The sequence below is a fragment of the Lacerta agilis genome, chromosome 7 (assembly GCF_009819535.1).
Source record: "Lacerta agilis isolate rLacAgi1 chromosome 7, rLacAgi1.pri, whole genome shotgun sequence".
NCBI lineage: Eukaryota > Metazoa > Chordata > Lepidosauria > Squamata > Lacertidae > Lacerta > Lacerta agilis.
The window spans coordinates 46,618,949-46,864,558 of NC_046318.1; the positions used below are offsets into that span (position 1 = coordinate 46,618,949).

At 42.4% G+C, this 245,610-nt stretch overlaps 1 protein-coding gene across 34 annotated transcripts; it reads left to right on the plus strand.

Annotated features, from left to right (window-relative positions):
- Nucleotides 1–34,098: 34,098 nt before the first annotated feature.
- DTNA (dystrobrevin alpha) lies at nucleotides 34,099–242,741 on the plus strand. 34 transcript variants are annotated; one of them, XM_033155137.1, is made up of 26 exons: nucleotides 34,102–34,417; nucleotides 34,522–34,609; nucleotides 148,794–148,861; nucleotides 153,969–154,049; nucleotides 167,851–168,064; nucleotides 180,293–180,378; nucleotides 185,283–185,437; nucleotides 187,171–187,276; nucleotides 188,077–188,243; nucleotides 191,473–191,597; nucleotides 197,570–197,578; nucleotides 200,486–200,566; nucleotides 203,445–203,534; nucleotides 209,056–209,133; nucleotides 210,367–210,459; nucleotides 215,414–215,501; nucleotides 217,989–218,095; nucleotides 219,221–219,334; nucleotides 221,821–221,917; nucleotides 223,201–223,221; nucleotides 227,654–227,813; nucleotides 230,419–230,508; nucleotides 231,176–231,344; nucleotides 234,016–234,148; nucleotides 238,674–238,721; nucleotides 241,731–241,815. In XM_033155137.1, the coding sequence occupies exons 1-25, from the start codon at nucleotides 34,219–34,221 to the stop codon at nucleotides 238,689–238,691; spliced, it is 2,637 nt and encodes an 878-aa protein (XP_033011028.1). In that variant the 5' UTR covers nucleotides 34,102–34,218; the 3' UTR covers nucleotides 238,692–238,721; nucleotides 241,731–241,815. The 34 variants fall into 34 exon arrangements, 32 of the variants coding, with proteins under 32 accessions (XP_033011034.1, XP_033011044.1, XP_033011021.1 ...); XR_004427038.1 differs by lacking the exon at nucleotides 238,674–238,721 and having other exon boundaries at nucleotides 34,099–34,417; nucleotides 234,024–234,148; XR_004427037.1 differs by lacking the exon at nucleotides 241,731–241,815 and having other exon boundaries at nucleotides 34,099–34,417; nucleotides 234,024–234,148.
- The last annotated feature ends 2,869 nt before the right edge of the window (nucleotides 242,742–245,610 follow it).

The window sequence follows — 245,610 nt, forward strand, 5'->3', positions numbered from 1 at the left end:
TTAGAAGTTGCAGAAGTCATAGAATCAGAACATCATCCCTTCATTCATTGTTTGCACAGGTAATAAATAACATATGCAATATACAAATTGCCTTTGGTGGGTAAGTTTCCAAATATTTTAAACCTGGAACTACTTTCACATCTTAAGTATATTTTGTTATTCTATAAGGTGGTTGGGGGGAAACTCTTTAAGAATTCATTTTTGTGATTCTCCCTGCTTGCAGTTTTTCACAGTTAAAATAAATAAACCTTTTAATTTATGTATGGATTTGTCACTTGCCTAGTTTGTAATTTACAACTGTTTAAGATAATCAAAACATGCAAATAACCCCTGACCACAGTTCTTCCTCCTGCAGGAGGAGCAGGAATTATACTTGGTACTGAGAATGAAGTGCTGCCTTTTAGCACGTTTGAAGCCTTGGAATAGTTTGCTTTCCTGTGAGGTTGGTGTGGTGCAAACATGGCAGCAGAAGCACTGCATTGGCTCCTCCAGCACATTTGTACATCAACCTCGCCACCACCTTGTCCCTCCTCCTCCTCTCTGTCCCAGTATGCAGCAGCAACTTGGCCAGAAGGAAGTGAGGTAAGAAGCACAGCCCCCACCATGCCATTCCTATTTTAAAAAATATATAGAGAGATTATAGATTGCTTCTTTGGTAGTCTGTTAGGCATTTTGAAAATTCTGCATATCTTAATAATTTTGAAGTAGGATGGTTGCTAACATCTATGGCATCTAAATGCAAAAAAAAAAAAGCTTTATGATTTGTAGGGAAATGCAAATCAGGCACAAAAGGATTGCATCTATTGCCAGTGCTTTGACAAGCATGCTACTACACCTCATTAACATAGCTCACTAATCTTGCATTGCTCAAGCTCAGTGTTTTTCAACCTTTTTTGGGCAAAGGCACACTTGTTTCATGAAAAAAATAACGAGGCACACCACCATTAGAAAATGTTAAAAAAATTAACTCTGTGCCTATATTGACTATATATAAAGTAATTCTCTTGAATTTTTCAATTTTTCCCACGGCACACCAGGCAACATCTCGCGGCACACTAGTGTGCCACGGAACAGTGGTTGAAAAACACTGCTCAAGCTAACCTTGTGAATCACCAGGGTTTGTTTAGTTTTTTCAGCACAAAATGTTGGATGCATTTGTCTTTCAGCACTCTTTAAAGCTTTTTGTACCCTGAAGCAGTAACAAGTAGGCAAGATTTACAGAACCTAGGCTTGTGTATCCCCCATGTAGTCTAGCTATTCCTAAAGAAGGAAGTTAAATGTCACTCAGCTCTAGGTCAGGAGAGATGAATCCCAGATCTCCAGTAATCATCTGCCTTTTTAAGTCCCTGTTAGCTAATTACTGTTTCTAATCTAGCAGCAGGAGTCCACTAGAAGAATTCAGGACTGCTGGAAATGTCAGAAGGGAACCAGAAGGCCTTTCTCTGTCAATGGTACAGGACTAGTTTTGTTTAGAGAGAAACAGAGGAGAGAAATCAAAACGCAGGGGGAGGGACTCTGGGCTTCATTAAAGCCATCTCCTGTTGTTCAACATTGGAAAGGCACTACGGTTGGAAATGCTGCTGTGGCTTCTCATTCAGCACCAGCAGCTGCCGCGGTTGGCAGCAAAGCAAAGAACTTTTGCTACCCTGAGAAGGCGCACGATGGGAGACTGAGAAAACAAGCTTAAGTAAAGTGTTTCCCAAAGACCTCGCAAGATGCTCTAGAGGGATAATGGGTTTGCTTTTGCCTGTGCGGTAAGGAATTTGTTTCTCTGAAAGGAAGTGGTCATTAATTGGAACACAACCAGAGTGCCACCATGTGGTGCTTCTTTTGTGGGCTCCGGCAGGCAGAGGAAACAAAGCAGGATAAGCTTATTAAATGCAAACATGGATATTCTGGAGATAAGGTTTCCACAATGGTGAAATAATATCTTATTACAAAGAGGGTGTTCTTTTCTCATTTAGCTTATAAAATACTTCAAACACTGATTGCTTGATTTTGAATAATGCCTTATAAACTTTTCTAGAATTACAGACTAGAAAAGGACTTGCATTTAGTATGACTTACTGTTTTAAGGCGAGATGTTCTCCCACATCAACAAATGTATTTATTTATTTCATCCTTCCTCCAAAGAGCTCATGGCTCCAACATCTCCCCCAATTTCATCATCATGACAACTGTAAGGATCACTGAGGGATAGGCCCCAGGTCACCCAGTGAATGCCATGACTGAGCAGAGGCCAGAACAGAGGAAGGATAGACAGGAGAAGGGCCACAGCTCAGCAGCAGAGCATCTGCTTTGCATGCAAAACATACCAAGTTCAATCCCCAACATCTCCAGTCAGGGTTGCAAATGTCCCCCCCCCCCCACACACACACACCTGAAATCTGCTGCTGCCAGTGAGTGAAGTGTAGGTGGGTTCCCACAAGGCAAGGCACTGTGATAACAGCATTAACCCTTATTGAATTAACAGAACTGGACAACAGGGGCAAAGCAATTGCTTATATACATTTCTGAAGGCCTGGGCCACTCCCACTCCCAACATGAGTGGCTGTCTAAACTTCCTTTTTTTAAATAAAGAATTTATTGGTTTTTCCATAACAAAAAACACTCCAACACCTTCACCAACATTAACCCCAACACTTACCCACCACTATGACTAAACAAATACAAACACACCAACGATTCTTCTTCTTGTTTAGAAAAAAAATATTCTTGGTCGAATCATCATTATTGACTTCCCCTGCTTCCTCTCCTTCGGCTCCTAATCCAAATTTTACTTTAATAACTTCATATCTCTAAAATTAAATTCATTTAAAAATTCAAAACTAAACATTCTTCTTAAAATCTTATTTTTTGGTTTACAATAATATTTCACTTCTTATCTTGGATGAAATCAAATCATATTGTAACTTCATATAGCTAATAACAAAACTTCATATCTTAACATATTGTTCTTCATCTCTAAACATATTGTTAATATATCTTAACATATTATTCTTCATATCTTAACATATTATTCTTAGATCAAATCATATCTAACGTCTTCTTTCCCTTAAACTGCTGCTAATAAAAAAAATCAAAATATCCCTTTTATAGTCCAGAAACTTTAAAAAAAACTAAAAAAAAAAACTTGACACACCGGCTTCAGGGTACCAATACAATTCATCCTATCCCACTTCTAACCATTTTCCCTTTCCATCTTACGTCGGAACCACTCCTCAAATTGTCCTCTTTTCTTATGCATCCACAGATCCAGACACAGTTCACAACAATCCTTGCATAGAGCATCAGGGTACACAGTTCTTCACCTTCCGGCTTCTCCATTTCGACATTCCATTCTTCTTTTGTTTGTAGACTTAATAATTTTTTCGCCATCACTTCCGAGCTCTCACCCCAGAAGTTGGATATATATAACCTCCTCGTCCTGGGTCTGCCACCCTCGCAGGACTTTTCTTCTTCTTCTCGGAGATGCCAAGCCATTTTACTCTGTTCTTCCATAATCCCCTTCAGCTCTTTGCCAAGGCTCTCTTCAATTGCAGCCATATCCTGAAAAGTCTCCTCTGTGGGAAGTACCTTTTCTGCCATATCCCGGTTCAACAACACCAGTTTCTGGTTAAGCAGTTCCAACCTCAAAAAAATAATCCTTTGTTCATCAGTCAGTCCAGAGTCCAAGGCCAGCTCAAAAACGAAACCCAGCATGGCTGAAGTGGGCATAGGTGTCAGATTTCAATGTTTTTCTAACTTAGTGCCAGTACATTTCCACTCAATCTCAAACCTTCGCAGCCATTTTTCCTGGAGCCAGGGCGCAAAAACTGTAATTTCAAAAAGAGATATTCTCCACCGTCTTACCCCCCAAAGGGAGATCTAAACAGTCTCACTTGTCAAAAATCAAAACATTGTAACCACCACTGTAACAGCAGTCTGTCAAAACGGTTATTTTCTTTCCACCGAAGGGAGGGAAACAGGCTTCCTTTCCGTAATACCTCCCAGGTCGTTAAATGTCAAAAATAAGTCCAATCCAGTACTCACGACCACCGGGCTTCCTTTTTTTAACTTCTGCAGGGAGAACGATGTTGCTCACCGCGAGCGGCGGCCGCCGCTTCGCCGTCCCGGTTGGGGCATTTCCCCTATAGCCCGGCTCCGTAGTCCCTTCACCCCCACTCCCCCTTTACAGGGGGAACGGGGGAAGGGTTTGGAGCCATAATGGGCCCGCCGGGGAGCCCGAGGCGTGGGACGCTCTTCCCGCGCCTCACCGGAGCCCCGCTTTGCGGTAGCGGGGCTCCAACCCCCGGGGCGGCCTGGGTCGCCTCGCTGCCGAGGCAACCCACGACCGCCCGCGATGGCGTCGCCGCCGGAAGTGGCTGTCTAAACTTCCAAGCTGTGAACCATGACTCAGAGTTTAAGGGCCAATGGCAGAGGCCCAAATCCTGAAATGTTCTGTGATTGGATATCATGTACTGCAGTGTTTTTCAACCTTTTTTGGGCAAAGGCACACTTGTTTCATGAAAAAAATCACGAGGCACACCACCATTAGAAAATGTTAAAAAAATTAACTCTGTGCCTATATTGACTATATATAAAGTAATTTTTCAATTTTTCCCACGGCACACCAGGCAACATCTCGCGGCACACTAGTGTGCCGCGGAACAGTGGTTGAAAAACACTGATGTACTGAATCAGAACACAGGGGCTCAGAATCCTTAGTCCAGACTCAATCTCAGGCAACACAGACCACTGAATACATAACAGTGAGTATGGGCAATATGCCAGTTAAAATGGTTAATCTGAGACACAGTGACTGGTCCAAGGTGACCTTCATGGCTATGGTGGGATTCGAACCCTATCTCCTAGATCATAGTCCCAACACCCTGATCGCTACAAAACTCTGAAAAATTATAGATTTTAATATTTCAAAATGATAGGTTTCCAATTGTTTGTCTTAAATGGTTTATGTGGCTTTTGGTACACCACCTTGTGGTGACGCTTGTTCTGAAAGGACACAAATATTTAAACAAAGAGTTGAATTAAGTAGTCATGTTGACCATATGCTACCTCCCAGAGCAGAGGCAGCATGCTTCTGAGTACCTGGTTGGGTGGGGGAGTACAACAGCAGAGGGATTTTCGACTCATGTTCTGCTTGTGAGCTTCTCACAGAGATCTGGTTGGCCACTGTGAGAAAGAAAATTCTGGGCTAGATAGCCCTTTGGTCCAATCCAGCAGAGATTGCCTTATGCATTTGTGGTCAGTTAAGAACAGCTGCCATTAGAATCAGCAGATAATAAGTGCAAAGTAGTGGTTACATGAGAGGCCTACTCATGTGGTCAGTGCAGTGTTGGATACCTAGGGAAGCATGCAGCAGTTTCTTCCATGAATAGGAAATGCTGGAAATTGGAGGGAGGGACATACACATCTATTTCACAGAGAGAGAAAACCTTGCTTATGACAGTAGAAACACTGGAAATTGAACGCCTCTATCTGTTCTCTGATTGAGCAGCAGGCAGTTATATAATGCAAGCTTGCCTTACAGATGACCTTCTTCTTGAACTGGCTAAACCATCATCTCCACCGATTATTCAGTCTTCATGCTTGCTTGGTCCTAGTCATTTCCTCTGCAATGACTGTCTTTCTACGTGATAGTTTTCGTGCTGCAAACTAATGGCTTCAGGGAACTGAATTGAGACCAGATGACTTATTTTACTGATGGCCACAAGGTTGGCCATGAATCATGATGCCAGGATGAGCCCAGTAGCTACTCTAACACCGCTCCCCCTTTTCTATTTTGCAGCCACTTCTAAGAATGCCCCGTAGCACCATAACAGACCATTGAAGGTGCAACATAAAATGGAGGTAAAATTGGGTTTGTCTTAAAAGACAATTACAAAATTATACTCATTATATCATATTGGTTTCTTGGGTTTATATCCTTACTTTATGATAGAGCTACAGGAAACATTAGAAGGCATAGCATTGGTATGATATATTTGAAAGGTACAGCATAAAAGGTATTGAATAAATTAATGAATCAGGTTTTTTAGCAGTTTGTCAGAGGTTATTTTTCTCATCCGTCTGTCTCGGATGTACAGAAAGCAGGAAATGCTTTTCTGTCAATCTTGTTGAGAATTTGCATCATTCCAGTTTATTTGTGAAGACTATTGGGTGGTATTCAAAGCTAAACCTACTCAGAGTAGACACACTGAAGTTAGCAGACATGTCTAACATACCTGTATGTTCATTAATTCCAGTGTGTCTACTCTGAGAAGTATATAGATGATCACAATCCTATATATTTTATTACTTTTGCATCCTGCTTTTCATATGATAAAAGCAATTTTTATATATAAAACAAATGTTAAAAATGCAAACAAACAAACAAACAAACAAACCTTCAAGGAAAAAGTATCACATAGCTAGTTGGGGTTCATTTTGATGGAACATACGGGTCAGATATTTTGTTTTACACAGAGCAAGATATGACATGCATACATGCACATAAATGATTAGAATGCATGTCTTGTAGGACTCCTAAATCTACTATGGACAGCAAGTGTCACATTATGGAAAGGACTTATAGAATTTGCTATTTCTGCAACACATTTTTCTTGTAGACTAACAGTGCAGTCCTATGCATTTCAACCCTGACATAAGCCTCATTGAGTTCAGTTGTGCTTACTCCATGTTAAATGTGTGTACAGGGTTGCAGCCAAAAAGCATTTACTTCATCATCCATCAGTGGTTCACAAGATCTTACAAAGCACTTATGTATAATATTCTAAAATGGTCTTTCCTCAGAATATTCCATTTATGTTAAGGCGTTGCCCTGCCAAAGGTTGCCAAGATTGGTCATTAAGAAGAGGGATCCTGCGGAAAAAATCAGCTCCCCATTGAAAGTATGGTATTTAGAATTTGCAGTTTAGTTCATGAATTGGAATGCATTTTCAGCCTGATGAAAATTTAATTCAGCAGAATAACACTACATTAGAGCAGATAATTAATGATGACTGTGAAGTTAAGATAAAGACACTTCTCTATTTCCTTGTTACTATTTCTGAATCAAAGCTAAGATTTTATTATTATTATTATTATTATTATTATTATTATTATTATTATTATTATCAGAAATGTGTCCCTTCTGTGCTCAGCTTTTAAACTACCGATTTCTGCCCCAGTATTTAAATAACCATGCTAGACTCCTTGGGAAGATGATGAAAACCTTTTGCTGAGTAGTGTACCGTAAATGAGCAAATGGAGCTATTTTTAAAACATACTCGTGTCCCATTAAGGACCAATTTTGTGTTTAGTCAATTTTTATAAGGATCTATTATAAATCTATTCACATGTTCCAAAATATAGCAAAATGTACTACTAGGTACACATACAATGGCTCAGGAACATGAGAAAACTTATTTCCTAGCTGCACTTAAGTTGATGTGGTGCACACACACATACACACACACACACACAGAGAGAGAGAGAGAGAGAGAGAGAGAGAGAGAGAGAGAGAGAGAGTTGTAACACTCTTGTCAAGCTGAAATGGAAACTTACATTCAAATGGAAAAATGCAATTGTAATTTCTCCACCATTAATCACCCTTTCAGCTAGATCATGCCCAACTGCATAATGTAATGGAAGAAGATGCACATTCCTTCAGCCTGCTTCTTAGAAGCATTGCTGAGAACACCTCTTCTCTGGGAGATATCTAGGTCACTTCTTCTCAGTTATACTTGCATGCATAGGCGTGTGGAAGGATATCTTAAAAAAACTAACTCTGAAGGAGCCCTGTGCTATGACCTTGAAATGCTGGCTTTGAGCTCCATTACAAATATGAAGTAAGTACTGGGAAACTAGCCCTGGCAGATCATCCTATGGGTCTAGTGATATACGGTAATTGACTAATATCTCAACCGACTTAAAATAGAAACACACCATGACTTCACTTTTAGTGCATTGCTTGTGGATAGAGAATGCATAATTAATTTAGAAGGGGATCCAAACAGATACAGAATTTTAGTGCACAATTTCAAACAAAGGAAAGTCTTTTTTATTTATTTAAAAACACATCTTTTTTATTTCTTTTGATGCAACAATATTTCACAAAGAAAAAGAAAGGAAAACGAAAACAATAAGGAAGCATAGGGACAATGGATGGCACAGATCACATATTGTATTCTGAGGCAAAGGAAAAGTTAACTCGAGAGTTCCAGATCTCATGGGAAGTTGTTGTTGTTGTTGTAAGTGCTGTTTGGTACAAAATAAAATTCTACCAGATAGCATAAAAGGTTTCCGGCATAACTGTGCCTTGCAATGCTCAAAGATGGAGTGTAACTTTTTCCAAAAGTAGCAGTATTCCAAAAGTGCTTGTACCAAAGCTTAAGGTCAAAGTCCTGTAATGTTTTCTATTTCTGTATGATGGAAGAGCATGCAGCAACCAAGAAAAAAATTACTAGATCATTATGTAAAAAAAAAAAAAGACTGAATTGTCTCCCTAGTGATTGCTATTTCTTTGAAAACCAGGGACCAAAACATGCAGATATTTTATAGTAAAATCATATGATATTTTATAGTAAAATTATCTGAGAACTAATCCTCTTTAAGATTACACGTTTTTCAACATCAGTTGTGGGTCATATTCCTCAAATTGGGGGGTCAGTGATTCCCTAAGCAGGGAAACCCTTTTCTGTCTGTCTCCTCTGCCAAGTGAACACATTCAGAGCATAAGATTTCAGAAGCCCATTATGATCCTGTGCTCAGCAGGAACCAGGTAGGCAGAAGTGATCACCTGGCCCTGACTGTGCCCCTTGCAAATATTGGGCTGTCATGAGTGCTGGAAGGAAAACTGCTCCGTGTTGCGAGGCCCATTTCCACCTGCCCTAAGGGTGGGGCCCGCACTCACCCTGAACAGCTAAAAGAGGTTCCTGGGAAGCCACTGGGACATTGCCGGAACAACTCTTGGCTTGGGGCAACCGGCTAAAATGTTTTAAAATGTTTTAAACAGTTCCATTTTTGGTTCCTCTGTTTTGTTTTTGACAGGTTGAGGTTGGTTAAATGTTTAGTTGGGTTTCGTGGTTATTTTAATTTGGGAATAACTGCAAACTTTATTGTTGTTGTTATTATTGTTGTTATTGTTCTTATTGGTTTTTATTGATTTATTGGTTCATTTGTTGCCTGTATAGGATATTCTGTATTTTAATGTTTGATGTTTTGTTGTATTTTTATATATGCTGTAAGCCGCCCAGAGTGGCTGGGGAAACCCAGCCAGATGGGTGGGATATACATAAAATTATTATTATTATTATTATTATTATTATTATTATTATTATTATTATTATTATTAAAACCAAATGCTGGTGTTGCCACTGAGTGGGTCTAACTGTGCTTCCTTACATCGGCTATCCAATTTTAACTTACCTACCCACCCAGAAGGACGTGGGTGGCACTGTGGGTTAAACCACAGAGCCTAGGGCTTGCCGATCAAAAGGTCGGTGGTTTGAATCCCCGTGACGGAGTGAGCTCCTGTTGCTCAGTCCCAGCTCCTGCCAACCTAGCAGTTCAAAAGCACACAGTGTAAGTACCAGTAGTTAAATAGGTACCGCTCTGGCGGGAAGGTAAACGGTGTTTCCGTGCACTGTTCTGGTTCACCAGAAGTGGCTTAGTCATGCTGGCCACATGACCCAGAAGCTGTACACCAGCTCCCTCGGCCAGTAAAGCAAGATGAGCACTGCAACCCCAGAGTCATCTGCGACTGCACCTCATGGTCAGGGGTCCCTTTACCTTTACCTTTACCCACCCAGAGGGAGAAAACTGAACTTCAGAAAGAGAAAGTCAGGGAGCACTTAGTTACAGGTGGGTAGCCGTGTTGGTCTGCCATAGTCGAAACAAAATAGAAAATTCTTTCCAGTAGCACCTTAGAGACCAACTGAGTTTGTTCTTGGTATGAGCTTTCGTGTGCATGCACACTTCTTCAGATACACTGAAACAGAAGTCACCAGATCCTTAAATATAGTGAGGGAGTGGGGAGGGGTGTTACTCAGAAGGGTGGTGGGAATGGGTGATCAGCTGATAGGTGTGGAAAACCTGTTGACGACTCTTAACGCTGCAATTAGTCTTGCAAGAGGTGAGATGGCTAAAGATAGCTTTGTTATGTATAATGAGATAAGAATCCAATGTCTTTGTTCAAACCAGGTTTCTCCATGGTTTTAAGTTTGGTGATTAGTTGCAATTCAGCCACTTCTCTTCCAGTCTATTTCTGAAATTTCTTTGTATTAAGACAGCTACTTTGAGATCTTTTATAGAATGTCCTGGGAGATTGAAGTGTTCTCCTACTGGTTTCTCTGTCTTGTGATTCCTGATATCAGATTTATGTCCATTTATCCTTTGGCGTAGGGTTTGGCCTGTTTGTCCAATATAGAGAGCTGAAGGGCACTGTTGGCATTTGATTGCATACACAATGTTGGAAGATGAGCAATTAAATAGTCCTGAGATGGTATGTTTGATGTTGTTGGGACCAGTAATGGTGTTGTCCGGGTTTATGTGGCAGCAAAGTTGGCATCTGGGTTTATTGCAGGATCTGGTACCAGTGTCCACTTAGAGAGTGGAAGAGTGGACCAAGCCATCATAAGTACCCACAATATTTCACTCTGTGCATGCTCAGGTATTTTGCAAACATCTCAAAAACTTGTTGCTTAAGACTAATGTGGAGGGAATAAGCAGTCAAGTTTTTTCAAAGGTGAGGCTCAGCAACAGCCATATACATATATTATGAGGAACAGAAAAGGGAATATTTAGGAAAGCACAATAATGTTAAATTTTATTTCCTTTACATATCTTGTAGGGCTATAGAGTATGTACATTTAACCTCAGGAGAAAGAACATTGTGGCTTTTTTGCATTTTCACCTGGAATGTCAAATGTAATAGTTCTCTAATACTGCAATCTTATGCATGCTAATTTAGAAGTTAAGTTCCAGTGTGTTCATTGGGGCTGACTCCCTGGTAAATTTCACAGGATTGCAGCCTTAGGTTACAAAGTAAGCCACTGAACTCTTACTTCCAAGTAGTAACCATACACCAGAATTGTGCTGTAATCAAATGAATTTTGCTGTCCATTCTGAAGTCCACATGAGGATAGCCATGCTCTCCAGGATTTTCTGAACAAACAGATGAGGCACAGTTCCTGTGTTCAAATAGTTCTGTTAGGATATTGTACCAAAGAAACTTCTGACAATGACAAAAATTAACTCCACTAGATGGCTCACAGATTCATAAACAGAAACAATTCAAATAATGTATACTGAAAAATCTCAGCTACTTGTGCTGTTAAGAATTTAAAGGACTCTTTCTATAGCAGTTATGAACATTTGACATGTGAAGATGAATACACACATACAAAAGGCTTAATTCCATTTATGCAGCAAAATTACACAGATGCAAAATTTGCAGATAGCATAAGCAGTGCACAGGCTTATATAATAGAAGTGTGAAATGGGTGTCTGCTGAGCATGAATTCCAGTATTAAGTGCCAGCCCATCCTTGTCCCCACTGGGAGCTGTGTCTCGGTGTTGGATGTGACTTCCTCCAGCTCCACCGTGTCCTAGAATGAAACCATGTCAGGGCAATCACAGCACCCTGGGAGAACACTGAACCTGGGAAAGAAAATGGCGGTAGGGCTGCTGAAGAAAAGAAGCCATACGCTTGCTGCTGCCACAGCAAGATAACATCTGAGTACTAATTCCAGAAATCCTCATCCCACCCTGGATGAAGCATGAGGATTGCCAGAGATCCTAAGTGACAATACTCCCTGTGCCATTTGCTTCCCCAACTCACATTGGAACCTGCATGTTGCAGCTGCCAATCAATACTCACTACTCTCCCTTTGCTTATCTTCTCTCTCTCTCTCTCTCTCTCTCTCTCTCTCTCTCTCTCTCTCTCTCTGTGTGTGTGTGTGTGTGTGTGTTGAACTACCAGCATCAGTTAACAGTGGGACTCCACCTGCTCCCTTGTGGGATTGGCACCCTTTTATGCAGCTCCTGAAGCTTTGCAAAAATGCAAGACAGACAGCATTACAACTGGTGCAATGTGGATGTGTATTGAAGCAATGGGAAAAGAACCAAGTATAACAGCATCTTCCCACTTGTGGTTCCCAGAAATTGGTATCCATTCTCATTTATATGTAGTGATAAGGTAAAGACAACAACATTTTCAGAAAGTTCCTTCAAAACAGTTATCCTTGCTCCCCACCATGCAAAACGCCACCATCCGTGTCATTTCTATTTATTTGCTTTGCAGCAGAAACAGAACAGTCACAGGCTCAACCTGGTCTTATATTTTTGCCAAACTTGAAAATATTATGTAATGGTCATGATCCTTATGTAAGGAATCATTATATAAGGATATATTCTTTTAAATCATCATATTCTTGCAAGTATGATACCATATCATATTGCTTAAAACCTATCCTTGTACAAGTTCATATAATTAATTCTGTATGCACACCATCAGAATTCATCCTTTTTAAACCTTACTGCAGAATAATTTTCAGAAACTCCACCTTTGGGGCATTATTTTTCCCCCCAGGAAACTGAAAGTGTAGAGAATGGATTAAAGAACCTCAAGGGGGAAATCATCCAGGTGAAATGATCTTGTGAATATTTTGTCTAGGCTCACAGGATAATAATATCTGTGTAAGATCAGGACTTAAAGTGAGGTTTGATTAATTCGAAAGCCATGTTGTAAGCTGGTAGGTTCATGCTATGCACTCACTGTATCCTTCTGCGTATGACATGCACACTTCTATGTATGGTCCAAAAGAAAACAAATCTTGCACTAATCACATGCAGATGGTTTGCTTTCTGCAAGGTTAGGAACTGTCGACCTTTAAAAGCCACTAGTCCTTTCCCTTCAGATAAAAGTAACTGTTTATGGCAGTGTGCTGCCCTTGCCATTCAGAGCCTCTGCTGTTTGCTTTCACAGTGGACTGCTTTTATAGATCTATGGCCTTAGCTGCCACAATAATTCACACAATAATTCACACAAATCCCTTAGGTGCTCACTTACAATATCCTTCACATGAGGGTGCTGGATCAGTTTGTGAATATTGCTTAATCAATGCGAAGTAAAATGCCAGCCTCTATCAAGCTTCTGCTTCACCTAATAAAGATTTACTGTTCTTCACCTGAGCATCCTAATTAATAATAATTAAAAAAACAAAGTAAGAGTAGGTCTGATTTATCTAGATATCTTTTTTCTTTCTCGCTGAAAAACCAACAGGGGAAATCCTGAAGTTTCAGTTCTCATTACATTTTTCTTTAATTGAAACTGACTGCTGAGCTGCTGTTTACAGCTGCAGCTCTGCTATTATTAAATCTAGAGAGAGCCCTAACATCCGGCAGAGCTCCTATATCTAGTGCTGTAAGCTTGCAAGTTATTGGAATCAATAGCTGGGGCAATGATGCTCTTAATATCCTTGTGCCTTCTGGGCAACAGAAAGCATTGATTGTTAATATTTGTTGCCTTTTCTAATCTGGTAAAAAAATTGTGCTGTCAACTCCTGGCTTCTACTCCAGTGCCTTTCTGCAACCCTAGAAAGGGATGGAAATCTCACCGTAAAAAATGATTGGCTGTTTATGTGTGTATGGCTGTTGTGCTGTCTCTTTGAAGAAGACCTTTCAGCTGTGTAGATATTACATTACCAAAATGTCTAGCACACCTCTGCCTGCCTTAGGAGCCAATAATGTATGCCTATTCTGATTTGCAGTGTACGGTTTTCAGATATGGGACACAACTTGACTTCAGTGACAAGAGAAAGGGGCAAAAACATTTGCAGCAAGAGTCGTATTTCACATTGCATTTTTTGACATCTAGTAGTTTGATCAGATGGACTTTATTAACATAGGAACTGAGTTATACATTGATGGATACCCTTACCCAGTAAAGACTACAGAAGTGGTCCTTCTCTGGGTGTCATAGGCCTGTGGATATTTATATAATAGGGCTCCCCTCCTCAGTTTTTAATAACCTTCCCAGGGAAGTCTGCCAGCACTTGTGATTTAATTGAGTGATTAAAGGCACAATCCTATACTTTATCAAAGCAGCTTAACAATACAGACTCCAAGGCATGTAAGATGCAGGTACAATCCAGGAGCTCTTGGAAGCTGAAAGCCTAGTAGGAATGAGTTTGGTTTGGGCGCAAAGGGCAGAGTTCACAAATAACAAGAACTCCATGGCTGCATAGAAGCAGTGGCATTGCTCCAACAAGTCCGCCTACCAAGCTTTTAAGCAGGGATGGAGAAAGCTCAGTCATGGGAATCCCTTTCCTTGGCCTGATCATGGGCACTGCTCCTGAGAGGTGAGGCACACGTCTCAATCCTTCTTTGGCTGTGCTGCCTCTCCCTGGGAAATGTTACTGGGCATGCCTCCTCATATCTCCTCCTCTCCTGCTCTGGCCCAGCAGGGTGGGCTCCCAAGACCCACTCATCCTCCACAGACTGTGAAGGGGCAGCCCCTGGGTCTCCCACCTCCTCAGGTCCAGGCACATCCAAAGTCCCAGAAGGGCTCTGTTGCTTAGTCTCACCCCCCCTCCCAGTCAAGAGTCCTTGTTCTCAGGTGTCTCTCACTCCTGGTCTGAAGCAGAGAGCTCAGAGGCAACCATGAGACACGTCTCCTCTCACATCTCCTCCAGGATATACTGTTTAGCTTTCCCATGTTGTTTATTTAGTTATGAAGATATTTGGATAAAGATAATCTTTATATTGGCTCTGACATTTTAATGTAGGAAAAGTAATTAATCAGAAAACATACAATTTGTGAAATACTTATTGAACATATTTTCTACTTTTTAAGTTAAATATTTGGCTTCTGTTATGGGATGGGGAAGACATGGAGTTCATTCTGCATTTTAATGCAAAACTACCTAATTCACACTTCTGAAAACAACATGTGAACAAAAATGCAGATATACTTCAAATTTCCAAATTTTGCAATGCAGTTCTCCAACCCAAAAATGTGTACAAAAATATGCCTATTGAGGGAGAATTTGCATAAAAATGCATAGCTAAAATAACATACAAAATGCTTCAGAATAAGGGGAAATGCTTGCAAAAATTAGTATATATTAGGCAGTTGCATTACAAATGTGCATATTTGGCAAAATGACCATTAAAACACTAGAATAATAATAATCCATGATTGTTTTTTAAAAAAATGCAAACAGTTGCAGAAATACTGGAACGGCTTTCCTTTGTCCCCATTAATTCTCCAGTTCTGACTGCAGCACCTTTCACAGCATTTGACAGTCCTTGACAATATATGCAGTATTCTGCGAATAGCCCTGTACCGCCAGGCATTTGGATGTGACAGCTGCCACCAGAATGGATGTTGCCTCAGGTCCTCTCAGCGCATAACCTTTAGTCACATGTGGGGGTTCAATGCCTCTTCCACTCTAAAGTTAAGAAGTCATAAAATAATCCAGATTCTGCCACAAGGCAGAGGAGCCAGAAATGTGTAAAAAGTGTGTCTGCACCATAATGGATGGATGACGTGAACATGTCTTTTATTTCCCTCTTGCAGAATGGAATCAATCAATCAATCAATCAAGCTTTTATTCATATACCTCAGACAAGATGATCTTAATGGGGGGCCGTCCTTGTGGATGGTTAATTCCAGTCAAAGGCGACTATGGGGTGTGGCACCCATCTCGCTTCAGGCCGAGGGAGCCGGTGTTTGTCCACAGACAACTTTCTGGGCCATGTGGCCAGCATGACTAAACCGCTTCTGGCAACGGGACACTGTGATGAGTGCCAGAGTGGATGGAAATACCGATTACCTTCCCACTGCAGCGGTACATATTTATCTACTTGTACTGGTGTGCTTTCAAGCGGCTAGGTTGGCAGAAGCTGGGACAGAGCAATGGGAGCTAACCCTGTTGCAGGGATTTGAACCACCAACCTTCTGATCAGCAAGCCCAAGATGCTCAGTGGCTAAGACCACAGCACCACCTGGGTCCCTCCTTGTACAACCCTCCTCCACCCCATTGCTGCCTCTACCCCATAGGTATTATTAGGGAGCAGTCGGGGGGTGGGTCTTTTGCACTAGCCCTGGATCTCCTGCTCCTTCCATCCCCTGGATGTGCTGCAAAGCACAGTACCAGTGAGACCCCAGCCCCTCAGTGGAGGCTGGTCTGCTGGGGCTAATGGGGCACTGAGCCGCCTACCTCCATCGGCCCCAAGCCTGGCCCAACTGCCTGTGGAGTCTGTGGAGTGTGCCACTGGTTGGCAGCTTCCTGCTCCTTAGGGTGCAGGGGCATAGCAAGGGGGGGGCGTAGGGGGAGGTCTGACCCATGTTCCATAATGGAGGGGGTGACAAATTATCAAGGAACAATTACTGTCCTACTAGGGCAGTTCATAATTTTTTTTTAAATGCCTGTTCCGAAGGTCTTATCTTACTATACGAGGGATTATATAGCTATATATGAAATTTCATGTATATTGATTAATATCTTGACCCTCCTCCACCAAAATAGCTGTTTACTTGGCTGTTTTCCTATGTCGTGAAGGCTGAAATTTCAGTTCAGTGGAGCACTTACTGTTCTCAACCCTAACCCTGTGGAAAGCCATCTAATTAGACTTTAATTTGATTTTGAGATGTACCTGAGGAGGTAATTTAATTATTGTTTGATTTTATACCAATGTTATGTATCTGATGTTAGCTACCCTGAGCCCGACTTCAGCCGGGGAGGGCGGGATATAAATAAAAGTGTTTTTTTTATTATTATTACTTGTTATTATTCCTTTGTAAGAAAATATGAAGTAATGTAAAACCATTTTTTCAGGGGGGGAAATCAATGGGGGGTGGCAATAAATTTTCCGCACCAGGTACCACCTGACCTTCCTACACCTCTGGGGGGGGGGTTGACAAATTATTATTTTTTGCCCCCCAGGTACCAATTTACCTTGCTACGCCCCTTTTAGGGTGCATCTGCATAAGACATTTAAAGCAGTATCATACCACTTCAATAGTCATGGCGTCTGCCAAAGAATCCTGGGAACTGTTGTTTAAGGATGCAGAGGGTTGCTAGGAGACCCCTATTCCACTCATAGAACTACAATTCCCAGAGTGGTTTAACAATCAATCCCTCTTTGCAGGAAATCATATCTCTTTGAGGAGAGTAGGGGTTTCTTAACAATTATTAGCACCTTTTACAAGCTACAGTTCCTAAGTTTCTTTGGGAGAAACCATGACTGTTGAAGTGGTAATCATGCTTTAAAGGTGTGGTGCAGATATGGCCGTTTCTGAGTGTTACCCTCATAGAACCCAGCAGGGAAGAGGATGGAGACAAAACTAGAATTAGTCCACTCTGCCTCTCATTGGTTCTGCTTCCATCACTGTTAGTTTCTCCCCACCTTATGTCCCACCAGACTCAATGGTTACCAGTCATCACTCCAGCCACCCACTATTTTAATTTGGCCAGAGGCAAATTTACGCCATATGACTACCCGGCAACAACCCATTCACTTGCCTCTCCTTCTGAGCCTGATGTTCCCATTCCCCAAAGGGAGAGAAGAACCTGCTCCTTCTCCAGGCCAGGAAGCCCCAAGAACTACCAGTGGGTCCCAAGTGGGAAATCGACCTTAGCAGGTGCCCTATAATGCCAACTGCCCCCCATGCCAGTCCTGAGCTTATAAATAAAATACATTTTCTTTAAAAAAAAAAAAAAAAGCCAAAGGATTTTTCAGACCCATTTGTGCCTTTTGGGTTCCTGGTATATAAATCAGCCAGTACAGCCACTGATGCATATCATGATGGACATCAACACTGTGCGTTATGATCTCTGTATTTCTATGAGTTGTCATGCAATGATCTTCCATATGTGGCTTGCAGTTCCTTTGTGCTCAAGGATAGGTATAAATGTTGTATAAGGAAATATAACTTGCCTTGCCTTGCAGAAATCTGTCACCAGATGAATCTGAGGAGCTGAACAACGAGAGAAAAGGTAGCTTAGAGGATTCCTTGAGCCATGACCTACAGCTGGTTTTTTTTAATCCTTAATGAATGCTCTATTGATGTGGGGGCTCCATGTTTCATTTGAATCTGTATGCTGCTTTGTAATCATAAGGCACAATGCAGAAAATCTTCTGATAGTGAAATGTCATGCCATTTGCCTCTGAGAATGCAGGTGTTAAGGGTGAGTATATCTATTGTGACCAGTCTCATGGAATGCAGAGGAAGGAATGGGCACAGCTGCTCAGGTCAAATGTAATTTAACCATACACATATTTCATCTTTGTTGAGAAAATATGTGTGCTTGGCAGTAGGTGTGCAATGGTGGAGGACATTAGCCTTCCAAGAACTGGAAGCCTAATCATGCATACTTTTCTACCTTGACAAAAATTAAACTCTTGCTTGGCCATCATTCCTTTCTATTTAAAGATTATTCTTTTAAGCTAAGCACTCCAAGGAAAGGATCCACTGGACTTTTCTGACCTAAGAATAGTCAACCTCTGATCTGCTTTGATTTCATTTGCGTGGGACTTTAAGTGAAATGTATAATCAATCACATCTGACATATCAGATCTTGGCACTGGAACATCCATGGCAATCAATTACTCTTAAGTGGTTCTACAGAGTAGACCACAAATCTACGATTCTTCAGAATAACCTCTAAGTACCAAGTATTCGTGGAGCTTTAATATTTTAAAATAAAATGTCTTATCTATATACCTCAGTCCTAATCACATTTACTTAAAAGAAAATATGAGTCGGCTCAATTATGTTTGCTTCCAAATAGGAGTACTTACAGCCCAGTCTGAACTACATTCAGAATTGTGTCTTGATGATTCAGTAGAATTTACATAAATGATTATGCTTAAGATTGCAGTTATACATTCCTATGCAAGTTTATTCAGAGAAAGTAAGTCCCACACAGTTTATTAGAGTTTGCACCCCAGTAAGCATACATAGGATGGCATGCTAAAGGTATCAGGGTAAAGCTATAGGCAGCTAATAAGTGGTAAGCTGGGAGCTTGGAATCAGGAGATTTGCTAGGGGGTCAGATCCAAATTCCTAAGCCAGGAATCAGACTCAAGAAACAAGCCAGGAAATCAAGCTAAATATTCCACAGTTGCTTACCAAAGCCAGGATCACCTTGATATTCAACAAAATCCCATTCCAAACAGAGGGCAGGGCCGAGTGGTCATCTTGGGTAGATATGACCTGTCTAGATCCTGAGAATCATTTATTGCTAGGAAAATGCTTCAAACTGCAGTTCTGTGACTCATCTGAAGCATCAGCACAAAGAACCAAAAGTTCCTGGTTCTAGCCCCAGAAGTTCCTGACAATGTGTCAGTTCATATACCTCAAGGCCTACATATACATTAACAGCATGTGGGTCCACCTCTGAGCTTGTGGTTCACAGAAACTCACATGAGGGTGTCATTTCTTTGAGCCAGTATCACACCATGTGAGGTGGTCCACACATTCACCATGATTCATGTGAGCATGTGCCTTTCTTGAGAAATTGCAATTGCACAACTTGCAAGGTCTACATACATATCTAAATGTAGGTGATCTTCTCAGGCTTATTCCCATCCAGTTATGCAATGCTCTTCTGTACCCTTTCTGTGTCATGTAAATAGCTTTGTTATTGGTGGCTGGATCTACCTGGTGATGGTGATTGCTATCAGGATGACCGTACTACTCTCTTGCGCTTACCTGTTGCAACCAGGCATGGTGATGCTCTGGTGCAGCAGTAGTTGCACCTTATCTTAAACTTTTATTTCCCTATAAAGCAGATTGGTCTGTGTGTTGTATTTCCCATCACAGATAATACTTAAAGGCTGGTCATGCTTTGCAGCTATTTGACAGGATTCCTACAGAACCAGGTTTTTATGAAAAAAAGTACCATGGGGTTCTGATTTCAGAGAGGGATGGAATTTCCCTGCCTCCAAGCCCGATCTCTGTGGGGCATAGAAAAGAAAAGAAAAGAAAAGAAAAGAAAAGAAAAGAAAAGAAAAGAAAAGAAAAGAAAAGAAAAGAAAAGAAAAGAAAAGAAAAGAAAAGAAAAGAGAAAAATGGCAGAATGTAATTTGAATCTTAGTTTCAGATGCAGAACTAAGACCAGCTCTGGATTCCCTGTAAATAAATTGTAGATTGTTATGCCTGTGACTTACTGCCTTAAGATTAACTTTTCTTTCTCTTATCCTGTATATCAAATATTGGGTGGAAGCATTGCTTGAATAACACTTGCAAAACAGAGACAGAGAACAAGTCTAGGATATAAAAAGTATCATTATCTCAAACTGATCATGAAAAATACAGTAGAAGGTTATTTTCTTCAAAGTGCTAATTGCACTGACTTGAGTTCCAGAAGTCCCCAAAGCAGGGATGAAGAGGATTAGGAAATATAATTGGCTCTAGAAAACTCCCAAAGGCATCTGTATGTTCAGCATGAAAGAATATATTCCACAAAGCTTAACCTGTAAAACATTAGTAAAACAGCCATGTTCCATCTGATGAGTGGTCTGGAAGCATTTGTGGAAAGCATACTCTGTTGATGTACAAGCATTTGATTTTATTTGATCAGCACAAAGGTAAAAGTGACAGGAGAACACAAAACCTTCCAGAATTACTCACTTTGTATCTGGGCCAGTCAACTATACTACTCAAGTGTGTTATTTTGAACTTCATTCATTACAGGTTGTTGTACCTTTCAATAAGTGAATAAAAGTACATAATGTAAATAAAACTATCAGCTGCCTTGGGGTCAACATGAGCAGCATCCCACAGATACTACTCCCATCCATCAAGCAAATGAAGACAGATGAAAGATGGCAAGTTACATTATCCTCTGATGATAAGAGTGGAGTACCAATTTGTAAACAAATGGGAATTCTTTACAAATTTGCTGGGTGAAAATAGATTGCCTTGAATTGACAAGACAATAATTCTGGCTTCTGACAAGTTCCCATATTGAATAAAAAGAAAAGCGGGGAGTGGGGTGGCTGGTACTCTTTTGGTATCCTTCGAAGATTATGCAAGCGATTGTTGGCAAAGCCTCTATTCTTATCATTCTCCCACAATCATCTAAGCAATTGTTTATCCCATGCCTTTTATGGAAATGAGTCATGGGCAACTTATACCTGCCAGGAGTGGTGCCTCAACACCTTCCACATGCCCCGTGCCAGAAAGATTTTGGGCATCACATGGCAGGATAGTCTCTCAAACAAATATGTGCCCTCCCAAGCCCCATTTCCCAGCATGTTTACACTCCTGTCTCAGCGACGTCTACAATGGCTTGGACATGTCCACAGAATGGAAGATGGCAGGACCCCCAAGGACATGCAACTCGATTGGGAACTGGCTTCAGGTACCTGGCCCATTGGCAGACCCAGAAATGTCATGGGACACTTGCATCAGCACAACTCGATGCCTTCACCTGCCCCACCTGCAGCAAAATATGTCTCTCCTGTATTGTTCTTTGCAGCCGCAGCAGGCTCTGTAACTCATGAATGGTTTGACTTCACCCCCGAAGGCACACTATTTCATTGTCTCCCAAGACAGATGGATGCCAACCAACCAACCAACCATCCAACCAACCAAGTCACATGGGAGGTTTTTAAGTCCAGGAGTCTTTCCAGGCTCTATCTGGAGATGCCGCAAATTGATCCTGGAACTTTTTGCATACAAAACATGTGCTTTACCATTGAATTCATGCATAGCTCATAGGAGCAGTTGAGAGTCCCCTTTTCTGCTCATTCCCATCCTCTGATGTGGAACCAGGACAGCCCAGGAAGAAAGGGGGCAGAAAACTTTTTCTGCTCAGATTTGAAAAGGAAGTTTTAGGTGAAGAGCAGTGCAAAAGAGGATATCAGGGAAGCATTTTGATGGATGGTTGGGGTTCCACATTGACTGTCCCAGTTAAGGGCAACAAACTGATGGCTTGAGGTGATGACTAAACAGAGTCTGTAGAAAAAGGATGGGAAAGCTGTGGTCCTCCAGATGTTGTTAGACTCCAATCCCCATCACCCCTGACCATTGGGCCAGGCTAGCCGGAACTGATGTGCAGTGAAATCCATTCCAGCCTTGGGCCATGCTTCTTAGAAGCTGACTCACTTTTTCACAGAAACATACCAGACTGGCTAAGTTAATTAGAATTCTGTGTTATCTTTGCATAAGTGGAAGGATGGACATAGTAAGTCCTTTAGTGGAATGGAATTTTCCACTTTTGATTCTTGGTGTGGGTGTTTATGAATGCATGCATACACTGATTCCACTTCACATATACTCAGAGCAACTGGAATAGAGCTGCTTTTATTATGACAGTGACTAGGAAAAAGTCAGCAAGCCTGCAGAACTGCAGAGTAAAAAATCAAAACCAAATCTAAATATAGCAACATAGGAAACTGTCTTATACTGAAACAGGCCAATGAGCCATCTAGCACAGTATCAAATTGTTATACTGTCAACAGATTTTAAGGGCTTAGGACAGGAGTCCTTCCCAGGACCTTTTCCCTCCAACATATATGCTCTACCACTGAACTACTACAGCCCATCACAAACTATAGATTAGATTTATTAGTGTAATGACAAGGATCCTCAGGTTCTGCAAGAGGTTTTCCCTCCTCACTGAAAACAAGCAGTATAATGTAGTTCAGTGCCATATTTCAGAACCATATTCAGTAATCAAATTCCTGAAAAATAACCCATAGTTTTCTGCCAATTGGATAGTCTATTTCTGGAATTGTCTCCAATAACTATTTCATGTTTATAGAGCCCTAGAATAGCACAGCCTCATTCTATGTAAAATGATTAGGGATTTTTTTTTTATTGATTAAGCAGTATATCAACCCTGGCTTATATCCAATGCAGCACTAAGTAACCATCCTTGTCAGTGCAAGGATTTATGTTTGTGCAATGGGACTTCCCTTCTCCTCTCACCGCTTGCACTCTAAATCTGTTCTGGGTGTCCTCCCAACCATTTGGAGCAGAATTGGAGAAGGCATGTGGGTGCACAGTACCAGGAGATGGAGGAGAGTCGCAATGTTCAAGCAGAAACCCTTTCGCTGATGGAATGGTTCCTTAGTGCTGTATTTGATACAAGCCCTTGCTAAACAATTAGGTAAAAGCATTTAAATAAACAATGGAGGCACCATGCATGCTGGTCTTTAACTTCATGCCATGAACTGGCAGGACAATGGTGAGGAGGAGGAGGAGGAGGAGGAGTTGGAGTTGGAGGAGGAGGAGGAGAATGGGACACACTGGGGCACACTGGAGATGGGGGATGAAAGGTTAATGTAGGAAGTACTTATGGGGTAACGGAGGATGACGAGTGCTCAGAAACCAGAGCAGCAGGACCCAGAGCCAGAGGGGCATACTGACTTTCTTCCAGGTAGGCCAAGAGTTTGTGACCCTTCAGTTCTTGGTCATCTGCTAGAGTGTTATAATGCTGGAAATGAATTGGGGATTTAGGAAAAACCTTTTGGACTGACTCCCAAGTCACATGCCTTATACCAAATCAAACCATTGGTCCATCTAGCTCAGCACTGTGTACACTAACTGGGACAGGCTCTTTTGGGATTGGGAGGGCAGATCCACACTATATATTAAAAGTGCATTCACTCCACATTTAAAACATATCACTGCAGTTTCCCCTCACAGACCTGCATTTCTTTAACAAATTACATTTCCTAGGATTATTTAGGGGAAGTGCTTTACATGTGCAGGGGGTGTTGATCACAGCGCTTACCTAGAGATATCAGGGACGAAACCTGGGAACTGCTGTATGCAAAGCAGATACAGCCCCTCCCCAAAATTGTATTAAGATTTTAATAGATGCAAGAAAATTGCCCAGATTAAATGTTAGCATTGCTTAAAAACTCAGATGGAGTCTTTTCTTCTGCCCAGCTTGGTGTTTCAGTGGTGTTCAAGGACTTTTATCTTTGTTAACAAGTCAGCCAACAAGCAGACAAATATGGCATTAGACCAGAACTTTATTACAGCCTATTATTACCTTGCTTTCTTCTTACTTGGTATGTAACTCATACTGAGCAGTAACCAAATTCCTGCTGAGAGGCCTCTTTTAATAGTTTGGGTTTTGTTTTTTGTTTTTGGTCAAAAGAGGGACCCCCATTATTTTGTAGCTTAGTGAGGTAGCTCTCCTCCTGTCAATCAATTCCAAAAGGGTTTTTTTGTACAACTCTTGAGAGCTGCATCTCATGTTTAGATCACTGATTGCTTCCAAGGGCAATTGCCTTTCCATAATAGATCTCACTCTGTCAAACCCAGTAAAAGCTTGCTTGTTTTTTATCTAATACAATTGCCCTGGGATTCTTGAAGTGGCAAATGTAAGGAGGATAAATAAGGCTGAAATTATTTGAATCAACCAACCAAATGACGCAAATGATTTTGTCCCCATTTGGTTACATTGCGGTACTGATGCTGCCCTGACCAAATTTTATAGCCTCATCTATGGGAAGTTGGTCTGGTGAATGATTCAGGATAAGCTACTCATTAGAGTAGTTGCATGAATGATTCATTTAACAAACTGAGCCAGGCGAAGAGGAGGCATTTTAGCAGTGGCTTACTAGATGGAATTTGCTTCTTAATATTTTGAGCAACATTTCTTTCACATGAAGAGTCAAGACATGCTAAAGACCCAAGGAAATAGGTTTTTGAAGCTTCAGCAGATAGGATCTGCTTTGCATACTCAAATTGATTTGCCTTCCTCTTCTGGGCCCCTACATCTTGACATCCCAAAGAAAGTTGCTGAGAAGGGGGTGGCAAAAGTGGCAATGGGTTTTGCTGGCAGGCCAATTTAGGAGGTAGCAGTGGGGTCTTGTGCTCCAAATTTCTTTTTAAAGTGGCATTCTGGTAAAACAAATTGCTGACTAAGACTTCAGCAATGGACAGCGGTAAACTGCTTGAGCCATCTTGGCATTTTATTTTATTTTAATCATTGTGGTTCATGAAAAGAACACTGAAGGGATGTTATGAGCATGAGCTATGAACTGGTCTGCAATTCTCAACTAAAAACCCAAATTCTAAAAGCACAACCCCAATTCCCCCCCCCCATCAGAACTGGAATAAGTTATCCAAATCCACCATATATACCTTCTTCTTTTGCGAACTTCAGGCTGCTTGTCAATGCAATAGCAAAATTTGAAATAGTGTGCTCAGTTTTCTGTAAAGATTGCAAACTTTCAAAGTTGGTAAATCATGGAGAATTGAACCAGCAGATGGCTGGGTATGTCAGCAGCAGCACTTTACCATGTGCTCATTTTGATTTTGTGTGAATTTAATACTGATCTTGCTGACAATATTTCCATGAAGCATAAGTGAGCATTGGTCCACAGAGGTTGCACATGGAGTCTCTACTCACAACTTCTCCAACCATCTCCAGACACCTATACAATTATTGATTTATTGCCTCCTTCTCCCTTATCAGTCTGCATGTCCCTACCTACCATTTGATCACACAATAGTTGTGTGCACATTTGTCTTCAGAAGTCATATGTATTCATATCTGCCTAACCCACAGAGGCATTTCATTGATAAAGAAGGTTGTCGGAATAGAGCTGTCTAGCTGGGTCTTGGAGACCATGGTCAAGGGTGAGAGTTCCAGAGTTTGGAAAGGAGCTGTCATGGGACTACATCTTCCAGGCGCTCTGGGAGGAAACTGATTTTCTAGATGCAGTTCAGTTGGGGTTTAGGCTTGGTTTGGGCACAGAAATTGCTTTGGTCATCCTGTATGATGACCTCTGTCGAGAGAGAGAGAGAGAGAGAGGGAGAGAGAGAGAGAGAGAGAAGGGAAATGCGTTCTTGTTAATTCTCCTCAACCTCTTGGTGGCTTTTGATACCATTGACCATGCTTTCCTTCTGGAGTGGCTGTCTGAGTTAGGGGTGCGTGGCACTGCTTTGCAGTGCTTACAATCCTATCTGGATGGTTGTTTCCAGAGTCCTGGTTGTACCCAGAAATGCAGCAGAAGCCAGTGCAGCTGTTTAAACTCCTGTGAGATATGACTCCAACATTCAGTCCTCATTAGCAGCCTATCAGTTACGTTTTTGAGGACTAACTGCAGTTTCTGGGAGTTATTGAGTATCATTTTATTAGCAGTGGGCATGGTGGGGCAGAGGCAGGACAGTCTTACCCATAGGAACCCATAGGAACTAGTGGTGCTGCGGTGGTCTCTTCTGCTGTGGGCCACTCTGCGCCGCAAGTTCAGGGGCAACCAAGCCAGCAAGATGCTGAGGCAGCCGGCCAGCTCTGCCCTCCTGCGTGCCTGGGACTGGGCAACCTGGGGGGGTGGATCTATGCATCCCGGCACCGCATATGCTTAAGACAGCCCTGGACAGAGGTGTGGAGCTGCCCTCCCACCACTGGCTTACCTAGACAGGGCTGGGAAACACCGAAACATTGTTGAAGCCAGTCTGCCACCATCACCAGTGTGTTCACACCAGTCTTCCCTGCCTCGACCTAGCGCTGTCCAGGTAAGCTGCAGCAACACTGGTGGTAGGAGGGCAATTCCACAGCTCTGCCCCACTGCAACAGCCCCTACTAATTGCCACCTGGTGGGGTTGCCAAAGGGGAAATAACAGTATAAGCTTGGAAGGTGTGTTGGTGAGGCAAAATCGCTCTGAAGATGCCTGAAGGAAATGGAAACAAACCTGTTAAAAGAAGGAGCAAGTAAATTGCTAAGAAGTACAATGGCTAGGGGCTTCAAAGAAACCATAGAGTTATGGCCCAATATGCAACCTGCAGATTTGCAGGGGTTCAAGACATTCAAAGCATTAGGGAAGAAATACTCAGCATAACCATGATTTGAGCCATTAAAAACAGCTTCTTTTGATAAAAGAACATGGGATGGGGGAGGAGGTATTCAGCCATAAATGAATGTTCATATCTGTATATAAATCAGTAGGCTTCTATCATGTGACTATTCATTAGGCTGTGCTGTACCAGCAGTGAAGCACTACATTAACTAGTCGAACACATTCATTCAGGTAATAACATGGGATTGCACTTCCCAGCATAATTTGTTGTTATGAGCTGCAGCTGTATCTTATCCTTTCCTTGCTATTTTTACCCATTGTTTCAATGTAATTGTCCACAAAACTTTAACCCATCTGCTTGTTCCCTCTGCTGTAAGACATCAATTCTGCTTAGCCTCCTGGGCACATCTATCTATTTCTGTCCCTATCCTCTCAAGATAAAGATAAATACATCATATAATGCCTCACACACACACTGCAGCTGTCTCTTGATTGTGAAGGTTTCTGAACATGTGCTTCTGCTGTTGAGACTGCTCTAATATGATTTGGAAGCAGTTCCACAGAGGAAATACATCTTCTGTTTCAGTAACGATGTATTGTGTGCCCATACATTTTGCAAACCTACCTAAGAAGGAAAATAAGGAACTCTCTCTTGGAACACACACTGTGACCTAATCATTTTGTGCTAAGTTGCTGTTGGGTTTTGCTGTCCTGATGCTTGAGCAGTCTTTTTGCCTGACTTGTAGCCCTTTGTAATTGACTCATTGCTTCCCAGTAAGCAACTAGATTCCAGTACAGAGCAGTGATACGTAGATGTGGTGGAAATTTTTGACATAACCAGGGGATGTTATGATTTCCAGCTACCATTTTTAGTCATGGGGTGCAATTGATTTTCTTTGGTTTGATATCTTGAGCATGATACTCGCAACATCCCTTGGGTAGTAGAGATCTGAGATGGAGAAATCAACAACAGCTGGCTTCTTAGTGAGGTGGACTGGCCCATTCAAAGCTTCACCATAAACCATAATCAAGATTTCACTTCAAGCAAAATGCCACAGAAAGTCATTCACTTGTGGTGTGTTACTTTAAACACAGATGGGACTCAAATATACACCTGGGTGTATAGTGGAAAGCCACACACACATACCAAAAAGGGCAGACTTTTGTTATGGTGGCAAGTGCTTACCACAGACACCTGATTTTAAGTTGCTCAGGGAGCAAGAATTAACTCACTGCCAGTTCACATATAGTACAGTTTCTTAAACGTGATAACCTCTTCCCTACCAATAGCCATGCTCAAGATGATGATGATGATGAAAAATTCTATGTCACTTCTTCCAAGAATCAGAGGGTGGTTTACAATATAAACACAAAAATATACAACAGGGTAACAAACAAAAACGATTCCCCCCCCCACCAAGTTTAAAATGTCAGATTGTTTAATTATCCAAAGGTCTGGGAGAAAAGGAATGTTTTTGCCTGGAGCCTAAATATATGCAAAGAAGGTGCCAAGATGAATACAATCTATGCACATGTTCAAGTTCAAAGTAGTCCAGGCAGTAATGGATGGTGTGATGGGTCGCCAGCCTCACCTGACCTCCACTTGGTCATGTTGCTGCTGCTTACTGGAAAACAAAGGGTACAGGGCAAGGCAGTCATGAGGTTGGCATGGCTCAAATACACCAACCATGCCAAGCCAGTGCTGCGTTTTTGCATCACACTAACGTCACTGCTTCCCACCTCATGCTCTGATTTCTGCTATAACAGAATGTTCTGCTCTCCTGTGTGCCCCCAAAAAACTCAGTTCAGGGGGATTGGGAGAACCCCCAGAAAAGCACATGGATGGGGGGATTATTCCACCATTCTACTTGAGCCATTGCCCACAGCACTATTTTGAATGCCTCCCAACTCTATAAAATAAAATACATACTGGTACTACCTCTTTGTATAGTTCTGAAACTACGTGGAGGGAGAGAGGGAGATTTCATGAAGCCAGGAAGATGGAAAAGGAAATTAATGGGATGGAGCAGGATTCTGTCTGATGGGATAAAGGAAAGTGGAAACTTCAGGAGGCATTAAGCTAAGGACCACACAAAATGAGGCTGGGCTGCATATGGTTTTCCATGTGACAGGTAGTGTTTCACTGCTGCTACCAAATAATGTTACATCTTTATCAGTTGCTAACTGTAGTAGATGCTAATTGTTAGCTTTCACCTGATCCCTTGAGAGCCAAGTCGCTGCTGCTTACCAGGAAGAAAAAGGTGAGGTGGTCAGCATGGTGCAAATGGTGGATTGGCTCCGCTGGTACTTTTGCACTGCACCAACCTGATGCCTTGTCCCTTCTCTTCCCAGTAAGCAGCAGTGACTCAACTGTCAGGAGATTAGCCATTCACTACCAGTTACTGACACACACCATTTGCAGCTGATAAAGATAGTGACAAAGCAATCCTGTCATGTGGATTTAGTGGTGTCCAGTTTTCAAGAAATTTGCCAAAATTATTCCTGGTTATTATGCTATTCTATAACCACCTCTTCTGAAAAAGTGACTCAGGCGATAAGACTTCCTTAATCTTTTGTCGCTGCTTCTCCTTTGTCTTCCTAGTTCAAGCACTTGAAGCCTGTTAAGAGAGAAGGATGTTTCTGTCAGGCAACATCTGATTTGTCAAGATCTTTTTAACACACACTTTCAAATGTTCACTCTCTCATACATCTAGAGTTGCATGTTTGGTATTTATCTTCCATATAATCTGTGGCACTTATGAAGCACTGGTGTGTTAGATTGTGTCTTGTCATCAAAGGCTTCCCATTCATTTCAGTGACAAGATGGATCTGAAATCGGTGACAAATCGGGAGAGTATCAAGGGGGGGGGGAGCTATTAAACTGCTGAAGACTGAATGTGACGCTTTCCTTTAAATGATTTTTTTTAAAGAAACGCAACCAAACCTTGTTCCCCCTTGCCCATCATATTTTGACGTTTGTCACTAAAGCATTATGAACAGTGGCAGTGCCATGGGCTGTAATCCCACTTCACTCAGTCATAGGTTGCATACACACCAATCCACTTGTACACAGCTCACTAGATAGTTTGGGGGCAAGTGACTGCCTTGAGCAAATAGCACCTGTTGAATTTCTGTTCGTCATGAAGCTATTGAAGGCAAAAGTAACACCCCAGTCTCCCTCCCTCCCTTCTTCTGCAGTACCACAGCAGTAAAGATACTGCAATGCACATTTTTGGGCTTTTATGATGCATAAATAGATTGATGCATGAAACAAATAACTGAGAATCATCATCATCATCACAAAATTTTATTTATACCCCGCCCTCCACAGCCAAGACTGGGTTCAGGGCGGCTAACACTAAATATAAATATAAATACAGTAAAAACATTTTTTTAAAAACAACACCAGTTGATTAAAATATAAGTTAGAATACAGCTTAAAATGCAGCCTCGTTTTAGTGGTAGCCGATAGATCAAAGCCGTAAGAGGAGAAAATATTCACCGGGGCCAACTATCCATGCTGGTCCTACATGGGGCAGCAAAAAGAGCTGAGGGGAAATTTATATACAAATCCTATATAAGGGGTTCCATAAAAATAAAAAATAAAAAATGAGGGGGGGGGTAGACTGAGTCCAGCCCATAATGCTCCATATGCTTATAGCAAGAATCCTTTCAAAAGGAATCCTCTGCTAGCGTAGGTGGCTCAATTGAAATTAATGGAACTGTATAGCTTTACAGACCTTGAGCATCTCACCCCCCAATTCTGCATTCACATTTGAATTGCCAATATTCTTTACCAAGCAATGCTTGCCTGGAGCATCAAACAAGTTATGAGAGCAAACATTTCCAAAATTAAATGGGAAATAGTGGGGACTGATGGGTTTGCTGTCTTTCTTCCTTAGTTTGTTGCAGGCAGAAATAAAACCGCGGTTTCCCACCTTGTCCATATTTATGTTGTGTTTTTGCAATGATTTCCCAACCCCCGAGATCTTCCCTTCACCACAACACTTTTGGCTATGGGCCTGGAAATGCACTAGTCTCCCCCCCCCCCCCCGCCCCAATCAGATAAGTAACACTGACAATAAAATGAAAGGAATCTGTTGGTCTAAGTTGGGATTGCTTAACCTGATCACTGTTGGCTCCACTTTCCCTCTTAATGTGAGTCAGGGCTCACCAGAACCTGACTCAAATTAATTGTGGTTACTTAGAGTCTTTTAGGCAAAGGGCCACAGCTCGGTGGAAGAGCTCTTCATGCAGAAAGCCCCAGGTTCAATCCCTGGCATTACCAGGTAGGGCTGGAAGTGGCTCTTTGCCTGAAACCCTGGAGAGGCACTGCCAGCCAGTGCAGACAGTACTGAGCTAGCGAGACCAGTAGTCTCACTTGGTAGAAGGCAGCTTCCTATGTTCCTGTTTTCAATGCCATAGCAGAGTCGTGAAACAGGCAGCTTGTGAGATGGGGACTTGACTCAGAAAGAATTCCAATCTAGTTTAAGGATTTAAACAAGGAAACACATTGACCAACGTCACCCATGGCAACTTCATAGACATGAGTTGCATTACCTCTCCTTTCTCCCTCCACCAGCAATGACTTTCTTTCATCATTTTCTGAGACATTTGTGAACCATATGTAACAGAGGAGGGAGTGGATTCGCACCCACTGACCACTCACAACAACTAGGTGTTGATCCAAATCATATATGTTTGTTGAATGTATTCAGGCCTTCATATCAGCACATGAATATCAGAAACAGAAAAAGTGGGTGCAGCCCAACTACATTGATCATCCACAATTCTAAATTGTCTGAGTAGGGCTTAACAAGTTTCATTTCAGGATAGTTTCAGATGGACATTTATGCTACCAAGCTCTGCAAAGTTGCAATGTGTGTGTGTGTAAAACCTGCTGCTCCTCACCACACATCTAAATGTTCAGAAGAATGTTTTCAGTAGTCTCTGGCAGGACAACAAGTTTCTAATAATTTCTGGCAATACATTTAAAGGTAACAGTCCACTGAAATACAGCCAGCTTTTTACAGCTGTGTTACTTGTAATGATAAAAGCACACCCTTTGGATGAATAATTGAATACATGCTGGGCTACCATGCATACAACAAATATGGACTTTGGCACAGTAAACACCAAAGCTTCACTGAGCTTACGGGGCTAGGTATATTGGGCTATTAGTTCTCCAAATAGCCTCCACCACTCATTTTTTTTAAAAAAAAATGAGCTTAAGGAGGACAATAGAAAGGGCATACAGGTGGGAGGTAAAATGTGAAAAATTCTAAATAAAAGCACATACACACAAGTGTTTGCATTATTGTGATTCTTGCCATCTTTATTACACTGCACCATTAATGTGCATGGCACTTTAGAGTACAAAAGGCCAGGTCCTAAGGAGGTTATAATGTAAAATTCAACACACAGAACTGGGAAAACAGAGGTAGGAATAAACAGGGAGAATATATAATTGCTTCGGTTACATATACTCATTCTTACATACAGCAGCACATGGGAATTAGTGTATGTGCCTAATGCTTTGGTGCCAAGCAGGAAACACAAGTTCCTTCCCCTAACCACCAGATGACGTCAGACATTATTTCTGGGCTACTGAAGACTTAACTGCTGCTCCTTCACTGTTTCTACAGCTGCTTCCATCTGCAGTGGAATAGACTGGTACAGGGTGGTTTAGGGGGAGCAGTTACACGAATGCACACACCTGCACATTTGTGCTTCTTTTTCATTGGCCATGCAGGTGAGTCTGTAGGAAGTTGTGAATGCTGTTAATGTGGGGCAGAGAGCAGAAGAGATTCACACTGACAGGTTGAATGACTGACAATAGAAATGTAACACCTGGTTTAGTGTCCCTTATGAAAACAGCCGACCCACCAAAGACGACAGTCATTTATTTCCCTCATGTGTGAGTAGAAAACATAAATTGGGTACAAAGTAACATTTTCTGTTCTGCATTACCAACCTCCAGCAAACAAATCACAAAATGGGTCCCCACATGTGCAGCCTGAACTTGGCTGTGAAAAGTGGTCAGATAGCAGCAATGAGACTCACATTTCATCTCATGTGTGAAAAAATGCCTAAATGTTACCAGTGTGTATATTGTCTTCCAGTCCATCACGCCTCTGTGGATGCAGTAAAATACAGAGATGGCAATTAAAGGTGTTTTTCTTTCATTTTCTTTCAATTTTTTTCGTTTACCAACATGGTTCATTTCAAACCATGACGTCTCCTCAGAGGAGAGAAAGGGGTTAACTGGCTTTTGTGAATGGCGGCCGGGTGGTGATCGAGGACAGGGAGAGAGAAGGACACCCACTCCCCAATACTGTATCAACATCTCGACATGGAGGCAGAGTTTTGGCCGAACAAGACAAAACACTGAGGGCGAGTCGGCAAACAAAAGAGCCAAATGCGACCATAGATCCGTCGGAGATGAATGGGCAAAGCGGTGCGTTGGGCAGGGGCACCCAACCAACCGGGGCGCTTTCCTGTGTCTGCACGTCGGGAACCCATTCATCAGCCACCCCCGCCCCTCGGTCCCAGCGGAGAGTCGGAAGCCCAGGGAACAAAGCCCCCGTCTCCCTCCGAGGACTCTTCCAGCGGAAACAACGTGACATAATCGCGCACAGGACAATTCACCCCAATGCCAGGCAGGGAGTCCGAGTTTCGCCTTATAAAAGAAAGCGGCGTCCATTGAGGGATGGGTTGCTGGACTGGCTTCCGACGGGCAGCCCTGGCTCGATAAGTGTCCTATTCGCGGCCAATGCGCCCCCCCGGTCCGGATTTTAGATAATAAATCTGACGTCACCCGGTCCGGACATTCTCTTCTCTATTATGACGCGCCCGCTCCTTCCCTCGCAGCCCCGCCTCCCTTCCTCCCCGCCGTCTGATCTCCCCCGCCGGCTAACAGCCCTTCGATCAGCCGCCTCCTTTCCTCGCCGATCTGCTTTGCCTCCTGCTCCGCTGCGCAGCCCAGCCCCAGGGCTGTCCTCATCCAACCTTTCCTCCCTTCCGTGCCGCCCATTCAAACCAGCCCTCCATGCTCTTATCTCCCACACCCCAGATTTGTCCCTTGCCGCCCACGCCTCTCACGAATCTACCCGTGAGGGCGGGGTGGGGGTGGGCTCCCCGACGTCCCATTGGCTTCCTCCCTCGCCCTTACGCATCCCCTCAAACTCTCAGGCGGCCCAGCACTCCCCCTCCCTTCCCGTCGGTGAATCCTTCTGCCTCCCCCTGCTCTGCTCCTCCTCGGCTTTTGCAATACGTCATCCTTTTGCTCAGCCACCCTCCCCCCCCCCGCCCGCTCCCTTCTGCCGCCCAGTTCCTTCTCCTCCTCCCACCGCATTGCTAGGATGCTTTTTGGGCAAAGTGAATGGAACCCCCCGCGAAACTCAGGGCAAAGGGCTAGGTGAGGGCAGCGGCTTCACTGAGGCTTCACTTCCTCGCTGGGCATGCGCACAGGCTTGGCACATGCTCATTCCGGCCGCACGAGGGGCTCTGGGCATGTGCAGAAGCGAAATGGGTACATTCTGAAGCAGGGCAGTTTCAGCTATGACACCTGCAGCATGTGCCAGGAGCTGCAGCAGCAGCAGCAACAGCAGCAGCAGCAGCAGCAGCCTGTGCGCGGTGCATCTTTCTCTCTCCAGAGCGGTAAGCGGCAGCAGCAAGCAGTTCCGTCTCTGTGCGCCCCTCCTGCTTTGCACTGGGTTTCAGTGGGTGCATGGTGACCTTACAGAGTGTGCATTACCTCACAGGTAAATATCAGCTGATCCTCTGTGACAGCAGCAACAGCAAGAGCAGCAGGAGCAGGAGAAGCCAGCAACCCACAGAGCTTTTCTGGAGGTAGCAATTCATTCATTCCTTCACTCATCTGGTCCCTTATCTTATCCCTCCCCCTCGCCCCGCTTTTTATCTCTTTACTCCATTCACCAGTCAAAGCCTTTGCTAAGGATGCTGGAGTCTCCATTATGGATGGCTCTTTGCACCACAAAGAGTGGGTAACTGGGGGAGGGGGGGGGAGAGATGAATATTTCTCATCAAAAATCAGCAGCAAGCTCGGCAATGCACTGCAGTGTCAGTTCAAATGGCTTAGGAGGAATAACTTGGGGAGTGGGCAAGGGAGGGTGAGTCAGCCTGTTGCCAATTTGGAGGTGCTGAGCTTTATCTCCTGGAGTGTGTGTGTGTGTGTGTGTGTGTGAGAGAGAGAGAGAGAGAGAGAGAGAGAGAGAGAGAGAGAGAGAGAGAGAGAAGCTGAGAACTAGCATTAGATGCCTGGTTGTTGATTCCTCTTTCCGATGTTGTATGGGAGAGCTAAGCAAGAGTTTGTCCTCTGCCAGAGAAAAATAGTGGGGTCAAACCCTATAGGGGTAAATGAAAAAGGAGAGATTGGAGTGTTGATAACCTGGGATGAGAAGGTCTGGCTACGCTTTTTGACAACATCAGGGGACCTTGTTGGCATCATGCATTTCATTCCAAGGCTTGCCGAGATACGCGTTGGATGTGCAGAAAGGGGGGTCTGTGTGTGCAGTGAGGAACTCAGGCAGTTTATATGTACAGGCCTATGATGACATCATCTCTTTGACTTTTGCTACACTTCAGTCTTTTGGAGGCTGGCTCTTTTCTTATTATTTGCGAGCCTATAGGAACAGTTCAGACGGTATTCCCGACTAAGGTTTTATACCTACGGTGTGTTCCATTTTATGAGTTTGATACAATTATATTGCACTCCAGCTCAGACTTATATAAACCCAGTGTGTGCAGTCATGAGCCTGTGAATTGTAACACTGTGATTGTATTTTTTTTGGCTATCATACCTGTGGCAGTATTTACTAGCTCTGTGACTTGATTTTAACACAAATTATTCAATAGTGGTGATGTGGTGGGAAGTCCCAGCTTCCCTTATATAAAATAACCTGTGTAAAGAACGGTTTATCTTTGACAATGCCTTATTTCTATTTATATCTTTTGCTCACTTACCTGCGCATTCACAAACTTCAGCCTCTTGTAATGGATATTCTAGCTACTGCATGGTGGTTCCCCCCCCCCAAAAAAATAGCACGGTTTCTCCCCCAGTACTAGTTTAATATGCTTCAAAAATATGCTTAAAGGCACTATGATCTGATGCACTTCATAAATATGTATTGGAACAGAACCAGTTAACTAGTGTTTATGGCATTTTATGCACTACTTAAAGAGCCTTGTGGGAATAAATGTCACCAGATAAATTCCAAACCCCTTCAGTGGCCAAGGAAGTTTTGCAAGATTTGTGAAAATAATACTGGAGGTTGATGTGATCTTGATAGGAAATCCAACTTCCTGGCTCAGAGCTGTAAAAAGCATTTGTCCTTCTTTATCATTGCATTTTTATTGTACTTGATAGCCCTCAAAATAATTTTACAGTCCCTTTTTTGAAAAATATATATGCACTTACACTAAAGGCATATGCAGTACAAGACTATCTATGTTTACTCAGAAGTAAGTCCCACAGTACTTAGTAAAGCTTATTGCCTAGTAAGTATGTTTAGCACTGCAGCCCTGAGCTTTTAACCCTTTCATTTTTCAGCAATCTAACATTAGGTATTGTAAATTTAAACCAAATTCTGGACATATCATATTATTTACAGTTACAGACAAGCCCAGTAGAGGTATCAATTGCACTTGTGAAACATAGCATGCTGCTTTTTAGTGTAACAGGGAAAGAAATATGTGAATAATTTTGGAACAGTACATATTTTAGCTTGTTGCAGAAAAGAAAATAGAGTTTGAGGTGTTTCAGAGGCTCTCTGTGTAATCCTAAACATGTCCACTCAGATGTAAATTCCATTGAGTCCCAGGCAAGTGTGTTTTGGATTGCAGTCTTAGCACATGTAACAGGAACTAAACCCCATTAAACTCAGTGGGACTTAATTATCATTTTACTTCTGAATAAACATGTATAGGAATGCATAGTAAGTTTATTTATTGTTTTAAGAGCTTTCAAAGACAAGATGGTACTTCATTATATGCCTACAAAAGTTTATGCTGCACAAATAAATTGTACTCAATGATCAAAGGTGACTTCAAGTAAAAATCACTGTTTTGCAAAGTTTTTGCTTCAGAAGTCCATTGATTGTTTCAAACTCTTTTTGCCACAGGTATTGATGACAATCCCACAACAAATTGTGCCATATTGACTTAAGTATACAGTATTCATATTAGAGCTCAGAAAGCCAACCTTTAACATTGTTTGGCCTCTTTCAAATTTATTTGGTGTTTATGCACATTACAGTTTAATAATATGCACAATTACGTACAATATAACCACAATTCCACCTTTCAATATCTCTTCTGACTGTGGAAGCCCACTGCAAATTCCCAACATGTAGTCAGTATTCATAGTAAATGCTCTAAAAACCTTTTGAGTTCATTACATTTAAATACAGTTTCCTTATTGTTCTGTTTAGTGGCTCATATTTATTAATAAGTTGTAAATGAATCCATTGCTTTTTATGTATAGAAGAATGTAAGAAAAAAATTAATGGAAAATAGCAATTGTGTTACATCTAGTCAAACAAGTGTAATGTTGACTAAAGTCTTGTTTTTGAGTAGGATGACTAGGTGCAATTCAGGATAGTTTGTATTGAAGAGGTGATTGCATCAAGAGCAGTTTTACTAACTCCTACATTGACATGGCATGGCAAGCCTTTATTTCTGAATCTCCAAGATTGTTTTACAGGTACAGGAACTATACATTTTATTACATCTTGTTACCTTTGTTGTACTTGCATACTATTTACCTTTTTGAAGTACCTATTTCTTGCAACTGTTTACAAATGAACACATGATATATAAGCACCTTGTTAAATCTGACTTATTTTATAAACTGTGTCTGGTCTTGGAGTTGTGACTTACTGTCTAAAGATTCTTCCAAATGTTGGGTTTTTCACCAAGTATAGTAAAAGCCCAGGAACTTGAACAGGAAGTATCTCAAAGGATATACTGTATCTATACTCTAGTTTTAAATGTCGTTATTCATCCTTCTCCCTAAATCTTGAAAATCTATTGTTAGGACAAGATTTGGGCGGGGATTTGACAGAGATTTTTGGCAACTGCATTAAATTACATTTCGCAGGGTTGTTTTTTTGGAAGTCTTTATAGTTAAATGGTACTAGTGATATGTTGGAGATATAGAGAAGCTTGCAGAAGACAGTTATTTTAGCGTACAGATTTGGTACCATTACAGAAGCCAGTTTGTTTGTTTGTTTTGCCAACTTCTCAGTGTGCTGGCAAGATTCTCATAGCCCATTTGTGATCATAGCAGAGATCAGTAGGAGGGTCACCAGCATCTATGTATGGCTTGTGGTTTATTAGGTCTGTTGATTTAATGCACCTGTCTCAAAGTGCCCAGAGCTTGAGATGTCTGTCCAATGATGTTGCACCTGTTGAGTTGTGTTGTGATAGGCATCTATTAAAGGCAGAGACCAAAACCGTGGCAACCTTATTTTGTCCTGTTTGTCCATCAGATGTTACTTTCATGAGTAGGTATTTTGTAGATACTACTTCGGGTGTGGAAACTACAAAACAAATCCAAAATAAAACAGTTGAATAAATCAGTTAAAAGCAACGCAACAGTCAAAGCACATTTCCAGTATTGTGAACATTTACAATTTTACCGAATTCTGTATTGAAACAGAGGCTTAATAGAGCACTTAAATAATTTACAAGAAATATGTTTTTCCCCTACTTCAGTAATTAAAATTAGGATGATTTATTCATCACTTATGCTGGTGTACTTCAAGCACATTTAACAGGGCTTCAGCAAAGTATATAACCAACAGCACGATTCTAGGCAGGTCTACTCAGAAGTAAGTTCCACAGAGTTCAATGCACCTTGCTTCTAAGCAGTGCTATTTTTCTAGAAAAAGAGGTGCCGAAACTCACCATGAATGCCTCCCTTGTTCTCTTAAAATGACAATGGTGCCCACCTGAGACGTGCCAGAACTGAGTTCCGGCAAGTTCCGGCTGGAAGAAAGGCCTGCTTCTAGGTAAGTATGTATAGGATTGTAGCCTTACTGACTTTCATAAGGTGTCTGTTATTAGTAGTATTAATGTTTACACTGACTTTCTTCAGGTGTATTCACAATACTAAAATCATCAAAATCACATAACACCTACAGCTACAACCCAAAGTTAATAACACAAAAAACAGACTGAAACGAAAAAGTAGAAGCAAAACAGTTAATGACAGTTTTGAGAATATTCTATTAAATGGTTCCAGCATTCAAAATAATGAACACAGTTTTTATTATTACTGATTTCAGTAACATTTGACATGTTGCTGGACCAGTGCCCTTCTTTCCGGGACCCTGGCTTAATCTGAAGTGACACATTCCTGAGAGACAACTATGGGCATGTCACTCAGTCAACAGTCAACGGGAAGCTGTATTCAGTCCTGCAGATTTATTTGTGTGTGATACCTATGTTTGCAAAGACACAATTTATTGTCTTCCTTCTTTGTATTTATAGTACATTCACTACATCTCAGGTGTGCAAATCTGTATTTAAAGATTGGTGTAAGTTTGTGGTGTTTGCTCTTCTGTGGAGTGAGAATGACCGTTCCCCACATCAAATGGGTGCGCATTTTGTGTGGTCACGAGTAGCCTCCTGGGATCACGGTGCAGCTCCTGGCAGTTGGGTCTCGCACCACCTTCCCAGGTTGGATACCTGTGGTCTCCACCTACTCCAGCAGCCACCCAGGCCTTGGGCGGAATCCTTTAGTCATCTACCAAAATGGGTGACCCCGCCCCCATTGCAGCGGTGATAACAGGGTTCCCGTTAAAGGGGTCTCAGGGGGAGGCATTGGCCATACGCCCAGAGGTCATCATTGCCCTTCCCCTCCAGGGGCAGCGAACAGGGGGGCAGGCTATCTGCTTGAACATATGTTCTCCAGAGCTAGCCCGCTCCCCACTCAGGCTGGATAACCCTGAAATTACCCAGAACCCCGGCTGGGAAGGATAAACGCCCAATGCCTGAGCCAAGGTCTCTCTACATCTGAATATTAATAAAGTTGTGGCCAATTTAATCCCACAGAACGTTGTCACGTGTCGTTATTTCCCTCAGGGGCTGCCCGGGGTTTGGGGGACTCCGCCTGGCCACGCAAAGGAAATTAGAGGCAGCTTCTCATAAAGGTAGAGGTCTTCACAAAGACCAATAAACCCGCCATATCTGCACCTTTAAAATGTGTCATATTTGAAAACTCTGCCATTTATCTTCTCCAGCTTTGTTTCTTCTTGTGAATGAGCAAACTTACAACTTTGGAGTTGACTTTTCTGGAACAGCTTCTTGTTTCAGCTGATTAAACTCTACGCTCGTAATTTTGTGGTGTAAGCAAAGCTTGCACACTCTTTATTAACAATCAGCTGCTTTAACTCCACTGCCAAGCATAGCATGGTAAATCCTAATAACTATGTTTGGAATGCCTGCACTTTTTATTAATTATGTAGGTTCCCACCCACTCAGCATAACTGCAAAGTATATGCATTTGTGGGATTTTGCATAGCAATTACTTGTGACAGACATGAGACTTAACCATTCATTATAGCAGGCTCAGGACTAACTGTGCAATGTGCAGCATGAGGGCCATGGCTTTATCCGTTAGCAGAGAATCATGGCCCAAAGTCACCAGTTCCATGATTGGAGTCTTCTCAGCATAATACTGGTGTGCGTTTGAGGATTGATTCAGGACCTTTGTATCTAAGTGGATCAATTACACCTGTCACAATAATCCCAGAGAATCCAGACCATTATAGAATCATAGAGTTGGAAGAGACCACAAGGGCCATCCAGTCCAACCCACTGCCAAGCAGGAAACATTATCGATCAGTGAGAATTTTGGTGATGGAAACTAATGAAATGGGGCAATCTGCACAAACAACAGATAGCCATTGAGAAGACTAGTGGAGGAAGGGTATATTGCTAATCTTACCATATATCTAAGCTCCAAGTATAAACACCCATCAGGAACCTCAGCTACTGAACTCCAGCAATTGGTGCTGCAAGCACAAGGCACCCTACACAGGTAAGCAAGGGAGGAAAGGTCCACCATGGTTGAAGAGCCCCTTTTCAGAGCATTACTCCTGCTAATCCTAATCCCAACCCTTTACATATCTTCCATTCCTTCTTGCTGTGATACATCAAAACTGTGTGTTTGCTAAACAACCCAGACTCAATAGGTTGAAGCAGTATTTCCCACACAGAGGCAGAATAAACCATAATTGCTGTATAGCATAGAATCATAGAGTTGGAAGGGACCCTTAGGATCAATTAGTCCAACCTCCTGAGGTTCAGGAATATGCAATTGTCCCATCGAACCTGTAACTTTGGCATTTGCTCTAACCAACTGAGCTATCCAGGCATGTACTGTGCACAAAGTGATTGGAGTTGACAATGAACTTCAGAATGTAGATAAGCTCCTATCCTGCATTGGTGGTGGCAGTGGAGAGCACACTATAGCTCTTTAGTGGGAAAGGCTATAGCTCAGTGGTGGTGCACATATTTTGAATAACACCCAAAAGAACCAAGGTCACGAACAACGCTATACCAAACACACAAAGATCGTAACCGGCTGATAAAGTAATCTCAGTTTCCCATCATTTTTACATATAAACAGATATAATATAGAACTCAAACATAATACATGGGTACAACTATTCAACTGCAAATATATGACATCAACATGTGTCAATATGTATCACGAGATCCACATAAAACAGATCAAGGTCCCAAGGCAGACAAAAGTCAAGCATAGATGTGAAAATTATAGTCTTGCCAGTCCTTGTTTCGCCAAAATTGGCTTCATCAGCAACAAGTATGCACTCGAAGTGAATGTGCAAACACAGATCAACAGGAGTATAGAGGGTACTTGTTGCTGATGAAGCCAATTTTGGCGAAACAAGGACTGTAATCCGGGTAACCTTGTCCTTTTTTGGTTTGTGTTTTCTTTGTGGCAACTTCACCTGTATCCTTTAGAGCAGCGAGACTACAGTGCCATCGCCAGCCTCTACAACCTGCGTCATGCTCCACAATATCTATCACACCCCTCTGTGGCAACTTCCATGTTGCAGACTGGCAAGACTATAATTTTCACATCTATGCTTGACTTTTGTCTGCCTTGGGACCTTGATCTGTTTTATGTGGATCTCGTGATACATATTGACACATGTTGATGTCATATATTTGCAGTTGAATAGTTGTACCCATGTATTATTATGCACATATTTTGAATGCAGAAGTTCCCAGGTTCAATCTGTAGCATCTCCAGAAAGGGCTGAGTGCCTGTCTGAAATCTTGGAGAACTGCTGCCTGTCAGTGCAGGCAACAACGAGCTAGATGGGTCAATGGCCTTATTCAGTCTAAGGCAGTTTCCTGTGTTTCTAAAGTCACCTTTGTGGATGAACACCCAACACTTCATTCCAGCAGTTCATACTGCTGGACAAACACTCATGAATCCATTTTTTGATGCAGAATTAGAGCCAGGGCAGGGTACAGGTCACACAAGTCACAAAGGGTCACACAGGGTACGGGTCCTCTACATTTTTTGCCAAAAGTTGAGCTTTGCCTTTAGAACCTTCATTATGGCGTAAACCATGGGGTTGATAGTAGGCATGTCTGCCTTCACCTTGTGCATCATGTTCTCTCTAACTTGTTGTATGGAGTAGTTACTTTACACTACCACAAGCAGAGGCTGACGTGGATAACAGGGCTGCCACAGCTTTTATTGCCCCTATTCCTTTGTCTTGATGAGCAACCCAAGGGAAGGAATGATGCCCATGAATATTTTCCTGGCAGGGAGATAATTGAAGGTAAAATGTTTCCCAACTACATTTGTGTGTGTCGGGTAGTTAAAGGTCCAGTGCAAGGATGGAGCATCAGTGGCCCTCCGGATATTGATGGACTACAGCTCCCATGATCTCCAGCCGTTGGCCACACTGGGTGAGAGTGATGGGAGTTGGAGTCCAACTACATGTGAAGGACCACCGGTTCCTCATCTGTGGCATAGCAGTGGAAGCAGGACACATGGTAGCAGCCTTAGTGGAAAATACTTCTTCAGAGCATTCAGTTGGACTGTGTGACTGATTTGTTCCAACCCTCTGCTTCCATGTTCCTGTCCTGGGCTGTGTGATATGGCACCCATGCCTTAGCTCTTTCATCATGGCTCCTAGCACTTTGCCTGCTGTTTTATTGCTTCTCTCTCTTGCCTTGCCACACATTGTTAGCATGATAACCTTAACCACTAAGCAGCTGTAATATTTTATAATCTTGCATTGGTTCTACTTATGAACTAATGAATGTAGGGCCTCATATATAGCTCCTAATAGTACAGTACATGGGAAAGAAATCCCAAAATTACCAAAGGCAATCTTACACTACAGCTCATATGAGATTAACCTATGCACAGCCACTTGCTAATGATGTTACACCCCCCCCACTGTAGTAACTGTTCTCCATAACAACATAAGGGGAAAGTAAATGCTGGGTTGCCACTTTTTATTGACCCTCCTTGTATCTTAACAGCTGTTGAACACAGACATTTAATAAGTGAATATTTTCTCGTTACTTATTTGCATGCTGGGTAAAGTTTCACTTCCTTAATTTTTGCATGTTAGGTTCCTGGTTATATGGCCATGTGGGTAAACCAGTAGGGCTGGTTCAATTCCAGTTGGTGGGGCTAGCCGCTATACATTTTACAGCCTCAAGCAAAGGACAAGGTGATGCTCCCATTCCAAGTACAGAAGTCCATTAGACTGGCAGTTGAATGTTACTTCAACACTGGTCGTGGAATAGTGGCCCTCATGGAACCTGAGGACAATCAGGTTGCCTTAGGAGGCGCAGAACAGGCTGTGTGACCAAGTCTTCCAATAGAGGGGAGTGCTGCCCCCCAGTATCTTCCACCTGAGGCATTTGACTCACTCTGCCCAATGGTGGGGCTGGCCCTTAGGTCATTCCTCAATAGTCATTCAGAAGTAAGGGATGTTACCACACTGCCATCTGTGAACATCAACATCCAAATGGCAGCCATAGTTGTGGAGATTGAACTACATTTTTCTGCTGGCCAGTCTCTCCCTCAAGCCCTCTAGCTACCGGTAGCACTAAGTCTGATACTGAACTCCCTTTCTGCCTCTCTGATGGATAAGTCCCATGTCACAGTTTGAGCACTGGTTGACTTCTGGAGGAATCTGAGCAAGGAATAATCCACTTGTTTGTCTTCCTTTCTTCAGATAGCTATTTAAACATAACCCAAGAGCTGACAGAAGACCTTTGCCTCCACTCCAAAATCATCCAGTAGACTTTTGAACAAATGTTTATTATTTTTACATAACTGCCACTCCTTATTAGTAGGTGAGTGTATAATTTTACTGTCAGTCCAGTGAAGCCCACTCCTAAAGTATTGCCTAAGGCTATCTAAGTACCAGTGTGGAGCTGAAAGATAATCTCAGAGCATGCAGGATGATGATGAAGTTGGGAGCTGGAGGGAAATCCATAGCAGGATTCAGGGATTTTTAGTTTTATTTTTTGCTTGGTATTGCCTTGGGCTTAGAGTTCTTCTCTTACAAGGTTTAAAAACAAATCTGAAGTGAACAAATACATTGAATCTCTTGATGCCAATAAATTTTGGCTTAGTTTTGTATAAAATAGTAACAGCAATTAAAATGTGATGTGACAGCAGTTTCTAGGAAATGATTTTTAACTGAGGAGTTGCATAATGGGGGGTGCTGCTGACATGATGAGAATTAACCTATGGGAGAAAACATTTTAGCATTTAACGTTTTAGTAAGAAAACATTACTCAGGGATTTAAAACGTCTACAGGCAAATCTGATCCTTACCGTACAACTTTAGGGCATATAAATCCACATTCATCTGAGTGTAAGCAGCATTCCCACAGAGCTGTGGATGAATTGCAGTAGGTGTTTTCATATGCACTGCTAAACCAGAGGTCAGGGGTGCTGGAAGAGCAACAGCAGGGATCATTCTATTGACAGTCAGCTAACCAAGGGGTGGGATTGCCTAGCAATCTGTCAGATCAGCATGAGCCTTGTTGAAGTAACTCAAGCTCAGATTGACAGTGTTGGTCTGAAGGAGTTTTCGCTGTATGTATGGCTGTAATTTTACCTGATCTCGCAACAAAGCCTGAACTAAGAAAGAAAAAACATTTTTGTTTATTTCTCCTCATGTAGTTTGCTCAGTAAATTATCAGTTTCTTTTCTCTCTGGACACTGAGTTCTTTAAGTGAGTCTGCTAACCAGGGAAGGTATGACAAGAGATGCCAAGCAACAATAAGAGGAATCACAAAGGATTCCTCTCTTATTTACACTGGTGCTCAATTGACACCAAGGAGATACATGTAACACCACTTTGGGCCCACACAGCAATACCTCCAAGTCATGAAGAGGCAGCTGCACTTGCTTTAACTGTCAAGTTAAAAGTTGCCATGGCTGAAGACTACCAGATTATCACATCTTCTAATGTGAAAGACTTGTGGGGAAAATACACTCTGCATGTGCTTAGAGACACTCATCTTTATTTCAGCTTCATATTTTCTGGTTCTGAACCATGGTTCAAATCAAGCTCTGCACACCTGTCTCTCATTAACATGTTGACTAGACTATATCCTAACATGAAGAAATTTAGGAATTTTAAAATTTGAATTGTTCACTGCAATGAAAAATATTAAGTTGCAATTGGGGGCAAATGAATGAATTATCTTTGTTGGAGCAACAGAATTATCTAAAAAGCCAGAAACTCACCAACAGCAAATAGATCTTCCCATGGTGTTACATGGTTTTTTTTTCCTTCCCTATTCTGATGCTCAAGAGAATTATGTTAATGTAACTGGTGGAATGCCAAAGTGAAAAACTTTTAGTCCTATCAAGCTGTAACAAGGAATAACTGACAGGCATCATTTGAGATCTATCCAGTGGAAAAGATCACTCTGTCTCACCTTACACCAGGGGTGGGGAACATTTTTGGCTCAGCAGTCCAGATTTCCCCACCCCATGAGCTAAATCTGGGAGGTAGGCACATTCCCCACATATTGCAAATGCTGAGCACCCTTTTCACCCAAATATGGCACTACCGTCCCCAGTTAGCATCCTCAGTTAGTCATAAGGTTTTGTTTTGCTTGTTTCTGCTGCTTGCTTTGTCAGGTAAATATTTTCCATTGTGGACCCTGAAATGAAGTATGTCTTCTCATAGATGGATGTACATTTCTCCATCTTTCTTTTCCCTTTGAAATATTCCTTGTGTGTGTGTCAGTGTATGGTCATGTGATGCAGAACAAGATGGTGAGATGGATGTTGGCTGCCTGTCAAAGTCCATCATGTTTTGGCAGTTACGCTTCAGTAAAAAGGCTCAACCAACTTGTTCCTGGGCAGACTGCCATCCAAACAGAAGGACATAAATGGAGACAGCCAACAGGCCACATATGCATGTCATATTAGGCATGTACGTCTGCATATTAATAATCTAGAGAGCTTTCATTTAAAGTAAAGAAGGGCTGCGCTCTGAACTGAGAGATTGACCTTTTAAAAAATAAGATCCAAGCAAGGATTTGAATTATGAATATGCACTGCCATGAAATGGATGCTATTCTTCTTGGGTTTTGTTATGCACATCTGGGGTAGTAAAAAGTATAAGGAAGCTTTGCATCCCATTAACTCTTGATGCAACAGTGAGACATCAATTTGAAAAATGCCATTTGTTTAAATATATGTTCTGTGTCTTACCATCGTTAAATTTTCGAGGCTGATCAAAAACTTTGAATCCCATTACTCATGCCATGTGATCAGACACCTGATTTTCAATTAACTGCAGAATGAATGATTGCAGAAAGTTGTACAAAAATGGGATGTCATTTTTCCATAAGGCTGTAAAGGCTGCTTCTATATTATTTTCCCCCATATGTCCTGCAGCTGGAATGCCTGTTTGTCCACCATCAGCAAAGTACCAAGGTTCCAAGGCATAAAAAGGTAAAAGGTAAAGGACCCCTGGACGGTTAAGTCTAGCCAAAGGTGAATATGGGGGTTGTGGTGCTTATCTCGCTGAGGGAGCCGGCGTTTGTCCACAGCTTTCTGAGTCATGTGGCCAGCATGACTAAACCGTTTCTGGCACAACAGAACACCGTGACAGAAACCAGAGCGCACAGAAACGTCATTTACACCCCCACCCCCCACTGCAGTACCTATTTATCTACTTGCACTGGCGTGCTTTTGAAATGCTAGTTTGGCAGGAGCTGGGACAGAGCAATGGGAGCTCACCCTGTCACGGGGATTCGAACTGCCGACGTCCTGATCGGCAAGCCCAAGAGGCTCAGTGGTTTAGACCACAGCACTACCTGCGTCCAAGGCATACAGTATATGTGAAGCGACCAATACCTTTTTATTTAAGCCTGTTTGGAAGAGGCAGTTTGGAGAAGCAAGCGTGGGTCATTTCATATTTAACACAATAATTTGACTCAGTATAATTTGATGCCAGCATTGTGCTGCAGGAAGATCACATGAGAGCTGAAGTGTGTATTATATTAGCACATTGGCCCCACTGCTCTGTCCATTATTAGACCACTTAAAATGGTCAGTCTTGAAGTGGAATAAATTCCAGGCCAATTTATTTGGAAACTTGTCCAGTGTGGAGGTTGGCCTGTAATGGGGATGTAGGCAAGCAGCAGGCTAGATGGTCAGTCAAGCAGGTATGCTAGTTTGTAGACTGGGAGGGAAGCAGGTACGGTAGATAGGCAGAAACAGCTGGACCAAGACTGGAAAACCACAGCAATGACAAGAGTCTGGCTGTTGCACAGGCCTAACCTAGAAGTATTATTCCTTGTTTGCCTGGGAGTGCGGATGGGACCAAGCTGAGATTAGGAGAAAAGTAATTATCCCTAGAGAACAAAAAGGGAGGCTTCAGGTGTGAAACCCAGCTGATTTGTGGCTAAGAGACTGAGTTGCAGATCAGAAAGCCCCTAGTTGAAATCTCATTTCTGCCATGAAATCACAGAGTGCCTTTTGGCAAGTCACTCTCCCCCAGTAACTCCATCTGTAACATGGGGATAACAATACCGATCCACTTTGCAGGATTGTTGTAACAAGATCATGATGTGACATTCTTTGAATACTCAGAGGTGAAATATAAATGCTAAGTATTATAATAAGGCATGGTGCCACTACATAATTCAGTATGATTAAAAAGGTAAAGGACCCCTGACAGTTAAGTCCAGTTGCAAACGACTCTGGGGTTGCTGCGCTCATCTCGCTTTACTGGCCGAGGGAGCTGGCATTTGTCCGCAGACAGTTTTTCCGGGTCATGTGGCCAGCATGACTAAGCTGCTTCTTGTGAAACCAGAGCAGTGCACAGAAATGCCGCTTACCTTCCCACCAGAGCAGTACCTATTTATCTACTTGTGCTTTGACGTGCTTTCGAACTGCTAGGTTGACAGGAGCTGGGACTGAACAACGGGAGCTCACCCCGTCGCGGGGATTCGAACCGCCAACCCTCCAATTGGCAAGCCCAAGGCTCAGTGGTTTACACCACAGCACCACCCACGTCAGTACAATTACCAGTCTTCAATTTAGATGGCTATGAAGGGCCAACAATGCTACCCCGAGATCCAGTAGGTGTTTGTCGAACCATGAAGGAAAGTCTTCATTTCAATGGGCTTCTGTACAGTTTCCACCTCTGCCTTCTGAAATAAAACTGTTGCTATTATAAATATGTTATTCTTACTTACAATATTTTTAAAATTGTCCATTACCATTTGGGTGGTAAGCAGAAGAAGAAATTCAAACCATAAGATATGCAATGCAACAGCATGAACATAAAATCAGAAACCACCAAGCCCCAACCAGACAGCCTATCCAGAAATACATTGTAGTCAGTGGTATAAAATATCACTAAGAGGTCAAAGAAGATTAACAAATTATACTCCCCCATCCCACTCTCAGCAAATTTGATAAAGGCAGTTTTCTTTCCAAGTACTGGTCTGAAGCCCAGTTGAAATGGATTTTGAAAATCAGTGACAGCCGAGATAGCCTGGTGTTGACTAGTGGCCATCTACTTAAACGCACAGCCGAGGAAGATGTTAGCATCCATCTGACCTATAGCTGTTTACTTCTGGATACAGCTTAGACTTCATCAGTAACCGTCTAATTACTGTCTCTTTTAAGGATTTTAGTGCCACTCCTTTTTCAGGAAGGAATTGCTTATGTGAAGATGTAGCCAGGAACCGCTGAGGCTGTTGTTGCACAGAATTTGCATCAATTAGTTCTAAATACAAAAATATTATTGCAAATATCACTCTTTATCTGCTTCGACATACTGCTACATGTTTGCTTCAGTTGTAAAGAGTGTTCTTCTAATTTCTGCTGTGCTGTGAACATCGTGTTATGATTTGCATTTGCATTTAAACAAATTTGATTTAAGATGAGGGCGGGTGGGATGATCTTTCCTTGCTCTATTTGGAGGCCTTGCTATTTTCTTTCAGGATGGATGGAAGCTGCTGCTTGACTTCAGAGGGCTCTCATGATTTGTTGTGGGATTCAGCCTCTTTATAGGTTTAAATGACAATCACAACAAAAGGATGCGGACTCTTTAAACCAGTGAACTGTGCTCCAAATAATTAACGAAACATTGCTGAGCTTCAGTAAGGCAGATGCTAAAAGCACTGTGAATCTCTCTCTTTGAAACATACTGTGCCCTGTTGTTCTCAGCAGCAATTTGCAGAGATACATTCAAGGCTAAAGCAAAGTATAAATTTCTCACAATCAAGGACAAAATCACACTCGATGCAACAAGGGAATCTTAGCTCTGCAGCAGCCTAACCATATATGACATATCCCAAGCCAAGAATGAGAAGACAGTCTGCTACAACTCCTTCTCTTTTTGTGCAGTTAACCAGTTGTGTAGCCTACAGTTGTATGTGTCTCGTTCTACAATCTGAAGATCTTAACTTAGATATTTTATTAAAATTCTTGATAACTCACTGCACTAGAATCTCTTCAGCTGTGCAAATCTTTTGTAGCCTGATCCTAGGCATGCTTATTCACAAGCAAGTGCTGCTGGATGCAGTGGGACTTGCTCGCAAGTAAGGATGCCTGGGATTTCAGACTTAATTAAACAGTTTGCTGCATTTCGCTCTGAAGTCCCCATGTCAGCATACACTTATGTATGCTAATGGCTCTCCCTTCTTCCTGACTCGGAGTGAGTATGCATACTAATTTTTGAATGTGCATCCAGATCATTTTTGATCCCGGTAGTATCTTGGGTGTCAGCAGGACATAAATTATGTCTCCCTTGCCCATGTCATGTATGGTTGGTAACTGTTGAGCCTTCATGGACCAAGCAGTCAGCACAGCAAAATTAACAATGGGTGGGGGTGGGGACCAGAAGACATTAGGGGAGTACTTTTGATTCATTATCATTGCTCCTGCCAGCACAGGCTTTAGCTATAAACCCTGTTTAACCATGAAATTGGCACTGGAATGTTCATGAATTCTTGGAGACAGGAGGTTCCAGCACACCATAAGCTATATTTTCACCTCTGGAGTATTCCCTGGAAAGGATGCAGAAGATCAGTTTGTTTAAGGAGGGAGCATTACTGTAGGATTACACAGATGCTTTGTTTTGAAAGATGCCATGCTGTCTGCTGAGCAGACATGAGCTGTTAGGACTGGAGAATATTACATATGCAGATGCCAGCGGAATGCCACAATTTGGTGGCAATCAGTTAATTGGTCTAAGTCATCCATATGCATGACCCCTGTGTTGGCTGGCTTGTTCTGTATTATCTATAGGATGTAATACCTAAAAGAGACTATCAAATAAATCTGAAGTGCTGTTCATTCTCTCTACTTTCTCATAGAGTGCATTGATTCCACTAGGTCTACTCCAAGTGTAAACATAGTTGGAAACCACCCAATGCTTTCCCCCATATCTTCCGCACAGGAACTTTTACCGAGTTCTTTTCTTCTGCTACTGAACCACAGTAAGCCTTGCAATTAGCATCACTTAGCTTTTGCTTTATTTCTGAATGTGACTTTTTGAACTGGGAAAGCCGTTCATTAGCTGAAAATTAATAGCCGCAATTTGATGAGTCACTTTGTAGCTCCTGGTTGTTGTTGTTGTTTTTTTAACAATGTTTTCCAGTTATGGAAATAAGCCACTGTTACCAGCAGAGCAGAGAAAAATGAACACACACAAACATGGTTAAAGTAGATTAAATGAAACCACATCAATTTCTCAAAACCAAACTACATGTGATATGGCAGTGGAGGAAACAGTGCAGGCACAAGAGATCGCACCACCCCCTCCTCATCCTCTTTCTCTCTTCTGTGACCTCTCCCCCTCTCCCCCTCGTTCCACTGCCACCACTCTGCTCCTCCTCCTTTCTCCCTGATTATTATTATTATTATTATTATTAGAATTATAGAATTGTGGAGTTGGAAGGGGACCACGATGGTCATCTAGTTCAACCCCCTGCAATACAGGACTCTTTTGCCCAATGTAGGGCTCAAACCCATGATCCTGAGATTAAGAATTTCATGCTCTACTAACTAAACTGTCGGTAGCTAGAAATAGCACAGACACTCTATCAGCCACCTTACCCAGAGTGCTTCACTTTGAGGAAGAGCATGCCCTTGGCTCTTCCTCAGAATAAGACAGAGTGTAAGAGGGATAGCCTCAAATAAGCCTCTAAGTCTCCAGGGTGGTATCACCAGCAGGGGCAGTAGATGGGTGGTGAGGCAAGTGTGGGGCAGTCTGGAGGGGTTAATTCACTGCTGTCTGTGTCCACCACCTAGGACAGTTGCCTCAGCTTGCTTCATCATAGCACTGCCCCTGAGTTAAATTCCTTCAGTTCCTGCTTTGATTCTGTTAATTATTAGCCCCTCCGACAGATGCACTTTGCATTTTAAGGATCTGAGCGCTAGGGAACAAAAAAATAAATAAATAAACCCACATTGAATATTGTATGTAATTTGGCCCTAAATGGTGTAAACCAGCATCTTTTGAGAAATTGCTACTGGGCTTCACTCTGAAAAGCACTTAACAGAATGCTAATCTAGCGCTGCTAAAAGTTCTTGCAACTCCATGAGTAGGCTTCATAATCAGGCCCTGCTGCCAAAATCCAATTAATAGCATACTATAGAAGCTAGAGAAATGCAAAGATATTTAGCCTCATTATGTGGGTACTGGCTTAACATAGCGCTTTGAAGTTAATTGGTTGGCCGTGAATAAAAAACAGGCACATTATTGATAAAAGAGTATCTATAAAATATAATTTTGAGATGGATAAAGTATTTTCAGCTGCACATACAGTATAAACCATTTTTTTCCCTTTAGGTCAGGTAGGGGAATAGGACTGAAGATGATTCAGAATGAGGTAGTGGTAGCTGCAGAAAATCAATTGGATGATACCTTAGTCAAGGAAGTACATGTTTTCTGTTCTCCTCTTCCAGGAACAGTAGTGCCTCAGAGATATGGCTGGTCATATGCATTGCATGGAAGCTTGCTGGGAAGCCTGCATTCAATATGCATGGCCAGCAACATCTTGGAAGCATTTTTGCCACTGGAAGCAGGGTTGCCAGACCTGAGGGCACACTTGCCTGCCCCCAACCAGGGCAGGGGGAGGGCTTGACTCTCCAAGTGGGTGAGAGCACCTTCCTTAGCAGGGGAGAAGGAATAATCCCCTCACTTAAGCTGCGCCCGGGAACACCCACTTCAGCTTAGTTTTTTAAAATCTTAATTTCCAAACAGTTGCATATTTGCTTGCTTGTTACGACTTTGCATTTTTTAAATGTGAATGATAAGCTCTCAGCAACTGCAGTTAAGGCTTAATGTGTCATGCCTAATGTTGTCCCACCCCTGTGGCATCACCAGGGGCTGCCTCCAGGCCTCCTCAAGTTTGGGCCTTCAAATCTCTGGGTTTCCTGAGTTTTCCTGAATTTGCCTCCTATGGCCAGCCCTGTAATGAGACCAGCTTTTCTGTGTTGAAAGGGTTGCCTGATAACAGAATTGTAACTTGGTTGAAACTGCTGGGTAGATGAGCTATGAGATTCTGAAATGAGGGCAAACACTTCAAAAGAAGTGCATTCTGGTAAAGCTGGTCTTGGGGAGATGTCTGAAACCTAATCTCTTCTCTTTCTGTTCACTTGCATTTAATAATCTGCACATGGTGTCTCAGTAGCTGTCACCTCCTCCTTGAACAGAACCCCAAAACGTATTTCCTAGTTCCTTCAAAGTCTAATTTTTGATGTGCACAACATACCTTACTTGCTACTCATTTATCAGCACTCAGAGCTTGCATTCCCTCCCCCCCCCCATGCCTTTTCTTGCACAGGGACTTCTTCCATGAGATCTTTATAGAGTTGAAGAAGACACTTTAATCTTGTGTGTGTACATGACTTATGGATGATGGAAATTTAGGTTCTTCCATCCATTACCAGACAGTACTATGTGTGTGGTTTTCTGTCTGTCTGAATGATCACCCAAGCACCAAGGTTACAACTTCAACTACAAATAGCATCACATGAATCTTAGGTATCCAAGAAGGAAAAGACTTACTGATACATCTGCTACATGGCTCTGACTGCATTCGATTGTTCTGTGTTGCGCTGTTCACTTTGGATGTGTGGGTTGTTCTGTTTTTTGTATGCCAGTCTAATTTTAAAGATTCAGAATGATGAACTTCTCCAGGGAGACTGTTCTAAGAGTATAAGGTTTTTCTGTTCACTTTATTCATGTGCAACTCTGCCAAACTCTGAACTGTTGGCTTTGGAGCATTTCCCGCACAACCTATACAACTGGCTTTCAGTTTTACCACTATCTTGTCCTTTTGCTTCATGCTTGTTCACCTTCAAAACACTTAACAAAGTCAAATGTTATCACCCTTTTAATTTCTCTTTATACTGCTGAATTCTTCCACAAAATTTCAGTTCGCAAATACAAGTAGAATCCATTCCAAATCCATTAAGAGTTAGTCTGGAATCTATGAGAAATGTTTGATAAGTTTGATTCCAATCACCCAGGGCATGCCAATTTGGAGTGTAATTCTCTTGCAGGCTCAGAGGGAACAAGGCTATTCTTGAGGGTTTATGGTCCCAGGCCATTTAGGAGAAGGGTGAGAAACCTTTCTTGGACTAAAACTCCCATCATTTCTGAACATTGGTCAGTCTTGAGCTGATGGGAGTTGGAGTCCAATAACCTCTAGAGAACCACAGATTTCTTATTCCTGATTTAGGACATCAAAGACCAATAACAGCACCTTGAAATGATTGGGCCTGGAAGCAGATGAGTAGCTGGTGAAGTTGGTAAAAATTGATAAAATATGATCCCATCAAAAGGTTCCGTTCAAATCCTGGTGGTACCTACTGGCAGCTCCCTATTTTAAGCAAGCAGGACTTCATCTAGAAACTCAGGCTGAAATCCTGGGAGTAAGTTCTACTGAACACAGTTGGATTTACTTCTGAACGCATAGGCTTGTACTCCATGAATTTCCAATTTTTAATCGGCTGGATGAACATCCCAAAATGGCCTGAGTAAAATTCCCTTTGCATTATTCCTACCAATGTCCATAACAGCAGAATGAGGGCAACACTGAGTGCTTTTGAAGGCGCCATCTATAAATCATGAGATAATTGTGTCTCTGAAGAGTGTTAAAAGTGGCACTGGGAATCCCATATAGTAGTATTGGTATTTTAGCCTTAGGGAAATATTTCTGGAGCAGAAGGATTAATGTGCTGAGCTCAACAGTAGCTGTACCTGATTTAAGAAACAGCAGATGAAAGAAAAAAAAGAGGAGGAAGATATTGCTATGCAGCCCAGTAAAATGTGAACATCACATTATATAGAGAGCTCTCTAAGGATATAGCTTGAGTCCAGTTCCAGCATTTGAGTGAGTAGTATTTCTGAATTCCTGCCATGTGCTGTTACAGCAACCAACATAAGAAGAGCCCTGCTGGATCAGACCAAAGGCCAATTAACCCAGCATCCTGTTCCCCATCACAGCCAGCCAAATGCCTATGGTAAGCCCACAAGCAAGACAAGCTGCCTTTGTTTGGACAGTTAGCTTTTCCATTTAGCCATCTTCTATAGAACCAAGTTGCAGGTGATAATTGGGTTCAGCTGGTAATATACCCTAACCCAAAACTGAACCTGAAACTGTGCTTCCCAACTGAAACCGAATCAACCTCTGTCACTAGTTGTATTTAAGAGTGTAGGATTGTTTATCCCTGTTTAGCCCAGCCTTGTCTACTGTGACCAGCAGTGGCTGTCCAGGGTTGCAAGCAGAGAGTTCTTTCTTATCCCCTGCTATCTGATCCTTTTGACTAGAGATGCTGTGGAGTGAACCTGGAGCCTCCTGCATGCAAAGTGTGAGGTATGAGCTATCTCCAGGGGGACAATTGGGTCCCATTTGAATGCAACAGTTGAGGCTAGAATGATTGCATTGCAAGGAGTTGGACTGGATGATCTTCGGGTCTCTTTCAATTCTACAATTCTAGGATTACGTTATTGGAAACCACCAGAGGGGAGAGGGTTCCTGTGCTTGAATCCTGCTTGTGGGTTTCCCACGGGCATTTGGTTTGGCCACTGAGAACAGGATGCTGGACTAGATGGGTCATTGGCCTGATCCAGCAGGCTTTTATTGTGTCCTTGACTGACGGATCTCTTAAACACACCTAGCTATGCATCCATGAGGACAAGTAGACCTTTTGACAAGGATACGTTTCAAGAACGATAGAGCTTTTGAAGAGGTGGGCACCTTTGATGTTTTCCTGCCTTAATGGAGTTTTTTGTTCTGGTTATTAATGATAGTGTACAGAATTTTAAAACCATATAAGATAATTGTATTTTCATGGCAAGACATGGATGAAATAGCAACTAGGCTAGATTATTTATTTATTTAAAATGTTTATAAGTGGCATTTTTTTATATATAAATAGCCGTCTAAAAGCTACTTTCAACAATCAATATGCAACCGCTTAAAGGCTGTAAACCGTTGAGAGGTTTTATTACAGTCAAGCAGTATATAAATTCTGTCAAACAAACAAATTTGTTTTAAAAATAAGCTTCAAAGCTATAAAAGCAAAATACTAAAAATTAAGCACCGACTGAGCAACCCTCCCCCCCTAAAACTCATCTAGCCCAGTAAAAGCACTAAGATCCAATAAATATTACTAAAACCACTTTAGAAATTCAGCAACCTGATAAAATCTTATTTAAAAGTACACAATAGAAAACAAGCAAGCCTTTAGGGCATGGCATCTCTCCCACTATGGGGCCATTGCTAAAAAGGCCTCTCCTTTGTGGCCACGTCCATCCTCTACCCCCAGTTGTGCCCTTGATGATGATCTTAAAGTATGGGCAGGCTGATATGGGCAGTTCTGTGAAAAAGGCTTGCCTTACTATAGTAAGTAAAGGATGAGTTGAGTTCATAAGTTGGATCCTCCTAACAGAGGGTCCATGTTGTGCACAGCCCTGGAACTCTTCCCCAACTGGCTTGAGCTGGTGGTGCCACTATTATGCCAATGGCCTTTAGCCAATAGGCAATGTGGCAAGGTTGGGGGTATATATGCAGCAGCATGATGTGGGGACTCCCTCTTGCTTCATGCTGCTAAACACCTGCCCACCCACCCGTTAATTAGGTCGTGTTTGGCCTTGCTTTGAACTTCGGTTGGTCACCTGTTTTGTAACTGGCTGGGTAGGAATTTTTTCCAATGTGGCAGATTGGCTGTGACCACTTGGTTTTTGCCTACTCCTTAGCAATCGTCACAACTTTGTAAGGTTTGGCAGTTAGGCATTGGTTTGGGGGAATGTGGGGAGGTGAGGTCCGGCCATCACCTGCCTCTTTCATTAACAGGGTATTCCGTTAAAGGAATCCGGGGGTCTGGATCTCGTCCGAAGCCCGGAGAGGGGCTAGGGCCATGCCAGGACCCCTGGGAACCCTAGGGGTGAGCACCAGACAATTTGCATTGATGGAGATCCCCCTGCTGGTTGTTTACCCTTCCAGGCTTCCTACAGGGTGGGGTAGGAGCCAGTTATAGTTTGATACCAATGCTTAAGCCAATACCAGTCACACTTGTGTATTTTCAACAAAGTTGTGGCCAAAATTTGCTCATTAACCTTTAAACTAAATTCTGTGTCCACTGTGTCATTATTTCCATTGGGGATGGGTTTTGGAGCCCGATGCACAACCAAAGGAAATCAGTTCCTACGGACAGGATGCCAAATCACTGAATCATGTACTACTGTGAGAAAAGGGTGGAAAGAATTGTGGAGAAGCCTCTGCATGCTCTCTCTGTACATGCTGTCTCACTAGATTCCTTCTAGTCTGACTTCCCTTGTCTTGCCCATCTTCCTGGCTTAGAAAATCTTTTAGTCTTGGCTGGCTTGCCATCCAACACAGATGTGCTGGCCTTTGGGAGGATCCTTCCTTATTCTGTTGTCAATCAAGCAAAGCTGATGGAGCCAAAATGTTTCTGAGCAATTTTCCGCTGAACATTCTGCGGAGATAATGTGCCACAACCTTCTTCAGACTAATATAACTTACAAAACAATATTCACAGAAAGTAAGCCTCCCTCTGTTATTTACAAATGACATGGCTCCTCCTAGTATATTTAGTGGGATTTACTTCCAAGTAAACCATGGGATTAGTGTTCTGTGGGATATTTTTGCAAATGCTCACACATAAGTAAACGCCACTGTGTTTCACGGGGCTTACTCTCAGGTGCACGAGATTGCAACCTTCAGCATGGTTAGGCTACTTAAATCAAAATGTCGTCAATGGGAAGTGCAATACTACAATCTTCGCCATTTGGTCATTCATCCCTCTTCTGCTCTGAATAATGATATTTTTTGTTTTGTAACATCAAGCAGTGATTTAGCAACTGTCCTACCATTTTGCTGCAAACTTTTAGACATTTCAAGGGCAAATAGCTGGTACAATTAAGTGTGTGGTCCCTTTCATTATGGCGCCAGTCATAATGTGCAGACCTTCTCTGCAAATCAAGTTAATTCTTGTGTTTTGCGGCCTTTTGTACAACTTGGAAAAAAAACAGAAAATCGCTGTGCAGAGTTTTCAGTACCTCTTTGTTTGAAATAGAAAGGCAACAAAAATGGGTAGGAGGGAGATAAATCTATACCTCCTTTGTATATACTGTTTATGCCCTGGTATTGGGCCCTTGAAGAAACCACATTGAAACGTCTATTTACAGCTGCAGATAAGATACAAATAACAACTTTGGCAGTGTTGGTGTACATAGTGGTAAAAGAGTGGTGTTCTGGGAAAATGTGGCAAAAAAGGATTCTTACTTAGAAATAATTATTAATAATTCTTAATGTAGACAGGCTTAAATAACTCTCTTGGAAAGATCTGTATACTACTGATAGCACAATAAAGGAGTCAACATGCCAGATTTTATCTGCCACAGCAGGGTTGGGAATCCTATAGCTCTCCAGATGTTGCTGGACTCCAAGTTACACCTTGCACCATCCCTGATGCTGGCTGGGGTTGATGGTCACAGGTTCACCTGGGGCAGTTCCAAGGCAGTTGGCTCCACTCCTTTCCTCACACTACTTGAACTCTTCCTCTTCTCTCCCAAACCCTCCCCTCTTGCTCATATTATACTTTTTTTGCTGCTGTTAGTACAGTGGCAACACTGGCGGTCTCCTTTGTTTTGAGGAAAGGGCATCAGATCAATATATTCTGGGCAATCTGGCCCCAGAGAGTATCTGCAGTGACTGGAATGCCTCACTCTGAGCAAGGGATGGGGCAGATGCTCTGCAGAGCCCCAGTCAGAAATCCTGCCAGGCAGCGGGGTGGCGAGAGTAGCATTGGCTGAGTCAGCAGTAAAGCATTTGTGCTAATTCGACACTCTTTATCAGAGGCGTAGCATGGGGGACTACTGGGGCGATTGGCCCGGGTGCAAACATTTCTAGGGGTGAACTTCTGCAGTTTCCGCCCCATGCTTCCTGTCCTGCCTGCTCACCTCACCTGAGTAGCACACCAAGCAGCAGCTGGGAGAGGATGGACTCTTGTATCCCTTGGCTGCACAGCATCCCCCAGCCCCAGGAGGTATGCATGCATGTCCCACCATTGCTCCATAGCTCTGTCTGGCAGCAGCTGCAGTGCCACATGGAGGCGCTGGTTAGGTAGCACAATACTAGTCTTAGGGGGCAAAATATTTTCCTTGCCCTGGGCTCTGGCAACCCACAGTACCACTCTGTCCCCTGTCCCCTGTTGTCTGAGTCAATTGATTCATTTCACCTCGTGAAAGGACCAGCACTGGATTGCGCACCCCAGTGTAGTTGTACAGTAGTTGAGTGAACTACAGGTACCACGTAGGCATGTGTTTTGGCTCCAAACCAGTAGGAGAACACTTCAGTCTCCCAGGACATTCTATACAAGATCTCAAAGTAGCTGTCTTATTACAAAAGAATTTCAGAAATAGACTGGAAAGAGAAGTTGCTGAATTGCAACTTATTAGCAAACTTAAAACTGTGGAGAGACCTGGTCTGAATACAGACATTGGATTCTTATCTCATTATACATGATAAAGCTATTTTTAGCCATCTGGTGACCTCTGTTTCAGTGTATCTGAAGAAGTGTGCATGCACACGAAACCTCATACCAAGAACAAACTTAGTTGGTCTCCAAGGTGCTCCTGGAAGGAATTTTTTTTATTTTGGATCATGTTTGCTCATGAGAGTTGTGAGGAATTAAAGAAACTTTTTTTGCATCCGGATTCATTTCAGCTGAATGTGTCTGTTTCTTGCAATGCTCTTGCCCTGTTGGCTGCAGGAAAACTATAGTTATGGCCTTGTAAAGCTTCTTTAGCTTAGCACTGCAGCTTTGTAACTATATTAGCTACCAGTTTTTCTGAACAGGTGGAGATGCTTTTGCTCTGTTGCTACTCTTGTACTGGATGATGTCATTGCATGACCTTGAATTAAGAAGCGATTTCTAAGTCAAGAGGAGAGTCCTCCAGAAAGGCTGATCCCAGATGCCAGACACTAATGAGATAATTTGGTAACATTACTTGTAGAGGTCTGCAATTAATTCTTTGGTGGCTTCACTGACTTTCTAAAGATCCTGTCTAGCACTGCTAATCCTGTCAGTACTGTAGTCTTTTCTTCCATGGGAGTTTAGCTCAATAACCTAATTAGGCACTTCACCACAAAACCAGGGTGCAGCTCTCCCTTCCAGCTGCCAGACTTGCAGGCCATGGCCACTGAAAAGCCCCCCAAATTGGATAATCCTGGGCAGGGAGGGGGAATGACTGAGCCAGCCTGAGGTTTATTGGATCCCGAGACAACTGCATTGCCATACATGATGGCATCAGGATTTTTAAAAGTGCAACATTTTATTACATGTTATCCGTATCATACATTTCACTAGAATCTCTTTAAGACTACAATATATGAAGTTATAGTAAGAGGAAATGCTAATGTAGTATTCTCTCTGTGACTGACAATGCTGCACTTTGTTTTATTGAAAGGGCATTCTGCATTTGATTTAGGATTTTGTGGTTTCACTTAATGATGCAGGCTACATATGCCTTTAAATCTAAGGCTGTGCATCTGACATTTTTGCTACTTGTCACTGCCATTGGATAGTTTACGCATTGGAGTTGAAACAGGTGGTAGTATAGGTCTGCATGTCACACCAGATGAAATCACACAAACATTCTGTCTCAGTGATGGATTCGTCTGATTTGCTCCAAATAGAACTGACTTTGATCCTGCACTGTGTAATGTCTTAAATGTAAAAAAGTAAATGTAGCCTTGATATCATTTATCTGTTGTGTGTGTGTGATCCTTTTTTGTTGTTTTTCACTGCCCATGCAAAAATTAGTTTTGTGTCTAATAAAAATTTTGCAGTGATTTTTAATTTGCTGGTACTATGATATTTTCTAATGAAGAACTCCTGATACCCTGTAAAATGAAGATTAATCAATTTGTTGAACAAACCATATTTGTTTTTCAAAGATAAGGACATGCTTTGGGGAAAAGGCACAGAAAAGAGCTAATCTCAGAGAATTTACATTCTGGTAAGGAGGATAAAGGGGATGCGAGTGGCGCTGTGGGTTAAATCACAGAGCCTTGGGCTTGCCAATCAGAAGGTCGGTTGTTTGAATCCCCGCGATGGGGTGCGCTCCCATTGCTCAGTCCCAGCTCCTGCCAACCTAGCAGTTCGAAAGCACGTCTGTGATGGCCTGGGAGTCAGACTCTGATGCTGAACCTGAGGGATCCCAGCCTGCACAGGATTCCCCTCCTCCAGAACCAGCTGAGCCGGGGCCAGGGCTTGAGCCTGAAGGATCCCCACCTGTGCTGGATCCCCAGGTGCAGGCATCAGCAGAGTCTGCTCTGGCTCCTGATGGGAGGGAGGACCCATTGCCTGCAGGTGCTCCACTCCCAGCCTCTTCAGAGGAAGCTGAGGCAGCCCCTGGGTCCAGTAATCCACCAGCCTCTCCAGAGCTACAGAGGCTCAGGGCAGAGAGGCGAAGGGAGTTAAGTGCCTACAGGAGGAGTGCTCGCTTCCAGGCCCGGAGGAGAGGCGAGTCTCCGGAGGATCGGGGCCGCCCTAAGCATAGGGCCAGATAAAAGCCAGCCAGACCCAGCCCAAGTTGCGTGAGCAACTTAGTTGCAAGCGTGTGCTCAACCTGCCACCTTGTGCCTGAACCTGCCTTGCTCCCCGCCGGACTGACCTCCTTTGGACCCCTAGACCCAGGACTGGACTTGGACCTTGCTTCACTGTTCTGCCAAGGGGCAGGGTTCTCCTTTCTTTGAATCTGGATCCAATAAAACACACAGATGGAAGAAGAACACAAAAAAAAGTATGCTTTAATTTTCTAGATACAATCAGACAAACGTAGCGTACCTGACCAACGCCCAAACACAAATCTCCTCCTCTTCTGCCGCCCGGGGCTTCAAGAGAGCAGCGGGAGAGATCCCTCACACCAGAAACCCCACAGCACCCAAGACCTAGTCTGTGGCGAAGCCCCCAATCTGTCCCCTCCATTCCCTTGCTTATATAGCTGACTTAAGTTTGATTGTTTTCACCTGGCTATCAGGCACCATTCCCGAATGGTCAGGGAATCAGGCACCTGAGTGTGGCTTGGCCAAGGTCATTGGCAGCTGAAGGTGTTCTCGACTAATTGCATCCTCCTCACAAGCAACCTTACTTTGCTAATTAGAGGAGGAAAAGGGAATAGGACATGTAACCTGACTCCTCGTGATTACAAAGATCTTCCGCGAGTTTCCACTACACTCCACCCCTTAACATATCCTATTTCCTTTTCATCCTCGGTGTCATTTGATTGAGTATAGCCCACATAGGTTGCACCTTTGCATACAGCTGCTTAATTTTAACAAACAAAAAACAAGTGAAGATCATGGAAATACATATAATCACCAAAACAATGATAACCGGATGCAAGGCCAGGTTCAAAATATTGGTCATGGTGGGACTCCATCCGGAGAATATGTCCCACCAATGATGCACAGTGAGATCCCCAACATCTCGCATCACCCGCACTAACTCTGCTCCCTCATGTTTAACTTTTAACATCATTCCTCTAATCAAATTTACAAAGAAAAAACTATACTCATGACTATCTATATGATCCCCCCTCAATCTGTCCTCTGGAATCTTTATCTCGCCAACTCCCCTGCGTTATCCGTTGTATTCCATGTGATGGACCATGACAGCGTAAAATTATCATACGTCCATGGGATGGAGAAGTACAGTCGTTTGCCAGACATCATCCATGTCCCCTGTCCAGTCACATTCATACATCTGCCATGGATGCCGGGGAGCCATCGCCTTTGAGACAGAGCTGGTTGTTCACACAGCAGCAGCGTAGTCGTGTTCAACTCAGGAGGATTCGATTGATCATAGATGTGCGCACAGAGGCAGACTATTACCCACCACCACCAATTCATGGTGTCCTAGAAGCATATAATAAGAAAATTATTATGGCGTATTACAAAGAAATAGGAGAGTCATTATTCTCGCCGCTTCAGCTTGGCTGCATCTAAACATATGGGTGCAGTAGCATTTGCCAAAAGCACCCAGTAGGTGGCCCCAGGTCCCTTACTAACAATCTCTCCAGGTCTGTTTGGCTGATCGGGGTATACCACCCATACCTTCTGTCCAGAGGTGAGAGTGGTATCTGTAGATCCAAACTCTCCTCTCCTCCTGACAGTAGATGGAGGTGGACCTGGTGCTTCCTGAATATCGGGTACACTGATACGCTCGCAAATGAGTTGCGCTATTCGTTGTCCTGTTAGCAGAGATGCATCTTGAGTGCTGACATTATGGAGGAGCACCTTTATTTCTCCTTGGTAGTCGGCGTCCACCACCCCTCCTAAAACCTGCAAGCCTTTTAAAGCTAGGCTGGATCGAGGTGCGATGCGCCCATAGGTTCCATGGGGAACGGTGACCCCAATCCCCAAGGGTACTAGTACCTGCCCTCCGGCTGGTACCACCACATCCTTAGGGGTTATGAGGTCAGCCCCAGCACTATCGGGCGTCGCTCTGAGGGGTGGCTGGCCATAAGGTTGGAGTTTCCAGACCTTTAGGTACTCCACTGGTGCTGGCGCTGGCAAACTTATCATTCGTTGCAATGGTGTTTGGCCAGCGCATAGTGGACGGCTATTTAGTTCAAATTCCGCCTGATCTAGAACTTTACCCCACCCCTTCAGGGTATGGGTGGGGGTCAACTGTTTAAGCTTTTGCTTTAGTAACCCATTTAGCCGTTCTACCAACCCAGAAGCCTGTGGGTGGTGAGGAATATGATATATCCACTGGATATTCCATTCATTTGCCCAATCTTTTACCTCTCCCCCTGCAAAATGACTCCCATTGTCACTCTGTACCTGAAGGGGCGCTCCATACCTCCGTATTAACATCTCCAACCCCTTTATGGTGTTCTGCTGGTTCGCTCGTGCGCAGGGGTAAGCCAAAAGATACCCTGAAAAGGTGTCTACCATGGTTAATGCATACTGCCAACGTCCACATTTGGGTAAGGGTCCTATATAATCAATCTGCCATATTTGCCCAGGACCACTTCCCCGATGTAATTTTCCCATGGGTGTCTTAGACAGAGGCATCTGTCTCACCTGGGAGCACACTTGACAATTAGCAACCACTGTGGCAGCGGCACTCACTGAACATGGAATGCCTCTCTTGATGGCCCATTCTTTGGTGGCTTTGGCCCCCAGATGCCCTGCCTTGACATGCGCCCAGCGTGCTAATACCAATAACTCTTCGTCTTCGTCTTCTGGAGTAGCTGTCCGTACTCTTGCTAACCGATCAGCAGCCTGATTGTACAGGGCAACAGGTGTCCCTGTTGTATGTCCATCTACATGTCCAATGTGCATTTGTACTTTTGAGAGCATTTGATCCAGTTTTATCCAGAGGTCCTGCCCCCACAATGGTCGGTTGTGGATGCAAAAGCCATCCTGTTTCCACTTTGGAAACCATACAGTCAGCCCTTTAAACACAGCCCAAGAATCAGTATAGATATATACAACATCCCCTCCTTGCTCAATTGCATGTTCCATGACCATTAATACAGCCATTAACTCAGCATATTGGCTGGACTTCCCTTTTCCTCCTCTGGTCAGAGTAATTTGTTTTCGAGGATTTAAAGCGGCGGCACGCCAGACTCGCTCATTTCCCTGGTAACGGGCGGAGCCATCGGTGAACCAGACTTCGTCATGAGTAACCTGCTCATACGGGGGAGCTTCCTGTGCTGGGGGATCTTTAAGTTCTAAGCTAGGAATTTCTTGGATTTCTTCCCCTGTAGGAGTCACAGCCAACACTTGCTCCTGCAGTGCGCTCACCCCATGAGAACCAGGTCTAGCTCTTTCTGCAATATACCACTTCCACTTTATAAGGGAAGATTGTTGAGCTCTCCCTACCCTGGGACTGGTAGAATCATCATTCACCCAAGCCATGATAGGAATGGCTGGTCGTAATACAACAGGGTCGGATCCAGTTAGCCTAGCAGTTTCAACCAAGGCCCAATAGCATGCTAAAAGCTGCTTTTCAAAAGGGGTGTACTGAACCGTGGGCAATTTACGAGACCAAAATCCTAGGGGGACGCGCTTCCCCTGCAGGCTTTTCTGCCACAAGCTCCAGACTGCAACTTCCTTATTTGCAGAGACTTGTAACTCAAATGGTTGCCCTTTAAGGTAAGGACCTAAAGGCATAGCAGCTGCCACGGCCGCTTTGGCATCAGACAGAGCTTTCTCCTGCAGCTCCCCCCATTCAAACTGAGCCTTCTTTCGTGTCACGTTATACACGGGTCTTAGTATCTGGGCTAGATGTGGTATATGCTGTCTCCAGTACCCCATCAGTCCTACCAGCCGCTGGGCTTCGGTTTTGGACGTAGGAGCCTGGAGGGTAGCGATTACATTCAGAACTTTTTCAGGGATATGCCTCACTGGTCCAGCCCACACCACCCCTAGGAATTGTACCTGCTGAGCAGGGCCCTGAATTTTCTTGGGGTTGATCTCCCACCCTCGGGACCGCATATGGTCAATCACTGTTATTAACCCTTGCTGCACATCTTCTTCCGTGGGTCCCGACATAAAGACATCATCAATGTAGTGGGCTAAAAACAGGGCTAGGCTCAGTGTAATCTGCTGCAGGTCCCTAGCCACTAGCCCATGACATAAGGTGGGACTATGCAGATACCCTTGCGGTAAGACTTGGAAAGTATACTGTCTTCCCTCCCATGTAAAAGCAAACTGATCTTGCGATTCTGCATCAATTGGGATAGAGAAGAAGGCATTTGCTAAGTCAATTACCGCATGCCACACCCCGGCGTTCTTCTCAATATGTTCTAACAAAGTTACCATATCAGGTACAGCTACGGCCAGGGGCGGGGCATGTTTGTTCAGTTGACGATAATCTACCGTCATCCTCCATGTACCGTCAGGCTTTTTCACTGGCCACACGGGGGCGTTAAAGGGAGATGCAGCCGGCCTTAATATCCCCACCTCAAGGAGCCCTTGGATTGTACGAGATATTTCTTCATGGCCACCTGGAAGCCGATATTGTTTAACATTTACAGGCTTGGCAGGTGGTGGTATCTTGAGTGGGGTCCACTTGGCCCTACCTACTGTGATTGCTCTGACCCCAAAAACGTATCTTCCTAGCGGGGTATAAAACTCCCGACCTTGCAACAGGTCTATCCCAATGATGTACTCTGGTACATGGGATATGTAGACTCTTGCCCAAAAGGGGAGCGAATCCCCCAAAGCCACACGCAGTCTTACTCGGGTGGTGAGTTCTTCCCCATCCCCATACGCGTTAATATATACAATCTCTCCCTTATGTTTTGCTGGATTACCATATATCAGAGTGACCTCAGCTCCAGTATCCATGAGAGCTAACACTCGCTGCACATTTGCTTTGGACCAATGAATGGTTAAGGGAATGTGTGGGCGCGGGTCCCCAGGGATAGCCGTCTTTATTGGCCTCACCGCTGGAGCCCTGCCACACCCCTATCCAGTAGGTTGGGGTATTTCCCACCTATGTTCTGACAAAGAGGGGTACAGTGACTCCGGGGGTGGGGCAGTCGGCGTAACCGTGCCCCTGACCCGGGGGCCAGTCCCCTCCTTTTTAATTTTCCCTGCACATTTTTGCTTCCACAAGTTGTACATTTCTGCAGTGGGAATGCCATCTATATCTTCCTTGCGAACCCCTGCTTCCAATAATTCCAAAAACATCTGCTTCCTCGTCACCTTAGGGGTGGAGGATGTTTTATCTGTCCTGGTGAAGGACTTCTTATCAGTCCCTGACTTTCCCTTCTCCTGTGCTATTCGGGCGCGGGGTTTAGCGACATTTTCTCTCTCTGCCTCCCCTAATTGTCCTATCAAGAGAGCAACTTCACCAACAGGTCTCCCTTGGGCGGGGCCCAGCAGCGCTAACAATGGGCCACGCATATGTGAAGGTGCGCCCTTTAACAGCCGCGCCCTCATGCCGGCAGTGAGACGCTGACTCTCTGGTCCCTGGAACCCTTGCTGATAGATCCCAGCCTGCAAAGCCATGCCACGCAGCTGTTCTATGGCTTCCTCAATGGTTTGCCAGGGGCCTGGCTGTTCTTCCCAATCCATTGGGGCGGGGTATCTGGCGTATACAGCCTCTACACACCACTGAAATAGGGAACCTGTTGCACCCAAATTAGGCATGCGCAAAAACTGATTAACCAATGTATCACGAGATAGGGTCCCCAATTTTACCAACTCCTCCCCCGTCAAGTAAAGACTGGTAGTTCCCTGGTCCCACAACCTAACCAGCCATTGGCTCAACCCCTCCCCGGGTTTTTGCCTGTTTGTCTTTGCCATTTCCGCCAACTCCTGCTGAGTGTAATCCCGTACTATCCGGGTGGCCTGGGCCGCTTGTGGGTTACCTGGCGGTCCCTTACTCTTGTTGGTCACTAGAGGACGTGCCTCAGCAACCCATTCCTCTTCATTCCCCTCATCTTCTCCCTCTGTCCATTCTGACTCCTCATCACTAGAATCCCAAATGTCCCCACTCCATGTCTTGGGGTCCCATTCCCGGGAAGCAATGAGGGCTCTAACCTTCCGAGGGTTAGGGATACACTTCTTTCTTACCCGCTTTGGGTGTTTCATTTTAGCGAAGCGAATAGCCATAGTGGCAGCCCGCTCCTTAGCCAGTTCTTCCCTCCCCCGAGCGCTTTCTAGCACCTCCTTAAGAATTGCCTGCTGGTCCTTTAAAGCAGCGATGTCCTCTAATTGCTGCTGTACCTTCCTCTGAGAGGCTTCTAATTGCTCCCAAACACTCCGGAGCGCAGTGAGTAGGACCCATCCAAGCCCCCCCACTGTCTTCTGCCCCGCACCTTTCTCTATCCCCATTAGCTGCAAACACTTAGACACAGCCATAGGGGTAGCACCTCCAAACCCAGCCATCTCAGCATCCCATGACACTGGTGGGGTCAACTGGTTCAAAATTTGAGCCACTGGTGCCCAAGCACTAGTGCTGGGCCAACCAGGGATATGGCTCTGGCCATCCTCCTGCCTAGGGCTTTTCTTCTTCCACCAGGGCATTGTCTCCAGATCCTGCTCACAGCGCCAAATGTTCTGCCAAGGGGCAGGGTTCTCCTTTCTTTGAATCTGGATCCAATAAAACACACAGATGGAAGAAGAACACAAAAAAAGTATGCTTTAATTTTCTAGATACAATCAGACAAACGTAGCGTACCTGACCAACGCCCAAACACAAATCTCCTCCTCTTCTGCCGCCCGGGGCTTCAAGAGAGCAGCGGGAGAGATCCCTCACACCAGAAACCCCACAGCACCCAAGACCTAGTCTGTGGCGAAGCCCCCAATCTGTCCCCTCCATTCCCTTGCTTATATAGCTGACTTAAGTTTGATTGTTTTCACCTGGCTATCAGGCACCATTCCCGAATGGTCAGGGAATCAGGCACCTGAGTGTGGCTTGGCCAAGGTCATTGGCAGCTGAAGGTGTTCTCGACTAATTGCATCCTCCTCACAAGCAACCTTACTTTGCTAATTAGAGGAGGAAAAGGGAATAGGACATGTAACCTGACTCCTCGTGATTACAAAGATCTTCCGCGAGTTTCCACTACATTCACGGACAAACCCTTGGGGTCAGCACAACGTCAAAGTGCAAGTAGATAAATAGATACCACTCCAGCAGGAAGGTAAATGGCGTTTCCGTGTGCTGTTTTGGTTTGCCAGAAGCGACTTAGTCATGCTGGCCATATGACCCGGAAGCTGTACGCCGGCTCCCTTGGCTAGTAACGTGAGATGAGCACCACAGACCCAGAGTCAAACACGACTGGACCTAATAGTCAGGGGTCCCTTTACCTTTATCTTTAAGGAGGATAAATGAGATGAGGATAAATATTGTGCCTATGCATAAAGAAATTCAACAACAGTTGTTAGAAAAGTATGTAGCAGAGTTGAGTGCATCTTGTCTTCCATAAGTCACACCTTCAGCTCAATGCTTAATTAACAAGATCTCTCTTCCTTTGAAAAAGGCATGTGCTTTTCTAAAATATATATGGTCATTTATCCTGATGATTATATATGAACTCACCTTAACCTTGAATTCTGGTTAGACAAAATGTAAAATTGAATGTGAAGGCGGTTAGAGGTTGGGATGATGGTTGTCGGCTAAGTCTTTCCTTCATTTTTCTTGTTGCATTATCAAGGTGTTGGGTACACACGACTCTCTTATGGGCCTGGTCCTACCATTAGGCAGAGTGAGGTGACTTCCTCAGACAGATGGTTTTGGGTAACGCAAAAGTGTAGCAAACAGATGTAATGGCTGCTGTGCCCCTTTATTTGGGTGGAATGGGCCACATTTCCTTCTGTCTCAAGCAGCAAAATGCTCTCTTCCTAGATAATGAGCATCACAAGGGGCAGTAGCGGTTGGTGAGGTGGAGCAAGACCACTTAGCTAACCTCCTATCATTACCATTGCTGTGGCATACTGGGAGGGGCAAAGTTAGTGATGAGGCTGGTGTGGTACAAACATCAGCAGAGCTGGTGTAGCACTGCAGTCAGTGCATTTCAAATGTTCCAGCCTCGTCATCACCTTGCCCTCCCAGTACGCCACAGGGATGGCAGCAGTGGGAGGTCAGGTAAGGAACCCTTCCACAATCACTACTGAAGAAGGGGAAGTACATTTCTTCTCCAGGAGAGAAATTCAGCACATATTCATCAAAGTACCACATGCATTTTTATTTTATTCTATTTGAGTGTTCCATAGGGAAACAAAGCCGTCACATATGGACTGATCAATCCATTTCTTTGGGGCTGCGGAAGCAATTTCTCTATAACAGCAGTTGTAGATGTTTTTACAGCTTTGGTTGTGGAACTTGCCTCAGAATCCAAAGCTCTTAAAAAGAAAAAGCTGCCTCTTTTATTTTGTTGTTTTTAAATAACCTGACTGGAAGTGCGAGCAATTTGGAGGCTTACAGAGATGGCCATTTCTATCTGTGGGGAAACCACACCTTGAATAAATCTGTCCCAGCTGCCTTTTAATTTCATCACTCCAAGGTATGTGGTGTTCAGTCACAAAACCCTGGGGCAAAGGAGCAAGGCTTTAGTAAAAACAGCAGCCGTACATAATAGTTTACATTACAGTGCCTCAGTGTCTTGGACTTAAAAAACAAAGCCCCCCCCCAGCAATTATACCTTTCATTTTGGGACTGATTTAAGACACACAAGAAAATTCCGTAAGTCGTGTCTGTGGTGGTTTGGGCTATTTTCATGGCAGCAGAGTGCCAGAAATCTCTAAATCTAGATCTGTCCTTGGGGTTAATGAGGTATATAGGTGTGGCTTTTACAAATAACTGTTTAATTGCATTCATAGTTAAGCCTCTTGAGGGGTGGGAGAAACCCCAACCAAATATATGCATATAGCTAGAATAACTCTGTATGCATTTAATTGAAATTGTTGAACAATGAAAGAGGCTTGTGGCTGCAATCCTATTTTCATTTTCCTTGGAGCAAGCGCCACTGAACACAGTGGGACCTGTTTCTTAGTAAACATGCATAGGATTTTAATGTGGTGCTTTCAGAAGCATTTAATGTTCTGGGCAGACGTACAACTTTCAGTAGGGTTAAGGGTAACAGGTGAGCCTCAGCTTTTTTTCGTCTCCCTCAAAATGTCACAAGGCAAAGACATCTCTGCGCCTGTTCCCATCAGAACACAGGAAGCTCTGTTCTACAATATCAGGTCATTGGTCCATTTAGCTCAGTACCGTCTACACAACAAGGGGGATTATTAACATGTGGCCCTCCAGATATTGATGAACTACAAGTCCCATCAGCCTCAGCCAGCATAGCAAGTAGCCAGGGATATTGAAATTTGTAGTTCAACAACAGCTGTTCTCTCATGGCCAGAAGTGGCTCTTCAGAGTTTCAGGAGATGTCTTTTCCAGTCCTACCTCAAGATGCTAGAGACTGAAAATGGGACTTTTCTACATGGAAGTTGTGTGTTCTACCACTGAGCTGTAGCCCTTCTCCTTCTGCCACTGCTGTCCCTTTTCCTGGGGCATTTTTGGCTAATCACATATCACAGGTTAATATTTCTCTATTTCTATACTGCAAAGAGACACAGGACCACACAGAATGTGTCAATAGAACATCTGAAAATATATTTATAGAACAAATGCACCAAAACTGTATCAGGAGGCAGCTTGAGTTAAATTTGTCCAGAATGCTGAAGTTTTCTTGAAACATGAAAAACCAAACTGTAGGATTATTGCTTGGTACACAAAGATCAAGTGTTGTGACAAACTCATGCCTTTTTATATATAATGTGTCTGTTGGTCATATTGTTAATATAAGCATACTCTGAGATTATGGTATGTTAGAGACACACACACACACACACACACACAACCAAAGTTATTACAAAACTGGTTTTATCAAATAAGAAACAAACCCAAGATTGTACTGCTGTCTCCCTTTTACATATAAAGTCTGTAAAGAGAAAAAACATGCTATTAGCTGGGGGTAGTTAATGGAGTTTATTTTTTTAACCCTTCAGTAATTCTGTGGTATGTTTATCAACAGCACGTTAAAGATTACCACAGATAATGTCATCTTTTATAAGCCATTGTTTCCCTTTTTGCTTGCAGCAGGATTTTCAATTCTCTTTTTAAACCAGAGCGGCATTACTGTGAATCATGGGTTTTGTTCCTTCTGAAGTCTGCAGTGAACCACGGAATGTGAAGTATTTACTGACTACATTATATAACTTGTCAGTCTCTTGCTGTAAGCAACTGTGCTTGGATGGCTTCATGGGCATGAGGGGAAAAAAACCCAGGCAGCTCAAAGCAGCTAATCATAACATCCCCCTTTCTCTTAAAATGAGATCATTATCTTTAATAAGCTGCCTGTTGTAGAAAGAGAGAGCAAAGATTTCTAAACAAAGGGAAAAGATTTTCTTTTGCATTGCCTGCATGCAATTGCCATGTTGTTAACTTCCACATTCAGCACCAACATGACAGCAAAAGACAGACACATCATTAGATATAAAAATGCTAGTGCAGCATGCTTAGATGTTATCCTCTTTCATTTGGTTCTTTAGTTCTTATGACTCATGTTATGTATTGAAGTTCTCACCCTAAGCCACTAGGGGTGTTGTGTATATTGTTTCACTCTGCCCACTGTGGCTGCAGTTCTCACTCAGGTCCACAACATGCAAATGAAGGATTGAGAGTGCCGTTCACGGATTGGGTAGCTAGAGAGAGTTGTTACTGTTGCATGTTACTGAGTACTTTATAAGCAGGCTGGGTGAGCCCTTCAGTCCAGTTCTGTTCCAGCCTGAGAAAAAAGAGAGCTGCTTGAAAATCACTGTGTCGTCTGCTATGTCCACCCACTACTTAATAACTCAGTTGTTCTAGACTAAATAGCAGCTAAGACTAGTTTCCTCATACTTAGGTCTGGTGCAGGGGTCAGCAACCTTCGGCTCTCCAGATGTTTCGGACTACAATTCCCATCATCCCTGACCACTGGTCCTGTTAGCTAGGGATCATGGGAGTTGTAGGCCAAAACATCTGGAGAGCCGAAGGTTGCCTATGCCTGGTCTGGTGGAATATATAAAACAAACAGGAGGAGGGAGAAATCTATTTCCCACCTCCCCAATTGCTCATTTCTTCAACCCTGACTTAAAATACGTGCCTAGACACCACTAATTTCAAGAATTAGATGTAGTATGGGACCCCAATTCAGAATTCAGTCAAAGGATCATGCCATTCAAGGGGGTAAATCGAATCCAATGCATATAAATTGTGCTTAACCCAATAAACAGCCCTGCATCAAGAGAGAGCATGCAAGATGTTAGAAAGGATAGAGGAGAGAACCCACCACAGTTCATGTAGAATGGCCATGTGTCTTATTTTAAGGAGGAAAATCCACTGTTTGAAGGATTGCCCAATTCAGGTTTGGCTTAGAAATAAAGAAGGGAGATCAGGGGCCATGAAGTTGCTCCTCAGCAGTTAGCACCTAACCAGGTCACCTGGTTAGTCTTCCCAACTATGATGAGCTGTCTTGTATTTCAAATTACAATAGAGTATTTCCCCCCCAAAAAAATTTTTTGCATCTGTCTGCATAAATTAACATATGCAAATTTTATGCAGTTGCTGTTTTGTCTGTTCTCCTTCTGGGTGATGCAATTCTTTTTTTCAGCAATGTGTAAATTGCCATTCATTCGGACATACTTGTCTGTCTAAATTGAGTCCCCATGAATCACATTGCTCTATCTCCAAAAAACTTTGTGCCTGTAAGCTTGTTCACATGTTAAGATGAACACAGGTACAAGCTGCCTTTACATATCTGCAAGTGTGTGAAAGAATGTGTGCTTTTTATTTATTCAACTCGGCTATTGTGAAGATCAGCCATTAGTTGGAATGCTGTGTGTTCCATACTATTCCATCCTTGTTAATTTGTGGGTGCATGTTCCTTCCCTACAGAGATCTACTATTCTATGAGACCTTGAGAAAATTAGCAAAACCCCTGTCTTGTTTTTCAGTCCCTTGGGGCTGTTTGGCTCACTTAAAAGTAGAATGTTGTGATTTCTTTTTTCTTTTTTAATTACACTATAAACTGCTTTTTCCTCTGAGGAGCTCAGAGTGGCTGACATATGATTTCCAAATGGTCTTCCATCTATTGTAGCATGCAAGACCCACAGTTGAACTCTGTCATGTGCTTTCAGACTGTTCACTGAGCTTTACTCATTTTTGTGTGTGTGGTTTCAAGGTTATTGGTTTTAATGACTATATTATGCTATAATTTATGGCGTGATTTTGTTTTGCAAGCTTCCATAACAGTAGGCTGAAAAACAAGCTACACAACCAGGAATAAATAAACAAATTAATGTAGCCCTGCAAAGTGCTTATTCCTTATTCCTTATTTATGGTGGTTGGAGATTTTCGTTTTTTTAATTCATTGAAAATTACATTTTTGAAGTTCTGTTTGAATGCAGTAATCACTGAAGGCAATGTTGGTTAAATCTCTTCTGGAAATTATTATTATTCCTAGATGCTGCATAATAAGACAGGTCCCCTGTGAAAGTTTGATGTCTATGAAGATAGAAAGAAAAAAAAAGAAAAATGGAGGGACAGAGAGAAAGGGAAGGTTTTGTTATCATCTACTTGTGGCCTTTAACAATTGCATATCATGGCAAGCCCATCCAGCGAATGGAACACAAATAAATTGTGGCAGTTTCTAAATTACAAGTTTAGTATGTATGAGACTTCAAGGGGAAATAGTTGTGGATATACTTTGTTGTTGTTGTTTTGCATCAAGCCGTATCTCACACAATCGTTTATGGAGAAGTGCAAGTTTTACACATTTGCAGAAATGAGAAACGACACATGAGAGAATAGTTATTAGTTCAGAAGAGAAGTGTTTCCTTCCCCGCCAATATACAAATCTTGAAATCGTTAGGTAGCTTCTCTTCAGGCCTTGTTAAGAGAAATGACTTTTGCCAGAAGAGCCAGAATCTCTGTTGAATAACAAGGACTCTGTGAAGAAGTAGAATTAGCAACAAATTGGTGACATTTATTAGTTACTTATAAAGTATGGTCCCTCTCCATTATAGATTCAGTTGCAAAATATTGAGCTGTTTTCCTTGTTAGTATGAAGTACTATGTGTATGTTGGTGTTTTTAGTGGCCAGGCACTTAATCCCTTAGCGCTGATGTTCAAAATGTTTCAAAGCCTTTTCTGTACAGCTGAGCAGTAAGAAATGCCATTAGCCTTGTCTGCAGCCAAGCTGGTTCAGAACACAATTTGTTCCTGTGTACATGCGTAGCTGACCCGTGTACGTAGTATTGCTTTAGTTTCAAACGTTGTTAACAACAACTGTCGACAAAGGCTTTATTTTGTAGCACTGGCAAGACTTGAACCTCCATATAATACAAATGTTTTGCCATGCTATCCTGTATAAATTGGCGTGACTGTAAATTGATATTTTTCCAGGCTTCATTTGAAATGGCTCAATAATTCATATGCTTTACTTTCTGTCTTGGTGCTTGTTCCTCACCCACTTACTGAAATGTGTGCAGTAAGAAAATCCATATTTGAATGTGCATTTGATCTTTGCAAAATTAAAACTGCAAGATGGATATTTAGAAAGGGGAAATTAGAGAGTTGAGTTGGCCTTAGAACAATTGTTAGTATGGCAACATACTTCTTGGCTGTGTGCACATTCCCACTCACTCTGTGTCCAGCACATTTGAACCACTAGTGTACACACATTGGCCACAATCCATATGTATCTTGTCACTTCTTATGAAATGCTGCATTTTGATGGATTTTCCCCCCAAATAGCTTCGAAGCAAATGGAGAAAAAGAACAACCAAGCTGCATTTTAAGACATTTAATATGTACAGAACCATACATACTCTGATCCTACACATGTTTGCTTCAGAAGTAAGTTCCACGGTGTTCAGTAGGTTCTACTCCAAAGCATGTATAGATTGCAGCCTAAGCCTCTGTGACACAGACAGGAATGATCAAGTGATCAGCTGACTTTAAGGATTAAATGACCCCATCAGCTGACCTGTAGTGATCTCAAGTGGGTAGGCTTTGAATGAAGGGCCTGGGTGCAGCTAGGTAATTTTAGATTCCGGACAGTGATTTTAGGCTCCTCCACTTTAGTCATGTATTTCTTCAAGCACACATTTAACATTTTTATCCTTGTCATTCAACTGCTTTTTTTTAACTGCTGATAGACTCTAACAGTTAGAGGGGAAAATGAGCAGCCTGATAATGTGTGTGTGTGTGTGTGTGAGAGAGAGAGAGAGAGAGAGAGTGTGTGTGTGTGTGTGTGTGTTGCAGATAACATTAAGCCAAATTATGGTTTTGTGCAAAACTTCAGTCTTCTGGGAAAGTTCTACCCTGGTGGGGTGATTTTGGCAGTGACCAGTGGGTGGAAAAGACCCTGATGTTGGGAAAGATGGAGGGCACAAGGAGAAGGGGACGGCAGAGGATGAGATGGTTGGACAGTGTTCTCGAAGCTACTAACATGAGTTTGGCCAAACTGCGAGAGGCAGTGAAGGATAGGCGTGCCTGGCGTGCTCTGGTCCATGGGGTCACGAAGAGTCGGACACGACTGAACGACTGAACAACAACAAGTGGGTAGCAGTTTAGCCAGCCCTGCTCTCACACACCCGCTCGTTTCAAGATTGAATTCCCTGCCAGAACTAGATATGGAAGAGCAGGGGTCAGCAAACCTTTGCAGCAGGGGGCTGGTCCACTGTCCCTCAGACCTTGTGGGGCGCCAGGCTATTTTTTTTGGGGGGGGGGGATGAACGAATTCCTATGCTTCACAAATAACCCAGAGATGCATTTTAAATAAAAGGACACGTTCTACTCATGTAAAAACACGCCGATTGTCCACGGGCCGGATTGAGAAGGTGATTGGGCCAGATCCGGCCCATGGGCCTTAGTTTGCCTACCCATGTGGAAGAGGATCAACAACATTGATAATTAGATCCGGTCTCCTATTTTGCCTCTTTCTTCCTCTATTGATCTGACAGCATTATGAAACCTCCCTGGATAATGCTTGTCTGTGATCCCATTCTGCATTGTTATTTAATCAGTGGTTCTAGGTTTAAGATGGACTTGGCCATTAACTAATATTAGATCTGGCAGGCATATCAGATTTCAGCTACTTCTTTCCTGGAAAACCTTGGCATCCTTCCCTGATGTTTCTGCTCCAGTCTGTTTTCTAAAACTCGTTAATATATTTTTAAATTCTAGGAGAAAACCAGATAACTGTAAAACGTAAGCTCTTTCAGCTGCGTGAGTTGCCCAAAGGTGAATTCTGTGTTCTTTTGGTAAATGGCTTTAGATGGCTTCAAGAAGAAACAGACAAATTCATGATGGATAGATCTACAAATGGGTATATTAATTATTAAATAAAAATAAAAATCAGCACTGCAACATGCATTCCATTTAATTAGTTAGATAAGTTAATTAAAAACCTTTCTGATTTATTAAAATGGAGCCCAAATTAATCACCTAATTGTTCAGGGTGGTAAAACAAAAATGGGATTCAATAGGGTCTCTCCAAGCTATGTGAATGGGCATTAAAATGGTAACTGTGATTCAGTAGGACAAGCAAATGTAAAGTGGTGCACATTGGGACAAAGAATCCTATATATTCTTTGTATAATTCACATATGCACTAAATGGGTCTGAACTAGTGGTTACTGACCAGAAAAGTGAGATTGAGGTTGTTAGTAGATAGCTCAATGAAAATGTCGACTCAATATGCAGCTGCTTTGTAAAAGGCAAATTCCATGTTAGGAATCATTAAGACAGTGATTGAAAATAAAACTGCCAATTCATAATGCCAGTATACTATTTGTTGTTGTTGTTCAGTCGTTCAGTCGTGTCCGACTCTTCGTGACCCCATGGACCAGAGCACGCCAGGCACCCCTATCTTTCACTGCCTCCCTCAGTTTGGCCGAACTCATGCTAGTCGCTTCGGGAACACTGTCCAACCATCTCATCCTCTGTCGTCCCCTTCTCCTTGTGCCTTCCATCTTTCCCAACATCAGGGTCTTTTCTAGGGAGTCTTCTCTTCTCATGAGGTGGCCAAAGTACAGGAGCCTCAACTTCAGGATCTGTCCTTCCAGTGAGCACTCAGGACTGATTTCTTTAAGGATGGATAGGTTTGATCTTTTTGCAGTCCATGGGACTCTCAAGAGTCTCCTCCAGCACCATAATTCAAAAGCATCAATTCTTTGGCGATCAGCCTTCTTTATGGTCCAGCTCTCACTTCCCTACATTACTACTGGGAAAACCGTAGCTTTAACTATACGGACCTTTGTCGGCAAGGTGATGTCTCTGCTCTACACATGGACATCAGCAGATGGGCAGCATCAAAATCAGATTTCAGCCAAAGATGGAGAAGCTCTATACAGTCAGCAAAAACAAGACCTGGAGCTGACTGTGGCGCAGACCATAAGCTTCTTATAGCAAAATTCCAGCTTAAACTGAAGAAAGCAGGAAAAACCACTGGGCCAGTAAGATACAATCTAAATCAAATCCCTTATGAATACACAGTGGAAGTGAGGAACAGGTTTAAGGATTTAGATTTGGTGGACAGAGTGCCTGAAGACCTATGGATGGAGGCTCGTAACATTATACAGGAGGCAGCAACGAAAACCATCCCAATGAAAAGGAAATACAGATCTATAGTTTATCACAAATTACCAAAGGATAAGACTAACAGTGGCTACAAGCCACAACAGCTATATTCTCCCTCCACTGTCAGAGGCGGCATGTCTCTGAATATCAATTGCTGTGAATCACCGGTGAGGAGAGTGCTGTTGCGCTCTTTTTCAAAATCTTTGAGGCTCTTACTTTGTCGAATGTGCTTCTGCTAGATGCCTCTTAAATTCAATGCATGTCAAGTGCTTCCTTGTACGTTCAGAAGAGCCTGCATGAGTTGAGGCATCCGCTGGGATCCAAAGAAATGCACAACTACTTCTGTGTGTCCAAGGAAACTTTGAGCATGTGTTTCTTGAACACTAGATCTCCATGGCACATCGCCATCAGAAGCACTTTGCCTCTGAATACAAGTTGCTTGGGAAGTACAAGTGGGGAGAGAGTTGCTGCTTGTGGGCTTCCCATAGGCATCTGCTTGCCTGCTGTGAGAGCAGGATGCTGTGGACCAGATGAACCTTTGGTCTGATTTACCAGTGCTCTTTTACATTCTTAATAATAAAGTGGGTTTAAAAAAATAAACTCTTAACTATTTTAATACAAGTGCCTATGAAAACCGCAGGTACTGTTTTAGAAGAGCCGTTTCCTGCTTTTTCACACAGACAAATTTAATGTCACTTCTCAATTTTAATGCCTGCTGTCACGTGTACACGCATTTTAAAAAAATCAAATAAAACAGCAAAACTTTTTAATTCAGCTTTGAAATCTGTATAAATTTGCAGGTGGCCGTTAACTACTTAATTTAAATGGTTGCCATTAATCAGCTCAATTTTCTATAACTGGATGGCAGCACTGCTAAAATGTTAGCAATATAATTCTGATTACCTATGTTGGTTAGAAAATTACAGGGAAGCCCTGCTTCCGAGCCTCTCACAGTGACATCTGGTTGGCACTTCTGGAAGTAGAATACTGAATTAGATAGATCTTAGTTTAATTTCACAAAGCAGTTTTTAACTTTGTTAAGACTGTGATCCCAAGCATGCCACATCAGAAATTTGTTTCATTGAAAAATATTGAACATGGAAATAAAGATGTTTGGGATCAGGATGTAAACATGATCTTGCCAGTGTAGTTGTGGAACATGATGGATGTTATTCTTTTAATATTCAATGATGTAAATCTACAAAATTATGCATGTTGTTCAGAGGCAGAATAACTCCTGTGCCCTCTTGCTGCAGGCTCTGAGGAATGTCACTTGCAGAACATTCCTTTCCTGGGCAGCCAAGTTTGGAAGCTAGTTTATTCCTGGCTGCAAAACTGTGCGGGTGTCTGAATGGGGAGACATGATAGCAAGAGAACTTTGATTTCCATCTCTGCCCACAGAGCAAGGATCAATGAAAGCCTCTCCTTTCATCTTGCAGAGACAGGTAAAAAAAAAGAAGAAGCAGCTGTGTGGGGCTCTCCAAAGGAGAGAAATGAGGGGGGAGGAGTGACAAGAAGTGGGGGAGAGGAGAGAAAGGGAGTATATCTGAGTGCTTGTGATTGGTAAGCTTTGCAAAAGCATCTGCCAGCAGGACTTCAGTGGAATGTGAAACCAAATCATTTACAAGTTAAAGATAGACGCAGAGTACACAGCATCTTGGATAGGGGTTTAAATTCAGTCTCTCACAATTCCTTGCTCTGGAGCTTTTCTTCTTGCCTCCTCTGGGACTTTGTTTGTATTTCCTCCAGACAATAAAAGGACTTTTAGTGTACTGGAATTGTTAGGGAGGGTGGGTGAGAAGATCATGGTTCATACTGCTGGGTAAGTAGCAAGCTTGATTGGAGCTCCTTCTTGCTTTTAACTATACATGCTCACTTTCCTCTGATCTAAATGTTATACGCAGGCATGCTTATAGGTAACGCTGCTTGTTTGCCCTTTATGAGTGGCTTGGAATGCATGCCTCGGTGAGCTGGCATTATACAACTTTACTTGCTGTGGCATGTTTCAGATCTCTTCTTATTTCAAGATCCTGACACAACGGTTTAAAAGTGGTGTTTCATTCCTGCTAGATTTATTTTTTCCCTAACCAATATGCTGGATCTGTTTCACTTGCAAAATTCAAGTGAGTAGTGGAAAGAAATTCTGCAGCAACAAACCTAAAGTCAAGTGGGTTTTTTTTTCTTTATTTAAATGTTTTATTGTTATTAGCAGGCCATCATAGTTGCAGCCTAGTGCTTCCATTCTGGCCTTGGCTCTTTCTCTATGTCACTCTGCAATGTGTAATTATGAACAGAAAACAGATTTTTAGTTCTGTGAAACTTGCTTGGTTTTTAGGCTCCCCATATGTTCTCTTACTTAGCAATGGACTTTTGTCATGGGCTGCTTTGTTCTGTGCTTTATAAGTTTACTTCCCACTGCCCAGTAACAGTGATCCAAGACAGGATTGTTAAGATATAAGTAGGTACAAAATGACCTCTTGATTAATAAGTGCTTTATTATCGAATGTGTTTGCATCATTTTCTGATCCTCATTTGAACTGTAATCCTATGCTCAGTTTGCTATGCATTTAAAGCAATGAGACTCTTGCATGAAACTAATGGCAGGATTATATCTTCTGCTCTGGGGAAAGGGATTTTATGGGAATATTTAAGAGATTCCTTTTAATGTAAGTATGAAGGGGTTTGGGCGTACCTGCTTCTCTGCCAAAAAAAGAATTTTATTGTGAGGATTTAATACAGGCTGTGGGTTTCTTTATTACAATTTGTAAAATGTCAGGTCTTCTGTTTAGTAATTTACAGCTTGCATTTTTTACTATGGTGTAAAATATATTTCCTGCTTTCCGCTTGTGCTGTTGACTTTCTGAAATTCTTTCTGTAAAAAAAAAACTTTTTTGGGGTAGCTGACTGTAGAGAGAGACCAATTTTATTATTCCTGATATTCTAGTTTATATTTTGAAGAGTTGTTTTTAGTGCCACAAGGGAATCTTTGCCTTGAAAACATAAAGAGCAAAACTGGCTGCATTCCGTTTCCTGCTTTTGACGGAAAAGCTGCTGCACCTGACAATTTGCCCTTTTTCCTTGTTAACTAATTCCATTTGTCACAGTGCTCGACAGTATTCTTTGCAGGGGGCTTGGGTGGGTGGGGGGCTTTATAAACAAAAAAATAAAGTTGAAGCGCGAAGTCTGTATGCCATTTCCTAGCGAATGCAATGGAAAAGAAGCAGAAATTATGTACCATGCATTTTGTATTAATGTATTTTGTATTAATGTATAACTTCTTCTTATGCTAAAAATGGTGGAGAAGAATTTGGGGATTATAACTAGTTGAGTGAGTTCTTAACTCTTAAGTCCTGTGTTACTGCTAATCTCTCATGTTTCATGTAGTGCCAGCAGTGTATTTCGATACTGGAAATTCCAGTGACAGTATCTGTTTACGTGTTAGTGTCCCTGTGTGTATAGCATTGTACCCTAGCTTCAGAGGCCACAAAGCAGGCTGCAAACAATTTGAACCAGGGAGATCGCTAGGCCATTTTATGAGTGGGGTGGGTCCAGTTTTCTTAGGACTGGGCAGTTCTAGCATCTGTATGTTGCAGGAGGGTCAGACTCTGTACACATTACCATTTGCTCTCACTCCAGTGCACTCCTCTGCCTCTAGTGTTGGAAGCAGTGCACACATAAATGTTGGTCACAATCCATCTGTACCCTGTGGCTTTTTGAGAATACACATTGGGTGGAGGCATTGCCTCCCCCTCTGGTGTGTACAGCAGCATAAGAAAGCAGCTTGAAATGCATAGCCTCAGCTGCAGTGGTAAATTCTGAGTGCTGGGAAGTTTCCCAGACATGGTTCTAGATGTTTCTTTTTTATTTATTTATAAAGGTATAAAGGGTATAAATAAATCATGGTTGAAAAGTTAAATAGGAAAACTCTTACATAGCTTTTAGAAGCTAGAAAACACTACTTTTCTAGTTCCTCTAAGCCAAATGTAAGTTTTCACATTTAACTTTTAAAAACGAATCCCTTTAATTCCTCAGTCCATTGCACACTGACCTGGGAATCAGCCCCACTGAACATAAATGGGTTTGCTTCTGAGTAAAGATGCATAGCCTTGCATGCTGATTTCAGTGGAACAAAGCTAAGCACATGCTTAACTCTGATTGAAACTAGTGAAACTCTAGTGCTTAGCCAGGTTTTTTGACTGGATTATACCATTATATGTTTTATTATTCGTAGATATATACACCCTATGTTTCTATTTTGGATAATCCTCATGGTGGTAAAAAGTTTTTTTTTTTTTTAATGTACTCATACCAGTGGAAAGTCACTCCAGAAAGAAATTCTTGGTTGCCTTCAAGTCTAAAACCTCATAGGCGTGGCACAGAACAGATTCCAGGGATGTTCTTACATTGACTTTTATCCAGGAAATGGAAATGCAATATCCTTCCCAGGGGCAGTGACCACACTGGCAACTTAACACTGATATCAGGGTGGCCAGGAATTTCTGCTTGTTGCTTGGTGGCAATTAACATGAAGGAAGGACACTTCTCAAGCTAGAATTGTGTCAAGTCCTGTGGTAAATGGCTATCATGAATGTACTCATGGAAGACCACACAGAGATTAATGGCAATCTGATTCAGCTCAGGCACAAACATGAAGTCATAATAAGAATGGCTGACCAAAACTAGTCCACACACACACACACACACACACACACACACAAGCTTCTACATTGAGTCCAGGCAAGCTGGAGACTCATCACCTCCCTATTCACTTTCATTTGTAACAACATTGGATTCAACTACTGTGATGAGTCCCATGGGCAGAAGCTCGTGCAAGGACTTCCGCTTGTGAAGTGGGCTTCCCTCCCTCCCCCCCCATGCCCCACACCATTAAATTGTCTCAGCAGGTGGTGGGGAGAACTCCCAGAACCGTGTGGGGAGAAGAGGGGTGACTGTTCCATCTGGCAAGCTGAAATTCTTGCCCTGGCAGAATGACTGACGTGGCACATTGTTGAATTTCTCCCATAGTACTCCATCACTGCAAAGTTTCTTATCTGTGGTTCCTTATGCTCATAAAGGGCAGTGACTTTCTGTAGAGTGGTTAAAAATAATGAGTCGGATATCTAAAAGTACCTTAACAACTGCGATGGGTGGGGAATTGTTGTCTGACAGCTTTTTTTTTTAGCTTCAGAGCACCAATGAAGCCTTTAGAAATCCTACATTTGTGGACAAAATGCTTTAGAGATACCAGGGCTTTTAGAAAAGTAACTGAGATACTTAGGATAAAAAGTAACAGTTTTGTGTCACCTTAAGGAAGAATACAGCATATACTTTTGTATATTTGTATATTTTTGTCCATTTCATTAAATACACTCAATCTCATAACATAATCATTTCACACTGGGATTTTATTCAATGACGCAAAGTGTTGCAAATGGCTGTTGTGGAAAGCAGAAAAGTGTTTTGAGATGCACTTGTCAAATAAGAACAGAGAAGTCCAGTAAAGTCAGGACTTGCAACCTTTTTAAAATTACTGATAGCATGCATCTTAGCTTGGCCAGGTAATTTAGTATGCTATCATATATCCACTTACCTGGAGGTAGGGGACTTGCTTTTCAGTACACATGAATTGGCTTGTTCTGCCACTGTATGCTTCTGTAACCTTAGTAAAGTCAATGGAGGAAGTGTGCCTGTTTTTACTTATCTATAAGACTAAGATAATAACAATAAATTTTATAAAAACCCATTTAGAGAATGGCAAGCAGCATCTAAGTTTATTACCAGAATAACTAATCTTTCCCTAGAAATCTTCCAGTGGCAAGGCCATTGTACATCCATAATACTGAATTGTTTGGCAAAAACTAATCAAATTGTGAACGAACTGTTCATACTTAAATGTCTTTTAGTGCTATGGGACTCTTCTCCTTTGCTACAAAAATAAAACAGAGCAGTTGGCTGGGTTGTTGTTGTTGTTGTTCACACTGTGTTTTGGAGAACCCAGAGGTTCCCTGGAGGCTTGCCAGGGGTTCCTATATGTGAATGTTGTAAATGCTGTTAGGAGACCCCCTATTCCCTTCACAGAGCTACAATTCTTGACGTTCTATGGGAAAAGGGGTTGATTGTTAAAGCCACACTGGAAATTGTAACTCTCTGAGGGGAGCAGGGATATCCTAACTCTTCTCAGCACCTTTAACAAACTGCCGTTCCCAGAATTCTTTGGGATAAGCCACGACTGTTTAAAGTGGTATGATACTCCTTTAAATGTATAGTGCATATGAGGATCTAACTTACTATGTGGTCTGTTGCACGGACTAACAGAGGCTTTCCAGGCTCTGACAAGTCCCCTCGCCCCACCATCACCTGCTACTTAATATTTTCTTATGAACAACAACAACAACTGGGAATACTAAGTATTGAACCTGAGATCCTGTGCATGCAAGACAGGTGCCCTCCCACTGAGATATGGTCCCTCCTTAGGATAACTGTAAATGATGTTAAACTGCAGTCGTACCTTGGTTCTTGAATGCTTTGGTACTCATACGTTTTGGCTCCTGAACGCCGCAAACCCAGAAGTGTTCTGGTTTGCAAACGTTTTTCAGAAGCCGAACATCCAACGCGGCTTCCGCTTGAGTGCAGGAAGCTGCTGCAGCTAATCGGAAGCCGCGCCTTGGTTTTCGAATGGTTTCAATAGTCGAACAGACTCCCGAAATGGATTAAGTTTGAGAACCAAGGTACCACTGTATAAGTGACTTGAAATGCAAGCTTTTCCACAAAGTTATAAGACTGCGGTGGGTGAAGGTGAATAGTACACAGAAACCAGGAATGACTCTTCCATTAATGACTCTTCCATGAATATAATGTGAAAAAAAACTATTATCCGCATTTCTGCAGGAATGGTGCATTTCTTATTAAAATGATGCACTGGGTAAGCAAGGAAAATTTGTATTGACAAACTGTTCTTAAAATAGAAATATACTCTTTGACTATATTTTGCTTCCCTAACACTTAGGAGTGTTCAGCAACTTTCAGCTGGCCTCTGTTATATCTCAAAGCTTCAGGCTAAGCCAGGCATAGATTAACCAGCACTGACTGTACCTATTTCACAGGTCATTAATTCTGCCCTTTTCTGTTGTACTGCACTGTAGATAATGTTAAGCTTTGTGATCAGAGTAGCCACGTATGCAGTAAGGAAAAAGCAGGGAAATACACACTTTTCCTTGAAAAGAGAGTTTTATAAAAACTGTTTGCAAAAGTGAAATGGGTGGAAATGAATTGTGCTAGTGCAATGCTACTTAGTTTTGTCACGTTCTTGATTAAAGCTGGCAAAGGTTTGACTTCCAAAATGAGTCGGCATTCATAAATCTTTGCAAACGTGCACTCAACTCACTGTGGTAATATAGAACAAGACCTCTTTTGGTCTGTATTCAGGAAGTACTTCACATTTTAATGATTAAACTCCCTCTTTACAATTCTGCGTAATCTATTTGGATTTATAATTATGGCAGTAGTTTTCTTATCTTTGTACAGCTCAGTTCTTAGAAATAGTTCCTAAACTGAGGTAGATTGCCATGCTATCCTTCACTGTTGTATCAGAAAAGTTAGGACTATATGAATATAAACTGAATTTATTTTTGTGACTCTAGAATGGACTTAGTAATTGAAGTTACAGGTAGGTAGCCATGTTGGTCTGCCATAGTCAAAACAAAATAAAAATTTAAAAAATTCCTTCCAGTGGCACCTTAGAGACAAACTAAGTTTGTTCTTGGTATGAGCTTTCGTGTGCTCATACCAAGAACAAACTTAGTTGGTCTCTAAGGTGCTACTGGAAGGAATTTTTTATTTTTTATTTTGTTTTTAGTAATTGAAGACATTGCACAGTGCTTACTTTTACACCTGAGTACTATTAAAGTCTTGTTTCCGAAAATTCTTCCACCCTGTTAACCCACTTGACTTAATTCCTCAAACTATCATATTGCCGTTTCCAGTAATCATTAAAAAAAAAGCCTCCCCCTGGTACCAGTCCCAGTGTAACCTTATTTTACACCTGTGAGTATTTCATGCTAAAAAAAACCTGTTCAATTATTCTCCGTCAAGTTTCCTGTGCAAGTGGTTTAAATAAAGTGTCTCCATTAGGTTAACAGGCTAATTTGTCTAATTAGTCTTAGGTGCAAGCTTTGTGTCCCTCTATTGATACTATATGTAAAGTACTACACTTGGGCAAAAAAAATGAAAGGCACAAATACAGGATGGGTGACACCTGGCTTGAGAACAGTACATGTGAAAAGGATCTAGGAGTCTTGGTAGACCATAAACTGGACATGAGTCAGCAGTGTGATGCAGCAGCTAAAAAAGCCAATGCAATTCTGGGCTGCATCAATAGGAGTATAGCATCTAGATCAAGGAAAGTAATAGTACCACTGTATTCCACTCTGGTCAGACCTCACCTGGAATACTGTGTCCAGTTCTGGGCACCACAGTTCAAGAAGGATACTAACAAGCTGGAACGTGTCCAGAGGTGGGCAACCAAAATGGTCAAATGCCTGGAAACAATGCCTTATGAGGAACGGCTTAGGGAGCTGGGTATGTTTAGCCTGGAGAAGAGAAGGTGATATGATAGCCATGTTCAAATATATAAAAGGATGTCATATAGAGGAGGGAGAAAGGTTGTTTTCTGCTGCCCCAGAGAAGCGGACCCGGAACAATGGATTCAAACTACAAGAAAGAAGATTCCACCTAAACATTAGGAAGAACTTCCTGACAGTGAGAGCTGTTTGACAGTGGAATTTGCTGCCAAGGAGTGTGGTGGAGTCTCCTTCTTTGGAGGTCTTTAAGCAGAGGCTTGACAGCCATCTGTCAGGAATGCTTTGATGGTGTTTCCTGCTTGGCAGGGGGGTGGACTGGATGGCCCTTGTGGTCTCTTCCAACTCTATGATTCTATATGTACACAGGATATTCTGATGCTGAAGTGATCATTCATAGTGGTAAACACAATGCATCCTTGAATTGTATTCATCATGGTCATTTCCCATGATTTGTGAATGTTCCATAGATGTACATCAGATGCACATCCAAATGCATTGTCTTGGGTAAAATAAAAAAATGTGTTCAATATTACATCAGTTTGGGCCTAATTCATGAGATAATGTTGCTTTCTTAGCATCTCATTAATACTAATATTTTACAGGAATGCTACAGATGGCTTTTCACTGTCCTGTTCAGCAATGTTTGCTGAGATCTATACTCCTTCACTCAGAATATGGAGTTAAGCAAATTGTGATACATCAAATACAAGATGAGCACTACATTCTCCCGAATTCTTCTCTGGCTCAGAATTTAATCTGACGCAGTGAAGAATTGAACTCTTCCCACCCACAAGCCTCCACCCCCAGTCTTCCAGCTATCTTACTTTGCTGCTGCACCGGATGCAGGAAGTGAGAATGGAGAAATGGCCCCATCCCCTCCAGCACCTGTCACTGCTACAGTAACAGGTCCAAGGACCCTTGGAAATGTAGTTTTCTCAGTGTCCCTGACATCCATTCCTTTTGGTTAATTCTGATCATGTTTTATTTTAATATTGCAATGTGCTTTCAGTGTTCAGCTCAGATATATTATTGGTTAATTTGCTAAAGTAGATTATAATTAGGCATTGATTATATTATTTTACACATTTTTCTGCAGCATTTCTAGCTGTGCAACCCTATATTCTGCATGGGCCTCACGCTTGAGGCCACAGGCTTCAAATATCAGAAGACAGAACTTGGGACCACCAGAGTATCAGCTGTTAATGACCGTATAATTTCATTACTATTGACATGGGAAGCATAATTCAATCAGGATGATTTGAAGTTACCACTACTGGGAAGGGGAGGGGAGGGTAACAGTTTAATTCTCCCTACAATACATTTGCATTGACCTACTTAAAATACAGAAGAGAAACTGTCCCTTTCCATTCCAACAAAATGGATTTGTTCAGTAACTGTAATGCAACTGCGCATAAGGAGATTTTCTTAACAATTCTAGGAGGAAGCATAGCTGCAAGATAGAAAACATGATTAATTATCTCAACTTAATTCTTGGAGATGACCCCATTTTGTCCAGTGTCTAAGGTGTTGCTACCTAAGTCAGTGAACACTTTGATGTGGATACCAAAGAGTATGAAGTATGGTGGAGAAGAAAGGTGCCTGTACTTAACAAACATAGTGCTGCCATTGTTTTTTATTAATATGAAAAGTGGACATTCAAGGCTGCAATCTCCCCATCCATTAGTGGTTTTCTACATCCTTTTTAGTAATCCTGGTACGCTACTGCAATAGTATGCTTTCTTTCTTTCACTCTGTGCTCCCAGTAATAAGAGACCACTTTGTTCACACCCTATGGCCAAAATGTGTCAGAGAGTCCTGTGAGAACTTGCTGTGTTCTTTTATTGAACATAAGAATGCAAGATGGGCAGATTGCAGGTTGATATGATGATGCAAAAATCAGAGATGGGTAATCACTAGGGATGCTTGAGGATTTCATTCAATCCGCATTTTTAAGCAAACTAAACCATCACATGCTTCCTGGACTGTTCAGAATGCAGTTATCCTTCAGTGTTCACATAATGCTGCATCTATGGAACCTGCATAACATCTAGCCAACCCCATAAGTTACTGCATGTGTGGATGGTGCCTGGGTGACCTGGGCCATTTTATTTATGCTATATAACCCTCTTCAAACCCAAAGATGTAATACGATAACCATTGATCAGATCAGAAGAATCTTTATCTGCATCAGCCACTAGCCATAGCAATAAAATAAAATGTACTGAAGATAGAGGTAAAAACTTAAACTATACAAAATACATTTTGGAGGTTTACATCCATTGATCCATCTGATGCAAATTACTGACAGTGACTCTTGTTAAGTTCTCAGGAACGGGACCTTTCAACCCCAACAACCTATTGGTTGGAGATGTCCCTTCAGTTGCATTTTATTTTTTTCTTATGCTAGTCCTCCCTTCTGAAATCTAAGGTAATGAAATGGCAGGGAGTGAAAGTCTGGCTGGAAGTAAAAAACCTTCCAGGAACAGTAACAATGCCCTTCAGTTCTACTGAATGCAGCTGCCAGCATAGGAGCTGTGCAATGGCCAAACAATGCCTCAGGCAGTGCCTATTAAATGACTGTCTTATGCTTCAAAGCACCTCTGATTAGGTTTCAAAAGCCCAAATATTAATTAGCATTGTACAGTTGCTGAATGGGCCCATTCTAAACCCCAGGTATGCCCAGCCCCTATGAGGGCTCTTTTTGCATTAGGTGCCTCTGCTGAACTAAGTGGGTTGTTGTGTTAGGGATGAGAGGAAGTGTAGTGCGGCAGCTGCATAGATCCAGGTCAGTGCTTGCAAGAGGTTAATTAAGATCCTTCCATATGGGCAAATTACATATGTAAATCAGGCACAAGACAGGCCTGTGGGTTGCTCTGTGCCATGCAAGGCCTCTAAGTGGCTCTGAGGAGGAGAACCTCTGGGAGATAAATCCAGGTTGTTGTTGTTTTCCCTTTCATGCAAAACAATAAATTCTGAAATCCCCCTGCTGTGGCTCCTCCTTGCAAGAATAGTCGCCAAAATGATGGCTCTGCCATCTCCGTTGCCAACTGGCTCAAAGTTGTCGCTTGCTTGCATTTGTAAAGTGACAGAACAGCACGTGCTGTTTGGCATCGCCTTCCAACTGTGCCAGCGTATTCCCTGAGTTGCAGAGCATCTTGGATGAATACTGGGATATAAAAGGAGAGTAGCTTTGAGCATGTGGCTGCAAAGTTGGCATGGATGGGGGGGGGGGGAAACAATGGGGTTTCTTTCATATGGGTTATTGCCTCACTAGTCTACTACACACATACCCTGATTTTTTTCCCTCACAAAATGTTGGAGGGTATGTCATTTTCATTTCTAATTACCATTATTAAATATTTCACACATACCCTGAATGTTTCTCACAAAATTTTCATTTCTAATTACCATTATTAAATATTTAAATATACCTTTTGCCTTTTACTGCACACGTCCTATTACTGCTATTTTTCTTCCTCCCCACCCCGGCCCACCTACAAATGTGTCCTCTTTTTTTGCTCTTCAGAATATGGCAACCCTACACTATACATATTTGAAAATAAAATGTTTTCTGAAAATCTTATTAAAATATAAAATCTATTATGTTAACAATCCTGCTCATTCATTTGTGCTACACAAAACAGAAGGTCAAATTTGAGCTCTTAGCAAGGAGGTGTCACTTCACATTAGTTGAACAAGGCAGAAAGCTATAGGAACACATGTTAATAAAGATTTTTAAAAATCCTCAAACTCATATACAAATATAGAAGCAGCTGCCTGAACCAATGAATAACTTTGGGTTGTTGTTGTTGTTGTTGTTGTTAAGCAAGGTCAGCATTATTATCTGTAAAATGCCTGCATTTTCCTCTACAAATGATGGACATGTCTAGAAACAGATTGGCAGTAGATTCAGGATAGGCAAAAGGAAATATGATGATAAGAATCTGTTCTTGACTTAGTAAACAAATAATCAATTTATGATTCATTACCAAATAATGTGATTATGGCTACTACAATGGCTTTAAACAAAGATCAGACAAGTTCATGTAGGTTAAATCCAGCGCTTTTTTTCTAAAATGTTTAGGGGTACTCTCATTTTGACTCAAGAAAATCACCATTTTATAGTTCAAATTGGGGAAAATAAATACAGTAAATGGACAAAAGTACAAAGATTCACAAAATGTGTGAATCTTCGTACCCCCCAGAAAAAAGCACTGGTTAAATCTATCAATGACCATTAGCCATGATAGCTAAAAATGGAGCCCCACTGTTAAATTCAGTATCTCATCTTACAAAAAGCTGTGGGAGAACAATTAGGCATGTCTAGCACCAACATGTCCTGCTATTTCATGCGCAAGATGTTTCAAGAGTATCCCTAAAAATATGAATTCACACCCACATCTATTTGCAAACGCACATATACAGCAGCTGTTCCCTCTAGGGATCTGTGACTAGCTGCAGAGTGCAGCCACAGTGGCAAATCCAGATTTAGGCTGTGCACATATTATCAGATTAAAAGGCAGCAAGGTGGTTATCCCCACTGTGTTTAAAATTGCATGTGCACATCACTGTACACATCGGTGTGCTTGTATGTTTTTCCAAGTTGTCCATGGTCAGTCCACAACAGTAGGCGAAGAGGGGGAATAGGTGTTTTTATATGGCTTACATTTTCAAATTGGATTGAAACTGGTTGGGGGAGAATGCCCCCAAACACAGTTTTTCTCATGAAACTATAGGATAGCTGTGGATTGTGGTTCATGTCATATGTACACAGCTTCACACATGGGCATAGCCAGGATTTTTTTTGGGGGGGGGGCAAGACACCCACTTGTTCTCTTCCAGAATGGAGCTACCTGCAATGCAATTGATCACTTCGCCTATCGCTCAGTCAGGTTGCCAGTTGCGTTGGTAAAATGTGCCACTACACCATCCAAGTGACCTCAGCAAGCATTTCAATTTCAAATATTCTGATTCTTTCTACTCTAAGTACCGGTATTTTTATTTATTTACTTCATTCAGGGGGAGAAGCTACGCCCATGATTTCACAAAGCAGCAGTCAGTTCACACTGGATGCAGAGTTAATTGGAGTCTGTGTGCTGCCTTACTCTTTGAAATAAGTGAAACGGTCATAAATGGTGCTTGAACAATAAAAAAAAACTGGAGTCTGCTCAGTTCCGTAATGGCGTGTTCTCCCTCTGGGTAGACAAGCATTGGTTTTCCCCTGCTCCAAATGCTTGCCTGTATCCTGTGTCCCTTCCAGCTCAAAAATAGAAGGGCATGTTGTTGTTTAAAGGTATCTTCTTTCCTGGGTCTAGTATCAGGCTCCACCTCAAATTGCCTCTTCCACCACTTCTGTGTTGTTCTGCCAATATAATCTCTCCAATCAGTGTTCCAAAGTGACTCAGACCATGGGACCTCCGCATGCCTGACCTTGAGAGAGTCGATGGGACTTAGTCCATGCTTATTAAATACATTCATATCAAAGTAAACAGAAGCATCCACTTGCGTCCACACAAGGTCTAGCGGTCTTTCCTTCCAATATTTTGCACAATCTAAAAATATGTCTGGTTCCAGTCTAGATCAGTTCACATCCTTGGATAACCCCCCACTCCCCACCCCTGCTTTAGAGATTAGAGCTGGATAATAGCAAACTAATCTTAGAACAGAGTGCTAATAAATATGCATCTGCCTGCCAGTCTTCATATTTTGTCATGGAACAATGACATGTGTATAACAACTTCAATACAGCAATAATGCTTTTTTATCCAAAGCATGTGTCATCCAAGGATTTCACAGTGCTTTGTAGAATTTATTTAGATAAGTTTTACAATACCCTTGTGAAGTAGGTAAGGGATATATGTGGGTCATTTAACCCAACTGAGTTGCAGCCAATTTTGTGATAAAATATGGTTTCTCTTTAATGGAATGTAGCACACAATGCGTAGCAGAAAATGAGGAATACTAAAATAAAGACAGGATTTTTATTTATTTTTTCCTGCATTTTAAAATGTTTTTGAAAACCTCTACATTGCTTGTGATGGGGAATAACTTTTTTGGGCGGGTGGGGGGGTACGCAACAGAGAGATACTTTCATTCATAGTATCAAGACCCATTTTATAATTTACCATTGGGATTACAAATGACTCTTACCCTCTTCTTATACTTGGTTTCACAAGTTTCAGTTATGTCCGAGCTTACTGGGCCTGTAAAAAAAATCCTTTTAGGAATAAGTCATTCAAATAAGGCCTGATTTGCATTTGGAAAAAGGCCTGTGGTGAAAAATGTAACCTAGAGTCCAGCATATATTTTCAATAATAACTCATACTAAAATTTCTAGAGAAAGGGCATTGTATTTATTGAAGGTAACTGAACACGTAGCTACACTCACTAATGAAATTATTATTTATTGAATTTATATACCACCCTATACCCAGAGTTCTTGGGGTGGTTCACTACAACTCCCATCATTCCCAGCCAGCTTAGCCAATGGGATAATGGGAATTGTTGTCAAACAACATATGTGGGCCCAAGGCTAAAGGACATTGTTCTAAGGGCATGCAACATTTACTCTGGGGTTTTGATTGAAAATGGGGTCTCAAGGAAGTGATCACACATGCACACACCAAGGGTCTATAAATTTAAGCTGACCTTGGACATATGCATGACTGACCAAAAATTTGTGGTTGCCAGGACCATGCTCCTCCTACAAAAAGCCATGAAGTTTACATTCGAAAAGTTTAATGTTTTTTATTTCACAAGTAAAGGTCACAGCTCTCAGCTTCATCACATTCTATAGAAAAACCATGCTAATATGAATTGAATAATGGGGCAATATTGGGTCCTGCAAAAGAGATTCATGTTTGTAACTGTAGGAAGGGGGCTTCCTAGCAGATACATATGCCCATCTGCAGGAGAAAACTTCAGCTAGACCTAACTCAGGCATAGGCAACCTTCGGCTCTCCAGATGTTTTGGACTACAATTTCCATCATCCCTGACCACTGGTCCTGTTAGCTAGGGATCATGGGAGTTGTAGGCCAAAACATCTGGAGAGCCGAAGGTTCCCTATGCCTGACCTAACTGGACTGACTAGAGTCATCATTTTGATCAAAGTGGGAATTAATGTCCCCATCCATAGTCACTACACATTATGCATGACAAGTTGCTTGCATCTCTAGCTCAGTCAGGACTATGGTCTGACATGGGGAGACAGAACTATTCGTTTTGGACGTAAGCTGGATAGGCTAGTTAACATTCTGGGGTTTGTTGTTTTTTCTCCTATGTTTTTATATAATGAGAGATTAATATTTCCTTTTGTTATTTGGAAAACATGCAAAAGTCTTTAGAATGGAAATCTCATATCACAGCTTGATCACATTCCAGAGAGAATCTTGCTGGCAGCCGGATTTTCAGAATCCATTACAGGGTTTCTCTCTCTCCCTAAATCCATGCAATTATTCACCATGAAATCCTGTCACTGAATGCTGAGCATTTTCTTCTTTTAGTCTTACATGAATGTAAGCATTCCACTGTGAGTGATTGAAGCCTCAATTGTTTCCAGGTTACAGTACATGTTTTCATAAGGCTTTGTGTTTCACCACAGTGTTCCCTAGAGTTGGAAACCCAAAGTGAATTCCTTCTGACTTGTAATCCTACTTCTCTGAAGCGGCAATCCTAGTAAGATTGCTATTAAATTGTGTGCATTGCCTTCAGTTTGTGTTATGTCAGAGACCTTGCTTATTGGTTTGACCAAAATTACTCTCTTTTTAATTGCATTGTGTTATCTTTGGAGACCAGGTCTTCACTTGTAATCTATAGGTTTGCTATAAACATACTTAACTGGACTTTTGCTGAGGAGTTTTCTGTTTATGAGTCTCCCTGCTGGGTTAGTAATTAGAAAAGGTCTGGAGCAGCCAGATCCTGCTGTTGTAGTGATCATTAAGATCCAGGAATCTTCTGTTATTGATACTTGTGTTCATAAATACTTCCTCAGGATGTAGAGTCCATCTTGGCTCCCTAGACCCTTCTGTGTAGATGAGCACTGCATTCTTCAACAAGTTAGTAAGCATTCCCAAGCTCTTGATGGTGTGGTGCTGCCCAAGACAGTAACCAGGGTTGAAGTGACCCAGGCTTCAGTGCTGTACATTCAATGTTGTAGGGGTTACAGATCTTCCTGTCTGTCAGCCCATTGATTTCTATGGATGTTTCTAATCATAGACAAGTGGAAATGCAGCATCGGAACTCTGGTGTTTTATTTGATGATGTCACCACAGACTTTTCACTTTCTTTAGCTTCAGACTGCTGCTTTCTCTGTGATTAAAGCTGTCAACCAGCCTTCTCCAACCTGATTCCCTTCAGATGTTTTGGAAAGCAGAAGAATTCCACCCCTATGTTCTGGGGAACCCCAGCAGAGACTCAAAACTGTGGAACCTGATGTCCTTCATGATGTCATCCTTGTCAATATCAGAACTGAGACTTTTGTTGGCATCCGTCTGTCTTGAGACACAATGGAGTGCACCTTCAAGGGTGAACTCACACTGGAGAATCACAGTACCTGCTGTGGCTGCAGAGACTGGTAACTCATATCTGCTGTCTCCCATGTTGTTTTTTCTGCTCTAGCAGCACGCAAGTGACCTCTTCAGGGCACAAGTCTGGGCAGTGTGTATGGAAGTTCTCGACTGCCCAGGAGAAAATACCTCCCTCTCTGCATTGCTAATGTGATCCAAAGGGAGGCAGAGCAATATATTTGGCAGCAGTGTGGCTGCAGGAGTTGCCAGAAAGAGGCATGCAAGATGCCATCCAACCGTCTTAGGGACTGCACTCCAGATTTGGGTAGGGTTTACTTATTAGCCTTTTCTCCCAAAGCCAGCTCCTAAAGATGTCCTGCAAGACAGCAGGTACACATTTTTCCTCAGGGTTTACTCCTGAAGTCTTTCACATGATTGAGTATGGCTGCAAGGCAATGGAAGTTTAGAATCAGCTTTCCTTCTCCTAGATGGACTACCTTCCCGGGTTGATGAGCCACATCTGCCCCTCACTTACCTCTGCAGCACATGCAGAAACTGGCTTCTTGACTATTGGACCCACTATTAGTCTCATCCGCTCAATCCACCGAAGCCTCTCTTCACATGCAGGGGAAGTCCCTAACTCATTGAGGGTTTGAGACCCATTGGTTGCCCTCACCTGGTTTAGCTGGACAGTCAAAGCCGTTTCCTGGGGTGTGGCCACCACTGCATGCTGACAGTTCTAGGAGCCACAGGTGAGAGCTAAGTGCAGGACGGGGACCAAAGGTGGATAAACTACCCCAAAAGTAGCATGACATGTTTCACATCAGAGGTAATGCCCTTCTTCTGCTGGTATTTTGAATAGCTACTGCAAATGATAGCTGCTTCTTTTTTAAAGGATTTTTCCTAAAATGGCCAGAAAGAAAAGTGGGAGTTCCAGGAGATATCTGTGCTTATTGAGATGACTGCTCTGTCCCTGCTCCTGCCAACCTAGCAGTTCGAAAGCACGAAGTGCAAGTAGATAAATAGGTACTGCTCCGGCGGGAAGGTAAACAGTGTTTCCGTGCGCTGTTCTGGTTCGCCAGAAGCGGCCTTGTCATGCTGGCCACATGACCCGGAAGCTGTACACCGGCTTCCTCGGCCAATAAAGCGAGATGAAAGCCGCAACCCCAGAGTCGTCCGCGACTGGACCTAATGGTTATTGGTACCTTTACCTTTACCTATGTACTAGTTTATTTTTAAAATACATAACAAAATTCTAGTACCACAAGGAACTAATACTAGATATACAGGGTTTGGAAGCAGATGAAAGAAGGGCTCAAGAAGCTGTTTATCAGCCAGGTATGTGTGCTCAAATTGAAGACTTGATACAGCCATGTACAAAATGTCAAAGCTTCAGAAATAAAAACCACAAAAGGCCTGTTTTTCCTTGAGGGATTTCAAAAAGACCTTGTCACAAGCTAGACTAGAGTCTCAAGGCAGAACAATGAAATGATTGCAGTACAAATTGGCAGAGTGGGTTTCAAACACTGAGATGCCTGTGACTACATCAAGAGGCAGAATGATAAGAAGACCTGTAAGATGTGAAGAGTAATATTTTCCACCCCAAAAGTTATATGTAATGATAGTAGGGACCAAACTGTTCCCAGGATTGGGTGTGTGATGGGAAGCAATTCCAGGGCAATAACAGGGAATTGAAACCTCAGGCATCTACCACCCGTTCTTCTTTGTGAAAGAGTTGCACAGTATTAAGTAAAGTTTATTTCCTCCAGATTTTACTTTTTGGGCTCCATGATCACTGCAGATGGTGACAGCAGTCACGAAATTAAAAGACGCCTGCTTCTTGGGAGGAAAGCAATGACAAACCTAGACAGCATCTTAAAAAGCAGAGACATCACCTTGCCGACAAAGGTCTGTATAGTTAAAGCTATGGTTTTCTCAGTAGTGATGTATGGAAGTGAGAGCTGGACCATAAATAAGACTGATTGCTGAAGAATTGATGCTTTTGAATTATGGTGCTGGAGGAGACTCTTGAGAGTCCCATGGACTGCAAAAAGAACAAACCTATCCATTCTGAAGGAAATCAGCCCTGAGTGCTCACTGGAAGGACATATCCTGAAGCTGAGGCTCCAGTACTTTGGCCACCTCATGAGAAGAGAAGACTCCCTGGAAAAGACCCTGATGTTGGGAAAGATGGAGGGCACAAGGAGAAGGGGATGACAGAGGATGAGATGGTTGGACAGTGTTCTCGAAGCAACTAGCATGAGTTTGGCCAAACTGCGGGAGGCAGTGGAGGATAGGCATGCCTGGCGTGCTCTGGTCCATGGGGTCACAAAGAGTTGGACACGACTGAACGACTGAACAACAACTTCCTCCAACATTTCATTCTCTTGGAGCACCCTTTTATAAAGTTTGCAGCTCCAAACATCCAAGTGTGCTTTCTGAAAACAGTTGGTAGTTTGACCTATCAGGGCAGCAGATGTCTGTGTGCCCAGGGGCCTTCTTTATTTGGTATGTTCTTGGACTACCTCTTGCATTGGCTTTTGCTGTCCCATATGGTTTAAGTCACACCAGCAGCTTCTATGCTTCTTGTTCCCAAGTCAAAAGTCAGATTTTGAAAGTAATTATGTATAAGGGTTGGTAATTTATAGTGCATCGAGCACCAGCATTGTCGAGCTCATGTCAAAGCCCCAGTATCCTGGGAGGACCCACCACAGTGCATCTGCAGTCTCCCACACTTGCCCTCTTTCTTTGGTTGGTGGTGGGATTGCAGCTTGCTGTCATCCTGAGGGAGGAAAGCAGCTTTGCAGCCACTGCGATTACACCATCTTTGGGAGACTGGGCCTCCTCTCAGCCTATGCTGTTTTTGAGAGATTTCCCAGTTGTGCTACTGTATTAATGGAATGCCATCCACAGAAAAGCTTACCAGCAACCAACCTTAATATATATATTTAGTAGTAGGCAAATGCTTTTTAATGTTTTTGGCTAGGCAAAGGGCTATTTAGTTCAACCCCCTGCAATGTCATATAGCTGGTTTCTGTGCAGTTCTTATGACTTTTTTTAAAATATTCTGGTAATGACTGCTTTGGCAGCTTTTACTGATTTTGTAGTATTTCATAGTATTTGTTCTACCATTTTAAGCAGATGCTGTCTTAGCAGCTTTGTGCAAAATAACTAAACTTGGAGCTGGCTCCAACAGTGCCAGTATTATAGGTCTCTAAATCTGACCCCAGAGTTCATGGACGAATGAGTGCATATTTATGCATTGCCTTTACAAGGGGATCCAGTACCATTCCAAGGCAAGCTAGAAAATGGAGTGGGGGTCAAGTGCAAAAATGAAGAGTTTGCAAACAAAAGCAGCAAGTAACAGAGAAATAATTTCATAGTTGACACAGAAGCTTTACTTATCCAGTCCAGGCACAATATTTTGAATTTGCATATCAAGTGCACTTTACTTGCTGTATTGTTGTATTTCACATTGCAACATTCAATCTTCCTCTCCCCAAAGGGTGTAATGTAATTTGGATGTGCATGCTAATAAATAAAATATTTTGCTGAAAGAACTGTTGCCATGAGATTGGACTTTTCAGTGATTCAGTAAGTTTGGTAATGTGGCAGATTCTCTCTGGAGTTGTATCTACAAGCAAACCCATGGGCAAGAGAACTGCAAGATAGCTTTAATAGCTCTTAATGGAGAGAGATTCCTTATTCAGGAAGTAACTTGAGTACATAGTGCATTCCAGAATGAGCATGGATTTAAACACATGCTATATGTTGCTTTCCTTGATTAGCATCCCTTTTCTAGCCATTTGTTGATGGTACATTTTGAACTGAGAATTTGCTGAGTAGGTAGTTGGTCAGTTGGTCAGCTGAGTGTTTTGGATAATACAACTGCACTTGAATATTGTAATGAAAGAGATTGCATAAATGACTAGATAGCAAAATGCTAAGAATGACACTCTGGTTTTTTCAGATACATAGGTATCCAGTCAGTTAACACAAGGCTGTCAGTGGTGAAGTTTTGTAAAATGTAAAACATATGATTTGATTCACAACTCAGTTTTCCAATGTACAACCTGATCTTAGCAGGATTACTTGAAAGGAAGTCACATTAGCTTCAGTGGTACTTACTATCACATAAGTGTGCTCCAGCCTTAGTCTTTTTAAACTGTATGTTTCTATTCACTTTGTTCTATTATGAGGTTTCTATAGATTTCTGTGTGTCATCTATTTTTTCCTGACAAGTTTGTTACTATTTCTACCCTCTTCAGTGATTTGGTTTTTGTTCTGATTTCATCTTAGCTATATTGTTTTATTTATTAAGTAGCTGGTGCTATTACTGATGATAGCCGATGTTTTCCATGGAACCCCTGTGGATTGTGCATGTACTGTTAAGATGCTATCACTCATTTCTTCAAAGTTGCAAACAAGGGAACTTTGAATCCAGCTCTGAACTTGCTCCACAGCCTAATATGGGTATAAAATGTATCTGGCCTCAACACTTCATAGTACTAGTCTGCCAGAATTTTACTTTGGACTGTTCCATGAATTACTCAAAGCAGTAAATGCAAAAAATATATCAGAGCCGCAACAAGCTGCCCTGCTAACCGGACCTTTCACTGATCAACATTTTAAAAAACTTTTAGAACCAAACTACACATGTTTCTAAATGTGTATTTGAATCTAACCTGCAAGCTGTTTAAATTACAGATTTTTAAATGCTGCTGATTAATGGGATCAGCAGAGGTGTACGTAGAGGTTGGCCAGGTTGGCCTCTGCCAAGGACACAGGCCCGGGTGTGTGTGTGCAGAAATCACACCTCTCCATGAAACAGCTTGGAGCTTATCCATCCATGTACTTCCCAGGTTGCTCCTCCACCATTCTAGGTGGCTCAGTGAGGCACACAAGCTCCTCTGGGTGCCTTGGCAGAGGAACCTGGTTGCTGGCATGGGCCATTACAGCAGCTCTACAGGGTCCCTTCCCCAGTTGGCTGGTGGTGCTATTAGAAGTGTGAGCAGAGTGCCCAGTGGAGCTCGGAGGGAAGAAAGATGCAGAGAGTAGGTGAAAGTTGCAGGAGAAGGAAAGGGGGGGGAATAGCAGCTTCAGAATGAGGAACAGTCATTAGGGTCATGGGGGGGCAGGGGGTAGGATAGGGTTAAATTTCCCTTCTGTGCCTGCTACAGTCCCAATAACCATCAGCTCCCCCCAACCTGATGCTATTTGCCTCTGGAAAAAAAAACTCTGCATGCTTAATACAGAGAAGCATTTAATGTCACATGTAGATTGGCACTGCAGGGAGTTGGACTACATGACCCTTGTGGTCCCTTCCAACTCCAGAAGACTGTGATATAATGATGGTGATATATATGGAAGAGACATATTACAGAGCTGAGACTCCAGCCATGGGAAATGGGCGGGAAACTTCCCACAAGCACAAAATGTAAAGCTTAGGGAGGGCTATGTCTTCCAATATAAATGAATGACCAGTTTAATATTTTTTAGGGATAGCATTCCATGGCCAGCAGGGCTGTAGGGAGGCACCACTGAAAGACCTTCTTTCTCATATCCACCCTCTGAACTTTAGATGGAGGTGTCACTTGCAAAAAGGCCCTCCGATTGAATAAATGTCCGCATCATCACATCCTTACTGCCTGGATCGCATGATCAATTAAAGTGTTTTTTTCACTTTTGGAAAGTCTAAGTAAGTGAAATAGGTGCTGTTCCCTAATTCAGCCTGTTATAATAGGAAAATAAGGTGGATGTATTAATATTTGCATTCTTAGGGATGTCTTTCTTAAATGCATCTTAAAATTAAATGCATTAGGATGCTGCTTATTGCCTTGTTTGTGGGTCATGAGTAGGTCCAAGCCCTTATTAATCTATTGGTTGAAAATTTTAAGCTAGGGGATTTCTGTAAAGGTAGAGCTGAGCAATTTAGCAGCTTGGATTTGGTAAGCTATAGAGGGATGGTGTTGTGAGAAGATCTGCCCTGATCTCTGTTGGCAGAAGGTTCAGCAAAACCATTAAGCTCAGAAAGGCAAGAATGATAGAGCCGTGTGGAGTAGAATACCGGTAACTTCCAGACAGACTGAGCTGTGAACTGTGTTACACAATGTCAGCTAATTAGCTGACAAAGTGCTGAGTTGCATTGCAAAGTGATTTGCTTAGATTACTCAGGCTGAGTTCTTGGACTGTTTAATTGTCAATAGCATTGCTGGAAAATCTCAGTGGAGGTGAAACTGACCAGAAGGAAGATGAACTTGGAGGATCCGGTTTCAGACAGGGCGTTTAGCTGGCCATAAAAGCATTTCTTGATGAGAGCAGGAGAACTTGCAGGTCTGCCTTAAATGTGGGTCAGCGTGGTGACCTTGTTTCAGCAGAGTCTAAATATGTATCACTGACAAGCATTAGACACACCTTTTTGTTGCAAGTTCTGTTGCCTATGACCTGACCTTGCTGCTCTTTTGAGAGATTTTGCCATTTAAGTACAGTATGGGTAACAGTAGGATTGGAATTCAGCAACTCAATTGCAGTTAAGCTCAGATCAAGAGGATACAAGTTATACCCAGCTCCTGCCCACCTAGCAGTTCGAAAGCATGTCAAAAAGTGCAAGTAGATAAATAGGTACCGCTCCAGCGGGAAGGTAAACAGCGTTTCCGTGTGCTGTTCTGGTTCGCCAGAAGTGGCTTAGTCATGCTGGCTACATGACCCGGAAGCTGTATGCCGGCTCCCTTGGCCAGTAACGCGAGATGAGCGCTGCAAACCCAGAGTCGGACACAACTGGACCTAATGGTCAGGGGTCCCTTTACCTTTTTTACATTACTTACAGTGGGACATGGGTGGTGCTGTGGGTTAAATCACAGAGCCTAGGGCTTGCTGATCAGAAGCTGGTGGTTCAAATCCCTGCAACGGGGTGAGCTCCCGTTGCTCGGTCCCAGCTCCTGCCCACCTAGCAGTTTGAAAGCACGTCAAAAGTGCAAGTAGATAAATAGGTACGCTCCGGCAGGAAGGTAAACGGCGTTTTCGTGTGCTGCTTTGGTTCGCCAGAAGTGGCTTAGTCATGCTGGCCACATGACCCGGAAGCTGTACGCCGGCTCCCTCGGCCAGTAATGCAAGATGAGCGCCGCAACCCCAGAGTCGGACACGACGGGACCTAACAGTCAGGGGTCCCTTTACCTTTTTACAGTACTTACAGACTTGCTGTGAATTCTCTGGATGTGTGTGCAGGAAATATTTGTTTCTCACTCTTGTTTCTGAGTTTGTTGTACAGGTTGAAATAAGGGAAAGAACGACAGGATTTTTTTTAGTCTACCAGAGGGCAACAATCCAGTAGATATAATTCCTTATGTTGGAAACTAAAACAGTACAACAGGTTTCAATCCAGTAGAATCTCATGTTATGCAACCCAGTGAGTAATTGCTTTTCTAAAACATTTCAGTTAAAGAGGTATAAGTGGAAGAACTTCTCTGTAGCCAACTCCAGACATAAACAAACTAAGCCCTTGAGATGTTTTGGGACTACAACTTCCAACATCCCTAGCTAACAGGACTAGTGGTCAGGGATGATGGGAATTGTAGTCCCAAAACATCTGGAGGGCCGAGTTTGCCTATGCCTGGCCAACCTCCCTATTACTGCACCTATAATTGCTGCCCAGTATTGGAGCACTTTGCATTTGTTTATAGAGGCATGTCACTAATAAGAGTGGCTTTTTCACAGGGTTGGCTCACCAATGCCACCACTGGCCGAGGAGACATATCAGGCTAACCAAGTAAGTCCCCCCGCCCCCAGGCCTCTCAATTTTGACTACAGTGGCAAATAGAAAACAAGTTAAAATAGAAAAGTATGGGGTGTGTGAAGATCTCTGCCCAGCTCACACTCTAATGGAAGTTTAAGTTGTTGTCTCCCTGATAAACAGATGAGTTGGGAGGCAGGCCTTAACCCTCTCCTCAGCTTTTCTGCACACAGCAGTTGAGGAGAGTGGGTTGTGTGTCCTGTGTGTGTGATAGGGAAGAAGTGAGGAGCCTAATTCTATCCTTTTTCAGTTTGCTGGTGTACAACATCACGTTTTCTGTGGATATTTTTGAAAGAATGCACAAGAAGCCTGCATTTAAAATGTCTGTATTCTTTATGCACTCTTTGCATATTCCTCCCCCACAAGATGTTTTTATACTTCTGCAAACCTCAGGGTTCCGCTGAGTCTGCCAATACTTCTGTCTTGTGTGTGGGTACTGTTGTTTTGACTACACAAGTGTGGGACCTCTCTCCCCTAAAGATATGGGATAAAATGTGTAATGTTTTGTAGCTTGAACCATGCTTTGTGCCCTTCTTTAAATTGTTGTTTCTGTGCAGGGTGAGTAATTCTTATCTTTAGACTTCACTGGAGACTTAGTATTGTCAAAGCAGCTAAATCATTGCCTGTGAGCAGCCATGTTTGCTATGGTGATTGTTTGGCAGTATGCCACCAAATGCTGCCCACAGTCACTGAAAAGCTGACCTTATAGCAGCATCAACGGCCTTTTCTCTTGCTTTAGCTGACATATTTGAAGCTCTGGAAACTGTTTTCAAAACAACATACATAATGAAGCATTGTGCTTGTAAGAGCAATTGTGCTTCATTCTATCAGGTTATTTTAGGGTGCAGCATCTAGGAAAGGACAGAGCAGAGAAACAGTTGCAGAAGACAAGTCTCCCTTCTTCAAATTTGTGTAGGGTTTTTCTCAGCAGCATTCAGGTGTCACAATGCACGGTGGTTTATTGTGACCATGGCTAATTGTACCAGTGAAGAGCCTTTGCAAGCCTTGGGTTTGTTTGTTTCCCTCCTACCTCTGGTATGAATGAAAGGAGCAGTGTTATGTATTGGGTTTAAAACATGTTATGATTCTAACCAATTGTAGAAGCGTAGGTGGACGAAAGTTCTAATGGCAAGCTCTGTCAACTGTCAACTGCCAACTGGCAGTTCTTGTTGGGGCTTTCAGAGTGTGTTCTTGTTTAATATGGGAGTGAGCTGTTGAATAAACGAAGTTACATTGGGCTTCTGACTTTTCCTGAATATTTAATAAGCAGATTGAACATTTTCACTTTTTATTGCTAACTGCAGTTCAGTGTTATGTCTGAACCCTAAACAGTGGTTCCTCTTAACCAGAGGTCCTCAAACTATTTCAGCAGGGTGCTGGTCCACTGTCCCTCCTGTGTCTTGCGAGCGGCAGGGGCGGAGGGATGATGAGCAGCATGTGGAAGGGCTCCAGAGAGGGGCTGCTTTAAATGGCAGCTGCTTGAGAGGAGTGCTCACAGCCAACCATGGCTCCTGTGTCTTGCGAGTGACAGGGGCTGGCGGCAGCGGGATGATGAGTGGTGCATGAAAGGGCTCCAGCCCCCTTCCTCCTCTAGGCAGGGCGGGGAGAAGCCAGGAGGAGGGGCCGGCACCGCCACCGTGTGAAGGAGAGGGAAAGAATGTGCATGCTGGTGATCCACACGGCGATTCCTGGACTTTCCGCAGGCCAGATTTAGAAGGCAATTGGGCCTGATCCGGCCCGTGGGCCTTAGTTTGCTGACCCATGCTCTTAACTGTGGTTTGTTGAAACAAACCAGCTCTATACCCTATGGTTTGAAGCTGACATTAAAAAATAATAATAAACCAAGTTAACCCATGAATAAAATTAACCACACTTCGTTGTATTCAGATAGCTAATGAAAACAGAGCCAAAAGTTTCCAAACTTTTCCTCATGGCTGCACAGTAGCAGGGAGTATGTGAGCCTGAGGCCTGCACATGCTTGTTCCTGTCATGAGGAACCATGGTTATTGTGACATCTAAAGGCAATTAGTAAGAATCAGATAAAAGCTCGCTGAGGTCAACATTGAAAATCAAGGTGGTAGCTCTCAGTCCTGTTTTCCTAACTGTTACATGTATTGAGTCACAAGATTGTACATAAAAGGTCATGTGCAATGAAGTGTCAGTGCACATATCTATGCAAACAATGTGAAGAACAGGCAAGGCCCAAGAGCAAGGAACTGTCTCGATGTATCATTTGTAAAATCAACACTTCTGCCTCTTTGCATAATCAAATATGAGCAGGGAGGGGGGAAGTGGATGTAGAGATCATTTTCTAAAACAAATGACCCCCCCCCCAAGTCCATTATAATGTCTATGATAGTCTGCCGTTTCCAGTCTTCCAAATGCTATAATACAATCAATCAGAACTACTCCAATGTGACCAGCTTAACTTATTTGTAGGATTGTTAGATGCTCCTTATATAGTTTAAGGAGCTGTCCTTCATTTCAGCTCATTACAGCTCTATCTTTCTCAAAGGATATCATTCATTTCACAATTCGCTCAGTTCACTATCATTCCATGGAGCCAATCGGCAATTAAGAGTGTTCCTTAATTTGAGAGTCTCATTTTGGTGATGGTGGTTATTGAAGACAATTTACTGTACATAGCACTTGAATTTCCAAAGCACACAATCTCCCCCATCCCATTTACATTTCTATTGTTTCTTTTCCCTGGAACACAGTACAGGAATAATACATTTAAAGCAAGGAAAGTATCCAGAACAAAACATGTGTTTATACTACTCTGCAGTTTTATGAGGACTCCTACCCTCAAGCCTGTGTGTCTGGAACTCTCTCACTTAGTCCTTATCTTCCTAACCCTCACAACACCACAAGATAAACCACTCTCATTCCCACCTTAGAAGTAGAAGATTGTGACTAGGAAATAATGAGTTGCCGCTTCATTTGCAGGAAGTGGTTATTGAAAAGCTGTGTTGTTATATATTCCAATAAAGATTTGAGAGTGTAAACTAAAAAAAAAAAAATCCCTACAGCTTGAAAGCCTTAGACTAAAAGCTTGGTGTAATCTCTAAAAGAAAAAAGCTAACCAACACTGAGAGAACTGTAACAGAAAACTTTCTCTCTTTTACATTCAGGGTTGCAAATCATAGAATTGTAGAGTTGGAAGGGACCCAGAGGGTACAAGCATAAATATGTTAGCATATTGTCCATGATTGACTGTTTAAGTAACAGAGATTTTACGTCTTATTTGCGTTCATTGTGAATATGTAATATTCTTAAACGGCTTTTAAAAATAAACAAGTGGATTGGATATTGAGTTACCTGAGTGGAGTTCTGCTCATGGAATGGAGCAGTCTTGCATCCATGGGATACTTCTGTGTCCCTTCCCCTCCTCTCTGTATCCCACCCCCTCTGGAACAATGTGGGAGGTAGTGAAGAGAGAAATGGCAAAAATTGCCTTCCCCCCTCCACTGCAAGTTCCATTCATGGAAGCTTTGCTGGATCCACTCCCCTTCTACAAAAGTAGGGACTCATTCTCTCCACAAGATGCATCTGAATAATCTGGTATACTTAATATACCAGACTGCATAACATGGACACTACTAAGGAAGGATTTGAACTCAGATCTAAGACCAGCTCTGGTCTAAACTGCCACTTGGACTCACCTTGGATACTACCAAAGTGTTGTGCTGCAAGCTTTTGTATTTCCTTTCCTTACCTGATTCTAAGCTACACTTGCCTACTTCAGGTAAAATGGGGCAGTGCATCAGTCTATTATGAAATAAGGACAGGTGTTCCTATTCCAGCTGTGCCTCCCACATCCAGTTGCTCATATCTCACTCATCACTGTGGGATGAATAGAAACTCTGGATACTGCAGGGTCTGGTATCAGTTTGCCAATCCTGGATTTGGCCACTTTATAGAGCAGTCCAGACAAGGAAATTGCAGATCCCTCTGTGCTTGTTAGGCAGTTAAAATAATATCCAAGGAACTGTCTCTTCCATTTTGGAATTTATGGTGAGGAGAGTGGCACGGCTGTATTACGGATGGCTTTTATACACAAGGACAGTAAATAATCGTATTATAGGCCATGAATAATTTATGGTTCGTGTCTGTGTGCAGTTTATGCAAGAATTCATACCAAATATTTTCAGCCCTCATTAGACAAAGAAAAGGGGAATAATTCTCAGCACCTCACTTGTCTGTCAAGCTCTAATACAGAGTAGTAACTGAGGCTCAATATGTTGTATGGATAACTCTTCGCTCTGCTTTTTTGAGTGTGTGTGCTTCCTATCAGTATTACTGGACGTATCAGTGGCAGGTTTCCCATTGTTAAAGATTATGGCCAGTGCAAAATTAATAATATGTATTTTTTATGATTGTACAATTAGAAAGCCACAACTGGCAATGTAAACCAGCCCTGTGGTGAAAGGCAAGACCAACGAACCAACCACTGGGCTGTATAAATCAACCCACACAACTGAGCCACAGCATGCCACAGATTGCAGTAGGAAGAACTTTTACAGCAAATTATTCCAGTACCACATAATCAAGAGGAAGTCGAGAACAAGCAATAGCCATTGGATCAGTACTCACCAAATTTAGGAAAAAAATTCCTTCCTAATCACAAATATGAAGAGTGTTATTGAGCTCTGGATATTTACATTGGTGCACATAAAAATTAAACATACCTATATCAAATATGTACTTACCACTGTAATGATACCAAAGGTGCACTGCATATGCCACATTTATATGAACCTCTTTCCTGGTTCAAACAAGGAGAAGCATTGTCTTGAAGCTGAGTGGGGAGGAAGAGGGTAATGGGCTGTGTTTGGGGTCCTGCAAGCCTTCACAAGAGACCTAATTGACCATCCTCTCCCGCCACACTCCAAGAAATGCACAAGGGGGACAAGATAGATTCTTGCAGATTCAGAGGATCAGCTAGGCCTTTGTGACATCATCAGCCAATACACCAATCAGCTGTCTCAATTCAAGCCCCTTTTCATGCCTAGCAACCACAGAGCATCAGCAATAGTCATGGTGATTTGTGTTTTATCCAGGGTTGAACTGAATGTACTGTACATGTGTTTCATATGATGGTGGTAGGATATTTTCCCACCCCCACCTTGTTCCCTGCCATTGTTTTCTACTTCTGCTACTGTCTTGAAGCCACTGGCTAATGAAATGTCAGATGTTTTTTTTTACTGAAAAGAATTTCTGGACGTTTCCATGAAGAAAGTTTTCCTTCTTACTTCAACCTCAGTTTTGTCCCCCGTCATTTTTAAATTTCTTGTCATCTTCATTTCTAAGCTTTCCAGTTAATTTAGCCATTTCAGCGTAGCCCATTAACTTGTTTGCCAATCTTCTTTAGTTGAGACTGCTCCCTATTTCCACCTTTTGGGCTAACAGTATTCAGGTGGCCGTTGTAGCATACATAAACAATTTTTTCTGGTGTGCTAGAACTGTAAAGCTACTGTACAACCTTTTAAAACCCTAAATGGCTTGGAACCCGAATACATACATGGTTACAATCTTGCCAATCCAAAGCAGTCTGTTTCTGTAACTCAGTTGCACTGTGTGTAACTTTTAGCTACTTGATTTTACATTCAGGCAGACCAAACTACGCGACATTCCAAATTCTGTTTAAGAGTCATGCAACTGCTTACTGAGCTGGCCTGAGCCTGGCAGAGGGAAAACAAGACTTTACAGCATCCTTTTTGCCAGTAAATTCTGATGGGTTGCTAGGTCATGTGACCAGATAGAACAGAGTTTGGAATAGAGGTGAATCTCCCACTGCCCCATCCTACCCCTGCTACACCCCATTTTCAGGATTTACCCCAGACTTGGCTGAGCTGGCTTCAACTGAGCTAGGATGGAGAAATTACACCAGCATTTCTCTGACTGAATTAGGATATGGGGCACCCAGGCTCAGCCAGAGACTTGCCTATTCCAAACCTCACTCATCCTGGTGTAACTTGGGTTTGGGTTGGTCCCAAATCATTTTAAATTGGCATGAAGATGTAAATTCAATGATAATCACTCAGTCAGCTTCAAATGACAGCATAATTTAGATAAACAACATCTTATGGTGGGAGGCTATAGGAGGCACATAGGTTGTAGACTTTACATTGTAGAGAACATGACAGAAGGAAACCAGAAGTAAGCTGAATACACGTTCCTTCTCATTCCATCTCCTAATACTACCAACAGCTTTTCTGTAAACCAGTATATAAATAAAGGAGATTGGAGAATGGCAGCCAATATTATAGCTTTGCTTGGATTTTATTGTCAAAACGCAAGTGACCAAAAATAAAGAAGAGCATCATTTATCAGAACCAGCTCCTGTTCCTCTTTCTCCAACCCACTCATTCACTAAAAGAGCTTTCAAACATCTTGCTCCTAGACACAAAGGGGCAAAGGCAGTTATGAAGATACACTGCTAATAGACATCAGGAAGAAATCTATGGCTCTCACAGATCCTCACACAGAGCTGATAAGGTGCACTCTAGTAATTGAGCAATAAATCAGGTGTGTCACTAGGGAGAACTTCCCTTTCTTTACGCACCCTAAATTCAAATGCAAAAACACCAAGCCATGTTGCTGATGGTGCATAACCTTCAACCCTTGGGGGGGGGTGTGAAAAGTACCACCCAGCTGCTGAAAGTTTAGCATGAAAGACTGATGTAAACCAGTTCTAACTAAAAGACAGCAAAAAACAGTTCACTTGCTTTCAAAACGGCAGCAGAGTTCAATGACAGATTCACCATTTACACCATGTGGAACAGTACAACTCGTGGATGAAATGAAGGATTTTACAAAGGCTCATCCTGGAATGATACTAGAACTCTTCTATATTTATAACAGGATGAAGAGAAAGTTCACATTTTGTCCCCCTATTTATTCCTCAAAAAATGCTTTTGTGCTTTGGGGAGAACAAAAGTGCAAAGGGCCATTAGTCATCTGTTTATTCCTTTACGAACATTGTTAACACCCTTGTGCTACCACGTCTACAAACTACTCCATGTTCAGGGAATTAGTCCTTCCAGGGCATGAACGCTTAGAGGAGTTTTGCTTTACCACTCTGACACTGGCTCTAACAAATATAAAAACCATTTCAAATGCAAAACAGTACAGACTGGGACCAGAATATCCACTAAAAAAGGTTGTTGAAAAAGGAAGATATTTGATAGGTGCTGAAAAGACAGAGACAGCATTTGTCTAATACATAACGAAAGGGTAGATGCCACCATACTAAGGGCGCAATTTCTACATTGTAGAGGCGGACACGACTAAACAACAACAAAGAGGTGGACCACCTGATGAGATGCTATCTGCAGGAGGCCCTTTCCTGCAGAGCACGATGATCGGAGAAAGTGTGTATGTCTCAATTATAGATAACTTTCAACCAAAGGTCAAAGATCTCCCTAGGTTCTTAGCAGTATCAATGCCAGAGCCAAATAAACACATGAAGCTGCATTATAGCATCAGATCAGAAAATCTATCTAGTCAAGTACTATTCATCTCTGGCTGGCAATGTTTCAGGCAAGGGTGTTTACCAGCCCTGGTACCTGCATGCAAAACATGAGCTCTGTCACATAGGTAAACCATTTTCATTACATATCGAATGTGTGCTTTTTTCTTCCAAATGAGCCAGTGTTAAGATTTGTGAACCCCTCATCACTGCAGCAATGATTGAGAGAAAAGGCCATTGACTTGAATTAATTACCAGCATCTCAAAATATTGCTTTGTATCTCTCTACAGAGCATATTATGTTTAGGGAACTGCTGCACAGAGATTATAACATCACAAAATGTTAACTTACTATAGATGTGTGTGTTTGCATTTGTGTATGGCATTTGCATACTGCTGCACTTTCAGTGAGCTGTTCACAAAACAGTATAAAAGTACATTAAAATACAGAGCGTACATTAAAAGCGGTGTTCAAAAACGTATGAACAATAGCATAAAAATAAGCCAAAATCCACCTATAACACAGAACATAACAGCATCAAATCAAAATAAGGCACCCTCAATCCAGTTCAGGGAAAGTAATTTGCGCCAATATCTAAAAGTGTATCAATTTAAAAACCTAGGAAAATAACTAAGTCCTCACCTAGTACAAAAATACTACAATGCAGGCACTGCGCAAGCGGCTCTGGGGATGTCATTTCATAATTGGGGTGCTTCATTGAAAAGGCCCTCTCCCTAGAGGCCACTCGCCTCACTTCTGTAACCTTTCAATAGCTGAATATAATTTCTTTTCTCATTTTGGCCATTGAACTGCCACAACCTGGGTAATATTAGGTGGTAACAGCCAGTTGTGGACATCAAGGTTTTCTCTAATACTCCCAAATACAGAGAAAAGGGAGTTTGGTTATGGTATGCCTTGTACATTCAGCCCAAACATAATGCACAGTAAGACATCCACAAGCTATACAATTAGTGAAGTGCTTAGCAGTTGATAGGAATGTGTATTCAAAATGTAGGCATGAATAATAGGTTAAAGCTGTGTTATTGGGCGAGTGTCAGCCTGCAAGCTCCCTCTTTAAGAGGGTTAACTTCACCTTTCTCCCCCATGTCCCTTCCCTCCGGCTCCCTTACAACTCTCACTTTGGTCTGCTGTTGTGATGGCCTGGGAGTCAGACTCTGATGCTGAACCTGAGGGATCCCAGCCTGCACAGGATTCCCCGCCTCCAGAACCAGCTGAGCCGGGGCCAGGGCTTGAGCCTGAAGGATCCCCACCTGTGCTGGATCCCCAGGTGCAGGCATCAGCAGAGTCTGCTCTGGCTCCTGATGGGAGGGAGGACTCATTGCCTGCAGGTGCTCCACTCCCAGCCTCTTCAGAAGAAGCGGAGGCATCCCCTGGGTCTAGTAACCCACCAGCCTCTCCTGAGCTACAGAGGCTCAGGGCAGAGAGGCGAAGGGAGTTAAGTGTCTGCAGGAGGAGTGCTCGCCTCCAGGCCCGGAGGAGAGGCGAGTCTCCGGAGGATCGGGACCGCCCTAAGCATAGGGCCAGATAAAAGCCAGCCAGACCCAGCCCAAGTTGCGTGAGCAACTTAGTTGCAAGCGTGTGCTCAACCTGCAACCTTGTGCCTGAACCCGCCTTGGACCTTGACCTGCTCCCTGCCTTGCTCCCCGCCGGATTGACCTCCTTTGGACCCCTAGACCCAGGACTGGACTTGGACCTCGCTTCATGGACAAACCCTTGGGGCCAGCACAGTTTGCTCACGCCACACCCGCACTCCCCCTTCGCTGGGGTGCGTTCGGGAGGAACTAGTAGCCATGGCAGACCAGGCGGCTGCGCTAGTGGCATTGGCCCAGGAGAACCAGGCCTTGACCCACACCGTGCAGCAGCTAAGCAATGCGGTTACAGCGCTTCAGCAGCGTTTGGATGCCCTACCGGCTCCTGGGGCCGCCGCCCCAGCTCCTGGCAAGTACCCAGTGGCCCTGCCAGAGAAATTTGATGGGTGCCCAGCCAGCTTTCCCATGTTTCTCGCCCAGGCCAAGCTGTATATTCAGGGGCGAGCTCGGGATTTCCCTGACGACCGCACCAAGGTGCACTTCCTGATCAGCTTGCTGAAGGACCAGGCGGCCAAGTGGGCGTTGCCGCTGCTCCGGCAAGACTCCCCCTTGCTGACAGACTATACGGGGTTTTGCAATCATCTGGAAACCACGTTCGCCAACCCTCAGAAGGGGAGTCAAGCCAATCGGGCAATTCGGCGGTTGAAACAGGGCAAGTCCACAGTGGCCACCTACGCCACGGAATTTCGGCTGCTGGCGCAGGACTTGACCTGGAACGACTCTGCCCTGCGGGACCAGTATCTCGAGGGACTTTCAGACGAGATACTGGATCAGCTGGCCACATTGGATCGCCCTGCCACACTGGATGCCCTCATCCAACGGAGTCTGCAGATAGACGATCGGTTGGAGGACCGTCGCCAGGCCCGGGGCCGCCGGCACTCCGGGCTCCCGGCGCCGGTGCTTCCCTGCAGTTCCGTGGCCAGAGCTGAGTCATTGGAGGAGCCGATGCAGCTCGGGGCAGCGCGGCCTCGCCTCTCCCCCTCGGAAAAGACTCGGCGTCGGGAGGGGAACCTGTGTCTCTACTGCGGTGGGAGTGGACACTACGCCCGAACCTGCCCTGAGAAACGCCAGCCGCAGGGAAAACTGCCAACCCCAGTAGCCGATGGCCCAGGCTACCTGGGGACCCAAGCATCACATGATGGGCCCTCACCAGTGGAATTGCAACACCTCATGATACCGGTGCGTCTATACCCCCCCGGTGGGCCCTGGATTCTCACCCACGCTCTGGTGGATTCGGGGGCAACCCGCTCCTATATGGACTCTGCCTTCGCCACTCAGCATCAGGTGCCGCTTCAGAACAAGCCGGAACCAGTACAGGTGGAGGCAATTGACGGACGGCTCCTACGCTCGGGCGCTGTTACTCGGGAGACCCAGCCCTTGGTCCTGTGCTACCAGCAGCACCGGGAGGTGCGAACCCTGGACATTGCCACCATGCCCCGGTTTCCCCTGGTGCTTGGGATGGACTGGCTGGAGTCACACAATGTTCAGATCGACTGGGTCAATCGGACTGTACGCTTCCCAGACCCGGGTTCCCGTGCTCAGTCCGAGTTAGTAGCAGCTGCCCCCATGGGGCAGGCTGTGTCAACGCTCCCTGCCGTGTACCAGGACTATTTAGACGTGTTCGAGGAACAGGGAGCAGACAAGCTGCCGCCTCATCGGTCCTTCGACTGCGGCATAGACCTACAGCCTGGGGCGCCCCTGCCTGTGAGCCGCCTATATTCTCTTTCGGAGCCAGAGCGTGAAGCTTTGCAGGACTTCCTTCGCAAGAACCTGGAACGTGGGTTCATTAGACCCTCTACCTCACCCACTGCCGCTCCTGTACTCTTCGTTAAGAAGAAGTGTGGGGAGCTTCGCCTCTGCCATGACTACCGGGCCCTGAATAAGATCACCATCCCAGACCGGTACCCCTTGCCCCTTATTGCAGAATTGCTGGAGCGGGTGCAGGGGGCGCAGATGTTCACCAAACTGGACCTCCGAGGGGCCTACAACTTGATTCGGATCCGTGCCGGGGACGAGTGGAAGACTGCATTCGGGACCCGGTATGGGCAGTTTGAATACCTGGTTATGCCGTTCGGATTATGCAACGCGCCCGCCGTGTTTCAACGGTACATCAACCACGTGTTCCAGGACTTGCTAGACAAATACGTGGTGGTGTACCTAGATGATATTCTGATTTATTCCCGTGACCCAGCCCATCACGAGAGTCATGTTCGGTCCGTGTTGCAGCGCTTGCGGGAGCACCGCCTGTACGCCAAGCTCAGCAAGTGCGAGTTCCACCAGCGGTCAGTGGACTTCCTTGGACACCGACTCTCCCCTGACGGGGTGCAGATGGACCCTGGGAAGGTGGCTGCGGTTCGAGAGTGGGCAGCGCCCCGGAACCGCAAGGACTTACAGCGGTTCCTAGGGTTCGCCAACTATTACCGGACCTTCATTGCAGATTATGCTCATCGCACCACCCCATTAACCCGACTGCTGCGCCCCAAGACGCCCTTCTCCTGGGATGAGGAGGCTGAAGTGGCATTTCAGGGGTTGAAAGCCTGTTTCCAGAGGGCGCCGATTTTACAGCATCCTGATCCCTCTCGTCCCTTCGTGGTGGAGACTGATGCCTCCAGTACGGCTCTCGGTGCCATCCTGTCTCAGCAACACGGACCCGATGCGCCACTGTTACCCTGCGCTTACTACTCCCGGCAGCTCCTTCCGGCGGAGCGTAACTATACCGTGTGGGAGCGGGAACTACTGGCCATCAAGGTGGCCTTTGAGGTCTGGCGCCATCATCTTGAGGGGGCACGACACCCGGTGGAAGTGAGAACGGACCACCGGAATCTGGAGTACCTCCAGACCACCCGCAAGTTGAACCAAAGGCAGATCCGGTGGGCGCTGTTTTTCTCCCGGTTCCAGTTCCGGATCCGCTACATCCCTAGCTCCCAAAACCGGAAAGCGGATGCCCTGTCCCGGAAACCTGAGGACGTCGTAGACACTGTACAGCAGGCAGTACCGACGACTATCTTACCACCAGCCGCATTCCTGGCCACTCAGGAGGCCAAGCCGCTGCAGGCTCGGGTGCGAGAACAGCAACGGGTCGACGCTTGGGCACAGGAACGGCTCCGGGAACTGTCTGACGGGTCATGCCCTCGATATCCGGGGCTGGCCCTGCACCAGGGCCTACTGCTGCACCAGGGTCGTCTATACATCCCACCAGGACCATTGCGGGCTGAGGTTCTCCAGATGTCCCACGATGCCCCAGCGGCAGGGCACTTTGGGCGGTACCGGACCACCCATCTGGTAAGCCGGGAGTTCTGGTGGCCCCGCCTGAAGGCTGATGTGGCACGCTATGTTGCTGGTTGCGACGTCTGCCGGCGGGCCAAGGGTCCTACCGGGCGACCCCCCGGTCTGCTCCAGCCATTACCAGTCCCACCGCGTCCCTGGCACACGGTCTCGCTGGACTTTGTGGTGGACTTGCCCCCATCTCGTCACTGTACCTGCCTCCTGGTTTTCACGGACCATTTCACTAAGATGGTGCACTGTGCCCCCTGCCCGTCCATACCCACAGCTAAGGAAACGGCGCAGCTGTACTTGCAGCACATCTTCCGCCTGCATGGCCTGCCCGAGCGTGTGGTTTCTGACCGCGGCGTCCAGTTCACATCCCACTTCTGGCGAGCCCTGCACCAGACCCTTGGGACGGAGGTCTGTCTATCTTCGGCCCACCACCCGCAGACCGATGGCCAGACGGAACGGGCAAATGCGGTGTTGGAGCAGTACCTCCGGTGCTACTGCAGCTTTCAGCAGGATGACTGGGTCGATCACTTGCCATTGGCGGAGTTCGCCTACAACAATGCAGTGAACGCCTCCACCCAGCAGACCCCGTTCCAGGCCTCCTACGGCTACCATCCACGTTTGTTCCCGGACGTGCTGCCAGCTTCCGCGGTCCCCGCAGTGACAGACTGGCTTCAGGAGCTTCAGTCCCAGCAACAATTATTGATGGAGCAACTGCGCCAAGCCAAGGACGCATACAAGGCCCAGGCTGACCGACATCGTCAGGAGGGGCCAGAACTCCGTGTTGGCGATCGGGTGTGGCTCTCCACCCGTCACCTGCATCCTTCTCGGCCCTCACGAAAGCTGGATGCACGATTTGCCGGCCCATTCACCATCACTGCGCAGGTGTCGCCGGTGGCGTTTCGCCTCCAGTTACCTCCATCGCTCAAGGTTCACCCAGTATTCCACCGGTCCCTACTTAGTCCAGTCGCCCCACCCGACGAGTTCCACCCAGACAATCCACGACCGCAGCCAGTTTTGGTTGAGGGGGAGCCTGAGTACGAGGTGGAGCGCATTCTCGACTCACGATACCGCAGGGGGAAGCTCCAATACCTCATCGACTGGAAGGGGTATGGGCCTGAGGATCGTTCATGGGAACCAGCGGGAAACGTCCACGCACCTGCCTGCCTCCGTGATTTCCATGCAGCTTACCCCAGCAAGCCTGGTCCGGCCCCTCGGTTGAGGGGGAGGCCTGGGAGGGGGGATGGTGTGATGGCCTGGGAGTCAGACTCTGATGCTGAACCTGAGGGATCCCAGCCTGCACAGGATTCCCCGCCTCCAGAACCAGCTGAGCCGGGGCCAGGGCTTGAGCCTGAAGGATCCCCACCTGTGCTGGATCCCCAGGTGCAGGCATCAGCAGAGTCTGCTCTGGCTCCTGATGGGAGGGAGGACTCATTGCCTGCAGGTGCTCCACTCCCAGCCTCTTCAGAAGAAGCGGAGGCATCCCCTGGGTCTAGTAACCCACCAGCCTCTCCTGAGCTACAGAGGCTCAGGGCAGAGAGGCGAAGGGAGTTAAGTGTCTGCAGGAGGAGTGCTCGCCTCCAGGCCCGGAGGAGAGGCGAGTCTCCGGAGGATCGGGACCGCCCTAAGCATAGGGCCAGATAAAAGCCAGCCAGACCCAGCCCAAGTTGCGTGAGCAACTTAGTTGCAAGCGTGTGCTCAACCTGCAACCTTGTGCCTGAACCCGCCTTGGACCTTGACCTGCTCCCTGCCTTGCTCCCCGCCGGATTGACCTCCTTTGGACCCCTAGACCCAGGACTGGACTTGGACCTCGCTTCATGGACAAACCCTTGGGGCCAGCACAGCTGTCTATTGGGCACTCTGGCTTCAAACCTCTGCCTCTTTCACCTTTTCTCTTCATCGCTATTCAACTGTAGCTCATTTTTATAGATACATAAGGGAGGCTCGCCCAGCACCTTCATTATATATATTTAGGCGTCAGATGAAAATGTTTCTCTATAACCAGGCCTTTGGCTGATTAACATTCTGTGGCTTCTTAAATGTGTTTGTTGGGGAGGGGTGTATGGGTTTGTTTTTGTTCTGTAATGCATTTTCTGTTCTCATTCTGTATGTTGTGAACCACCCTCTGATCTTCAGATGAAGGGTGGTATACAAATTTAATTAATTAATTAATTAATTAATTAAAATAACCATCCAGTAATACTGATAAGAAGCACACACACTCCAGTAATACTGATAAGAAGCACACACACTCAAAAAAGCAGAGTGAGCCTCAGTTACTACTCTGTATTAGAGCTTGACAGAGAACTGTGGTGCTGAAAATTATTCCCCTTCTCTAGCAATTCGAAAGCATACCAGTGCAAGTAGATAAATAGGTACCACTGCAGTGGGAATGTAAATGGCGTTTCCCTGTGCTCCGGCTTCTGTCACGGTGTTCAGTTGTGCCCAAAGCAGTTTATTCTTGCTGGCCACATGACCCAGAAAGCTGTCTCCCTTTGCCTGAAGAGAGATGAGCGTCACACCCCATAGTCACCTTTGACTGGAGTTAAATGTCCAGGGGTCCTTTACCTTTTACCTTTTTTTAGTGCAGCCACTGAGGATGTCTCTCTAGGATGGCATGTCAACTCAGGAGGCTGTTCGCAGGGTGCCTTTCAGCATGTGGTTTATTGTGTTAGTTTTTCTCGTGATAGTGCTAGCACTTCTGGCCTGGTTTTTAATGTACACTGTGTAACATGCTGTGTTTTGGAACTCTGGTTTTTTATTGATATACTGCCATGTCACCACCATTTATGAACATGCATACTTCTGTTCCCCCATGATTTACCCATGAAAACAGTGGGGAAAGAACTGTATGCCGGCATACCACCCCAGGTTTCATCACATGATCCACGGAACCAACAGGGAAAATATGGCACAAACTTCCCATGATTTAATGGGGCTCCAAAGAGACCTTTTCTGAAAACCATTAAAGCAGAAATGAATGCTAAACATCTGCACGATTCCACCTGATTTTCAGAACTCGTTTTTACATAGTTTGTCTTATTAAAGTACAGGGGACAAGCTATGGTAGCCCGAGCTGTTCAGGCCTCGTAGATCCAAACCAGCACGTTGAATTTCACCAGTCTGTGGACTTTGCAAAATGTAGAAGTATTTTAAACCAATTATTATGGACCAAATATAGCTGATGTAGAAAAATGCCATGATTGAAGCTATATAATCAGATTTATAAGAAGGTGTAGTGCCTGCAAGATATTATTCTTGGCACTGCTGTAGACTTAAATGCATTTGAATGTGTTGCCTCTTTGCTCTTATGTAAAATATTCCTTTATCTGATGCATATTTAGGGCATTCCTACCTTCCTGTGGAGCCTTCATCTTTAGAGGCAAGGTCCTTGATCTGTTTCATTAAGCATCTTTTCACCACAGTTGAATGATCTGTCATACTCCGGTTAGTCATGGTTGTTTGGCGCTGTGATGCTTTCTGATCTGCATAGTTTCAGAAACGGAACAGATTTCCTAATGACCACTGCAGAGGAAAGAAGAGCAAAATGAGTAGGGATGCCAGGATTCTGTCATATCTTACAGAAATGCTTCATTAGTGTCCCAAGCTCTTTTTGTGTCCCTTTCTAGTTATAATTAAGCTGTTTTAATTGTCTGTTTCACAACTGTATGGCTTTATTATTTTACCCTTAAGTTCCTTGGGGTGGAAAAGGCAAAAATGAAATGAAAAGAACCCCAGTAATTGAAAGTGCTTTGAAGGGTATAAAGATTTCTAGGATCATGTTTTTGTGATACAAAATAATCATCATAATAATAATTATTAACATTATTGTTTACCAGCTGTAATAATCACACATTGTGAATATATCTGGTAATTGTGAGTTCATCCATCTTGCAGAAATATGGAGGCATTGCATGATGCATTTACTTGGAAGCTAAAATTGGATGAATATAATATTGAATTTGCCTTATAAATGGGTAGCTCAGTGCCAGAGACAGCCCTCCTAGAAATATGGGTAATTAAACTTTGGAGTGCCTTTCAAGGGAGCTGTTTAAAAAAATAAAACAAACTGATCAATTTTGTAGGCTTCTGTTTTCAGATAGTTGTACTCTAACTATCACAGAAGTAAGGCTTGTGTAATTATTAATACTTCTATACTAAGAGTTGCATTTTTGCCAGTGATTGAGAATTAGAATGGACCTCTTTGTATTAAATTGCATGCAATTTTGAGTAAATGTGCCCAATTTATAGAGGGAAATGTGACTGTAAGGTGATTTTTTAAAAAAAAATGCTTTGAGGAAGCACTTCTTTACAGAAAATACCATCATTTTCAATGAAATAATGAAATGAAATGAAAATTCAATGAAATAATTTTTTCATTTCAATGAAAAAAATTCAACATGTGTTAGGAGCACCCTATGTGTGAGGGGGGGGGGGGGAGGGAGAAATGAAAACCCCCAAAAGAGTGGTGGGGTATGTTACTTCCCTCTATACTAGACACAAGCCAACCAAAGTTAAGCAAATATAAGCCTTACTGAATGGAAGGCATTGTTAAACATGTGATTAACCTTGCCATTGAAATGGGCAGGATATAAGTATTCTTAGCTTCAGCAGGATTGCACCCCCTATAATTATCCATAGTCTCCATCGTTAGACTTCTCACATATCTTTTTGCAAGATTATTATATTCATCATGATGCCCCCATCACCATCTTATTCTCATTTCTCATGCTAATAGCAGAAGGGCACAGTAATGAGAGCACATTTTAATCATTGACCAGTAGTGGCTCATATATTTCATTATGTCTCTCCTTTTGGCATTGTACAAAAATAGATTTTACTTTTATTGAATGATTTAAAATGCATATTACCAAAAGATATTTATGAGGAGAGGATCTGCTGCATTTCAATAATTCCAGTTTTATAAAGCAGGGGATTTTTGGACAGCTAATTAATGGCTTATATTTTCTTAATATAAACTTTTTCTGCCTGTTTTGAGTTTATTGCCTTAATGGAAAGGCTGCACAAAGGAATATATACTACCCAGGAGTATAAAATATCTGGAAGGACACCTATGTGGGGGTATCTGTGCTAGAAAGGAATGAAGGAAGGAAGGAAGGAAGGAAGGAAGGAAGGAAGGAAGGAAAGGAAAGGAAAACACTGAGAAAAGCAGCATTACAAGGAAAGGAAAGTAATGAATCACTTATCATTTTAAAATTAGTGCTATTGGGCTTTGCCTTAGAAAATCTAGTTGCTTTTGTTAGTTGCATTAAAAAAAAAAAGGTGCAGAGCTCACTTTATAACCAGAATCATTCATCACATATTATGAATCATCACACATCGGGTCAAGCTGTTGCCCAAAAGGGGAACCTAGGTGGGAGGCTCAAGTGGTGCTTGGTACTTAAACTGGACGTTCAGAGAGAGTCATCTTTGGCCACCTTCACTCTGCATTACCAATTCTGTCTTGAGTGGTGTTAATAATAGAACGATGCAGGCCCTTCAGATTTATGTTAAAATGCTTGCTAAAATGTTGGTTACATTCCAATATTTTATTTCAGGATTAGAGGTCATTTCATGCTACAGGGTGTGTGTGTGTGTGTGTGTGTGTGTGTGTGTGTGTGTACTGAAGGCTTTTTTGATATGAAGCATAATAAAACTAATGGAAAATATTGAACGTCTTCAGAAATCAGATTAATCTAACTTGGCACCATAAGCACCAGAGTATGCCAATAAGGAATGGATAATTATTGTATACGGGAAGCATATCCAATGTAGTTGTTGTCACATTTGCATTTGGGACTATGAAATATGTTTCTAATGTATTTTAAGCTACACAGGAAAAGATTAATAGCAGGCTTTACATTTCTCTTATGTGACTTTTTATCTGGGAAATACGGTTGACAGATTTATATATGAATTACCCTAGGCACTAATAATAAAAAGCTATATTTAAATACATAAACACATAAATATGTAAATATTTATCAATAAGGTTTTTATTGATGTATTGATTATATTTTCTGTCAAAGAAAAGAAAGGGTGGAGATTTTTGCACACACACACAAGCACACACATTTATAGTCTGTAGAAAATCTTCATTTAGGTCATGTCACCACTAAACCTCATCACTTACGGGTTACTCACCTGCCTCAGAGCCCTCCATTTTCTGCAGAAACATACCTAACTCCCTGAACCATTCCTCATAAAGCTTCGTTTCCAGACCCTTGATAATCTTGGTCACCCTCCTCTGCACACATTCCGGCCTGTCAACGTTCTTCTTAAACTGTGACACTCAGAACTGGACACAGTACTCCAGGTGTGGCCTGACAAAGGCAGAACAGAGCAGTACCATTACTTCCTTCGATCTGGACCCTGTACTTCTGTTAATGCAGCCTAGAAAAGCATCTTTTTATTTTCCCTTTGTTATGTAAATAAGGGAATGATCACCATATTTTAATCACTTTGGGATTCCAGTTGCCCTGTGGCCTTACAAGGTATTCTTGCCTAACCTCACCGCAGCAAACTTTCCATTCTAATTAGAGATTGCTAACTGCAAAGCCAGTTCATCATTTTATGACCAGGAATGTACTATGCTTTGCACAGTGCAATGCTATTGGTGATACATTTTGCTTGTTGGTTCCAGATCCAGAAAAGCTGCTAGCTTTTGTTGGATCAACATCTATTGGTGAAAGGATATGCAGGCTCCAAAGTTGCTAAGAATTAATCATTAGGAATAAAACGCCCATTGAGTCACATTCCGACAGCCAGCAGGCAAAACTCTGTTTTCTTAATCTTGCTGTGTTTTGCATCACAAAATCATCAAATAACATTGCATAAGAAACAGATACCCTTTCTAAAATTGTTACTGTATACCCCACTGTTTTAAGGATACATTCATGACATGCTTTCTTTTTAAAAAAAATCAAAAACAAGGAATGCTTCTACCTTAAGATGGGGGAATTATTTTCATCTTCAATACGGCTGAATTGAATTAGATTGAATTATTTAGATCAACATACTTACTATTTTGGTTTACTAAAATACAGTCTTGATAAGGGAAAGGCCTGCCAAACTACCCATGAAAGACACCTAAGTCAGTTTTTACTCCTTGCATACCAGAACAGGCATAAATTATTCAAGCAGTAGCTCTATTCATCTTTTCCTTATCAGACCATCTGTAGAGAGTTAGCAGGTGCTACATTTGGAGCTTTGCTTCTACCTTGAATAGCCACCCTGCACCCTAATTTGCAGAATATGGAAGTTTTGCGTTGTACTAAGTATTTGCAAAACACAAGTCTGATTCCGCACCCCCATGCTTTGTTTTGCAAAACAACAAGAAATACTGCTATGCAAAACATCCATACACTTTTTTTTGCTGTTGACACAGGTGACCTTCTTTTCATATTCTCCTAGGCTTTAAAAATATTTTTATATTTGCATTTTCTGTTTTCTTGACCTCATTAAATGTAGACATGAAAGGCAATAAAATTAATCATGTGACTTCCTTGGGAAATGTACAGTACTTTGCTTGCAACTTGTGTGTATAAGTCCACTGACCGTCTTAATCAAAGGATTTGTGAATAAGCTTTTCACAAGAGAGCCAGAATTCATTTAGGCTGCAATCTTATACCCACTTACTTGGGAGTTAGCCATACTGAACTCTAGTTACAGGTAGGTAGCTGTGTTGGTCTGCCGTAGTCGAAACAAAATAAAAAAAATTCTTCCAGTAGCACCTTAGAGACCAACTAAGTTTGTTATTGGTGTGAGCTTTTGTGTGCATGTACACTTCTTCAGATACACTGAACTCTGTACGATAGACATGGATTGCAGTACAAGGTTTTCTTGGTCTGAGGAAACTTTGTTATTTTGGCAGGTTCTTTATTCTATTAGTTGTACACATTTTGCAATTGTGTATTGTTGTTAAAGGTAGATGTGGACATGTTAAGTAAGTAAGTAAGTAAGTAAGTAAGTAAGTAAAACTTTAATACGGTCAAAGACCAGCAGAAAAATAATACAATTCAGTTCATAAGTTAGATTTATCTATCTTGTAGGGGCATGTTAAGTAAATATTTGAGTTGTTTGGATCAGAAAGTGATTATTTTGTCCAAGAAATTATAACTGCACTGTTAAAATTGGTGAGCCATCTGTTGCAGAATATGAGCACTGATTGCAAAGTGTTTTGCAGGTATCCCTTGCCACACATGCTAATTCAGCAAGTCCAGTGGCTCATGCAAGGGGAGGTCTCCAGTTTCCCCTTATTTTGTCCCCCAGACTCATCATTTTTGTGTCTTCAGTATAGGAACCAAATCTGGAAGATGAGCATACAGTAGTCTGAAAACTGAATATTTCAAAAATTCAGCCCTGACAATGATCACTGTCAATTAATTCTATTTTTTAATATTGAATTTGTGCCACCTATCTATTTTCTTAGCATGGGGGGCTCATGCCCAATTATATTTTCTGTTATGGATTCTCCATAAAACAGGAGGCTGCCAATATGGCCCCCCTGTGGGTGCACAAGACCCTGAATAGGCCTCCCCTGGTGCCCACAATGTCCCCTTGCCTCACTGAAATTAAACATTGAAAGAAGCATCCTCTTGTAGTTACTATAATAGGTAAAGGTAAAGGGACCCCTGACCATTAGGTCCAGTCACGGACGACTCTGGGGTTGCAGCGCTCATATCGCTTTATTGGCCGAGGGAGCCGGAGTACAGCTTCCAGGTCATGTGACCAGCATGACTAAGCCGCTTCTGGCAAACCAGAGCAGCACACGGAAAAGCCGTTTACCTTCCCGCCAGAGCGGTGCCTATTTATCTACTTGCACTTTGACGTGCTTTTGAACTGCTAGGTTGGCAGGAGCAGGAAGCAAGCAACGGGAACTCATCCCGTCGCAGGGATTCGAACCACTAACCTTCTGATCGGCAAGCCCTAGGCTCTGTAGTTTAACCCACAGCGCCACCCGCATTACTATAATACTATAATTTTGTGCTTGTTTGCAGTATATGTGTGGTTCTCATGTGTTTGCAAATGTGCACACAGGCCCCAAAATGTTGGCAACCCCTGAGGGGTTAGAACAACCATTGCCCTCCAGATGTTTTGGACTACCACTTCCCAGCAGCTGGGGCAAATGGAGGACAATGAAGGGGCTAAGGTTGCGATGGAAGAATCTTGTATTACTTTACCAAAGGCAGATCATAATTGGATTATTTCTGGTCACCCATACCCTAATCCTTTGCAAATAATGTGACATGAGCTCTGTAATTGTTTTTCACTGTTGGTTTTTCTGTTGGCTATACAACATAAAAACCATTTCATTTGACTATACAGTTGCTTAAAAAAAACAACCTCAACATGTCTTTTTTTTAAAAGAATCTTGTATTATAGCTTCTGGCAATTACAGTGTGGAGTAGCCATCTTGGCTACTATGGTTATTTATATTTGATCTACCACTGTAATGTTTGACATGATCATCATCTAGAGCAGTGTTTCCCAACCTTGGGTATCCAGCTTTTTTTGGACTACAACTCCCATCATCCCTAGCTAGCAAGAACAGTGGTCAGGGGTGATGGGAACTGTAGTCCGAAAACAGCTGGAGACCCAAGGTTGGGAAACACTGATCTAGAGGGCTGTTTTGTAGCTTATTCTAGGACAAGAGTGAAGATACAGAGAATTCTGTCTTAGGGTATAGTTTGTTTCCCTTTATAATCTTTGGATTCCTTGTAGCTAAGTGATTTTAAGCAATGAGTGGCAATTTTATGTGATAAGATGTCATTTAAGTGTATTGACTAAAAGCACTTGAATGCCCAGTTTACTTTTTTTTTTACATTCTGCTGCCTACATAAATCCAGACCAGTAGGTACTGGAAGTAAATGGAGATCAGATAGATAGGCTATGCAACCATAAGGAAAGCACCCTGACTCTAACTAGGTGGGCGGAAGGGGAGAAAACAAGTTTTTGTCAGTCTTTTGTATTGCAGCAGCTGGATTCATTGTTGCTATAGCAACGCACCACATGATAAGGTGTATTAGATTGCTCTGCTCTGAGCACAAGAGAGAGAATGATCACTAAAGTTAAAGGTTACTTTGGAGTTCCTTGCTTATAAATGTTTATGGGCAAATGGTCCAGCTCCAAACAGCAGAATTAGTGCTGTGTTGCTGTTTTAAACAACAGGCTCAGGTAAGCTAAACACTGATAATTTTTGTCTCATAATTTTACTTCTTCCTAGAGAAAATACAGGACTCTATTTTGGTTCTTGTGTTTTGCAGATGTATTTATTTGTTGATTTCATAAAGTTTGTAAGCTTCAGAAAATGAAGACAGATGTTCAAGTTTTAAATGAATCTTAAAATCTGAATCACATGAAGCAACACATTTCTTTTATTATAGCTTCTGCCAGGTTTTCTAGGTACTTCACACTCTGAAATTCTAACTTATTGAATAGTGGTTCAAAACAGCTGCCATGTTACTGGTCCAAATGAATGCGGGATTTGGCATCTTTCCGCAGGGCCTGCAAGACGGAGCTGTTCCACCTAGCCTTTGGGTTGGTTTCAGTTTAACCCTGATGTTTTCGTTCTTTTGGTGTGATTAGTGGGCTACTTAAAAATGAGGCTGCAGTTTAGATTTAATTTTAAATTGTATTTTAATCTGTATTTTAATGAATTGTTTTATGTTTTTGTTGTGATTTTATTGGTGTTAGCTGCCCTGAGCCCGGTTTGGCGGGGAAGGGCGGGGTATAAATAAAAAATTATTATTATTATTATTCACTTTTAAACTTTGCAGGAGTTTATCAATATGAATTCAATCTTGGTTTTGCAAATAAGTTTTTAAAAATGTTGTTTTTTATACATACATTGTAATTGACATACATACAGACACTTGTTTAATTATTGGATTAAAAATATTGTTTAGTGATGATGGTATACTTGCAAAAATTTGTTTCTTGGAGCAGTTGGTTTAGTAAAACATGGCTGGAAAGGGTTAGGCAGATAGTCCTACTGTGAGTTTTCAACAGATTATTTTTCCAGTTCTAGGACAGTCATAATCAAAACATGATTAAGAGATACTTACATTCAGAAAAGACCAGTCCCTGGAGAGCAAGTTCCAGGATTTCAAGTACCAGCATGCGTTAGAGCAGTGTTTTTCAACCACTGTTCCGCGGCACACTAGTGTGCCGCGAGATGTTGCCTGGTGTGCCGTGGGAAAAATTGAAAAATTCAAGAGAATTACTTTATATATAGTCAATATAGGCACAGAGTTAATTTTTTTAACATTTTCTAATGGTGGTGTGCCTTGTGATTTTTTTTCATGAAACAAGTGTGCCTTTGCCCAAAAAAGGTTGAAAAACACTGCGTTAGAGTACTTTCTGACATCACTAGGAATTACTCAATACAGGTACAGCACAACTTCTAGTCATGTTTGCTTAGGAGTTTCTAATTGTATTCAGAAGGGGTTAATTCCAAGTCTGCATATGTTTTGTACCCTTGCCCTTTTTGAATTAAATTTAATGTGTTCTGCAGTTCTCAAGGGAAGATGTCAGCAGGTACTTTATGATGTATCTGTAAGATTTGTATATGTAGTTCTGAAACAGCTGACTATGAGACGTTATTTGTTTTATTGGCTATTACTGCAGATGTTTCTTGGGGAAAGTTTCTTCCTTTGTTGGGGCAAGAATATGATTTTTTGTCTATCTCAAAATGTACATGATTTGCTTGTTAATAATAATGGGAGCCCTATGGGTAATGACTACTTTTGCCTTGGGTCTAAAAAAGCATGCAAAAGCTGTTAAGATTAATGTGCTAAGTGTCATCTGGATTATCCCCGAGCATATATATTTACCAGGGTTTTAGTATTAGGAATAGATTCTCTGATATTTATTAGCTGCTCCTTATTGTATGTTTTTGTCTGACTTAAAACAAATAAACCTGAAGCACACTGAGCATCCGTTCTAATTGTACTGCTGAGGTGCAAAGATATAAAGAAAATCACAGTGAATTATAAAGTAAAATGTTTTCACCATTAAACCATTCATCTCAGGTTAGGCAGGTATAAAATGCTAATGACATTGGATTAAATGGTTTAATCAGATCTATTGTTCAAGTGCAATGAAAGAGACTTTTTTGCAAACTTTGGGCTTATCCATATTTACTTTTGCCTTACCCTTTCGAGGCAGAGGCCTGCGCTTTAACACTGCATGTCCAAGTGTTTGTGGGGGTGGGTTGCCCCAAATTTTCCTTGCAAAAACCTGCTCTTTAAAGCTGAATCATAGCAAACAGCAATTCCGATTTTCCATGGATGGATGTTTGCTGCAACTGAGCTTTAAGGAGTGGGTTTTCATGGGGAAAGCTTGGGGCAACAACAACAAAAGCTCAGACACAACATGTTAAAAGTGGGGATTTCTGCCTGGAAAGAGTGGGGCAAAAGGTAAGTGTGGATAACCCTTACTTTCCTTGAAAGAGTCAGGGAAATAACTTTCATGTTAACACATTGCAGGGTAAAACCAATCCAAGGAAATGGACTTCACTAACAGTTATTGCTGAACAGCAGCTTTTGCTTCCATTACCGTACATAGCTGTATATGTGTATTCCCATAGATAAACCTCCATATTGCCAAAACTAGAGTGGAAGCAGCTACAGAAGAGAATTGTCATGCTCTTAAATTCTCCCCATATCAAGGTGGGAAGTTGAATGGCTTTTCAGTGATCATGGTGTCTCCATCAATCACAGATAATTAAGCCAAGTCTTCCATCCATTCCAATATAATTAAGCTTCATTATCCACCTATTGCATTAGTGCTTTCCATTTTTCTTCCTCCCTAACATTCTGTGTCTCAACAACTCTCAGCCATAGAGTAAATTCATAAACTCATCTATTCTACCTGACTCCTTTACAGAGCAGACCTTCCCAAACTATTGTTCTGCTACTAATTCTACCATCCTGACAGTTGGCCTTGCAGGTGGGAGATCATGAGAGTCATACTCTGACAACACCTGGAGATCCAAGGTTGGGAAATGCTGCTTTTGTCTGTGATATTCATTGGGGATCTAGTACAGGGGTCCTCAAACAGGGGGCTGGTTCACTGTCCCTCAGACACTGTTGGGGGCCGGACTATAGTTTGAAAAAAATATGAACGAATTCCTATGCACACTGCACATATTTTATTTGTAGTGCACAAAAAACAGGAAAAACAATACAATATTTAAAACGAAGAATGATTTTAATCAACATAAACTTATAAACATTAAAAAAAATTAAAAAAATTAAAAATTATTTCAACTGCGTCAGACCAACACAGCTACCTACTTGAATCATAAACTTACAAGTGTTTCAATGAGAAATATGGGCCTGCTTTTGGCTAATGAGATGGTCAATATCAGGTTCCATATTTGTCATTGCTAGTCATAGCAAGTGATGCAAGTGTTCATCAGTTAGTCTGGATCTGGTTGGAGATTTCAGATGTTTCATTCAGGAAAAAGGCTGTTCACAGACATAGGTGCTGCCAAAGATGGTTGCAATTTTGAGTGCATGATTCCTGAGATTAAGATATGTCTCAGAGGGGAGAAATGCATAGAAATTAGTGAGGTTACTTGATTTGAATGCGTCTCATTGGGGGTTGTGGGGAATAAATGTGGAGGGTGAAAACCACAGACCTTGAGCTTCTGGGAGAAAAAATGTGGGATGGAAATGCAGTAACTACTCAGTCCCGCTTCTGGGCGGTGGGATTCGAATGAACCCATACCCTTTTTTCCAAAGTCTGCCTCCGCCTGGGTTCCTCTTGGTTGGCAGGGAGACTTTTACTCATGAGCAACCTGATGCTGAGGGGAATTCCTCACGAGCAAGCACGCTTTGGATCATTGCAAGCAAGCGCACATTGAATCGCAGCCCAGCCCCCAAGCACTTTTCCCAGGACAAAAACTTGCTAGGATGATGGCGTCTGTCTTTTTCCTCGGACGCGATCCGCAGTGGCCCCAGGGGGGCTTCCTCATGAGTAAGCGTGGAGCCCTGCGTTCCTTGTGAGCGACCTTCGTCCCCCTTTCTCTGCCCTCTGCATGTAGCTCACCATCGGTGTGGAGGCCGCTGCAGGCGCAGGAGAAGGAGGGCAAGGCCGACCGGAGGAGGAGGTGGCTGGGGCCGCTGAGCTGGACTGCAAGGACAACAGCGGCTGGGGCTGGATCAGGCAGCACGCCATGGCAGAAAGGGCAGCAGATGATCGAGGGAGGCAGACTTGTAGGGAGAGGCCGGAAGGCAAGGCAGGGCAGGGCCAGGAGGGGGAAATCCTGACCCGCCTCTTTCCCTCTCACCTGCTCTGCTTAAAGGCACCATGGTGCAAGCTCTCCAAAGCGTGTTGAGTCTGCTCCTCAACAGCTTGACAGCAGGTTCTGCAATGGCCAGGCGGGCTGGATTTAGGACCCTGGCAGACTGGATCCAGCCCGCGGCCTGTAGTTTGATGACCCCTGATCTAGAATCTGCATCTCTAGAAAATAGGGAGCTTAACTTTTCTTATATCTGTAGGCTTAACCACCATCAAAATTCCTTGTTGATAGCTAGGAGTTCCTTTCCCCAGTCTCTTTTGAAGAAAAATGACTTGGTCTTTGTACCAGGGTTCCATTTACATCAAATATAACCCCTGTTTTAAAAAGCTGCATTGGTTGCCAGACCTAATTCAAGACACTCACATTAGAGTTTATTGCCTTAAACGACAATATATGAAAAGCTGCCTCCTTGCTTGCAGACCCTCTTGGGTACTACATTTGGCAGAAAGGGCCCTCTTGAAGCTTAGGTGGTAGAGGTCTGAGAGGGAGCATTATCTGAGGCAGCCCTTAAGTTGTGGAAGTCCTCCCCACAGAGGTGAAACTGACAATTTCATTATCGTACCTCTATACCCTCGCCTTTGAAATGTGACATGTACACTTTCAGGACCCACCCTTTTCGTGATTGTATTTTTTAACTGTAGGTTTTAAAACCGTTTTAAACTTTATTTTAAATTGTTACAACCCACTCTGGGACTTTAGGGTGAAGGGTGGGTAATTAATTAAAATAACATGGATGATGATGATGAAGAAGATAAATCTTGAAAGCTCACAAGTTCTTGTCGTGACATTTTGGTATTTTAATATTCTAACTTGGAAACTTCCACACTTCTGTGTATGTAGAGATTCTTTGAATATGTAGAATCTGCCATCATGTTAGTGGGTCACCAGTTTCATTTATATTCTGATGGTACTCAACCACCAACTCTCCTATGTTAAATCAATAAGCTTAACTCTCTCTTTTTTGGCCAAAATAGCCTTTCAAAGCTTTCTTACAGCAATAAAACAAAAATTAATTTAGAAACAACAGAGGAGATGACCAGCAATAAAAATAAAAAGCAGGGAGCATCCAACGGTAGCAGTAAAAACGTTCCGGGGGGGTTGTTTAATATTGTTCCCACTATATCTTCATTGTGCAGTTTTATATAGATTATATCTGGGACAACTATTAAAGTTATTGTACACAGGGTGAAATAAGACATTCCAAACCCTGTGATTCCCTTGTAATGTAGAAGGGTGGGCATGTGGATTGGGAGTGCTTCAGCCTTTACAGACCACCAATATATCTCCTGCAAGGGTCCTCCTCACCCCTGTATTTACACTGAGCTGGATCCATTGTACAACTATTTTCTGTCTCCTCTGTGGCCCCCCCCCCCCACCGTACTCACTGAAAAGCTTATTCTACCAAACACTATGGACTGTGTCTTACAAGGCTACAGACGGATGGTGGAATTGCTGAAAAACAGGCCGAGGAATCTTGCACTGCTCACTCAAGGTTACTAGTTTTGAGTGCTATTCCCCTCCCACTTGAGCCCAGTAAGACACTGCCAAATAATATTTGGTAGGTCCCCTCTGGAAAAGCTTGGTGGGGTACAGGGGGCTGCAGAATGAGGAAAGGAAAGGAAAGGAAAAATCAGTTGTGTTGAGCTGTCTTCCACTTGTACAACCTTGGATGAAACCTATTATCTTTGCAAATGTCGACTTCAAAGCATACGTTTGCTGAGATGAATCCTACTTTCTCCCTTACCCGCTTCGCCAAAAACTTCCCTACGTCATCAAAGTTTTCCCCTAGAAATGTCTACTGTGAGAGATCAAAGCAACTAAAAAAAGAGCATCAATTATTCATATGCAGTTTTTATATTGACTGAGCCATGCTCATAGAAAACTATTTCTGGAGTAATTGTAAAAAAAAAAAAAAAAATACAACATGCTGTCAATTTATGGAGACAAAATTATATATTTTGCAGGAGCATGTTCAAAGTGTGATGGTGTGTAATGCCATAGTTGCTAGTTACCTAGGAAATAGGTTAACGTCTAATATTTTGAAAGTGGGATGGGGGGGGGAATGTCTCCTGAACTTTGGTGTATGACTTTACTCTGGGATAGCTTCCTTCCCCAGCATTTCAAAGGGAAGATCAATTTAGGAAATGAAACTGATGATTAAGTTATTCTGTTCCCAAATTAGAAGGATTGCTATCACTATGACAGATGCTCAGAACTTGTCCCTGCTTTGTTTTCAAGATGCATTTGCATTATATTAAAGGGAGAGAAACAGTAACATTTACAATGCAATCCTAACCATACCTAGTTCAAAGTAAATCTTGCTGAATTTAGTGGAGTCCCAGGAGGGTCATGGGGTTAGGATTGCAGCCTTAGTGGTGGAGGACAAAATTGCATGTGGCTTATTCAAATAGAGAAGGTAGGGAACATTTTCACCTCAAATATATAGCAGACACATTGCCACGTTAATTTGTGTTATACTCAGTAGCATCTGAAATGGATGCACACTAACTTTCTACCATGTATACATAATCCGGAGTACCTGAGCTAATTAAAAAGCATAGGCTCTTCAAAAATTACAGGGTACATTCTCAACAAAAGCCAGATTTGCAGTGAGTTAAGACTTATGGGCCAGTGCACAGGGCTGCTTATATAACCATCCATACAATAGGCTTTGTTCCATTGATTTCTGCTGCCTCCAGGTAATGGGTAAGACGTAAAGCCTTTTCAGGTGTTCCATGATTGGAACATGCCATAGTTGGAACATTCCATCCTCCACTCTTCCATTGTAACCCCTCCCCCTTTTTTCTTAATTTGCAATGACCATAGTTTTGTAAATGTGTTTGGATTGTATTGGAGCAAACCAGGATTGCCTCAAAACTATGGCTTGCTAAACAGCTTCAAACTAAGGCTTCAGTCATGATTAGGAGGCAATTCCTGATTGTCCCAGCTCTAGCTTCAGCTGAGGCTCCAATACTTTGGCCACCTCATGAGAACAGAAGACTCCCTGGAAAAGACCCTGATGTTGGGAAAGATTGAGGGCACAAGGAGAAGGGGACGACAGAGGACGAGATGGTTGGACAGTGTTCTTAAAGCTACCAACATGAGTCTGACCAAACTGTGGGAGGCAGTGGAAGACAGGAGTGCCTGGTGTGCTCTGGTCCATGGGGTCACAAAGAGCCACACACGACTAAACAACAACCTGATTGTCCCTAACCATAGTTAACCTGATTCAGATGTTAATGTCAAATTAAAGTTATCACAAATGATAAAAGGGAAGGTTTTGCAACAGGGGAGGAAGGGCAGTGCAAATGAGCCTACAGCATGTTCCCAATCTGTAAAATATGGTTTGAAGACTGGGAAATGGGATTTTGGAATTTTACCGTTATGGAAAAGAAAGGCAAAATCTTAGTTATACAACAAAAAAGACCAGGAAGGTGGTTCATATTATGGCAAAAAGAATCAGAGTTTGTTAAGATGAAAACAGAAGCAAAATTTACATAGTTGGAATCAAATATAGCATGTCTTGCCTGTGAAGAATACCATGGGTAACAGTCCTTGGAAATGTTGTAACCACTAGCTGAACTATTAGCTTTCAATGAAATAAGAGTTCTCATACCAAGAAGCAATCATCTGAGGCTATCTCCTGAAGAATATATTTCCCCAGGGCCTCAGCCTTTTAATTATAACCTTAAATTGATTTCCTTTTAAAGAGCTTTCAACTGGTTTCAAGCATGGATTGGTAGGTGGAAGAACACTTTCCTTGAGTCTAGAACTTTGGTCTTAGAATGGCTCCTCTTGGTCAGCTGTAAGCAGAGTTTATCAAACTTTGTTCAGTTTGATGTTCCAACTCATCACCTGATGAAGTAGGTTTTCACCTGTGAAAGCTTATACCATTTTACATTTAAAAGCTTCTAAAAAGTTGGTATTTTGGTTGTTTTAAGCTTCTGTATGTTTTACATCTGTTGCTTGTCACCTAGTGACTTGCTGGTATTAGGTGACTAATAAATTTTAAAAATTACCAATCAACCTGGGAATGGTAAAATTCTTTTGCTGTAGCAAAACTCTTTGATTGCAGGAGTGAGTGGGTTTGAAAAATCTACCTTTAGTTTAAGCAATTTCATCAAATGCAAACCCACAATTGACTGCTGATAGCAGTGGATTTTCCCCACTTTCATTTTTGTTAACTCAAGGATTTGTTTGCTACATTAATATAGCCATCGGTCCCAGTTCAAATAGATAATATACTCCATATCAAGTTTTTTTTCCTTTCCATTTTGTACATTTATTAATACTGTTTGTCTTCAGAATTCAGCAGAGCTAAGAGACAGATAACATTTATTGGAATGAGTAACCCAAATGACTACATCAAGGCCATTCAGTTAATTTCCTCTCTTTGTAAAACAGCCTGTAATTTCCAATCCTGAGTTATCAGACGTGACTAAAGATATATAAAAATGAGCTGACATAATGATGCATGAATTCTCCCCAGAGTGATTGCACCACAGCTGTTGTAGGAGGATGAACAGAGATATTTGGAAAACATTTCTGCTGAAAATCTACAAGACTTATATTTATATTCAGGCCTTGCTCCTCTATTATTGCATGAGGTTTTTTGAAACTTGACCAATGATGGAAAATTCCAGTAATGATTTTGGTCTTCTTATAAAGGTTAGGTTCATTCATTTCAGTGGGTCTTCTCTGAGTGCCACCAAGTGACACTAGATAAAATTAATAGGTGTAGTCTGGGTGACATTCTTCCCTTGCTGATAATACTCCTAGGGAAATTTCCCTAGGAGTACTGCTCTTTAGATATGGAACATGAGATAATAACAAAACACATTGTTCGTATATATAAGCATGCTGTCTTAATTTCAGGGTTACTTTAATCCAGGCAGGTATGTTTGAAGTACAGGTATCAGACAAAAAACAAACAATACCCTGTTGAAATGAGCATCCGTTTTGGCATCTGTGTAATATTACACTCATACAAACCTACAACAGCACTGCAGCATGATTTTTTAGGACAGAGAGGAAAGGAACAGTGTCAGAAGAGGTACTTCTGTTAATTAACTGCAATTCAGAGCCTGGACTGCAACTCTGGATATTTGCATTGGACATGTCTCATTTTGCACTGACAGTCTCAAAATGTATTCTTCCTGGGAAAGCATTTTATGTTATTAAGTGTCATTCTGACAGTTAAGAAACAAGAACTTCCATGCCAGTTGCCCTGTAAGAGTTTCTGCATATGGGTGCTTTAAAGATGGTCATGTGCAATACAGTATCTTTCTGCTGTACACAAAAAGGAGGGACTTCCTTTGACCAGCAAAAAAAGAGGGATTTTGCAAGAGCAAGCCATTTAGGTATATTCCTCATGATTTGGGAGGCTTCAAATATCAAGTTCCACTTCCTGTCCAAAAGCCAGTTGGGAGTTCCCACTGAGGCAGAGGGTCACACTTTGCTTCAGCTGATCAGTCTATATTGTAGCAAGGATGGATTTATTTTAATTGGCTAAGGGACTGATCCTTCACCTCCCCCCTACTTCCTTGGAATATTCCTTGTCTTGGCTGGGATTTAGGCCATGAGAGTATCTTCTCACAAATTACATGTGTTTTGAGTTGAAGGTTATGTTAAAACCTTCAGGAAAGGCAAAAGCTAGTGGATAACTATAGACTGCTTACTGTAACTCAAACAGTGACAGTGATTGCAGCCCGACAGTTGCAGTGGAACGAGGGTGGAGAGGCAGTCAGCCCATGCAGCTTGCTGGTGTCAGCAGTGGCCTTGACTGGCCAAAGGGCCAGGCAGGATCACCCACCAAACTTTAAAATTTGATCGGCTAATTAGTGGGGATTTTTCTGTGGGGTCTGCTAGCTGGGCATAAAAGCAGGCAGCAGGATGAGATTGACTCATGTGATGGAAAAAAAGCATTGGGTTGGATCCTTAGACTAAAGCTGGAAGATGGGTGGGTGAGGAAATCTCAGGGGCCTAGGTAGGGTTCTGTCCAAAAGCCCAGAGGCAGTGGCTGGGCTATAGAACACCCCTGAATGGTGTACTGGTGGGATTTCCCCTTTAGATCTGTGTCAAAAGGGGGTATCCTTTTGGAATAGCAGCCAGCAATCAGCAATTGGCATCAGTACTTATGTCAAGTCCATCTTACATCTGTAATTATTAAAAGTTGTGTCCATTTCGATCCCAAGCTGGGTGTCTTTTTCTTATTTCTTTTTCTTTTTTATTGTCAATCCCCTCCCTTGGTAGCCACTTGCCTACTGCACTGTGATCTTCAATTTGCAATCCGTACTTCAGTCTGGGTGTTGCCTATCAGGTAAATTTATACTGCAAGGTAGAAAGATGGGATTCTTCAAGCATCCCCTAAGCTCAGCTAAGATGTAGCACTTCTGAGTTAAGGCAAAAGTATTATTTCCATGAAGTCAATCTAAGAATATGTAGAAAGCTATTTTTATAAAAAGATTTGTAATCTTTCTTCAGTATTCCATTTGTGTTAAACATTTGCTTCTGGCTTCTATTTCAAAGTAGTTTCCAAAGTTTTGGTTGTGTGTTTGTCACACCCTCATACAATAACATGATAATTTATCTTAATACAAAGCACAAAACATCCCTCCAATTAATACTTATAAGGAAAATGAGACAGATCATTGCAGCGTGGCCTCTTCCTAATGCTACAGATGAGATATACACATGACAACCACAAGAGTTTAAAAAACCTTTGCAAGCTTTACATTAGGAACAGTGTACTGAATAGTTCACCACAGCTCCCATGTCTGCAATACAAGGCACTTAATTCTTGTGTGCTGTGAACCCTTTGCCATTGCTGAAAAATGCTGCCAATAAGGTGATTATACTACTTGTGGGCACATTCAGAATACCATTTTATGATAAGAAAGTAATGTCCTGTGAATGGCCCAGGAATTCCAGAAGAATATTGGCACTTGTTAGAACACTTTCTAAAAATCATGCCTTCATTACTTTCCATTATTGTCAATGGGGTTTCCCTTATTCACCCTTTCACCAAACTGGGGAACTGATTGCATGGTGGGAAAGTGAGATAAAGCATCTACCTTCCCTAAATATATACATATATGTTTCAGGTAAATTAACATATGAAAGTAAGCCTGAGAACAGGATGTGAGCTGTCAATCTGGATTGCACACCAAAGGTCAGCACACCAAATTTGGTAAAGATACCATTCATTCATTCATTCATTCATTCATTTGGCTTCATCTATGCACAGATCAGAACAGGTATGGCAGATTCAATTCCAAGGGGCTTACAATCTAAAACATGCCCAGGGAAAAAACAGAGGAAGTGGGTAGCAGGGGTATGCAGGGAAAGAATATGTGCTTTCTTCAGTTATCTGTACTTTGGCAATTGCAACAGGAACTTAAAGTGAGAAAAGGTGAGTTTTGTGGAGATAACGAATAATTTCCACTTGCTCTACTAAAACACGCCCTCTATCGTAGAGACTTTGGACTCAGCTACCAGTACATTGGTAAAGAAAGAGTGCTTTATGTGTGTTATAACACTGTGACACCAGATGGAGCTGTGGAGTCCTGTCTCTTGCCAACATGATTTCCGTCTATGAGGTTTACAATGCATTTTCCTGAAACGCTTTTTTGATGTGTCTAGATCCAGCCTTTTATGCAAGAAGAAGGGTGAGAAGTAACATGTACGGAAAAAAGGATTGCCTTGTCACCAGTATGGCATATTTCAAGCTTCTCAGTGAGAAAGGGGGGGGGTTCATCGGTGCTTAAAAGCTGGCAATTAAATTGAGCTGTGTAAACATCTCCTCGTGTCAAAGGAAGCTGCATGCACCTAGAATCAAGACCATACAAATGGTTGGTGTCAGGATCTCCCATTCTTGTCCACGTTCCTCTTCAAATTTCCTGTGATTTGCATGCGGGAGGTAGAATACATCCAGTGATGTGCTCCACTGCAGTAGAAATGTTTCCCTGCAGCTGTTTCTCTGACAACATCACGTTGATGCTACAGAAAGTGAAAGGGAAAAGGCAAGAAGTGCCCTGTGCTCAGCTGCAGCTTACAACGGCAGAATTAATTTCCCCCTAGGACGTTGAGATCGCTTCTGCCAGAATCTGGAGGTTTTGGAGGCCACAGCAATTTTTGACAACTGTCTCCATCAGCGGAGAGAATGCAAAATGTGGGTGACTAAAGAGAGTAGATGCTACACTGATGGTTTCTCCAGTTACCATTTCTTATTCCCATATACAATAATGTTCAAAGCAGTCAGGTGCATTTCAGAGCTCTTTTACATGGTCCAGAAAGTGATCCCTATTTGTACAACCCTGCTCAAACACTTCCAGCTTGGAAATCTAATCGACACCTCTCAGATTATTTATAATTATTTATTTTATTATTGCATTTATATCCCACGTATCCACCAATGAAGTCACAACAACCCCAAGAGGTAGGTTAGGCTGAGTGTTGGCGACTGGTTCAAAGCCACACAGTGCAGTTCATGGCCAAGTGGGGATTTGAACTCTGGCCTCTTAGGTCCAAGTCCAAGACACTAACCACACAGGGTGTGCCCTTTTCCTGCAAAACTTCACAGGCAGTGCTGGCTACTGCTGTCCATGAGTATAACATTGCTTCTGTTGTTGCGTAATATTATTCTTTTCTGTTTATATTGGTTTTGTATCTAGTGTACGTCATCTTGGTGCTCTTTATGGAAAAAGGTAACCGGTTTTATAAATAAGTAACTAGTAAATCTGACCAAGAAAACTACTACCTGATGTTTGTTCAGATGGTTGCCTTTTTCTAGACTTCTTCCAGTGATGTCGCTCACTGCTGAGACTGCTGCATATCTTCTTGCTGGTATCTTTCAGCGGTGTGTTGAACCGTTTGTTCGTAGCACCTGTGAACTACAAGTTCACTACTTCTTTGGTCAGTTTTAGTTTGCAGCCTGCGGGGCACATTGAGCAATGAAAGAAGTGATCAGGGCACGGGGTGTCTAGAGCCCAGCTGAGTTCACCATTTTGCTCCTTTGTTCTTTGCCTACAAAGCAAATTGTGAAGTGAAAGAGATCAGAAAGCAGTATGATTTGTCACAGCACAACTAGGTGTGGCTGGAAGAATAAAGCAGTTGAAAGGGGCAACATGAGAGAGAAACAGAAAGTACAGAAAAGGGGGGGGAGATCAAGGAAGGAGGGGAGGGGAGAAGATGCTTGGAATGAAAGACCGTTGTTCAATGGCCATTAAAACAGCTTCAGATGACTGTGATGTTTCCGGACAGATTCTCAAATGGTGTAAAATAATGTGACAATATTAGGGCTATATAAGCTCATGTCAGCTTTGGATTTGTTTTAGAAATACCTACTTTATCATCCCGAGAGAGCAGGATTTATAGGAATACATATTCCCCTTAATCTTTTCTAGCCTGTGGCCAACAATACTGAGCAAGAAAGGAAGGCTTTAGATGTGTATTTAATCAGTAGTGGGCCGTATGCTGGTGGCAGCACTCACCTGACCTCCCAACAGCTGAGTCACTATTGCTTATCAGGAGGGGGAGGGGTAAGGTGGAGGGGAAGTCAGTGGTGCAGATTCAAAGGCAGAGTCAATCCTTCTGTTATACTGGTGCATTATCACTGCACCAACTGCCTCCTCCCCTCTCCTTCCCGGATAGCAGAAGCAGCTCAGCTGTCAGAAGGTCACATGAGGGCTGCTGCCCCACCACTCCGTTACTGCATTCATTTCCACCATATTTCTGTATGCATGATAGTCTGCATCACAGTACAATACACATTATAACATAGGGAGAACCCATCTGGGTTAGACCAAAGATCCATTGAGTCTAGCATTGTGTTCTCACTGTGACCAACCAGATGCCTATGGGAAGCAGGACATGAGTACAACAACACTCTTCTAACTTGCATTCCCCAGCAACTGATACTGCCTCAAGTACTGGAGGCAATGCACAGACACCAGCGATTGGTCTAATCCCCTTTTAAAACAGTCCAGAGGATATGCCTTTGCCAACTTCAAGTAACACATTGAAAAGTATTACGCCACTGAAGAGGGAGACCTGTGTGGTTGTCATTGATACAGTACTGCATTCTGTGGGCTGTTGTTATAAATTGTGTTTTCTCTCTCACACACAAACAATTAAGTATATGCTTAAACACCACCTGGGAAGTTACCATCGCATGTATTCCCACAATGTGACTGTTTTGCCACACTAGAGAACTGTTTACTTCACGTGGGGGGGATTAATTTTGAGTTTCTTTTCATAGAATTCCTCAATCATCATTCTCCATTTGCTTTCTTGGCTGCGCCAAATTCTGGAGGTTGTGTTAGGTGTGTGTGAGAGAGCTCATCTGACTAGCAGTAGCAGGAAGCAGGTGTTCCAATGAAGGATGCATACTTTTGATGGGAGGGAAGAATCAGTTTACGGTTATGAAGCAATTGGTAGGGTTTGTTTCTTCAGTTCAAAGCATTATTTTATGGGTAAAAGTCATCCCAAGTGACTACGTAGCATGACTCCCACTGTGTGTTTTCAAAATGGGCCAAGAAAACATTTTACAAAAATATATATATATGACTTCCCCCTTTCCCCCATACAATGCTCCTGAAAAGAATCTCCTCACACTAATAAATTTGGGGTTATTAGAAATGTTCTTTTTCAACTGCACTTTGTACTGCTTACCATACCGATAATTTTTCAGAGTGACCTTAGCAGGTGAGGGTATCAGAGAAGAATAGGGTCAGTCTCTAGCAGTGTGTTCTGGTTTCAACTGTGTATTAGCACTCTTGGATGTTGAGCTTTATATGCTATATATTTTCTTGGTGTCCTTGTATAAATAAATTTTATGTTTAATGATGCTGTACATCATTTTGCCCTTTGTGTTATTGTAAAATAATGATGAATAATGAATAATATTGAATAATGAATAGCAATTAATTAGAGTAAAAGTAATAAACTGAGTTCATTTTGGGGGGAAATTTAGGAACGTAACAACAACAAAAAATCTCCAGTTAGTTTAATTTAGGTTTCCATCATTCTAATTTCTTTTTCTTTATTAATAATTACTATAGCATTGAAGATACAAACTTTTTACCAGCCTTATCTACCAGAGCTATATATAGGTCACTGCTAAATTCCAGTTTAGTGGAGCAAGCTGTGCCCAAGGCCACCTCAGAGCAAAGAACCTAAAACTCCCTAATCTAGGGGCCAATAGTTTTGTGGGAAACATGCAATTAGATCTGCCAATTTAGTTTTCTTTTCCTAAAACTAGCTGCAAGGGGGGTGGTGATTTGAATTGGGCCCTTAGTAGGTGTATGAGAGGGTTAACCCTTTCTTCCAGCCACAGTTCCTAAGTGCCAATATCTTCCCCCACCCCTGAGCTACTGTTAAGGCTCTGAGAGGAAAACAGGCCCCTCATACTACCCTGAGGAACACACGTATGAGGAGAAAAGACAGGCTGCTTCACTTGAAGAGAAGACCCTCAGCACCTCTCCCTAGATCCTCCTGGTCTGAGACATACCTCTCCTGACTTCCTCAGATTTAGAGGATGAGCCCTCAATAATACCCTCATCCCATCCACAGTTTAGAAATTTTGAGCCAACTGCAGTATTGACCTTGCCAGCCTACATAAATCCTCATATGACCCCAGCTCTTGGCTCAGATAGAAACTTCCAAAGCACAGCCAGCTGGGTCTACTTGAGACCTTTGTCTGCACCTAGCTTAACCTGCTTCCCCTTTTTATTGCTTATGCTTCCTCTATGAGCCCCAAGCTGCATAAGAACAGGTTAATATGGAGGTAAGGGGCCTGAATACTAACCTATCAGACCACTTCCTCCACCTCTTGGATCCTTATTTGTCTACTCCAGAACTTTACCACCAGCCTGTTTTGACCTTTTTGCATCCTGGCAGTGTCATTTATGTTTTCCACTCCACTGCTAATAGCAATGTGAGGTGACTTGTTTTGGAAAATCAGCTTGAAGGGAAAGGGTTACTCAGACCTGTACTGAAAACTCAATCCAAATCCCCCACTGCACTGCCGAGCAGAAGAAAAAATAGCTCAGGAAATCAAAGTACACAATGTGTAGTTTGGGCCAAAAGAAAGGAAGGGAGGCTATGGTCATTCAGATATTGTTGGACCTTCAATCCCCATCCATTCCAACCACTGTGACCAGTGGATGATGGCAGGAGCAGTCCAGCAATATCTGCAGGCCAAACTGGGTGCCCTAAATTTCACACAAACTTTTTGAGGAGGTCATAATAGTTCTGGCACCCAAATTTTGGTTTCTTTCAGGAAAGTTACTCTTAACCTAGAAGGGACAGAGTGTGCAAACTGAGCATTGTGTCACACTGCTCTTTACCTCCTTGAGAGTTCCAGTGAGCATAGGGAGGCCTCCTATAGACCTCACATGTGCCTTTTTGGGTTCCATGAGGGATATAAATGTAAGAAAATAAATAAATGATGTCAAATATGTTCTTGGTTAATTATTTTTGCATATTCCCTGTAATAAGTTTCCAGCTCTATATTAATCATGGACAGCAAATTAAACGTCTGATCTATGGTGATGTATTTTTTATCAGCTAGATACCGAACAAGCTGGATTTTCTCTGGGGCGAAAAACAGAATAGGTTTGTATCAAAGTTGGCTTTATAATGAAGGAGCTTATATTAACCCGCTGCAGTAGAATATGTTGAGAAGATAAACCAGTATCATGTGATGAGCATAAAGAAGAGTTATTCAGTTAATTTAATGGAATATTCTAGGCCAGGAGTGGCTCGCTGTGTGAGGCAGATAGCCCCACCTCCAGCAGCAGCAGCAGTTCTTACTGATGCACCTGCACAACCCTGAGTCTGATGTAGCCCCGTGCCTTCTGGTAAATGGCAGCAATGGTGCTGCTGAGAGGCTATTGCTGTGGCTCTGCCCTACTGGGTCAGCCACTCCTGTTCTAGGATGAAATGTTTAAAGTACAACTTAGCTCAACAAACACATAGGTAGGTGAGAAGAAGAAAGAAATTTTAAAAATGCATTAATTTAGCACTTTGTTTCTCTGCTTCATACTTGTGTTCCAACAGAAATCTGTGCACAGCATTCATATTTATTAATATCAAATTATGCATAAGTAGCCACATATTAATTTTGGCTTCTATTCATCACTCATGTTTTTAAAAAAAAAACCAGCTTCCTTCACAAGAAGTAGAAACTTGATGGTTAGATTTTCTTTCAATACACAGTGCTCATTTAGAAGTTAAACTTTTTAACTTTCTGAAACTATATGTCCCACCTTTTAAAAAATAAATGGGTTTCCTAAGTGGTCAACATGCTAGTACTGTGAGCACTGTTGGTACAGTCACTGCAAGAATCCATACATCACCATCCCACCTCTTTGCATCAGAAGAAAAGGTGAGATTGGGAGGCCCTTTGCAAGTACCAGTAAGTTGGGGGCATGAGAAAGACATGCCCTCTTTTGAGAGAGGGTTGGTGCAAGGCTGGAAGCAGTTTTGTAGGCCAGATATGGCCTGCAGGTTTGCCATCCATGGTCTAAGCCACTGCCATCTTCATCAAGGAACCAGTTCCCCAATACAAGGTAGGAATTGTGGCAGTGGACTGGATGAAAAGTTCCAAGATTGGGAAATGGAGTTGCACTCTGCTTCAATACAAGCCAGGGCTTCCAGTCTGAGCTGTTGTAGTAGCCCACCAACCTTCTGGCTCATGCAAGTTTTCATAGAATTGCGGGACGGAACCCAAAGGATCATCTAGTCTAGCTCTCTGCAAAGCAAGGATCACAAGTATAGAATCACTGACATGTGTGTTTTCCATTAACATTGGAGCTATGACCTGTAGCTCTGTCCACAGTGTTAAAGAGAACTTAGAACTAGTCACTATGGAGAAAAAAATAATTTTTGGTGGCTTCACCTCATTAATCTCTTCAGTGTGAGCTCTGTGAATGGGGTTTTTTAATTGCTCATTTTATTTGTTATTTAGTTGTCATGTTTGTTTGTCAGTCGCCTCCTGCAAATCTCTAGGCAACTGTCCCTAGGCAATGCACTACTCGAGTATTAGACAAACATCAAAACACATCAAAACACAAAAACCACAGTTCACACTAACAATCTAGCCTACCATAGAAATAATATCATCCCCAGGGGGAAAAAATCAATTCAGCAATTAGAAAGAGCTAAAACACCCACACATAAGCTGAATCCATCTAATTGATGTTTGTGTGGCAGAGACTAATATTAAATAAAATTTAGGGAACATTAAAATATGGTAGAAGAATGCTAAAAGGCCTCAGAGAAGAGTAACATCACTGCCTGGCCCCTAAAAGGCATTAAAGTGGGTGCCTGGTGGAGGGCCGTGAAAATTTGTGTCCTGGGCTTTTTAAACTTGTCTACCCATAAAAGGTAAGGGGACCCCTGACCATTAGGTGCAGTCGTGTCCGACTCTGGGGTTGATAGTCTACCCATACACTATCTGAAATCAAAGGGGCACAGTGGTTGCCAGATGTGAAGTATATTGGCATTGTTTTCAGCTCTTCTACTCCACTAGTCACTTATTTGAAGAACTGTTTCAGGCAGTTTTGTATTTTGAGGAGCAATGAGAAAACATTTTAATCTAATCATTATTATTATTATACAAATATCATATGTTTGGGCCAGAATTTCACCTTATCCTGCTGGTTATGAGGGAAACTGTCAGCAGAGAGACAAGAAGTGGTGCCCCAGTCAAAACAATGGAATGATAATATTCTAATATACCACATTCCAGACTCAGAACCACCAAAGTATTACAAGGCCAGCAATCCTACCCAACCTAATTCTGTCACTGATCACTTCTTTTAGAGTGAATTTGGTTTTAATCATGCAGTTCAAGAGATCCTATTGACTTAAGTAGGAGCTTAATGACATGTGAAATGTTGCAGCCTGCCTTGTAGCCCTGCCTGGCCAAATCAGCAACATGAGAGAATGCAAAAGTCAACACGCATTGTCTTGAGGAAAAGCCTTTTGTCTTCATGATACTTCTCTTTCAGAACTTCATACTCCCTCTCCCTGCAGCTTCACTCTGGCTTTCTTTGGTAGATGTCATCTTTTTTTCTGACCTAGTCAAATGAAATGAAAAGAACCCTGAAGGCAAGGGAGATACAGAACCTTCAGCTGCTATCATATGTGCTTTTCCTGTTACACAGGACACATTGAGCAAGTACAACATTTCAAACTGGCCTTGCATGAAAGGGTATGAGATGTTGCTGCCATTATTATCAAATCTGCTTTAAAAAAAACCACCAAAACCCACACTTTCCCATTATTCTGAGAGTTACCGTACATTTCTAAATGCACCTTGGCATTTCCTACTCAAATAGGGCAGGGCAGATTGGTGTTGACATGTTTTGAAAGACACAGAAAACAGGCAGGGCAAATAGCTATATTTCAAAACTCTTAAGAGTTTGGAAGTAAGAGTTCCTTATTTCTCATAACAATGTTAGCTTGCTTTCTAATGATGTGCTGAGAACAGAGAACACCAGTGGGAGCTGCAAGTAAATGGTGAGAATGTATTGCCCCTACACACAGGAGTATTCTTGCTCAGGTTTGCAGCAAGCCAACTAGACCTGCCTCCAGGATACTTAAAAGTTATAAGGGGCTCATGCAGACCATCTCTTCTGCTCCCTGTCCCTAGTTTCATGTGTTGGCCGGCCAAAGCTCAACACATTGTGGGTTTTGGAGGCCCCTGAACAGTTCTCATAGGGCTGATGGGGTGGGGGGTGTCGACTATTGAAATTGTACTTTTTTAACGTGTTATGATTCTCCATGCCTCTGGCTTCATCTGAGAAGGCTGGTATCTCCATCTTGTTTCTCAGCTACTACTTCAGTTCCAGTCCTGTTGGCACTCAGCCAACTGAGTTTGTTATAAGAGGGAATGATTACCAATATTACCTGTTTGTTGTTGTTTTTAAAGTTATTTTTAGTTATTGAATATACTGTATTCATGAACCATTAGACACTTATATTGAAAAGTAGCAGTAGCTCATCTAATGGGTGGTTTCAGTTACTTCTTCAGGTATTTCTAGAGGAGTTGGTACAGCTGGCTGTTTGTCAATGTATGTGGATTAGGATTGCCACCTGATACTTCCTTCTTCATTTAGAATAGGATTTATTGACTGTTACATTTGTATCATGTCATTTCTCTAAGCATAAGGGCAGAGTGAATGAATGCTGGTGGTTTCCTTTCTAGGTGGTCTCATAAGAACATAGCAAGAGTTCTTCTGGATCAGACCAAAGTTCTATATAGTACAATATCCTGTTCTCACAGTGGTTAGCCAGATTCCTATGAGAAGCCTATACCAAGCAGGGCATGAGCACAACAGCACTTTCCCTTATATTCAGATGCACAGTACCTCTGGTGTTTGAGGTAGCACACAACCATCATGGCTAGTAACTTTTGACAGTCTCATCCTCCAATAATTCATCTAACCTCATTTTAAAGGAGGCCACCACTGGCTCTTGTGGTAGCCAATTCCATGGTTTAACTACGTGCTGTGTGAAGAAGTACTTCCTTTTGTCTGTCTTGAATCTTCCAATGCTCAGCTTCATTGGATGACACCCCCCCCCCCGGGTCAAGTATTATTAGAGAGGGAGAAAAACTTAACGGTATCTCTATCCAATTCCCCCCCCCCACCATGCATACTTTTAGATGCCTTTGTCATGTCCTCCCTTTCTCACCTTTCCCCCCTAAACTAAGAAGCCCTGAGTGTTGTAACCTTTCCACATACAGGAATTGCTCAAATGCCTTGATCATGTCCCCCTTTTCTGAACCGTTTCCAGCTCTACTTGGTCCAAAGAGAATAGGCCTATTTACCAGTCCCAGTTTCAGATGCAGATCAAAGTCAATCAGATCATGCACTTCCCAGCATATTGCAGTGCAGTTTCAGGTTTAAGACATGTGCACAGAAGTGCTTATTTTAAGGAAAATGCATGGAATACATGAAGAATACATGTAAAAAGCAATGTGTAGAATTTCATGCTTCTGTAAAAGAAAAAAAAATACTCAAAAAATGGGACATGATAGACCTGTGATTGGGTACATGCGAATTTGACATAAAATAGTTTATAGTGAAATAAAAATAAATGCTGCTTTTATTACCAGCAACACAAGTAGGTCAAAGCATTATTTTCAATCCCATCTTCAAATCTTACAGAATCTCTGGAAGTGTGTGTATAATGGAAAGAACCTGCTGGGATTGTCTCTATATTATTTTGATAGAAAAGATGAATCATGAAGATGAAATTTCATTTTTTTGTAACAGGTAGATGTTTGAAAAACAAGGCAAAACATGAGGAGTCAGTTACTGAGTTGTTATACTTGGTGTGGATCAACAGCTCTCCCCCCTCCCCCTCACAAAACCATAGGTAGTTCATCTACATGAGTGCAAACAAATGCTATAAGTGCATTGCAATTATAAGTAGCCTTAGGAAAGAGCAGGCAGCAATTTTATGATATTGCCAAAGATTAGTGCTGAAATGCTGAAATGTATAGCTGAGAAATACTGCTGCTGGAGAAATGTTTTATTAGAAAAAATGTAACAAGGGATTCACGATGCAGCTGTAAATCCATTAAGGCAAGCAGGGCTCTGCAATAACCTTTCTCCATTTCAGCTATTAGCTTCAAGGATTGCTGAACTTGGTAACTTTGCAAATGTGGTTTCACCCAACACAGTAACTTAACCTCCTCTTCACCAGCCTGTATTCAGGTCAAAAATAAGGTGACATGACTTCACTAAAATGAGTACAGCGTCATCTATTTTGTATCAGAATTTATTTTATCTGCACCAATCTGCTACTGGAAGGCATAAACATAAAAATGTTACATTACAACAGGATATCCTTGTGGAGTTTTTTCTAGATAAGATAGTTGCAATAGCTGAAGCCAGCTGCAGTATAATTTTCTGTGGGGAACCTTTTTGGCTTTGTGAACCAGATCCTTACCAGAATTGACCTCATGGGTCCACCCAGCTGTCAGTCATGTGACACCATCATAATTCCCTATGGGTGACAGATGAGTGGCCCTGCCTGTTTGTCAAAATCCCTTTCTGGAGCAATGTTAAAATGAAGGGGAAGGTGCTTCAGAGACCAGTTTAGCAAACTGCTTCCTGAACCACCTTCCCTCTCCTTTAAAAGTCACTCCAGGTATGGGGGTGGGGGGGGGAGTTTGCTTTCTTTCGCTATAGGCACCTTTTCCCAAGGAATAGGCACATGCACTAAGAGCAAGCAAACCCAGTAGTTTTCACCTTCTTTTGGTTGTGTCCATCTGTTCCAAGGAGAAGCAGGCATGCACACCAATCTGAGCAGGATTTAACAACCACCTGTCAGATGTTAAGTGGGGGTTAAATCCTGCTGGGAACAGGCACCTACAAAAGAACAGAAGCAATGTCAGCTAATTGAGACGTTGCTGTGGTTTGCAGAAAATGACCTCACAGGCCAAATTGGACCCACTTTGACCCAGAGGTTCCTCAACCCCTGCCTTAAGTCCATGTGGTCAGCAAATTTCAATATACAGTAATGTGTTCTGTCCAGTCATTCTTGCTATAATGGTCACCGCAAAGGAAGCTTGCCCCTTTTCAAGTCTGTATTGTTTTCAAATTTCCTCACATTTTTATAATACAGTGGTACCTCGGGTTACGAACTTAATTCGTTCCAGAGGTCTGTTCTTAACCCGAAACTGTTCTTAACCTGAAACTGTTCTTAACCTGAGGCGTGCTTTCACTAATGGAGCCTCACGCTGCCAGCGCACCACCGGCGCACGATTTCCATTCTCATCCTGGGGCAAAGTTCTCAACCCGAGGTACTACTTCTGGGTTAGCGGAGTTTGTAACCCGAAGTGTTTGTAACCCAAAGCGTTTGTAACCCAAGGTACCACTGTATAAAAATTATTATCTGTTTAAAATAGACATAAACCCATGGTAAAAAGCCTAGTAGGGACAACTCAAATGCAGTATTTCACATTGACTGCCTGTGAAAAGGGTTTAGCAGTTCATCTTAAAACAAGAGGCACCCTGAGCAAAATGATGAAATGGTGTGTTTAAAAGTTGGCACTGATACTTTCAAACAGAACCAAACATTATTCTTTGGAAGAGACAATGCTAGAAGAAAGGAGGTGCTTGAGGGCAAAATCTAAATCATACATAGTTGACAAAGTGTTCTTTGGATATATAACAGGGGGGTAATAGTACACTGGAACATTTCAGACATTTTTGCAAATGTGTTCAGCTTACGAATGATTCTGAAGATATGTTTAATATTTTTTGTTGTCTAGAATGATTGAAGACTGTGGGAAAAGAGGAACCACCATGGCAGAAAGGAGACAGCTGTTTGCAGAAATGCGTAAGTACTGTGGCATTCTTTCCCCCAGTAGATGAATTCTTTCTTGCAAAAGACCAGCAAGACAGACTGTAACTTTGGTAAATATTGCATGGATTTGTGCCTTGGGCAAATAGGCAGTTGTTCTGCAAAACAGTGGCTTTAAAGTGCTTTAAAAGTGCTTTTAGTGTGAGGCAAGTTGCAAGAATGTGTACTTAATTGACCTGATGCTGTCTTTTTGTAGTTCTGTGGATTATTTAAAAGCTGGTTTTCTACCATATCAGTTACTGCTAAGAGATTCAAGGTGAGGAGATTTGAGAGAGGGAGGAGGGAGAGGGCTTGGAGAGAAAAAGAAGTGTGAGCAATCATAAGCACTGGCTCCCATTTACAGCATCAAATGTCAAACATATTTGGTGATCCTCTTTACTGTGGATGCCCTGTACTTTTGAGCCCTAGACTGAAATCTTCCTAGCTTTACTGAAGTGTCTCGGTTTTCATTTTCTTAATTAAAGTATGTTAACACTGTCCTGATTAGAAATGCTTTCTATCACTGAGGAATGACAAGTGCCAACCCCTGATTCAACTTTAATTTCAAATAAATATGCTGAGCATTGTCATCCCACTGTGTAAACTGTTTTGTAAACCTTGTGTTTGCTTTTGTATCAGACGTTTGAATTTGATCCATGATTATTTCCATTTCACAAATGAGCAATTGAAGCTGAAATATAGTGATATGTCAGAACCTAGCCCATATTTCCACTGTGGAAGTCATATGCAGGTCTTTCAAGTCAAAACCAATAGTCTCTTCATTGTGCTCACTTATATTTGGAGAAAAGTGAAGCTTTATCACTTGTTTCCCATTCAAAATGGTCTCTACCAGAGAGCGTGAGGCAACCTGGCTATATAGTTCAATCCAGCAGGTCTTTACAGAACCATGATGTATAAAACTGGATAATACAAGTTGGATTTAGGATGATTGCAAATGTTGGTGATTATAAACATACATTTAAAAAACTGCTTTCTAGTTAAAGTAGAGAGCTTCAGAAGCTGAGATTCTTGGTGAGCTAACTGCTAATCAAGAGGGTCTCTCCTCTTTTGCCAGATTAGATGCCCTGGTGTAAATCCAAAGCCAATATGTTGTTTGCTTTACAGAGTAAAGCTACCTTTACCTTCTAGGAACAAGGGCCACAAGTAACTGAAGCTGACAGTACTATGTTTAAATAAATGTTGCAATGGGTTGGCTCCAGACAAAGTTGGCTGAGCTTAGTTGTTGTGTAAATTAATTGTGCCATTAAATTAAATGGGACTTAACTTCAAATAACTTATAGCTTGAAGCACATTTAGCTGAGGGTCCGTGTAAAGCTTGGCATAAGCTAGAGCCATGGTTCCCCATGGACCACATTAACATTGATTATGGTTTTGGTGGACCACTTAATGATTTCTCTGCCTGTTGTAGCAGTGGTAATGCTCTGTGCTAGATGCTGTATGGTTTTTGGTTGAATTCAAATTGTAATACAATAAAAGAAATAAAAGAAGCAATAAAATACTATTTGAAATCAATATTTAATGCGGACATGCCACGGATCACCTGAGTGAACTTCATGGACCACTGGTGGACCATAGACCACAGTTTGGGAACTCCTGAGAAGAGCTAGATCTACTCCTAATAGAATGTGAATGGATATGGGAAAAGGCAGTTTCCACTGTTTTTGACTTAGAAGTTTCACACAGAATCATAGAGTTGGAAGGGAACCTGAGGATCATCTAGTCCAATGCCCTGCAGTGCAGGAATATGCAGCTGTCTCATACAGGGATCAAACGTGTAACTTTGGTGTTATCAGCACCATGCTCTAACCAACTGAGCTATCCAGGCTCTGCTAGAACACTGCTGCTTGAACCCTGACCAGTTGCGACTAACCCTGTTTCAGCAGAATGAGCTTAACCTAGCTGAGTTTTAAGATGTGATGCAGAAGTTACTGGTGAAGACAACCCATGATGGCTGATCTTTTATTTCTGCAAAGAGGCCACTCTTCAATCTGCCAGCAATAGTCTCTAACATTTTACACATCACTGTTCCCCATTTGATGTACAAAGACAAGATTGTAATTGGCATGAAGGTCAAAGGCCATGAGGGGTTCTAATAAACAGAACACCTTCCATTCCTTCCATTGAGCTGGCACCTAACTAATAATAATAGGAGAGAGAGATGTTTCCTGATACATATGTTGAAAAGTGAGTGTATCCACTCTAAGTTGCTGCTGGCTTATGTTATCTGTTAGAAATGCAGTTCTGCTGAACACAAAACACCAGCCAGCTCTTACAGTGTATTACTGTATTTTGTCTGCAAACTGTTAATCATCATGGCACATGAAACCAATTTTTTTTGGAAAAAATATTACATTGTTGCTTATTCATCTGATAACTTGCTTTTCGTTGTTCTTTAGTATCCAAATCGGAAGTCTTTCATTTGTAGGAAAAAATGTTGAGCGGTAGCCAAAATACAAATAACAATGATAACAAAACTACATTCATCTGGGATAGAAGCAAAAATCACAATCCTTTTTGTTTCTGGATGTATGCCAACAAAAGCTGCTTTTTTACCAAGGGTTTCTCATTCAGTAATACAACTGAGTGATAAGCAAACATAATCATTAGGCAGAATCAGGTATCTGGCTGACAGATAAGGAACAGAAGAGTTTGCTTGATGAAGCCAATGGCCCAATTTAGTCCAGCATCCTGTCTCACAGTGGCCAGCCAGATGCCTGTGGGAAACCCACAAGTAGGACCTGAGGACAACAGCACTCTGCCTACCTGTGATTCGCACCAACTGATATTCGGAGGTATACTGACTCTTGACCATGGAGGTAGAACATGGCCATCACGGCTAGTGTCTGTCAAAAGCCTTGCCTCCCATGAATTTGTCTAATCCTCTTTTAAAGCCTTCCAAATTGGTGGTTAACACCACGAGAGTAAGTTCCATAGTTTAACCATGTGCTGCATGAAGAAGTACTTTCTTTTATCTGTCCTGAATCTTCCAACATTCATCTTCAGTAGATGTCTACTAGTTCTAGTGTTACGAGAATATGAGAAAGACTTTTCTCTATTCATTTTCTCCATGCCATGGAGAACTTCCATCATGTCACTTCTTACTCGCCTTTCCTCTAAACTAAAATGTCCCAAACACTACGACCTTTCTTCACAGGGGAGTTGCTCCTGTGGTGGAGGAACACTCAAGAGAAGTTTCTACCACTCGCTTTCTTGCTGCCAGTGGGTCATACTCTGTGGTAGTTGCTGCTACCACCCTCCCACTTACTCTTGCAGCCCAGATGGGAGAGGAATGGATATATGACTCTTGATAGGAATAGGAAGGTTTCTTTTTAAAAAAAAGAGGAAGGAGGAAAGTAAATTTGAGTATTGCGCTGTGTTTGTCACTTGAGCTGAGGGAAACAGCTGGGACCACTAGACAGGGTCTTCCAAGCAAAGTCTTAGTCCACCAAGGATAAAAACCATCTTGTGGGAAAATGAAAAACTTTGAGGATGAGACAGTAAATAGTTCAAGGGAGCTTCTGGCAGGGACAGATGGTATTCAAGCAGCCAATTGGTAAAAGGATCTAGTTGACAATGCTTGGCAGATGGAGAAGAGAAAGGAGAAAAGTAAGCAAACGTGTAGTGAGCAGAACTAAAAAGGGGGAGGCATAATGGTGCGTTTTTCTTTTTCCTGGCATGGAAGCTTGAACTTTCATGGCCGGACATATTTGCTTCCTGGGCTATAATCATAAAGCCAAAATAGAGGGGGCCTTTTCATTTTACCAATAATATTTACTTTTTAGATCCTTTGATAAGTCTTTCAATTTCTTATTGACACACAAACGGAACTTTCCCCTTGATTTGTCTCCCCTCTCTTGTTATGATCCATTCCCTGAAGTATCATGATGTGTACATGCTATGATTTTTTCTCAGGACAGTATCAATCAATCAATCAATCAATCAGAACTTGTTAAATGTCATTAGCGCATTCAGAATTTGTCCTATCTTTTTTAGTTTTACAAAGGGTTATGTGTATTTTTCTTGGAAAGGCTGTTTGCAAGGCCTTTGTGTTTTTGTAGGGTCATGCAAATCAGCTAAATATAACACTTCCCAGCTTCATTCAGCTCGACTTTGCATATTTTCCCCACAGCTGCAATTGCTCAAACTGGCTGTCCGAAGTCTCCTCTCTCACATGCATATGCAAAGCAGTTTTATAAACAGCAACACTTTTAAAACCGCTAAATTTGGCTTAATGAAAAGGTAGCAGAGGCCTACCTTTTGACTTTTAATTATCCAAATACAAGATGCCTCCAGAAAGGTTGTTGCATGACCAGAGCTGTCTTTCCTATTGGGCTTACTGGTGTGTTGCGCCAAGGCACTGGCCTCTCAGGGGCGCCCCAGCGAGTGGGGGAGCTGTGCAGCTTTGCCAGCAACCTCCCCTTTCCCTGCATGCCCACCTGCTGTGCCCTGTCAACCATATGGCTGGCGGGCATACAGCTTCCTTCCCAAGCTTCCGCGGGAGGAGAGCGATCCCCACAGAGGCTTGGGGAAAGGTTGACAACTATGGGAAAGGGGAGGGTGCCAGAGGGATATTTGAACCACGGCGCTCGATATGTTTAAGACGGCCCTGTGCATGACCCTCCTTCCCAATTGCCCCATAATTTTTTTAATTTGGACTCCTACCTTCTCGTACAAATCTTACACCTAAATATATGGTTTGCAGCTAAAATAGATTAGTAGTTTGCATGACTGATATCTTATTCTGAACTGCTTCTCATCGGTTGTGGGTATTTGTTGTATACTTAATAGTTAAATATTAAAATTACACAGTGTTTTCCTAGAATTGGAGCACAGCCATTTTGTTTTTCAGCCTGTGGTTTGATCAGATTGGTTTGTTGTTTTTTCCTGAATGACAGATACAGAAGGTTTATTCTTTATCCACTGCTAAACTATTTTTAACACTGCATTCTTCCCTTTCTCTCTGGTTAGAAAAGACAGCCTTGAAAATGTTGAAGGGAACATTTCTTTGTTTTCTCTCTTTTGTCTGTGAGGTAAATACACAAATTGCAACTATCATAGCATCTGCATAATTTTCTGCCACTAGGGGCTCAAGATCTGGATCGCATCCGTTTGTCCACCTACAGAACAGCATGTAAGCTTAGATTTGTACAGAAGAAATGCAACTGTAAGTATGCCACTGGTTAATTCGAATTACCATCATTAATCTTATCTTCCACTTTAGAGTTGTGTTTGTTCCCCAGTTGAAATGCAAATAGGAATTTATTTTAATACGCTAGATGCTAATAAGAACACCTGGTTCTCCAGAAGAGCATGTTATTACACTACTGCTAATTATACTTTAAAGTTTAAATGTTTGCATGTGGATGAGAGTAAGAGAGAGTGGGTAGAGCTTTTTAAGCACATCTACTTTTCCCTTATTCAAAATGATGAGATGAACTATAAAATAAATAAAAGCCCCCCTCCCTTTTTTATTTCTTTTCAACATTATCAGATTTGTTCATCTTACCTCTAAGATTACCTTGTGCAGCTGGGTGGAACTTACTTTAAGCATCTACAGTCCCAATAGATACTAATTTTTACCTTCAGAATATTCACTGTTAGAATGGAAAGCAAATTTTAAGGGGTAAATAGATCATTATAACAAGCCATTCTTAAGAATGCTACATCCTCCTTATACTGTGGTACCTCAGGTTACAGACACTTCAGGTTACAGACTCCGCTAACCCAGAAATAGTACCTCAGGTTAAGAACTTTGCTTCAGGATGAGAACAGAAATTTCGCAGCAGCAGCGGGAGGCCCCATTAGCTAAAGTGGTGCCTCAGGTTAAGAACAGTTTCAGGTTAAGAATTGACCTCCGGAACAAATTAAGTTCTTAACCCGAGGTACCACTGTACCATTATTTACAGCTTTTATATAATATTTTGCATTTTATAGGACCAAAACAGCTCCTGAAATAATTAACATGGTGTTGATGTCATCTGATTATTTTTGTGTCTGTATGGTATGTATGCCACTGTGGTGCGGTGGTTAGAGTGTTGGATTAAGACTCGGGATGCCCAGGGTTCAAATCCCCATTCGGCCATGAAGCTCATTGGGTGACCTTGGGCCAGTTACTGTCTCTCAGCCTAACCTACCTCACAGGGTTGTTGTGGGGATTAAATGAGGAGGGGGAGAACCATGTGTTGCCACCTTGAGCTCGTTGGGGGGAAACGTGGGATATAAATGCAATTAATGAATAAAATAAATTATGGTCGCTATGCAGATCTGAAGGATGTGTCTCTGGGATTTGCTAGAGGGAAAGCTCCTATATTGGCTCTGCTTCCCAAATGGAATATGAGAATTTCCTAATAAGTAAGATTCCCTGCACCGCATACCCTGTACCTCGTTACTTAATATTGGCATATGGCTGAGTCTGGTGATATTCTGCATGCCTGCTTGCCTTATTTTAAAAAAGCAGAACTCTTGTCTCTTTAGGTATTATTAGAGGATACAAAAAAGGGTGAAGCCAGCCAGCTTGCTTGCTTCATCAGAGCTGCTGAACTCAGTAAACCCCTTTGCTGTTGTCCTATACATGAGTGTAGCTGTACTGATCTGTTGTGTATTGGTTTAAATAAATAGAACTACAACAATAGCCTATAGGAGGCAAATGGGGCAAGTCTGTCCTGCGATGTGTATCCATTTCAGTTCTAACAGGTTGCATGTGTATATCCAGCATCTAGGGTGGTTGCGTAATGGACAAAATGCCTTTATTAGTGAGTTGTTGCCAGTCAAGTCACTTCTGCCTTTCTCCAGACATGTCTCTGCCACATCTGTTGCTTTATGCTGATGTAGTTACACTATATCCAGTGATCATTCACAATAGTACTTAAACACTAGCTCAGTGCCCTGGTCTGTGTTGCATGTCAATATCCCAACCCCTTCCGTGGTGAAATAAAGACACAGGACTCTTCAAGTAAGGTTAATGGGCATGAAATGGCCACAACTTTATTGGTTACAGATGTTGAGCGGTATTGGCTTAGGCATTGGAACTAACCGACTATATCCGACTCCAGTACGTCGTGCTGGCAGTCTGGGAAGGGTTAACCACCGATGGGAGAGCCCTGCTGCTGCACATCAGCTAGGGACTCACCCTGTGGTCACCGATATGGGGCGTGCCTTTGGCCCTCACCTACCATGGCTTTGGACAGGGACACGCCCCCCCGGACTCATTTAATGAAGTACCCTTCAGCATTTGGGGGAGGTGATGCCCAACCTCCCCCCCCCCCCACCTTCAGCCTTCCCGAGATAATCCAATGCCTAACTGCCAATCGAGCCGAATAAAAGGCTCGCCGCCAATACCCTCACACTCGCAACCAATACCTAATAGTAAGATATCAGCAAGCCATACATCATGAGAGATGTACGCCATCGTTGCGGTATAGGGACGCCTCGCTGAACTTTATGGCTGGGTGCAAGATAACATGTCCCTTTGGCGTTATCACCCTCCGTGCCACCGAACGGTCCAACATCCTCCTGGCTTTGCTTATAGCAATAGGGCAAGGTAGTCCTGCTGATGCACATCAGCTATGATGCTTATTTGCAAGTGAAAGAACTCACGTCAAGAATTATATAGAGAGTCCTATGGCCTGATTATGTACCTTTTTTTTTGTAATGGGCTTTACATTTTCAGTCCCTGACACAGGACTGTAGCCTAAGTATTAGGCCGCACTAACATATTCAGCTGTATTCCATTGCTTCAAAGCAATTTGAGGTTTTTTTTTTAATTCTCAGCAGGCAGCTAAAACACACACCGCTCCTTAGCTACTTCCTTTTACTAGACTATAACCACTTTTATAAATCCAGGTTCACCCACAACTTGTACTCCATACATATCGCCAAGATTCTAGAAGAGTATTCTCAGCACACGGCTGACAAATGCACAAAAGTTATCTGCCATAGGATTTGGTAGTGTGTGGCTTTAAAAGAGCTTTTGACTGTTCATGAACACCTAGTACTTGTAGAGAGTGTGTGTGTGTGTGTGTGTGTGTGTGTGTGCAATCACATTGCCTTACATTTTTCAGAAGGTAAAATTAAAATTCTTTGGTTTTCCAAAAGCAAGTTTCACCCCCTAAAATGACACACACCTTACTGGTTCAGTGTTATGTCTGAACCAGGGATCATGGTTTGTTTTGCTCAGACAAACCAGAGCTAATAAGCCTTGACTTGACATCATAATTTGCTGTGAGCAAAACAAACCATAATGTCTAGTTGAAATGTACCACTAGGCCAATTATCAAATGCCGCTATGCCATGGTTAGTTGCTCCTGCACATCCAAGGAGATGAGCGAAGTGAGAGCCAATGTTAGCTAATACATTTGTATAAATATAACATGTATGGTTAACCTTTATCCCTCCAGATGTTGCTGAACTACAACTGCCATAATCTCTGCCCATTGGCCATACTTGTTGAGGCTCATGGGAATTGTAGTTCAGCAACATCTGGAGTGCCAAAGTTCCCGACACTTGAAATATAACAGATCTAGGAAATACAAAATCATCACAATATAATTTTACTGCAGTATGTGAGCTTGGTCATGCAGCTTAGGTTTAATCGATAGGTAGAGGAAGCAAGCAGTAGATGCCATTCATGGTTATGGAAGCACATGTCAAAACTTCAGTGGAGAACAGTTAGGGTTCCATAGTTTAGGTGCTAAGATAGCAGGATCATGAACAACAGAACTGAGTCGAAAATGGGAAGCGTCGGCTTCTATAGCCTGAAGCACTGTATGAACACCAGAATTCTGGATTTCCAGAAATACCATCTTCCTCAGCATAAAATGTTTCATTCGCTGAAAACTACGGCTTTTCGTATTTTATTACTTGTAGCAGTTATTAAAAAGCATTTAGGATGATGAAATCTCAAGTTCACACATATGATCTCTCTGTGGACCACAGCAGCGGAGGCAGAGCCTAACAACATCCCGTAATCAAAACTCCATTATACAATTAAACAGTACTGTACGGCTGGAAAACAACCGCCATCCTTGGTGGGCCTTACTCATTGTGCTGCATAGTTATTCTCCAGTGCTGGCTGTTGAAAAAGCAAGGCTGCTGATTTCCCTAGATCAGAATAAACAGTTGGCAGTTGCAAACCTTGGATTTAAAGCCAGGCTGATGATTCTAATATGGGGTTTAATTAGAGCTGACAAACTGGGAGTTCATATCCCTGATGGTTTTTAATTTGGCACCTTGGGGGTTTCGGTGTTGTTTTTCTCCTCTGTTCTCTTTTGAATGAAATACTTTTTGCTGTGTCTCATCAGGAGAACAATACAGCTGTTTTCATGGGGAATGGCGTAGTGTGGTGTGCTGACCATGGAGGCGACCTTGTTAACTTCCCCAACTCTAATCCTTCTCTTCCTCATACTCTTCTGCTCAGTTCAAATAGTAGCTAGGCCTCAGAGGCATGTAGGCTAGTCAGCTTCAATTTCTTACATACCTTGGGGCCTCTTTCTCTTCTGCCTGTCACTTTATGTTAGCCTTGTATCCCACCCTGTCTAATGAACAATAATTCACATCTGTAAATTAAATGCAAGTGCTATTAAAGATGTACTCACTTCAGATATTTTTAAACACATCGTGCTCTGGGCCAGCCTCACATCAGTGGCTATTATATCATCAAGCCGGCAGCAAAGGAACTAGAATCAGAGTGTTAGACTAGGATGCCAAAATGAAGTTCCAATATGGATTTGCAGCCCATGCTTTTTAAACAAGTTTCCTAGGTGCGGTGCAATCCTATGCAGATCTACTCTGAAGCAAATAACATTTACATCACTTGCACTCAGCTCACGATAGGACAGGATCCCTTTTCTCCAATTTACCTCCATTCCTTGCAAAAACAGTTCTTTGTCCTTTGTTGCTAAAGGGATGCCGTCAAAATAAATGAGCATAAATCCAAGGTGATGGGGGCTGACCTGTGTGGCAGGCGGTGAGGATTTGTGGCACTCCTGTTGTAAGTTCCACCATACTTTAAAAGTTATCAAAAGAATTGATGCTTTTGAATTATGGTGCTGGAGGAGACTCTTGAGTGTCCCATGGACTGCAAGAAGATCAAACCTATCCATTCTTAAAGAAATCAGCCCTGAGTGCTCACTAGAAGGACAGATCCTGAAGTTGAGGCTCCAGTATTGGCCACCTCATGAGAAGAGAAGACTCCCTAGAAAAGACCCTGATGTTGGGAAAGATGGAGGGCACAAGGAGAAGGGGATGACAGAGGACAAGATAGTTGGACAGTGTTCTCGAAACTACTAACATGGGTTTGGCCAAACTGCGAGAGGCAGTGAAGGATAGGCGTGCCTGGCGTGCTCTGGTCCATGGGGTCACGAAGAGTCGGACACGACTGAACAACAACAAAGCTTCACCCTTACAGTATAATGACCCCAGTAGTAATTTCTTTTAACTTGAACCAGAGTGTAATGCCATCCTGTTCTCTGATTACCTAGTTCTTTCATTTGGTTTATTTACTATGCCTCTGTTTTTATGACCATCAAATAATCTCAGTTTCCTCTCTTCCCTGAAAATGTCTTTGTTTTGCATTTACAAATCATCTTCACATAGTGTAAGATTAAAAATATCTATTTAAGATACCCAGACTCTTACTCCACCTAGGGGTTTAGGGAACAACATCTAAAATCGCTGTGTTCCAACAGAGTATAAACTTATATATAAATGTCAGTGTGCATATTATTTTACCCAAATCCCTTTTATTTCTTGCTTTTCTAATTTATATTATTTCCATTTATTGCTGATAGCCCAAGATATTTTTGTGTTAACCGAAACTGTTCCTCTATTCTATTGCTTGCTACTGTCATCCAGTGCATTTGATGATGCAGCATACAATTTTGCTGAGGTGCTACCGAGGCAATAAACACTGGATTCTAGTATTAGTCAGTGGGTGGGGATGGATGGGTGAAGTACCAGTAGAGAATGATGCAGTGTAACTCTAAACATATTTATTTGGAAGTAAGTATCTTTAAAGTCAGTTGGACTTCTTGGAAAACATTGTTAGCATTGAACTGTTAGGGACTCATAGCTTTACGATCATTATTTGACTACCATGTAATCTGCAGCTGAGTTTACATTTATTCTAGTTACCGGTACTTCAATATATTCCTTTAAAGCACATACATTTTCTGAATGTGGGTTGGCTAAGTTTGCCAGATAGAATTAATTATGTTATTGATAATGTACTGTACCAGTAATTAAGTGGTATATATGCAGCTGAGCATAATGATGTATACAACCCAAAATGGACAGATGTCAATTTCAAAAAGACTGACCCTACCCAACAAGATGTTGCCTAGTGGAACAGTGTCATTTGGGTGTATTGAGTTGGTTTAGTAGCAAACAGAACATCATCCAAATTCCCCAGTAACCTTGAAGTTTACTGCTTCTTCAGACCCTAATGCTTGTTACTTTTCAGAATGCAGTTGGGTTACAGAAACTTAAATGTCCGGTTAACTCAAGTTCAGAATGGCACTCCTCTTCTTTCATTTCTGCTTGGTCAGTTAGTGTCTTGGTTCTATTATTCATGTCTTTCATATATTAATGTTTCACTTTTTTATCATTAGGCTGTTCAGAACTCATACTTTATCTTTGTAATCATCACAATTTTGTAAGGTAGGCTAGTATTATTATTCCCATATTAAAGAAGTCAGGTTAAGGGCAGTGAGAAAAGCCTAAGGGCACCTAGCAAGTTTATGAATGAGATGAGATTTTAACTGTGGACAGCTCATTTCACAGTTCAGACTTTACTAGCTAGGACTGCCATGTGCCTGACTCAGTAATATTGTAAATTAGAAATGGGGTGAAGTCATGACCAGCATTTGACAGGTCAGTTGCCATAATAACAATTCTCAATAAAGCATTTTTCTTCTTCTTTAAACTCCATAATTTCTTATTTAGTCATGCTGAAAAAATGATAAAGCTAACTCTGTAACCAATCTATACAGACATTGGTGCAGATACAAATATATTTTTCCCTTTGAAACAGCAGATTTCTTAAGGGAACAGCAGAAATCCATACGCCTTGGTTTTTGTTAATTTGATGCAATACGAATATACGGTTAATATGTAAGAGCACATATATGTGGTACTTACTAAAATATGCACACTGCCATCTAGTGGCTAGTAATGTAGCTTTCTCTAATCTGTATTACCTCATCCTCAGGAAGTTGTATAGAACTCAATATCTGAGGCAGACTCTTGACAAAATGCAAGTGTTTCCTCTTTTATATGAAATCTCAAGCTACTTCTGGTTAAATGCTGCTTGACCTTTCAGTATTTCCCAAGCAAGGCTTGCTAGTTTTATTCAGTGTTGTTGCTTTAATATACTTTCCATCAATTTATTTTGGACAGAAGTTAGGGGAACAGGTCTGTAAATCCCTGGATTGCCTGAGATCCCCTTAAACAATGGTAGTCTACTAATTCTCTGACAAGGATGCCAGTCCTAGCAAGCTTACATGTTTTAAGCAAAAACTATTTTGAGCTCTTAGAAATGTTGAGTGAAAGCCATCTGGTCCTAATGACTAACTAGTTGTTTTAGTTTGTGAATGAACACTACACATGTATTCCTTGTCAGCTGTATTAGACAGCTATTCAGCTGCACTCACTGTAAAACTGGTTCATGTGCGGCTGTCTCTCATACACCTTTGTCTGAAGTCCGGAGACAAATTGGGCTATTATTAAATTTAATCTCAGCTGAGCCACTGGAAGCCAACTGTGGGTATGGGGGTTGTAATGGAAGACCCATTGCAAATTTTCTTAGGAAGAAGAAAAGCATGCTTGCTTCTTATTCACTGACCAGTCTCGTGAAGCAAAGAATAATGCAAGGAATTCACTTGACTTCCCAGCAAGTCTTATAAGGTGCTTTGTGAGGGCTTGGCACAAAGAAAGTAAATGCTTTTCTTGTGTACCCATTTTTCAACTTCATCTCTTAATGGTCCTACTGCTTCTCTGGCTCATTTCTATCTTCTGGAGTATGTAAATAACTGTCTATAGTTTCTATAGCTTCCTTAAGTGCCCTAAATATGTAGTCCTTCAGAGGTATGTGTGCACACCACAACACAAAGGGCCTACCCTAATGTTAGGCAGGATCGAATGACTGCCTCAGACGGCTGGTGATGACTGTGGAGCAGGGAATCCTGGCAAATGGCTGGAGGAAAGAGCTACTGGAGGAGGCCAAGTGGCCTGCCCTGTGCCCCCAAGCTAGCCTGATGCTCTCAGGTGTAGTGGGAGGAAGGATGTTGTCAGCGGCAAGTCAGGTTGGATTCTGTACAAGGAATTGCCAGGGGGGGGTAGAAAACATCTCTTGATCCAGCCCTGGATACAAACAGCTATGCCCTTGGAGTTTGTACAGCACTAATCTACATTCCTGAACAGTTGGTTTTAAACAAAAAAGTGATTTCCTGTTCATTCACAAGAGCAGCTGAAGTACACACATCCAAGATACCTCTGGCTACACATGTGCTTCAAGCTGAGAGGAGGCTCACATAGCTTTGTAGAGTTCTAGCCAAAATGCTTTTATAATTCTTATCTCCTTCATCCTGCTCATAACACCCTCATTAAGCCATTTAGGGAGCGTTGTGGCTTAGGACTGATTTCAGTGTGGGATGAAATCAAAATTCTCAGGATTTTGTCTCAAAATAGGAGCTGGGGCAAGGTTTCATGAAAGCCGCCCCCCCCCCTTTCTACCTTTCTGTGGTCTTTGAGGTGGCGGTGATAGTGCATTTGCACACATGTTTCTACTGCTTTGTAACATTTACCCATAAGCCTGGAGTGAGGGCAGGAATATGTGCTTTTGCTCAGCTTTGGGCTTGGCTGCCATCATTGCCTAGTCAATTCTCACTGCCTGTGTGGCATAATCACAAAGCCGATTTGGGGTAAATGCAGTGCTTGCTGCCCTCACTGTGGTATCTTATGGGTAAAAATGTTAATGGGAAAGTGGCTCCAGCAGCAGGGAAAGCACGACCCCCTGTCACCAGCATAGGCGTAGCCAGGATTGGAGCGGGGGGCAGGCCTTTTTTTAGGGGGGCAGAACCTCAGTTAGCCATGAATTTTTATTGATTTTTATTGATTGGGGGCAGCTACCCCTCCCTGCCCCCCTTGGCTATGCCCATGGTCACCAGCAAGTAGAGAAAACACTTGAATCTAGGTTTACAAGCAGCAAGGTTTGCTCCCTGCAGGGTGCAGGATCTACGTGGCTCTGCCCAGTGGTTAGAAGCTGAGCAGCTGAACGGCACAGAATCTTGTTTCTGCTGTGCAGCAGCTAAATCAAACTGGAAAGATCAACCTACAGGGCAGGCAAGCAAATATTCATTTTCACACTCACTCCCACTTTTATTCCTGCATTAGGTGCGTTTCTGTATAACATTGTGGGTGGGTTGAATTAATTTTTAAGAGAATAAAAGGTAGTTGTGTTGATAATCAGATCTCTGCTTCTTCTGATGTAATTACTGTTTTCTTACCAAATATATGCACTCTTCTGTACAGTGGAGAGATTGTAGGAAGTATGTAAAAGGTAACTGGTAAGTTTCTGTATCAATTCTTCGGCGATCAGCCTTCCTTGTGCCCTCCATCTTTCCCAACATCAGGGTCTTTTCCAGGGAGTCTTCTCTTCTCATGAGGTGGCCAAAGTATTGGAGCTTCAGCTTCAGGATCTGTCCTTCCAGTGAGCACTCAGGGCTGATTTCCTTGAGAATGGATAGGTTTGATCTTCTTGCAGTCCATGGGACTCTCAAGAGTCTCCTCCAGCACCATAATTCAAAAGCATCAATTTATGGAGGGCACAAGGAGAAGGGGACGACAGAGGATGAGATGGTTGGACAGTGTTCTTGAAGCTACTAACATGAGTTTGGCCAAACTGCAGGAGGCAGTGAAGGATAGGCCTGCCTGGCGTGCTCTGGTCCATGGGGTCACGAAGAGTCGGACACGACTGAACGACTGAACAACAACAACAAGTTTCTGTAGCTTCTTTCATTCTCAGGTATAAGATGTGAACAGGTCCTTGAAAGGAAGATTCTTTGTAATCTCTTCTGACATAAATCCTTTGAGGATTGTATATGAAACAGTAATGCAGTAGCTCCATTTCTTATTTATTTATTTGTGATAATGGATTGTATCTTCACCTTATATTTAGTTAGAGGTATTGTATGATAAATGAATAGGAGCTGGCTATTAAAAATCCACCCCAAAGTTCACCAGACTATGCTATATAATTTCTGTTAGGCAAACTGTTCAGTTGAGTTTTAGTTCAATATTGGCCATAGTCCCTAAGAAAAAAAATGTTACAACACAATGCATAATGGGTGGACAACACAACTCACAATTTGTAGATAGTTACAATGAGCAAGAGCTCGGCCAGCCAAAATTAGTTTTCATTACAGCAGTCACAGATGATAGCAATTTACAACAAGAAATTCAATAGAAGCAGCATGAGATTTGGATAATGCTAAAGTGTGAGATGCTGACTTCATGAGTAATTCTTTATATCAATTATCTGATCGTTTCAAGATCTGACTGGTTTCCCTTACCCAAAAGCAGTTGGGGAAGAAACATGTTTCTAACCAATATATAAGCAGAGTATTTTTTAATAAAAATCCAAATGTTACGAGATCCTCAGTTTCTCCCATGTCACAAAAGCATAGGCCAAATCTAGACATAATGTAAAGCTGTGAGCCTGTGATAGGCTTGGGCTCAGGAGCTGCCTCTTTCTCCTCCACCAATGTCTGCTGCCCTCTCCCACGCCACCACCCTCTGCACCTTGGCCAGAAGGGGTACCCAGAAGAGGACCACTAGTGATGGCCTAAAGGTCTGTGGGAGGTTCATACAGGATAGCCATGGTGACATGAAATTGTATGCAGGCAAGAATATTGGACAGACTGCCTATTCCCCCCCCTTGTTTATAATGCTTTGCAACAGCTGTGATGCAGGTGGCAATGACTGGGCAGGCAGCACCCCGCTTCAGTTCTGCAGCAAGATTAGGCCCAGTGAATGAAAAGAGACTCAACTACTAAGTAACCATTTGCAATTCTGTTCTGTCCATAAAGAGGCTGCTCAATTCTTTTTACAGGCTGGTAACTTTGTGAGCTTCTTTAGAGGCTGTGCCATATTCAGTTGGGTTTTTCTTACCATTTAGAAGTGTTCTCATTATTAACAAGATGGGAGAGAACAAAACAAGTTTGAAGTCTCAGTTTATTTATTCAGTAAGCAGAGTTTAAAGAGCCTGCAGCAAAATACAATCCACCACTGGAAACCCTTGGGGCAAGAGAGAACTAAGGGGAGACCTTCCATGTTTCTAGTCAGTAGACAGATTTTTAAAAGGCTGCATGCCCAAAATGACTGGTGAGGGGCATCTCCTGCCCCAAAGGTTTTCTGTTGTGTCTCCATTTATTTCAATAGACATATCTGGGTTTTGCAAGATTTTTATTATTATTATTGATTACTTGTAAAAACCCTTGAGATGTCAAGTATCCAAAGGAAATGTTTGCAAAAGCCTGATTGTTTTTAAGCTTAAACACAGAGATGTTAATGCATCCTTAAAAATTATCTCCCTCCACAAAGCCATTGTTAGCACTCCTGGGTGGGGAGGGGATGCAGAACACAGGCACCAGGCTTGTGGGATTTTTGCCAATACAGATCCAGCAGGCGCCTTCTGGGTCAAATTTTAAACGCCTACTGAAAACTTTTTTATATTGCCAGGCCTACACAGGCAATTAAGAATGTATCTTTCCACAATGGTTAATTGAGGTCTGTTTTTAACTTTTTAATACATGATTTATTATTGTATGTTTTATGTATTATTGCTGTAAATCGCTTTGATATTTCTTCTTCTTGACCTCTTTTCCTTCCCCCACAACCTCACACACAACAGAATCAGGGTGTGTGTGATTTAGATCAGACAAATGATGCTGTGAAAGGTTAAAAACCTTTTCCCTAGCGGAGCCCTTCCAGTTAGTCACCTTCCCCAAACTGCTTTAAAATAAAATGAAAAGTCAGGAGATTGCTTCATATAATTTATGTGTCATAACTTGTTTGTACCCCGGAATACTCCACATGTCCATGAGTATTGTGGGACCTGAGATGGAAAGAATCTTCTTTTAAAGATTACCTTAATACCTTCAGAGAAAAAGCAAACAATCTTTCAGATGTTTTCCTACTCATGGTGTCTGGGAGGCAGCAAGATGGAGCAGAACTTTTGCTCTTAATCTCACACTCCCCCTCCCATGTTGTTTGAACTCCAGTGTAGAACACCTGAATGCAGTAAGTATGCTAATATATTCAAAAAAGAAAAGCGATTCATTGGCTTTGGAAATATGGGTATACACATGAAGCAAGATTTTTATTTTTATTTTTTTAAGAAAAGGGTAAAATTAAAGTTACTGATGATTTCACATACTGTACTAAATCAGTGCCAATAATGCTGGTAAATTCACACTGGTCTTCAGTTTGTCATAGCATTTGGGCTTCTGTCCTTATAAACTGCTGTTGGCTAGCCCATCCCGCCCAAGCCTGGCCAGTGCCCCCTCCGTTTTGGCGCCCTAGGCAATTGCCTAGTTTGCCTAAATGGACTCGTCGGCCCTGCCCTTGCACTAGCATGAGATTGAGACCCAAAGTACATGCATGCCTTTCTAAGGAAAACCAGGTTGGGTAGTGGGTAGTTCAGGGTGGAGCAGTGGAAGAAGATGCTTAATCCCTTTCCTACCTGCAACTCCCCATTCCTGAGTACTATCCCCCAGCTCTCATGTCTCCAGACACCTAGTTCTGCAGCTTCCTTGCCCTTTGTGGTATATGGTATTTGGAGATATATATCCAAATGTCTTGGAATTCGGGTCATCTCAAAGGGTCTGCCACATGTCAAAGTAGCTTGTGTGGAAGTTGATGGACGTTAAATGGAATGTTGGAGAGAGCCAATCAGTGCTGGAGCAGCCTGTTAGGACTGGGCAGTCAGCTTCTAGGTGCAAAAGCTACATAAAGCTTCAAAACCGAAAACAAAAACCTACTCTTGCCTTTCTTTTTCTTCTTTGTGCTTTATAAAATATATTTGGCCTTTTATTAATTTACAGTTTCAATACTGCTTTGGCACACATGTTTTATAATTCTCTACAATTGGATACAAATAAATATGTATCCAATCGCCTGTAGTTGTATTTTCTTTTTCTTTTTAATGCCATTCTGGTCTAATGAAATGAGGACCTGAAAATGAGACCTATGTTTCCTTTGTGTATAAAAATGACAATGTTTTGGTGGGCAAATGATTTTATTTTTTAGAATTGTTGCATCTCCTCCTGCCTCCCCTTAACTGCTGCTGGCTCCGTAAAAAGCCCCATCAAGGAAACTGTGGCCCCCCATGAGTCATTGGTAGGGGGTGGGCTTTTCCCTTAAGCCAGCCATTTTCAGGGTACCCCTTTTTTCTTCCATATGGAAAGCACAGAAGACATCACTGTTTCCCTTGCTGTGCATTGGTTCAGGGGACAGAGAAAGACTATCCCTCCAAAAATGGCTTGGAGGAGGAAGCCCATCCTCTGCTGAGGACCCCTTTGCCCCAAATGTCCATGGCTAGGGTGAGCTTTTTTGGAGGGGTGTATCCTTTGCTTCCCCCACATGCAAGTCAGTGGACACAGGACTGCTATTTTGATTTTCCCAAACTATACCTGTAAACATGGCATCATGGGAAGAGCAAAAGGAGGCCACTCCAAATTGTTTCACTCCAGCAATTCCCCTTGAAACAATTTTGTACACCCCCACAAAAAGACAAAAACAAAATGAAGCTCCACTCACAAACCAGCAGAGGGGGGCGAAGGTATCATTTCAAGCAGATCTAGTATATATTTTATCTCTCTGTCAAAATGCTATAACCTAAGATAGGATTATTTTCTGTCTCTTTTGTGGGCATTTATCTGATTATTAGTACTATCTTGCATCCTACATAGTGCACTTAGTGGATATTTGGAATGTAATAGAAGCATTGCGGGAAAATTCATTGAACAACCTGGATCCGAACATAGAACTGAATGTGGCTCGAATTGAAGCTGTCCTGTCCACAGTTTTTTACCAACTGAACAAACGCATGCCAACTACCCACCAGATCAACGTAGAGCAATCCATCGGCTTACTACTCAACTTCCTGCTGGCAGCTTTTGATCCGTAAGTTTTCCTTCTAATATTATTGATTTTAATCTTTCCACAGAAAAATAGTACCAAAGTGAAATATCGGCTTGACCTTGGCCTTGACAAAGTGAAATTCCCGAATTACTGTTGTTCAGAACTTTCTTAATTATGACTATAAAGGCTAAATGTTACACATGTAGATGTGTGCAATATTACCTTGTTTCCTCAGGGAGTGGAGAAGTGGGAGTTGGAGGAAATGCTTAAATCTTTCCCTCCCCACCATTGTCTGTCTGTCTGTCTGTCTGTCTGTCTGTCTCTCTCTCTCTCTCTCTCTCACACACACACACACACACACACACACAGAGCGCTTTACCAAAAGGCCATTGCAGTAATGTGCATGTAACATCGAGTTTGGCCCCAGGCAGAACACTTCAAAATGCAAAATTGTTCCATTCTTTGGGTATTATTATTATTATTGCTGGTGGAAACATCTGCAGCAGTGTTTATTCTGTAGCAGTGGCATGGGGTTAGTGGCTTATTGTTTGAAGGAAACTCTTTTTGCTGCAAGCTTAGGCAGCTGTGAGCAATTTCCCCCCTTTTCCTTGTTAATGTAGCAAACTGTGAGATTCCAACAGAAAAAAAATGGCAATAGAATTCATGCTATCACTACTGCTTGAAACCTTGCATTTGAAGGCCTAGGGGAGGTGGAGACAACTAAACAAATGCGAATTTATAGGAAAGAGACATCCCTAATGTCATGTTACAGATGAGCGTTCTGTGTATATATATGCAAATTATGGTAATTGAGCACAGGATCCATCAGTCTGTTATTGGCATTCTTAAAAGCATCTGAATAGCCTGAAATTACAAACTGGATTGACTGGGATCAGCTTTGTGCTTCGACAGGTGCAAATTATCTATTACCTCATTACTGCTTTCTATTATGAAAATGCACTGGTTGGAAATCCACACTATTAAAGTACCATTAAAATAAGTTGCCTTGTGTTCCCGCTTGCCTACCCAACCCCCTCTTGCCCTCCTCCCCAGTACACACTTGATGGAGTTCTTGCTTGGCATTGTGTGCCTTCCAGAGTCAGATCAACTGGTACAGCTTAGTCACCATGGCAACACCTGGGGTAAGGTGCCCTCCTCCCCAGTACACACTTGATGGAGTTCTTGCTTGGCATTGTGTACCTTCCAGAGTCAGATCAACTGGTACAGCTTAGTCACCATGGCAACACCTGGGGTGAGGTGGGAGGGAGCAACCGTTCCACATGACAAAGTAGCAGAGGCACTGTGTGCCTGCATCCAACCAGCTCTCCTGCCCTCTCCAAGGAGAAATTGTCAGTAGGCTGTGAAACTGTGGCCTTCAGTGTTTTGGAAAAGATTGCACAACAAGGCGGAAGCTCTTTTTTAAAAATAAGAAGTAGCAGTAAACCCTGAATTCTTGACTCTTCACAAGAACAGGGAAGAAACCAACTGAGAATGCCTGGGCACATGTTTTGCTGCCCACTGCCTGTAAATCTCCCTCCCTCCCAACAAAACCATCAATGTGAAAATGAGATCATTCGTAATACCCATTTTGTTTCTGGAGTTTAGCACTGCAAGGCTTTGAAGATGCATACAAAACACCATCCCACAGAGGAAGAAATGAAAAAAGTACTGCTTTTGTAAATGATGGGGTGATCTATGTTAACACAGTACTGCTCTCACATAGAATGTGCTCAACAACTATTATATACACTTTTGGTAGCTGGGTAATTTGACAGAATTGTAGGACCTGGAGTATATCCAAAAATGCAAATTGTTCTAAAATAGCAACTGCTTTCATTTCAAGTACTGTAAATCAGAGCACTATGCTGACACAGTGCTTGGAATTTGTGATTGAATTAATAGAAGGGTAATCAGAAATCCTAAACATGAACCTCAGTGAGCCATATAGCCTGATAGGATGGATGAAACATCCCAAGAGTTCTGGGCAGGAAATGCATTTTTTAAATGTCGCCTGGTGTTGCAAAATATTAAAACCTCAATCAAATGGAATGACCATAGAAATGTTAACAGAGTTTCAATTCTTGTTGCTACTTAAGATGTAGCTTAGCAATTTTGGACTAAAGGCTTTATTAAATATTCAGGAAAAGTCAGAAGCCCAATGTAACTTCGTTTATTCAACAGCTTACTCCCATATTAAAACAAGAACACACTCTGAAAGCCCCAACAAGAACTGCCATTTGGCAGTTGGCAGTTGACAGAGCTTGCCATTAGAACTTTCGTCCACCTACGCTTCTACGATTGGTTAGAATCATAACATGTGTTAAACCCAATACATAACACTCCTCCCCCCCCCCAACTTCCTAACAAAAGGAACAAACATAGTCATCAAAGTGTGCTGGCCTTTTCCGCTCCCGCTGGGACCGTCGTGGTTCCTGTGCCCGAATGGGTGACCCCGGAGGTTCCTCTGGTACCTGCGGTCTAAGTGGGGAGGCCAGCTCTGAAGGGGTCATGGCCAATGGCACCATTGAGCTCCGGCCTGAAGTCACCTTGCTGGGGTAACTTGGTCACCTGCAACCCATCTGGTTCCCACCCTGGCCTGGGCACAGATTCTCCCAAAGTACCAATTTCTCTGTCCTCTAGTTCCGCTTGAAGTTCCCTGTTCGGAGGTGTCCTGGTTCTGATCTGGTCAAGGTGTCTCTTCCAAACCAGACCCCCCTCCAACCCTACCTCGTAGGAGACCGGACCTGTACAGCAGGCAGTGGTACCTGGGACCCAACCCTGTCCGGGCCCATAGTTCCGGACGTACACAGTGTCCCCCAGGAAGAACCCTCTAGGAGCCCCCCACACCACAGTCGATGGCCGTTGCTCAAGAGCCCAGTCGGGGTGCATACGATCAAGGAGGGTAGTGAGCCTCTTTCCCATAAGCAACTCCGCTGGGCTCCGGGGTGGTGTGGTGTGTTGGGCCAATAAGAACTCCGCTAACCGGAGAATCCAGTCACCATACACTATGAGCCTAAGTACATCTTTGGTAGTACGGACCATGCGTTCAGCTTGGCCGTTAGTGGCTGGGTGAAAAGGAGCGGAACGAATGTGGCAGATTCCATTCTTTGTTACAAATTCTTTGAATTCCGCCAAAGTAAAAGCGGTCCCATTATCACTCACCAGCGTGTCTGGCAAGCCATGTGTTGCAAATAGCTTCCTAAGTGCGTTTATAGTTGCTCTTGTGGACACGGTTGAGGTCGGCACCACCTCTAGCCACTTGGACTGAGAGTCGACCACTATTAGGAAAAGGCCCCGCGAAGTCCACATGCACCCGGGACCATGGGGACTGTGTAGACTCCCAGGACTGTACTGGAGCCTTGGGTGGATCCGGCCGGGAGACCTGGCAGGGCTCGCAACGTTTCACCCAACCCTCTATCTCCGCATCTATGCCTGGCCACCACACATAGCTACGGGCCAATGCCTTCATCCGGACAATTCCCGGGTGAGACACATGCAGCCCTTCTAAGACTTTTTTTCTTAACGGGGTGGGGACTATAACACGGCTACCCCATAACACGCATCCTCGGTGAGTGGACAGCTCGTCTTTGCGGGCTGTGTAACATGAAAATTCTGGACCCGGCTTCCCGGGCCACCCCCTCCCCACCCAGTCCGAGACGCGGGCCAATAGTCTGTCCTTCGCGGTGGCGGCGGCAATGCCCTTCACATGCAGGGGCTGGTCAGGTAAGTCTTCCAGCCGCAGGATCTGGTGGGCAGGAGCAGGGTCAGGGCCGCTCTCCGGCAGTGGCAAGCGGCTTAGCGCGTCTGCGTGACCCATGGCTTTCCCAGGTCGGTGCTGTAGTGAATATTGGTACCCGGCCAGGAAAATGGACCAGCGCAATACTCGTGGCGAAAGCATCTGGGGTGTCTGGCGGTCGGGCGCAAAGAGTCCCAGGAGTGGCTTGTGGTCTGTAACGATTGTGAAAGGCCGACAATAAAGGAAGTCATGAAACTTTTTGACTCCTTTAACTATTGCCAAACCCTCCTTGTCGATCTGGGAGTAGTTGCGCTCTGCCGACGTGAGATTTTGGGAGAAGTAAGCCACTGGAACTTCCCTCCTGTCCAGGAGCTGGTGGCCCAGTACTGCACCCACTCCATAAGGGGAAGCATCGCAAGCCAACACCACCGGAAGCTTTTCATCAAAGTGTGCCAACACTGAGTTGGACACAAGCAAGTCTTTGACCCCTCGGAAAGCCTTGGCCTGTCGAGGGCCCCAGACCCATGGTGCTTTTTTGTCCAGGAGCCTGTGCAAAGGCTCAGCTATGGCTGCCTTATGTGGCAGGAATGCATGGTAAAAATTAAGAAGTCCCAAGAAGGCTTGTAACTCTGCCTTGCTCTTTGGGTCTGGGGCATCGCAAATGGCGCACACTTTGTCCTCTGCTGGATGCAGGCCGTCCGCATCAACCCAGAACCCCACACTGCTAACTCCCAACAGGCACTTTTTCTGCTTTACTTTAAGTCCTGCTGCCTGGAAGCGTTGGAGCACTGTCCGTAATCTGACGGTAAAGTCCTCTTTTGATGATGTGGCAATCAGCACATCATCGGAAAAACTGTGTGACTCCGGGGATGCCTTTAAGGAGATGGTCCATTAGGCTCTGAAATAACCCTGGGGCCATGCAAACTCCAAACTGTAGGCGTTTGACCCTGAAAGCACCCCTGTGAGTCACAATTGTCTGAGTGTCTGCGGTGGCCTCATCAACGGGCAGCTGCTGATAAGCTTGCACTAAATCTAACTTCCCGAAAATCTTGGCCCCAGCCAGGGTCGCTAACACGTGGTTCACTACTGGGACCAGGTATGCGTGATCCTGTAAGGCCCGGTTCAGGGTGCATTTGTAATCACCACAAATACGGAGTGAGCCGTCCAGCTTAACCGGTGTGACAATTGGAGTTTCCCAGGTTCCCGAATCTACCGACTCTAAGACCCCTTGTGTGACTAAGCGATCAAGCTCCTCATCGATCCTGGGTTTCAGCGCAAACGGGACTCTACAGGCCTTGACCCGGATGGGTTGCACTTTGGGGTTCAGCCGTAGGGAAATCGGGGGTCCGTTGTACAGGCCCAGGGTTCCACCAAAGACTGATGGAAACTCCTGGCAAATTGATTCGAACTCTGCCCCTGGGGAAATCTGATTAAGCCCTGAAATGCTTAAGCCTAATGGCCCGAACCATGCTAGGCCTAGATGGCTAGTGAATGGGCCTTTAGTTATGATGAGGTTCAAATTCTTGGTGTACTTCTTAAACTGGACCTTGAAGGTGCCCATACCCTTTAGCTGTATTCTTTTCCTCTGGAAGTCCCGCAGCACTATGGGGGCCGGGCGGAGAGGAGGACCGCCGTCAGGACAAAGCTCTTTCAGGGTCTTAGCAGATATTATGGAGTAGGATGAGCCGGCATCCAACTCCATAGTACACGGGGATCCCTCTATCTTGAGTCTCACCCTAAGCTTATTGGGCCCCGGGGACGGAAGTTGCAGTATCCTGGCTGAAGAGGTGGACTGTAACTCCTCCTCTATGTAGGCCTCATGGACACGTTGCTTGGGTCATGCTCCGGAGGTCTTGGAGCGGCAGACTCGACCAATGTGCCCAGTTTTCCCACAGCGGCGACATGTGGCATCCCAAAACCTGCATGTCCGCCGCTCGTGGTTTTCTCCGCAGCTGGCGCAGGTCCCTTGAGGTGCGTCAGATGATCGCTGGTTCGACAATGTGCTCGTAGCTTGGGAGCTGTGGTGTCGGTCGGATCTGTCCGAAGCTCGGTGGACATCCTCATTGTGGGAATCTACTGAAGATGACTGGTCTCGCTGTATGCGGTGAGTTCTCACTTCAGCATGTAGGCTGTAGGCCGCCTCATGGGCGTTATCCTTCTCAAAGGCTGTGGCCATATTTATTGCTTCCGTCATTGTGATGTCATCTTTTGCCAGCAGCTTGCGGCGGAGACGGCTGTCTCGCACGCCAGTGATTAATCTTTAGAGAAGTCGTTCCTCGATGTCAGTGAATTGACAATACATCGCAATTGCCTGGAGCACGGTGATGTATTCACTCGCTGACTCTTGCGCTTGTTGCACTCTGTGCGCCAAGTCGTAGCGGCGGTGGTTCTTAGTTGGCTGAGGCGCGAGGTGTCTTGTCATAGCCTGTGTCAGCTCATCGAAAGTGCAGGCCTCTATGTCCCTGGGTGCCATCAAACCTTCCAGTAGAGTGATGGCGGAACTTCCCAGCACTGTCAATAGCACATCCACCTTGTCTGCCTCCCTAGTGAAGCCTTGTAGTCGGACGTAGCTCCTTATTCGGCGGAGCCACTGTGGCCATTCTGCAGGATGGCTCATATCGAAGTCTGGTGGCGGCCGACTATGACTGGTGGCCATCCTCAGACCTGAAGTAGTCGCTTGTACGATCATGGGTGGTTGCGAAGACGCGGCAGGCGCGGTCTCATTTCCGGGGCTTCTTGCTGAGTCCAGCGTGGCGTTGTTGTTGCAATTACTGTGAGGCGGCAGGCGGCTGTGCTGCGTTGCAGTCTCAGGCCTCTGGTATCTAGCGGGAGCTCATGAATCCCATACTCGTCGCCAATATTAAATATTCAGGAAAAGTCAGAAGCCCAATGTAACTTCGTTTATTCAACAGCTCACTCCCATATTAAAACACAAACACACTCTGAAAGCCCCAACAAGAACTTCCAGTTGGCAGTTGACAGTTGACAGAGCTTGCCATTAGAACTTCCGTCCACCTACGCTTCTACGATTGGTTAGAATCATAACATGTGTTAAACCCAATACATAACAGGTTTATTTGAGTTATATTAACAGTGTAGGCCTGTGCCTGTCTACTCATACTTAGGCCCCACTGAATTCAATGGGGCTTCTTCCCAGGGAATTACGTATAGCAAAGCAGCTCCCCTAGCTAAATATGACTGCCTGTGTTATCTGCATCTGGATGCCTTCATCTGCAACAGAACATGTGTTTCCCATATTGGTTCCTTCAGCCACAGCAGGCACTGTAACTCTCCAACGGTTTGACTTCACCCCCAAATGCACACTCCTCCATTGTCTCCCAAGACAGATGGATGCCAATAACAGCAGTTATCATGTAGCCTATTCACAGTGAGAGCAGGAAGCACTGGTCTCACCGTGAATTGGCTTCATAGATCTACTTAGTTATATGACATTGTAATGTCATCATGTTAATTAAATTATCCCAATGGGCTGCCAGCAAATTAGTAGCGGCCATCATTTTATCCCAGAGCAATCAGAGTGAGCAATCCTAACAAGAGGCTTAAAGTCAAGTTGTAAGGAGATATCCAAGTGTCTTTTGCTACAAGGCAGGATGGAAATCTTTTAATAGACAAACTGTACTCATAATTGAAGGGAACTCATTGAAAATACATTTGGTGAAGTTGTGTGTAAGGAAGGCTTTTCAGCGGTCAGAGTATAGGGTCTTTGATTTCTACCAAGAGGTGCAAATGAAGGCATTTTCTTCTGATCACATCTAGTTTGGTTCCCTGACGCAGCTTGTCACTCAGTTCTTTTTATCAGCAATCACAGCAATTGCATGTGCAGAGAGGCAGGGATTTCTGCTTGCTTACTTTTAAACCAGACTCCTTAATTTTGCCCTGAAATATATTAAACTGTTTTATAAATGGGACAGGGCAGCATTAAGTAATGCTAGGGAGTGGGGAGGTCACCTGCTGATCTTTTTTGCTACTGTTTGCAACCCGCTTACAGCTTTGATTATCTGCTGCATTCATGCCATTAAAACACACACACACACACTCACACTCCTCTTCCTATGTTCATGGCACACATGCTCTGCTCAGTAAAATACATTTTTCAGAATATATTATTAGAATAGTATAAATAAAATATACATAAAAACTTATGCTCCATTATTTTTAAACTTTCACCTACTCTTATGGAGAATGATACAGCTTATTTCCAAAGGGAAATCTAAGTGAGGTTTTGTTAAATCAGCTTGGAAGTGTTATTGGCTCCGATACAGTATGCAAAAGCATGCACAGGGTTTTAGTCATATGCTATAGATTTTGTTTTGTGATAGCCTCTAGCTAATATGGTATACAGTAGTACTATTGGCCTTGGACTGCTGGAGTGCCCTGTGGCCTCAGGTCTTCTACTGATGTTTCATATGCATTAGAGGCAGGAGAGCAAAGGGCAGTTCCCTACCTCCTCACTTTTGCAGACAAGTATAGCGTGAAAGTGCAAGTAGATAAATAGTTACCGCTCCGGCGGGAAGGTAAATGGCGTTTCCATGTGCTGCTCTGGTTCGCCAGGAGCGGCTTAGTCATGCTGGCCACATGACCTGGAAGCTGTCTGCGGACAAATGCTGGCTCCCTCAGCCTATAGAGAGAGATGAGCGCCGCAACCCTAGAGTTGTCCGCAAGTGGACCTTAACGATCAGGCGTACCTTTACCTTTACCTATAGCGTGAAAGAGAATTCTCAGCCCTTTATCCTGTTCACTTCATAAGTCCTTCTGATGCCTTTACAACAGCGCATGGGCAGTACAGAGGAATGCTGCCTGTTCATGTAATAAGTACGAGTTTTCCATACATCTCTTATGATTGTTAAAGTCAGTGTGATCATGTTTTGACTACCCACCTGCATATGCAATTGTTGACTGGATGAGCACCACAATGCATTTCTCTGATGGCACAGTTGGTTCTTTGGGTGTTGTTCATTCTTGTAGAGAACTGAATAACATTTAAATACAAATATTTTCTCCATCTCTACAAGTAACACAGTTGACTTCTTCATTTATTTTCTGCCTCTGTGCCCTGCTCCACTAGCCCATAGGCTCGCGGGAGTGGTTTGGTGCAGGGATACTGAGGAAGGATGTCAAAAACACCAGAGTGATTCATCCTAGTGCTTTATTATAAGAAATAGTAAACTCATAGCACGGCCTGCAGAGCCCCACTGCCTTGGCAGACACAGGACAAACACCGCAACAGTGGGGGTCTCCATTACTAGTCCATACCCAAGCAAATGTTTAGGCATTCTTTCTACGCAAAGCAGCCTACGTCAGTTTGCCCATCAATTCACCTGACCGGTGAAGCCATAGATGGCTATGATCCAAAGCTTACAGATAGCTCCCCTCTCTGGGCCAAGAGCCCAGCATCCCAGGGTCTACTGATAAACACAGCATCAAAGCAAGCCAATTGGCATATACGAAAGCAAGTGAATATAAACATATATGAGCTCCTTCTTGCAATAACTACCAATTAATTTTGAGGTTATCTTGACTACCAAGATGGCATTTGTAGGCCTTCTGGAACATTTCACCTTTAGTTTTAACACACTCTGAAGCTTCTGTCTCCCTTTCTGGCTTTCACAACAACGATCCCTTCACAGAACATCTTCACCAGCAGCTGTCACAAGGCAGAATACTTGCTCTTAAGCAGCCATATTTTACTCATGAAAACTTGAAAAACTATTACTATAAAGGAGTTTCATTGTACAACAGAGCTGCTTTGATAATTGCCAGACCCTAGGGGCAGCTAAATGCCAAGGTGCCCATTTATCTCACCTAGTCACAAGCCATGTCAATATATATTTTCATGGGGAAATTGAATTTACGCCGAGTCTAGGTAGAGATGTGTGAATATAAATGACTCAGATGAAATACGGTGTCCAAACCTATCAAGTCAAACTGCAACATTTTTTTTTTTAAAAAAAGGAAAATATTCCTTTCAAGCCTTCTCTTCTTGGAAGTATTCAGCTATGGAAAATGCCGTTCCATTTGGGATACAGAGAAAACTTACTTATCTGCTATTCACAATTCATCCCCTTACTGAAGGAACCATTAAATTTGTACAATTGCCATAGGTCACACATTTGTTTTGTTTTTTTAAATAATCCATTGACTTCAAACAATAAAGTTGTTTCTCCTTACCATTATTACATTTTTTAAAAGTGCCACATGGTGGAGTGAACCCTGATTCATCTGTGGTGTTCATGTAAATACACTAGAGAGTATTGGGAAATGATTCACACAGAATTAAAAAAGATTCTAAAACTCACATTTCCCAAAAGACCGGAGGCCTTTCTATTAGGAATAATAGATGATGACATTCCAAAAAAGGCACTCAATATCTTTCTGTACATGACTGCTGCAGCTAGAATAGTACATGCGAAAAACTGGAAAGAAGAAGAGATACCTACGAAGGAAATTTGGCAGAACAAATTGATAGAATATATAGAATTAGTAACCATGACCACAAAACTAAGGAATAAGGATGAGTTAAAGAGAAGAGTGGAGATTATCTTAGAGGGTACAATAATATACAATTTAACCTACAAGTAGGAGTTAATATATGAGCAGCAGATAACATCAAAAAAAGGAAGATGAGGTGATAATGGATGAAATATCAGGATATGCAGCTGATCAAGATTTCCCTAGAATGCCACAGAGAGATGGATTGGGAAGTCTTTGGAAAAGAGATGGATACTGTACGGTGTGTGTATAAAAGATGTTAAAATTGCATAAATAAAAGGTTTTTGGGGGGGGGTTAAGTGAAAGCTATTAACTTGGCCAGTAAAAATGAGGGAACAAAAGGCAGTGCAGATCTCTGTCCCATACTTTGGACTGGTATAAAGTAAATGAAACTGGGAGCTGGGACACTTTTTATCTACTGGGCAACTCGCTGAGCCTCAGGGACTGACTACATGTTACACACAAGTGTGAGAAAAGCAACTTCAGAGGGAGCTCATTTGGAAAGGGAAAGGGGTCCTTCTCCATTTTCTCACCCATTGCTTCTCTACTCCCAGATCACCCAGATGCTTTCACCCCTGTGGTGTTCCAGATACATGTTCAGTTTCACAAATACATGTTTCTAAGACCTTCAGTGAGAATTCCTAATGACTGGGGAGTCTTCTACTGACATACTAGGGTTTAACAATACATTACTGCCTAAACATACGCAGGTACTTCAAGCCACAAGTAGCCACTAATGAGCTTTTAATGTATTGTATGTACAAGGAGGGTGATCTCAGTGTTTGCATAAATGCTTAGCTTTGTTTCAAAACTGTTAGTTTTACTTGGACCAGCTTCATTGATAATAATTGTGATTTTTGAATTATATTCAACAATTTCCCATTTATTTATATGTTAAACTAAAATGGCAAACACTTAGAATTAAAATACGTATGCTGCTTGCCTGTTTTATGCAAGCATAGGGCATGATCAAGCCAAACCTATGTACCTTTTAACTAAGCTTAACTCTCTGAAACTGAAATAAATAAGACTGACCATTTTTAATTTGTCTGGATCACTACCACTCCTGCATTCAGCATGTAGACACATGACTAATGTGGATATTTTAGGGGTCCTACTGTGGACCCACATAGATGTTGATTCAACACTAGATAAACATCTTTGTTGTATTCCCAGGCATAACAGCAGCAGCAACAACAACATCATCAGCAACAATAACTGTATACTGTCCTCCATCTGTAGATCTCAGAGCGGTTTACAACATAAGAATGACATTTTTACAGTTAATGAAATTTTAATACCATTTAAGGCACAATCTCATGATCCCATTGGTCATAGGATAGAGTGGATCTTCCCCCTACCCACAGAGAGGGAGATGTGCAGGCTGGAGGAGAAGGTCTACTCTCTCAAGCCTCCCTTGCTGTTATCACAGAAACCTCTGCTCTGTACTGGTAGTGCTGCAGTGGTGGTAATGGCAAAAGAACAGCCATTCTGGAGACAGATTAAGGATGGATCACCCAGATCAAAAACCCTTCCAGGCTCCTGACACACACCAGAATGGGGGGGGTACATTAGGCAGACTTATATTCTCTCCATTGGGATTAATGTGAGGGGAAATCTTCAGGGAACACACACAACTGCCCAGGAAAAGAAGGGGGTGGGGAAGCAGAGAAATGCTGGTCAGAGCCTTCTTCCCTGCCAGAGCCTGACCAGACGAGATTTGGCAATGTTTTGTGTTCTGGTTTCGATGGAATTTAGCACTGTGCTATAATTGTTATATTTGATTTATTTCTCTAGCTTTATCTTTTAAGACTGTTTTTACCGTACAACACTCAGATAACCACTGTTCAAATTGGAACTACAATAAATAACTTGTTTTCTATTGTATTATTTTTAAAAGTTTTATGGTTGTTTGCAAAATTTTAATTTCCAAGCATAAGAATATTTGTACTGCATAATTCAACAGCAGTGCAAAAATATTGCCATACTAATGTCATCATACTTGTTTTCTTGTTACTGTATAGAGAAGGACATGGAAAAATGTCTGTCTTTGCTATCAAAATGGCCTTGGCAACACTTTGTGGGGGAAAGATCATGGACAAATTGAGATGTAAGTCTTTGTCCTCTATTATTTATATTTTATTAATGTTGTTCCTTTCCTTTCAATATGGAGTAGTACCGGAATTTGGTTTAGATAATAGTGATATGAATCAATTCATGGTTTCTTTCCAGAATTTTGGTACTGAAAGATTCCTCTTATGCATGGTCAAATGTGTTGAGTGTCCAGCATAAAGAAACATTTTCATGGTTTTCATAATGAAATATATTTTGCACCCCACCACCACCGAACACCCAAAGAGCTACTCTACAAAACAATGTAGAGTACAAAGTCCCCCAGTGTGGCGTTTTCCCATTCTTTGGGGATACATTTGTATTGGGGGAGAGAAAGGGTTATTAGGTTGACCAATAAGAAAGCCCAGAGGCGGAGCCTACCTGAATTTGAGGCTCAGCCCAGAGGTTTTTATAGTTAGTTCAGTTGGTTCTTTTGGGGGGGGGGGAGATAGAGGAGTCAGAGTAAGTTAGAGACAGGGACAAGACTGAGAGGGGATAGAGTGACAGCGTTTCAGATATATTTTAAAACTTGTTTGTGTTTGAAATAAACTTTAATCTTCATTGTTAACTCTACCTGACTGAGACTCAGTACTTCACTGGGGAGCCCTGGGTTTCCCCCCACAAAATTGGTGGCAGCAGAAGAATAAAGTAGTGGTTACAGGTCAATAGTCCGTGAAATGACTGGGGGCTCTGTATGAACACCACAAAATTGGTGGCAGAGGTGGGATGAATACACCGTGAGGGGAAAGGTAAATCTGAGGATGATTACCTTATCCTGGGTGTGAAGACATATTGGTGTAGTTGTGGAAAAACTCAGTGTGTGAGGCAAAGCCAACATAAAATTGAAAAGAGAACTTGAAGCTATTCTGGCAGAGGTTTTAGACTTGTGGTTGGGTGAAGTGAACTTGGAGGTTCAGTGTGGAGACCTAGTGCAGGACTTCAGGACCAGAGTCTAAAAGGGAACCTAGCTGGAGGGAATAGCAGTGAGGAAATTTTCTCTTATCTGACTCTGTTTTGCTGACAAATCACACTCACTCAAAATGCCACCCAAAAAGCCAAGAAATCCTGTTAGGGAAACAACATATAAAAAGCTCTGAAGGGGAGGAAAATGGGAATCCTCAGGGAGAAGGGCAGTTTAGAGGAAATATTAGAAATTCCCTCTGAGGCAGTAGAACCTAAACTCTCTTCAGAATTTGAAAAATGGAAATTGGAACAGGAATACAAATTTAAATTAGAAAGAGAGAAAATTAAAGCTGAACAAGAAAGAGAAAGGGAGTAGTACCGTCTGAGGGAAAAAGAGATGCAATTTCAGTTAGAAATGCGGAAACTGGAACTAGCAGCTGGGGAGAATAATAATAATAATAATAATAATAATAATAATAATAATAATAATGGCACAAATGATCAAAGCCAGTTAAAGGTAGATCTCAAGAGTTTTCCTGAATTCAAAGAGAAAGATAATCCAGAGGCTTTCCTCATCTCGTTTGAAAGAGCATGCAATGATTTCCAAGTAAAGGATAAGGAAAAAATGATAATATTAAGGGCTAGAATTAGTGGATACTCACTCAAAGGGGGACCAAGAATCACCCGCTGCTGGGAAAAATGAAACAGTTTCTAGTGAAGACAGTACTAGGGAACACCCCTTAGAGGGTTTGAGTAGTTGTAGTTCCCCTTAAGAACACACATAAGGCTAATTTTGCTCAAAAGCAAAAGGGGGGTGTTGGTTTAATGAGTTGTTTCAAGGCAACTAAGTCTGCCATTCCTTTAACCCCTGAATGCCCATAAAGATTCTGCATAGAGAACGGGCTCTTGTTTAGGGAAGTCCTTGCTACGCCTTATAGAGGAGGAGGAGGAACCCATAAACAACTGGTGATTCCCCACACATATAGAGAGAAGATTTTGCAGCAAGCCCATAACAGCATTTTTAGTGTGCACATGGGAATAACACACACTAAACCAAGAGTAGCGCAGAACTTCTACTGGCCAGGCATGGGGGGGGGGGACATCAAACTGTATTGCCAGGCATGTAATATTTCCCGGAGACAAGGTACCGGGCAGGACAAGACAAAGGCCAAACTGTGTCCTTTGCCTGTGATCTCTACCCTTTTTCAAAGGCTTAGAGAAAGTCCGCAATGAGGTTCAGGCGATGCTGAAGGCAGGAATCATAACCCCCTCAGAGAGTCCCTGGGCAGCACTGGTTGTGCTTGTAGACAAACCTGATGGCAGTATAAGATTTTGTGTTGACTACCACAAGTTAAATCACATCACCAAGGCGGATGCCTATCTGATGCCCCACCTAGACGACCTAATTGAGACCATTTTATTAAGAGCTAATTGAGACGTAATTGACAGGTGTCATTTTATTACCTGTCTAGACTTGACTAAAGGCTACTATCAGGTGAAAATGTCTCCTGGGGACCAGGAAAAGACTGCCTTTTGAAGTCCCCTAGGATTGATTGTATGAGTTTAACATCATCGCCTTTGGTCTGAAAAATGTGCCAGCAACTTTTCAAAGGATGGTGGATAAGATCCTGCATGGATTAAGGGAGTTCACCACAGCCTACCTAGATGATATTGGCATTTTTAGTCAGACCTGATCCAAACACAAAGAGCACCTGGAGTTAGTGCTACAAAGATTTAAGGAGGTGGGCTTGACTATTAAATCCAGCAAATGTGAGATTGGAGACTCAGAAATAAAGTACCTTGGATATATGGTGGATGGAGGAGTAATGAAGCCTTTAGAGACCAAGGTAGAGGCAATTATGAACTGGCCTACCCCTACTTCCAAAAAAAGTGAGAGCCTTCCTAGGTTTGGCCGGGTACCATCACAGATTTATCCCTGAGTTCATTGAAATAGCTGCACCACTGACTGACCTGACTCAAAAGAGAACCGGAGCATGTCAAGTGGACACCAGCATGCCATCCGTCCTTTGATGCCCTAAAGACTGCCCTGACTACTGGACCAGTCCTTGTCACATCAAACTATGACCTGGAATTCACGATATTTACAGATGCGTCAAATGCAAGGATCGGAGCCATACTGTGCCAACCAGGAGAGGAAGACACCCTACATCCAATAACGTTTGTCAGAAAAAAGTTGTTACCCAGAGAGAAACACCTCTCCACAATCGAGAAGGAATGTTTTGCCATTGTCTGGTCCCTACAAAAGTTAAAGCCATACATCTGGGGCCAGAAGTTTGTACTGTGCACCAATCATTCGCCGTTGCTGTGGTTAAGAACTATGAGAACCAATAGCAAATTGATGAGGTGGGCCCTGTTGCTGCAGGACTTCAATTTCACCATAAAAAACGTGAAAGGATCCTTGAACATTGTGGCAGATGCTTTATCGTGAAGATCAGATGAAAAAGGCTAACCTTGGACAGTAATTACTTGATGGAACAGATAAACCGGACTTGACTAAACTTGTCGCATGCTAACAATTTTTGAGAGAATAAAGTAGTGGTGTACAGGTCAATAGTCCATGAAACAACTGGGGGCTCTGTACGAATGCCACACCCAGCAATAAAACTGCTAGTACATTTGCAAAGCTAAGCAGGGTCCAGTATGGTTTCAAATTAGATGGGAGACTGTGTGCTGAGATTCCTGCATTGTAGGAGATTGGACTAGATGACCCTTGGGGTACCTTCCAGCTCTATGGTTCTATGATTCTATTATACTAAAACAACAGGACACCACTGAATTGGCAGCCAGGCCCAAGTTTGAAAAGAACTAACAGTCTTTTCTACTACAAGCAGTTTTCTGTTTAAGTTTCGCATATTCAACATCTGCAAAGCATTCAACAATTTTAAAGAATTGCTCTCTGACTCAGAAAGCAAGAGCAGAAAAGCAGTTAGCAAAATCTTTGGGAAACATGCAAATGTATTAGAAAGATTGATCAATTAAAGCCTCTTTAATCAGGTTGCAGCCCTAGTTAAAACCAATATGGATTAAATTAATCCATTCATAGATGCAAACACATAACACACAAGAGGCGCAGACACAACTTTATTGTCTGAAGTGAAATCACCCTTTATAATGCATTGAATATTTTAAAGTGCACACACAAATACCCAGTTCTCCAATAATCCAAATCAGGGATGACTACCTGTGGCCCTCCAGGTGTTGTAGGACTTCAACTCTCATCAGTCCCAGCTGGCATGACCAAAGGAGTCCAACAATTTCTGGTAGGTCACAGGTTAACCACCCATATCTAAATACTCAGTTCCCAGATCATGGACCACCTCTCCCCATTTGAACCAAACCAGACCCCCTGATAGTAATCTGAGGCTCTTCTTCGTGTTCCTCCTCCACAAGAGGTTCAGAGGGTGGCAACACGAGAATGGGCTCCCTATTTGTGGAATGCTCTCCCTAGGGAGGCTCATCTGACACCTTATATAACTTTATATAAGTGAGAACATTCCTCTTCACACAGGCCTTTGGCTGATCAAACAATCCATGGCCTTTTAAATGTGTTGAGGGCAAGGTTACTGTTGTGTTATGTATTATGTATTTTTATACTGTAAGCTACCCAGTGATCTTCAGATAAAGGGTGCTATATAAATTTAATAAATCATCACCATTATCATTATTTGAAGCAGAAAGTTGCTCCAGGGGCAAGAAGTTTGCATTTGGTTCTTTGGATCCCTTTTATCTTGCTAAATTACCATTTTTTCCTGATTTGCATCAATTTTTTTCTAAAACTAGAAAAGAATTTCGAGTATTAGAAAAGTGCTTGCTTACTCCCTTTAGTGAGTCCTAACAAAGGCGTATCCCTTCTTTTGCAATATAAAAAAGGGAATAACTCTAATTATTATTTTCATTTGAGCAGAAACACTGTTAGATTTGTAACTAGCGGTTTAAACCAAATAAACCATTTCATATTTTCCCTCTTTATTCCATCAGATATTTTCTCAATGATTTCAGACACCAGCGGTGTAATGGTTTATGGTAAATATGACATGTTTCTGCGAGAAGTCCTTAAACTACCCACGGCGGTCTTTGAAGGTCCTTCTTTTGGATACACAGAGCAGTCAGCAAAATCCTGTTTTTCTCAACAGGTAGATAAAATGGCAACATTCACTTCCTCCTTTTCGCCCTTCCCATAATGACATTCAGTTGCAAAATGTTATGTGCTTTTTATTCATTTATACCGTAGATTGTGTACTGGACACTTTGGCAATCGTAAACCAGAAGAGAACTGTATTTTGTTTAAGAATCAAATTAGATATGACTTGGAAGATGTGTGAACAATCTCCTAATATGATTTGGGGAAAATACTAAAAATATGCTGTGGGGTAGCTATGAAATGGTCCAGAGCAGCAGCAGCAGGAGGAGGAGGAGGATCCCCTGTATTGTTTTCCAAAATGCTCCTACATAAGTATGGGTTATGGTTAGGGCTCAGCTCAGGGCCATCTTAAGTAAATCCGGCGCCCTGGTGGGAAGATCCCTCCGGTGCAGCAGGCAGGCCCTCCGCCAGGCAGGGCCAGGCACAGCGGGCAGCCAGAGGGTGCAGGGGGCGGGGGGACGCTGCCAGCTGTGCTCCACCTCTGCCTCTGCCTCCGCCTGCTCGGCCGAAGTGGCGGCACAGCACTGCCGTCCAGGGAGCCCTGGCTGCAGCACCGACGGGAGGCTCACCAACAGCCTCCCCGCGTCCGCAGCCCAAGAAGAGGTGGGCGAGAGTGGCGCTGCTGGCGGGGCTGCAGGGCGCAGGCGCCCTCCTCAGGCCGTGGCGCCTTGCACCAGTAGCCTTAATGGCTATGACGTCCCTGGCTCAGCTCTCAGGTAGGCACCACTGGGAGAAGTTCATGGTGAGCTCCGGCACATCTTTTTCTAGAAAAATAGCACTGGCTATGGTAACAATGACATGACATTAGATTTATAGACCAATAGAACTATTGCCTTCAGTATTATACAGATGAGCAATATTGGGACTAGGTATGCACTGAGGTTTGGTCCTTCCCGGTTCTACATGGACACAGGACTACGTTCATCCCATCCTGTTTATGTGCAGATTTAAATGGAAAATCCTTTAAAGTCTTCAAGTAATGCCATTTTTTAAAAAATACAAGTACTTACAAGATGGTTCCAGGACTACAACATGGCCCCTGATCTCCCCTACTCCTTTTCAAAAGGCTCCCAAATGGCTGACTGAGGTGCTCACAGCTTGGAGCAACTACCATACAAAGCTTCTTGCCTTTGAATTACAACAGAGCAAATCCCCCTTGTAGCAACATGGACTTGATGCATGGGCATAGCCAGGGGGAGGCAGAGGGGACAGCTGACCCCCTAGATCAAGTAAAACAATAAAAATACTTAACTAACTGACCAATCACATTGGTTCTGCCCCCTAACAAAGTCCTGTCCCCCCATAAAAATCCTGGCTACGCCCATGACTTGGTGTCCCTCAGAACTCTTCCTGGGCCGTACCCTTCACTGGCTCTGCTTCACTCCTTCATTGTTTCCTTGACCTCTGATAATGTCCGGGTGGAGAACAGAGAGGGCCATGGAAGTGTTGTAGAAGCTAGCCTATTGTACAGAGATGAAATTACACCTGTTGCTTTGCTCACTTTTGCTTCAGATCCTGCCTATCACTTACTGTAAAGGTTGCCTCAGATGGTTGCCCAGAAAGGACCGTGTCTCTTGGGCTGAAAAGAGTTCCCTTCCCCTGTTTAAGATATTGAAATCTATCTGCTTAATTGTTTCACCCGTGTGTGTGTGACCCATGAGGAACATAAAAATTCCCCTTTCAGCTTGCAATGCTAAATGGTTTCTGCTTTGTTCATGTAAACAGAAAAAAGTCACACTGAATGCTTTTTTGGACACACTCATGTCTGATCCTCCACCGCAATGCCTGGTCTGGTTACCACTTCTTCATCGATTGGCAAATGTTGAGAATGGTATGTAGTCAAAGGATGAGTGGCATGTGGGATATCAATGCGGTTCACAATGATTATGTTTTCCCCAGGAAAAGTTATTGTTCTTGAAAAGGAAGAATGGCTAAGAATGTGGTGCCAATTTCAATTCCTAATGATTCCTTGTGCACTGATTTCAATGTGCTCAGACATACTGAACTCAGCATAGTTTCAGGCTGCGAGTTGTAAACCTAGTTAGTGTTGCCCCTCTTGCAAAATCATACACAGCATAAACTGATATGCTTGCTACCTTTAGTATCTCTCCTTCTGCCTTTGCAAGTTGACCAAAGTAGATTCTTCACATACACACTAGTCCTTGGATGGAATTCAACAGCGCATTAATACAATTGTTCCGCCAGCACCAGTATTTCTGCTTGCCAGACAGAACAGTCTCCCTCCATGTGTTATTATGGAGGTTTTCCTGACTCTCCAAAGCAGATTTGGTGGAGCAGTGTGGGGAGGAGAGGGGGGAAACCCCACTGAGCTACTGGGAGTCCTTATGCTGGCTTCAGCTAGTGCACTGGGTTAGCTGAATCCACACTTCCACATTTCCCTGTTTTGGTTTTCTGCTGCTATAATAGGTTTTCTCTTAGACAGTTGCAGATGCTTGTTTGTCTTCAGAGAAAACTGTGAATCTTTTAAATTCCAGGAACCTTAGGAATAACATTTGCTGTGGAAAATCACTTCAGACACAAAAGTAAGCTGCTAAGACCTGTTAGTGGCTTCAGTTTTAGCGCTGCACTGATTGTCTTTTGTTTTGTTTTTAAATTCATCTCCCCTTGTAGTCTTCCACCCTGTCGAGTGTTCCTACTGCCATAGCGAGAGCATGATGGGATTTCGCTATCGATGCCAGCAGTGTCACAATTACCAGCTCTGTCAAGATTGCTTCTGGAGGGGACATGCCAGCGGTTCCCATAGCAACCAGCACCAAATGAAAGAATACACGTCATGGGTAAGGGAAGGTTCATGAATTGCTGCAGACTGTTTGAACTCCACCAGTCAGAGAAAATCTCAAGGATGGGAGTTGGAACTGACCGAATCGTTTTCCCTTAAAACCACATATAGGAAACTAACTTTGCCAGTTTAGCTAAGCGTCTCTGTAATGGAGAAGCCCCAGTTGTGGTCCTTGTTCCCAGTCAGTTCTGAGATGAAAAATGGGAAGAACTGAACAGTATGGCTGTCCTCAGTGTGGATTTGAGCAGTCCAACATGCTAATACTGTTCTGGATGTCAGGAGAGCTGCAGGAAGGTCTTGGAATATAAAACTATTTCCACAGTAAGTTGTTCATTTTTGTAGGACATAGTCAAATACGTTGGCTTTTCTCTCATATTATCTGCTTTATATGATAAGAGATCTATATCTTAAAAGAAACTATGGCATCTAAATGGAATCTTAAAAATCTAGATCTAAGAAGAACAATGGAAGATGTTGATTTACCATTCAGCTACTTTATGAAATATGTTTATATAAAGTCAATAGAAGTGTAGGCATGCTATATATTAATTAACATTCAGCCACCATAGTTTCTTAACCTTTCTCCAGACTATCTCTAACAACATGAACTCTATATTGCACTCAGATGAAACATGTATGATCTTGCCTCATTTTGGCAGCTGCCAGTTAGCTACTGAGTCAAATGGAACATTCTAGTTCTAACAAAATAAAATAAAAAATTCCTTCCAGTAGCACCTTAGAGACCAACTAAGTTTGTTCTTGGTATGAGCTTTCGTATGCATGCACACACGAAAGCTCATACCAAGAACAAACTTAGTTGGTCTCTAAGGTGCTACTGGAAGGAATTTTTTATTTTATTTTGTTTTGACTATGGCAGACCAACACAGCTACCTACCTGTAACTGAATTCTAGTTCTGGTTAACAAGGCTGTGAACAGCTTGGAACCAGTTCTCTAAAACAGTGCCTCCTTCTGTGTAGACCATCCAGGTATCCATAATCTGCACTGGTTACCCTATTACCATGCCATGGTCCACAAGTATACATCTTACTGTGGGGCGGAGGAGGGTTTTCTCCATGGTGGCTCCTGAGCAGTGAAATGATCTCCTCTTGAAGGTCAAGCAGGCTGCAACCATGGGATGTTTATGTCAACAACTGAAAGTGTACCTGTTCATCCGGGCATTTCCCTGACTTAGTATTATTATTAAAATTTGTATACCACCCTTCATCTGAAGATCACGAGGCAGTTCACAATACCAGTACCAGGTATTGGTGGTTACTGCAGTTTACATTTTAACTTTGTTTATTGAACTGTTTTTATTTTGTGTGTTTTGCTTTATTTGTTTGCAAACCACATTTTAGCTTCTTTTTGAAATTAAAGGTAGCATGTGGGGGAGGAAGGGAAAGGAGAATGTTAGCCGCTTTGAGACTCCTTCGGGTAGTGAAAAGCGGGATATAAAATCCAAACTCTTCTATTCTATTATTATTAATATTTAATAAGCTTGTTTCTATAAGAGTTCCAGTGTATGGCCTCCTTAAGCCACAACTCAGTTGATAGAAATTTCTGGGACTTAAGCTCATATCAGGTGTGAGTCTATGCATATTTTCCTTGCAACAGATTCTATATATAAAAAAAATAAGTTACATGCTTTCAAACAAATATTCAAGAATTGCAGGTTATTTGGGTTGCGGATCAAGTTGGTGAAAAAGAGGAGACGTTTTCATAACAGTCTCTTTGCCTTTGGAACTCAAATACAGACAGTGCTTTTTTTCTTTAAAAATGTCTAGGGGTACACTCATTTTCCTATTTGTATTGAAAAACTGCCCCTCAATGAAGCCAAACTTAGATTCACAAAATGTTTAGGGGTATATGTACCCCTGCGTCCCCCCAGGGGAAAAAGCGCTGAATACAGAGAATATCTTAGCTGCGAAAGCTGGAAAGGAGGGAAGTGCAATAAGGATAATGAAAACAAACTAAGCAATTGCATTACAAACAGCATTCTATATTAAACTGGTGCTTCTGAAATTAGAATGATATATAATTGGCAATGATTAAGAAATTAGGGTTGCCATATTTCAAAAAGAAAAACCAGGATACCCTGAAAGTTGTTGAGAGCCCTTTTTTTAGGACAAAGTGCCGCCTTTTGGAAATTCCCCACAGACATCAATCCCACCTTTAAAATCCTGGTAATGTCCAGTAAAATCCAGACATATGGCAGCCCTAAATAAATGAAGATAGGTAGTGCACAGTTAGATAGTGAATCAGGAATGTGGAAGATATTGTTCTAGTAATGGCCTCTGAAATCACACTTCTTTGGCATGGATTATATGTTTTAAGTGTTTTAAGTATTAAGGACTGAGTAAAGTGGGCCTGAGTGAAGTATGAGTCACCGTAATTATTTTATTTTTCAATCTAGATTCTTTTTTGTGAGTCTAGTTTGATTGAGTGTTGTGTTGCTGTTTATCACACAGCTTTTTGTACTGATGGTGTGTACTTTAGAAACCCAGTTTATGCAAAGGTCTGCACAAGAAAACAAACTGTATCTGATCCTGCCCTTGTTTATGGGTAGAAAATTCTGCCTGGGAATCATACACTCAGGTACCTAGTTCCTTTACTGGGGGGGGGGGGACTCATTTATACCCTTGATAGGCTAGTAAAGGAAGTGTTCGTACTCTATACATATCTGTTGGTTGTCCCTAATTCTTTTAGGGCAAACATGGTCTTTTCAGTCATAGAAATGTTTGCTCTCTTCCACTTCTGACTATGTCATCAGCCGCTTTTCAAATGTACTTTTCACCTGGGATTGTGCCAGTGGAGAGATCAGATGCAGGCCTTGGGTCTTCTCTTCCACCCCTCTCACTGTGGGAGAAAGGAGAAAGATGAACTGGGAGATTCTGCAGCTTCTCTCTCTTTAAAGGATGGTTATTTATTTATTTATTTATTTAATTTCTATGCCGCTTTATATTTTTAATAAAAAAAATCTCAAAGCAGCTTACAGCATATTAAAGCAATAAAACAATAGCCGGGCGATGTTCCTCTGGCCTCATGAGGATGCAACTTAGGACATAATACAGAGCCACTGAATAAGTGGGTCTTGGCGTGTGGGGGGAGGGAAGAGATATGCCTTTAACTAGTAGAGCATTGCTTTGTTTCCCCATAGTTTTGTGGTTGCAAAAACAATTTAAACCTTACCTGTCCAAATTACCTTTACCTTCCTTGTTCCTCCCAGAAATCACCTGCTAAGAAGCTAACTAATGCACTTAGCAAGTCTTTAAGCTGTGCTTCCAGCCGTGAACCTTTGCACCCAATGTTCCCTGACCAGCCTGAAAAACCTCTAAACTTGGCTCATATTGTGTAAGTATTTGTGTGCTCTGTAGATAATATCCTTTGTTCTAGGTGAGCTACTGTTCATCCTGGTTTGAAGGCAAACGGAGGGAGGCCTCTTCATGTGTTCTCTAGAAATGCTGCTTATTAAACTATCCAATTGTATTAGGGATTTAAGCATACCGTATAGCATTCTGAAATATTGGGGGGGGGGTTGGTTTTTTAAATTCAGTTTAGTGAGTCTTCAGTATACCAGGAGGCTAGAGCTGAATGATTCTGCTCTGTTTTGACCAGTGAAACAGTTAAATATCTAAAAGGTAAAACAGGCAAAGAAAGGAAACTAGAAACTGACATGCTCCAATATGGAAGCAGATTTCAAATTATTTATCATACCAGCTCTCTCAAAATTGAGATTTTCAAAAATACATGCCTCAGTTCACACAAAGGCAATGCTTTCCTGCAGGAATTACAGTTATGAATTATGAAATCTAATAGCTTGTGTGAGACAAGGTAGAACAAAAGTGCTTTGAATTGTTTCCTTTAACTGTTTCACATAGCTATACTTTGATTTTTCCATAACTTAGATATGTATTATGAGGCAGCTGCAATGTGCTCCTTTTAAGAAGTAGGGAAACACAGTCACAAAAGTAGGAAAGCTACTTTTCTACAAACTAAAGAAATTGCCATTTGAAGAAGTAGGAAGTTCATCTCTCAGCAGTCTTTTCAGGGACCCTGTAAGTCAAGGGTGATGAACCTCTAGTCCTTAGGCCTAATGGGACCCACTAGGCCATTTTGGCTAAGCCATACCCACCGGCCCTGCATCTGACATCATATATGGCATCAGAGTGGCTGATCCAAAGAAGAAGAAGAAGAGGTTTTCAGGCACTGCTGATCAGAAGATTGACAGTGTCTGCAAAGCCATTTGCAAGGCACTTTGAAGCTCTGGCTATCCACTGATTGTTACTGCTTCAAGAGAGCCCTGCATAGCTGACAGTCAGCTGATTATTGAGTCTGTCCTAAGGAGTTCCCCATGGGATGTAAAGCACTAGAGAAAGTGCTTTGAATTCAAAATGCTTTCTCAGAGACTTCAAAGGTCCTTCCTTTAACTGTTGATTAGCAGTTACAGTAAGGTTACCAGATTTTTTTCAATGAATCCGGGGACACTTTTCAACTTCAGTGGATTTTGTATGGGGACTGATTTGTAAATCTAGGGACTGTCCCCGGGGAAACGGGGGACATCTGGTAACCTTAAGTTACAACAACCTCCTCTGAACTTGGACAGGTGTCAATCACCTGCTATCAGGAGACCTGATGATTTGACAGGTAGACAGTCCTGCATACCTGTCAAAATTGGCCCACAGGGATGGGAGAAATAAGTATCTGGAGTTGAGGAAGATCCTGGTGATATCCAGGAATGCAGAATAAAAACAACCTTGATAAAAGTATTTACATGAAGCACTCCATATGCAGGACAGGAGATCTGATTTCTGGGATTGTGGTTCTGTGAGAGGTGACTGGCATGCTAATTCAGCATGTTAGAATCTGGCAAGCAGCCATATACTGTACATTCTAATCACTGCTGCTTCAGGTGTACATGCAGAATCTCCATTCATATTTCTGTGTACATAACAACTGGTGTATTTTCCCAACACCGGTTACTCCAAATTCCTAAGATATATATTTTTCACCTCTCTTTGGAAACAGTCTTTACAAAAACTGGTGTTTGGAAATGGCTTTAAAGCAGGGGTAGCCAATGTGGTACCCTCCAAATGTTATTGAGCAACAACTTCCTGCATCCTTGACCATTTGTCATACTTGCTGGGGCTGATGGAAGTTGTAGTTCAACAACATCTGAAGGACAATCACATTGACTACTCTTGCCTTAAGGCATGCACAGAGGAGCTTCTGCCACTATAGAGTTGTGAGAGGATAACTTAGTAGCCTCAAAAGCTTAGTTGGCTTAAAAGAAGCAGCATGTATTGTAAGCTCTACACTTCCTTTACTGCTTAGTTCAAAATCAGATCAATAAGAAGTGGGCTTCTGATATTCCAGTGATTTCTTCTCTGAGACCCTAGAGCATCTGAGTGACTTGTAGATAATTATGTTCCCACAAGCACTTTTAAATTATACATTGATATAGCTGAATGGGCACAGGGATATATAAACATTCAGATAGCTGTTTAGATAGGATCGTTCTGACAAGGATAATTCCCAGCATATTCAGATAATAATTGTGATTTGCTTAATGGGATTTGGTTTTTTTTACGGTAACTACTCCTCCTGTGGTTCTTAAAGTGGTTCAGATCTCCATCACAGATATTTATTTTTATGTTCTGTGTTCCATTTACCTCAAGTCAAAACTTCCTTCATGTGGCTGTTCATTCTGTATTCACTGTTGCATGTGTTTTGTAGAAAATACAAAGAACATTATATTACATAATGACTGTCTGTGGTTGGCAGCACTGTTGGAAGTCACTTAGCCTGCTTTGACATGAAGACTATCACGCAGATATTAAATACTGGGCTATGATTATTAACTAATATCAGTCTAAAGCAATGAGCTGTCATTGGAAGACTGAACAGTGTATTGTTCTCATTATGATGAAGCTGTAATGGAAGCGCACTATTTGTTTAACCTTCCCAAATCATAGAATCATCAATAGTGCTTTTCAAAACAGCATCTTACTTGATAATTCCTTTTAAATTAAATTTGCACCTGCTAAGAATATTAGTTTGAAATGCTGGACCCTCTGCTTATTCTATTCCTTAGATGTCAAAAATAAAAGGTTGACTACTTAAGTCAGGGATGGAGAACCTGTGGCCCTCAAGATGTTTATGGAGTCTATTTCCCATCAGCCACAGCAAGCATAGCCAATGATCAGAAGTGATGTGAGCCCACAGTGTTTGGAGGACCACAGGTTCCCCCATCCAGGTTAAATGGAAGCAAGCTACTGTACTGAAAAATTGATGAAAGCCAAATGAATCAAGCAGTTATGCTCAAAAGGAAACATTTTTGTGAATAGTTGATGTAATGTTATGGTTTATAGTTGAGAGCCATAACATATTGATGAGAGTTTTGCTATTTAGTTCAGGTTAGTATAGTTAGGTCTTCAGACTTGCCCTTATAGCCTTCAATGAAAATTGCAAATTAGCCAGTACCTTCATGGTTTAAGAAGGAAAGAATAACTGTATGGGGACTTCAAAGAAATATGTTGCAAATATGTGTATTTTTCCATTTGAAAGATCTTTCTGTTCGAAGCAGAGCCTTCATTCCTCCCCACACCCCCACATCTCCAGCTGGGGCCAACACTAAAATGCCTTGCTGCAGCATTCAGATACCAAGTTATGCCTTCCACTATCCCCCTTCCTCTCACGGTGCCTCCTGAAGCAGGTCACCTAACTCTCCTACTTGGCAAGGCCCTGAGCAACTACTTTTATTATACTATATCTCCATTTGCAAAAATCTGAGGAGAAGAGAGAGAGAAATGTGGAGATGAAGCAAAACATGATCCTCTTCTTTGCATTATCCAGGATCAGCTACTCTATAGAAAGGACTTCTGCGTACATCTTTTCTACCTGTATTTTTTTATACAGAAGGCAATGGCTGCAGTTCACTAAAGTTAGTTGAGATCATATCCCATTAAGATCAATGCAAGAGAGTATTTTTTTCATCATTTTCAGTGGGAATTGTTCACTTATTGGATGTGTGCAGAGGATTCAACTTTTGTCACAATTAGCTTCTGCTGGATTGGAGTCAATTTATTCACGTACAAGAAAATATACCAGGATGCGAAAGGGAACTGAGCACTGTTCTTATAAGGATTTCAAAAACAACCAGCAATCTGGTCTCTTCTGATTCTAGGACAAGTGTAGGGAACCCAGATGTTGCTGAACTACAACTCCCATCATCTCTGGCTATTGACCATGCTTGCTGAGGCTGATGGGAGTTGTGGTTCAACAACATTGGAGGGCCAACGTTTCCCCCACACCTGCCCTAGGACATTACCTCCTTCCCAAGAGAAAATATCTGTTCCTGACAGTGAGAGTATTTGCTATTTTATTTTCACTTTTTCTGGTGGGGTGGGGGGATTGAAAGCAATGTTGAATACAAAAATACAGAAATTAAAATGAACCAGTTGTGGAGCGAGCATCATATGCAATGCAACTGATATAAATTAGCACAGGGGGAAAGATATGCTGCATGCAGTCCTTGGGAATATATTCTTACTAGACTGATTTTTATTCTTAAATGTAATGGAAGATAAACTGTATCATGAGAAAAAGCTCTAGGCAAGCATCCCAGCAAAAGGGGTATTTACAGTCACTTTTAATGGTAGGCTTCATGTAAGGAAAGCCTTCCTTCCCCCTGCAGCAGCCACTTACAATAAGGACAGAAATCTTTTGTAGAGCTACACTTGCATTTGCACTTCCATTATACGCTGGTTTTAACATTGTATTTACTACCATGAGTGACTCTAGCAGTGTAAGTGGGGGCACAGCAGTAAACACTTGGTTCAAACATTGTTAAATTCCATTGAGTAAATGCTGTAAGCAACCAAGAAGTTTTAACTCCCTATTTAGCATCTGTGAAATGCACTCCTGGCATGACCTAAGAGAAGAATGACCTTTCTATCTTAAAAAAGAAATCCCTTGGTAAACTGCAATCTTGAATTTAACATTTTGCATGATGATATTGGTACTGCAGCTGCTCACTGTTTTCCATTGAGACTAGATTATGCCCCGAGGGTTTCATGCAATAGCGGGTGTTCAATAATGGTCCCACACAGGACTTGGACAGGGCTAGTGAAGGACATGGGTGGAGCCTAGCCTCCCCTCCCTCCGCCTCCAAAACACAGAGAAATATAAAACCTCCCCACACACAAACACATTTCCCCCCGTCTCTCCATGCAGGGATGAGAAGATCCCAGCACATAACGCCTTGTCCTCCTCACTTAAGTTCTCTTCACTAAGCAGCTGGAGAGTCGTGAGGGTCAGAGGCACACAATGGGATCTCAGCAATCGCATCCCACATCATCTCCTGCCGATTGGTGCTGGGAATAGGTGAGGAGCACTCCCATCCAAGTGCTTTGCAACTGTACCCGCAACCTATAGTGAAAATGGGATGTGTGGGCTGCACAGAAGTTGTCTGAGGTCCACCTGTGGGCCATGGGTTGCCCATATGGGATTTAAACACTGTACCTGTCTGTTGTAGTGGCCATTGCCTACAAACAAACAAATGCAATGACTGGCTGACTACAACTGTCAGAGTCTCTACAGAGTATTCCTCAGGTTTTGTTAATTACTTATTAGCTATTGGAGAAGGTTCAGTATTTAACGTATATTTTACTTGACAGCCATCAGAAACATCTTAAATGTCAACAACTTGATTTTCATATTTACTGCATCATATCCTATAGCTGGGATTCAAGATCAAGCACAGACAAGCACTTCCGCACACCGAGTTGGAGTCTTTCCTTCTCTTACAACAATTTATGTGCCATTTCACAAACTGATTTTGATACACCTGAGTTTCAAATGCATTTCACTCCCCTGAGCATTAAAGGCTGCTTGCCATATAACATGGGGGAAGGGCAGGAGCAGGTATAATCAGCTGTTTCAACCCAGTTAACAGAGAGCATACGCATTTTTCAAATTCTAATCTGTACCAGCTGAATTTGAGGAAAGTGAATATTATGACTGGTAGGCATATATAGGTAGCCTCTAAATAGTTTCAGTGTTGTTCTGGACAAAGGAATTTGCTAGAAATTATGACAAAATAAATAACTGTTGTGATCTTGTGGAGATACACTTTAGTAGCCCTACATGCATGATCCATTCTGTTACCCCATCATGGGGCAACTTGTCAGGAAAGAGGGGCTGAGCCTGTAAGAAGAGTATTAACTATGGCATAGATAGAATTTTCCTAACTTTGACACTTTCTAAAAATTAAATATTTCAACTTAATTAATAGCTTCTTTTTATTTCATTTTTTGCTGCAAAAGAGATACCTGGTAAGTAAAGCATTACCCCTTAGTACATTTTTTGATATGGTTGGAAATCTCAAACGAATTATTGAGTATGCCATTTTATTTCTCAGGGGTGTTCTTTTTCTACAATCATCCTTTCTCCTGAAGTCTCTAGAAGATCCCATGACCTAGAGAACAGGGAGAAAGGGGTCCAGATTTTGAATGGGCATCCTTCTTTCCATGCCTAACTGCTTATTACTACTGTGAGAATACAGGGCCCAAGTATGGGTGGAGGAATAGGTACCTGGGGACTGCAAGCCCATTACCATGAGGAAACAATTGATGATAAATTGTAGGACATCACTGAAGATGTTTTTGCAAGCTTGTACCTATGTAGTCTAGGTGGTGAAGAACAGATCTTGTGAGATTTGCTGGAGCCAATCAGAAGCACTATTAAAACAGAATCAACATCACTCTCAGCAGTGAGCTGCAGGCTTAGCACCTTCTCTGGAAAAGTGAGAGAGAGAATTTTTATGGGAAACTCTATGACAGCCTTCCCCAACCTGGTGCCCTCTAAATGTTGCTAGACCCCCAACTCCCATCAACCCCAACCAACAGAGAGAAGTGTGGTGATTTCTCTCAAGAACTGCAAGAATTCCTTAGTTCCTGCTGGGATTTGCTATTCAACGGCAGGAGGAGCCAGCAGTGATAGCTTGCTGCTTTCCTCACACAGCTGGTTTTTGCATATTTGGCATATATGCACCGCATACAGAGAGACCTGTTTCTGCATGCAGGTTGCATTCTCTGCAACAGGGCATTTGATATTACATTCCTAAAATGCAAATATTTGGGGTTGAGATGTCCTATGTCATAGGGCGCAAGTATAGAACAATACGCAACCTGTGTTGCAGTCACTGGAGCACAGCAGCTTCCCCCACTTGTTCTGGCAACAAGAGGTGGCATAGGAAGGGTGATTAACAGGAAGGGCCATAGAGCACATGTCTCATTTGGAGATCGTCCCAGATTCAATACCCAGCATCTCCTGGTAGGATGGGAGAGAGCCCAGTCTAAAACCCTGGAGAGTGGTTGCCAGTCAGTGGAGATAATACTCAGCTACATGAAAATGATCTGAGTGAGTACAGTGGAACCTCAGGTTGTACACCATCTCCTTATGAATGCTTCAGGCTCTGCTAACCCAGAAGTAAATGCTCCTGGTAGCAAACTTTGCCCTGGGATGTGAGCAGAAGTGGCGGGGCGGCAGCAGCAGGAGGCCCCATTAGCAAAAGCAAAACCTCAGGTTAAGAACGGTTTCAGGTTAAGAATGGACCTCCGGAACATAACCAGAGGTACCACTGTACAAGGCAGCATCATATTCTCCTAACAGGATTCCATTAAATAAAATAAAATAAATACATTTACATAAATAAAATAAACAATTGCTTCCCACCTTAGTATTGCTCCTTTTTTTTTTTGGAAGCTAGTCACTTCAGGCAAAATCTTTATTATTTTGGGACTATTTTTTATGCCTAACACTCCAGTACCCTTCTGATTGTCCTACAGATAATTTTAAAGCAATTTCTAAGGTATGAAACCACAGAACCTAGGGTTTGCTGATCAGAAGGTCGGCGGTTCAAATCCCCGCGATGGGGTGAGCTCCCGTTGCTCGGTCCCTGCTCCTGCCAGCCTAGCAGTTTGAAAGCATGTCAAAGTGCAAGTAGATAAAGTGAGATGAGCACTGCAACCCCAGAGTCGTATGCGACTGGACTTAATGGTCAGGGGTCCCTTTACCTTTACCATTAAGGTATGACTAAAAGAATGCAAAGGAACTAACACCCCTGTGTGAAGGGGGCTGTTATCTGCTGTCCAGATGGGTTTCTGTGTACATTTATAGCATGAAATAACCTAAAGTTCCTCATTAACGTAAGAATCATAGTACAATTCCTATCCGAACATTCTAAACAGCAAATGAAGGATAAATCTTTTCAAACTCCTGTTGTATGTGTCTTAGTCAATTCCGTGTGATACTTGTATATTTCAAATTCCCCTTCATTGATACTTGAATATAACACCTTCAGGCTTAAGGAAAAACTGACTCCTCATCATAAATGTGTTATTGAATAAGTAGATTCTGTTTGGTTCTTTCCATTTGTAATCTCTGGTGGGCTGATGTTTCATGTTAACATGTGATGGCTTTAAAAATTCAAATAGTGTCTACACTCTGAATGTGGAGTTGTTTGTGTGAATTCTGCACCAAGTGGATCCCCTGGTTTTCACCATGGCAAACATACTAAAGGAACTGTTTGTTGTGGCATTGTGAAAATGTAAGTTCATACAGCTGTTACATATTAAGGACTCACTACACAGAAGCTTCCACACAATTTAGGTTTAAAGCAGCCACTATGTGGCGATCTAAATTGAGATTTTTTTGTTGTTAGAAATGGAAATTGAGACTTCTGAGTCAGAGAGGACTCTCAAAAAAGGGACTGTGTGCTTCTTTTTTTTAAAAAAAAATAGAATGTTAAACCAACAAGAAGTCAAATTGTACAGTTTGTAGGCTGTTGAAACAATTCTACTTCAATTCTACTTTATGAACTGCTTCCATTAGCTTTACAAAAATACAACACAGTCAATGATTTTACTGAAGCAGGATAAAGAGTAAGCAAATTGCACACAGAATACTTCAAAATATAAAAAAATCTGTTTTTCTAACACTCAGGTCTGTTACTGCATGTAAAAGTTAAGTGCAAGTGTTTACTCAGGAGTAAGTCCCAGTTCAATGGAGATTACACCCAGTGTGTTCAGGATTGTAGCCTTTGTTTTTTCAAATATAGATTTAGAGTACAAAAATAGAATATTCCAGCTACTTATTGACTAAATGTATTTGTGGGTGTTGAGCTTCTGTATTTGATGCTGATGATAAACAATATACTTCTTAACTGTATTTTTGTCAAGGCCTCCCAGACCAGTCACCAGCATGAATGACACATTGTTCTCCCACTCTGTTCCCTCAGGAAGCCCTTTCGCAAACAGAAGGTGAGTCTTCTTCCTGATATGTTTTCAAATAAGAGTTCTCAAATACCTGTTTTATTGTATAACTTCTTCTCAAAATTCATGAAAGCAATAATGGAAAACAGGCATAGAATGCTCAATATCTTCATTGTTTTAAACTGAGAAACTAAACTTAGCTGTTACATTAATATCTCCACTTTTCTTCCAAATCTGCTTTGTTTCATCAGGTTTGCTACATCCTGTGCTTTCAAACCATGCCCTGGGTTCAGAGATGCACGTGAATACAGGGATATACATCTCCACTCCAAATCACAGATTTGTTGGGGGGAAGAATGAGCAACAACCTCAATAACTCGCTTTTCTCTCCTTCCTCCTCCTCTCACAAGTCTCCCTTGGTTATTAAGCCAGTTTTCTGTGACATACAAACTAAGAAACAGTGATTTAAGTATTCTATACAAACCAGGATTGTAAACCATAGTTGGATCCCAGTTTGCAATCCTGGTTTGTAGGGAACACTTAAACCACAGTCTCCTGGCTTGGAAATCACAGGGAAACTGTGATATAACAAACCAAGAAGTTACCTCTGAAGATGAGTATACAAGATGAGGAAAGATGAGTCATTGAGCTTGCTATTAATTCTCCAACATAACATTGTTTGTTGAAATTGAAGCATTGGATTTGATCCGTAGAGTTGCTCGTTTAGGTCCTTTTTATTTTTTTGTTCTAGTGACGCAGAATTAGGGATGTTTGGGGAACCCAGTCTTTGCAAATTCATATATGAACTGACCTGATCCACACTTCCTGGACTAACATGCAGATGAAAATATAGCTTCCCATTGCATTTAGCAGGTCTTGACAAACAAATAATCAAGTATGTTTTAAAATGCATATTTTAAGAGGAAATACATTTTAAAATACATGTTAAAATGTGATTTTTATGTGTGCGCATGCAGATTTCTTTTATTTATTTTTTTAAAAATCACAGATTAATGTGGAAATGGGCTGCAATGCATCTACAGGTGAACCCATGCAAAAATTACATGGACCAGAGAGAGAATGATCCGTTCATCTCTAATCAATCCAAGTCAACTGTGACCATAGAGATTAGCAATAGGACTGGTTTGAGAAGCATGGCCACAGTATGGAATGCGTTGGGATGCAATCCATAATCAGTTTAATCCAGAGGGTTGAAGCTTCCACAGGATACATCTGAAAGTATCCTTGGAAGCAGACTGTAGGCACTTAAATACCAAGATGAGGACCTGGTGCTGATATGAAAAAACACACACACAATGATTTAAGGATTCTATGTAACCTGAATCCTGGCAAACACCCACTTATTTTGTGTTCCTTGATAGCTTGCCACTGAGATGGTTTAAGTCACCCTTCACAATTCCTTTTATTGCCCCTCTAACCTGTCAGTTGCTCTTTTGGAGCAGGGCTTGCTCGGTCCCTTCCACTTCACTGTCTTTTTCACTCTTTGCTCCCTCCTTGCTGCTCTTGCTTCTTTTCTCAGTCTCTATTCTAACTTTTCAATCTCTCACTATCCTCCTACTGCCTTTAATTACACCCACTTCTTTGCCTCTAGCCTCTCCCTCTTTCCCTCTTACCAGTGTTTTTTTCTTTCTTTCTCTGCACTGCTTCACTTATACTCCTTTCTGACTGTATCTCAATTTCTCTGACCATCTCTCCTCACTTTACCTCCTTCAGACCTTCTGCTCCTCTTGTATCCACTCTGCATTTATTAAGCTGCAGGTTAGATGTCTCCATGTCTTACAAAGCATTGCTCTGCCCCACCACAGGGGCAAACTTTGATAATATGATGCCCTCGGCAAAGAACAAAATTGGGCACGTCCCCTAAATATGTCCTAGTTTCACAATAATTCATTTTGGCACAGTTGCTTTTTAATAGATCAATATGGTGGTGGCAATATTATTTATCTATCTATCTATCTATCTATCTATCTATTTATTTATCTATTTATTTTGTGCCCCCTCAGCTCGGTGCCCTGTGTGGGTGAAGCAGTTGCACTGTCCTAAATCCAGTGCTGCCTACCTAATATGATGCACCTGGCTTGCCTCCCTGATAGCAGGGCAATATGTTTGCCATCCTTTGTGTATTTAAGTAAAGTAAGGGAGATTCCAAGATGTTTGTTGAAATGGCTTGCTGGGCAGCATTGAGCCTCTATGATAGCTTCCCCATAGGTTGGCCACTGTTGCTTCCCGAGAAAGGGACGGTGACAGGGAGGTTGGCCCAATGCACTGGCAGGAGCACTGGATTGGCTCTGCCTGAGTGTTTGCCCTGTGCCAACCTCCCTCCTACTTGCCACTCTCAATCCGAATAAGCAACAGCAACCCACTTGGCCAGGAAGCCAGCATAGCAGCTTTGCCTCACCTGGTAAGCTGTTTCTTAATGTTTGTATGCAAAGGTTGGTTGTACTCCATGTTCAAGTACTATGAATTGGGCATGGATGGAATAACAACTTCCTAGGTGCAAGGAGGCTTATTACCTGAATATTGAGGTTCAATCCCCTTTATTGCCAGCCTAGTTTTGTTATCCATTGTCTTAACGTCAACTGTTGTCCTATTCTGTGATGGATCCCAGAGGTCACTTGTCTACATTTTCTTTGAACCTTATGTTTCTTTCCCTCTCCCAATGACATCTCAGTGAATTAATGTGCAGTCTGATCCAATCGTGGTGGGGTTTTTTTTAAGGTTTTTTGTTTTTGTGTTGTTGTTTTTTTGCTTCCAGTCCTTATTAACCTGAAACATTCATTCATTCATTTATGTCAGTATCCTATCCACTATGGTTGTAAACTAAATGCTTTTCCCACCAAACATATCCCCATGTGTTTCTGTTTGCACAGACTGTTAATGAGATTTCATTGTTTGAATCATTCAGGTTACTTGAGGGTATAAATGTAGCCAGTCCTGTGGCTGATGAGCACTCTCTTATAAAGCTGTATGTAAATCAGCTTCACAACAATTTACGGTCAGTATAAGAAGAGCACTAAACTATTAACTGATGTAGTTCTGTAGCTAGTACATTAAAATCAGTACATTAATATATTAGTCATTCTTCAGAAGTACTAACGGGGGTTGTTTTTTAGACAAAGGAATACTGTGGTTTTAATGAGACTTCAAATGGATCTCATGCTCAGCTTGAACTGTCCTTTTATCTTGCATTTTGCACAGGGCAAGTATTTAAATGAATAACATGCACTTGCCACAGTTTAACCCTTAGGCCTGCTGACCTGTCTAGTTTAATTTTAGTGCCTTTCTTCCAAAACGCAGCTCAAAAAGAAGCTACATAATCCTAACAAAGGCACACCAATTCACACAGGGATGTAGCTTCCCACATATAGATGAGGTTGGCTTGGCAAACCAGTTGCAGAGTGGGCAATGTTAAATTATGTACAATCAGCACAGCTGTAAGTGATGCCTCTCAGTGTCCCTAATAGCCAGTGGACGCACTAAGGACTACAGAGGGTTAAAATAGAAGTTGTTTTAATGGTGTGTTCGAGTCCTGTGCTTGGGATTCCCCATACATTTTTCTTTACAAAAGCAACTGCAGTGGCAATGATCCAGATTGACAGCACGGGGATAGGATTTAACCTTTTCATCTGGTGCTGTTTCCCTGCTGAAATATATCACACACACACTGCAGCTTGCCGCTGAAGCTGCCGTTTGTGACGAGACATTGAAATATACTGTAAACATTTAAGTAGATGGTTAGTTGTGCAGAAGTCTTATTTTAACATGAAACTTGGAAATCTATAAAACCTGCTTTTTATCTGAGCAGTTCTGTGTGTTTCTTGAATGTTATTACATACATTCTGTTGTTTGTGACCCTGACTTACTAAGAAGGTAACAAAACAATTTAGTAAAATAGCAGCATCAGCATCTTTTATGTTATAGTAGTGAAGAATGTCTCGCAGTAAGTGTGAAATGCCTGTATAAAATCAATGCTTTTAATATCACTTGAGTTCACTGTACACCACATATTTCTTGCTCTTTATTCACTGTGGACAACATTATATTTTAGAGGATCTGTACTCTTTGACAGTAATTTACTATCCAGTGTAATGAAATCTAATAATGAGTCTATGTTGCTCTTTCACTTTACTTCCCATAAATATTTTTCCCATGGAATTCTAGTGTATAGCACTGATTCATACATTCATCAGTGATGCTTGAATAACATGGTGCTCAAATAACTTACACATAAATATTCTGGTGTTGCCCCCATTTGTATGGTGAAACTACCTGTTCTTCATCCCCTACTTGTGGGCTTCCCAGAAGCATCTGATTGGCCATTGTTGCTTAAAGCATGTTGACTAGATGGACCTGTTGGTTTCTTCCAACAGGGCTAGTTTTATGTTCTTTGTTACGTATATGCAATTTTGGAGGTCCAGGAACAAGCATAAAAAACTGCATGTGTGAACCATACCTATCTTGATTTTTCACATAATTAATTAAAGCCAGTTAGTCCACAGAGGGCATTTTTACAAGCAAATTTTATCACTTGTGAATTACTGTGTCATAGATATTGAACTGTAAACTCACTTTAAATTGGGCCAAGGGCTCAGAATACAAATATAAATGTGAATTTTTAATTTTTTGATGCACTGTTTAGTGAATATGTGAACGGGCACAATTTTGAATGGAAATTTTAGTGCCAATTCTATGCTCTTAGGTTAGAAGTGAAGAAAATATATAATAATGCATATGTTCAGAAAGTAGCTTTGTGGAATCTATGCAGAGATGTGATATTTTAATAATGGTTTCTGCGTGCCATGTACAAACACCCCTATTTTGAATACTGGGTGTTAGACTCAAAGTTACTTTGTTAAACCCCTGGGTGCTTTTTCTGGGACAGGATTATTATTATTATTAAAGCATGATATTTTCTCTCTTGGTAAAAGCAACTAAGAGGTTACTGGTGAAAAAGTTTAGAAACAACAACCTTGGACAAGGACCATAAATGATCCAGTTAGTTGTGTATGTTAGACTCATTTCAGAAAATGGTAGATGTCACACTCCTGTTAGATAGCTTAAAGCTTACTCATGCCATTTTTATAACTGAGCAACTAAAACCAAACTGTTACATCAAACTGATATAAAATGTAAGTCAAGATAGGAAGAAGTGCATGTGTGCGCGCACACAATAAATTGTCAGTCTTCAAAACGATGCAATATCATCCTACACTTCCATTAATATATTATTTGTTGTTGTTCAGTCGTTCAGTCGTGTCCGACTGTGAAATTAACCCTATGAGCCCAATAGAGTCTTTAAACGTGTTTTTTTTTTTCCTGAACAGGAGTTGCCTATGTCACATAACTGAGGAGACTTTTATAAGCAAAATATGGTGGTCTGCTCAGCGGCATAGCTAGCTGCTCGGGTGCCTGGTGTGGGGGCATGTCCTGCAGCTGGGGGCGGGGCAGTCCGCGCCCGTGGGGGCAGGGCAAGCCTCTCCAACACTTGGAGCCTGTCCGCTGCCTCCCCCTCAGCTGTAGGGCAGCTGAGGGAGAGGCAGTAGGCAGACACAAGTCCTACGCTGCCATTTCAGGCAGCGCAGAACCTGCAGGCGCCTAAGCCACCACCTCACTCCTAAAAAAAATTCGTGAGCCCTTAAAAAAAACAACTACTCATTTTGTCACACACTCTCTCTCACACAGAGAGAGAGAGAGAGAGATGACACTCGGGGTGGACCGCACCCCCACACACACCCCTTTCTCCACCACTGGGTCTGCTTTCAAAGAAAAAATTCAAAGGTTCCCTTTGACCAGCACATAAAAGAACATACAAAGATCTGTGTGAAACTCCCCAAGCAGAACCTGAATACAGCAGCACTTTCCCCACTTCTGCTGCCAACATCTAGTATTCAGAGGTACACTGCTTCAAGCAGTGGACATAGTGTGCTTCCATCATAGCTAGTCTTATCCTCTGGTCATTACTACCATTTGGTGGGATTGAATTCCATATCTGAACTGTATTTGTCTGTACTGAATCTTCCAATTCACCTTTACTGGATGGCACGGGTTCTAGAACAATGAGAGAGGGGGAAATAAATATCACTATCCATACTTTGAATACTTATATACACCTCTATAATGCCCACTCTATTTCCAGACTAAAAAAAATAAAAATCTCAGGTGTTGTAAAGTTTCCTCTTTCCAGTCCTGTGATCATTTGCCCTTTTCTGTACCTTTTCCACCTGTACAATATCATTTTTGAGGTAGCATTTGTATGGTCCATATCTGTGAACGTATCAGCTAATGCAATTCTAGGCTAGCTCCCAGGCCTTAATATTAAAAGAGAGAGTGATAATAGCTTCTTCTGGGCCTTGGATAGGGAGCCTTAGTAGGTCCCTTATTGTGTTCATGTTGGAATTATGCCTTGTTTAACTAGGTTGAAAGCAGATTTCTCTTCCATAGCTTAGCTACTGCCTTCTATTAATATCAAAGTATGTTTTTTTATTTTTTAAAAAAAAACCTTTCTCAGGGCATGTTTGTGACTGAGAAAAGATTTCACTGATCCAGTGCTAGCACAAATCTTTGTAAGGAAGCAAGATCACTGGCAACCTGAGAAGTCTAGAACAGGTGGTGATTTTTCTCACCTTTGTGGAGTTGAATATGGCATCATTTTGATTTGCTATGTTACTTAAATACCGCCTCTCTTTGCACTTTTATTCAGTTAGTTGATGAAAAACGAATGCCAACATACAAGTTACATGATATAGCTAGAGCTGAGATGAAATCTCTCAGAACATATTTTTTTCTGAGATGATTTCTGGGACATTTCTTTTTCTCACCTAACTAGAAAAAGCATAACAGCTCGGGAGAATTTTACCTAAGTATTCTCTGCACTTTTTTGTGTCTGGTGGCTGCTGTCTCCCTGCTTCCCTTGCCTTTGCCCCCACCATACAACACTCCAGTGCATTACAGAGAGTGTAAAATAGATAGGCTATTTGTACACAGCTGTAGATAATCACCATGTTGGAGAGTTTTCTGCTTGCTTTGGGGATTCCCCCACCTGCATTCTACAATGGTATGAATGCACCACATTGACACAGAGATCTGTGCATGCATGGTAAGGCCAACCATGCTGCAAAAGCCTGTGTCACCCACAAGATAAGTAGAACTGGAGACTGGAATCTGTTTCAGATTCTAGAAGCATGAAAGAAAGTCCACAGATAGATAACTTTTCTGGAGTGGTACTGAGTGGTGAACATAACTAGGAACAGACACTATATCATCTTTAACCTGATGTGTTCACCAGGATCCTGTGGCCTAGATACAGATATGGGGCCCCCAATGTGCATATGAAGTGCTGCTCTTCTTCTGAAATTTGAAGACTTACATTGTGCGCGTGGAACAATTCTCCTTTACATAGAACATTCCCAGTATAAAAAAAAGAATAGCGTATTCCCTTGCACTCATGGAGTTCCAGTTGAACAATGGAGCGCCGTAGATTTTCATATAATTCCCACTATGTGAAGCAGATATCACTGATTTCACAGGAAACTGCTTCCAAATTAGTGTGGTAAAATATTCACTGCTAAGCCATCAGTTTCAGTGGAACCCAAACAGACTTCAGTACCCATACTTTAGTAAGTAAAGGATTCTTTTCTCCATTATACCACGACTACTTTAATCGCCTCTTATTTGATGTTGTAAATGGAGAAATCCATTCCTCTACGTGACAAACAGCCCTTTGGCTATAATATGCATTTTATTTATAATAGCTGGCATGAAAATATTGCTGTGGAATGGATAAATCGGAATGGAAAACCTGGAGCAGAAAAGAAAGTATTTATGCCGTGTTTCAGAATTGCATCAAGAAATGTTGTGGTTCTGAATATATTTAAACATAAAAATGCAAACGTAAAAGAATACAGTAGCGAATAAGCATGGTAGAGCACCATATAAGATCGTAATGCTTTCCTATGTTTAAATCAGAGGTCATTTTAAAAATATTTGTTCAATGTGAACATTTTTTTGGAGATCATCCATAATGGGGAGAATATCCTTCTATAATGGCAAAGAGAAGAACTGTGTCTTAACTTCATCCCCACCCAGCCTAGCTGAAATGCTACCCTAGAAAATGCTTTCTAAAGAGTTGGCAGCATTAAGTCTCACTTCACACAGTACGTGGCTTGCAGCTTAACAAGTTAAGGCTGGAAACCCAAATGTACCTTCCTAAGCTCCAATGAGCTCGGTGGATCTTATTTTTGAGCGGATATGTGTAGGATTACAATTTAAATAGGTGTTTTAGAAACCATTTTGGCTGAAGCTTATGATGTATCAGCTTCCTCTAAAATGTTTATAAATCAAAGAAGTAGACTCATAGAAAATCACCATTCTGTTTTGTACAAATCTGATAGTCTGTTTTAGACTTTTAGAGCAATTTTAGCATTATCTGTTATTTAAATCACTTACCTATGTTGTAGAGTTCAGTGGATTTCAGCCTTCATGGTTTACTGTCTTAGTTGTCCTGTCTCATTAACTAGCTCTCCTTACAAGAATAATGAAGTAGAGCAGAACAAATTGCTGGCTAGGGCTGCTCCAGCTTTTTTGAAAGGCAAAGGGTAAGTTTTAAAAGGTGCATCAGTAGCTTGCACTAACACAACTAAAGCAAATGCCTTCTCCTCTGACTATACTGTGCATTCCACAAAACGTATCAACTGGAGAATTTTAATTTCCTCATAATTTATCTGCCAGCTGGACCAAGCACAAATAAACCAAGACATATGAAATATAGTAGCACACTTGAGGTCTTGCTATGACATCTTAAAATACAGGTAATTCTACATTTTGATGTAGATTTGTGTACGCATAGTTAAATTTTGCACTTCAGTCCTAAGAGCCAATCCATACAGATCGACAGATAATACAGTGCACAGTTCCTAGGACTGTAGCATTTCATTCTGTATTGGGGAAATCAGTGGCATAGCTAACTGCTTGGGTGCCTGGGGTGGCACAAGCTGCCCACAGGGAGGGGCAAGTGGAGTCCCCATGGAGGCCACCTCCCCCTCAGCTGTAGTGTAGACGCAAGCCCCACGTTGCTGTTTCAGGCAGCTCAGAGCCTGCAGGCACCCGAGCCACCACATCACTCCCAGGAGAGACATGTGGCTTGTGCTGTAAGTGCCACCCCCACAGTGTGGTGCCCAGTGTGCCCCTACCCCCAAGCTATGCCTCTGGGGGAAGTCACATGTTTGTTTGACCCCTCGCATCAAAACATACCCAGCCACAAAAACCTTGCACATTGTGTGAGAGTGTTCTAACCTAACCACTAGTTTGCTAGGTCCAAAAAACATTTTGCATGGGCAAGCATTATGACATGTAGTCTTCTACATATCATTTGAAATGGTTTGTTCTAAGAACTGTGTCACATGGTTGTTGGCTTTTCTTTTTGCATGTGTAGATTGGCTCGCCTGACTAATGTCAGTTGAATTCCCCTTTAAAATAAGTGTGCTTAGAATTTGAGCTGAAGGTTAGCAATTTCTTATATTCTAAATTATGCTTCATTGTAGCACTAATCCAAGGCCAGATCCTGCATGGTCCTTGAACATCTCTGCTTCTTTAGTTTTTGTAGGTGCTGATATTCTTGTCTTGCAGGCCCACTTTCTTAATATCTCTAAGTTCTACCTTGATTGGATGGAATTGATAACCATTTCAACACTTGTTTTATGAAGAAGAAAAAATACATTTGACTGCTCATTTACAAATTCCCATTTCACACTCTTACTTGCTCCTGCTTTCTCTGTTTATTTCTCTTTGTCTGTCCGGACTATACCCTTTTCCCCCCAACCCTGTTTCAGGTTACAGTATAGCCTCGATGTTGCAGACAGGCTGGCTGATGAACATGTTCTCATTGGGTTGTATGTCAACATGCTCCAGAACAACCCCTCACGGTTAGTGCAGGCTGGGCACCTCGGTGGGGAACTTTAGAGGCGGATCCAGGCCATTACAGAATGCAACTCCTCAAAGGACTGCACAGAAACTAAATTGACTGGCCTGGTCCTCATTCCATTGGATTTCAGCACTGTTAAATATTACAAACAGTAGAATTACTACCATGCACATTGATTTGTGTTAGTCTCTAAAAGGCAATCATTAGTGTACTTATCAATATTATACATACTCTGACCCATTTATCCTACTACCTGACCAACTGGGTGACAATCTACACGAGCCACCACAGAACTGCTGCATATATAAGGAATATTCTGAAGTTTCTTTTTGTGTGAAATCTGTATGAAAATTCTCACATCCAGTTGTCAAAGGCACATGATTTCACTGAAAAGACACACATGATCACCACTCTTCAGTTCACATAAAGTGTATGTTCATCATTACATATTGATCTACAACTTTCTTATATGGAAGTGACATCTGAATGCCTTGATGAGTAAGCAGCATTAAATCCAAATACAGTATTCAGCATAATTAGGTGTTTTTTCAGATTGTACTGTTGGCAGTGGTTGTTACTAATAATCGTTTCTTTTGCGCTTTTAATGTGCATATTGCTTTCCTGGCTTTATGCTGTTTATACCTAAAACAGTCGTTTCGGATAAAGACAGTTACTTGTCCAAGCATCCAAGGGGTTCATGGCTAAGCAGAAATTTCATCTCAAGTCCAACACCCTATCAGTTAGTCCATGCTAGATTTTGTCTTGAAGGAAGTGTGTAGGACATAATGCACAGATTCAAGTATTATTTGGAGTATTTTTTTCAAGTGAAGAAATACAATGGTTGAATAAGAGGACTTTTTATTTGCGTGCTCTGTTGCCACTGTAGAGGTGTACCTTATACTGATCTCAAAAGCAGTTGATAAAAGGTTGGTTGAAAGCATGCGGTGGTCCACCCTATAGTGTCTATAGAATAATGAAGGCTGGGCATCACACTCATGAAGTATTTAAGGTATGGGATCATGACTGAAACCGGTTTTGGATTCTGTAAAACACATTTTCCTCAGCAGACATTTAAAGGGACATCTTTTTCCATGTAAGACTGGAAAGCTCCCTGTGTTGTGACATGTGAATATACCGGTATCCTTTTGCATGGTTAGATAACTGATGGGTATTTTCTCAACAGAGTGTTCTGGTATAATAAGCCATCCTACTCTGTTTATGCTTCTTGCTAGCTATAGCCATTTACTTGCCAATTGTTTTTTATATCAGTCAAATTGAGGCCTATCCCTTTTTGTTTACACCTGCTAGGTGGAGCTGATGTAGTTTGAGTCCACATGCTCAGTGCGGAGAAGAAATTGTGTGCCATGATAAACCCTTAAATTGAAGGTTTTTGAAGGTTTGGATGGGTAAAGAAACCATGAAATCCTTGAAAGTTCAAACTGAAGCGATTCCTGAAACTTTCATGGCATGGAAATAATATTATCACTTGCTAATCTTGGTGCATCAACCTTCTACTAAGAGACATATTTACAACAGCCAGTTGAAAAGTTGACAACTCCAAGGATACTCGCAGTTAAATAGGAGTAATGTCCCCAGTAGCTGCACTGACATGAGGGACATAAATGAATTCAATCAATCAAGATATTTGAATAACCAAGATTGAGGCGTGTTGGTTCCATAAACATTTTTCTCATGCAAATTTCAAAAATGAAATGTACTTTTAACTTGCATTTATTTTTGGCATGTGGGGACAGGGAGTAATTTTCCTTCAAATCAGAGTGGCTTGTGTTTACTGGAGTGTGGGTGTCTTTTTTTCCTTTCCCAGACAAGTGTGATATGACTAATTTGTTTGAGCCATCTGAGTTGACTTCGGGTGAATTAGCACACTCTAGTAGTCTCAGAAAATCTATCAACTGAGAAATAGCTAGTGATGTTGTCTTGCCCTTTCCCACATATTATTATACAAGTATATATCAAAATAATATACAGAATTACTTTCTCCCACAAACTTCCAATCACAGTGTCCAAGTGTATGTTCACATGTTCTGTTGTCATGACAGCAAAAAAGTGATGGAATTGTCACCTCTTGACTTGCCTAGAGGAGAGGATGTTTAGAATTGTCCTGGTTTCCCATCCTATCTAATGACTTTTCCCATCCTATCTAATGACTTTTTCACTACGAGAATGATTTGGGATACCCCTGGCCTTTCACAGCATATTTGGAAGCAGTTTTGCGACAACAATCAGCAATTTCCCCCTGTTCAGGCACATTTCCTATTGGAAACCTTTGCTTTCTCCCATAATTCAATAGGCACTATTAGGCACGCATGGAATATTTGGGAGGAAGGATCCTGCCTTCAGCACCAGTCTCAGTGGTAACTGTGGTGCAGGTTCAGCCTTTCTTCCTTATTTGCGACTAACTGCTATCTACTCTTAATGGGGAAAAGTAGAATACTTTTCTTGGGGACTATGTTGCATCTCCTCCACCCTTCCCTTATAGTTACAGTGGCACAGTTCACACAATTCAAACCATGGTTTATTGGGAACAAGCAAATATGTGGGTTCCTAGAAAGGAGATAACAGCCACATCACTCCTCCTCCAGTTCTGCTGCACTGCTGTGAGCTAAGCCTTGATTTGGTTTAGTGTTACATTCAAACTTAGGCTTGATCTCCCCAAGGTTTTTTCTATGGCTTACTGCTCTTGATTTATCACAAGCCTAAGTCTGGATGTACTGCTAGGCCAAACCATGGCTTATCATATAGCAGCGCAGCAGCAGCAGTAAAACCAGAGGAGGAGCAACATGGCCACTGTCTTCTCCCCAGAAACCCCATGTTTGCTTGTATGTGCTGTGCCATGATTTTGCTTAGGTTGTGTGTGTGTGTGTGTGTGTGTGTGTGTGTGAACCAGGCCCACTGTGACCATAGTGTATCTGTATGTATAAAGGACACAGACATGGGTTGCATCTCCAACAGTGTCCTTGTGGGCCCTTCATGTACTCTGCCTTGCCATGCTTATTTTCTTGAACACAATCTATTGATTTTTTTAAACTTAAACTTATCATATATGCCAGTGCTTAATTAAAAACTATGTGACTGAAAATTTTGCTTCTAATAAGTTGTCCTGAATGAAACGCTTATCTTCACTCTTCCTCAAGTGTTGTTTCTTCCACATTTTTTGTACAGTTTCAGTTTTTATACATGCACCATTTAAGCAGATGGTTTTTACTGAAGGACGAATCCATTCTAATTGGGGGGGGGGGAGAGAGAGAGAGAGAGTGTCTGTAGCAAGACAATCTAAACCATACACAGAATTCCCAGTGGTCTCTTACCTTGCATTAAGAAAACAGTGTGTTGTAATGTAGAAGATAAAATTTGCAGAACTTTGCCTCATCCTAGATGCAGAGAAATCTTGTGCTATCAACAAAGCTGAAGCATTTAAATACATCAAAAAGTTTCATATGAAGGAAAATCTCATACAAATACATGCCCATATGCCTCATAACTGTATTAATTTTTAATTGGAGTAGTCCTGATTAAAGAATTGTTATTGACATTAAAACCAGCATGCTTTACTTCATTTAATCCGTAGTTTAGGCTGCAATTCTAAACACACCAGGGTCACATTAGAGTGGGACTTTCCTCTGACTAAACATTCATGACTTTGCACTGCTAATTCAACTCAAAGCTGTGCAACACAATTCTGTTTAACAGGAAGTCAGTCCCACAGTGCTCAGTGGGGCTTTCCCCCATGGAACAGAGCATGGAGTCTTAGGCTGTAATCCTATACCCGTTTACTGGGGCGTAAGCATCACTGAGCTCAGTAGGACTGACTTCTGAGCAGTCAATAACCATTAATAAATTATAATAAAAAGAAGACTGTCAACCAGTTTAATTTAAATTTAATCCATTTATTGACAATTCATCTATTAATTTCTGTATCACCAAAACATAATTATAGGTACTCTTTCATTATCATAAAGACATTGTGAGGAATCTTAAAATCTAATAAACTAAGGTTAAAATCCTGGGGTTGTAACCAAGGTTACACTTACCTAGGAGTAAGTCCCATTGAACTTAATGGGACTTACTTCTGAATAGATGTGCATAGAATTGTACTGTAAAGTTACCACTCATAGTTAGGAATCAATATATTTAATGTTTTCTTCAATGTTACAGTAACATATTAGAATCACAGTAGCCTAAAAGAATAAGCAAGTGTGCCTTTAGCTCCCTTTGGGAGATAGTCATAACATGTTCACGTAACATCAAACATGAAACAAGATATTAAAGATACTTCATCTTCAAAAGAAAAATATTTTACCTTCAAAAATAAAATTCCTGAAGGAGGAAAATAAGTTTACTTGATTTTAAAAAATTCAAAATGGCAAAGAGGCCATGCTGGAAACATAAGAAAACCCCTGCCAGATCAGTTCCAGGTCCAGCATCCCGTTCCCTACTGTAGCCAGCCAGATGCTTTTGGGAAGTCCAAAAGCTGGCCAGGAAAGCAACTGTTTGCCCTCCTCTAGTATTTCCCATGGTATTTAGAGGTATAGGCCTACTATCCCTGAACTTGGAAGCTGCATTTAGCTTGAATGGTTTATAGCCACTGATAGACTTCTCTTCCATGAACTTTGTCACATCCCCTTTGGAAGCTGCCTCTGTCAGCGTGTATCACAGCATCTTTTAGCCATGAATTCCATGAGTTAATTGTGCAATATATGAAATGCTTCATTTTGTATGGCCTGATTCAACTGCCAGGGAATTTCACGGAGTGATCTTGAGTTCTAGAGTTTCAAGAGAGAGTAATTTTCCTATGTCCACATTCGCCACATGATTCATAATTTTATTAACCTCCATTGGTGTAACATTTTTTTATATATAGGTTACGGAATATTTTCCTCTCGACCTATATATTAATGGCTCTCCCACTTTTCCTTGCCCTTCCCTCACAACAGTTTGCTCGACAGCCCAAATCGTCTAGATGAGGAGCACAAACTGATCGCAAGGTATGCAGCAAGACTGGCAGCTGAGACTACTTCATCAGTAAGTGGCTTTCATTAGGAGGAGGTGGTTTTGTTTTGTTTGAACTTGCTGAAATAAAAGGGTTGAGGAAAGCTACCACTATCCCCTGGGATAGCCTTGTTTACATAGGAGGAACTCTATCTTTAGCCATGCTTAAAGATTGATTGGCACAAGACTAGAAGTCACTGCAATAAATAATAATTTATTTATTTATTTATACATACATACATACATACATACATACATACATACATACCCTGCCCATCTGGCTGGGTTTCCCCAGCCACTCTGGGCGGCTACCAACAAAAGATTAAAAATACATTAAAACATCAGTCATTAAATACTTCCCTAAACAGGGTTGCCTTCAGATGTCTTCTAAACATCAGATAGTTGTTTATTTCTTTGACATCTGATGGGAAGGCATTCCACAGGGCGGGTGCCACTACCAAGAAGGCCCTCTGCCTGGTTCTCTGTAACTTCGCTTCTCACAGTGAGGAAACAGCCAGAAGGCCCTCGGCACTGGACCTCAGTGTCCGGGTTGAACGATGGGAGTGGAGACGCTCCTTCAGTTATACTGGGCCGAGGCTGTTTAGGGCTTTAAAGGTCAGCACCAACACTTTGAATTTTGCTCGGAAATGTACTGGGAGCCAATGTAGGTCTTTCAAGACCGGTGTTATGTGGTCTTGTTGGCCACTCCCAATCACCAGTCTAAAGGCACATGAATACTCAGAAGGAAGTCCTAATGAATTCAGTGGTGCCTGCTCCCAGCTGAGGTGGGTTAGGATTGTTGCCTTAAAGCTGAAGATTGGAAATGTTGACATCTCTGTGAGCATACGTGATTTCTGGCTGCTACCACAGCAAATGCTGAATCTCTGAGGCTGCTTTGGCAATACTATAGGGGCAAAAGCAAAATCCAAGGTTGGAGCCTATCTGCCACAGAGCACCCTTAGGACAAGAGGCAGGTAGGGTTCCCCATCACCACTACTGTTCACTTTGTCCTTTCATCCTCCAAAATATATTCCTGCAAGTATCACTGGCTTAGAATGGGGTTTCTATTTCCAGGCCTTCGATTGCCTCAGAGAAATGATCCAGGTTTTGAGGACTCAGGTCATTTCCAAGCTAATCCAAGGGGACTTTGGAAGAACTCAGTCATCCCTAAAATAGACCATGATTTCCAGTAAATGACAGACATTATTCCCCCACCCTTGCTGCATCTTCAGCACAGTTTCTCACTGTAAAATCTACTTATCATGCTCGTCATACTGTTAGACTTGCCTCTGAAAATTATTACATGACAATTAAAGGAAAGAAACTACTGCTGTAGAGAGAGTTATCTTGCATCAGTGGAACAAAATATTGGCTAGTGCCACCAAGCAGAGGTTTTTCAAGAGGTTTTTCAGAGGCGTTGTGCCACCCAGCAGAGGACCTTCTCCATCTAGGAGAAGAAAGTGAGATCACACACATTATGACTTATTTGCTAAGCACTTGGGACAATAAAATCACTTGAATCCATAGCTACTTACAGTATGTGCAATTCTGATTAAAATACAGACAGTGAATATATTCAGAGCATTGGTTAGTCAGATTTTGTTGGGTATGTTTCAAGTGCTGTGGCCTCAGGCCTTTGTGATGCTGTCATTCCCCAACTGACCCTGTTCAATAAAGCCAGGACTGCTTCAGCTGTGCTAGTATTCTATTGATAGTTAGCAAGTAATGAGCTTCTTCCCCCTCCCCTTGTTACTCATCTCAGTTGTCATCAAAATGGGAGGGGAACAGCAGATTAATTATCACAGTACCTCACCAAGGCTGAGAGTGTCTATAGCTTTGCCACTGGAGGCACCAGCTACAATGATGAGGATGATGCCAATGGCCAAATATTATCCTGACTTTCCGATTACTGATGGTGTTGTAAACCAAGAAGTGCTTCTGTCATGAGGAGGAGCAGGGTGGGAGATTGATCACAAGGTCTTCTGGGGAAATTCTTAACAGATACTGTCAATTAACCAAGTGGTTATAAAAAAAGTGTGACTGGATGGAATGAAGGCCAAAATAATTTATGTGGGCCAGAAATCAGTTAATTGCTAGTCACTTTCAGTGCAGTGTCTCAGGTGTATGTATTTGGTTCTTCCACCCAATATCACACAGTGGACTTTTGGTCACACAATTGGATTTCCCTTTCTCCTTCTTTTCCTCAACCCTCCAGAGCACATTTTGTGGGTGTGCAGAAGACTGCATGGGGAAAGGGAATGGTGGGGATTTCAATTTTGTTTTTGTATTGTATGGACCACTTTGAGTTTCTTTGAAAATCAGGCAGGGTATAAATTTTTGAAACTAATTGAAGTTGAATAAACACCTTTAGCCCCTATATTACACAAGCTTTGCTGTACGATATCAGTCATATGGTTAATATGTGTATGAATTCAAAAAGGACAAAAGATGGGCGTGTCTTTCTTTAAACAATATACTTTTATTTGCCATTGTTATTAACATGAACAACCTGTCTTCCAGCAACTGCAACAGCAGCCACAACAGAGAGGTGCTCCAGATATCTCATTCTCTATTGATGCTAATAAGCAACAAAGACAGCTTATTGCAGAACTTGAAAATAAGAACAGGTAAGAGTCTGTTGTAACCTACCTCCAAGCTAAATGTATGCCTGCAGATAGAAACAAAATGTATCAAGTATCAAGGCAGAGTTGACCAAAACTGTGGTGAATCTATCATGAGGGAACCTATAGATGCAGTATAATACACTGGGGCTACTGTTTGTTTCTTAGTTTTGGATTTAATTTAATAAGCAATAAGACAATCTGTACTTAAACAGTACCCCCTAGTTGCAGCATCCGAGCTTTCAGTTTTTCCATGGAGCAGATTTCGGGGCAGTGTGAAGAGGTACCTCTCTTTGGGATGGGGAGGGGGGAGGCATCTCAGAGACCAGGGGCAGCAGCAGAGGCTGCCTGGAGGACTCTCAATGAGAGGGGAGAGGAGAGGAGGCTGAGGGAAGACTCCACAAGGGAGGGTGTTTGAAAAAGGGTAAGAGGCTGCCAGCTCTGCAGGCAAGGGGTGACATAACTCGGCTCCTGAGCCCCACAAGGGTGCCACAGAAAGAATGTAGTTGGTCAAGGGAGCCGTGGACTCAAAAAAGTTGAAAACCTATGCCCTAGCACAACAGATCCATAAAAAGAAGAAACAGACACTTTGTGGTTTGTTAAGTGATGGGGAAATGCATTGAAAAGTGTGAGATGAACAATTGACTAATGAGAACATATATAAACACCCCATAAGAAATTGCAATGAATGCAGGACAAATGCTCATCATCGTATAACCACCCCACAAACAAATCAGAAAGAATGTTCAACAGAGTCCAACTAGATAAATCCAGAAGTGTTCTACCACTTGAGAGTTAAGGTGCTGTGCTACCTTCCAGGCAGGTGGGACACTCTTGCTTACCAAGAGAGGGAGGAGCTAGGTGGCAGGGAAGTCAGCACAGTGCGAACACACTAGGTGCTCCTGCTGGTGCTTTTGCACCATATTTACCTCCCTGCTGCCTCTCCCTCGAGGTAAGCAACACTAACCCACCTGCCAGTTAGTGAAGCAGTTCCCCTGTCACCTGCTGCTCCTGATGTACATTTGTGCAGGCACAAGCCAGGATGAATGCCCAATAAACAGGTCCTCTAGAGAGGCCCTCAGTGAAAACGTTACTGACGGCTTACCTCTTCTTCTTCTCTTCCTCTGTAAGAGAAATCTTACAAGAGATTCACAGGCTGCGACTTGAACATGAGCAGGCATCCCAACCCACTCCAGAGAAGGCAGCACAGAATCCTACTCTCCTGGCAGAACTTCGGCTCCTGAGGTAAGTACATACAGTATTTTATATTCAGCCAATGACTTCAGAGGGTTTAAAAAAAAACCCCACAATCTTACACATCTCTACTCAGAAATAATCCCCTTTGAGTTCAGTGGGGCACACTACCAGGTAGCATATATTGTTTTGAGGTTGTGTTTTCCATTATTGATTTTACTAATGGGATTGTCAAAAGATAACTCTTCCTCTAACTAGAAAAAAATAATGGCAGCAACATGCAGCATGAGTGTAGTAGAACTTACTAGAAAGTGATCAAGATCAATGTTCAAGATTAACTGTTTCACTTTTGGAGATCCATCCTAAAATGTGTTTTAGAAAACTGCTTTAGCTAATAGGGTAAAATAGTTTTACTTAATAAAAAAAGTCCATTTATACAGTTCTGGAATTTTTACTTGACTCTCTGAGGCTGTAATCCTGTGTACACTACCCTAGGAGTAAGCCTGTGTGTGTGGTGCTTGTTTTTGCATTTCTTTGATTTTGCTTCACAGATAAAATGCACAATAACTTTCTTTAAATTTATTGATACTGAATGTCCCTTAGGAAGCTTTGTCAACAGAGATCTGTCCTCCATTTTAATTTGCAATGTCACAGGAAGCAGTATCTGTCCAAGCTTGTGTATGGTCAGAATAACAATACTGTAGTTAATTAACAGTTAAAGGGGCTTATTTTAATTCCTTGCACAACATTTGCAAAATAGCCAAATGAAAGCTTCTCAACATAATGAAAATATACCGTAAGTAGGGACTATGTGGTTGTTCCCCAAGTGTTACGTGTAGTGTACTAGCTATTCCACAGTCCCAGGTTCTCTAATAAAAATATCACTGTGGTTCTCTAACATAAACACCAGGCTTTACCAATCTAGTGCCCTCCAGATATTTTGAACTACAACCAGTGCTTTTTCTGGGGGTACTCAGGGGTATGCAGTACCAGCACCTTTTTTTCTAGAAGAAAAGCACTGACTAGAACACTAATCTGCATTCTGCTTAAAGGCTGTTCTTGCTGGGGGGGGGGCGGCGGTTCAAAAGATCCCAGAAAGCTCAAAAAGTTAGCCCAGTAAACTGAAACCAGGTGATGGGGGAGGAAACTTAATTATTAAATTGTCATTCTAGTTGGCTAAGAAGTTGAGAGTGGAAGTTAAGATAATGTCTGTAAGGACTCTTCCAGACATCCTTTTTCATTGAGCATTCATCATGATTTGTGCTCATTATGTTATTTCAGCAGCTCTATGTTATCCTCAATTAACACTCAACTTTAAAAGAAACAAAAAAAACAGAAGTTAGTACCTCCTTAAAGGACACTGAACATGTTCCTTACATTGAAAAGTATTGTGTTTGAAACTATATCTGTTGATACTGTAGTCAGCAGGGGATGAACATGTGTGTGAATGCCAATGTGGTGTAGTGGTTAAGAGTGGTACACTTGTAATCTGGGGAACCGGGTTCGCGTCTCCGCTCCTCCACATGCAGCTGCTGGGTGACCTTGGGCTAGTCATACTTCTTTGAAGTCTCTCAGCCCCACTCACCTCACAGAGTGTTTGTTGTGGGGGAGGAAGGGAAAGGAGAATGTTAGCCGCTTTGAGACTCCTTCGGGTAGTGAAAAGTGGGATATCAAATCCAAACTCTTCTTCTTCTTCTTCTTCTTCTTCTTCTTCTTCTTCTTCTTTGAGGCAATGTGTGTTGTGCCAAATAATCAGAAAATAGATGCAAGAACATACTCAGCAGCGTGGCATCAGTTTGTCCTGGATCAGGAGACCTTGTGGAGTAGCTGGATTACCAGGGAAAGGAATCCCAAGAGCTAGAGTAACACATATTGAAAAAGCAACTTCTGGTTCCAAACCCAGCCGACAGTTAAATAGGCCTTACCAACTTGAATTCACAATGGCAGAAGGAGCACAGATTCTGACAAATATCCAGGATGTTCAGGAAATGCCAGCCTTTTGTGTGAGCAGACTTTTAGACGGTAAACATTTGATCCATTAGAGAATCAATGTTGAGTATCAGACTAGGACAAGGGAGTGCCAGCTTCACATGCTCTCTTGAATGGGTCACCTTGAGCAAGTTATCCCCTCTCAGCCTAACCCATTTTATGGATTGTTGTAAAGACAAATTAAAAAGTGATGAAAGGACTATCTATGCATGTTGCCCTGAGCTTCTTGGAGTAAGAGACAGATAAAAACAAATAATAAATTAAATATATATTTGGTGCATTGGCAGTAGCATGGTGGTGAGCTAGGAAAAGATTCTGGAGGGCTTTCCATGGCACCTCATCTGCTGCAAGTGTGGAACCAAGCTCCATGTTTTGAGCTATGCTCATGGGCAGTCTTGGGGCAAAAACTTCCTGCATAGGAAATCAGGTGCAACATTTTACCACATGTTTTGAATTACAAATGCAGGCTTTTCCACTGCATGTTCATTTGTCTGGGAAGCTTTGGAATGGTTAACTACATGCCCTGATCTTAAATGCTTATTTCTTAGGCAGAGGAAGGATGAGCTTGAACAGAGGATGTCGGCTCTTCAGGAAAGCCGGAGAGAACTCATGGTTCAGTTAGAAGGCCTCATGAAACTGCTAAAGGTAAACTATTTTAATTCCCAAGCCTATATGATTTCTCTCCTAGACCAGGGATGTGGAACCTGTAGCCCTCCAGATGATGTATGACTGTAACTCCACCCTTCCCTGAGCATTGGCCATGCTGATTGGGGTTGATGGAGTCTAACAGCAGCTCAGGGGACTCCAGATTTCCCATCCCTACCATAGATGTTTGTTCTGGGAAGTACCTCCCACTATAACTTCAGATATTAATCATTCCCATAGCCCAGACAAATAGGTTGCTGTTGCTGTTATCTTTTCAACCTACAATGTGACCAAAACAGCAGCAATGGAGAGTGGATCCAAATGCCCTTTTCTCCGGGTACTTAGTAATGAGGGGCAAAGGAGTGTTGTTGCTAGTTGTCATATTTCATTATATACCCCGCCCCCTGTTTATCAACCTCTTCAACCTAAATGATCTGGAAAGGGACTAATGTGCAGAAATGCATCCCTTTGATAACAGAAATTAAGTTGGGGAGGGGAGGGGCAGATGGGCAAGGACTCAACTTCTTTGTTTGGAATTTTGTTCATTTTTTTTAATAAAAAAAAAAATCAGTCCTGGCATAAACTAGCCTAGTCTCATTAAACTTAATACCTGCAGGGGCTAAAATTATATTCTTTTCCTGTTAGCTACCTCTATTTAACAAAGTATATTCGTTGATGTACAGAGGTGCACAGCAAAAGAGCTATTAGGCCATCTTTGCTGTTTTTCAATCCTGTATAGAATCATAGACGGGACCCAAGCGTCATCTCGCCCAACAACCTGCAATGCAGGAATCTCAGCTAAAACATCCATGACAGATGGCCATCCATCCTCTGCATAAAAACATCCATGGAAGGAGGCTCATAATATATACATAATATATTTGCATCCAACAACATGACAAGCTTTAGGAAATTTGAGGCTGGCCCCTTTTATGGTTTGAGTGCACCACTTAACTTGGAGCTGTGTTGCTATATACGTAGCCACTCCTGTTGTTATGTACGTACAGTGAGAACATTTAAAATGTAAGAGTCCTGCTGAATCTGACCATCTACGGTACTCTAGCAGTGATTAGCCAGGTCTTCTCAAATGGTACTTCTCAAATGGGAGAGAAAGGCAACAGCTCTCCTTCATTATTGCCACACACACCCCGAAATTGATGTTCAGAAGTATGCTGTTCTAAGACCAAGGGGTGACAATCCTGCTCTGTAGCTGCAGCTCTCTCCTTTATCTCACACTTTAAGCTCAGACTCATCTGACTCGCAATGATCCAATCTTTCTTTAGGAAGAAGAACTGAAGCAGGGAGTAAGTTCTTTACTCTGTAGATGTCACTAACTCTTAAGGAGTGCTCCTGTGATCCAAACGTGTGCTTACTACATCTGCTTGAAATGCGTTTACATGCTCTCGACCAATAAATAACACTACCTCGCACGTCTTTAACCTTTTATCTGAGAACTTAAGGTACTTTAAACAGTCAGCTGTTATGGTTTTCATGAGAGGTCAGCCACAAATGTAACAGATCTCTGTGGCTCGCTACTGATATAATGGTATCTTTGGCACAAAGAGCAATAACTCTTCAATACAGTCCAATGCAAACTATTGAATTGTGTGAACGTGAGCAAACTCCTTGAAGTTAAAAATGTAGAAATACTTCAGATTGATGAAATGCTAAGTCCGTCTCCCATCCCAAGTAACAGCTTTGAAAGGTCTTTCCATCTATTGCCCTTAGGCATTTGGGAGCTTGTCTAAATACTGGTATCACTTTCCAGGGATGTATCCCGGTTAATAATATTCAGAATGTTTGAAAAATAATTCCATAACCTATTTTTACTGAAAAAATGCACTAAGGTTGTGTTTGTAATTATTTTTCCAAATGCATTAAATCACACTGAAGCCAATGGAATAATGTCGCTTAAGTGACTAAATTGTAGTATTCTCACTGGCTCAGGAAGTGTTGAGGGATTTCTCACTATAATAAAGCAGAGTTTTGTTTCTTGGTTCAGTTACGAAATCAATGTGCAGTAGCTAGACCTATGTGCACACAGACAAGGAGAAAACTGGTAGTATTGGGCCATTGCTGTTCTATTGGTATATTTGCATAAAAAGTACTATTGTTACTTTTCATAATGTAATATTTTTTATTGAACCCAACTCACTGAACTCTCATTTAAGTGAACAATCATTCAAATTGCAGTTTTATGCTGCATTTTCACTCAGATATTTTCAATATGAAAAGTAGGTTTTGAGGAGTGTGAAAAGCATCCTGACCTCCCCACTCCACATTTTTATGGTGTTGGGAAGGTTGTACCTGATCATGGCCCCAAAATGTTACTGCTTCTTTGCCACTTCAATGATTTCTTTCTCCTTCCGTGCAAGATCCCTGCCAATCAGTGATCACATAGAGCTACTGATGGCACCAGAGCACAAAAATCACATTTGTCTAACAGACAACACTGAGGGCAGTGCTTTTATTTTAAAATATTCATGTAATTACCTTTCTGGGGGGTGGGCTGTGGAATACCCAAGATGACTACACTGCTTGGCAAAACTTTCGCCACACGTTTTTGCATCTGACTACTAGTGAAAGCAATGCAGTGAAAAAGAATGACATCCCCATTTGGATGTGCATCTGAATACCAGTTTTCTCTGTCTACACTGTGTTACTTTCACAGGCTGCACATCCAGTTGCACATCTCCACCCATATTGTACCACAACCAGTCGAGAACATTTAACTAGGAGGAACGAAGGAGCATCTACCTTCTGTCTTTCCTCCTCCTCATTTTCCCCAAACCCATCCTTTTGTGAATACTTTTTCACAAAAGGGAGTTCAGCCACCAAAGTGGGAGCTTTTCACGAGGGGTGAAAATATTTTTAAATGGGGGGTGGGACCTACTCTGTTTCAGCTCAGCATAAGTGCATACTGTTATAAAGGGCAAAGATATACAAATCTATCATATATATTTTATGCTTAGTGTACTAAGCATTTCTATTTTCAATATTCCTAATTTTTCTGTTCAGAAATGTAGCTCTTTTATTTTGTATATATAGATTTCTAGCCTGATGATTCTAACCTGTGAGCCACTCTAGGTTCCAGCAGAGGGAGCTACATACCAAAGACTAACAGAACAGATTTGTTTTACTGAACTGGGGGGAGGGTGATTGTAGATAAAACTTAAGTATCTTACTACTAGTTTCTTATCAGTGCACTCAATGAGAAGATACAGATGACATTTCTCATTAAAATTGTCATTGTCTCAATTATAGCTGCTGTAACAGGAAACAGAATTGTCTATTTGCAGACATAACAGCAGTGTGAGTTTGACTAAAAAACAAACAAACCTAGAAATGCCAAATAGATGCTTCCAGAACTAAGAACCCAAAGCAGCTCCCATACTTTTCTCCAAGCTCTACTAGTGTTTATCTGGGCATCAAGATTCTAGCCACTATGAACAGTGTAAACTGTGGGGTTGGCAGTTAAGGGATAGAATGGAGCTATCTTCATACAGAAATCCACATTGGAACCATGGCTTCAAGTAATGGGGATAGTAATTCTAGGTGGGACACAGAACTTACAGCAGGTTCAAGACACAATCCAGACATAAAGAGAAGTTTCTGGTGTGGGGTTGAAGATGTTCCCTCCTGCCTTGCGCTAATGCAAAAATGCAGCTGAATGCCCCAGTTGCATGTGAAGGTCTTCTATGCAATGAGGTTTGTTTTGTTGTGTTGTGTTTTACCTTTGCCTTACTGAATTAGAGTGGACTGAGGAAACCATTCCTGCTTCCATGATCCAGTTCAGAATTCTGGTAGGGCAGAATTGAAACAATCCACTCTCTGTCATGACTCTGCAAGCTCCCAATCTACCCCCATTCATCCCTACGTCTAAGCAACTGAATGGAAAACAATTGTCTGCCTAGGTCTCTCAGTTTCAAGGCATTTATGAAGGTTAAGAATCAAGGGACAAAGCCTTTTGCCCCACAAGCACACCGCTACCTCACCTGGTGTGACAATTTTTGCACTAGGCTCTACCCCAGTATATCAGAGTCCACTGGACTCTACCCTTTAGAATATTTGGGCCCCTCTCCCTGGCCCTGAGGGCCCCATCCACCCCAAAACCGGAACTGTTCTCAGGAGTTGGCAGCCCTAGAACAGTAAGTGAGCTGAGCTTGGAGTGCCCTCAGGCCTGGCAGAAGCAGCTTAAATGTCACTTCAGCCCAGCAACAGTTTCCCTACAAATTCCCAGGATTCCCAAACATTTTTGCCACATCAGGAGCAAAAGGGTGACTTGAAAGTGGGGTGTTGCTGTGGAAAGAACTTGAAAGAATGGACCACACCTCTTTGGCTGTGCACTTACCACTATGAGCCTATGAGCAACTGTACTCTACTTCTAAAAAGTAAACAAAGTCAATTAAGTTTTGCTCAAAGTAGACCCATTGAAATGAGGGGCCCTAACCTAGACATGTTAAACTTCAATGGGTCTACTCTGAGAAAAACTTAGTTGACTACCGCTCATTAGTTCCATGTATAGACTCCTATCTCTGCAGTCCATTCCCATTCCTTGCATAGAGTTTGTAACTCTAAAGAAGGTCTGCAAAACCTGTAACCCACCAAGCTGAATGCTGCTCATCAACTCTGTATGGCAACCAGGTGGGGCTCAGTAAACCACCTGCTGCTACTCCCTACGTGGGATGAGAAAAACAGGACTAGCTGGTAGAGAATCGATGAGTATAAGATCTTGGTGTATTCTGTGGCGTGTTCTGCTCACTTTCACTGACCAACTACATGTCTTTCTTATGACTAATGTTAAAACACTTTGTCCAGGATTGAGAGACCTTACTTAGACTCACATAAAAGGCTTGCATGCACTCATGCTGGAATTTGCTGTTTGGTTTTGTTTCCTAACAATAGCTATTTGTGCTGCGTTTTAGGGCCAAAATGTGCATTGCCTTAAACATACAGCCAATGATAACTTGCATCATCTCCTAACAAGCTTTAATTAAAGCAGAAAGTGTGACTTAGCAGTTTCCTTCCCCACTTTGCACCACCAGAAGCAGAAGCCACTGAAAGATAGCCAGGGCAGAGCATGAGGATGGCATGGAGTACTGGGTCCATTTCAGGACCCCACACTTCTAGTATCCGTTTTAGAAAGGAGTTCCTACGTCTAATTTTTGAACACAGTTCTTTTTTGTATGAAAAGTTAACAATTCTATCCAAGACTTCCAGTCTTCTTAATGCAAAGACCTCTGCATCTGTGTAACTTTTCTTATATACTTTGTAAAGTACCTAGAAGCCTATTTTGGCATTAAGCAGAATATAATCGTAATAATAATAATAATAATAATAATAATAATAATAATAATAATAATGCAAAATAGAAGACTGTATTGTATTACTATGCACATTGTTAACATTATATTTTCCATGGGGGGGAAGTCCCATATATGGGGGTTTTTTAATGTCCATTTGAACCCTGGAACTTATCAGATCCTTGTGGCCATTTCTCCTGTCTTACTTTACTACATTTTTGCATTTCTGCTATTTTACTGGTGTGCACGTCTGACCCTATTAACTAACAAAGAGGCTGATGTGCTCGCTTTCCATCAGGGTGATCCCAGTATTCAGCATGACATGGCATTTTCTGACTGTTTGCACAGTAGGAATATAATTGGCGATGGCAGCACTGGGGCGCTCTCTGCTGTAAGTTGTGCTTAACCCACTTAGCAAACCTTTTTATTCCAGACCCAAGGGGCAGGCTCCCCACGCTCTTCTCCCAGCCACACTATCAGCCGGCCTATTCCTATGCCCATCAGATCTGCATCTGCCTGCTCAACTCCAGCCCACACACCTCAGGACTCTCTGACAGGCGTGGGAGGAGATGTGCAGGAAGCCTTTGCGCAAGGTAAGTTGTGCAGAGCGTCCTTTGCTACAAAGTGGTTGTGCTTAGGAATAGTCAGCAGGGGTGGGGGAAATGGCCTGCAACTCAGTGACTTCTTCCCTTATCGTACATATGCCCAGGGGCAGCAAGCCAAGCGGCACCCATGGGGGCGGGGCGTCGCTCTGTGCACATGATGTCATGACGCATGCGCACGGAGCGACGTCTCCGGCCAGGCCAGCGGCCCGCCCCTCTCCCGCTGCGCTCCGTGAGCGAAGCCGTCCCAGGGAAAGGAGAGGGGTTGGGCCAGCGAGGGGGGTGTCATTCCCCTCGCTGGCTGGCCCGCCCCTCTCCTTTCCCCGCGGGCTCCGCTCAGGGAGCGGAGTGGCAAAAAAAGCCACTGAAAGGGGGAAAGCCCCCTCTTTCAGTGGCTTTTTTCGCCACTGGCTGGAGGCAGGCCGTGCGCTGCTGCTCCCGGGTGACGGAGGGTGCCGCCATTCGTTCCATCGCCCTGGGAGCAGCAGCATCGCACACACTGCTCCCGGGGTGACGGAGCGAGCAGTGGTGCTTGGGGGTGACAAGCGGCGGCCCCTCCTGCCACTCCCCATGCACCACCGGTCACCCCGGGAAAGCCCCCTCTTTCAGTGGCTTTTTTCGCCACTGGCTGGAGGCAGGCCGTGCGCTGCTGCTCCCGGGTGACGGAGGGAGCGGCGGTGCGTGGGAGTGGCAGGAGGGGCCGCCGCTTGTCACCTCCACCCGCCGCTTGTCACCCCCACCCTCCCCTGTCACCCGGGGCATACCGCCCCCCCAGCGACGCCCCTGCATATGCCATGTCATCTACAATTGAGTTTTTTATCATTTAAGGTGGGCATAGCCAACTGATGCATCCAGATCAGCTCCGGAAGCATGGCCAATGGTTGGGGTTGACGAGAGCTGTACTCCAACAACATCTGGAAGGCACCTCGATTTAGGCTAATTAAAAGCTTGTGTTTAGAACTAGTGGTATCAGTGAGAGGATTCCTAATGGCAAAAAACAATTGTAAAAAGTTAGTATTGTTTCACCATAATGAAAAGCATGAGGAAAAGATTTGGTCTAACCAACTAAACAAGCCAGGCTTTCTAGATTATCTGCAACAGACACAACATCCTCTATTAATCAAGTGTACATAAAGATGCATTGTATTCTCTGGCCATAGCAATTATACTTCTTCATAATGTGCCGCATTGTTGCATGATAATTTCTCATGCCAGCTGCTTGACTCCTCCGAGTCCTCTTCATTGGCCTCCAAGTCCCTATAACAAAAGTGATTCTTTAGTTAGGAGCACCAATTCCCCTGTATTGCTTTAGTGCAGAGGCGAGGACCATATACAGAGTCCAGGGACCAAATACAGTCCTCCAGGGCTGTGTATTTGGACCTTAGGACTCTCTGCAGGCCACACACCCTCCCCAGGCCACATCTCACATAGACTGTGCTCTTGTCTGGATGTGTATTGTGCTTGGGCTCTAATGCCTCTTGCTTGCCTGGATAGAAGGTGGGAAGACGTGGGGGTGTATGTATGGATAATTCTGAATTGTGTGGCTGGAACATAGCCTCCACTGGAATATAACCTCAATGAAAGGCTATAAGAAAGGGTTAAAAGTCCCTCCACTACTCAGCCTGCTTTTTGCTTCTGGTCCTGATCACCAGTCCAGCATACAGTCTCTGGAAGATTGCCCACAGGGGAATGTAGGCTTTGGGCTGAAGAAGATACCCCTCCTCAGTCTTTGTGGATAGTGCATGTGGGCTGGAGCAGTAAACTGTTTCTGAATGTATAACCTTGCAATGGAGGAGGAAGCGGATAAGAAACTGGGAAACTGTGTTAGAAAATGCAAAATATATGAAATTTTTATTTGGTTCTTAAGCAATGAAGATCCATAGCAAATAAAGAATAGGCATGGGAAGGATTACAAGCCAGGTTGCTGTTTTTAACTCAATGGAAAACGGGGTTGGCTTTTTATTTGTTTGTTTTTGTTGTGCATTTTTGTAGTGTTCAGCATGGAACTAACTCATTAGAAAGTTATATCGGAAGGGATGGGGAACCTGTGTCCCTTCAGATGATGTTGGGACTGCATTATCCCTGACTATTGGACATGCTGGCAGGAGGTGATGGGAGCTGAGCTCAACAATATTTGTGGGGCCAGGCATCCCCTACCCTGTTTCTACCAGTTTAAGACCAGTGGCCAACATGAGTTTAGTGAAGCTGGGTTTTTGAGGGCTTGAGCAGGCACCATGAAGTCTCTGAGGTTTTGCTTTTGTTGGCTGATCACAACACCATAGCAAACCATGCTTTGGAATGTCCTCTGAGTTTCCAAAGTTGATTGTGACATGGAAAGCAGGCTGGATATCCCATTCCTTTGGATCCTGGTCTATATTTTATTCTAGATTGGTGGCACCAGCATTAGACGAAACACTGAGCAGTGGTTGCTGTGTGGTGTAGGAAAGGGGAAACCACGTCCACATAAAAGCTACATGAATATAATCTAAAATGTGTTTTTCATTTACTGCGCTGCAGTTTAATTACACACTCTAGGTTGTTAAGCTTTCAGGGGGTAAGGAGACCTCTGAACATTAAGCTTTGCTTGTCTTCCCAGGTTCAAGAAGAAATTTAAGGAATGACTTGCTGGTAGCAGCAGATTCAATCACCAACACTATGTCTTCTCTGGTGAAAGAACTGAACTCAGGTCTGATTATTTAAAAGCAGAATTAATATATAACCATTTAACACTCTTTTTTAAAAAAATGTTTATAAACTACAAAAAGACATGTATGTTATGTAGAAGATGTTTTTAATATGTAAGGAGAAATGCGTGGCAAATTCTGTTGAAGACAGTTGCCCCCATCCCAGGTAACTAGAGTGCAGTGCTAAGAGTTTCTTTCTCTCTCCCACTCACACACACACAAAAACAATTTTTTACTCTTGAAGCGGAGTTGCATAGTTTAACGCTACATGGGTAACAAAAGAGATCCAAAACTCTGCAGTGTTTTGCATAAGAAGGTTTGGCAGCAACCCACTGTTAGAGCTGTGGCACTGTGGTGCCCATGCTGACCCCTTCATTGGTTAAAGGGAATCAGCATGGGGATTGGCCTAATCCCTGTGTAGTTAAGGGATGTCAAGGTGCACTAAATAATCACACCTGCTACACAATAAATAATCTCTGTGCATATGTCAGAATGAGTATCAGCAGTACATGAGTAAAGTAAGCAAACTCTTTAGTTAAAAACTGTATACAACTGGTGTGTTTATAGCCATTTAGGATGGTGGTATAAAGTCAGTCTGTGCTAGAAACATGAGAGAAACTTCCTAGAGTTCATGTAACCATAGTACCATTGGCTCCTTTCTTCCCACAGAAGTTGGAAGTGAGACAGAGAGTAATGTGGATTCTGAGTTTGGTCGGACTCATTTTGATGACCTTGTTCCATCGCCAACTTCTGAAAAGGCTTTCCTTGCGCAGATTCATGCCCGGAAGCCAGGATACCTTCACAGTGCAGCTGCCTCTGGCACCATCCGCAGTGATATGTGGGTAACTCCTTGTGCTCTTTATCTCTCTTTCCTTATTAAATAATATATATTCCATATTGTCTTCAAAAAACCATCTCTAAAGCTAAACAAATGTGGTATGTACATGTAATATGGAGTTGCTCTCTTAACCAAATATTAGGCCAAGAGTAGCAATGAGGGCTATTGTGTTTAAATCCATTTTATGAATCTCACAGCCTTCAAAAGAAAAACAATTATGCAGTGATTTTAACTTGGAAATTCAGCACTGAACTGAAGCAAATAAAGGTAGAAACTGAGTTTGTTTTCAGGGCAGGGCCCTTTACTAGGAGATGAATTTAGCAATTGCTGACCTCCAGCTAGAGGAAAAGAATATTTCCAGTGGATATTGTTATATGTTTGTGGGGTGGTAGGCTGTAGGCCTGGGCCCCCTTCTAAATCCTGAGATATCCAGGCTAGCTTCTTGGTGAGGTGATAGCCTAGGTCATGGGCCTTTAAGGCAACAGGGGAAATGGCTCAGAAATTAGCCTCCCCTTCCCCTTCCACATAACAAAAACTGCTCTTGAAATTTTATTTCATTACTCCTGCTGGCCTCTATTGGTTCACAGAGTAGACAAAAACAGCAGTTGCACAGTCCATGCTGCTGACTTTCTGCACACACTGTGACCCAGTTCACATGTAATGCTGAGCCAAACTATGGCTAAGCATGAATGAGCAAGCATGCAGGTACTTAAGAGTAGACGTCATGGCCATTTTGCCCCTAGTCTTGCTCAAACCCATGACCCTGAGATTAAAAGTCTCATGCTCTACCAACTGAGCTATCCCTTCAGTCTCTATGTATAGAGGACACAGAAACAGGTTGCACCCCCAGCAGGGTCCCTGTAATACACAGCCCCTTCCTCTGCTCTGCCTTCTACTTATGTATGTTAGACCTTAATTCTAATAAATTATCCCAAATGAATCTCTTATTTGCACTCTTCCTCAAGTGTTTTGGTTATTTTATTTCAACTGTGTCAGACCAACACGGCTACCTACCTGAATCAAGCGTCAAGTGTTCTGCATTTTTTTGCTCAGTTTCAATCTTTATACATACGCCATTTAAGCAGGTAGATTTGCAGAAGGACAAAGCCATTCTAGCTGCAGGGGGAAAGTCAGTCACTACCAAGACAATCTAAACCTAATTTCTGTATATAGAATTTCCTATGTTTCCTTACCTCCCATTTACAAAACAGTCTTTCGCAATGTAGAATATGACATTTGCAGAACTTTGCTTCATCTCAGATTCAGAGAGAAATTCTGCATATCAGTTATGCCAAAGCATTAAAGAGATACTGATGAGTCACAAATGTAGGAAAAATTCATACCAATACATGCCTGTGCCTCATATCCTCTATTCAGGTACACGGTGAAGACTTTAAAAAAAAATTAGCAGGCATCTTAAGTTAGCCTTTTTTACTTTATGTTTAGTTTTAACTGATTTTATCTTTGTATCTTTTCTGTAATATTGTGCACAGCTTAAAAACTATGGTGTTAAATGGTATTTCAGTTGCTGAAATAAAAAAAATGTAAAGTAGGAGATGTCCTGATTAAAGAATTGTTTGTGATTTCATTAAATATGCATGTTTTAATTCAATTAATCAGAAGTTTAAGCTGCAATTCTAAGTGTGGTTACTAGGGAGTAAGCTTTACTGACAAAGTAGGACTTACCGGTACCTCCAAGTAAACATACATACGATTGCACTGTTAAATTCAACTAACACTGTGCAAAAGAATCCTAAGCATGTTTAATCAAGCATGTTCTTGGTTTACTGCTCATTGTTTGTTTGGGAAAGACAAACTGCAAGCCTGGGTTAATACATACTGCTAAGCCAAACTCTGACTTTGCTCTGGGCAGCGCAGAAGCAGTGGGTTTCTTTCGACAACTCAGTTGGTGGCATGCAGTTGAGAAATTTTGTGGAAAGAATAAAGCGCCCATGATCTTAGTTCTGAGTACCTGAATGCTTGCTCATTCATGCTTAGCCACAGTTTGGCTTAATGTTATGTGCTAACTGGGCTGGTGAGTGTGCTTTAGAGAAAGCAGTGCTTATCTTTTCCCCCAGGGTACTTCCTGTGTTCTCGGCTGTGAATTCCTACCCAGACCAGAATCATAAATACAGTTCTGACATAGATGGCTAAGTTATCTCCTTCCTAGATTATACCATTTCAGACTGCAGGTGTTGAGGGTCATATTGTAATTCTCAAATGTTGTTGTCTCTTCAAAGCGAAAGAGAGAGAAGACTCCCTGCCAGCAGAAATCGTATCATACTGTATTTCTAGTTTACAACACACAGATAGTATTTATTTATTATGTGAGGAAGCAAATGCAGCCTCCAAATTTTAGGCTGACATGGTGCAGTCTAGGAATCCATTTTTTTCAGAACAGTAGTTAGGGTCTAGCATACAGTAAGTAATTATCCCCAAAGGCACTGCAAGTAGGAATCCCTCTGTGAATGAACAGATCCATTTGAAAGATGAAATGTGAGGGAATGTGTAAACAAATAAGTCCTCTGTTTTGAAAGAATATAGATGGAGTTTTTAATAAATACACCCAACAGGACTTGCCTTTCAGAGTTCATGAGGATAACACAATGAGTCTTCTGAATATTAGCATTTTTAAAATTTTAGGAAGCTATTTATTAATAATTGTCTTTAGGGTTACAGAAGATGGAGACCCTTACGTTAGAGCAGATGATGAGAACTATGAAAATGACTCTGTTCGCCAGCTAGAACATGAGCTCAAGATGGAGGAATATTTGAAACAAAAGCTGCAGGATGAAGCTTATCAGGTAAAAATAAAATGAGAGCTCAGCCAAGTATCTACCGTAGGTAAAATTAGAATCCACAAATGACACTGTGCTGGATTCTATTTCAGTTGGATCTCAAATGTGTTCTCTGTAGAGCTGAGGCGTCAGATTCCAACTAGTATTATATTCATTCATGTTTCTATGTGTGAGTAATCAGGAAGTGCTGTAGGTATTGAACTGAACAAGGCTGACATTAACCTCAACAGGCTGTTAGTTGATGCATCACAAATGCTAATAGCATTCTCTGTCAACAATGTGCTTTGCCAACTGTTTTTACTGATTTGCAATAGAGTGGTGCTTGGCTCACGTGTGCATGCTTGGCACTTATTAGTTGGAGAATAGAGTGAAGATTTGCATGTGTAAATGAGCCATCACTGATTTAATCTCGGAAGGTTGACCTTCCATGTTATCCATCGCCAGCTCAAAGAATGTGCTCAACAGAGCAACGCAATCAAGTTTTGAGTAATGAAGTAGGGAGAAACGAAGTGATGATATGCATATGGAAACCAGCTCTATATGTTATTAGGCTGTGACCCTTCTGCATTAAGGGGCTAGTATCATAAAAGGGACACGGGTGGTGCTGTGGTCTAAACCACCGAGTCTAGGGCTTGCTGATCAGAAGGTCGGCGGTTTGAATCCCCGCGACAGGGTGAGCTCCTGTTGTTCGGTCCCAGCTCCTGCCCACCCAGCAGTTTGAAAGCATGTCGAAGTGCAAGTAGATAAATAGGTACCGCTCCAGCGGGAAGGTAAAGGCGTTTCTGTGTGCTGCTCTAGTTCGCCAGAAGCGGCTTAGTCATGCTGGCCACATGACGCAGAAGCTGTCTGCAGACAAACGCTGGCTCTCTTGGCCTATAGAGTGAGATGAGCGCCAGAACCCCAGAGTCATCCGTGACTCGACCTAATGGTCAGGGATACCTTTACCTTTAACTATCATAAAAGTGAATCTCAAGAGTCGTCATGCATACATACAAACAAACAAACAAACAAATGAAAAAAGGATCAGCAGACAGGTAGTCCAGTCCTGTGGTCTAGGTCGGGGGTCAGCAACCTGCGGCTCCGGAGCCGCATGCGGCTCTCTGACAGGTCTCCCGCGGCTCCGGCATGCCCCCTTTCAATGCCCTTTCAATAATAATTAAATGGTTATCGGCAAAAACAAAAAGGGCCAAAAAACCATGAATAATCCGCATCAACGTTGAAGAGCTGGACGGTCTTTCTCAGCCCTCTCGGGGTTCCCGAAGACAGACCCAAGATTGATGTCCACCTTGACCACTCCCAGAGAGAGGAAGCGACTTCTTCACACCAATAAGCGTGTGGGGAGGGCTGAGCTTTTACCACCTCGGCGTGCCGATTGGCAGGACAGATCGCCCGCCTTGGTGCATAGGCTCGGAGCCGGGGCCTTACTGCCGAGGTAGCCACTGAGGATGAAGGCGGGATGCGGGCACGGGAGAGCGACGCTTCGTCCGGCCAATGAGCCGCCGGGATGCCTGTTCCTGTTTGAGGGGAATGTGCCAATGAGGGTGGCATTAGGGCGGCGAGAAGAAGGAGCTGGGCTTTGCGAGTTATCGAGAGAGAGAGAGAGAGAGAGAGAAGAGTCGGGATAATAAAGGCAGCGGGAGGTGGCGGCGGCGATTGGAGCGGCCCCTGTTCTGAGCGGCCCCTGTCGGGCGGAATCCTTTTCAAAGCGGCTGCGCAGAGGGCGGAGCAGGCGGGCCAGGTGTCGCCGTGACGGGAGGGCGGTGATGGTCGCCAACAGGATGAAGTAGAGCTGCTTTGGAGCGGCGGCGGCGAAAACGTCTGGGCTGCTTCTGAAACCTCCGCCAACCGGTGCTTCGCCAGCGCTCGCTGCGGGCGGTGTACATGCTCAACGACAGCCCCAAGGGCGGCTCGGGGGCCCGGAGCCCCGAGGCCGGTGCGCTGCAGTGCCTGGCGTGATTCCCCCCCCCCAAAACCTGTTTTTTGCTTTTTGGCTTTTTGCCTTGCTCTCCCACCCCCCTCTCTTTTTCTTCCTCCCCTCCTTTTTTAATCCAAGGGGAGAAATCCCATTTTTAAAACAAACAAACAAACGAAAAACAAACAAACACCCCCACAGCTGCTGCAGCCACTCTATTTGAATTTTTATTATTACCCTTTTCTCCCTCTATCCCCCCTTTTTCTTTTCTCTTCCCCTTTTGTTTTTGTTTTCAAAAAAAAGGAAAAAGAAGAAAAAGATTTTCCCCCTTTATTTTTATTTTTTAAACTACTACATATTTTTAATAGATATCCTCCCCACCCCACCCCACCCCCAATTTATATTTTTCCACCCCACTTTTCCATTTCCACCCCCTTTTCTTTCTTTATTAGTTCGCTTGCCAACCTATCTTAGAGGGGGAAGCCCTCTCTCCCACCCACCACACCCCCCCAAACAACTTTGAGCTGAACCCCCCAAAACAGGGGTAGATCACTGCTGAAAGTACCGGTAGATCACAGTTTCTTGGGAGTTGGCCACCCCTGGTATAAGACATGTAACTAGAATAAAAATTTAAAAAAACCAAGCAAATAATTGTAATAACTACTGTAATAAAGCACTGCTATAATTATATATAATTTCCCTAAAATTTTGGTTTCATTCGCCTTTCTGTGCTGAAATGTCACAACCTGAACGACCATGGCTTGCCCCCCCCCCCCCAGTTTTGATCCTGGGTACGCCCCTGAGTCAATGCAAAAAAGTAAGAACTTATTCTTGTTGTTTTTACTAATTATACTTTGCATTGGCTCCTATACGTTATTTATTATTATTGCATTAAGGTAAGAAACAATATATGCAGCGTTATATTTGTTTTAAATGTCGCAATGGTTTTGCGGCTCCCAGTTGTTGTTTTTTCCTTTGGAAATGGGTCCAAGTGGCTCTTTGTGTCTTAAAGGTTGCAGACCCCTGGTCTAGGTAAACATGTTCAAGTTACCAAAACATCTAAGTAGCAGATGTATATTCCATGCATATCACTTCTCATAGGAGATATCTCATAGAATCATAGAATTGGAAGTGACCCTGAGGACCACCTAGTCCTACCCCTTGCACTGCTGGAATATGCAGCTGTCCTTTAAGGGAATCAAACCTGCAACCTAGGCATTGTCGGCACTATGTTCTAACCAACTGACCGATCCAACCTGTAAAATGATTACCACTATGCCAAAGCGGAGCTAGTTGGAATCCTATGCCCCTCCCAGCACTGTAAAAAATGCAGCCATAGCAGTACGAAAGAGGCACTGTTGCCATGGCCACTCCCCCACAGGGAAGATACCAGTGGTAGAGCACTTGGTTTGCATGCAGACAGTCCCAGTTCAATCCCTGGCATATCCAGGTAAGGCTAGGAAAGACTCCTGCCTGAAACCCTGAAGAGCTGCTGCTACCAGTCAGTACAATGATAATATTGATCTCAATGGACCAATGGCCTGACTCTGTGTAAGGCTGCTGCTTATGTTTCCTATTTTCCCCTAGCAACTCTGTTGCTACCTACTAATTATAACATCGCTCCCGACATGGCTGTAACTATGTATTGCTTAAAGCAATCGCCATGGAATGATAGCACAAAAACTGTGATAGTGTCACATTATGAACACATTGCCAGGAACAGGACCATGCTGCTTCTTCCTGTGCAGCTGATGCCATATCCCAGGGATTACAATGAAAGCAACACATCCTTTCCCTGACTCCTGGCATAAGATATTTCATAGAAATCCTCTTGTTACCCACCAGGCATAAATCAAGGAAAGGATTGTATCATAGGCTGCAGCCCTTGGCATAGTTAGATCCCTTGAAGATAGTGTTCCAGGCACATGTGTAAGGCCGGATCTACTATGAAATTAATGAAGTTTAAGATTTAGGGCCCCTAATCCCAGAGGGAACCCAGAAGAAACTTTAGTCTGTATTGTTTAAAAACTGTGGGTCTAGTAGACTCAATTTGATTAATTTTTTTGTTGCACATATTTCAACAATCCCAGAGTTTGAGAGTCAGTAGTATGGATGTTGTAAAGGTATGGTGATCTGTCGTGGAACAACCCCATTGAAGAAGGTAACAGTAGTTACCTAGACCTCAATGCTGGTTGCAAAGGGCCACTCATAACAGTTCAAGCTTCAGGGCCCCAAAAATTTACGTTCACCACTGTATATGTGCATAGAAAATTACATTATAAATGAACAATTGACTGGTTTGAACTTACATGAACCTTGCCTGTCAAAGAAATCACATTCCTTTTATACTACAAGGCACTGAACTATAGAAGGACTAGGCACAAGAATTAGAAGAAAGTACCGTATTCCTTTCCTTCTCTGCTCTGGTGCTTGTAGTAAATGTCCTTTGTATTCAGAAGAACAGCAGCCTTCTTACAGGATCACCTGGCATGCAAACCTCCTTCCTTATAAATGTGTAGTGTGAACACTCGCTCACCTTTCTTGTCCACTGCTGTCTCCAGAATGCTATGCTGGTTTGGCTGCTCACATCTTCAGTTTTCACTCTCTTTTTATTCATAGGTCAGCTTGCAAGGATGAGTAACTATTCTTGTATCATTCTCCTCTCAAGTAAGTATAATGTTAGTCTAGATCTCTGGTCAGCAGGTAGTTTTACAGGCAGGATGAACTGGTTGTGTGTGAAGGAGAGAACTGTTCAAGCCCCAAGTGGACTGTTGACAAATTCAGACATCCTTCTCTTCCCTCCTCTCCTTTCTGCTATCTAGACTTGGGCACAGAAACTAGTCCTCCTACTGTTAGATGGATCCTCCTATTGCTGCCATGTTCCTGTGGTTCTCTCTTTCCTATTCTCTTGCTTTTTTACTTTGTAATGCAACTGGTAAGGCAAGCAAGGGCTTGAGTGAGACAAGTTTCTGCGCTTGCTTGTGTACTTCAGTTTCTCCACACTGAGAAAAGTCTGCCTCCCATATTTTTCCTCTCCCTCTGAGATATTTCAAGAAACCGAGAGAGGCTAGCAGTTTTGGAACCTATGGCACCCCTCAAGGACCAGACTGAACCCATGCACTGCCAGTTTCTGACCTTTAGTCTAGTACAGAGGTGCTCAAACTCCCCCCCCCCCCAGACCACTTGAAAATTGTTGATGGTTTCGGTGGATCACTTAATGATTTTTGTTCCTATTGTGGCCATTGTAACAGCTGTGTTAGATGTTATATGAATGTTAATAGTATTTTTAGTACTTCTTTTCTTTCTTGAATTGTATTGCATTGTATTGCATTGCATTACAGTTTGCATCCCATAGAATATAAGAAAGAAAAGAGGCAATTAAAATGCAATTAAAAATCAATATGGATATTTAATATGGGCGTCTGAATGAAGATGGACCACCTGAATGAAGCTCACAGACCATAGTTTAGGAACACCTGGTCTAGTGGAATGATTTTTAAATTTAAGTACCATCTAAAACACGTGCGCAACCTTGCAGTTTGCTGCATGCATTAACTAATCAATTCAAGCCATCGCTCAGAATTCTCCCCAGTTATAATTCTCTAATTTGCAGGTTTTAATTTGCTTCTTCTTTTTCTGGGTACAGTGCATTTTATAAACAACTATAACTTAAAAGCAAAATAAATGAACTGGGCTAGAATGCAAACAGCAGTCCCATCAATCTTCATTGTTAATTAAATCTGTCCACTGTCCCTCTCCACAGCTGCTTTCCTTTGGGCCCTTGTTAAGAAAGTGAACTTTATCTATATCTGTGAAAGTGTGATTGAGCAGCTAAGATGTTTGATTACCTAATGAATGCTTTTCCATTTCATTCAGCATCACAGGCACTTAGCATTAATTAGGTGTGAAAAATCAAAGGTGCTTTTAATGTATTGTATTTCTAGCCCACCTGCCCTTCAAAGAGCTGAAGCTGTTGTGCACAGTACACACCCCACCCCTTTCCCCTTCAAAAACACCCTTGTGAGATAGGTTAGGCTGAGAGTTGGGGACTGGTGCAAGGCCACCCAATGAGCCTAATGGCTGAGTGGCAACTTGAAGCTGGATCTTTCAAGTCCTAAACCAACATTCTGTTCATTGCAACACACTGGCTCTCCCACATACTCACTATTTCCACGTGGTAGTTATGTGTATAGAAATTATAGAAATGATAGTTTCTATAGAAACTAGCATTTCCGCAGCAGAACTCGAGCAATGTGTATAGCTCAATATGTTCTTGTACACCTCCATACTTTTATTCCACCTGTATATTGCAAGTGCCAAGTCACAACCTATGCTTGCTGAGCAGTACTGGTAAAGTTACCAACCTGGAGAGGAGTGTATCATATGGTTAAGGTAAAACTGTCACCCCAGGATATCAAATGTACTGTCCCTAAGTAACAAGATGAATGATATGGAACCCAGCCCAATACCATTGTTCATATTTAGATTTAACTGATTTCAGTTTAGAAATGTGCCATCTGGATGCGATCAAACTGGCCACTACTATGATTTGTTAAAATGTGTTATCCATCATATGCCAGCAACAGCTTGATATACTTTTGAAAACATTATGTAAATAGTGTTACAAGATTTTAGGTGGCAAACATACAGTTGGTGACTGCTTATGGCAGAATTTGTTTTAAAAAATAACATGCAAGGTTGTGTTTTTATACTGTACTTTATCCTGCATTACACCAGGCATCTTTACACCAGACAAATTCTAACATTATTTTAAAAAGAATTGTACCAATATACCCTTTAACAGCAGCATAAGATTATTCCAAAAGGTTTGCTTAACATCACTTTGTGGCTTATAATGTAAAACAAATAAACACTTTTCTCTATTTGTGGAAGCTCAAATCAAATTTTATTAAATGGTCACAGACCAGATCGTCCTCTTCAACTGATCAACGTAGCACACACAAGACAAACACACGAAAAAACAGCATTTCGAAATTAAGATCTTAAATAAAATTAAACGTTTGCCTTTGCCTGCACATTGTCAATGGATAGCTTATATTTCCTGCGTCTAGTAGCAGAAACGCAGAATTTGGCAACATTAATCGTAGTCTCGGAGACCCTGTCTTCTACTAGGGCTCTCAAGCGTTGGGATTCTGATTCATTTTTAAACTTGTGAAGAACTGGGGTAATAAAAGTCTGTCGTAGATCCTCGTAGAAACTGCAATGCAGCAGTATATGCAGGTTTGTTTCCACCTCCAAGGAGCCACATGGGCAAACACGTGACTCATACGGTTTGCCTTCATACCTACTTTGTGGAAGCTTAAAATTAATTTCATGAGTCCAAAATTCAGTTGCATGGTCCAATCTATAGAAAATTTGTCAAATTTAAGTCTCTTCAAAGTCTCTGAACAGAGAGAGAGCCAGGCTACATTTATCCATGCTCTAAGCAACAACCCATTTATCCTACTACAATGCATTGTATGTGGGGCTGTCTTTGAAAAGCAGGATACTGTCCTTAAATTGTGTGCGTGTGTGTGTGTGTGCGTGCGCATGCAGGAGCTCCATGTGTGTCATGGATCAGAGGAGGGCTGTATATTTTTAATACTTCTTGCCCTCCCCCTGCACTGCCAATATCCATTATGCAAGCTTGACAGTATATTTTATATATATTGACAGGAAAGCTGCAGTCAAATGGACAATGAAAGTGACAGAAGAGAGGAGGAGGAGGAGGAGGAGAGCTGCACTCAGACGGATGACAGAGAGAGCCTGGCTGCCAGCTTCACAGAAGAAGAAGAACAACAACACATGCAGCCCCTCTGACATAAGATAACCAACTAGTTTTGAAGACTGTAGCACAGTATTTTTGTTCTACCAGTTGTAGTTTGTAGGTGTTTGTTTTGAAGAGAAAAAAAGACTTTTTATTTAAAGCTAACTTATATCAGCTACATTCTATGTAACATAGCTCATTACTGGTGAAGAACACAGGCTGAAACAAAATGCCGTTATTACAGTTAATGGCAGTACTAACAAAACACCTAAGCCCTTTGCACATAATGTCGAACCTCTTCAGTTTACAATGACAATATTAATACTGTTTATATTAGGAGTTTGGTTTCTGAATAGTTTGAGATTTTAGAACACTTTCCTACACTGTACATTGTTTTTCCACAGAGGAAATTTTAAAAAGCTACAAATGATGCATTTAACACTGAATGAATATACTCCTGAGTGTACATATTTATAGCCCAGGCGCTAGATTATGGCTGCAATCCTCCACCCAGCTGCATGTGCTGAATCCCGCCAGTATCAGTGGGACTTCAGTACACATGTCCAGCTGCAGGATTGCAGGCTTAGATTGCAATTTGTTTTACAGTCTTTCTGCAAAAAAGAAAAAAAGAAACGAAAAAAGACTTGTACAAAATGCACTAAGAAGTATCTCTATGACTTAGGGCTACTACATAACTTAGGAATGTTTTCTTTCAAAGTAATCTTAACAAATCAGCCATAGAAGTTAGTGTAAATATTTTCTTTTCAAATAGATATCATATACAAAAGGCAACATTCAAATGATATAGAATCTAGTTTTTAAAATCAGCACAGATCTTCTTAAAACTGTGAACTATGTTTTGAAATACTCGTTGCTAAAGCTGTTTATAAACCACAGGTGCCATAAAATCCCTAAACTAACTCACGTTAACGTATAATCTTTCATAGTATTGTTTAATAGCTGTTTCAGAACTTTAGTAAGCATGTGTTTTTTCACATTTCTCTATCCTTCCTATCCTGTTTGTTGAGGCCTTGAGCTTTAAATGTACAGGCTTTAAAAGTGCGCTTGCAACTATTTTATTTTATTTCTGAATGTGCATTGCCTTAGCCAGCCACCAGATGTTCTGCATGCATTCTTGGAAATGTGTAATGAGACTTTCTTTCAGGACTGAATGGGGATACTAAGTATATCTATGAAAAACACAGAGGGGAGTACAGTTCCTTCTTCTACTAACTATATGTAGTTACAAAGGTGTCTCTTTGAGTAACACTTAACATCCTGTTTCAACTATATAACAGGGAGGAGAGAGACCATTGGCCTTTGCATCCATCTGGATTATAAAAGGGGGGGGGGGTGCAATGAGATTTCCCAGCCATTGGTATGCATTGAGTTAGCCAGTAGCAACTCACACCAATGATATTTTAGCTAGGAATAAAACATTAAGTAAGCTGGAAATTTCTAGGCTTCCACTAAGGTTTTGAATACATGGCACAGCAATTCTAATAGTGGGTGTCAGTTTGGAAAAGGGTCAGTTTTATAAATCCCGTGTTTCATGGAAACATCGTAATAATAATATAATAATTTATTATTTGTACCCCGCCCATCTGGCTGGGCTTCCCCAGCCACTCTGGGCGGCTCCCAAACGAATGTTAAAACAATACAGCGTTAAATATTAAAAACATCCCTAAACAGGGCTGCCTTCAGAAGTCTCTTAAAAATAGGATAGCTGCTTATTTCTTTGACATCTGGTGGAAGCGTGTTCCACAGGGTGGGCGCCACTACCGAAAAGGCCCATCGTAGAAAATGTCCTATCATTAACCATAATAAAGCTGCTCCCAAAGAGCTACTATAGAGTTTGTCCAAATTAGAAGTTTTATCCCTCTTCTGATTCTACTGGAAATAAGGATTGGACAAACTTACTTGGATTAAAAATAGTTACTAGTACTTTTCACAGATGCATGAAATCATTGCTACCACTGGCCACCTTCCTCCTTGTGTATGTTTCAGCATTGTCTCCTTGTAGTCAAATCACACAGACAACTGCAGAATATAAAATATGTTTACATAGAGACACTCCCTAACCCAACATTTGCAATAAATAATCCTTACTCCTGTTCATATCTGCCAACAGGTAGATACATCACAGGTTATACATAACCTGTGACCACTTACCTCTCCTGTACCCTTCTCTCAGGAACCAGAACTCTACTAGTGCCTAGCACTCAGCAGATAAAACCACTACAGTGTTAATAAATCTTGCTGAAAATGTCGCTCAGGATTCCAGTCAGGTGTTTCCTGAAGAGAGACAAACTGGAGCAGAACACAGCTCTGTCTGAATGACCCAAATCCAGTCGCATAATTGCAGTTGGGAGTAATGACCACGTTGCTTTAAAACATTTTATTTGCACACCTATATTGCATGTAAGATCCATGCATGAGTCTTACATTTCAAGGTTTATGTAGCACTATTGCCGCCTTCATTCTCTCAGCCTGGTTTCAGCACATAACCCCCAAGCAGTGCTCTAGGTGCCCTATTATGCTCCGGAACTCCAAGATTAAGCACTTTTTAATTTGTCTCTCCACAAAGCAAAACCTCGTTTTACAATATTACCCAGATCTTGAGCTGATAGTGGCCCAGCAAGGACAGTACTTCCCCCAGTTTCTCTGCAGCATGTGTTGCGGAGGGAGCAGGGGTGGCACCATCTATCCAATGCTACCATCCAACCAACCAACCTCCAAGGCCATCAGTCATTATAATGCATCTTTAAATAAAGATGTACATGTGATAAAGTTCCACAGATGTTATTCTGTGACCAGACCACATTTTCAATTTCTGGATTTTATTTGTGGTGTTCAGGCCTCCATGAGTTGGAGTTTATGTGTGGGTGCCCCATTCAAACATTATGCACAGGTGTGGGTGTCTGGTGGGGCAGATGTGCCTAGAGGGTGACACTGGAAGGCATCACCTCCCACAAAACCGACACACATGCACATGTAGGAGAGTGGTCAGATGAAAGTTTTGTCCCAAATGGGTCTATGTTTTAGCCCACTCAGTCCTCATCTATTTGTTAAACTTGGTTTGGATTGTGAACATTAAAGTTACAGAAAGGGTTGAACTGGCCTTTTCTAATTTTTTTCGGCCAGTTACTGCAGCCAAAAACTCCTGTTGTGGATTGTCAGTGGAAAGGTAGTTAAGAGAGAGGAATGAGAATGTGAAGAGGAATATGATTCTTGAATGTTGAAAGAAAAGATGGAGAATAGATTCTCTGTAAGTAGTAATGTTAACTAAAAACTGCATTAAAAGGTGTGTGGCCTTTGTTGTGACAATATGTGTTTTCTTATATGCATGAGACAAAATGTTGCATCATTATTTAGCACAGATGTCTGCCTTTACTTTAATCATCTTTCCCCATTTTTATTAGTTTCTTGGAATTGCTGTAGATATTTATTGTAAATACTGCAACCTCAGGTTGCAACAGTTAGGTTGGTTCAATTCAGTGAAAGGAGTCTTGAACAAGGAGCACGCTGCTGTGTCCTGAGAAGAGAGGGCAACTTACTTGTGAACCAAAAATGTATGAAGAGTTACATCTTGAGGCTACTGTCTGATGTTTTTAACTACTGTTATTTCACACCAGTCCAGACAGACTCACACTACAAATTTTACATTGTTCATTGGTATTGTAAACAGAACTATTATTGTATGGGGTTTTTTGTATTGTTGTTAAGTATTGTTTTGTGTGTGCGTGTGTGTGTTCAAACCTACTGGGGACATGTTATATTTTGAAGTGA

Coding starts and splice junctions, on each gene's coding strand:
- DTNA (XM_033155130.1), top strand. CDS start 34,219: ATGCGCACAGGCTTGGCACATGCTCATTCCGGCCGCACGAGGGGCTCT. Junction 154,050..167,850: donor TGTACAGAAGAAATGCAACT/GTAAGTATGCCA, acceptor CATCCTACATAG/TGCACTTAGTGGATATTTGG. Junction 200,567..203,444: donor AGCCCTTTCGCAAACAGAAG/GTGAGTCTTCTT, acceptor TGAATCATTCAG/GTTACTTGAGGGTATAAATG.